Below are 264,686 nucleotides of genomic sequence, written 5' to 3' on the forward strand. Positions count from 1 at the left end.
AACAAAACGTATATATGATCACCTAAGCCTGTGTTAAGACCTTTTTTCGCCGTTTATTCCAAAACCCTATTCTATCCCCATTAATTTTCCTCATAGGAATGGCTGAACAAACCAAACGGAACTCATTCCCATTTTTTAGGACTACAAGCTGGCGAGCTCTATTACAGACCCAGGCTCACTGCCACAAGTTCTCTAAGGCTGTGTCCCAAATAGCACCTTCTTCCCTACATAGTACACTACTTTTGACCTGAGCCCTATGGGCCCTGGTCAAAAGTAGCGCACTATATAGGGAATAGGCTGCCATTTGGGGCAGACGGTAAGTCTCCCAAGGGGCTGAAGACTTGGAATGGACATAGGAAAGGTTGAAAAACAGAAAATCAGATTTCTGTAGAGTTTGCTCATATACTCTGACTTCCCGGGTTATGTTTCATGCTGCAAACCATTTTACATTCCAGGTAGGAACACACACGAACAATGTATGTTTTAGGTTGTTTACAGTGTATAGTTCTGTATGTAACCTGTCATATGTATACATAGGCATATGTATATAAGCATTTAACATATAAGCATTTCACTGCAGCTGCTATAACATCTGCTAAAGTGTGTACGTGACCAATAAACTTTGATTTGATAAATCCACACACACACACACACACACACACACACACACACACACACACACACACACACACACACACACACACACACACACACACACACACACCATGACAAATAATAGGGCGATAAGACAACCTATGAGTATTTTATCAATATTGAGCAATCCGTAACTGCCAGAATAAGTCATTAACCAGGAAGTGTGTATTTGTAAAACCACATCGTTCAGAGCTGCACGTCCTTCACGTCACCACTGTGCTCTGCCATGGCAGGATCCTGCACAGAAAACAGGCACAGAAAACAGGCCCAAAGCCCAATTCCAGCCTTCCCCCTCTCTCTGTTGTTTAGGTGGGCACTGTTCTACTTTCTCCCACCCTCTCAGGCTCTCTCCTTCTCCAATCCCCTCTCCGTCACTCTCTTCCCCCTCTCTTTTTCTCCCTTTCTCTCAAACCTTTTCTCTCTCTCTCTCTCTCTCTCTCTCTCTCTTCCACTGGACTGGTTTTGCTGTTCTGCTCTAAGCTCTATGACTGTTGTTCTTTGCCAAAGACTCGCTGTACTAGATGCTGTAATGACCGGGGCCCAAAATTCCTCACCACTGACCGTCTATTTTGTGTGCGTGACCCAGATCGAGAAAAGGACTGTGTTTGAGTGGGTCATTAATACATAACAAATGTATTATCTCTGTGCAACTTTAGGACCATGAAGTAGAGGGGAGATTCAGCAACACTTGTAGAACAAATGGAATGAAATAAAAAAAAAGCGTATTTATTGCAAAGAGTAGAAACAACGCGTTTAGGCTTTTTGGCCTTCTTCAGGGTTTTTACAGAAATAAGAAGGAATTAGGCTTTGGGCCATGGAAAGGTCTGGAAAAGAAATCTGACCAATGTGTGCTCCACATTACAAGGCTGATTTGTTTTCTTTCCTGCCCACCCCGCTCTCTTTCCATCACTCTCCTATGTACAAGACACTATTACGTCATACAATAAAAAACAAGGGTATGTTTTATAGTCAATGTCCTAACCCAACTCAGTGCTATCACAAACTCAACCATTTCCTTATTTCCCTCTCAGGAATTCCAAATTGGCTCAATTGATCAGTCTGTCTATCTGACCAACTTCCTACAGCTTGGCCGAGCAACATTTAACTTAGTATAACGGGTTCATTGTGTCTGTATATGGATAAGAGCCATACCAGAGAACGAGAGAGAGAGGGGTTGGGGAAAGGGTAGAAAGGGAGAGAGGGTGAGAGAGAGAGAGAGAGAGAGAGAGAGAGAGAGAGAGAGAGAGAGAGAAAAGAGAGAGTTGTTTTTTAAAGCTATTTTCACCAATCGTGCCTAACTCTCGGCAGAGTGGAATACTGATATGAGTCCCCCCCTTGGCCTGACCCATAGGAGTCAAAGGTGCTCAGAGACTGTGTGAGAGAGCTGTCACGTCTTTATGAAATTAGCTCGTCCCTGTGAGTGCAGGGACAGCTGTTACAGCCAGAAAAACACACCCACACCAGAGGGTTTTTGCTACAGATTGCATGTCTGCACTTGCAGCAGAGTCCAGTGAAAGGCTTCTGTTATGTGTGGTCATGGGTTTGCAAGGAAAGCCTCAATTTGTTGGCAACACCGCCACCCTCCCCTGACGTTACCACACAGCAGGAGCTAAAAGGAGATCTGTGATGATGGAAGACAATGAGAGGTTTTAAAATAGAAAGCAATATGATTGTTTCAATAGAGAGTCATTCAATTTCTCTGTTCTATTCCGGTGCCTTCAAACATGAGGTCAGTGGAACAAGGTAACTGGCAGTATCAAAGTGTCAGTCAAATAGGGGACATACTTTCAGATATACCGAATTAATAGAAAGCTATACTGGCAACACTGAAAACTAAGACTGCTCAAAGGTTTTTACCAGAGAGTTCTTCAGACTCAATTTAGTACCACCTTTTGACTCTATTTCAATTGTAATGAATTAGTTCATTTCTGAGGACAAAGGGACCCCATAAATGTTGTGTTGTTGCCCGCTACAGACGGCTATATCAATCTGCTAATACAGGACTAGTAACGGCCCAATGCACTACATTTGAATCTTCCACATTAGCGTTCACGCTGCGTATGTCGTCTCAATCGGAAAATCACCTTTACATTTATATTGCGCCATCTGTAACACTTAACCCAGGCTGGGAAAACATGCAAAATGACTCTTCTTGCCAATCAGTGACCTCAATGAGAAGCAAAGTTGTCTGGGTGCGTGCTCGTGTATGTGTGTGACTTCAATGAGAGGAAAAGTAGGGTGGGTAGTGTGCACCAAGCCAACAAAGCCTGTCTCTACATGTTAACGCTTTGGGAAGAATAACATACTATACTGAAAAAATATATAAACGCAACATGCAACAATTTCAAAGATTTTACTGAGTTACAGTTCATATAAGGAAATGAATCAATTTAAATCAATTCATTAGGCCCTAATCTATTGATTTCACATGACTGAGCAGGGGCGCAGCCTTGAGTGGGCCTGGGAGGACATAGACCTAGATACTTGGGAGCCAGGCCCAGCCAATCAGAATGAGTTTTTCTCCAACAAAAAAAACTTTATTACAGACAGAAATACTCCTCAGTTTCATCAGTGTTCCGGGTGGCTTGGTCTCAAACGATCCCGCAGGTGAAGAAGCCGGATGTGGAAGTTCTGGGTTGGCATGGTTACACGTGGTCTGCGGTTGTGATGCCGGTTGGACGTACTGCTAAATTCACTAAAACGACGTTGGAGGCGGCTTATGGTAGAGAAAGGAACATTCTATTCTCTGGCAACAGCTCTGGTGGACATTCCTGCAGTTAGCATGCCAATTACATGCTCCCTCAAAACTTGAGACATTGTGTTGTGTGACAATACTGCACATTTTAGAGTGGCCTTTTGTCCTCAGCACAAGGTGCACCTGTGTAATGTGCATGCTGTTTAATCAACTTGTTGATATGCCACACCTGTCAGGTGGATGGATTATCTTGGCAAAGGAGAAATGCTCACTAACAGGGATGTAAACAAATTTGTGCACAAAATTTGAGAGAAATAAGCTTTTCGTGCGTATGGAACATTTCTGGGATCTTTTATTTCATCTCATGAATCATGGAAACCAACACTTTACATGTTGCGTTTATATTTTAGTTTAGTTTAGATGGTGTGGAAAAGGACTGAGTAAGACATATAGACTGCCATGGGCATAGCTGTAATGGATCCATACAGTCAAAGTATTCAGTTAGCCTGCATACATTTATTAATGTATACATTTACAATGCAAATACATGTATTACATGTCAAAATCCATTTGAGAGTCCTACTGACTACCTAGCTAAATGCCGAGAGCATTAGTATGTAAATTAATTCAGGGCTATATGACATGACTTGATTGACACCTACAAGTAACAGACTTGACATGACTTGGGTAACACCACAGAACAGTATATCTCTCTGTAGGCACACAATCTCTCTAATCACCTACAATACTATATGGCATGATTTGCCTGGCCTCTCTTATCCTGTCTGTGTTGTATGTGTCATGTGACCTCTGCGTAATTCCATCCAAGGCTTTAATTAGCCCTTTTAGCCATCTGCTATAGCCCATTGACGTCCAACTGCTGGATTATCAAAGGAGGTGTGTGTGTACAGACAGTTGAAGTCGGAAGTTTACATACAGTTAGGTTGGAGTCATTGAAACTCGTTTTTCAATCACTCCACAAATTTCTTGTTAACAAACTATAGTTTCGGCAAGTCGGTGAGGACATCTACTTTGTGCATGACACAAGTCATTTTTCCAACAATTGTTTACAGACAGATTATTTAACTTATAACTCGCTGTATCACAATTCCAGAAGGTCAGAAGTTTACATACACTAAATTGACTGTGCCTTTAAACAGCTTGGAAAATTTTAGAAAATGATGTCATGGCTTTAGAAGCTTCTGATAGGCTAATTGCCATCATTTGAATCAATTGGAGGTGTACCTGTGGATGTATTTCAAGGCCTACCTTCAAACTCAGTGCCTCTTTGCTTGACATCATGGGAAAATGACCTCAGAAAGACCTCAGAAAATATGTGTAGACCTCCACAGGTCTGGTTCATCCTTGGGAGCAATTTCCAAAATGCCTGAAGGTACTACGTTCATGTGTACAAACAACAGTATGCAAGTATAAACACCATGGGACCATGCAGCCGTCATACCGCTCAGAAAGGAGACGCGTTCTGTTTCCTAGAGATGAACGTACTTTGGTGCGAAAAGTGCAAATCAATCCCAGAACAGCAGCAAAGGACCTTGTGAAGATGCTGGAGGAAACAGGTACAAAAGTATCTATATCCACAGTAAAATGAGTCCTATATCGACATAGCCTGAAAGGCCGCTCAGCAAGGAAGAAGCCACTGCTCAAAAACCGGCATAAAAAAGCCAGACTACGGTTTGCAACTGCACATGGGGACAAAGATTGTACTTTTTGGAGAAATGTCCTCTGGTCTGATGAAACAAAAATAGAACTGTTTGGCCATAATGACCATCGTTATGTTTGGAGGAAAAAAGGGGAGGCTTGCAAGCCAAAGAACACCATCCCAACCGTCAAGCACGGGGGTGGCAGCATCATGTTGTGGGGGTGCTTTGCTGCAGGAGGGACTGGTGCACTTCACAGAATAGATGGCATCATGAGGAAGGAAAATTATGTGGATATATTGAAGCAACATCTTAAGACATCAGTTAGGAACTTAAAGCTCGGTCGCAAATGGGTCTTCCAAATGGACAATGACCCCAAGCATACTTCCAAAGTTGTGGCAAAATGGCTAAAGGACAACAAAGTCAAGGTATTGGAGTTGCCATCAGAAAGCCCTGACCTCAATCCTATAGAAGATTTGTGGGCAGAACTGAAAAAGCGTGTGCGAGCAAGGAGGCCTACAAACTTGACTCAGTTACACCACTTCTGTCAGGAGGAATCGGCCAAAATTCACCCAACTTGTTGTGGGAAGCTTGTGGAAGGCTACCTGAAACATTTGACCAAAGTTAAACAATTTAAAGGCAATGCTACCAAATGCTAATTGAGTGCATGTAAACTTCTGACCCACTGGGAATGTGATGAAAGAAATAAAAGCTAAAATAAATATTTCTCTCTATTATTCTGACATTTCACATTCTTAAAATAAAGTGGTGATCCTAACTGACTTAAGACAGGGAATTTTTACTAGGATTAAATGTCAGGAATTGTAAAAAAACAGAGTTTAAATGTATTTGGCTAAGGTGTATGTAAACTTCTGACTTCAGCTGTATGTGTGTGTGTGTGTTTTTGTGTGAGTGCTCGTCTATTGTTGACAAGAGACAAGACAGTCATCGTGGTGCCATCATGTCATTGAATATTTTTTTGTCCACTCATAGTGACATTACTGGACTAATTCCATTATTAATTCCACTGGATTAGTGTACTAGACCGGACTAATACCATTATGGCAACCATGTGAGTGATGAGAAAAAGACACATCGTCTCAGTAATGTCTGGTTAATAAAGGTTAATCGATAGCAGATGGCCGTGTTTTTTTGTTGATGACAATTGTTTGCTGTTATCAAGGCCAGGCTAATAAGTTGGCTGAGTGTTATTTGTGGTTTGTGGGTTGATATGTTATCTGGTGATTTGAAATGAGTAGTTGATTCTAAGAAGTAATTCCAAACAAACAAATGTCTAGGCAATTAAGACAAAGCTGATGTGTAAAAGCTGTGCAACTACAAGATAGCAAGTAAAAAAAATAGTCAAATATTTATTTCATTCTCTTTTTCTCAGAGCTCCTCAGCTCCAGGCATGGGTGTGAAGGTACTCAAGTGCTTCTCCTGGTACAGACGCTGTAAGGAACGATGCAAGGCTAAACAGTGCCCCCCACCTGCAGGTGAGAGAACTACAGGCTTCCACTCCCATTACGTAGTACTTTATACATATAACAGTTATCCATTCCATTACATACGCTATTACATACATTATGTCAGAATAACTTCCCAAGGCCGCAATCATGATTATCAAACACATACCGTATATTGGAATACAGGTTGAAACAAGCGATCTGATATAACCAGGAATGTCAGAGTTAGGTCGCGTTAAAGAAATGCTTGGGGCTCTGCTAATAGTATTCCATAATGTCAACCTCCCAGTATTATAACTGTCAATCAATCATTTGTTCATTAATTCCACCCACAACCTCATAATGGATATCCTCCTCTATTAGATGTTGATATTATTAGAATGTCAAATAAGTGGATGTCATGTTATATTTGCATTACATTCAAGATGCCTGAGGGATCATTCATGCCATTATCTATGTTAAATAGCATTATCAAATCATGCCATACAGTGTAGACATGTAGAGACATGCCAAAGAAAAGATTCTAAAACGTTGTGTGCTAGCGGTTCAATAAATCCGCTGTCTTCTCTCTTCGTCCCCTCATCGTACGCCACCTCGCTCCGTCCCCCCAGTCCCCAGAGAGGAGATGAAGCCTCGCCTGTCGTCTACGGTGTCGTGTGGTAGCCAGGGCGAGGGCGGTAGCAGCCTGAGCAGATCCCAGATCTACTTCTCCACCAAGGCTCGCCTCTCCTTCAGACACCAGATGGACAGCAACTTCAACGCAGTGGACGCAACCTGCTGAGTAAGAGCAGCCTCGACAGCCCGGGTAGTGTTCATTAGGCATTAAATGGAAGAATATAGACTGAATCAGGGACGGACTACCTGGGCTTGTCCAATCATCATCATCACCACCCCGAAAATGAACTCTCACCCCTCCACTATGGCAGTCATTATTCTAGCTCAACAGAACGGGGAATGGGGCAGAAGTTGAATGTAAAGGACTGAGACTTCACCTCTCCCTTCAGAGGTGACTGTGAAAGGAGGAATGTATCACAGCAGATTGAGATCTTCACTACATAGAAAGACTGAATGCACTGCTAATGTAGCTAGTGGAGGTGGAGAAATGTTTACAACATTATCATACTAAAAGTGCATTATTTTCCTTTTATTTTTGGAGATGGGCATGTTCTGCCCAGCCTTTTTATTTCTACTTTCCTGTTTTCCAATGTGTGTGTTGGGGTGTAATTTACTGGGTTGGTTTGGTCTAGGGCCAGGTAAAAGACCACAACCTGCAAAACAATAGTGTCTTTAAAATACTAGTTGGTGAATATGATTTGTATTTGTATGTATTAGGGATCCCCATTAGCTGCTACCAAGGCAGCAGCTACTCTTCCTGGAGTCCAAACACATTTAAGGCACTTACATCACACATAAAAGATAAAACAGTACATCATATAACATTATTACACCAGTACATATCTACAATACAAAATGTATAATAGCGCAATACAACAATATTACAATGTACGTGTGTGGAGTGCGTGTGCTAGCGTGTGCGTGCGTAAGAATGTAAGCACTCCTAACTTTAAATACAGGCTTTTTGAAAATATCCTGACAGTGTCCTCACTTGCTGAGAAAAACATGGTAACTAGATTTGATCGGATTAGCTGATAAAGCTAGTAATGAGTTTCAGAGTTTGTGCCTTTTTAACTTAATTTAAACATTTCCAAAGCTCTGACGAAGGCCGATACGTAAAGCTTAATAAAGAGCAGTGTGTAGGTTTCTTCTTTTTTCCCTCATCTTATTCAGCTGTTACAATGCACCTGCATCAAAGATGGCTCAGATGTGCGAGTGCCTTTTGAAACATTTCCAAAGTGAAATTAATTTTGGTGCCGGCTCTCTTCTAGTACTGCTCTGCCTAACTGACTGCGTCTACACTTTATTTGGCAGTATCGCCCTCTCTCTTACATGCAGCATTTACCTTTACTGACTTCTAATGGCATCTTCTGGGGAACGTCAATGAAGCGACCAGAAAGTCAGATGCTTCACATACTAGTTTAAGGACAATAAAGCCATTTTTTCCCCCACTTCTAATTCTGTTATGTTTGTACATTTACGTCATTTAGCAGACGCTCTTATCCAGAGCGACTTACAAATTGGTGCATTCACCTTATGATATCCAGTGGAACAGCCACTTTACAATAGTACATCTATATATTTTTTTTGGGGGGGGGGAGTTAGAAGGATTACTTTATCCTATCCCAGGTATTCCTTAAAGAGGTGGGGTTTCAGGTGTCTCCGGAAGGTGGTGATTGACTCCGCTGTCCTGGTGTCGTGAGGGAGCTTGTTCCACCATTGGGGTGCCAGAGCAGCGAACAGTTTTGACTGTTTGTAGAAATCTAAGTTCTAGATACAAATTGAGAAATAGTTGTATGAGTAATGAGGCAATAGCATCTCACCGGCACTACTTCTGGGGATTTGGTGAGAATATACAGGGCCTTAAAGTATTCACACTCCTTGACTTTTTCCACATTTTGTTGTTACAGCCTGATTTGAAAATGGATTAAATGTAGATTTGGTGTCACTTGTTTAGACACAATACGCCATAATGTCAAAGTGGATTTATGTTGAGACATTTCTACAAATTAATAAAAAATGAAAAGCTGAACCGTCTTGAGTTGTCTTCAAAGCATTTCAAATAACTTCAGGAATACAAACAAGTAAAACTTATTGCACACAGTAAGTCCAACTTTTATGACTACCTCATCACTGTACCCCACACAGAGATAATTGTAAGGTCCCGCAGTCGAGCTGTGAATTTCAACCACAAAGACATGGGAGGTTTTCCAATACCTCGCAAAGGGCACCTATTGGTAAATGGCGAAAAAAAAAATGAGGAAGTTATTAATAACAATTTGGATGGTGTATCAATACACCCAGTCACCAACTCAGTTGACAGAGAGGAAGGAAACTGCTCAGGGATTTCACCATGAGGACAATGGTGATTTTTAAACCAGTTGGAGTTAAATGGCTGTGATAGAAAACTGAGGATGGATCAACAACATTGTAGTTACTCCACAATACATTTAAGTCATGCCATAGACTTTCAAGCCGATTTAAGTCAAAACTGTAACTAGGCCACTCGGGAACATTCAATGTCGTCTTCGTAAGTATCTCCAGCGTATATTTAGCCTTGCGTTTTAGGTTATTGTCCTGCTGAAAGGCGGATTTGTCTCCCAGTATCTGTTGGAAAGCAAACTGAATCAGGAAAACCTTACAAATATTATACGATCCAGGTTTCAAAGCTCTTAGAGATTTACCCAGAAAAAGACTCACAGCTGTTATCGCTGCCAAAGATGAGTATTCAACCCCCTAAGTCAATTCATCTTAGACTCATCTATATCAGAACATTTTATTTTCCATTAATAAAAAACATTTTGTTTAAATTTTATTCCACTTTGACAGAGTATTTTGCAGACTGATTAAATTGTCATTTTTGTCAACAATTGCAATCCCACTTTGTAACACAACAAAATGTGGAAAAAGTCAAGGGGTGAGAATACTTTCTGAAAGCACTGTATGCAATCCCCAATAACCGTGACAAAAACATTGATGCCCAATGTTCAACCATTTAATTGGAAATCAAAGATCCCAACATCTTACTTTATTCTTGTTGTAATGGGAATGGCCAAAATATACTAACAAAGTAATACAAAAAAATTGTATACTAAAATGTTTTTTGGTGGACTCATTTTGCTTTATATTGTGAAATGTGCAAATATCTAATGCAGAGATTTTTCTTTCAACCTTATTTATTACAAAATATCGTAATTGGTACAAAAAGACGAACAAACTGAAGACAGTCCATTAGACGGACGACTCTCTACATGTTGTTTGGTTTGCAAATGACTCCGTCTGGGTGGCACTTCTTGAAGCGAGCCACAACGTCAGGGTCCAAGAGGTGATCAGGGTCCAAGAGGTGATCAGGGTCCAAGAGGTGATCAAGGTCCAAGAGGTATCTTAGGTGCATGCCCTCCAATTGATTAGCAAGAGTTACCCTGAGAGAGAGAGAGTGAGTGAAAAAAAAAAGAGGCTTAGAAAAATAGCCACATACAGATACCTAATACAAAAAAATACAGAGACGTGTACCAGTTGGGTTGGACATTGAGGTCTGCCAAAGAGCTCAATCTTTTTGGTACCAGGTGAAAGTCTCTCAATCATCCCACAGATCTCATTTGGCTTGTGGCTGATGGAATGCACCTAAGATAGGAGAAAGAAAGAGGTAGAGACAAAGAGAGGCAGATATAGGAGAGGATTGAGTTACAACATCCAGTGCTCTCTTGGGATGGGAATGTAACATCAAATGGATTCATTGTGTTTGACCCCTGACCTCAGCCACAATGACATCACAGTCCAGCCCTCTGTTGAATCCCTGGTGGCTTTCCTTCGCACATCAATACACTTGTACACACACACACACACACACACACTATAATGACAGTAAATACACACAACTGACTGCACCATACTGCCCAGAGCGGAGCCCAGACTCAGATAAGAGGTATGATGCCACACAACATATCACAATACATACCAAAATAACAAAATCTCTGTAACTGGTTGGTCTTCAACCAAATTATCTCATCAACACGCTCATAGCTACGAGCATGATTAGCATGTACTGCTCTCCTGGCAGCTGATTAGTCGATAATAACACACTATTCCACTCATATCTGATTGGTGGAGGTACCTGCCTGTCACCCAGAGGAAAAGGAAACTGTCGTCCTGGAGGAAGGGGGTGTGGAGCTTCCTCTTCTCGTTGTCCGTCAGAGATTCATAGGGCAGCCCCATGTGGATGTCCCAGGGAGGGTCGGTCATCACCACAGATAACTTTTCCAGGCAGTATCAGACTGCCTAAGAACAACATCTGACTACTTTTGGACGTAGCTGACATAACTATGTAGACAGACATTTTCCTAATGTCTCCCTTTGGGGATTCTGAAAGTATATGAATTTAGAAAATCCAAACTTGTAGAGACGTGTACCAAAATAAAAGTGATTGAATGGAGAGAGCGCCAATGAGAAGGGAGAGAGCTCTTAGAGATTCGACCAGCACAACAATCCTTTTGTGGAGGGGATGATTAAATGAAGTATAGAATGAAAGATGAAGTCCGAAAATTGGGATTTCTTGATTAAATCAAGAACAATACATCTTTGGGAGAGTATTTCTAAGACTGTGTAGCTGCACTGGCCGGAAATGATGCTCGGTGCAAGCCTGGGGTGTGAATCCGGACCGCATACACTCCTTTTTGGTCCCGTGGCCACAGAACTCCTGGACCTGAGCACGACCGGAACTTCTCAACAATGGACTGTTCTTTAGCTGTGCTGGTGATCAGCAGCTCCAGGATCACTCTGATCATCTATCACACACACACACACACACACACACTTGGGTTTTGATTTCGCCATTGACTGTGTGTGTCCCAACATTGGGCAGTATAATACAGTTTGTAATGTTATGGTTCAAACTACACCCAGGCTATCCCTACCTATTTCCCGTCCCTCTTCTGGGTTATACTGTACCTTCTTGCTCTGCTGCTTCTTGGTGGATTGCTGGTTCAGCAGGCTCTCAATCTCCATGTCCAGGTGAGGCGTCTGCCCTTTACTGGTCCTGCCCTGTTTATCTGCCCCGCCCATCTCTCGGCCAGCCTTCCAATCAGAGGGCCGACTAGCTGGAAGGAGGAAGCCGGTGCAAGTGTGATGGAGGAAGTGGGCAGGGGGGAGGGCGGGCTCTGAAGAGCAGCGGAGGAGCCTTCTGGACATTTATGGTGGGCTTGGTCCTCTGTTTTTCACTTGGGCCCCATTCTCTGAGCTAAGGCCCCAGTCCCCAATCATGGCCCAGAGTTGTGTGTGGTCCACAGAGATGACTAGAGCGGAGGAATTGGAGGTGCCCACAGACGGCTGGCTTACTTCAAAGAGCTCCTGGACAGAGAACTTGAGCAGCAGACTCTGGATGCAGCCATGGGTGATGGGCGCTTAAGACTGGAGGAGAAATATAAAAGACAGGGATAAGAGAGAGGAAGGCAAAGAAAGGGAAAGGATAGGAAATGGAATGTCAATGTGATGCAGTCAGTGATGGCAAAGTGGCTTATGAATGTCAGCAATTACTCTTATCCAGTCTTCATTCAAAATTAGCAACAGCATGTAACACATACATTGAGTGTACAAAACATTAGGAACACCTGCTTTCTCCATGGCAGATTGACCAGGTGAAAGCTATGATCCCTTATTGATGTCACTTGTTAAATCAGTGTAGATGAAGGAGAGCCAGGTTAAAGACGGATTTTTAAGCCTTGAGACATGGGTTGCTGAGTTGTTCACGCTCCACAGTTTCCTGTGTGTATCAAGAATGGTCCACCACCCAAAGGACATCCAGCCAACTTGACACAACTGTGGGAAGCATTAGAGTCAACATGGGCCAGCATCCCTGTGGAACACTTTCGACACCTTGTAGAGTTCATGCCCTGACAAATTGAGGGAGTTCTGAGTGCAAAAGGTGGGGTGCAACTCAATCCTAGGAAGGTGTTCCTAATGTTTTATAGACTCAGTGTACTTTCTATTGTTGTTCTGTACTTGTCTATGCAAATATAGTAGACCTTGGTCACAGGGATACGCACTCACACTGTTAAGCTCATCAGTGATGGTCAGATGAATCAGTGGGCAGTGAGAGGCTCAGGTCAGACAGATATCCCAGGAGTCTCTCCTCTACTTCAGCCTCTTCCTGGGGGGCTCTGGAGGGATGTTCACTCCATGCAGCAGCCTCTTCAGCACTGCTGCCTCCCACCTCTGAGAAAAGATAACCACCAAGTTGTAAATCACATTGGCAGTAACAACAGTGCTTGTGCAGACTAAGAGCTTTGTTCACTCACAATCACTAGTATCTGGACCATATAGCTATGGGTCCACAAACATTAACATTACTTTTTATTGTCCATCTTCCTTTCCACCTTTTGCCAGCTAGTTAACGTTAGCATAAACATACCTGCAGCTAGCCAGCAGATCCAACCCGCTGATTTACAGCTGCACTAGGGTCGGACAGGCTTCCTGTGTAGATTAAGACACAGTGGAGCTGGCGTGACATATAGCTTGGAAAATGTACCTCAATCCAGGGATTAGAAATTAGTTGTATTGGATAGCAGCCGGTTTACAGGCTCCTGGACAAATTCTGCTATTTTGTGTGTTTTCCAAAATGGCTGCTGTGGCTTCTGCTACCGAGCATGAGGACAAAAAGGAGTAATTCAATCTTCTCGGTGTAACAGTTGGGATAATGGGACAATTCGGAGGACATCCATCATCCCTGAATTGAGATATATTTTCTGAGCCGTATCTTACAAAGCTCTGGACGGTTTCCAATAGTTAGCACAGAGTCAAAATTGGCTAACTCATAAAACTTTATGAAATAATTTTTGTACTTTTTGGTCTTAATTTTGGCATACAGCTTGCAGTGTGGTTACGTTTAAAATAATATTTTAAGAGAAATTGTAGAAAAATGCGCAGTTTATGACTGCGCAACTGGTAACTAGTATTTGCATAAAGTTCAGTTTTGCCAACTTTTGTCCCGCCCTGTTTACGTCCCTCGCCCATGCTTGCGTCGCCCAATTGTCCCCCGCCCACTCTGCTTCCTTCCTTGAAAATGAATGGGCTTCTGTTGTTTCATCGCCCCTTGCCTAAACTTCAGACTGTTACCATAGTTACTCAATGGCTATATCCGTCAAATAAGTGGCTGTAAAAAAAGCCGCAATAGTCTCTACAAGGCAGAATGTTGAATAAAATTATAATTTACTTTACAGGTTGTACATGCTTTTGGTGGTAAGAAGTGTAAATAGGGTATCCGTAGGAAAGTGTTGATTGCCTGACTTTTGCGGCGCCGGTAGGTTCTCTAGCACTTTTTGTCAATATGTAAACAATAGCTGAATGTAACAATGTAGTCCACCAGGAGCACTTTCCTTGCAATCAACTGGAAGCATTTGTTGTTCGGTTAGGCTCGGCCATATTGTGCAAGTGTTTGTCAACAAAAACAAAACGATATAAAGTTACAGACCAGCATACTGATGGTCGGGTTGATAACACTACTCTGTGGATATTGTGTCTCACATTCATATCTGCAAAAGGACCAGACACACGGACAACTGGTAAAGTATCTGGCTTGTAGAGGTCGTGAGAAGAAACTTTCCGGATTTAATTTCTGCATGATGTAGAATTCGACGAACTTCAACGTAGGGTCTTCAGGCTGCATCGCCCCTAACGTCCTTCTGTAGATCTCTTGTGACATTGCGTTAAATTGCAGCATCACCTGGATGTGTGCAAACAAAGTTCAGCATTCACTTTCTGCCAAGCCGTCTACACATACAGTTTGATACATAAATTCAACGTATGCACCACACAGAACGCACTGCAACTGCCTCTGCAACGCAATGCTGAAAGCGTTACATTGGAAATGCAACCTGTACGGAGTTGTGTGGGGTCTTTCCGCCGCCTCTTCAGTCTCTCGCAGAGAATCCTGGTGCTTCCTGTGTGCCTGGATGTTGCACCATGTATGCGACATTTCGAGTCGGATCTTTCGCGAAAACTAAGCAAGCAATATCACTTGCGGGCATGACACACTAGCACAGGCTGCCGCGCGGTGAATCGCCGCTTCCCATTCATTTCAATGGAAAGAAAGATGTCAGAAGCGGAGAGGGCGGTGAAAAAGATAAACCTTTCCCAACTTTTATGCAAATCACCAGCGGCAATGACCAATCATATCGGGTGGTTCCCATGACGAATTTGAATTTGAAGCTATGCGACCCAAGGATGGAGACTTTCTTCAGCAAACATGGCTGACAATATACTAGGATGGAAGCAAATGTAAGTGATTATAACGTCATAACGATGCAAACAACGTACAGTTGATAGAAATATGTTAGTTGATGTAGAGACGAACGACTATGCATTTTTTTTATTTTATTTACGAAAATCGCGATTTAGCAAGCTAGCTGACTAGCTAACATTAGCCAGCTAGCTGGCTAGCTTTATGATGTTGTGGCATGAGTATGAAATTGTAATTCTGAAACAACCAGCAAACCAGGCAGTCGTCTTGTGAAATAGTGGATGTAAAGAATCTAGTTAGCTAAAGCATTTACTGCAAATTGAATGTACTATTTTGTAATCTTGCCTTGCTGATAATTGCCATGCAATGCAGATAGATTAAATAACATAGCTAGCTATGTTCTTGCTTATTGTGCAGTGGAGGATAAAAATACCTGTGGATGCCTATGGATGTGTAGCTATCTAGCCGATCTGTGTATGGGCCCAAACGTTTGGTATACATATTAGTTCAGAACCTAGCTATGAACCTCAGCTATCATAGACAGTTGTATCAGCTTCAAAACAGTCTGAATGACATTAATGAAGCCTATGGATTGAGTAGAATATAACGTTGTGCCAAGGATGCAAGTCGTGTTTACATGTAGTTATTACCATGCATGAGATCCCCACATTGTAGCCTGTACATTTAATGTATTCACTGATCATGTATTCTACCTTGGCAAATAAAGGTGCAGTTCAGGTATGAATGTCATATCCACTACCAGGAGTATCAAATTCCAGTCTTTGAATGATGCTGTGTATGCATGTATGTATGTATTACAATTATACACTTCAACAGTGTTTACCAATCTTGGTCCTGGGACATCAATGGTTACACATTGTAACTAGTAGACTAGAAACAGGATTTAACTAGTTAAAAGTCTGATTTGTAATTCATATATACAGAAATAGAATTTTAAAAAACACTACACTACACTTCCTATGCATCATGTAAATACTCTAAAACCGGTTCATGTCAATATATAATGCCCTTCATCTTCATCTGATAAACAGGATAGGTGTAGTGTTTCATCAAATGAGACTTAATTTCAACCAGTAGAGAATGTGAAACGCTTTATTGAAAGAAGTTCATTATCCAATTGTTATAAATAAATGCATTATAAATAGAAGTTCAATCTGTACTTAAATGCACATCTGTTGTGCATTATAAAAACAGATGAAGAAAGAGGTGGCGAGAGAGGTGTAAAAGACAGAAAGGGAAAGAGGTAAGAACATAGGAGCAGGGAAGGCAGCATATGATTAATGAATCACCGTGCAACCCAAATATCTCAGTTCATCACAATTACATAATAGTGTCTCTAGTCAGCCCAAAGGTTATCTTAAAAGTGGGTGAGGTGGCGATGATGGGGCTGCGGGTTGGCATCCTCTCACATCAAAACATCTGCAGACGAGAGACAGATGGAGAGAGAGAGCATGTTTAAGCCTTGTTTTTATTTTTTCTTCTAACATTGTTAGTCACAATAATCAGGAGGTGAAATGCAAAACTGACCTTGGATCATTAACTCTGGAACTACTGCATCTCTATCTGTATTTCAATGTAAAGCATCTCTTTAATAATACTTCCTGCTGACCTGACCAAGTGACCCCTCGCCTCTGATCATGCTGTGGCCTCTATGTAGCCAGTTCAGATGCAGGATGGGTTCACCGACACAGCTGATATAACCAAGAGGATTTAGGGAGAAGAGAGAGGGATGAAGTGAAGGAGAGAGACTTATTGAGAAAATAAAGTAGTTAAAAGAGACGGTGTTCAACAGGAATCTGTGTGTGGCCTCACCTGGTGTCCACTAAGTGGCTGCAGAGTACTTTATGCTGAAAAACATGAACGGACACACGAGGACAAACAATATAGCGTAGTTATAGAAATAATGAAGTGTCTTACAATTCTCCATGGTTGGCTGTCTTGCCTATTCTATGAAGGTGGAAGGAGCCACAGGTATACATACACCTGAGCCTGATTACTGCGCAACACAATCCATCAATCAGATTGATACATGAGTGTGTCAGTGTGGGTTATAGGGTGTCTAATTATTCTACATTTTTTCAATATGGGTGATTTAAAATAGCCTGTTTTGTTTTTGTACAGACATCACACCCTTACCTAAACAGCACCCTCACCTGAGAAGTAGAAAACAAAGGGAGAGAAACTGTGAATTGAATAACTGCAGTTGACATAGCTAAGTAAATGGAAGAATACTCTTATTGCAATGTGGATGGCTCTTAAAAGAGCCTTTGGTTGTGCATAGTGTAGTCTATGGTGTTGCCAGAGAACAGCTTTTCGAAGAAGTAGGAGGTGAAGATCTCCCGTACACAGATTGCCTCTCTTGCTGCGTTGATGGACCCCATCCTTGAAACATCCTGCAGAGCAGCAGACTTCTCTTCTGGCACACGGTGGTGAGCTGCAGATTCCCTCCTGGTCCTCGTGTCCATCCTCATATAGTTATGCAGGACACAGGTAGCCTTCACACACCTGAATTCCTCCAGGATGCAGTCCCAGATGGCCCTGGTCACCCAACCTTGCAGTGCCCTACACGTTAACTGTAGGCAATCGTTTAACCTTTCTGGCGCAGGCGTTCCGCTAGCGACCCACCTCGACAACATCCGGTGAAATTGCAGAGCGCCAAATTCAGAATACAGAAATAGTCATAATAAACATTCATAAAAAATACAAGTGTTATACATCGGCTTAAAGATGAACTTCTTGTTAATCCGGCCGCTTTGTCAGATTTCAAAAAGGCTTTACGGCGAAAGCATACCATGCGATTATCTGAGGACAGCGCCCCGCTTACAAAAGCATACAAACATTTTACAACCAAGTAAAGGAATTACAAAAGTCAGAAATAGCGATAAAATTAATCACTTACCTTTGAAGATCTTCATATGGTTGCAGTCACAAGAGTCCCAGCTACACAATACATGTTCGTTTTGTTCGATAAAGTCCCTCTTTATATCCCAAAAACTCAGTTTTGTTGGCGCGTTTTGTTCAGTAATCTAGTGGCTCAAAGGCGGTCAAAACATGCAGACGAATACATCCTAATAGTACCGGTAAAGTTCGTCGAAACATGTCAAACGATGTTTATAATTAATCCTCAGGTTGTCAATTGTCTAAATAATTGATAATATTTCAATTGGACAATAGCGTATTCAATAGAAAAGAAAAACAACGAAGGGCGCTTACTCGGTCATGCGCACAAACCAGCACTGCATGATTCTACAGTCCACTGACAGAAAGGTCTCATTCTTCTTCATTTTTCAGAAAACAAGCCTGAAACAATCTCTAAAGACTGTTGTCATCTAGTGGAAGCCATAGGAACTGAAATTGGGGTCCTAACCCATTAGATACTCTATAGGCATTCAATTGAAAATACCCACATCAAAAAAATCCCACTTCCTGGATGGATTTTCCTCAGGTTTTCGCCTGCCATATCAGTTCTGTTATACTCACAGACATTATTTTAACCGTTTTGGAAACTTTAGAGTGTTTTCTATCCAAATCTACCAATTATATGCATATCCTGGCTTCTGGGCCTGAGTAACAGGCAGTTTACTTTGGGCACGCTTCTCATCCAGACGTCGAAATACTGCCCCCAAGCCATAAGAAGTTTAAGGAATCTCCAGTTACAAGGTATCTGTAGGAATATGGACGACAATGTAATTATTAGACTTTTACATCACCAGGTCATTGTGGATTATAATAATATCCCTGATAACAAATCATGATAACATTGGATTGATAGATGCATGGGCACACGCATGTGTAGTATGTGACAATAACAGGATCATATCAAGGATAGCATCACAAATTAATACATAAATACCACTTGAAGCTTGATGATGAGTTGATCATTTGAATCAGCTGTGCAGTGCTAAGGCAAAAACAAAAATGTGCACCCCTTTGAGTCCCCAGGACCAGGACTGAGAACCACTGCTCTTCATTGGAACCTCTTCATATGTAGACAGGCTTTCATAGCTCTCTTTATCTGATGACAGAAAACCTCACAAGAAAGACTAAATTATAGTCAAATTATAGCACTGAATATTATGTTACTATTATCTCCATCTTCACTTCTAGGGACTGGAACTACACAAAAGTACCTTCCCTATCCAGAATAGCCTACTCTCTCACTGACAGTTGGGGCTGCTATCCTTTCACCCTCCTCCATGGCTGTTAGCTAACTACCTACAAATGCATTTGGAGTTTGTTTTTTTACAGTGATAAATATACTGCTAAAAAAAATAAAGGGAACACTTAAACAACACAATGTAACTCCAAGTCATTCACACTTCTGTGAAATCAAACTGTCCACTTAGGAAGCAACACTGATTGACGATAAATTTCACATGCTGTTGTGCAAATGGAATAGACAACAGGTGGAAATTGTAGGCAATAAGCAAGACACCCCCAATAAAGGAGTGGTTCTGCAGGTGGAGACCACAGACCACTTCTCAGTTCCTATGCTTCCTGGCTGATGTTTTGGTCACTTTTGAATGCTGGCGGTGCTTTCACTCTAGTGGTAGCATGAGACGGAGTCTACAACCCACACAAGTGGCTCAGGTAGTGCAGCTCATACAGGATGGCACATCAATGCGAGCTGTGGCAAGAAGGTTTGCTGTGTCTGTCAGCGTAGTGTCCAGAGCATGGAGGCGCTACCAGGAGACAGGCCAGTACATCAGGAGACACGGAGGAGGCCGTAGGATGGCAACAACCCAGCAGCAGGACCGCTACCTCCGCCTTTGTGCAAGGAGGAGCAGGAGGAGCACTGCCAGAGCCCTGCAAAATGACCTCCAGCAGGTCACAAATGTGCATGTGTCTGCTCAAACGGTCAGAAACAGACTCCATGAGGGTGGTATGAGGGCCCGACGTCCACAGGTGGGGGTTGTGCTTACAGCCCAACACCGTGCAGGACGTTTGGCATTTGCCAGAGAACACCAAGATTGTCAAATTCGCCACTGGCGCCCTGTGCTCTTCACAGATGAAAGCAGGTTCACACTGAGCACGTGACAGACGTGACAGAGTCTGGAGACGCCGTGGAGAACGTTCTGCTGCCTGCAACATCCTCCAGCATGACCGGTTTGGCGGTGGGTCAGTCATGGTGTGGGGTGGCATTTCTTTGGGGGGCCGCACAGCCCTCCATGGGCTCGCCAGAGGTAGCCTGACTGCCATTGGGTACCGAGATGAGATCCTCAGACACCTTGTGAGACCATATGCTGGTGCGGTTGGCCCTGGGTTCCCCCTAATGCAAGACAATGCTAGACCTCATGTGGCTGGAGTGTGTCAGCAGTTCCTGCAAGAGGAAGGCATTGATGCTATGGACTGGCCCGCCCGTTCCCCAGACCTGAATCCAATTGAGCACATCTGGGACATCATGTCTCGCTCCACCCACCAACGCCACGTTGCACCACAGACTGTCCAGGAGTTGGCGGATGCTTTAGTCCAGGTCTGGGAGGAGATCCCTTAGGAGACCATCCGCCACCTCATCAGGAGCATGCCCAGGCATTGTAGGGAGGTCATACAGGCACGTGGAGGCCACACACACTACTGAGCCTCATTTTGACTTGTTTTAAGGACATTACATCAAAGTTGGATCAGCCTGTAGTGTGGTTTTCCACTTTAATTTTGAGTGTGACTCCAAATCCAGACCTCCATGGGTTGATAAATTGGATTTCCATTGATTATTTTTGTGTGATTTTGTTGTCAGCACATTCAACTATGTAAAGAAAAAAGTATTTAATAAGATTATTTATTTCATTCAGATCTAGGATGTGTTGTTTAAGTGTTCCCTTTATTTTTTTGAGCAGTGTACATCAAGATAGCTAGCTAATATGAAGTTAGGTAGATGGTGTTATTTCATTCACTTAGCTAGCCATCTATACAGCATGTGAAGTTGGCTAGATACAGTTGAAGTCGGAAGTTTACATACACTTAGGTTGGAGTCAATAAAACTCGTTTTTCAACCACTCCACAAATTTGTTGTTAACAAACTATAGTTTTGGCAAGTCAGTTAGGACATCTACTTTGTGCATGACAAGTAATTTTTCCAACAATTATTTACAGACATTATTTCACTGTATCATTTGATTCAATTGGAGGTGTACCTGTGGATGTATTTCAAGGCCTACCTTCAAACTCAGTGCCTCTTTGCTTGACATCATGGGAAAATCAAAAGAAATCACCCAAGACCTCAGAAAAAAATTGTAGACCTCCACAAGTCTGGTTCATCCTTGGGAGCAATTTCCAAATGCTTGAAGGTACCACGTTCATCTGTACAAACAATAGTACGCAATTATATACACCATAGGACCACGCAGCCGTCATACCGCTCAGGAAGGAGACGCATTCTGTCTCCTAGAGATGAAATGTACTTTGGTGCGAAAAGTGCAAATCAATCCCAGAACATCAGCAAACGACCTTGTGAAGATGCTGGAGGAAATCAAGTCCTATATCGACATAACCTTAAAGGCCGCTCAGCAAGGAAGAAGCCACTACTCCAAAACCGCCATAAAAAAGCCAGACTACGGTTTGCAACTGCACATGGACAAAGATCGTACTTTTTGTAGAAATGTCCTCTGGTCTGAAAAAAAATAACTGTTTGGCCATAATGACCATCGTTATCTTTCGAGGAAAAAGGGGGATGCTTGCAAGCCGAAGAACACATTTTTACATTACATTTACATTACATTTTTGTCATTTAGCAGACGCTCTTATCTAGAGCGACTTACAGTAGTGAATGCATACATTTCATAAATTTTTTTCCCCGTACTGGTCCCCCGTGGGAATCGAACCCACAACCCTGGCATTGCAAACACCATGCTCTACCAACTGAGCCACACGGGACCACAGGGGTGGCAGCACCATGTTGTGAGGGTGCTTTGCTGCAGGAGGGACTTGTGCACTTCACAAAATAGATGGCATCATGAGGCAGAAAAATTATGTGGATATATTGAGGCAACATCTCAAGACATCAGTCAGGAAGTTAAAGTTTGGTCGCAAATGGGTCTTCCAAATGGACAATGACCCCAAGCATACTTCCAAAGTTGTGGCAAAATGGCTTAAGGACAACAAAGTCAAGGTATTGGAGTTGCCATCACAAAGCCCTGACCACAATCGTATAGAAAATGTGTGGGCAGAACTGAAAAAACGTCTGCGAGCAAGGAGGCCTACAAACCTGACTCAGTTACACCAGCTCTGTCAGGAGGAATGGGCCAAAATTCACCCAACTTATTGTGGGAAGCTTGTGGAAGGCTACCCAAACTGTTTGATCCAAGTTAAACAATTTAAAGGCAATGCTACCAAATACTAATTGAGTGTATGTAAACTTCTGACCCACTGGGAATAATACAAGTCGGAAGTCATTACCCACTGTAATGAAGAAATAAAAGCTGAAATAAATCACTCTTATTACTCTGACATTTCACATTCTTAAAATAAAGAGGTGATCCTAACTGACCTAAGACTTGGGAATTTTTACTAGGATTAAATGTCAGGAATTGTGAAAAACGGAGTTTAAATGTATTTGGCTAAGGTGTATGTAAACGTCTGACTTCAGCTGTAGTTAGCTAGCTAGCTCATTTAGCAGCTCATTAGAGTTAGCCTGCACTGTAGCTAGTTAGCGAATAATACATCGTTTTGTTTTTTTACATTTTCGAAATGTAACGTATTTATTTACTTGAATATGTTCTCCCAGCCATGTGGACAATTGGAAACAGGGCAGCAATGTTTGTTTGTCACCAGAGCATTTTAGAGTTGCAATGCTGAATTCTTGACGCACAATTGAACACGCTGCCAGCACGCCCACAAGCGAAATGGGCGGCCTAAGCGGCACGCGGCGATTTACCGCTATCTAGTGTACATGCTCGGTTAGTTTAGCGGGATAATGTGGCCCAATAGGTATGTGTGGACACGGCAACAACAATAAATTAATGGTTCCCTCTTGTTGGAGGGAAATCTAACGGGTAACTTTTTTTTTTTTTTTTTAATCATACGACTTTATTGCAAGTAGGATTTGTCACCTCGCAGAACTAGTTGAAATAATATGTTTAGGTTATGTTAAGTCGTGGCTATTTAAAATAAATAGATTTGTTAAAATGAGCAGAATGTGTTTTGGAAACCGACACATTTCCTGTTCGAAAGGGGATACTTCCGGCAAAACGCTTGTTTTAATGTCTCTGGTTCAACAACTATCCGAACTTAGTTCATTAGTTGGCAATCTGCGGTAAAATAAATAATAATACAAACTTCGATTTAGTACATTCACTAAATAAGAGTTGTTTAGCAACGAATATGTTAATATTCTCCTACTGCTGACCCCTTAGGCCAGCAGGTGCTGTGTTTTCAATTTAGTTTTCTCGAATTCTTCTTCCAACAACCACTGGAAAGATGGCGGAAGTGGATAAGGATGGTAATCCTGCGGCTGGGAAAGATGACTTACAGATCTTAAAGGTATTGCAAAAGATAATGCTATAATCCCTACATGTAATATATTGTCATGAGGTTTCTTAACCTGAGTATTTTAATGGTCTTGTCTAAAGTTAGATAACATCTTCCCTTTGATGGTAGCTAGTTAGCTCTCCTCCAGACTCGTTACTATAACAACTGACACCAACTGTCATATTAATCGACCAAAATCTGTTTGTGGTTGATTTTTAGCTATCTTCAACCCGAGTTGTTTGTCTCTAAATCTGCCGAGCCATTAGTTTTCTCTATATGTTTATGCATCAAGCTCCTCAGTTCGCTAGTTAACGTTAGCTAGCTAGCTTTGGATGGTGTGCATCGTTCTTAGTTACAATCTCTCTCCATCTAAATTACGTTGAACGTTTAGCTAGCTAAACTTGCTGCGTCATCATACCTCATAGCCCAAGATGTATTTTTTAAAGAGCCTACCGTTACTTCTTAAGGTCCAAGGTCTTTATATGATACAGTATCATAAGAGGTAGACTGTCTCTGGTAGATAAAGCAGCCAAATACTCCATCTAAACGTGAATTGATTCTAAATTGTGATACAGTTTTAGAAAAACAATGCCCATTACTTTCATATCAATGTTTTAACCGGCTTTATCACAGTTGTAGCCGACAGTATTTTTCAGTGACAACACATTTCTGGCAGCCTTCTTCCATTACACAGGTGTTCGGAGCATGCCAGATAGCTAATTAGCACAGGTTCTCCCTCTGTCTTCCGTCTGTCTACTGTAAACACTCCCTGTAACATGGATATACGATCTGTTGGAACACTAACCCAATAAAGGTGTGTATCAATGAAACATTCCTCACTGATATGAAATATACGGTCCTTTGCTTTCAAAACCCTACATGCATGTTAATGTTCAGACTTAACGTCGGGGGCTCTTAACAAAACTCACCCTTACAGAAGACGCCTTCTTCCAATAACTCTTATGTGTAATGTAATGGATCCCTCATTGCCAATGAGCATGCATGCACCCACTCATGCAAGGGTCCTAGCCTCATCAAGTACATTTGCAGTCCAGTCCTATTCAGCAACACATTGCAAAATCATATTATTGTATCATCATCTGCCTCTAATCATGCATCTAGTTTCTTTCTCTGGTATCAATACCATGGTATCAATACCAGTTTCCATCTCTGTTTCTGGGTCAGGAACTAGTGGATGAGTTGTATCATTTTCGGGATCATTACTTTGAGACTCACAGTGTGGAGGATGCAGGGAGGAAACAGAATGATGTGGCACAGGCGATGGAGAAGACTCTAACGAAGCTTAGGGAGAAAGAAGGTGAGATGACAGAACAGAAAAGGAAGGTGTGTTGTGATTTAGTAACTACACATGTAAAAATAATATACTGCCATTTTGCATGATCGCTTTGTATCCATTTGGCATTTTAATGTTTAGATACACATATTTTACTGCACTATTCAGTACTCACACTTGCCGAACTAGAGCGGGATCTCTTTATGCATTATTTATTCATCAATGACTTACATAACTAAGACTATTTGTGTCCACCCATCTCATCTAGTTTTATAAGCACTGTTGTCGTCCACCAGCCAGCTCTCTCATACAGTAGCAATTGAGCCTGGGGACGAGGTTACATAAGCACAGCGCTGGCTGAGTTTAGCTTTGCCTCCATTTGACATCTAATATCTGGGGTTACATCTTCAAACACAAAATAATTCAATTGACTACAGAATAATCTCTCTGTCTTCTCCAGAGTCGTATAAGCACAGCGCTGAGTTCCTGCTTCTGCGGGGCCGCTGCCTGGGGGTGGCTCCAGAGTTTAGCACCACCGCCGAGGAGTGCCTGTCCAGGGCCGTGAAGCTGGAACCTGGGCTGGTGGAGGGCTGGAATATCCTGGGGGAGCAGTATTGGAAGAAAGGAGACCTGACCACTGCCAAGACCTGCTTCACTGGAGCCCTGCAGCAGGTTAGCAACAATACAGTAGTAATACATTTTATTTGCATAGCTGCACGTTATTTAATTTATAGACCGCAGGAATCACAAAGCTCTTGAGGTTAACTGGAGAGAGTGATGTCAGTGTCGTGGTACTGTTATTGTGTTGAGAACAAAGTATTCAGTAGAGCCTTGCTGAGAGGATAACATGAATAGAATGCATGTAAAGTGTGCAACAGTGGTTATAGCCTTAGTCCTACACAAACAACAGCTGTTTCTCTCAGCCTTCCAAGCCATAGCTCTTCCTCTCCCGTTGTTTCCTTTCTTTGTCTCTCTCTTTCTTTTTACCTTCACATCTTTTGTTCACAAAGGTCTCTTTTATCTTCTATTGCTAAATCATTTAAATTGACCTACCCCCAAACCAATATCCATTTATTATATTTTTTTAAGGAGTTGGGCAATATTTTTTTGCTTTATTGAAGAGAGAGTGCAGTGATGGAAAGATGGGCACTATACAAGAAGGATTAGTCAAAGGGCAGTGTGCCAGATTGGAACCCATTCCAAATCTGGCATAATTGTGCTGGACCACACAGGCATCAATATCATTTATTATAATTTTTTTACTATCTGGATTATCCTCATCACATATATTTTCTCCCTCCCAGACTAAGAACAAGGTGTCTCTGCGCAGTCTGTCCATGGTGCTGAGGCAGCTACCGGGTGGGGGCGGTGATGAGCAGGGGAAGAGAGTCCTGGAGAGCGTGGACATGGCCAGGCAGGCTGTACAGCTGGACGTCACAGACGGCACCTCCTGGTGTGAGTATGATGGGTAGTCTCATAAGAGATATTCATATTTCACATGGGGTTACTGGGGTGGAGTATGGGTACAGTTACATACGTTGGAGGTGTGGATGGGTCTAAGCATGGTGGGAAATGATTTTGGCTGTAATTCACATTCTCAAAAGAGAGGATAAAAGAACAGCAGTTTATGTAAATGACTGGTATGAGAAGAATGTCTTATAGTGCTGAATATGAGTGGAACATTGAGTTATTGGTATTTTTTGACAGATATCCTAGGAAACGCCTACATCTCCCTGTTCTTCACCTGCGGACAGAATCCACAGATGTCTCAACAGGCTCTGAGTGCCTACGCACAGGCTGTGAGTGAATATTTCCACACGCACACCAAACTGGGTTGTTTTTACAAAAGCCTGCCTGGACAGTATGGGCAAGTCAATTTAATTCTCGGGCAATAATCATTGTTCAGCAACACTATATAATTCCTTTCCTCTCTGTTCTCTCTCTCAGGAGAAAGTGGACCGAACAGAAACCGCCAACCCTGATCTACACTTCAACAGAGCCACGGTAACACATTGTTTACATATTCTGATATGATTGTTACAATAGGCATGTGATAAAATGAATTCCGTTTGGAAAATGCATGATTGTGTCCGCTCCTTCAGCTGTTCCAGTATGAGGAGATGTTTGGGTCTGCGCTGGGGGGGTACAGTCGGGCTGCGGCCCTGGACCCCGCGTGGGAAGAGCCTCCAGAGAGGGAGAGGCAGCTGCTGGAATACCTGGAGAAACTCACAGCACTCACAGAGAACAAGGTAGGACAGGAGAACCACTCACATTCTCATAGATAAACTGCACAGGGAACATCAGTCTCCAACCGACATCTATCAGCAGTTCATGGGATCTGTCTAGGATATAAACTCAATAAATAAATAAATACAAACGCATTTCTTATTACCATTCATTGACGCAAAGGAAAGTGTTATAAATCACCAGTAGGTGGCGCCAGAGTACTATGCTTTCCCACTGGTTAGTCTGCTACTCTTTCACCCCTACAGGGGAAGGTGAAGGCCCGGCGCCTGCGGACGATGCTCTCCAACCTCAGCACGTCGGCCCTGGGGCCGTGCTCCTCCCCTCAGTTCCGCTCCCCCGCAGGCCGCGTTGGGAGCCTGGAGCCCCGCAACCTGTCTGCCCTGGCACACGGCCACAACACTGGGGTGGCTGCCCTGGGCAAGGTGGTGTTCAGCCTGGCCTCCGAGGGACGCATGGCCTTGTGAGTCTACCTTCTAGTGATAGAATGCTATCTGTAATGTGGGACCTGCTGTGCACTTTGTGTGTCTGTTTGCATACATGTTTCTTTATGCATTTAAAGAATGATAGATAGCGTTTTGTGTCCCTTTGCTTAATTATGAATGTTTTTCTCCATACCATACAGTGCATTCCCTTCGTTGAACATGAAGTTTTATGATGAGTTGTCCTCTTACTGTACATTCTCTATGGTGGATAGACAGTAATGTGACTGTCTCTCTCTCTCTCTCTCTCTCCCAGTACGTTTGGCATGGTGGACAGTGAGGAGACGTGCTGCGTGATCATGGTTTATAATACAGCAGACAGTTGGGGTGTTCTGATTGGCGACTCAGTGGTCATCCCGGAGCCCCAGGTCAAACGCCACAGTGTAGCCCACAACAACCAGGTCAGTCTCTCTTTCTCTCTCTCTCAGCTAACATGGACCACTGCACACTTGTGATAGGAATGTTATAACATTGTGAAAACAGGTCAGTGTCGACAACAACATGCAGTACTTGTGCTATAAACATACACAAAGCATCTGACTAGAATACAAACTGTGATTGCACTGTCCAAAGATGGAAATCCTCTCTGCATTTGTTAATGTAACATCATACCTAACGCAAATCTTGATACTCGCAACATTTCTGATTCTCTGATCTATTCTCTCTTCTCCCCTGTGCCTCCTGCAGACGTTTGACTTCCGCAGTATACGAGTGGACTCTCCCCTACTCCTCATCGTCAATGGCAAGAGACAGAATGTCCAGGCTCAGACTGCAGCCTCCGTCAGTTACAAGCCCCAGAGTGAATGAGAGGAGGGGGGCAGCGGAGGGAAGAAGCATGATGAGCGAGTGCCTGTTTTTCAAAATGTTTTCATGTGTGAGTTTTGTAAATAGTAGATCCTTGTTATGTTAAAGTCTTTAGGAATACACTGTTTGTACATATTTTTAAATATTTCTTTTTTTTTTGTATTTTGTGGGAGGGAGGCCGGGGCGATTTTGTAAATGACTGACTACAATATGATCATTCATTGCGATGACAATGGTGTCTTTTGTGTTCAAGACATTAAGACAAACATCCCCATTCCCCAAATATTGTCTTTCTCCAATGTGGACATGATTTCACATGCATGCTTTATATAGTTGATCCTCTTTCACTGGAAGGTAGTTAAACCTTTCAGTGAAAAATACCATTTTAGTAGAATAACATGCAACTTTCTTACAATGGTCATGCTGAATTTTATTGACAAAATAAGTGCAATGCAAACATAAATGTTGTATCAGAGCATTTCATCAAGATACAGTAACTTCAGGTAAGAAAAAGGCAACTACAATATGAATATCAAACCATCCTTAGATAACCTGACAGTCTACACTATGATAATGCTGTCATTGATCCAGCAGCCAGGTACCCAACCAGCGTTGCCTCAGTCAGAAATATAATTATTCTATTCATTCTAATCCTGGAGTTGTAGAATTGTAATTCTAGTCTCAGTACTTCTTGAGTAAGGCCCGGCCCCTGTCTCTGGCAGGAGAGCTGAACTGGAAGAAGGTCTTGGCTCCAGCGTCGGGCTCCAGGGAGGAGAAAAGGCGGCTGTCCCCTTCAGGGCCCATGCCCAGGAAGTGAGGACTCCCCCGGGGAGAGGATTGCCTGACCACCCCTGGGAAACGGGTAGGGGGTTGAATCTCCAGACCTGGTATTCTCTACGCCCCTTTTATACGTTTTCTTTTTAACCAATCCTTGCAATCCTTGATTTTAACCAATCCTTGGGGGAAAGCCCTGAGTTGAGACAAGCAAGCTGAACTCAAACTTTCAGGCAAATTCCTAACGACATACACACATTATTTTACACAGACAGAACTCCGAGATGCGTCTCTCAACAGGATTCAGACCCTACTCCCTCTCTAACCTGTGTTGAACTCCGGGGGTCCTGGCTGGCGTGGTGCCTCTCTGTCCCCCACCACCATGTTGCGTAGCCTCAGCGAGTCATAGAGCCCCTGTAGCTTCTGGTACTGTCTGTTCCTCTCCATCAGACGCTCTGACACTTCACTGTACTTCCTCTTGTACTCCTCCATCACCTGAAAGAGACGAGGCATACCAAGGAGATGGAGGGCGATAACGAGGTAGAGTATATAGAAGGCTAAATAAAAGTGATTGGGTTATGGTTAGGGCTGAGCATTCATTTCGGATGGTGAAGGGCCACAGTGGGTGGCTGGGTGCAGGGCATTTGTTCCCGGCCGAGCAGCACTAATTGTGATGAGTTGAATCAGGTGTTAGTGTCCAAATGGAGCAAAAGCCTGCACCCAATAGGAGACTAAGCTTGCCCACTCCAGGGTCTGATGTGACGTAAAGGTGGTACCTTCTTCAGTGAGGTGACCTCCCCTCTCATGGCATTGAGCTCCAGCTCTCTGCTCTGGTTCTGCTGGGTCAGCACCTTCTCCATCTGTTTCACCTGACCCTCGGCCCGGGACAGACTGTACTCCTGGAACATACGCTCCTGGTGCACCTGCAACACACACACATGCACACGCATGTCAGACACAAGCACACACACCGTGAGAAGGTGATGGTATAAGATCGATTTGACACTCCCATTTCTTGAATTGTGTCCTTCATCCCTTGTCCTGGGGACCCACAGGGTGTGCAGGCTTGGTTTGAGCAGTAGAATCAGGTGTGTTAGTACCAGGCTGGAACAAAAGCCTGCACACCTGGAGGGTTTCCTGGACCAGGCCTGAGATAAACAATGGAGTAATTACATACAGTGAATGTCATAGGCAACACACTGACATACCTGGTAAGTCCAGAAAGCCAGGGCACGGGCGCTTATGTCCAGCACTGTCTCTGGCCTCAGTCCCGCCAACACCATGGCCTTGTACTCCTCAGATGGCGACAGCTCAGTGCGCACAATGTCCAGCTTCCCCGAGAGTGCAGAGGAGCAGGCCGGGCATATTGCCGGGGAGCGGCTGAACTCTCCGGATCCATGTTGGTCACAGAAGGCGTGAGAGCAAGCTGTGACCCAGGCGAAACCACACAGCTTCGCCCGACACTTTGGGTAGTTGCAGAGCAGAGTGTCGTCGCACATAGACATGGCTGTCGGGGACAAGAACAACTTGGTGAAACTTCACAGACACTCACTTCACACACAGAGGTTGATGATGTAAAGTTTCGTTGATGATGTAACGTGTCGCAATAGAAGGTACGCAACGTCCAACCTCTGCCATCCTTAGCATACTAGCATGCTAGCTAACTGTCTCGCCACACATACTGCTACTACAAAATACGTGTAACGTTAGTTCTAACATTTCTTTCTGAAATTAGTAGCTAGCTACAACTCTATAAAAATGTAGCTGTTTACGATACTCAATGGGTTCAACAAACGTACTTGTTTAATTGGGCTAAAGTTGGACGTTTGAGGAATGTTTTGATGCTAAAGGTTTACTAGCTAGCTACAGTACATGTCTGAAGCGGGCTCGAATGAAAATTCTGATTGGCTTGCTAGAAATTTCAAGGGACCAATCAAATATGTCCTTTATTATAGACGTAATAAAATAGGTATTACTCGTTAAGACTTATGTAGTCAAAACTAAAGTTAAATATTTTCCTTAATAATAATAAGGAAGGATAATTACAAGTTTGAGTTCTGTTGGTAAAATGATGCATTGTTTGTAAAGGGCTTGTAATTAGCATTGTATTGTAAGGTTTACACCTGTTGTATTCGGCGCATGTGACAAATAAAATGTGATTTGAAAGTGCATCCATTTTTACTAGTGGAATTTTTGGTAACGTTTTGCCTATTCATGTTTGGAATACTTGATTCGTTTTTTTATACAGGTTGATGCTATGCTTTTAATTGACTTGGCATTGGTTTAATCCTCACACATCTTTGTACAATCATTGTATTTACCATGCTATTAATGATTTTGGTTCCATGTAACCAGCCTTTTGCTGTTCATTCCTGTCCACCATGTATTGAGTGGGACATGTATGCGAGACACCTACTTAAAAAAGGGTCCCTTTTCTCTCTCTCTCTTTTTTATCCCTCCTCCACGTGGTACAGGAGTAAAGGCGGGGGGTGAAAGAGGGCATTGTGCTGGAGCAGCACTGGATCCGGGGGTTCATAGTGAGAGAGAAGAGGTGCTCACTCAACTGTGTCCAGTGCGCCATTGTCGTAGATTCCCATCTATTCTCTGCCTTTTAAATAAAGCTCTGCCTGCGCACCAGGACACTGGTAGAAGGGGGGGGGGCTGTGCGTAGAGTGACATGGAATGGTACACATGCATGTTCTGATGCGGAATGGATGGAACCGCTTCAACAGTCTCTCACCAGCTCTTTGTTGATAATTAGCCATATGTAAATCTGTGTGCAAATGTGCCCATTCATTCTGCAACGGTTGGCCTATATGATCCCTCTTGCCCTCTCCGTGAATAATTAGCACATAATGATCACATATATTGCAATGGTAAGGCTATTATTATTACCCAGTCTCTTGACCACTTGTAGAGTAAACTAGGATCATTTAGCTACCACAAATAGAATCAGGATTTCGTGTATTTGTTAAGGATTCTGATTTTGTTATTTATTAACCTATCTACAAAGGCTAGTACAAACATTTGCTATCACTTAATTCCCCCAAATGTTGTGCCAAAAATAATGGTCCATGAACTAGGCAACATTTCAAAGTTCGTCAATAAATTGTAGTTGAATGGGTTCAAACAGCATGCAACAAGTAAAGTCATATATTTGATTTATTCATGTGGATTTTAACACCCTTATGATGATATTTGATTGAGAGTTCAGTGATGGCGTGAAGGAAATACAGAGAGAAAAGGGAAAACCAGGGAGTCGGTGTTCCGCGCCATTGAAATGCAAATAGCAGTGAGGAACACGAAGAGATTGTATGTGTGTGTGTGCATGTTATTATGTGTGCCTGCGTAGGCTATGTGTATGCAAGGGAGCGGGGGTGGGGGTGCCTCAAATTGGGCAAGTTTGGAGAGCGAGAGACGATTTTTAGCAAAATAGCCACACGCACTAACGGCAGCCTCATATGACACGGTGCGTTTATACGGATTTCTATTTCTACCACTCTTTGTTTTCCTACGTGCAAGGGATAAACATTCGATAACGTCATCTAGATGCAGACTGGACATTCACATTTTCCTGAAATTTGAGTTTTGACGGATTCTGGAACTCGAAGCCTACAAGTGCTTAAAGTGGCCAGTGCTGTTTAATCGGCTGATGCCCCCTTTCTTTCTGTCTCCTCGTGAATCATGTCACGCCGGAAGCAGAAACGACCCCAGCAGCTCGTTAACTCGGACCCGGGGGGCACGCGGTTACTATCGCACGGTGAGAAAAGTTTATTATGGGCATTCTAAGGCATGCATATGTTTTCATTCCTAGGATATTCCTATAGTTCTATGAATGAATGAAGCGACAAGAAAAGTTACAGGTTGGAATTTACAACTATAATGGTGATCAATAGGGTTAAATAAGGTAACGTTAGATAAGGTGGAGAAACATGATTGAAAATCCCGCTAGAGAGTAGGACTAAAGATACAAGTTGTTTATTTTAATATAGATGCACTTTATATATGTCAATTCCTCCTCGCATATTTATTTTCACATCTAGAAAGTCATTTTACTCAGGTGATCAATCATCATAACATGATCTGTGTATGTCTGTGTTTTATGTTTGCATATTTTATATTTACAAAAAGTCATTGCCTCTTGCAATAAATGAGAGTTTAGTGGATTTCTCAGTCTGCTTTAGCTCTGCAATGGGCCCCAGTAGGGGAGAGCTCCAGGTATGAGGGCTAGCCCTGTAAACTTGTCCCTGTGATCTGGATGGTAAAATCCATCTGTGGCCATTTCCCTGTGATGCTTAGTCCTCTAGGAAACTAGCAGTCTGCTCAGAATGACTACTGGAGGTCTTTCATTACTTAGAGGAAAGTCTCCCTATTCACCAACAATAAAGCTGGATCGGAGGGTGGAAGGAGAGGTGGAGGAGGGGTCTTTTTGGTAAAGTTAATCTCTCTCCTTGTTCTCTTCTTCTCTCCATGCTTTTCTCCCTCATGTTTCATTTCCTCCTTGCCCCCCCCCTGAATGCTCACTGCTGAATGCTTCCCTCTCTACCCCCAACTCTATTGACTGTATACACCTACCCAGTTGGGGGGCTCAGTGTGTAAAATGCAGCGGGGGGAGAATGCAGAATGCATGCACCTTCAATCGTATTGCATTTGCTGCACAAACACACCTTAAAAATACGAATGACTTTTTAGAACTTCTGCAGGTAAATTTCCACAGGGAGGAACTTGTTTCAAAGGAACTGGTTTTGAACACCTTGAATTCTGCGAAAAGAACCAAGACTGACTATTTGGCAGCAGTAGTACAGTCATTAATACCATCACTATCCCTCTAGGAGGGAATAGTTAGTTTGTCTTTCCATTGTCCCCCCCTTCTTTTGTTTCTCTCTTTCTCACTCTGTGCTCAAGATTCTGAAAGAATTTGACCCCAGCTCTAAAGATCTGAGGAGTAGACCAATCACAAGCCTCTGGACAGTGCCCAGAACTCTTAGCGTGTCCCGACCTCTGACCCCTGATGTGACGTCAGGGGGGAAGGGTGAATAGGGAGATGAAAGACGTGAACTGCTGGAGTGAGGGGCGGGTTAGAAGGGGTTATGGGTTTTCTTGGCTATGGCCATTGTCCTTTTAAACGTGTTTCCATAGCAACAAGGTGGTTTGTGTTGTCAGAAGATGTTTGGAGAGTTTTCCTCAGGAAAGAAGTAGAGTGGACAGAAGACAAGATAATGTAAGGGGAAAGACTGTGACTCTCGGCATGTTTGTAGACTATTTATCAATGTTTGCTAATGCATTGCTTTACATGAGAAGACTGAAGCTTTAAGCTTGAATTTAATATGAAAACATTAGCAATTGTTGTAATCAATGATTACAGTTAAAAGTTAGGACTTATAGACTTACATTGAGCTCCCACTTCAATTCCATAAAGAATGAGGCTCGCACCCTGTCTTTCATGGTTCTTATGAGGACTTAACATTAACAATTTGATCATGAAACTGAACTTTTCATTTGGTTGAATAGAGGGATGAAAAGGCACCAGTCCTAATCCTTCTGTTTCTCTTTCTGTCCATAGATGACCAGCTGTCAGCAAAGTCACCGTGCATGTCTCTAGGCTCAGAACTGACCTCATCTGGGTCCTCCTCGTCCTCCCCCACCTCGCTCGAAGGCCGACAGCCCCCCCTGGCCCCTCGGCCGTCCCCCGGGGGTCTCCACGCGCCCTCCCTCCCCAGCGAAAGCTCTCCGCCCCCACACTGGCCCAGCCACATCGCCCCTACACCACCTCTCTTCCCAACACCCACTCATCCCTCTCTCCAGACTTCCCTCACCCCTCTTTATCCTCCCAGACCCAATCCCTGCCACTCAACCTCAATCAGACATCGGGCCACCCCCTCTCCCATCAGGCCCACTCCCACGCCACTATGACCTCACCACAGATGGGCAGCTCTGCCACCATCACTACCTCCTCCTTGTCCTCCTCGTCTAGCCTCCCTCCCCGCCGGGAGAGCACCAGTCCTGGGCATCAGAATGGCTCCAGCCCCCTGGTGCCAGGGCTAGGCCAGATCCAGGTGCCACCGACCCTGGCTGTGCTCCTGGAGGAGCTGAGGGTGCTGCAGCAGAGGCAGATCCACCAGATGCAGATGACTGAGGAGATCTGTAGGCATGTTCTCCGGTTAGGAGGGGCCATCTATACCCAAGACACCTCCCAGGCTGGTAGTGGAGAGAAGAACCAAATACCTACAGCAGGGTCCCCCTCCCCACCACATCATCCCTGCTCTGCCCCTGTCCCATCCTCGTCCTCCCCTCTCCTGGCCGGCCTCCCCTCCCTCCTCCCCCAGCTCACTGTGTCCAAGCCCAGCCTCTCCTCTCACACTAATGGGAGCAGAGCCCCAAACTCCTTTACCTCGCCCTCATCCTCTTCCTCCACCACTTGGAGCTCCTCGATAGCCTCCTCCATGCATCCTCTGTCCCTGGGTCTCCCCCCGCACTATCTCCACGAGAAATCCTCCAACACCTCCCCCTTTGGCCACAGCAACGGGGTCAGCTTCCCCACCCCGCCCCTCCCCACCTCCAGCCACTCCCAGGACCACCTGCTGCAGTCCAGCTCCTCCCTGGGGTCCTTGTCCTCAGCAGGACGTCCTCAGCATGCCTGTAAGTTTTGTGGGAAGGTCTTGAGCAGTGATTCCTCGCTACAAATCCACCTGCGCTCCCACACAGGTGAGAGGCCCTACCATTGTCCCGTCTGCCTCAGTCGCTTCACCACCCGCGGGAACCTCAAGGCCCACTTCCTGCGTCACCGCGAGCAGAACCCTGAGCTGTCGCTCTCGCTCCTCCCCCCGGCTCTGGAGCAGCCCAGCCCTGCCCCCGTCGCCGCCACCACCGGCCAGAGACGTAGGAAGCGCCGGGCCGAAGACGAGGAGCCGCCGTTCGGAGGCGTGAAAGGAATGACGGAGGGAATGGCGCTCGGTTTCCTTTCCGGGGTGTCTCCTCGCCCCTCCCCTTCCTCTATACCTATGCCACCCAGTATGGATATGGCACTGTTGTCCACTGCTCACTCCCTTTTACAGCTGAACAGGGCCTCTGCTGCAGCAGGCAGCGCCTCAGGTAGTGTGTTACCGCCATCCTCCATGGGTGGTCAGTTCAAAGGGGCGAAGCAGCAGAGGTTTGATGAGAACACCCCTCCACACTCCGCCCTCCAACCAGGTTCCCCCTACTCCCAGCTGGCCCACTTCCCCAAAATCCTCTTCCCCGGAGGACCCTCGCCCCACCACCTCGCCCTCCTCCGTCCCCCGGGGACCCACCCCTCTACCTCCCATCTCACCTCCCCCCACACCCAGCTTCCCTTCCCTCCCTATCCTAAACTCCCCACGTCCTCCCCCTCCTCCTCCTCCACCACCTCCTTCACCCAAACCTCCGACACCTCCAAGTTGCAGCGACTGGTCCAGAAGTTGGAGAAGCAGCCCCAGGGCGGGGGCCAGTTTTCCTCCTGCGGCCCAGCAGACGGCTCCTCAAACGGGGACACCCACGGCCACGACCTGACCACAAGCTCCAGCGCCTACCGCAGGGAGATGATGGCAGCCCTGGGCCTTGGCCCCAACCCCAACACTGAGTCCATGGTGAACAGCCGGGGACAGGGTCTCCCTGTATCCACCAATCCCGCCCTGGCCCCTAACCAGTGTGGGGTGTGCCTGCGGGTGCTCTCCTGCCCCAGGGCCCTGAGTCTCCACCAGGCCACCCACCTGGGTGAACGCCCCTTCCCCTGTAAGCTGTGTGGACGCTCCTTCTCCACTAAAGGAAGCCTGAGGGCCCACCTCGCCACCCACCGTGCCCGCCCGCCCAACGCCCGCACCCAGAACTCCTGCCCGCTGTGCCCGCGCAAGTTCACCAATGCCCTGGTGCTGCAGCACCACATCCGCATGCACCTGGGGGGCCAGATACCCCCAGGGGGAGAGGGGGAGGAAGGTACAGATATGACCCAAGAAGATCTGGGCCAAATGACCACAGCCTCTCCATCCAAACCCTCCAGCCTCCAAGGCCTGCACCCCCTGTCTTTAAAAATGACCAGCTCCATCTCTAACCCTGACTCGCTGGTCAGCAGCTTAGACTTCGGAGGTCCGGCAACCAAGCAATCCCAGGCAGCTGACCCGAGCCCCCTTATAGAGGGGGAGTGTGAACCCTCGCCCTCCACGGCCAGCATTAGCCCACCTCTGACCCATAATCCCTCCCCAGAAGACCCCATGCTCCTGGGGGAAAGATCTGAGTCGGACTCCGGCCCGTCTGCAGCCTCTGTGGAAGACTTGCAAGACTCCCCAGCTGACCTTTCGAACGCCAGCCCAATTAGTCTACCCAAGACATCCTTGACCAGCTCCTTGCCAGCCTCAGTGGGGAATGGTGAGGAAGAGGAGGAGGAAAACATTCCCCTTGCCCTCTGTGTCTCTAGACCAGCTTTGGATACTGATGGCTCTGGCTCAACCACAGTGAACCAGACCAACTCTCCAGATGGACTCATCCCCAGTCCTGAATCTGATTCCACCCCGAACTCCCCTGCCACCCTCAACCCCTCACCCACGCTTACCCCTCCTGCCAGCCCTAAAGCAGCTTCAGAGCCAGCCCAGTCCCCCAGTATCACCCCACCGGAGCCCAGTCCTGAAGGGGAGACAGACACACTTGAAGAGGCGAGTGAGAGCACAGCATCCAGAGATACCTCATCGGTCGAGGGGCCTGAGAGAGAGAAGCGGACCCCTAGCTCCACGGAGGAGAGTGATAGGGCTCCAGAGGAACCAGAGGCCTCCCAGCTAGCCACCCCAGCCTCAACACCCTCCAAACCCTACTCCTGCACCATGTGTGGGAAGGCATACGCCAGTCGCAGTGGATTAAAGGTCTAAAAAGCATAAGATAAGGATAGAATTTATTAGTACCATATGTTCTTATGGATATGCAGAACACTTGACAGAAGCTAACTTTTGATTCTTGAGATTGGAAAATTAAAATAGTGTGGTGCAATCGCTCTATTTCTTATGTTTTCCTGTGTTTGTTTGTGTTATGTTAGCAAATATATTCTAATTCAAGTTATGTTCTGTTTCCATCAACAGGGACACATGAAGACACACCCTGTGTTGACCAACGTTCCCACCGAGAATCCTCCTCCCGCCACCCTGACCAATGACAATGAAACTACGGAGGATCCGAGTTCGGGCTCAGCCAATGGAAAGGAGGATGAAAAGTAACGATTGGCCAAAGCTCCTGAGAAACGTGTTACCTTAGAGAATCAGCCAATCACTGCTGCATCTGGGAAGGAAGCAGAGAAACCTGTGCACACTACTGAGTAAAAAGACATGATTGGCTGCTTAATGGCACCAGTCAGTTTTTTTTAAGGCCCTGACAAGGGAATGTATTTTCTTCATGTAATTAGAATTGATTCTAGAACGATTGATTTTAATTCTGTGTAGTTTTGGTACTAGTCAGTTGGGTCTATTTAGAAGGTTAGATTGTTGTGAAGTTTTAATTCAGTCGGCATGGTTACGATATCACTATCTCAAAGAACACAATGAGGCCTTATTGACAACATGATGTCACCGAATTGTCTTGTAGCGTAACGGCAACCAGTTCCGTTATGCGTGTCGGAATCGCAATTGAATAGATGAGCAGGGATGTATGTTTTGGAGAGCAGCTAGTTCTAGTCAAACATATGAATGAAATTCACATTTTTGAATTCTAAAATGGGGATGAAGTGAAGGAGAGAAAAAAATGTGTTTTCACTCTTTAGGATCTATGGTACGATCTCCATACCAAAACAGGCCAGCGTAGTAGTGGCCGTTTCCTTGTATATATAAACCCTGTTACTGTTTGTAGTTCTTTTTTTTTTACTGACTTTTTTAAACTGTCTTGCTGCTGTACTGATGTTTCAATGGAGTTGCACTGACTGTCTACACTACTGTCTATTCATCCGTTGAAACAGAGATTATGATGGTGATGATGATTGCGTTACATTGACCAGTCCGTACATACAATGTATTTTGGCAATCCTGGTTCCTGCCGTTGTGAGTGACCATGCAGCAGGAACCTGAGAAATGAACAATGATGACTTATATCAGTGATTGTAATTGGTTTATCCATAATTTATTGGATATATCTGCACAGGGACATACAGAAGTAGCCTGACAGCCAAATAGATTGTGTTATGTTTCACTGTTGTGAAGTTTTGGTACCAGGCTAGTGTTGAAGTATAGCAGAAACTGGTGTATAAATCAACGGAACCTCCCGAGGACCAGGATGAACTATGTCGGGTGGATAACCTCATCCCTCCATGTCTGTTGTCTCTTTCCTCTTCCCTTTCTCTTTCTCTCCTCCTCTTCCCTCTCACCCTCCCCCTGTTCCCTCTTACCTCATCTTCCTTCTCTCCCCCTCTCTCTCAAAGCACTTGAGAGTTCAAGTTTTCTGCCCTGCAGAAATTGTCTGCTCTGTTTCCTACATTAGATCACTTTAGTTTTAGTACTTTATTTTGCCTTCGTATGTTTTTTCCCAACCATTATTTTTTGTAGTTATGATGATAACATGTGCTTCCCATATTTTTTATGTAAAAAAACAGAAAATAAAATACTTCTGATGGTGAAAACGTAGCCTTTTGGTTGTCCGTCTGTGTATATTGTTTATCACTCTGTCTGTCTCAGTATAGCTGGTCGGAGACTATTCATCTATCTGTTTAAGTATTCTGTTTGCATGTCGACATGTTCTGTATGTCGGAGTGTGCTCTGTCTCACTGTTTGTCTCAGCGCTCTGTATGTCTGGCTGTCTGTCTCAGTTCCTTTGATTGGACGCTATAGCCTTCTACTTATTCTGCCTTTTTTGGCCTCACTTTCTTTTTGTATGTTTCAGTTCCTCGGTGGTTCTGGGGTGTGTGTGTGTGTGTGTGTGTGTGTGTGTGTGTGTGTGTGTGTGTGTGTGTGTGTGTGTGTGCGTGCGTGCGTGCCTGTGTGTGTGTGAAAGGGATAATCAGTGCTTGTGTGATTGAAAGTGCAGCTGTAGAGGCCCCCCTCACCCCCCTTCTTTCTCTCTGTCATACTCTCTTTCATACTCACCCTCTTTCATTTTCTCTTTCATTTTCCCTCTCTCTCTGTCCTCCCCCTCCCAGTGTAATAGTCTGACACATAGGAAGCTTTAATCCTTACACAATGATAGCCCCCCCCAAGCGACAGTGAGCGGGACAGGGGGCAGCACACACAGAGACCTGGACCAGCTGTCCCCAAAATGGCCGCCTTAATCCTCCAACCACCCTTCCCACTAGCTGGGGCTCCTAAAACCATGACAACCGGTAACCAAGGAGAGGAATTTGGGAGCAGAAAGGGGAGAGAGACAAAGGGCTGAAAAGAAGCCATGTGTGAGAAGTTTGTCCACATGCGTTGGGAATGAGACAGAGACATGTCTCAATCAAACAAGCGGAGTTAGAAAGTGATGCAGGGATGGTGGCTGGGATCGAGAGGAAACGTGTGGAGTTGTCACACAAGTGTGGAGGGGGTACTTGATCAACAAACTTTTGATGACATAGGCTACCTATAGATATTGATCAGTTGAGAATGCTTTATTAATGTTAATGGACAGCTAATATCTGCCTTTAATCGATTTATCATCAATGATCAGTGGTGGAAAAAGTACCCAATTTTCATACCTGAGTAAAAGTATAGATACCTTAATAGAAAGTTACTCAAGTAAAAGTCACCCAGTAAAATACTACTTGAATAAAAGTCTAAAAGTATTTGGTTTTAAATATACTTAAGTATTAAAAGTACATGTAATTGCTAAAATATACTTAAGTATCAAAACTAAAAGTATAAATAATTTCAAATTCCTTATATTAAGCAAAGCAGACAGCACCATTTTCGTGTTTTGAAAATGTACAGATAGTCAGGGGCACACTCCAACACTTTACAAATGATGCATTTGTGTTTAGTCTTTGCCAGATCAGAGGCAGTAGGGATGACCACATTCTATCTGAATTGGACCATTTTCCTGTCCTGCTAAGCATTCAAAATGTAACAAGTACTTTTGGGTGTCAAGGAAAATGTATGGAGTAAAAAGAACATTATTTTCTTTAGGAATGTAGTGAAGTAAAAGTAAAAGTTGTCAAAAATATAAATAGTAAAGTACAGATACCCAAATAAACTACATAAGTAGTACTTTAAAGTATTTTTACTTAAGTACTTTACACCACTGTCAATGATCATGAATCACTTCAGATGAAGTTTCAAAATCATGTTGCTTAACTATTGTTTAAATATCTAACTACATCCAGAACAAAGTTCAAAGTTCTGCCAATCATGAACACTGACTCAACACAAAAACATAGATACCGCAATAAGCCTAATGATGTTTTAGAGAGGCAAGCTAGCAACTGGAAGATAGCCAGTTTGAATGCCGGGTCTGACGGGAAAAATCTGTCAGGAAGTGAGCTGGCAACTGGAGTGTTGCTGGTATCAAATCGTAGATACCATTACCTACCGTTGTGCCCTTGAGCAAGGCACGTAACCCCCCCACAACAACAGATCGTCGGGCACCCTCTCCAAAACCTGTATATGTATGTAGGTGTGTCTTTCAGAGGGGTTGGGTTAAAGGCAGAAGTCAAATTTCAGTAATTGGAACAACAAAATGATCTTAATCTTTAATTCTCAAACCGTTCATTTGCCAACGTTGAGGAATTGGAGGTGTGTAGCAAATTATGACCAGAAGACGGAGCTGTGTAACCAATTTTGGGCACCCTTATCAATTCCAATGATTCAATGCAGATAGCTCCTCACGTGTCTTCATCATTAAATCAAGATCGTTAACTATATGATTCAACAATAATATAGTGGTTTCAAATATGATCACATGGCACATACAATACGTTAGGATAGTGATGAAACATTCTAAGCCACTTCGAGTCCTCAACATCCTTTGAATCATTTGTTAGAGTGATTCATCATTCATTTGATTCCCACGCGGCTTCCTACTGTGCCAGATTATTGACGATCAACATCATTGCCTAACATAATAGCCCAAAACAAAAACAAGCATCACCATCAACAGGTAGGCTAAAACAAGAATTAAAGGATCATGTTGACTTTAATTGCCACAGCAGAAAGTATGCTTTAACTTGTGTTACAGAATTGCTTCCGTTCCTTTCCTCGCCCCAACCTGGGCTTCAACCAGAGTCCCTCTAAAATTCTACTAGCGCGCACCGCTAAACCAGATTAAACGTGATCGGGCCTGTTAATGCATTATTCATCAATTTGATGGGAAACAATTCATTTTACAGTGAAACCCATTATCAGAACACAGTGGCATTATAAACTCAGTCCCTCCTCCATCTCCCTCCTCTTCTTTACCGTCTCCTTGGTAGCATCAGTGACAGAAAACAAGTTCGTCAGCTGATCAGCTGTGTACCTTCAGACTCCGGTAGGAGGGCGAGCAGGGTGGCTGAAGCCAGGTCAGAGCAGAGGACGCGGCGTGAAGGACAGATAGGGAAGGGCATCAGTTGAGAGCGCACAGAGATATGTTGATTACTCTGTTACAATAGTGAATAAAACAATGAGGGATGAAATGAACGTGGTATAAAAAGCTGCCACATAGGCTTTCGAGAAGAAGAGCAAGAGGACACCCAAGGAAAGGAAGCCAAGTTCAACTATAGCCACCTGGAAAAGGTAAAACCCCTGAATTAATTGGCATGTAAACCAAACAAATCTACAGTAGCAATGCAGGGGTTTACATTTATATTGTATCTTTCAAATACAGAGACTGTAGTTTGACTGTAATTTTATGATCTGTTCAACATGTGTTTTTTTTTTCTCTCCAGCAGCTATCATTACATTACAGATGAACTTCTAATGGCATTCCTATGTAGCTAATGTTCATCAATAAAATGTGCTGTGTCAACTCTGCAGCTTTGCCAGATCTGCAATGAATAAGCTCTGAGTTGGCCAAATGATTGCTGCCAGCTTGTCATGCTGAATAGTTTATTTCTAGTTTTGAGAGAGTGAGCGAGAGAGAAGAATAGAGATCAGAGAGCGAGAGCATATATTTCAGGTAGGACACAGCAACCTTGAGTGGTATCTCTCTTTGAGTAGACGACTTATCAGTGCCTGCTTGGACCTTGCACCTCACTTCCAGGGCCTCTGCTTGTGAACGTCTCCTGCCCTTCTGCCCTGCCCTTCGTAATTACGTGCCGAGACTAGGCTATCTACTGTCCTCCCTCGCAATCACTCTTTCTTTTGAACTGAACTCACATGCCAGGGCTGTCTATCTATCTGCACGACTTCGCCTTCTCCCCCTTTCTCCCCCACGCCGTCTCAACCCTACCACAGACTGTGTAGCCTACTGCATTCATTTGAGCTCTCTTTTCCTGGCGTTTATGATGTAAGATTGATTCATGTGATCAGACCTGTTTTTACTTCCTGTGGCAGGAGGACGATACTCTGTCCCTGTGGTATGATATGACTGCCTATCATTGACCTGTTGTTTTGTATTGTAATTGATTTTCTCCAGAGCCACACAGATCTATAGATTATGACTCTATAGATTCTCTCTCTCTCTCTCTCTCACACTCATTCACTCCCACCTGTTTTGTCCAATAATTTTTTTCTCTTCTGATAGTAAGTGTTCTTTTTCTATCTACTTCATTGCTCTCTTTGTCTCTACCAGTCTCCTGTTAAGGTTTGCCTCTGGCCTAATTGTGTTTTGGTCTTATTCTGTGTTGTTTTATCATCCCCTGTCTTGCTCTACAGGCCAAGTACTGTTAATCCAGTTCAATCAGCATTATTGTTCACTACAACACAGTTCCGTGGTCTATTCATATGTTTTTTAATCAACTCCCTCCCCTATCCTTCAGGGATCCCCAAAACAACTTATCTTGTACCAGAAATAGCCATTAAGTAGCTGGTGGCCCTTGCTCTGTCTCCTCTCTCACACAGAGCAGTATGTGTGTGTGTATGTGATAAAACTGTTGCTAGCCCAGGACCCCTGCCCGGCCCTGTCCCCTCTCTCACACAGAGCAGTGTGATGTGTGTGTTTGTTTTGTTCATGTGCTCTCTGTCCTGACTGAGCATGTGTGATATACTGCAGCTGATGCGCTAAGATGCATTAACACAGCATGTGTCTAGTCATTCAAACGCCATACATGCTGCTGAAGGTAATGAACTTTGCAAAACGTGACGCTTCGGTTCAGCATGCTGTGGACTCCTAGCAAAGCTTGGTGTGTGTGTGTATGTCACTGTAGAATAGTTACAGTTAAGACTAAAAATATCACATTGGCAGTCAGTGACAGCCGGTAATGAACGTTATAGTGTTGTCAGGCCTGTGTGCCTCTCTCTTTCACTCTGTCAATACACTTAAGCTTAAAAGGTCATTTACTAAAACCCCTAATGGCTCTCAAATTGCCATCTGTGAAACCCTATCCGATAACCAACAGTGTGTGTGTGTGTCTTAACATTTGTGTTTGTGGATTGTATTCAGGTAGTTACCAAGGTATCATACAAACAAACATTTATGTTCAAAAGAAAAAGAACTGAAGGTGCCATTTGATGACAGCTTGGTTTCCACGGCAACACCCAAACACTCTCTTGTATGTCTCTTTTTTTCCACAGATGTCAGAGGGACCCTCATAGCTGGGAAACAACTTTACCTAAGCTCTTATAACCAATCCTCTCCACCAATTGACTGATTGACAGCCACCTGGTCCAATCACTGTTGCTCACTTCCCCACATCCCATCTCCAACCTCCACTCCACCACAATGGCGTCCTACAGCCCCGCCCCCACGCAAGCACACGCCACCAACGGCAGGTCGCCCTCGCTCAAGTCGGGCGACTCGGGGGGCGACAACGATTCCATGAAGCTGAAGAAGGAGATCTCTCTCCTGAACGGCGTGTGTCTCATCGTGGGCAATATGATCGGCTCGGGCATCTTCGTCTCGCCTAAAGGCGTCTTAATCTACAGCGCCTCCTATGGGCTGTCGTTGGTAGTGTGGACCATCGGCGGTATCTTCTCTGTGTTCGGGGCCTTGTGTTATGCCGAGCTGGGGACCACCATCACCAAGTCAGGGGCCAGTTATGCTTACATCCTGGAGGCCTTCGGAGGGTTCCTGGCCTTCATCAGGCTGTGGACTTCCCTGTTGATCATAGAGCCCACCAGCCAGGCGGTTATAGCCATCACCTTCTCTAACTACATGGTGCAGCCCGTCTTCCCTACCTGCATAGCCCCCTATCTGGCTAACCGCATGCTGGCAGCGGCCTGTATATGTGAGTATGTTATAGTCATTGTGTATGGGGGGTTCTTGTTGGTGTGTTGGTGCAGTACTGTTCCACTGTCTCTACTATAGCTTGGGCCCTGGGTTTTTCCTAATCACTGGAACTTATCAAGAAAAACTCGGGGCCCCAACCATAGTATGGGCAAGGACTTTGCATACTGACTGTGTGTGTGTTCACAGTCTCGTTTGTGCTAAACGTGGATATATGGGTTTATGCGCCTCTCTTTGTGGAAAAGGGGAACAGAAAGTAAATGACGGCATACCCACGTCAGCACCTCAGCAACCGAAGGGAACACTAGAGAGGTTGAAAGGGGAACAGCGAGGGGAGGACAGAGACAACAGACTACAACACGTGCTTCCTCTCTAAAAGACTCAACTATTTTAAAATGTCTGTGTGACTTGTCTTATCACATGACCTGACCAGATAAAACTGCAAGCATAGCCCGTGACTCATGACAATAGTGTACTGTAAATTGATAATTTATAAACCAAGGGAAACAAGGACGAATAGAGATTAGTACGGTAATATGTAGAGAGCGGAGGTGGAGGGAGTGTTGAGACATGGATATTGTTCTAGTTGATTAGTAGAAAACTGGACCTCAGCACAACCACTCACAGTCATATTATTCTTGTGAGTTTGACAGACATTAGTAGGTTACGTATAAGACAGACTACTGGAACAGATTGATAGGGGCTCCCGAGTGGCGCAGCGGTCTAACGCACTGCATCTCAGTGCTAGCGGTGTCACTACAGACCCTGGTTCGATTCCAGGCTGTATCACAACCGGCCGGGATTGGGAGTCCCATCGGGCTGCGCACAATTGGCCCAACGTCGTCCGGGTTAGGGCTTGGCTAGGGTTGGCTGTCATTGTAAATAAGAATTTGTTCTTAACGGACATGCCTAGTTAAATTAAAAATAACACACAAAACATAAACAACAAGATGGAACCCTGGGTCAACTAGACGGAAGTCTGGGACAGATACAGAATACCACTACTACGGCAACTAGGTGGTAAGGTGGTACACTGTTACAATATTTACTAAAAGGCATAAGCCTTCTCCTTCAAGTTTCAAAAAATCACTAAAGTAATAAATAACACTCAATCATCTAATTACAACACACACACTTAGATAAACAATGCTTTGAGGACTGTGAATGTGCTGATAGCTGCTAGTTAAAAAGGTAAAAGTCCTTTCTACTTCAAGACTCTGACACCAGTCTTGAAGCATGGCAAAGAAATGAACCATAACCGCTGTTCTAGGATCAGATTTCTCTGCACCCCATCCTTACCTTATCCATCAAGTGGATGGGAAAATACCTGATCCTGTATCAGTGGTTACAGGCGTTAGGGGACTTCAACAGCCAATGAAAAGACCAGAAACACCCCCAGGTAGAAATGAGCTATTACCACAGATCTAGGATCAGATTACCCTACTGTCAACCCCAACCGTAACCATCAGCCTGATTGAAAAATACCTGATCCTGTATCAGTGGTTGGAAGTACTCCGTACACCACAGGACTGCGCGAACCATGGCAGACGTCAATCTTCCCCCTATTTTGACACAGTCTTTGATCTCCCCTCACGTCTGGTCCAGATCTAGACTATCCAACAGGACCAACCTGATCTACACCCTCCCACCCTTCTAGCCTTTCACTGTCAATACAACCACGCCTTGGACATCTGTGTGGCCAGCTACGCTCTGTCAGTCATCTGTTAGTCCAGATCACTCACTGTCTCTGTCTGGAGCGGTCTGGGTGGTGTGATATGTTATGTTTAACCTTTTACTGCAGTGGGCTAAATCAGGGTCACATACAGTGTTTCTTGGTAGTCTTAAACAAATCTACTTTGAAACAAAGTATACACCTCACGTACATGGTTATGGGTTTAAAGAAAGAAGACACCAGTACCATGTCAGATATAGAGTTTGCGTCCCAATATTACACTTTATATACATCACAGAAGACTGAAACACACTACATGACCAACATGTGGACACCTGCTTGTCAAACATCTCATTCCAAAATCATGGACATTAACATGGAGTTGGTCCCCCCCTTTGCTGCTATAACAGCCTCCACTCTTCACGGAAGGCTGTCCACTTGATGTTGGAAAATCGCTGCAGGGACCTGCTTCCATTCAGCCACAAGAGCATTAATGAGGTCGGGCACTGATGTTGTTAGTCCTGGCTCGCAGTCTGCATAATAGGGCTCTGTGCAGGCCAGTCAAGTTCTTCCGCACCGATCTCGACAAACCATTTCTGTATGGAACTCTCTTTGTGCATGGGGGCATTGTTATGATGAAACAGGAAAGGTCCTTCCCCAAACTGTTGCCACAAAGTTGGAAGCACAGAATTGTCTACAATGTCATTGTCTGCTGTACCATTAAGATTTCCCTTCACTGGAACTAAGGGGCCTAGCCCGAACCATGAAAAACAGCCCCAGACCATTATTCCTCCTCCACCAAACTTTACAGTTGGCACTATGCATTGGGGCAGGTAGCGTTCTCCTGTCATCCGCCAAATCCAGATTCGTCCATCGGACTGCCACATAATAAAACGTGATTCGTCATTCCAGAGAACGCGTTTCCACTGCTCCAGAGTCCAATGGCAGCAAGCTTTACACCACTCCAGCCAACTCTTAGCATTGCGCATGGTGATCTTAGGCTTGGCGGCTGCTCGGCCATGGAAACCCATTTCATGAAGCTCCCTACGAACATTTATTGTGCTGATGTTGCTTCCAGAGGCAGTTTGGAACTCGGTAGTGAGTGTTGCAACCGAGGACAGACGATTTTTACGGGCTACGCGCTTCAGCACTCGGCTGTCCCGTTCTGTGAACATCTGTGGCCTACCACTTCGCTTCCCAATAACAGCACTTACAGTTGCATGCGGCAGCACTAGCAGAGCAGAAATTTGCCGAAGTGACTTGTTGGAAAGGTGGCATCCTATGACGGTGCCACGTTGAAAGTCACTGAGCTCTTCAGTAAGGCCATTCTACTGCCGATGTTTGTCTATTGAGATTGCATATCTGTGTGCTCGATTTTATACACCTGTCAGCAACAGGTGTTGCTGAAATAGCCAAATCCACTAATTTGAAGGGGTTTCTACATACTTTTGTATATACAGTGCCTTGCAAAACTATTCTACCTATTTTGTTGCATTGCAACCTGTATTTTAAATGTATTTTTATTTGGATTTCATGTAATGGACATACACAAAATAGTTCAAATTGGTGAAATGAAAAGAATTCCTTGTTTAAAAAATATTTATAACTGAAAAGTGGTGTGTGCATATGTATTCACCCTCTTTGCTATGAAGCCCCTAAATAAGATCTGGTGCAACCAATTACCTTCGGAAGTCACATAATTAGTTAGATTGCACACAGGTGGACTTTATTTAAGTGTCACATGATCTGTCACATGATCTCAGTAAAAAACACCTGTTCTGAAAGGCCCCAGAGTCTGCAACTCCACTAAGCAAGGGACACCACCAAGCAAGCGGCACTATGAAGACCAAGGAGCTCTCCAAACAGGTCAGAGACAGTTGTGGAGAACAGATCAGGGTTGGGTAATACATTTTTTTATCAGAAACTTTGAACATCCCACGGAGCACCATTAAATCCATTATTAAAAAATGGAAAGAATATGGCACCACAACAAACCTGCCAAGAGAGGGCTGCCCACCAAAACTCACAGACCAGGCAAGGAGGGTATTAATCAGAGAAGCAAAAAAGAAACCAAAGATAACCCTGAAGGAGCTGCAAAGCTCAACAGCAGAGATCGGAGTATCTGTCCATAGGACCACTTTAAGCCATACACTCCACAGAGCTGGGCTTTACAGAAGAGTGGACAGAAAAAAGCCATTGCTTAAAGAAAAAAATATGCGAACACGTTTGGTGTTCGCCAAAAGGCATGTGGGAGACTTCCCAAACATATGGAAGAAGGTACTCTGGTCAGAGCTTTTTGGCCATCAAGGAAACCGCTATGTCTGGCGCAAACCAAACACCTCTCATCACCCTGAGAACACCATCCCCACAGTGAAGCATGGTGGTGGCAGCATCATGCTGTGGGGATGTTTTTCATCGGCAGGGACTGGGAAACTGGTCAGAATTGAAGGAATGATGGATGGCGCTAAATACGGGGAAATTCTTGAGGGAAACCTGTTTCAGTCTTACAGAGATTTGAGACTGGGACGGAGGTTCACCTTCCAGCAGGACAATGACCCTAAGCATACTGCTAAAGCAACACTCGAGTGGTTTAAGGGGAAACATTTCAATGTCTTGAAATGACCTAGTCAAAGCCATGACCTCAATCCAATTGAGAATCTGTGGTATGACTTAAAGATTGCTGTACACCATCAAAACCCATCCAAATTGAAGGAGCTGGAGCAGTTTTGCCTTGAGGAATGGGCAAAGATCCCAGTGGCTACGTAGATGTGCCAAGCTTATAGACATACCCCAAGAGACTTGCAGCTGTAATTGCTGCAGAAGGTTTGCTCTATAAAGTATTGACTTTGGGGAGTGAATAGTTATGCATGCTAAAGTTTTCAGTTTTTTTTGTCTTATTTGTTGGTTGTTTCACAATAAAAAATATTTTGCATGTTGTGTAAATCAAAAGATGCATACAATGGTTCCCCAGTGGTTATGGGGGAGGAAGGGGAGATGGTGTTATGGTCAATGATGTACATTGGCCTGTATGCGTATATTTATGGTTACAATTAGGGCACTGACAACGTAACAACACTAGGAAAACCGCAGGGCGATATATTATGAACCTCCTTTTTCAGGACCCTCTCTTTCAAAGATAATTAGTAAAAATCAAAATAACTTAACAGATCTTCATTTTAAAGGGTTTAAACACTGTTTCCCATGCTTGTTCAATGAACCATAAACAATGAATGAACATGCACCTCCTTGCAGTGGCAGACCACGTGTAACAACACCTGCACAGGATCGGTACATCCGAACATCACACCTGCGGGACAGGTACAGGATAGCAACAACAACTGCCCGAGTTACACCAGGAACGCACAATCCCTCCATCAGGGCTCAGACTGTCCGCAATAGGCTGAGAGAGGCTGGGCCGAGGGCTTGTAGGCCCGTCGTAAGGCAGGTCCTCACCAGACATCACCGGCAACAACATCGCCTATGGGCACAAACCCACTGTCGCTGGACCAGACAGGACTGGCAAAAAGTGCTCTTCACTGACGAGTCGCGGTTTTGTCTCACCAAGGGTGATGGTTGGATTCGCGTTCATTGTCGAAGGAATGAGCGTTACACCGAGGCCTGTACTCTGGAGCGGGACGATTTGGAGGTGGAGGGTCCGTCATGGTCTGGGGTGGTGTGTCACAGCATCATCGGACTGAGCTTGTTGTCATTGCAGGTTATCTCAACGCTGCGTTACAGGGAAGACATCCTCCTCCCTCATGTGGTACCCTTCCTGCAGGCTCATCCTGACATGACCCTCCAGCATGACAATGCCACCAGCCACACTGCTCGTTCTGTGCGTGATTTCCTGCAAGACAGGAATGTCAGGGTTCTGCCATGGCCAGCGAAGAGCCCGGATCTCAAAACTCATTGAGCACGTCTGGGACCTGTTGGATCGGAGGGTGAGGGGCTAGGGCCATTCCCCCCAGAAATGTCCGGGAACTTGCAGGTGCCTTGGTGGAAGAGTGGGTAACATCTCACAGCAAGAACTGGCAAATCTGGTGCAGTCCATGATGAGGAGATGCACTGCAGTACTTAATGCAGCTGGTGGCCACACCAGATACTGACTGTTATTTTGACCCCCCTTTGTTCAGGGACACATTATTCAATTTCTGTTAGTCACATGTCTGTGGAACTTGTTAAGTTTGTCTCATTTGTTGAATCTTATGTTCATACAAATATTAACATGTTAAGTTTGCTGAAAATAAAGGCAGTCGGAAGTGAGAGGACGCTTCTTTTTTTGCTGCGTTTAGATATGAACTTGAGTGTTAATCATTTAGGCAAACACTGTATGGTACATGACATTATGGCTGCTTTGCATGAATATATTGCTGAGGAGCATTTTGAGTATTTTTAAAGGCTCACTAAACATGATGTAGTGTGTGAGATATATCGGGTGTGTCTAAAACGGCACTGGTCAAAAGTAGTGTACTACATAGGGAATAGGGTGACGTTTGGGATGTCACCATTTTGAAAGGAGGGATACATTGAATACGTATTCAATCTCAGTGAAAGTGAGGACAGTAGTGATTCAGAGTGGACCATCTTATGAATCTATCTCCATGTAACTCTATGAACTTGAAGGAACAAACACTGATAAGTACAGAGAGGGAGAGAGAGAGCGAGAGATACGGTTAACTGGAAAACATGTTTTCTTAAAACTGGGGGAGCAGTGTACTACAAGGACACAGTTAGGAACTGTCTGTATCTGTCAGTAAGTCGATTGGACAGTCAGGCAGCCAGTCTGCATTTGTCAGTTAGCTAGTCAGTCAGGCAGTCAGTGTGTATTTGTCAGTTAGCTAGCTAGTCAGTCAGGCAGTCAGTGTGTATTTGTCAGTTAGCTAGCCAGTCAGGCAGTCAGTGTGTATTTGTCAGTTAGCTAGCCAGTCAGGCAGTCAGTGTGTATTTGTCAGTTAGCTAGCTAGTCAGTCAGGCAGTCAGTGCGTGTTTGTCAGTTAGCTAGTCAGTCAGGCAGTCGGTGTGTATTTGTCAGTTAGCTAGCCAGTCAGGCAGTCAGTGTGTATTTCTCAGTTAGCTAGTCAGTCAGGCAGTCAGTGTGTATTTGTCAGTTAGCTAGCCAGTCAGGCAGTCAGTGTGTATTTGTCAGTTAGCTAGCTAGCCAGTCAGGCAGTCAGTCAGTGTGTATTTGTCAGTAGCTAGCCAGTCAGGCAGTCAGTGTGTATTTGTCAGTCAGTCAGCCAGGAAGCTAGACAGTCAGTCAGTATGTTAGTACTTTGACTAATGTTTTGTTGAGGTCTTTAAATAATTTCAAGGAGTGCACTTTATCTGTCTGCTCTCTGCTCTTTCCTTCTGTGGAAATCAACTGGCTGGACTGCTGCAGTCAGCAGCCTCATTTCCTCAAGCTACACAGACTCTAAAACTAGAACACGCACACACATACATGTCAGCCTAGTGGCTAGTCAGAGTCCAGACTTGCTCATCCACAAGGAATTCTGACTCTCAGGGACCCCGTTATGTAGATAGATAAGCCTACACTGAGGTATAATGGTGTTTCTATAGTAGGCACCTCAGACCCATGCAGCTCAGCCCCACAATGCTGTGTGTGTGCGTGCGTGCGTGCGTGCGTGCGCTCTGTCTCTCTTTTTCTCACTCTGCAGTAACATGTAGATCTTAATGTCTGTGTTTCCCCCACAGGTTTGCTGACCTTTGTGAACTGTGCCTATGTGAAGTGGGGGACGCGTGTCCAGGACTTCTTCACCTATGCTAAGGTCATCGCCCTCATCGCTGTCATCATCACCGGCCTGTTCAAGATAAGCCAAGGTACCGATGCCAGGATGTCTCGCACTCAATACAAATAACTAATATCGTACAAATATTCACCCATCCATCCACTATACGGTACATTCACAGACGCAGATATGCACACTGTGAACACTCGGACATGTTCCTTCACATACATTTATTTGACATACCTTACATATTTATATCTTATATTGACATGCATTCATTTGCACCAGTGAATGTATGTATTTATGTACGTGTTATAATGCAGGATCGTGTGTGTGTGTGTGTGTGTGTGTGTGTGTGTGTGTGTGTGTGTGTGTGTTCCTCAGGTCAGACACAGAACTTTGAGGGCATGTTTGAGGGCTCGTCGACAGATCCAGGAAACATAGCTCTGGCCCTTTACTCTGCTCTGTTTTCTTACTCCGGATGGGACACACTGAACTTCGTCACTGAGGAGATCAAAAACCCAGAGAGGTTAGGGGGGAGAGAGGGAGGGCGGGATAAAGGTACAAGTGGGCAAAGGGTTAACCCTCTGTAAGGAATGAGGAGTAGTGAAGGAGTAGAGGATGGGTAGCAATGAAAGTATAATGAATGGAGGCTTAGAGATATGGAAGGAGTTAAGGCAGTGGTGGAAAAAGTAGACAACTGACTAAAGATACCTTAATAGAAAATGACTCAAGTGAAAGTCACCCAGTAAAATACTACTTGAGTAAAAGTCTAAAAGTATTTGGTTTTAAATATACTTAAGTATCAAAGTAAATGTTATTGCAAAAATATACTTAAGTATCAAAAATAATTTCAAATTGCTTATATTAAGCAAACCAGAAGGCACAAATTCCTTGTTATTTTAATGTATGGGTAGCCAGGGGCACACTACAGCACGCAGACATAATTTACAAAGATCAGAGGCAGTAGGGATGACCAGGGATGTACTCTTGATAAGTGCGTGAATTGGACCATTTTCCTGACCTGCTTAGCATTGAAAATGTAACTACTACACCTGCTCTGACGCTCATCGGAGGTGGCAGGGCTTGAAAACTATTATGAACTACACAGGGAAACCCAGACGCGAGCTGCACAGTGAGCCTACCAGACGAGCTAAATGCCTTTTTATGCTCGCTTCGAAGCAAGCAACACTGAAGCATGCACGAGAGCACCAGCTGTTTTGGATGACTGTGTGATAACGCTTTCGGTAGCCGTTGTGAGCAAGACCTTTAAACAGGTCAACATTCACAATGCCACAGGGCCAGATGGATTACCAGGACGTGTACTCAAAGCATGCATGGACCAACTGGCAAGTGTCTTCACTGACATTTTCAACCTCTCCCTGACTGAGTCTGTAATACCTACATGTTTCAAGCAGCCCACCATAGTCCCTGTGCCCAAGGAAGCGACGGTAACCTGCCTAAATGATTACCGCCCCGTAGCACTCATGTCGGTAGCCATGTTGTGCTTTGAAAGGCATCAACAACATCCTCCTGGATACCCTAGACCCACTCCAATTCGCATACCGCCCCAACAGATCCACAGATGACGCAATCTCAATCGCACTCCACACTGCCCTTTCCCACCTGGACAAAAGGAACACCTATGTGGGAATGCTGTTCATTGACTACAGCTCAGCATTCAACACCATAGTGCCCACGAAGCGAATCACTAAGCTAAGGACCCTGGAACTAAACACCTCCCTCTGCAACTGGATCCTGGACTTCCTGACAGGCCGCCCCCAGGTGGTAAGGGTAGGCAACACATCTGCCACGCTGATCCTCAACACTGGGGCCCCTCAGGGGTATGTACTTAGTCCTCTACTGTACTCCCTGTTCACCCACGACTACGTGGCCAAACACGACAACAACACCATTAAGTTTGCTGATGACACAAAAGTGGTAGGCCTGATCACCCACAACAATGAGACGGCCTATAGGGAGGAGGTCAGAGAACTGGCAGTGTGGTGCCAGGACAACAACCTCTCCCTCAATGTGAGCAAGACAAAGGAGCTAATCGTGGACTACAGGAAAAGGCGGGCCGAACGGGCCCCCATTAATATCAACGGGGCTGTAGTGGAGCGGGTCGAGAGTTTTCAAGTTCCTTGGTGTCCACATCATCAACGATCTATCATGGTCCAAACACACCAAGACAGTCGTGAAGAGAGCACGACAACACCTTTTCCCCCACAGGAGACTGAAAAGATTTGGCATGGGTCCCCAGATCCTCAAAAAGTTCTACAGCTGCACCATCGAGAGCATCCTGACCGGTTGCATCACTGCCTGTATGGCAACTGCTCGGCATCTGACCGTAAGGCACTACAGAGGGTAGTGCGTATGGCCCAGTGCATCACTTGGGCCAAGCTTCATGCAATCCAGTACTTATATAATAGTTGGTGTCAGAGGAAAGCCCTTAAAATTACCCCCTGTATATTGCCTCGTTATTGTTGTGTTACTTTTTATAATTTTTTTACTTTAGTTTATTTGGTAAATATTTTCTTAACTCTTCTTGAACTGCACTGTTGGTTAAGGGCTTGTAAGTAAGCATTTCACGGTAAGGTCTACACTTGTAGATGGCGCATGTGACAAATCGGCGCATGTGACAAATCAAGTTTGATTTGATTTAATACTTTTGGCCGTCAGGGAAAATGTATGGAGTAAAAAGTACATTATTTTCTTTAGGAATGTAGTGAAGTAAAAGTTGTCATAAAATATGTATAGTAAAGTGCAGATCAACCCCCAAAAAGACTTTAAGTAGTACTTCTAAGTATTTTTACTTAAGTACTTTACACCACTGAGTAAAATGATGAGAGGGCATAGGTGTAGAATGAAGGGAAGACTTGAGAGGATGCAAGTGTAATAAGGAGAGGGGTAGGAGTATGTAGGAATAAATGGAGTGGTTGTGATTGGTAGAGAATGTCAAGTAATAGTGATTGATGAGGCAAGGATGGGAGGTATGGAAAGGGATAACATACTGACTGAATGGGTAGTCATGTTTTATGCAGGGGAAGGCGAGGGGCTTCTCCTCCAGAGGGAAGGATTTATCTGATCCCCTTGGCTCTGATTCACACACTTAAACGCTGATGAAATGGAGCAAGACAGACATGACTGGATCACAAGCTACTTCCAGGAGTTCTCAGGCAGATTATGTGACAAGCACACCCCGCCTCCTCCACCTGCTCCTCCCCCTGCTCCTCCAACTCAACTCTTGACCCGTTCACTCATGGAGAACACTGGATGTATCCGAGCCACTTAAATGTTTTCGTGCTTGCTGTGTTGTTTTCTAAATCTAAGTGTCTCTGTCTCCCCCTGGTGTTTTGTTTGTGTGATCTACAGGAACCTGCCCCTGGCCATCGCCATCTCCATGCCCATCGTCACGGTGATCTACATCCTGACCAATGTTGCCTACTACACTGTGCTGCCCATTCCCGCCATCCTGGACAGTGACGCTGTGGCTGTGGTAAGTTCACTTCTGATCGAAATAGGATTCCCTATACATGGCGCAGCATAAAGTCTGTTCTATACAGTATGTCAGATGTATACAATTCTATCTGCAGTATCATCCCATTGAATAAGCCCTAAATGACTTCGTCATAGGATGTACTGTAAGTGTTTTTGAATTGGTCTAATATAAGATCTGTTTTTATTCCCCCAGACGTTTGCAGACCAGGTGTTTGGAGTGATGAACTGGACCATCCCTCTAGCGGTGGCTCTCTCCTGCTTCGGAGGACTCAACGCTTCTATCCTGGCTGCCTCCAGGTGAATTAGAATGACATGACGGATACGCGTCTTCAACTATCATTATAACACCATCGTCATCCTCCTCTTCATCATCGTTACTGTTATCACTGATCCTCTCCTCCTTATTTGACCAACACGCGATAACCCTGTGTGTGTACTTGGTGCAGTGAGGTGGGTGTGACAGGTGTGTGTGTGTGTGTGTGTCCCTGCAGGCTGTTCTTCGTGGGCTCCAGGGAGGGCCATCTCCCAGACTACCTCTGCATGATCCACGTCACCCGCTACACTCCCATCCCCGCACTGCTCTTCAACGTCAGTCATCCCGCAAAACCAGTCTCTGTGTGTTTGTGGGTGGGGGTGTGTGCGTCTGTCTGGCTGTCTGTGTTGAAAAATGTACATTTCCATTGTCTTACGAGTTGTTTTCATTGTTCAGTTTTGTATTTGTCCGAATTCTGTGTCAACGTTCTGTTTCTGCGTCTACCAAAAATTCGGACCCATTGTTTTGTCTGCCTCAGGGTTCCGTCTGTCCCAGAAATCTGCCAACCTGTCTCAGCAGTCCTTTATTTTAACCCGTTGTTCTGTCCGCCTCAGCGTTGCGTCTGTCTGCCTTCTCAGCGTACTGTTTCTCTGTCTGTCCTGTAGTGTTCAGCTCTCCCTCAATATAGAGTCTGTTTGTACAGTATATTGACAGTGCTGTTGCTCTATACTATAGGGTGCCATGGCTCTGGTCTATCTGTGTGTGGAGGACATCTTTAAACTGATCAACTACTACAGCTTCAGCTACTGGTTCTTTGTGGGCCTGTCTATCCTGGGACAGCTGTACCTGCGCTGGAAACAGCCAGACAGAGTCCGACCCCTCAAGGTAACACAATCGTCCCCACATTCACCTTTAACACCAATAGGCTCAACACAAAACACTGTGGCCTATAGACACATTCAAATGCAAACTTCCATTGGTGTTGTAACGTCTGAAGTGTTTGTACTGTAATTCACAATACAGTTTTGAATCTCTTTCACTGTTTGACGTCAATACCAGACCCTGTTTGATAGTTGTGACATAACTCTTCTTCTCTCTCTTTCCCTCTATCAGCTCAGTCTGTTCTTCCCGATCATCTTCTGTTTCTGCACCGTGTTCCTAGTGGTGGTTCCCATCTACAGTGACACTATCAACTCTCTGATTGGCATCGGCATCGCCCTATCAGGAGTCCCCGTTTACTTCCTGTGTATCTACACTCCCGCCACCAAAAGGCCCATGTGGCTCCGCTTGTTCTTTGGTAAGAATCAGATGAATGTTTGAGTTTAGTATAGGGTTGCAGAAATCTGGTGACTTTACCCAAATTCCCAGGGTTTCTGGAAAACCTGGGAACTTTGGGGAAATTACAACCCTAGTTTGCTATGACATGAGTTATGTAGGTATATTATTTTGTATGCCTACATTTTTTTTTAATCTACATTCTTCAACCAAAATGCACTTCTCATGCTATTGCTAGTGTCACTATATTGATGATGTATTTGATGGGTAGGTCTCTCATCCTCTCTCTCGCTCTCTCTCTCCCTCTAGCCAAGTTTGGTCTGTTGATTCAGAAGGTGTGCTATTCTGTTGTGACTGAGTTGGATGTCATAGAAAAGTTGGAGTGAAGAGATAAGAACCAACACACTGAAGACGCACAAAACACCTCCTGGCCAGTATTTCCCTCAGCCACAGGCTGCCGATCAGATGGCTGATTCAAACGGCAGCCATTCATTGGACCAAATCTCTGGCCAACCAATCATCGCCATGATATGTTCATGTTCATTGGACGATGGGGTTGTTCTATGGCCAGAATGACACTCCAGCTGTCTCTGAGGATGTTCCACATACACACACTCCTGAAGTATCAATACTGAACCATTCCTATGCCTTACATGTTTTACTCAAATACTGATATTTAGGATCTTTCGATGTAGGCTGCGTCTGCACAGGCAGCCCAATTCTGATCAGTTTCCACCAATTGGTCTTTTGACCAATCAGATCAGCTCTTTTGCCGATAATTGGCCAAAATATCAGAATGGGGCTGCCTTTGTAAACACAGAGGTATAAGTCAACTAATACCTGTGAAGTGGCATTAATAAAATGTCATTATTGAATAACAAAAAAAGAGATACTGAAGCCGTGTAGGAAAGAAATCTAATTCGAGGGTTAATTTGTATGTGGGTAGGTAGATCATCATTGAAACAGCACTGCTGACAATAAAGGTCGTCTTTGGCATCACCTGTAGGGAAGACTAGAACTGTAGAATGTCGGTAGCTCTAGCCACTTTTGTGTTCTATGTAAATGTCTGTCCCACCTGAAGCTTTTAAGATCTTTGTGAAGCAAAGGGGGGAGGGGGTTGGTTGAGTCGATGGATAGTAAATAGTTTACTGTATTTATAATAAATTACTCATAGAAATGTTACGACTGACATTTTTCTTCTAAATTCCAACCATGGATGAGTAGAATACAGACAGAAGTTGTAACCAGAGCAACGTATAGAAATCGCCCAGGTTTTTAGAACAGCTGCCATGTTAGCTCCTTTATTTGCTAAATGTTTTTTTTTTTATGTGACAAATGAAATGACCCGCTGTAAACAAGCAAAACAGGGCAGCGAATTTAACACATTTTTATTGATTAGCATTCAGGATGTGTTTCCAAGACAACTGTGTTGCGGTGTCAACAAATTGGATATCCGCTTTAACTTCTTAGGTTTCGAAAACTATCAGAAATAAAACAGCACAACGGTCAATTGTGTGTGTATATATATATATATGACTAACAATTCCATTGCAGTCATTCCAATGGATATAATCAACTATACGATTTCCTGTTTTCAAATCAGAATTCAGGTTGTCATAATGTACACAGGCGTTATAAGGCAACAGAAGTTTGCTCTTTATTTAGAATACATTTATGACAAACCCTGTGCGCCCATGTCCTGTCCACCAATCCCTCCACACACTTCTCTCTCAATAAATATCAACGCATAATTCATTGGGCCTTCAAACTGTCCGTCACTCTTCTTCAACCAATAGTCTCCTCCCATGGCCTCTTCTTAGCAGCGGTTGCCGGGGGTGCTTGTTTTGCTTTGGCTGACTTGGTTGCTGCTGCAATGGATGGTGTCGACTGCTGTAGAGGGTTGTGAGTGAAGGTCTGTCTCAATGGACCTGGTTGAAGAGGAAAAATATTAGGCAAAATAAAAAATCCAATATAGTATTCAGAGGAACAAAAGCATATTTCTAAATGTATCAAAGAGGATGTGAAAACGTTCCATTTAGGAGTAAAGTAAAATGCAGTAAAGGTAAAAATTGTTGATCCTAAGAAAGGGGTTGTGGTGGGGTAAAAAGTCACCGGTGTCTAACCTTTTGATGCGATATCCAGGTGGTTCTTGATCCTTCTCTCCCTCTCCTCCAACTGCTGGGCAAGCTGAGCATTCTTCCAGCCTATAGGAGGGACGGATAACCATGTTTTAAAAAAGTGGGGAAAGAGGAGAATGTGTGTCTGAGTGAGAGTGAAAAGAAATGAAGGGGGAGAAAGAGAGAGCGGAAAATGGAGGCAGAGAAAGAGGAAAAAAAGAAAATCCAACCCCGAAAGAGAATCGTATTTTGACAGGTGACTCCATGACACATCCCCATCGGTCCCACCACACCCACCCTTCCTGATGGTCTCGATGAAGCCGTCGTTCTGGGGCAGGGCGGAGGTAGGGTGTTCGATCCTCTCTGGGATCCTCAGCTTCTGTCTGACCAGAGGGTGTTTGAGCAGGCCCACCTGGGCCAGGGAGAAGCAGTTGGACGTCATCCAGTACGTAAACACCGCCTGGGGGGACGGGGACGACATACATGTCAATCAACCAATCAAATCAATGAAATGTATTTATAAAGCCCTTTTTACATCTGCAGTTGTCACAAAGCGCTTTTATAGTAATCCCCCGGCCTAGACCACAAAAAGCAAGCAGAGGTGGAAGCAGAGGCACGTTTGTGAGGTCACCCGACGAGCTATGATGCTCAGTCAAACAGAGAGACACCTGTAACACAGCGAACCTGCTGGGGTTTTACCTCAATGAGACTAACATGGATAAATAAAGGTTGAACAACAATGACATGAACAAAAGTAGGCCAGTGTTTTTGAAAACCTGTGATGATATTGAGATGAAAGCGCACACGTGAAAGAGAGCCTGGAGGGGGGGGTGGGGAGAGGAAGGCATATGTGAGATTAGAAGACTGGTTCTATGATGCTCAGTCAGACAGACACAGTGACCCTACTGCTTTTTTACCTCAATGAGACTAACCTGGACAAATAAAGGTTGAATAACAATTAAATGAACAAACGTATCCAGGGCTACTAAATACATGTTATTGTTTGTAGAGGATGTGATGTAATATTATGATATTGCCACAGGGGGGAGCGAGAGAGAGCGAGAGCGTACAGGCCTTCACGGGTCCAAAATGTTGAACCTGTTCCCGAAATAGACCTGGGACTATTCCACCCGAACCCAGTATATCTAAAAAAAAAATATATATATAAATAATTAATATAGAGACCCGTTCCCGAACGGTCCAAAGGACAACTACACCCGTTCTGTAAAGACCTGGTCAGATCCAGGCCCGGTCCAAGTGAGGGAAGCAGCAGAAAAGGCTATTTTTAAGCTACTTTATTAACTGGAGCAGATAAAGTGCGAGGGAGAGGAGGTAGAGAGAGGTGCCGCTCTAGCAGGGACCGTGCTGTGTGTGTAGGCTACTGAGAGAGAGAGAGAGAGAGAGAGAGAGAGAGAGAGAGAGAGAGAGAGAGAAAGAGAGAGACTGACCGTGGGGAAGTTAATGGTGAGAGGGAGGATGACGAAGGGCATGATTCTGAACACTGTCTTCATGGCTTTCAGGTTAGGGTTGTCCACACCAGACTCGGCCCCCAGCTGAGGAGAAGACAGGCAAACAGACAACAGGTAGATGTTATTTAGTTATTTAATACTGTTATTCCAATGTAAATACAATGTAATCAGTGACAATATTATTCATATTCTTGCATGATTCAATAAAACATTATTTAAAAAAAAAGGTCAATTTGATTGTCCATTTTATGAATTAAAATCAAGACAGCTTATTTTTCAGGGTCAATACAGCTGGCCTCTAAAATCATCAACTGACTACTAGAAAAGACTTTCCTAGTAGACGCGGCAACACCATCACCATACCTCCAGTATAGCGAACATGGTTCCGGTCACAGCAATGGGGAGGATGTAGAAAGGGTCTGCTGCTGTGAGGTCTAAGAACCACAAGCAACCTCCTGTCTGCATACTGGGGACGGGGAGGTAGGACATCTTCCTGAGAGCGATGAAGAAGGAGATGAAGACTGGAGTCTGGAAAGGAGGAGAGGGAGATAGAGGGGGGGGGGGGGGGTAGTGACAGAGAGGTGTAAAAACATTGACAAAGCATAAAACATTGAGGAGGAGATACTATAGATACCAGAGAGAGCGAGAGACGGAGAGAGAGAGACAGCGAGAGAGAGCGAGAGATGGAGAGAGAGATACAGAGAGAGAGAGAGAGAGACAGAGAGGGAGAGAGAGACGGAGAGAGAGAGCGAGAGATGGAGAGAGAGATACAGAGAGAGAGAGTGAGAGCGAGAGAGAGAGGGAGAGAGAGACAGAGATGGAGAGAGAGAGACAGAGAGAGAGGGAGAGAGAGACAGAGATGGAGAGAGAGAGACAGAGAGAGAGAGACAGAGAGAGGGAGAGAGAGACGGAGAGAGAGAGCGAGAGACGGTGAGAGACAGAGAGAGAGTGAGAGAGAGAGACAGAGCGCTGTAATTTACCTGCACCAAAGGGACAAGGAAGCCACGGAGAGGGTTGACGTCATGTTTCTTCTGGAACATGGTCAGGTCAGAGTACGCCTTAGCAACTAGGAGACACACAGACATATTACCTTGAAACTGAGGGAGACGTCACCCACTAAAACTGAGACCGAGTTGCAACGCGACATGAACGAGGAGTTACATAGTGGATAAATGCAGAGGGGTGATCCAGATGAGTCATGAAATGGAAATGAGTTGAGCAGTAAAGAAAGAAAGAGAGAGAATACTAACAGTCGAACTTGTTTCCGCTCTGTTTGGCCTCGTTCATCTTGTTGGTGAGTTTAGTCATCTCTGGCATGACGTTGTTCAGCTTGGCCGCCTCCCTCTGGCCCTTCACGATGACCGGGAACACCATGATGCGAGCCAGCACTGTGCCTGGGGTGTGTGTGTGTGTTTTAGTGGATTTATAGGAGGGAAACAGAAGTGGACATAAGAAAACTCAGAATAGACAGCAAAAGCCTCTTACGACCAAACATGTCTCTGTGAATAGCTGACTGTAGTCCGGTGACTTTAATAAGCTAGACAGGCTGAGGCAAACCACAGTGAGAGTTCTGATGATGAGGCTGCCTCACCTACGACAATGGCTCCCCACCACGGCATCCCAATGTCCACATGCATGAACTCCAGTAGGTTCTGGACCAGGCCAACCGGAGTGGCGCTCCCCAGGCCCAGCTCTGATAGGCTCAGCTCTGCTCCCACCCCCTGCAGAATATCCACTGCGGTTGGCGCAGCCTCTAACACCTGCTCGGCGATTGGCTCTGTGGTAATAGAGGCGGGGTCAACGACGACAGGGCTGGCGATGGATGCTTCCAGCGCTGGAGTTGCCGTAGGAATACTTTCACTTCGGACCTGAAAATATAACATAGCTTTATATATATGGTGGTGGTGATCATCTCTTTCACACACCAGATGGAAAGATCTCCAAAGGGACAGGACAAACTACTGTCCCGGAGGAAGTGTCTTAGATTTTGACCAAATGTATCAACTTTCCAGGCAATTTATCAAGGTGTAACAACCAGAGCATCCTCTGGTGTAATGTTCTAAAAATACTTTACCTGGCTGTTCCTGCCTGACTACATTGCAGACGCCTGCCAGATCTCACAATGCTTGAATAGGTGTTTAAACGATCAGCTTTCCACGTCACATGATATAGCAATATGATGCCCAACTGCAGTCGATGATGTTGCACACAACCATTGGTTGATGTAATGCAACGTCTGTAATGTAGTCAGGCGGGAACGCCAACGCTGTGCTGTACATTGACACCGACTCACCTGTGAGCTGTCGTGCCTGACGGACACCGCGCTGACCAATAATAACCTTCCATTGTGACGTCGACCGAGAACAGCTCTAGTTGTAGGACTCCTGCATTCTATTACTGTGTGAAGATGGGATCTCTGTAGAAACCTCTGTTTAGAAGGGGGGGGGCACAATAACATGAATGGCCTACAATGAACTACAGTACATGAACAACAATTGCATGTTACAGCCTTCCGATGAAGATACACTGCTACTTTGTGGTCCACTTTACTGTGTGGCTTTATTGCAGGATTGGTTGACTTTGACAATGCAGCAGCAATTGCAAGAGTCAATAGACTTAACGTTACATATTTCTAGCTAAGAGAGCTGTATTGTGGTTTGTTTCAATAGTCTGACGGAATGATCACCATATCACAAATCTCAATAAATATATTGACTTGGGGGCTGATGAAGGCTCATACACAACGTTATTGCGTGTTTGTCATATACATATCACTGGTAGGTGTTATCAAGGCTGTATCATTCATATAAAACTAACGTTAGCATTCCCATTCCAGCCGGTAACAAGCTAACTTTAGCTACCAGCTAACTAGCTAGCATGTCATAATTGACTATCTGGACATGTCAAATTGTGTATGTAGACAGGTGACCCGATCAACTATCAACAATGTTGTATGCATACATGCGAACAACCATATTCCCCGATTCCTGTGTGTAGCATGTAGCTAGATGTTGATGCAAATTTTAATTCACTTGCTAGCTAACGTTAGCTGGACATTGTCAAAGTCACAGGCATGCGCTTGGCGTGCTGTTTAGAATCGCTATTACTGCTTGATGCCAGACAAACACACGAATTCAAGAGCACAAGTCAAACCTGGTTCCATCTCTCTGTAAATGAAGGGTTGCCTGCACTTGATATTCCACTTTGTCTTAAAAAACATCTCGTTAGACAACCCGGAGTCATCCCACTCCTGATCGCAGCCATGTTGGAATTGTTAGTAAAAAAAATTGTACGGAAAGCGTACATGGTCTTACCAAGTTCGTATTATCCTTAAACGCATTTTAATATAAATTAAAACTAGCTAGTAGGCCTATATTTTATTCATACAAAACCTATGAAGGCCGATATGAATCTTACTGTTAAAGGGGCAATCAGTAGTAGATACATCCATTTTTGGACTTGTACATTAATGATATGTACCCATTGATTCTTGAGAATATAACTTATAAATGCCGCATGAGTTTATTTCAACTGTTGTAGCCCATCAGAACCCAAGAGGCTACATTACTTTGTTATCTCTCACCTGTCAAAAAAACTATTGTCAAGACTGTTTTTAATCTGTCATTTTCCTGTGTTGTATAAGGTTATGATGGACATCTTTCATTGTTATAAACTATGACCCTTGCTTATAAACCCTTATAAAGGGTAGTGTTACCAATAAAGGACCAGGGAAGATAACCAGATGCCATTATTTACTACTTTGACATTTTGTTTCAAGCATAACCTGGAGTAATAGAGAAATTGAGAGATATTCAGTGTGGCCAGATTCTAGGCTACAGAGTTTAGGCTAGTTAGTATACTGTACTACTAGTGTTGGGAATTGTCTTATTCTTATGCAAGTGTAGAATCAAAGATGAAATCGGACAATGGTGTAAAGGCAGAAGAAAAGGTTTAATGTGGAAGCACACACCATGTCTGAAGACAACAGAGATGACATCAACTTTTTTCCCTTCACAGTGCAGTCAGTAAAATCAGCAATGTGGTCATGGTAGCAATTTAAGATAGTGTTGTGTATTACTCAAGACTAAGGAACATTCCAGACTCTCAAAAAGCTGAGAAACAAGACTCTAACATACATATAATTACTGCTATTTAATCGATACTGAAGAATGATTACATAAACCTTCAACCACAAACTTTCCTCAGCCTCATTTTTAGAGACCTGAAAGTGGGCCTGTCATGTTTATTCTCCTTCCAGCAGTCCAACATGATCTTGTACACGTCTTTGGAACAGTAGGGGTCAACAGGGCAAGGCATCCTGTACCCATTGGGAACCATCCGTTTCACCTGGGAGTTGTTCAGGTCTGAAACAATAAGATGAACTAGTTATAGTGTAATGCAACTGATCTCAGACAGTAAAACAATCCAACCTGGGGCATGTAGCGCAGCGTAAAAAGAGTAGATAGAAACTGCACCCGCCCACTCAGGTCAGAATTTTATTGTCGCCTGAAGGGTGAACACGCATGTTTCTGAGGACTTTTTATTGTCCACAGTACCACGAATGTCTGAATGTTGTACGCGTTTCGAAATGGAAGTTGCATGGGGGGTTTTAGATGCAGTGTAATAATAGGTAATTACCACTAATTACTTCTTTTTACTTTGATAACTTTCAGACATATGTTCTACTTTATGGCTGTTACTATTCTTTAATGTTTGAGTTGCCAATACTGCTTTGCCTCTTGTTTACTGTATGTAGTATTATTCCGTACTGCCAGAAGTGTTATTGCATTGGTTGGACAAGTACTTTTGCTGAAGTGGTTAAATTGTTGTATTGGTAAACATAGTCTTTCGCATGCACACGCTCCCACAGCATTTTCCATAGAAGGCTACGCTTATATGACCAGATTGAGATGGCAGCCCAAGTGGCTTCTGGGATGGCTTACCATATTAAGGGGTTTTATTGCGCTGCCATGGGTGAGCTTCTAGAGTCATCCCAGACAGCTCTTGGAGCTTGCTCATGCACAGAGTAATTGACCAACCCTGTGGCGCCAGGGCAGATCTGATAAGGTCTCAGCCTGGCAAATTCTCACACAAGGCTGGAGAGAGAGGGTGCTATAAATATTGACCCTTTGTCAATCCAAGTAATTGGTTTCTCTCCCTCTCTCTCTCTCTAAGAGGTGAATGTTTAAGTTTATGTTTATGTTGATAATGTGTTTATAGCCCTTTATAGACATGTTGTAATGCCATTTGTCATTTATTCATGCACGTATAGGTATATTGCATAGTTATAACCTTTAACTAATACTGTTTACATGTGTTCATCTCTTTGTCTTACAGAACCACAACAATAAGATTCCAAGTCATTCGGATTACCACGATCATATACCCTCTTCAAATGGAAACAGCTGTGTCTGTGTGAGTGTGGTGGTGACCAAGTGTTCAGCATGGGCTTCAACATCATGTTCTGACCGGACAGCACTGTAGTGGGCAGAACCAAACCAATCCGTTATAAGTACCTAGCGGGTGAGGGCATTCACAGTCGACCGCTCAGACGGGTGAGGGCATACCAGCCAACCATTTTTACGTGGTCCTTCTAGACAGATTTAGTGACCAACAGTTTGTTTTACGTGGCCCGTAATTTCTCCGGATTTAGCGACAAATCGTTTTTACAATAGAAGAACGGGAGGAAACAGGTTAAACTCAATATTAGGAAGGTATACCTAGTGTATACTCTTAACTAGAGATGTGGAGTTGAAATCGTAAATATGAAAGTCTTACCTGGATAGGGATTCTTCCCAAAGGTCATGATCTCATACAGCAAGATTCCGAAGGACCACACGTCACACTTGATGGTGAACTTCTCGTTGGCGATGGCCTCAGGAGCCGTCCATCTCAAAGGGAATATCGCTTTCCCTACAGGTATATAATACAATTTGCTCTGACTGGAAAGCATTGGTGTGGCTTGTAAGACCCTGGCAAGGCCAAAGTCAGCCACCTTGTAGACGTTGTTCTCGCCAACCAGCACATTCCTGGCTGCCAGGTCCCTGTGGATGTAGTTCTTCATCTCCAGATAATCCATCCCGGAAGCCACTTGGGCTGCCATCTCAATCTGGTCATATAAGCGTAGCCTTCCAACCCTGACCTCTGTGGAACAGGGAAGGAAAGCACAATGATGAGATAAAAATGACATGATGGGTAGAATTTTCACATTCAAATTTGGAAAGGAACAGGTGGAAGTATGAAAGCTCATATTTAACTGTTGGTACACAAAAATGGTTGAAAAGTTCAACGCTTATTGAAAATGTCCTATAGTTTGTGTACCATATTTGAAAGAGGTTTTAAGTAACGGCAGGAGTTTTACAAGCCATGTGACCTGATAACTATAACATAGCATCCAGGACCTACATACTAGGCGGTGTCAGAGGAAGGTCCAAAAAATTGTCAAAGACTCCAGTCGCCCAAGTCATAGACTGTTCTCTCTGCTACCGCAGGGCAAGCGGTACCGGAGCGCCAAGTCTACGTCCAAAAGGCTCCTTAACAGCTTCTACCCCCAAACCATAAGACTGCTGAACAATTAATCAAATGGCCACCCGGACTATTTACATTGCCCCCCCCTTTTGTTCTTTGTTTTTACACTGCTGCTACTCGCTGTTTATTATCTATGCATAGTCACTTTACCCCTACCTACATGTACAAATTACCTCGACTAACATGTACCCCCACACATTGACTCGGTACCGGTACCCCCTGAGCTCCCGAGTGGTGCAGCGGTCTAAGGCACTGCATCTCAGTGCAAGAGGCGTCACTATAGTACCTGGTTCGAATCCAGGCTGTATCACATCCGGCCGTGTTTGGGAGTCCCATAGGGCAGCGCACAATTGGCCCAGCGTCATCTGGGTTTGGCCGGAGTAGGCCATCATTGTAAATATGAATTTGTTCTTAACTGACTTGCCTTGTTAAATAAAATATAGCATTGTTATTTTATTGTGTTAGTTTTTATTAAATGTTTTACTTTATTTAGTAAATATTTTCTTAACTCTATTTCTTGAACTGCATTGTTGGTTAAGGGCTTGTAAGTATGCATTTCATGGTAAGGTCTACACCTCTTGTATTCGGCAAATAAAATTTGATTTGATAGGAAGTTATAGACTACAGCCCTTAGATTTTTCTGATGGGATAATGTCATATAATTAGGAAAAACTCCTGGGCGTGTACTGCAGGGCTTGGCTGGTTCATACGACAGTGTACTCTTACTCAGGTAATTAAGCAGACTTCCGTTCTTCATTAGCTCAGTGATGATATAGATAGGTTCTTCAGTGCAGACAGCCAAGAGCTGGATGAGGTTGGGATGCTGCATAGTCTTCATGATCTGGGCCTCTTTTAGGAAGTCCCGAGGGTCCATGGTGCCTATGACAGGAAATGAGGAAAAGAAGTTTGTTTATTTTTCTTGCAGGATTTTTCTTGCAGGATTTTGTTTTAAGGAACTCGGCCTTTCAACTTACTCTTGATAGTAGAAAACACAAGGTGCAATTTTGGAATTAGTAGTGCATCAGCAGTTCTCCTCTTGTCAGTCAGATTAACTAGCCCTTGACAGCTAACCATTTTTAGCCCATTGACTTTGTTGCAATGTTTGAGTCACTCAGGTATCAGATGAACACACATAAGACATGGCAAATGGGTAGAATTGCAGGAAATTAGCTTTAAAACGGCAAAGACATTTCTCCACCTTATGGCAAAATGTATAGAATTGCAGGAAATAAGCTTTAAACCTGCAAATTTTTCTCTCTGACAACAAGAGGGGTGTGAACAGTTTTTTGTCATCATGGACAGTGCTTGTGTCCATAGAAATAGACATGGCACGCGGGGGATGTTCCCCAGTGACGAAGAGGGGGGCCTGTGTAAGGGTCGACGCTGGTAGAGACGAGAAGCAGGTACAGGGAGTGAACATTTAATATCAACGGACATGGAACAGGACAGGACAGAGCGCGGACATGAACACATAACGACATTAATGCAGACACAGGAAACAAACGGGGAAGCAGACAGTTATAGAGGGGGCAATCAACAAAGGGAAGGAGTCCAGGTGAGTCCAATGTGCGCTGATGAGCGTTATGATGGTGACAAGTGTGCGTAATGAAGGGCAGCCTGGCGCCCTCGAGTGCCAGAGAGGGAGCAGGTGTGACAGGCCTGAGTGAAAATGTTTGGGAATCTCTGTTGTAGGTGTTACATTAGGCTATCCAGCTATCTCAAAATTGTGGTAATCATGGCCGGATTATGCAGGGGCCCCACATTGACTGTTTGCGTCACTCGGATAGCAAATTAACGTTGCCTAAGCGATGGCAAAATCTGTGTACAGCTGCATGTCTGCAAATACAAACAAAATGCAATATAGCCATGCCACCTTAATGTACAGTAGAATTAGAGAGTATTACTGATAAATATTAGCAAAATAACAATTGTACAAACAAGGGATTGATATTTTGACATGCAAGCTTTACCCGTCCACAAGTCAGATAGCAAAGGCTGCAGCAAAGATACCTGGGCCCAGTTTTTAAAAACTTTTCTAATCGTATTTTGGCAATCAGATTGGATTAAATCTTAGAATTGTTTTTTTATTTAACTAGGCAAGTCAGTTAAGAGGAAATTCTTATTTACAATGATGGCCTAATTGTAAAGGCCCCCCAGCCAAACACTCCCCTAACCCGGAAGACGCTGGGCCAATTGTGCGTCGCCCTATGGGACTCCCGATCCCGGCCGGTTGTGATACAGCCCGTGATCAAACCCGGGTCTGTAGTGACGCCTCTAGCACTGCGATGCAGTGCCTTAGACCGCTGCGCCACTTGGGAGTGCCTCAAAAACAGAAACACTTCAATCTGGGATTTGGCAATCCAATCTGACCTTTACTCGAGATTGAAGACCCCATCCAGCCTCCTTAGCAGTTTATTTATCACGTGATTTACGAACAAAGGTGGATTTCAATAGGCGGTGCATTGGGGGAGTGGGCATGTCCTCTGTCCTCTATTGTTCCTGGAAGCAGGGAGGGAGGTCGATGACACAACAGTGGACCCATCAGACCAACTCCTTGAATTTGGCAGTTGTGTCTAAAAAAAAAACAATATTTTTCTCCAAAACATATTTTTTTTACCCTTAAGTGTGTGTACATTACTGTATTTATACTTGGGATATTGTTTTTCAATGAGAAAAGTACAAAAATAGCTGAAGGGGGTCTTTAAATGTTGTAGTTGCGTTGTTATGTAGTTTCCTCATCTCTGTTTCTCTATGACAGTGTAAAGTAGTAACATGATCTTGAGGTATCTGGATCACAAGGATCCTATCCCATCCTTTTCCGAAAATCTGCCAAAAAATCTGATTGATCTGATCCTGGATTACCAATAGAGGATAATTACAGAATCCAGATCATTCTTTTCCAGATTTTTGGAAAAACTTGTCCCAGGTGTTTACCAGGTATAAGGGTCTTCACTGCAACTGGAGTGTTGTTATAAAGGCCTTGATAGACCTCTCCAAAGGAACCTTCGCCCAGCTTCTTCCCCAGTCTTATAGCGCTGCGGTTAATGTTCCGGGGGTCCGCAGAGCCAAGCGGCCTAAACTGTGAAGGGAGACAAGAAAGACATGCAAAACCAGATTATCAGCAGATCAGACCCCAATTTGAGTCACCTAACATACCTTACAACTGTAACCTGTCCTCTGTAGGTTCCATCAGTATACCAACCTCATTATTAAAGGCCCATGTAGTGAAATATCAACTTCTCAAGATTCTCAAATCATAGTTTCAGTGGAAATATGTTTAATGTGGGTTTAAGTTCAAAATCTCAAGGCTGCTTCCTCCCAAAATATAAACAAATAAAACATGCCAAGACTTGGCATGGTCTTGCACATTTACATTTTTTTTTTTTAAATAGGGTATTTTTTCTCCCCAGTTTCGGGATTACTTCTTGTCTCATCGCTGCAACTCCCCAACGCGCTCGGGAGAGGCAAAGGTCGAGTTGTGCGTCCTCTAGAACATGACCCGCCAAGCTGCACTTCATAACACCCGCTCGCTTTACCCAGAAGCCAGCTGAACCAATGTGTCAGAGGAAACACAGTTCAACTGATGGCCGGGCGCCGGCCCGCCACAAGGAGTTGCTAGAGCGCGATGAGCCAAGTAAAGCCCCCCCGGCCAAACCCTCCCCTAAACCGGACGATGTTGGGCCAATTGTGCGCCGCCCTATGGGACTTGGATTGAACCACAGCCTGTAGTGACGCCGCAACACTGAGCTACGCCACTCAGGAGGCCCCTTGCACAGATTATTTACAGAATAAGGAAATTAAACTAAAACTGGCGAGTGCCATTACGGGTCCAAGCACTGTAGGTGTGTTGTTTGAAACACTATTATTTTTGGTATAGTAATTTTTAACCCTAACCCTAACCCTGTCTGTTGACCACAATAACTTTTCAGAGGAATCACCTACAGTAAGAAAGTCATTATTCCATCCATATGAACATTGCACAAATATGTGGCATAGGATCATGGCTAGAATGGATGTAGCTTTTGTCAAATTAACGTAAAGTAATTTTTTCTTTTGCATTTTCACTAACCCTAACCTAATTCTCATAACCTGCTACGTTAATTCTTCTTACCTGCTATGTAAATTCTCCTATCCTGATACGAAAAGTCAAATCTGATGTTAATTTGACAAAAGCTGGATCTCTTCTAGCCATGATCTTTTCATAGGATGACAGGAGACAGGGAAGTGTAGCTAATGAAGGGGGCAGAGTAGCCTACACTTTGCGAGCATCGAGAGGCCAGAGATAGCCAGACTAATAAATTGGGCTAAGGAACAGAAGTTGGGTATTGGAGAAGGGCCATCAGTATGCGTTCTGTTCTGTAAGCAATACCGTGGATGAAGGTGTGGCATGAGCGTTGTGAACGGATAGACGTGGTAATGGACAGCGAGGAAGAAGGAGAAGAGCCGAGTGAAGAGGGAAGATGTGTGTTTAGGTATAATGGTGCCAAGCACAAACCATAATCTGCTGTCTCTAATGTCTCATAAATTGAACCTGACGAGAGTGACGATGAAGACCTCTGAGTCCGAGCCTCGCCCCGACGGTCATGCAAAGGATGATTCTGGACCAGTGGGAGTGACATTTTTGGAGAAAGTCGATCCCTGCCTTTTGGCTGTCCCATATGTAGTCTCAGGCTGTGTAGAAAAGAAATTGGGTACTTCGTGTCACGCGCCTCGGAACAATACCTGCGACTTCATTTTCTCTCCGGAGCAGAATGCCTTTGAAAGGAGTGATTACTGGGGTGGCGTTAAGTGTTGAGGTGGAGGAATTGAAATGGAAGATTCCCAATGTATGTGACGCCAGCCCGGTTGCGAGTGTGGTGAAACTAAGAATACACTGTCTGTCCTTTTGAGTTTTGAAGCAGAGTCTTTACCTGACAAAGTCATGTTAGCATTTGTCAGTTATCCCTTGAGAGATTTTATTCCGAACCCATTAAGGTGTTTCAGATGCCAAGCTTATGGTCATGTTGCAGCAGCTTGTAGGAGGGAGATTCCAAGATGTGAGAAGTGTGCAGCAGGGCATGGGACAAAATAATGTGTAGTATCGGTGGAAAAAGCGATGTGTGTCAATTGTGGGGGTGCCCATGTTGCTGGGGATCAAAAGTATCCAGTGCAAGAGAGACAGGTTGAGGTTGTCAGGGTCAGGGTCAAAGTAGAACAGGTGTTGTATGATGAGGCAGTGAAGACAGAGGATGATGGGTCAAGGGTGAGTAGTTGGCCTAGGCCAATACAGAGTGATACGAATTTGTGCTTCAGTAAGGTTGGCTTCTTAGCGTTCATTGCCATGGTTATCAACTGTACCACAGGAATGGAGCGTAAGTCACAGAAGATAGGTATTGTGGTGGCAGCTGCAGAGAAGTACTTGGGTGTACAAGGTCTTACTGGAGAAGAGTAACAACTTGTGTTGAACAAAAGATTTTAGAGACAACAGCTTTTTTTGTGTCCCTTTTGTTTTGTGTTCTCCGTCTGCTGTGGAGCCGGATAAACTGATCACGTCTAAATAAATGCAATAGGTGCTCTATTGGCATGGTTTGTTGGTGGTTGCCACTATTGCCAAAGCATTGGAAAGTATTCAGATCCCTTCCATTTTTTTAACGTTACAGCCTTATTCTAAAATGGATGAAATACATCTACACACAATACCCCATAACGACAAAGCGAAAACAGGTTTGTAGAATATCTTTGCAAATATATTACAAATAAAAAACTGAAATACCTAATTTACATAAGTATTCAGACCCTTTGCTATGAGACTCGACTGATCATCCTTGAGATATTTCTTCAACTTGATTGGAGTCCACCTATGGTAAATCCAATTGATTTAGAAAGGCACACACTAGTCTATACAAGGTCCCACAGTTGACAGTGCATGTCAGAGCAAAAACCAAGCCATGAGGTTGAAGGAATTGTCCGTAGAGCTAAGAGACTGGATTGTGTTGAAGCACAGATCTGGGGAAGGGTACCAAAAGATGTCTTTGAAGGTCCCCAAGAACACAGTGGCCTCCATCAGTTTGGAACCACCAAGACTCTTCCTAGAGCTGGTCACCCGGCCAAACTGACCAATCGGAGGAGAAGGGCCTTGGTCAGGGAGGTGCCCAATAAACTGATGGTCACTCTGACAGAGCTCCAGAGTTCCTCTGTGGAGATGGGAGAACCTTCCAGAAGGACAACAATCTCTGCAGCACTCCACCAATCAGGAAGCCACTCCTCAGTAAAAAAAAGGCACATGACAGCCCGCTTGGAGTTTGCCAAAAGGCACCTAAAGGACTCTCAGTGTAACGGTAGTCGTACGTAATGGACCAAGGCGCAGCGGGTTGAGTGCTCATCTTAACTTTATTTGAACACGTAACAAACAAAACAAGAAAACGATCGAACGAACAGTGTTGCAGGCTAATACACAGCAGTACAACAACAACTTCCCACAAAGGGACAGGTAAAACAGGGCTACCTAAGTATGACTCTCAAATCAGCAACAACGATGTACAGCTGTTCCTGATTGAGAGCCATACCAGGCCAACACAAAGAAATACACATCATAGAAAACCATAGAAATACAAAACAAGAACATTACCCAAAAACCCCGGAACACATAAATCAAACACCCCTCTTACATAAATACATATACCATTAAACCCCGAACCACATAAAACAAATACCCACTGCCACGTCCTGACCACACTACAATAAACAATAACCCCTTATACTGGTTAGGACGTGACACTCAGACCATGAGAAACAAGATTCTCTGGTCTGATGAAACCCAGATTGAACTCTTTGGCCTGAATGCCAAGCGTCATGTCTGGAAGAAACCTGGCACCATCCCTACGGTGAAGCATGGTGGTAGCAGCATCATGCTGTGGGGATGTTTTTCAGCGGCAGGGACAGAGAGACTAGTCAGGCTGGGGAGAAAGATAAACAGAACAAAGTACAGAGAAATCCTTGATGAAAACCTACTCCAAAGCACTCAGGACCTCTGACTGGGGCGAAGGTTCACCTTCCAACAGGACAACGACCCTATGCACACACCCAAGACAACGCAGGAGTGGCTTCGGGACAAGTCTCTGAATGTCCTTGAGTGGCCCAGTCAGAGCCCATACTTGAACCCTATCGAACATCTCTGGAGAGACCTGAAAATAGCTGTGCAGCGACGCTCGCCATCCAACCTGACAGAGCTTGAGAGGATCCCCAAATACAGATGTGCCAAGAAGACTTAAGGCTGTAATTGCTGCCAAAGGTGCTTCAACAAAGTACTGAATAAAGGGTCTGAATACTTACGTAAATGTGATAATTTTTTATACATGTCAAAATTTCTAAAAACCTGTTTTGCTATGTCATTATGGGGTATTGTGTGTAGATTGATGAGGGAAAAAAAGATTGAATCTATTTTAGAATAATGCTGTAACGTAACAAAATGTTGAAAACGTCAAGGGGTCTGAATACTTTCTGAATGCACTGTATATGAAGTTGGGATGTAACGATTCACCGGTACGCATCCATCCCGATTCAAATGTTTAATATTCTAGTGTATCGGTCCTACTAAGCTACTGATAAGATAATTTATCTGTTTAAGGTTTTGACTAAAGTACTCCACTCTGAAACCATATAACTTTGTGAAATGTATTAGAATTATAAGGCTATAATAATGCTCATTTTGAAATAGTAACAGCGTCCTAGTCTTAAAAAGTCTACTCAAACCCATATTGGATTATATCACAGTGTCAAGGCATATGAACTAACAGGTTATAGAGCAAATAACACAATTTTCACAACACATAGGTTGTAATATGGCTTTTTTCCCCTGCCTTGGCTTCCCCGGTAATTAATATATATATATATAAACGGCCTCCATATTTTCAAGCATGGTGGTGGCTGTATCATGTTATTGGTATGCTTGACATCAGCAAAGAGTGGGTGTTTTTCAGGATGAAAAGAAACAGGATTGAGCAAGGTACATGCAAAATCCTAGAGGTAAACCTGCTTCAGTCTGGTTTCCACCAGACACTGGAAGAGGAATTCACCTTTCAGCAGACAGATCTACACTGTAGTTGCTTTTAAGTAGTCAGTGAATGTTCCCGAATGGCCAAGTTACAGTTTTGACAAATCTGCTTGAAAATCTTGTCTAGCCATGTTCCCCAGCACCATGACAGAGCTTGAAGAATTTTAAAAAGAATAATGGGCAAATATTGCACAATACAGACGTGCAAAGCTCTTATGAGACTTACCCAAGAAAACTCACAGCTGTAATCGCTGCCAAAGGTGTTTCTAACATGTATTGACTCAGGGGGGTGAACTGTTACCTAAATTAAGGTACAGTATACTATCTAATCAAAGGTATATCAGTGTTTTATTATTGGTTCATAATTTCTTTTTGAATTTTTCTTCCACTTTGACAGAGAGTTTTGTGCAGATCGTTGACAAAAAATGAAAATTAAATCCATTTTAATCCTACTTTGTAACATTAAAATGTGAAGAAATCCAAAGGGGGTGTAGACTTTCTATAGGCACTCTAACGCCATCCTGTTCTCCTTTGTCTACCTTTCCTGTTTGAGCTCTGCCTCTTCTTCTTACCAGAAAAAACAGCAGGATCGCCAACCCCAACATCATGCCAAAGGTCAGGACAAGGGACAATTCTCCAGACATTGGCATCATTCACTCTTCTCCTCTCTGCCTGGAATTACTGAATAGATTCCAAACCTGAAGGTTGAAGACAACAAAGCAAACACAAAATGGTGTATCCGGGCAGCTGATGTAGATCAGTAGCTTTACAACAAATTCGTTGGTGGGTGGGCCTGCAGAAATTTGTGTAATCATTCTGCTTAATCAGCTTCTTGATATGCCACACCTGTCAGGTGGAATGATTCTCTTGGCAAAGGAGAAATGCTCACTAACAGGGATGTAAACAAATTTGAGCACCACATTTGAGAGAAATAAGCTTTTTGTGCATTTGGAACATTTCTGGGATGTTTTATTTCAGCTCATGAAACATGGGACTAACACTTACATGTTGCTTTTATATTTTGTTCAGTATAAAAATGTAACCCTGAGATAGAGTTGTACACAATTTTATGCCAAAGACACACCAGAATGGCTTTCCAATAGGTGGTGAGTGTTCCTGAAAAGGTCCAGTCTCAGCCCTGATATAAATCTGCTTGAAAATCAGAGACATGGTTTGAATATTTTTATTACATTTTTTGTTTAACCTTTATTTATCAAATGTATTGAGGTTGATCAGATATATATACAGATATACAGTACCAGTCAAAAGTTTGGGCACACCTACTCATTCAAGGGTTTTTCTTTATTTTTACTATTTTCTACATTGTAGAATAATAGTGAAGACATCAAAACTATGAAATAACACATGAAATCATGTAGTAACCAAAAAAGTGTTAAACAAATCAAAATATATTTTATATTTGAGATTCTTCAAAGTAGCCACCCCTTGCCTTGATGACAGCTTTGCACACTCTTAATTCAGAAAGTTATACTTTTTCAAAGTGAAAGAAAAGTGAAAGTGAAAGAAAAATGATAACTATATTTCTGCCGAGGAACGCTTTAAACTGGATAGTGATTGGCTCAATGGGAACAGCTAGCATGTCACTGTACTACCTCCACCCGCTAGTAAATATGGTTTCGATTAGCAACTATTGTAATTTACTGGGGTCACGGCCAGTACGTACTTTAAAAAAAAAGTATACAAAAAATGTTACATGCAACTGAAAAAAATACCTCTTGTCTTGGCACCTTCAATGTATTCAGCTGTTTTTGTGTAGATTTCCGACCTGTGTATTGCAGTAAGGTTAATGCTATCTGGGATCCTTGGGACATGAGTATTTGGAGGTGTCGAATAGGCCTTTTTTCGGTTGCTGGTCAATTTCCTTCTTTTGCGAGTGAAGTGAGTTCGGAAAAATGTACGTATGCCTGTTAGAAAACGTTTTCACATATACACTTTAAGTCCGAAAATAACATGATCGCTGTGGTAGAACGTTTGTTTTGAATGGCGACTTTCTGCATTTATCAAAGTCCCATCAGGTTGCCTGATTTCAGATGTGTCCATGTAAACAGGATTATGAGTGAAATCATTATTCTTGCAAAGTATGTAAACGACTAAATCGAACTATTATATTAATCTGACTATTCACAATAATCGTATTATTCTGTGAATGTAACCGTAGCCCACTCATAACCTCGGGGCGACGCAACAGAGACGGGCAATTCTTTGTCTCGTGGCAATAAGGCGGGCTGGTCTACAAGGGAGATTATAGTTGACTGCGTGTACAGTGTATAAAGTGTACAGATGAATCATTGGTCTCATTAATTGCACCTTTTCTACCTGTATTTGGTGTCAGTATATGTCCTTATCTATGCTTGTGTGTGTTTTTTTTGTATGTTCAGTGGCGCAACCCAAATGTCCCCACGGGGATAATAAAGACATTATTTTATCTTAAACTACAACACAGAAAGTCACGGATGTAAACCAAGCTTCTGAAAAGTAATTTTTGCATGACAGGAACCACATCACTTTGTGCCTCCTAGAAACTTTAGATGTTTCTCTCTTTCAGTGACGTGAAGACAGTGAGATATATGAGCACTAAAACTTGCATCTATCTGCCTTATGTTGTTTTGGGTGGGTCACAGGCGAATTAATTTGCTTTTGAGTAGGCCTAGGCAAGACATTTTAAACAGATGTCATAACGTTTGCGGTTCATTTATTTATATCGAATGGGATATAATTGTATACTTCTAAATGGAATAGACTACTTTGTGCCACATTCGAAGCAGTCTCTTAATTTTGCACTTCATCAGAAAATCATATTTTCCTATGAGCACTGTCTTAATGTATTTGCAGCGTTTTTGCCTAAAGGGAAATTGAAAGCCAGCGACCTTAAAATCGCAAGGTTTTCAGTGCGAATTGTGTTTCAAGCGCTCATTGGCAATGAAAAACGCTTCTATGATTACTTTCCAAGCCAGACAAGTCTCAAACACAGACCCAGACTCGTAAACCATCGCTATAAATTGGATACATCCAATATAAAAAAAGTAAGATAAATATGTAAACTGCTGTCGAACACAGCAAGTACAAATAAAAAACAATGTCAATGGATATTCAGGGTTTCCCAATTCTACATTTATCGCTCCATATTACACTTACCTTTGACAAATATTGACCAGACCAACCAACAGAGAACTATGTCACACTGAAGTTACACCAGAGAAATGTATATAATGACGAGATAGTCAGGTCTAACAGTTGGATTAGGATTTGCTTTCCTTAGAGAGGAGGCTAAATCACGTGGGGCCATTCTAGCCAATGAGAAGGCAGATATCGTGTGCCAGACAGGCGTAACTCGAATATTACATCGTTTTTTTCAAAGTTGTCGATATGACATGTGTCTATGCTTATATCAGCACATTCGAAACAACCTAACCATCACGAAACTTATATTCGATCAAATAAGGCTAACGGAGCAAAGAAGCCATAATTTTTTGATGTTGGCCAAATTCGACACTCTCATTGACCTCCACGCATAACTCCTCGCCTGGTGGGCAAAAAACGACACAATCGCCTCTTCCTCTTTGGTGACGCTACTCTGAGTTTCATTTCCACGAAAGAGGAGAGGCAATACCGACATGCCTGATGCCGTAAAATGTATGGCCAGTCTGAGATATGTCTTTTTCTTTGCAACTCTGCCTTGAAGGCCAGCATCCCGGAGTCGCCTCTTCACTGTTGACGTTGAGACTGGTGTTTTGCGGGTACTATTTAATGAAGCTGCCAGTTGAGGACTTGTGAGGTGTCTGTTTCTCAAACTAGACACTAATGTACTTGTCCTCTTGCTCAGTTGTGCACTGGGGCCTCCCACTCCTCTTTCTATTCTGGTTAGAGACAGTTTGCGCTGTTCTGTGAAGGGAGTAGCACACAGCTTGAAGAGATCTTCAGTTTCTTGGCAATTTCTCACATGGAACAGTCTTCATTTCTCAGAACAAGAATAGACTGACGAGTTTCATAAGAAAGTCCTATGTTTCTGGCCATTTTGAGCCTGTAATCAAACCCATAAATGTTGATGCTCCAGATACTCAACTAGTCTAAAGAAGGCCAGTTTTATTGCTTCTTTAATCAGGACAACAGTTTTCAGCTGTGCTAACATAATTGCAGAAGGGTTTTCTAAATGATCAATTAGCCTTTTAAAATGATAAACTTGGATTAGCTAACACAACGTGCAAATGGAACACAGGAGTGATGGTTGCTGATAATGGGCCTCTGTACGCCTCTGTAGATATTCCACGAAAAAATCTGCAGTTTCCAGCTACAATAGTCATTTACAACATTAACAATGTCTACACTGCATTTCTGATCAATTTGATGTTATTTTAATGGACAAAAAAAATTAGCTTTTCTTTCAAAAACAAGGACATTTCTAAGTGACCCCAAACTTTTGAATGGTAGTGTATATTTCTTAATTCCATTCTTTTACTTTAAGATGTGTGTATTGTTGTGAATTGTTAGATACAACTGCACTGTTGGAGCTAGGACCACAAGCATTTCGCTACACCCGCAATAACATCTGATAAATATGTGTATGTGACCATTAATATTTGATGTGAACAAAGATGGCATCTCAACTAGATTTGAGTTGAGAGAAATTAGGAAAGGTTGTCCAATCTCACCGTATCTGTTTTTAATTAGTCAACCAATTTCTTAAATTATACAGTTGAAGTCGGAAGTTTACATACACTTAGGTTGGAGTCATTAAAACTCGTTTTTCAACCACTCCACACATTTCTTGTTAACAAAGTATAGTTTTGGCAAGTCAGTTAGGACATCTACTTTGTGGATGACACAAGTCATTTTTCCAACAATTGTTTACAGACAGATTATTTCACTGTATCACAATTCCAGTGGGTCAGAAGTTTACATACACAAAGTTGACTGTGCCTATAAACAGCTTGGAAAATTCCAGAAAATTATGTAATGGTTTTAGAAGCTTCTGATAGGCTAATTGACATCATTTGAGTCAATTGGAGGTGTACCTGTGGATGTATTTCAAGGCCTACCTTCAAACTCAGTGCCTTTTTGCTTGACATTATGGGAAAATCAAAAGAAATCAAACAAGTCCTCAGAAAAAAAAATTGTAGACCTCCACAAGTCTGGTTCATCCTTGGGAGCAATTTCCAAATGCCTGAAGGTACCATGTTTATCTGTACAAACAATAGTACGCAAGTATAAACACCATGGGACCACGCAGCCATCATACCATTCAGGAAGGAGACGCGTTCTGTCTCCTAGAGATGAACATACTTGGGTGCGAAAAGTGCAAATCAATCCCAGAACAACAGCAAAGGACCTTGCTGGAATATGCTGGAGGAAACAGGTACAAAAGTATCTATATCCACAGTGAAACGAGTCTTAAATCGACATAACCTGAAAGGCCGCTCAGCAAGGAAGAAGCCACTGCTCCAAAACCACCATAAAAACTACGGTTTGCAACTGCACATGGGGACAAAGATCGTACTTTTTGGAGAAATGTCCTCTGGTCTGATGAAACAAAAATAGAACTGTTTGGCCATAATGACCTTCGTTATGTTTGGAGGAAAAAGGGGGAGGCCAACCGTGAAGCACGGGGGTGACAGCATCATGTTGTGGGGGTGCTTTGCTGCAGGAGGGACTGGTGCACTTCACAAAATAGATGGCATCATGAGGTAGGAAAATTATGTGGATATATTGAAGCAACATCTCACCTCATCTCAAGATGTACTGGTCCCCCGTGGGAATCGAACCCACAACCCTGGCATTGCAAACACCATGCTCTACCAACTGAGCCACACGGGACCACTTATGAATGCTGAGCTGCAGTCTATGAACAGCATTCTCACATAGTTATTTCCCCTCTTGTCCAGGTGAGAGAGAGGGCAGTGTAAAGTGCAATTGAGATTGCGCCATCTATGGATCTGTTGGGGCGTTATGAGAATTGGAGTGGGTCCAGAGTGCCCTTGGATGATGATGTTGATGTGTGTCATGACCAGCCTTTCAAAACACCTACAGATGTGAGTGCTACAGGGCGAAAGTCCTTTAGGCAGATTACCTTGGAGCTCTGGTCTGCTCATGCTTTGAGAACGCGCCCTGGTATTCCGTCTGTGTGATTGTTAACCTGTTTAAACGTTTTGCTCACATCGGCCACGGAGAGAGAGATCACACAGTCCTCCAGAAAAACAGGGTCTTTCATGCTAGACAGTGTTGTATTCCTCAAAGCGAGAATAAAAGGCTTTCAGCTGGATTGGGAGTTCTGCATTACTGGGCTACTCGCAGCTGGGTTTCCCTTTGTAATCCGTTATCGTCTGCAAGCCCTGCCACATACGACAAGCGTCGAAGCCGGTGTAATAGGAATCCACCTTCCAACTACATTGTCCTTTTTCATGTTTGATGTCTAGTCTGAGGTCGTAGCAGCCTTTCTTGTATGCATCCATGTCCATGTCCCATTCCTTGTAAGCGGTAGCTCTAGCCTTTAGCCCAGAACGGATATTGCCTGTAATCGATGGTTTTTGGTTTGGATACGTTCGTATAGTCACTGTGGGGATGACATCGTCTGTGCACTTACTGATGAACCCTGCGACTGTTGTGGTAAACTCCTCAATGCCATCGGATGAATCCTGTAATATATTCCAGTCTGTACTAGCAAAACAGTCTTGTAACCTCGCGTCTGCTTCATCCGACCACTTCCGTATTGAACGCATCACTGGTACTTCCTGTTTGAGCTTTTTTTTGTAAACAGGAAGCAGGAGAATGGAGTTGTGGTCAGAATTCCAGAAGGGAGGACGAGGGAGGGTGTTGTATGAGTTTCTGAGGGTAGAATAAAAGTGGTCTAGAGTTTTAGGTCCCCTAGTGGAGCAGGAGACGTGTTGGTAGAAGTGAGGGAGGACGGTTTTAATCTCCTCACGTCACAGTCTCCGCCCGCCAGAAACACTGCCACTGGGTGAGCAGTTTCTTGTTTGTTTATGGCCCCATACAGTTTGTTGAGTGCCAGAGTTGTTGTTGTCTTGTGGGGTTATGTAGACAGGCATGATAATTACGGAGAACTCTCTTGGTAGATGAAAGGGTCTGCAGCATACCATGAGGTATTCTATATCAGGTGAGCAAAAGTTATAGATTTCCTTCACACTGGAAGCAGCACACCTGTTGTTATTTATGAAAAACACACCCCTCCTCCTTTAGACTTGCCCGAAGCCTTCGTCCGATATTTGCCACTGAATGGAGAATCCACTAATTACTATGTGTATAGTGTCATCATCTAGCCAAGTCTCTGTAAGACTCACGAACGAAGCTCATCCATCTTATTCTGAAGAGACTGGACATTTGCCAACAGAAAGGAGGGGAGCGCCGTTCGGTTTTCTCATTGCCTCAATTTCACTAGGGCTGCAGCTCATCTACTGCGTCTACGCCTGCAGCGTTTTGGTAGCCAATGGAACAAAAGAATAGGGACCGGGCAACAGCTGAGTTGGAGTCGTATTTGAGGTCGAAATCGTGGTTAGTAACTGTTGATCTGATATCAAGAAGTGCTTGGGGTCATATATGATAATAGTATGAACTTTCTGTACAAAAGAAGTAAAGATAATTCGTAAGATTTCGCCCTTCTCAGTCAGCACCATATTGTCCAATTTTTCCCTTAGTGAGCTTTAATGCCAAGGAGATTAATATATCATAATTATACAAATCTTACTGAGATAGGGCATCTCCCCATAGGTCACGATCTCATACAGCAAGATGCCGAAGGACCACACGTCACCCTTGGTGGTGAACTTTCCACTGGTGATGGCCTCAGGAGCTGTCCATCTCAAAGGGAATAATGTGTTCCCTATTGGTATATAATACACACCAGTCCAATTGAAATGCAGACTTATAGAGCTATCTCTATGATCAATCTCCCAGGCGTTCGCAGAGCCAGGAAACTGTGGAGTGAGATACAAGATCAGAATATCAGCAGACAATTTGAGTCACTAACAAACCTAACAACTGGAATCTGTCTTTTTTAATCAGTAAACCTCCTTATTAAAGGCCCATGTAGTGAAATATCAACTTCTCAAGCTGTAAAAAGATGCTCTGAGCATACCCGTGATATTGTACAACTACTTTATTTAAAAAAAAATCATAGTTTCAGTGGAAAATGGAAATAGGTTTTATTTTGTGTTTAAACACTTTTTCTTTCCGTTGACCACAATAACTTTTTGGAGGAATCACCTAAGTATTGAATTATTCCCTCCATATGAACATTGCACAGTGTCGTGGAAATTCTAACCAATCAGGAGAGACTTTGTTATTTCTTCAAACAATCAATCTCTTTTAATAAGAATTGTAATAATGGAGATGGTCGACCCTACACTCTGAGGTGGAATGTGAGAGCTCGAATGACACAGGGAGTACAGAACCCTTATATAGTCAAGCTGTCTTATGCAAGCATGTACAAAACACGTGATCTTGGTATGTGTGTGTGTGGAGGACGAGACGAACCTGGGGTACAAGGTACAGTAACTTGGAAAAAGGTTGTCTCATTCTGTAGTAACTGCTGGTTATTCTAGTCTTCTAGTGAGGACAATAGGTGTCAGAACAGTAGGAAATCTCGATAAGTCAACAGTTCCCCCAAACTGAGCAAGCAGGCGCCTTTGCTGTCTACCTAGATGATATGGGGTTTCACACCCTGTCACGTCCTGACCAGCAGAGGGAGTAATTTGATTAGTATTTGGTCAGGACGTGGCAGAAGGGTATTTGTTTTGTATGGTTTAGGTTGAGTGTGAATATTGTAGGGGTGTTTGGTTTAGGTAGTCCAGGGTTTTGAGTAATTGTTCTAGTGTTAGTTTTCTATGGTGTTCTAGTTTGTCTATTTCTGTGTGGTCTGTGTGGCTCCCGATCAGGAACAGCTGTACGTCGTTGTTCCTGATTGGGAGTCATATATTAGTTGCTTGTTTTCACCTGGGGATTTGTGGGTAGTTGTATTTCGCACTGCTGTGAGTATTAGCCTGTGAAACTGTCGTTCTTGTTTTTCTGTGTTCACATTTATTTAATAAAATATAATGATGAACATGCAACCCGCTGCGCCTTGGTCCTCTCTACCCAACGACAACCGTTACACACCCACACACATACACAAGCATGAACCTTTTGCCCAGCAACAGGCCCTAGCCAGGACAACAGTTTAAACAGGTGCGCAGGATTTAACACTTTGCTCTGTTTTCAGTAGATTAAGAGGAACCAGTTCATTCTCTTCTGACTGACAGGGAACCATAGGTCTCGCCTGTCAGCTCTTGGCTGTGTCCCAAGAACATCATGGGATCAGTGGAGGCTGGTGACTTGAAAAATTGAGGAGGATGGGAGACACACGGTATAGGCGCGGAACGCTTGGAGACGACAAAGTGTGTTTAAAAAATCATCAAAGACGAATTATTTGAACCTAAAGCATTTAATAAAGACATTTATAGTACAATATTATGGGGAATGGGAATGAGAGGGCTACTTACACTGTGTTGGGAAGGGATCACAGCAGTGATTGAATGAGGGTATGAGGCATGAGTTGAGGTGTTCAGAGGCTTGAGTTCAGTGCAGGACAGGATTTGACTGGGAAGACATAAAACAATAACACAACACACTACACAGTTAGACAAAAGAGCTAAGAATGAATTAGTCCAAGCAAGGAGTAAAATCATTGATGTGTAATAATGTGATTGTGTATGTGATTGACTCTACATACAGGAATCTCATCCAGAACGCCGCAGACCGTCTGGTGTTCAACCTTCCCAAGTTCTCTCACGTCACCCCGCTCCTCCGCACACTCCACTGGCTTCCAGTTGAAGCTCGCATCTGCTACAAGACCATGGTGCTTGCCTACGGAGCTGTGAGGGGAACGGCACCTCCGTACCTTCAGGCTCTGATCAGTCCCTACACCCAAAGAAGGGCACTGCGTTCATCCACCTCTGGCCTGCTCACCTCCCTACCTCTGCGGAAGCACAGTTCCCGCTCAGCCCAGTCAAAACTGTTCGCTGCTCTGGCACCCCAATGGTGGAACAAGCTCCCTCACGACGCCAGGACAGCGGAGTCAATCACCACCTTCCGGAGACACCTGAAACCCCACCTCTTTAAGGAATACCTGGGATAGGATAAAGTAATCCTTCTAAACCCCCCCCCCCAAAAAAAGATATAGATGTACTATTGTAAAGTGGTTGTTCCACTGGATATCATAAGGTGAATGCACCAATTTGTAAGTCGCTCTGGATAAGAGCGTCTGCTAAATGACATAAATGTAAATGAATGAGAGAAAATTGATAGGGGTACTCACAGTGCTTGTAGGGGAAACATTCAATGTACCAGTGGATGAGCGGGCACATGAGACATGGCTTCAGTTCATGTCAGTCAGGAGAAAGTTGACAAAGGTAGCAGAGTGAAGTAGCCATCACCTCTTAATCAGGGAACAGGAGGGGACTTAGCTGTTTATACAAATGGCAAATACATTCCATTACAGCTGCGCCATCGTAGGTTTGGACAACGAGTTTCTCTACGAACTTAAACTCAGACATCTCAAAATTCATGAAGTCAAACACAGACTGCGCATCTCGCCCACTTGACACATTAAAGTAGCCCAAGAAAGGTTCCTGAATAAAGCCCTGATCATCCACATATCTGACGATAACTGACAACTGCAAGCAGATTGGTGGCACCATAGGTCTCAGAGCGGGGGGGCAAATTTTAACAGTTGATCAGACTGAACAATCGTCTCGTTTTCATCCAATACAGCATGTCAGATTTCTAATGTTTAGGTGTAGCCTGCTGACAACATTTATGTCATGAGTTTTTCGTTGTGTCTGTCCGGAGTGATTATGTGTTATCATCTTTGCTAAATAAATACCGTAGGAAAGTGGAAAGCCTACCTGAGCGCACGGAAAAAATGCACTGCGCCAAGCTCTCTCTTTAATCTAACTTTTAATGGTGTAAGGGTGCGTGCTGGTGGCAGGGAAGTCAGGCGCAGGAGATCGAACTTGGTATAAAACGGAGCAGTTTAATAAGTGCTCAAAAACTCAGAAAACCAAAATATACAAAATAATACAAGTGGGTACAAAACCAGTCGCACACCAGAACATATCTTGCACATAGCTTACAAACAAACAATCACCGACAAGGACATGAGGGGGAACAGAGGGTTAAATACACAACATGTAATTCATGGGATTGGAACCAGGTGTGATACAAGACAAGACAAGACAGGTTTTGCTAATTGTGGGAAAAGTTACATTTTAGTGTGTAAGCAATTGTAAAAAATTGTAATCTCTTTAGTCATACACATACCCCCCAACATCCCCTTGAGCGGGCAATCATTGCTAATGGTTTGCTAGGGTGTGCACTAATGAATACACCCCAGAACGAACATTGTACATGGTAAGCCTAAAATAATGGCATTTTTTTTTATGTATCAAGTGATAAAGGACTTTTGAAGTTGCCTGTTGTTGGCATTATTTGTATGACTAAAGAGACATAATAAATACAAAATGCAAACGTGTTCTCTTTAGTCGATATGGCTACTGATACAGACTAGGCAGAATGGGCTTGTAGCCTAAAACTAAAAACTATATGTCTAATGACATTGGAACATTAAAAACTTTAAACAAGACCACTGAATAAAACTGGGTACTGGGCCCGCTTTATTTGAAGTGCATCCTATGAAGGCTTCATAAAGCACTACATAGATGCTTCACAAATTATCTATAACCGTACATCATGCTCTATAAAGATGTATAATGTGGCATAGCTGTATGACATAACCATACATTTATTTGTTCACATTGATTACTCTTTTCTAGAGCATGAAATATGGTTATAGAGGATTTGTGGCCCATTTATGTAGTACTTATAAATCCTACAGTATATGATTGCTTTATGAAGCCTTAGCCTTCATAAGATGCACTTCAAATAAAGCGGGACCTAAAACAGAATAGAATTTGTTCCAAGCGTACCTGTTTTATTGCTGAATGATAGGCTAGGCTTAAGCAGAATAGCTGGCTAGTGAAGCTGTTAATTGCCATTGTTGATATCACTTTCCCAGAGACTTTAACTGGCAGTTAGCTTTAAGTGACTTAGCGTCCTCGATGGGACGTAACAGACTCCGTCATATATTCAATTCCTCTTCTATACTTGACAATTCCTCTTCTACACTCTTCAATTCTCCTTCTATTATTTTTAATTCCTTTTCTATACTCTTCACTTTCTCTTCTATACTCTCCAAATCCTTTTCTATACTTTTCAATTCCTCTTCTATGCTCTTTAAGTCCTCCTCTATGCTTTTCAATCCCTCTTCTACACATTTCAATTTCTTTTGTATTCTTTTCAATTTCTCTTCTATACTCTTCAACTCCGTTTATTCTCTTTTCTTCCTCTTCTATCATCTTCATTGTCTCTCTTATTGTCATTAATTGTTGAGGAATGTCATCAACGGCTCTTCCATTGTTGTCTACACATGTCTTGAATTCCACATATATTCTCTCCAATTTCAATGCTCTTCTCCGTGATTCCACATTGATTATTCTCTTCAATTCCTCTTTCATTTTCTTCCATTCCTCGTTTAATATCCTCAATTCTTCTTCTATTTTCTTCCATTCCTCTTCCATACACTTTAATTCCTCCTCTTTTTTCTTCATTTCCTCTTCTCTTGGTTGATCCGGAGCATGTGCTTAGAATTACAGAGGGAAATGCATACATAAGTTTGACTGTAATTGGCCAAAAAGAGTTTAGATGAAGGAAGCATAGTTCAGTTTAGCCAAGCAGAAGGAACATCTAGGGCCACAAATCTAGATGGACTAAACAGGAGCTGTTGAATTCAGGATAATTGAAGACATATAGGAGGATCCTTTAAGATAAGTGATGCTACTGTAAGGGCTGACTGTATAACAAGTATTTCAAAAAGAAAAAATGTTGTTATCGCTCCAATGCAGCCGTTTCTTTCTCAATATCAAATAATTTCTGGATTACAATTAAGTACCTTACAGTGATTGTTTTAAAGTAAAATGGTAAAAAAATAAGAAAACAAAAACGGCTTCTTAGCAAAAAGCAATTTCTCAAGCAAGAATTTTCCTAAGACTGTCTGGGAGTGGTCTGAGTGAGGGACCTATTTGGAGAAGCCTATTGGGAGGAATATGTAACCTTAAAACTAGCTGTTATTGGCAAAGAGTAGGGCAACCTCTCTTTGTTATTGGTCTATTTTTTCAAAACCCCACCCATGCAAAACAAGCTAAAATTTCAGGCAGTATTTTCAAACAGCTCTTACATCATTTTCACAATTATTATTCCAACCTAATAGTGTGGAAATATATAGAAAACACTGGAAACATATTTTTTTTTACTGCACTGCCCCTTTAACTTACATTTCTTGTACATAAGCAGATACACACTCTGTGATCTAGTGGAAATAGAAAAATAATATTAAAACTGTAATATTACAAAAAAAAGTAGTTTGACATGATGTTCTCTGGAAAAACACACACACAACCTCAAGAGATGGAAAACACTGACATTTTACCTTTCATTATTCATATGACTGATTGATTGTGGATTGGGCTGTAAGAGAGGAGCAGTATGCATTACAAATAGTATACAAATTGCAAATCATTGTGTACATCGGCCTACAGTATATTGAGGGTGGTGTCTATTGGTGGTGTTTCAATACATTTTGACGACACATAATGTTTCACACTGAAACAATCAATATTCAATTGACAAGAAAACATACCTGTGTGACGTAGGTGTCATCGAACACATACCAGTTGTGATTCTGATAGGACTTGATTCTAGAAGTGTAATGTCCACCTCTTAGACTTCCCACATGGTCCACAACTGCATAGAGTTCATAGTCACAGTCCTGTTCAGAGACATGGAGTAAATCGAAAGGTCTGTCATGAAAAGAAAAATACCGCCATCGTTTACATTTACGAAGCTGTTTTCGGTAGGCACCGGTGAAGGACCAATGAGAAAACACGTAACCATCTGTTTTCCTTTTATAGTGCTACTGCCTGAATACATATACAAATGTGTCGCCTATATGAGAAATAGTGTTATAATAGCACCTGTCCTATAAAGAAAGTATCTCTAAATACCTTCGTCCGTAACGTGTGAGGAACATCCACACAGCAGTCATTTTTGACATATGACATCCTGCGGTAGTCAAACTCAAACCTCTTGAGGAGCAGAGTCAGAATCTCTGGGGGATGTTCCATCTTACATGCCTGGAGACACAAAACAAACACACACTATCAGTCTATCAGTATAGCCATTATCTTACATAGTCTAAAGTGTGTTATCTTTTTGAGAAGCTTTTGGTACCATTACGGATTAAGGATTTTGATATGATTGAATATTCTCAACATCACAACTCACAATGGTTGAATCGGTTTTCTCATTGCATTGGTCACAAAACATCCCACCGACAGTTGAAGACTTGAAAAACTCCTCAAAACCTTCCCTCTGTAAACACACACACACACACCACACACACACACACACACACACACACACACACACACACACACACCGTTTACAAACAATACTTCCCCGCAAAATCAAAAACCTTTGGAAATGACAAAAAATACTTGAAGAATATTTTCCCTACCACACTGTAGGTTTTGTTAGAGTCTGATGGATTTTCCATTGAGAGCGGGAGAGTCCAGAATGGACCAGTTTCATCACTGGTCACATGACCTTCTGAACATCTCATAGTGTGTCTCAAATGTCCTTTGAAGATCTAAATGCACAAATATGCCATATAATAATATAGAAGTCTTGTCATGGAAAATATTGTTTTTATACCATGTTCAGTTGCAGGTTTTTTTCTAATAACATGTCAGTATAAATAATAAATAATACTATACCTTAGACACACAAGGATTGACCATGCTTAAAATATTCTCAAAATATTCAGCAGCGTCCCGTTGCTCGTATACTGATGGGTAAAAACAACAAGTCAAAACACTCCTGCGGTAGGTCATAATGCAAAGGATATACTTTTTCATTTATATAAACTAATATCATTTATAATTGTTTACTAATGTATTTTTACTAATATTATTTATAATTTCATTCATTCAAATGTATTAATATAATTTAACCTTTTACTGCAGTGGGCTAAATCAGGGTCACACACAGTGTTTCTTGGTAGTCTTAAACAAATCTACTTTGAAACCAAAGAATTCCCCTCACACACATGGATATAAGCTTAAAAAAGAATACACCTGTACCATGTCAGATATAGAATTGAAATGTATAAAATGTTTAGTTTGCATCCTAATATTATACTTGACATACATCACAGAAGACTGAAAAAATATATACAGTGCATTCGGAAAGTATTCGAGACCCCTTGACTTTTCCCACATTTTGTTACATTACAGCCTTATTCAAAAAAAAAAATGATGACAAAGCAAAAATAGGTTTTTAGACATTTTCGCAAATGTATTAAAGGTAACAAACTGAAATATCACATTTACATTAGTATTCAGACTCTTTACTCACTACTTTGTTGAAGCACATTTGGCAGATATTACAGCCTTGAGTCTTCTTGGGTATGACGCTACAAGCTTGGCACACCTGTATTTGGGGAGTTTCTCCCATTTTTCTCTGCAGATTCTCTCAAGCTCTGTCAGGTTGGATGGGGAGCGCCGCTTCACAGCTATTTTCAGATCTCTCCAGAAATGTTCGATTGGGTTCAAGTCCGGGCTCTGTCTGGGGCACTCAAGGACATTCAGACTTGTCCCAAAGCCACTCTTGTGTTGTCTAGGCTGTGTGCTTAGGGTTGTTGTCCTGTTGGAAGGTGAACTTTCACCCCAGTCTGAGGTCCTGAGCGCTCTGGATCAGGTTTTCATCAAAGATCTCTCCGTACTTTGCTCTCTCTGTGGGACCTTATATAGACAGGTGTGTGCCCTTCCAAATCATGTCCAATCAATTTAATTTACCACAGGTGGATCCAATCAAGCTGTAGAAACATCTCAATGATGATAAATGGGAACAGGATGCACCTGAGCTCAATTTTGAGTCTCATAGCAAAGGGTCTTAATATTTTTGTAAATAAGGGATTTCAGTATTTTATTTTTATTACATTAGCACTTTGTCATTATGGGGTATTGTGTGTAGATTGAGGAGGAAAATGTTTTATTTAATCCATTTTAGAATAAGGCTGTAACGTAATAAAATGTGGAAAATTGGAAGGGGTCTGAATACTTATTATTTTTTACGTTATTTGACCCCCTTTTCTACACAATTTCATCATATCCAATTGGTAGTTACAGTCTTGACCCATCTCTGCAACACCCCTATGGATTCGGGAGAGGCGAAGGTCGAGTGACGTGCGTCCTCCGAAACACAACCCCGCCAAGCCACACTGCTTCTTGACACAATGCACGCTTAACCTGGAAGCCAGCCCTACCAATGTGTCTGAGGAAACACCGTACACCTGGCAACCATGTCAGCTTGCATGCGCCCGGGCCCGCCACAGGAGTGGGACAAGGCTTTCCCGGGCGGCCAAACCCTCCCCTAACCCGGACGATGCTGGGCCAATTGTTTGTCGCCTCATGGGTCTCAGCATGATACCATGCTGCGACACAGCATGGTATCAAACCAGGAACTGTAGTAACACGGCTTGCACTGCGATGCAGTGCCTTAGATCACTGCATCACTCGGGAGGTCACTGTATATATATTTGACATAGAAATACCGGATTTTAGGCATTTTCTTTTTTAAATGTTCATTAATGATGAAATTATTCAAAATATTAATATCATTCCACCCATGAGGCCACTAGGTCATTTGACTGCAGGAAAGGGATGTATTATACTTTTTTAAAATATATAATGCTATTAGAGCACTTGTATATATATCAAAGTTAGGTAAAATATATACTCTTTCTCAGCAGGATATCAACATCAAACTCACCATTTCCAATGCCCAGTATGGATAAGATGTCCTTTGTGTGAGTTTCACTTGTCTTTAATGTCTTAAATAGGCTTTTCAGGTGAAAATCAGCAGTCTTCTGATCTTGACCACAGTGACTGTGGATATAGATGTGATATCTATAGCTTCTCTTATTGCATATTATTATAGTTTAATGTATTGATTTTAGATTGTAATCATTGTGTTAAGTGGGGGACTCAATCAGAAAATGTAAATACCCAAACCTTTCCACAGCCTCTCTGAAGTCCTTAGTCATGAAGAGGACCTGCAGAACACTGTTCAAATAACAGGTTGCTCCTTGATTAACTAAGCCATTGTAGTCTAAAATAAAGAAAGAATAATGAATTATTGTAGTACCATAACTGATCCACTTCAGGATGGTAAGTTGGTGGGTGAAGACATCCCTCTAGTGGTGTGGGGGCTGTGCTTTGGCAAAGTGTGTGGGGTTATATCCTGCCTGTTTGTCCCTGTCCGGGGGTATCATCGGACAGGGCCACAGTGTCTCCTGACCCCTCCTGTCTCAGCCTCCAGTATTTATGCTGCAGTAGTTTATGTGTCGGGGGGCTAGGGTCAGTCTGTTATATCTGGAGTATTTCTCCAGTGTCCTGTGTGAATTTAAGTATGCTCTCTCTAATTCTCTCTTTCTTTCTCTCTTTCTTTCTTTCTCTCTTTCTTTCTTTCTCTCTCTCGGGGGACCTGAGCCCTAGGACCATGCCTCAGGACTACCTGGCATGATGACTCCTTGCTGTCCCCAGTCCACCTGGCCGTGCTGCTTGGGGTTTTAGGCTGGGTTTCTGTACAGCACTTTGAGATATCAGCTGATTTAAGAAGGGCTATATAAATACATTTGATTTGATTTGTCAGTATGTACATCTATAATGGCTTGATCTTGAGACAGAAACATACTTATTGCTTACCAAATATGAGGTCAAGTCTCATTTTAAACTTCTTCAAGATGCCTTTGTCACATCCTTTTTTCTTTGGATTTTCCTTGGAATTCATTTTTTCACGTCTGAATAATCAAAAAAAATTATGTTACAGAGAAAACATTAAAGCCATAATCTGTTAGATTTAAATGTATAAACCTCTTGATTTGGAAAAATATATTTAGGCCTACCTTACAGTAAACACATAATAGACTAATAATAAGAGTATTATTATAACAACACTATAACAATTATAACATTGTAACAACAATTATATAACTAGAACAATAACAATAATAACCACATTATAAATATAATTATGAGTATTATCAGGCTAAATAATTTATGAAATAACAATGCGAATGTCGTACCGTATCTGGGCTACTAGGCTACTTAGAGTTTTAATTTGATTTACAATAATTGTTCAGGCCTTTTTCGATAACCCGGCCCGTCACCCGTAAAGACGCACCATAGTTTCATTTTCGTTTTGAGGTTACTGTTGCAGCAACACTCATTTATGGACAGCGATATGGAAAATGTCGTCTGTAATGAAATCTAATTGTAGACCTCGCATATGGATTCAAATTCCAAATATTTGAAGATTCGCCACAACAATATGTACGCATACATGAATAACTTACTAGTAGCTTCAGCAGTGCTGAAATAAAGCCTGGAAACGGACAGCAGGCGTCTTACAACACCGATATACCGGTATGATTACTTGACTTGATTACTCTGTTAGTTTCATGTACATTTTAGCACTGAAATAACACAAAAAAAACCGTAGCCTACCAACAACTTACCGATTTCACCGATTTTTCAGCTTCGAGAAAGAGAAGTGCGACATATTTGTTTTTCAAAATTTCAGTTTCGATTTAGATTCGCCTTACCTCGCTTGAAATCTACAGTAATACGCATATGTGGCCAGATGTGGAGTATTGTATCCAGGCAACTGAAAAAAAATTAAAAAAAATATTGAGAGTTGTTATTAATAATGTGTATCCAAACAGATCCTATTAAATTAGTATTCAAATTCCTGATTCTATGATCCCCTCTCTCACACACATAAATATATATTTTTTAATGAAGCACAACGTTTAGGTCAAATAAAACGTCTAAGGGAGATTATAGAGCATGTAGCGAATTGTCAATGATAGAAGAGGAGAATAGACATTTCCAATCTTCCTTCTGGATCCCATACAAGGAGAACAGGCATGAGTATTCCAGCTGCTTGTCTGTATGGTACTCCTACTGTTCCCTAAATAAAAAGGTGAGGAGGGTAGAACACATCATAGGATAACCTCACATATCAGCATTATAATCAAGTTCATTTTAATTGATTTCACATTTATTTCCCTCTTATCAAATTATACTCAATACAATTGTAGTTTCTTTGTTCAGTGTGTAACCATTAAATTAGCCAACGGTCAATTCTCAGAGTGTGATGTCTGTGTTTGTTTGTGTGGTAGTTTTAACTGCATACCTGAGCTCTGGCATACTTTCTCAGTAGTTTTGAGTTTCTGCTGCAGCACTGTCTATAATGTTAATCTCTTTTTCTGTATTTTTTACATTTTTTTATTTCAACTTTATTTAACCAGATAGGCCAGTTGAGAAAAGTTCTCATTTACAACTGCGACCTGGCCAAGATAAAGCAAAGCAGTGCGACAAAAACAACACAGAGTTACACATGGGATAAACAAACGTACAGTCAATAACACAATAGAAAAATCTGTATACTGTCACGATTTTCGTATGATGAAGGAGACCAAGGCGCAGCGTGTGTATCGTTCTACATTTTATTATAACTGCGAAACTATGCAAGACATACAAATAAACTACTAAACAAAATAACCAACCGTGACGAAGAGGTGAAACATACACTACCTCAAAATAATCTCCCACAAAACCTAGTGGGAAAAACAAAACAAAACTTAAATATGATCCCCAATTAGAGACAACGATGACCAGCTGCCTCTAATTGGAGATCATCCCCCAAAAAACAACATAGAAATACAGAAACTAGAACCCCACATAGAAATACATAAACTAGACAAGGTTCCGGACTGTGGGCCGTCTCAGGAGGTTCCGAACTGTGGGCCATCTCAGGAGGTTCCGGCCTGTGGGCCGTCTCAGGAGGTTCCGGCCTGTGGGCCGTCTCAGGAGGTTCCGGCCTGTGGGCCGTCTCAGGAGGTTCCGGCCTGTGGGCCGTCTCAGGAGGTTCCGGACTGTGGGCCGTCTCAGGAGGTTCCGGACTGTGGGCCGTCTCAGGAGGTTCCGGACTGTGGGCCGTCTCAGGAGGTTCCGGACTGTGGGCCGTCTCAGGAGGTTCCGGACTGTGGGCCGTCTCAGGAGGTTCCGGACTGTGGGCCGTCTCAGGAGGTTCCAGGCTGTAGGCCGTCTCAGGAGGTTCCGGACTGTGAACTGTCGCCGGAAGCTTTGGACTGGGAACTGTCGCCGGAAGCTCTGGACTGGGAATGCGCACTGGAGGGCTGATGCGTGGGGCTGGCACAGGTGGCGCCAGACTGGTAACACACACCTCAGGGAGAGTGCGGGGAGCAGGAACAGGACACACCGGACTGGAGAGACTCACTGAAGGCCTAGTGCATGGAGTTGGGACAGGTGGACCCCAGACTGTAGACACGCACTTCAGGGCGAGTGCGAGGAGCAGGCACAGGGCGTACTGGGCTGTGGAGGCGCACTGGAGGTCTGGAGCGAAGGGCTGGCACAATCCGTCCTGGCTGGATGCTCACTTTAACCCGGCAGGTGCGGGGCACTGGCACAGGACGCACTGGGCTGTGAATGCGCACTGGAGACACCGTGCGTATCACCGCAAAACATGGTGCCTGACAGGTCACATGCTCCCTAAAGCGAGTGCGTGGAGGAGACACAGGACGTACCAGACTGGGGAGGCGCACTGACACCGGACTGGTGTCACACTCCTCAGCACGCCCGCTCTGCAGCGCTCTAAATGCCACGCCTCTCTCTGGAATCTTGCGTCGAGTTCCTCACTCGTCTCCCTGACTGGCTCTGGTTCACCCCTCGGCTCTCCACGGTAAGCACGAGGAGTTGGCTCAGGTCCCAAACCTGACTCCACAAAACTCCCCGTGTGCCCCCCCGATTTTGTTTGGGGGGGGCTGCCTCTCGTGCTTGCCATGATGGTATAACACATTGTAATATCGCCGTTCTGCTCTCGCTGCTTCAATCTCCTCCTTTGGACGGCGATACTCCCCTTCCTGCCTCCAGGGTCCTTTCCCGTCCAATATTTCCTCCCAGGTCCATTCCTGTTTACCACGCTGCTTGGTCCTTTGGTGGTGGTAGATTCTGTCACGATTTTCGTATGATGAAGGAGACCAAGGCGCAGCGTGTGTATCGTTCTACATTTTATTATAACTGTGAAACTATGCAAGACATACAAATAAACTACTAAACAAAATAACCAACCGTGACGAAGAGGTGAAACATACACTACCTCAAAATAATCTCCCACAAAACCTAGTGGGAAAAACAACAACTTAAATATGATCCCCAATTAGTGACAACGATGACCAGCTGCCTCTAATTGGAGATCATCCCAAAAAACAACATAGAAATACATAAACTAGAACCCCACATAGAAATACATAAACTAGACAAAACCCCTAACATAGAAAAAAGAAACTAGAACCAACAGACATAAATAAACTAGACAAACCCCCCTGTCACGCCCGAACCTACTCTACCATAGAAAATAAAAGCTTTCTATGGTCAGGACGTGACATATACAGTGTGTGCAAATGTAGTTAGAAGGTAAGGTAAAAAAGAGGCCAATAGTGGCGAAGTAACTACAATTTAGCAATTTACACTGGAGTGATATATGTGTAGATGAGGATGTGCAAGTAGAAATACAGGTGAGCAAAAGAGCAGAAAAACAAAAACAAATATGGGGATGTGGTAGGTAGTTGGTTGGATGGGCTATTTACAGATGGGCTGTGTACAGCTGCAGCGATCGGTAAGCTGCTCTGACAGCTGAAGCTTAAAGTTAGTGAGGGAGATATAAGTCTCCAACTTCAGTGATTTTTGCAATTCGTTCCAGTCATTGGCAGCAGAGAACTGGAAGGAAAGGCTGCTGGAGTGCGTGCTACGGGTGGGTGTTGCTATGGTGACCAGTGAGCTGAGATAAGGCGGAGCTTTACCTAGCAAAGACTTATAGATGACCTGGAGCCAGTGGGTTTGGCGACGAATACGTAGCGAGGACCAGCCAACGAGGGCATACAGTGGTGGGTAGTATATATGGCTTTGGTGACAAAACGGATGGCACTATGATAGACTGCATCCAATTTGCCGAGTAGAGTGTTGGAGGCTATTTTGTAAATTACATTGCCGAAGTCAAGGATCGGTAGAATAGTCCGTTTTTCGAGGGTATTTTTGGCAGCATGAGTGAACGAGGCCAATTCTATATTTAACTTATATTATATATTTAGCTCCAGGTCAGTGAAGGAGAGCTCCTTATAGAGGCCGATCGGTTTCAGTTTTACCATTACATTTTCTGGTGAGAAATCAAACCACTTGTCAATGTATGTAATGACATAGAACTTCACAAAGTCCTGTTGCTGCTTGGACCTTTGTGCTGACAATTGTTTGTCCATCAGCTGCTTGGTCTGGTATCAAAAAAAGCTGTCCTGTTTCCGCTGAAGCATCTTCATTTTGAACTTTTGGACTTCCTCGTAAACATCTGTGATGCAGAGCGTTGTTTCCTTCAGCTTTTTTACGAGTTGGTCAAAAACACACCCCACGTTGTGGAAAAAGCACAGATAAATCTCAGCAGCTTCTGTTTTTTCTTCATACTCAAAAATACGCTTCAGTGCACCAGGACAGGTCTCCCCAAAGGACCTGAAGTATGAAGTAAGAGCTGGCCAGCTTTGCAGGAGACGATCGACAGTTGGATGAAGAGCGAGCCATCGTGTGCAAAAATGTCGCAGAATTTCACGCCACTCAATGTCAACAAAGGCAAAGAATGCACGCAGTTCCTCTCTTCAGGAAGCAGATACTGAGAAGTGGCTGTAGATCTTTAAAACAATCGTCTCAATATCCACTGACAGCTGATCGCAGGCGTGCTTGCAGGCGTTATGAGCTATGTGAGCTGGGCAATTAGCTTTCAGAATGCGATTGTTGGCACTGCTCAATAACTGGTTAACAGAGTGGTGTTTTCCAAAGTTGACATTGGCATTATCTGCTGCATAGGCTGTGATGTGTCTAATATCCAGTTCACGCTTTTCCAGACAGTTCACCAGAGCTTGATGTATGTCATTTGCAGTTTAATCACTGTCTTCATAAAAGTCAAGTAATTTGCACTGCACTCCATCAGACACAGAGAAATATCTCACGAACACTGGAAACATTTTTATTTTTCCCTTGCTGGAGGCATCACAGGCAACTGAGAAATACACGGGCTCACCTTCGATCGGGGACAGATCATCCAAATTATCCCCTCACGGTCTTTGGTCCTAAAACATTTATTGTAATCATCTCTGCTTTCGTTCTTCCCAAGTGCATCCGCTTCACAACGTTTGAGTCATGAAACAAAGCACCGTTGAGCTTAACAAGACAGTCGGTGCTGTTGTCGCCGAGTCCGTGTTTAACCGTATGGTACACATAGGAGGCTTCACTTGCCACGATTTTGTCATTTTCCGCAGTAGACGTCACGAAGAATGCACCGATATTGCTAGCACCTTTAGCTAGCGTGGCCTTCTTGTGTATTTCTGTGGATGCATGCTGAGTTAGGTCATTCTCCCCTCCTTGGACAATTGAGAATTCCCGACGGCATAAAGTACAGAAAGCTTTCACTGAGTCACCACTGACATGCTTAACCCACGTCTTTTTTGCTTCCCATTGTTTGTTGTAGCTGCACAGTCTTTTATTTTTGCAGGTTTATCCATATTTCCTTGATATTTCAAACTGACTGAACAACAACAGAAATGACTTTGCAGGAATTGGCCGTTTACGCTATACTGTGATTGGATGAATATACGGAACAAGGGAGGTCCCGTATGGGACAAACCAATTTAGCCCAATATAAGGGACATCTCGGCTAATACGGGACAGTTGGCAACCCTAGTTAGGGGAAGGGTTAGCTAAAAGGATTAAGTTTAGGGTTATGGGAAGGGTTAGCTAACATGCTAAGTAGTTGCAAAGTAGCTAAACAGTAGCATGTTGTAGCAAGTTGTCTATGATGAGAATCAAACTCGCAACCTTTGAGTTGCTAGATGTTTGTGTTCATGCCTTAAGTAACCATCTGTCTTATGAAACCATACCAAACATAACATACTGCATCGTATTCATTTGAGTGTCCTGGATTTATGTTTACTATGTTACGTCTAGTCTATGAGACCAAGTGTCAACCTGGTACTTTTGTTTTTGCCTTAAGTACGCATCTGTCTCATGTAACCATAACAAATGTAACATATCATACTCATTTGAGTGTCCCGGATTTCAATTTACTATGTTACATCAAGTCTATGAGACCAGGTGTCAACAAGATAGGACTGAAAAATTGACATTCTGACATGTGGAGGGGACAGGTGAAGGGAGGGAATTCCATAGCCTGGGTGTAGCTTTCGAGAACACCCTGTCACCAAAGCAGAGGTTGGACTTCTTGTAAATATAAAGGGGACTTCTTGTAAATGCTATGTGGAAAGAGAGAAACATTTACTGATGTTGAAAAACGAGGCCAAGGACAATTCCAGGGAGAGCACACCTGCATGCCTGCCTCCCTTACCCATATCTCATAGTCCACCCTGTGTGTTTGACACAGTAACTGAAAGACCGAGAGACGACAGAGAGCAACAAAATGGAGGACGAGAAGAGCTATGACTCCGGAGACAGGACCCTGAAGTTTGTCCACAGACAGGATGATATTAGTAAGAATGATTTATGCCTCTACATGATTTAAAGTAAAACAGGTTATGAGACAATGGTTTAACACATTTAGTAACTACATAGTCAGCTGTTGTGGCAAGACATTCATATTTTTACCTGATATTAAACAGTATTGAGAGAATCTTGAATTAGGAACATATTGACTTGTCATGTTGATTATTTTCAATATGACATTAAATGAAATTATTAATCTGAAATGGAATCTTTAGAATCATATTCTGTGATTGATTGGTCTCTGTGTTGTAAATCATTTGGCTATATTCATTGAATCTGGATGCCATTTATGTAGGGTTATTTTGTTTTGTCCCCATGGCATTTGTACATTGACCATGCACCACTTATCCCAAGGATACTTATTTATCACTGTTTTTGTTGTTGTTGTGTCTTAGCTCTGGATGATGACCCTGACATCTCGAAGGCAGAGATGTCCTGTGGTCATGCAGTCTCCCCAGAGTCACTGACTGGATGGTGTAAAAGCCTACTCACCCTAGTAATTTTCCTGTCTTCCATCACTTTTCAGGATACCTTTTTGTTGTTGTCGGATATTTCACTTAATTGACAATTTAATTTACTTGCAATATAGGCCTACTATAAATCATTCAGTTAACAATTTGGAGTACTTTGCATTTCTCATCACTGAAATCAGAAGCGTTATTGTGTATTTCCAAGGGCAGTACAAGTTCATTTCTCCTGCACTCAAGGGCAATCAGAAGTGTGGTGTGGTGTGGTCTTATCAGGAAGTGCGTAGGCTGGCTGCTCTGACTGCTGAGGAAATACAGTATTTTGAGGAAACCATTGCAGCTTTGGCTTCCCCCAAGTACTGTGAAACTAAATCTGTGAGTACACTTTAACTGGACTGCATGCAGCTGTCACTGACATGCGTTGACAATATTTCATTATTTTTTAAAGCACCGCTTACAAGGTTGCAAAAACATTTCTTTCCTTTTTCCCCCCACCAGCTCCATCTTAAAAAAGTGCCCATGCTGCAATTCACTGTTACTGAGACAGGACACATCCAGTTTATTAAGAGTCCATTGCACAGTTTGCTCTGAAGACAAAGGCCAGACCTACCAGTTCTGCTGACAATGTCAGAGGCAGTGGAAAAGTCCAGGGCTGGGCTCTGACCGCTGTGGCAACACTGGCTGATCAAACCAGGAGCTGCAGCTGCTGCGGAAACGTCCTTAATTAGGGATAGGCGTTCTGTCAACGAGACAGTTGTAAATCATGCAGTGCCTTATGTCACGATCGCAGATTTTAGAGAAACAACCAATGTCGGTACATATAAGTGTCATATATCGACTGAAAGCTTAAAGTCTTGTTAATATAACTGCACTGTCCAATTTACAGTAGCTATTACTTTTTTCACCGCCATAGGTTTGGTAAATTCACCTCTGAAGGTGAAATGTGTACTTACATTCTGAAATCTTGCTCTGATTTATCATCCAAAGTGTCCCAGAGATAACATGAAGTGTTGTTTTGTTCGAAAAAATCATTTTTCATATCCTAAAAAGGTCCATATAGCATGCATGACGATTTTGTATTTCCACTTGTTCAATTTGAAAAGAAAGGAATCTGTGAAAATCTAACCCTAAACGTTGTTTCAACCAGCCAAATCATCTTTGTATGTATTCCTCAGAGATCCTAGAATGTAACCAGACTTCACTATATCATTAGGGGTGTAGTATATCCTATAGGACACCATATTTGGTCAGAGAGCGACGCCTTCATGGCACGCCGATGACGCGGGTGGTCTTCACTTGAACGACTCTAACTTTGTCAAATAAGCACCAATCTGGGTCAAACAAAGCTAGCTAGATAGCCAATGAGCTGGGCTTTACGGGAGTATCTGGAAACCCTGTATCTGTCATAAAATGTAGCTACTAACCTTGTGCGACAGCATGCCTTTTCCTTTTGGACAAAAAATATAAGAATATTCAGAGTTATGAAGTTATGAAAACTGATAGTTTTGGAAATGTTGAACTTATAATATGGCTACTAATACTGGAGAAGCTAAATCAAAGTCCAAGTATACAGATTTGACGATATTCTTGCAGAAAATGTTAATATGAATGCAAATGTCTATTTCACGATTTGCCGAAATGTACCTGGGTGACTTCACACTTAATGTCATGTAGTTCGCTCATAATTCAAGTTATCCTTCTAAAAATTTGCACGCACACTTCTGCCATCGTGTGGACACCATCGGAATTACAACCAGAGTGATGGCTAAAACTGGGACCTTTCTCTTGCATTTCAAAGATGGTGGTAGAACAGAACCGGTTGGTTTTTTCTTTGTATTTTCTTCTACCAGATCTATTGTGTTATATTCTCCTACATTCAGAGTGTTTGTAGAGTGTTTGTAAGATTCATTGTTACTGTATACTTTATTTTAACCTTCATTTATCTAGACAAGTCAGCTAAGAACAAATTCTTATTTACAGTGACAGCCTACTGGGGAACAGTGGGTTAACTGCCTTATTCAGGGACAGAACAACATATTTTGACCTTGTCAGCTCCGGGATTCAATCCAGCAACCTTTCGGTTATTGGCCAAATGCTCTAACCACTAGGCTACCTGCTGCCCCAGGTAGCGTGTAAGAGATCTTATTAAAGTAAATAGTAGGCTGTTGTTTGTTATTGGTGAGGCAACTTGTAGACCAACCAGGTAATGTGCAATATTTGTCTTTGATGTATTTTAATTTGTGTGTGTGTGTGTGTATTGGAACACATGATGAGAGGACAAAAGAGGTAGGGTGGAAAGTTAAACTAGGTCAATTTATAGGGAAGGGAGCATGAGCCAACCAGGGACATTCCTGTTACACCTGTATATGGCAGGAATTAGGTGTAGTTAATCACATGATCAGAAATGACCTGTTTCTGTTTTTATATGTTCCGATTGTGTGACCTATTGCCATGGTGATAGTCAAAGGAAGGAGATCCCAGGTCAGTGTACATTGGTCTGCGCACTCTGTGATTATGAACACCTAATCAGCCTGAGAGAATGTGATCAAGGGGCATAAAATAATCCAGCACTTCAATAAAAGTATAATGTTTTCGAGTTCCAATCATATCTTTGCAGGCAACAGTGATTATGATGAATCTGTATCAGAGATGTTCAAGGATCAATGGCATGAACTGAATTGGTGAACTGAACCGTGACATCGAGCATATGTAATGGAAAGATGGAAAGTGAAAGGTTCTAGGATGTGGGTTGAATTTGAGCAGGTAGTGTGAAGCAGGGAGAGACAAAAAGGGTCATTTGAATCCAGTTTTAATTCTATTAAATGTATGGATTACAAAAATGATTCCTTACATTATTCAGATCCGAAGTTAATGCCATTACCATTATTTCATTATCAAAACCGGTGCACACTAAAGCTCTGTTTTAATCTATATACACAAGCACAATGCCAAGCCATGTTAGTTTGGCAAAATTAGAAGAGCAATTTATCACAGCTTTCGCACTAATCCTTGTTTGGTTCAATTGAGAATATCATCAAAGTTCATTACTTAGTTTTAGATAGAACCATTCTCATGATTTTCATTCAATTCTATTTATTAGTATCAATTTAAACTTCAAGGTAACCTTTTCTCTTTCCCACTGGGTTCTTCTTTTTCTCCTTTATTCTCTTTGAGCTTTTCTTTATTTCCTCCTCTTTGCTTTTCTTTCTATTTGCCATTTCCTTCTTTTTCTCTTTTCTACTCTGTCCTCCTAACATACTCTTCTTTTCACCTTCTCTGCTCTCCTCCAATTCCATTTTCTTCCTTTTGTGATGTTCACTGATCTTTTCCCCTCTCGCTCTCTTTCTCTTGAAGCAAAAACATGTTGTTGTTTCCTCTGGGGTGGCTGACAGTCTGTTCTGAAACGTCTTAACGGAACTGGGAGAGTTACTGTGGTTAGTTTGACTCATCGTTGTCACATCACGATCCTCTCCTAACTGTGCCACTTCAACCTGTATTGTCTTTAGCTCACCACCATTTATTTTTGCTGTTCTATCATCCCCAGTGTCATCTATTATTCTACCTGGCTTTGTCTTTGCTGCACCATCTCTATTCTCCTTTCTCTCATTATTATCTCCATCTCTGTCCGTCACAACCGCATCCTTTCTACTGATCACATCACCCTCTGTTCCATTTTCCAAGACATTATCTACATCCACAACGATATCCTCCCGTTTCCTTGCCTTATCTCTTTGATTCTGTCCAGCTTCATCCACAACAACATCCTCCCTTTTCTTTGCCTTATCTCTTTGATTCTGTCCAGCTTCATCCACAACAACATCCTCCCTTTTCTTTGCCTTATCTCTTTGATTCTGTCCAGCTTCATCCACAACAACATCCTCCCTTTTCTTTGCCTTATCTCTTTGATTCTGTCCAGCTTCATCCACAACAACATCCTCCCTTTTTCTTTGCCTTATCTCTTTGATTCTGTCCAGCTTCATCCACAACAACATCCTCCCTTTTCTTTGCCTTATCTCTTTGATTCTGTCCAGCTTCATCCACATCAACATCCTCCCTTTTCTTTGCCTTATCTCTTTGATTCTGTCCAGCTTCATCCACAACAACATCCTCCCTTTTCTTTGCCTTATCTCTTTGATTCTGTCCAGCTTCATCCACAACAACATCCTCCCTTTTCTTTGCCTTATCTCTTTGATTCTGTCCAGCTTCATCCACAACAACATCCTCCCTTTTCTTTGCCTTATCTCTTTGATTCTGTCCAGCTTCATCCACATCAACATCCTCCCTTTTCTTTGCCTTATCTCTTTGATTCTGTCCAGCTTCATCCACATCAACATCCTCCCTTTTCTTTGCCTTATCTCTTTGATTCTGTCCACCTTCCTCATTTTCTTCCAGTTCTCCTTTTACACCATGATACTTTCTTGTCATACCATGACCCTCTTCCCTGCTCCCTTCATCATTCATTTGCATCTCAACATTGGCCACTTCACCTTCCTGTTCTTTTTGTCCAACAACATCATCCTCTACTTCCTGTTCTTTCTCTCCATTAAAAGTATCATCTTTATCATCAGTAGAAGCAACGTTATCCTCTCCACTCATATCTTTTATGTTCATCTCTCTAATCATATCAACAACCTTTCCATCATTTTTCTGTCTTTCCTCTGGGACAACTTCTGTTCTCCCTACCAAGTCAACTGGATTGATAGATTGATTTGATTGAACTTTTCTCTCTTCTTCTTCGCTTGTTCCGCTGGCTCCCGTCTCAATGGAACAGGACGGAGTAGATTGTTGAGAGTCACTGAGTGAACATTTGTGATCGGTTCCATGATTCTTCTGACGATCTGGAGAATCCACTTAGAAGCAGAGGGAAAATGTGACAGAGTGACAGAGGTAAGTTACTGTGATGTATCAAACAGAGGAATGTTTGACCTTTATGGAGAAGTAGAATCACATGAATGACACGGATCAAATATAACCACATAGATAAAAAAAGATCATTCACATTTGTTAACTTACATTTCCTGTACATCAGCAGGTACGCGCTCTGGGACCTACAGTAATGGAATAATAATTAGTTACTTGAAGGCCTTCCTAATTTGACAATTACACTTCATTAAATGGACACAAGTTTGCAAATAAAGCGCACCCACTTCTATATTTACCTAAAACTCTCATCTTGTTCAAATGGTTTTGAATTGAGCTGTAAGACAGGAGCAGCAGTGTTCAACTATAACTAGGGATGGTATGCACATTCAGGAAGTAGAAGGGTGGTATATACTAGATTTTAAAAAGCTAAGTATCCCTTACCTGTGTGACGTAGCTGTCATCGAACACATACCAGTTGTGATTCTGATAGGACTTGATTTTAGCTGTGTAATGTCCACCTCTTAGACTTCCCACATGGTCCACAACTGCATAGAGTTCATAGTCACAGTCCTGTTCAGAGACATGGAGTAAATCAAAAGGTCGGCCATGAACAGGAAAATCACTGAGCTTTTTCAGAGAGGGCCAAAAGTAGGAAGAGGTACAGAGAGGAGGAGGGCTATAAAGGAACACATTGAAAACACATATTACAATCCTACTCTATTTTTAAAAGCAATTAACATAACTACCTAAGTTATACAACCTAATAAAAATGTGTTTTATAACACAATAACCTGTTCAAGGAAGAACGTTTTATAGTTACCTTCGTCTGTAACGTGTGAGGCACCTCCACACAGCTCTCAATTTTGACATATGACATCCTGTTGTAGTCGAACTCAAACCTCTTGAGGAGCAGAGTCAGAATCTCTGGGGGATGTTCCATCTTACATGCCTGGAGACACAAAACATACTATCACGCCTCTAGAAGAAGACCCCCTGTTACCTTTTGAAGAAGCTTTTTATACAATTATCGATGTAGCATATTGATTGAGTATTGATTGTATACTATTACTCACAAGGATTGCATCGGTTTTCCCATCGCAGTAGTCACAGTACATCTGATTGTCACCACTGACAGTTGAAGACTTGAAAAAATTCTCAAAACCATCTCTCTGAATAAACAAACAAAACTGTATCTTGCACCTCCAACTTCAGCAGCCCAACGGTACAGTGTTATTCGCCTCAACCAATTTGTCGCAAAATATCAAATGTTGGCATTATTATCATACGATATAAGGCAAAATGTAATTAATTTGCTTTTTTCCACAAATTCCAACATACAGTAAATACATTCTCACTGAACGAATATGCTGTTAATTAAAAACATTTAACTAGATGTATATATTTTTTTTACAATACAAAATTTGCACATACCAACTACAATTAAATATCATGAAGACACATTGCATACTACATGGCATTTGAAGTATTAGATAGCCCTGTATGTAGAACATGTGAGAGTTGCTATGATAGGTGAATTAGGCATTTCCCTACCACACTGTAGTAGTAGTTGTTATCTTCCATTGAGTAGTTGTTATCTTCCATTGAGAGTGGCACAGTCCAAAATGGACCAACTTCGTCACTGTTCACATGACGGTCAGATATAGAACAGGTGGCAGTGTGCTTCAAATGTCCCTGAAATATCTAAAAACAAAGTTTTGTCAGTCTTGTAATTTCATAACTTCTATATATTGAATTGCACCTACATTTGTTGAGCGAAGCAGTACCTTAGACACATCCGGATTGACCTTGCTTAAAATCTTCTCAAAATATTCAGCAGCATCACCTTGCTCGAACACTGCATTAGAAGCAATCAAATCAAGTAATGGTACACCAATGATTTCATGAATGGTAGGCCTACACTCATTCAGGCAATAGGTTATACGTCAAAGAATACTCTTTTCAATTATATCGTCAAATACCGTGCTATTAAAGTGCCTGTACACCTATGCTGATACATTAAATGCTGATTATTTCTCAGCTCTGATACTTTTGCTCGACTTACCCTTTTCAATGCCCAGTTTCGATGTGACATCTTTAGTGTGAGCTTGTTTTTTCTTTAAAGTCTCAAACAAACATTTCAGCTGAAGATCAAAGGTGTTCTGTTCAACATTATCCTGCTCTTGGCTGTAAGGAGACATTTAAGAACTATAAATTGTTATATTTATTAGCAACATCTCTTAATAACTTATTGGAAGTTAATAAGATTCGTATTATTATTGTCAATAGCCAATAAATGTACTCTTATAGCCACTAGGGAGAGAGGCTACTTGGTTACTGTATATCTCCAAAAGTGCATGGCTTGATATCAATTTTTAAAAGCTTTTGACAATTGCCAATAAATAGCCTGGCTTTTTTTGTATTCCCAACAGAAAATGTGACAGAAGAGTAGGAGTACCCAAACCTTTCAACAGCCTCTCTGAAGCCCTTAGTCATGAAGAGGACCTGCAGCACACTGTTCAAATAACAGGTCGCCCCTTGATTGTGCAAACCATAATAGAGTATGGTTTTACTGTCTAAAATAAGGACAGAATATGAATAATTAGTGGCATGATGACTGACAGAGAGGCAGCTCATACAGTAGCTATATTGTGTTGCGTCGTCTAGGCTAGGCTTAATACTGTATATGTCGCTTTGCAATGTTTCGTGTGTGTAGGCCAGTGGTGGAAAACGTATCCAATTGTCATACTTGAGTAAAAGTAAAGAGACCTTAATATAAAATACCTAAAGTGAGTCACCCAGTAAAATACTACTTGAGTAAAAGTCAAAAAGTATTTCTTTTTAAATATACTTAAGTACCAAAAGTAAATGTAATTAATAAAATATACTTAAGTACCAAAAGTAAATGTAATTAATAAAATATACTTAAGTATCAAAAGTAAAAGTAGCAATAATTTCAAATCCCTTATACTTCCGAAAACCAGACGGCACCATGTTCTTGTTTTTTTTATTTACGGAGAGCTACGGGCACACTCCAACACTCAGACATCATTTTCCAATGAAGCATTTGTGCTTATTGAGTCCGCCAGATCAGAGGCAGTGTGGATGACCAGGGATGTTCTTTTGATAAGTGCGTGCATTGGACTATTTTCCAGTCCTGCTAAGCATTCAAAATGTAACAAGTACTTTTGGGTGTCAGCGAAAATGTATGGAGTAAAAAGTACATCATTTTCTTTATGAATGTAGTGAAGTAAAAGTAGTCAAAAAATATAAATAGTAAATTAAAGTACAGATACCCACAAAAACGACTTAAGTAGTATTTCAAAGTATTTTTACTTAAGTACTTTACACCACTGGTGTAGGCCTATATATGATATAGGCAGTGGCTAAAGTACTTAGGTAAAAATACTTTAAAGTACTACTTAAGTCGTTTTTTGGAGTATCTGTACTTTACTTTATTATTTATATTTTTAACAACTTTCACTTTTACTTCACTACATTCCGAACGAAAATAATTTACTTTTTCTCCATACATTCTCCCTGACACCCAAAATGACTCTTTACATTGTGAATGTTTAGCAGGACAGGAAAATGGTCCAATTCACGCACACTTACCAAGAGAACACTGGTCATTCCTGCTTCCTCTGATCTGGCGGAGTCACTAAACACAAATGAATCTTTTGTAAATTATGTGTTGGAGTGTTGGTGTGCTCCATTTTTAAAACAAGAAAATGGCGCCACCTGCTTTGCTTAATATAAGAAATGTGAAATTATTTATACTTTTACTTTTGATACTTAAGTATATTTTAGCAATTACATTTACTTTTGATAGTTAAGTATATTTAGAACCAAATACTTTTAGATGTTTAATCAAGTAGGATTTTACAGGGTGACTTTCACTTTTACTTGAGTAACTTTCTATTGAGGTATTTATACTTTTACGCAAGTATGACAATTGGGTACTCTTTCCACCACTGGATAAAGGTAGCCTACAGTGTCTCTCAAACCCCAATATTTGTATGTGCATGTAAATGTCTATTATTTCAGTTGTATGACTGCCATTTGGAACTAATAAAGTAGAGTTCTTTGTCGAGTTCAACTGTATAATAGGCCTACCTGTGTTCACGTTCTCATTTGGATAATAGTGTTGGTGGTTCCAAAGGTTCATCACGTCTAAATAATCCATACCCTAATCCACTTATGATCTGTTGAACGGAAAACATGGGACTTTGATAAATTGTTTGATTACATTCGTCCTTCGAATTCACATCTTGAAGGTTTACACGAACGATAGGAGAAACGAGTATACTACTATTTGATCAACAAACAAACGGACTCAACAGCTGTCATTGGAAAGAAGGAACATTTTGATTCGAGATTGATCTGTTCTGCGTTCTGAATTGTTTCTTTGACAATTTTTACATTGCAAGGTAGCGGAATAGTTTAGTGAAATTGACTTAAAACGTACCAGTATCCTTGAATAGAAACAGCGGCTTAGAATAGATATTGTTGGTGCGCTTTGGTCTATGGTTATTTGTTGTCAGCTTCGAAGAAAACGAAAGCTATTATCGTGCAACTGTCATCTCTCCGAGTCCTAAAACATCACTTTCTATTTCAGCTACTCCTTCCTGTCAGTCAACAGAACGATATAATCTGAAGGTGTAACCTATTCTGCGTTGTCCATTTCAATTAATTATATCGCCCTGTCCATTGATATAACTGATAAATGCCTCAAGCTACAACTGTATTATCCATCATCACATGAATAGCCATCAGTGTGTTTGTTTATTTATTTTATTTAACCTTTATTTAACTAGGTAAATCAGTTAAGAACAATGACAACTGCTGTGCAAATGCTGAAGAGATCGTCGGTCAGTCTAGCTGTTTTATCATTGTTTTGATAGGCCTACTTAGTCATAGTGTGAACTTGGCAATCATTCATATCGCACCATGCAAGTCCCTGTTTTGAAAACAGAATATATTTACTGTTGCTATAGCCTACCACTTAATTTATAATGAAAGCAGTGGTGAAAGTTATGAAAGTTCAAGTTTCATGCTCTGTATTTGTTTGCTCAGATGTGCTGGCCTAGTTTTTTGGTATGTCCCAGTCATTTTGCATATAATGGAATGTTTGTCAATTATTAATTGATATCTACACAGGATAGGGACTGTTGGGGGCTCATACAGTAAAACATTATGTCACTGGGACTTTTTTCTGGTAGAAAGATTGATCAGAAACTTCAAAAATATTGTACTCAGACAATAAGAGATTTATTGGACTAAAAAAGGTTGGCATACAATGTTCCATTATTATGGATTACAAAAGAACAAACACGTTGAAGTCAAGTCAAATCAAATTGTATTATTCACATGCGCCGAATACAACAGGTGTAGACTTTACAGTGAAATGCTTACTTATGAGCCTCTTGCCAACAATGCAGTTCAAAAACAATACGGACAAGAATAAGAAATAAAAGTAACAAGTAATTGAAGAGCAGCAGTAAAATAACAATAACGAGACTATATACAGGAGGTACTGTACAGAGTCTATGTGCGGAGGCACCGGTTAGTTGAGGTAATATGTACATGTAGGTAGAGTTATTAAAGTGACTATACATAGATGATAACAACAGAGTAGCATCGGTGTAAAAGTGGGAGGGGGGCAATGCAAATAGTCTGGGTAGCCATTTGATTAGCTGTTCAGGAGTCTTATGGCTTGGGGGTAGAAGCTGTTTAGAAGCCTCTTGGACCTAGACTTGGCGCTCCGTTACCGCTTGCCATGCGATAGCAAAGAGAACAGTCTATGGCTAGGGTGGCTGGTGTCTTTGACAATTTTTAAGGCCTTCCTCTGACATGGCCTGGTATGGAGGTCCTGGATGGCAGGAAGCTTGGCCCCAGTGATGTACTGGGCCGTTCGCACTACCCTCTGCCTTGCGGTCGGAGGCCAAGCAGTTGCCATACCAGGCAGTGATGCAACCAGTCAGGATTCTCTCGATGGTGCAGCTGTAGAACCTTTTGAGGATCTGAGGACCCATGCCAAATCTTTTCAGTCTCCTAAGGGGGAATAGGTTTTGTCGTGCCCTCTTCACGACTGTCTTGGTGTGCTTGGACCATGTTAGTTTGATGGTGATGTGGACACCAAGGAACTTGAAGCTCTCAACCTGCTCCACTGCAGCCCGGTCGATGAGAATGGGGGGCGTGCTCGGTCCTCTTTTTACTGTAGTCCACAATCATCTCCTTTGTCTTGATCATGTTGAGGGGGAGTTTGTTGTCCTGTCCTGGCACCACACGGCCAGGTCTCTGACCTCCTCCCTATAGGCTGACTCGTCGTTGTCGGTGATCAGGCCTACCACTGTTGTGTCATCGGCAAACTTAATGATGGTGTTGGAGTCGTGCCTGGCAGTGCAGTCATGAGTGAACAGGTGGTACAGGAGGGGACTGAGCACGCACCACTGAGGGGCCCCCATGTTGAGGATCAGCGTGGCAGATGTGTTGTTATCTACCCTTACCACCTGGGGGCGGCCCGTCAGGAAGTTCAGGATCCAGTTGCAGAGGGAGGTGTTTAGTCCCAGGGTCCTTAGCTTATTGATGAGCTTTGAGGGCACTACGGTGTTGAACGCTGAGCTGTAGTCAATGAATAGCATTCTCACATAGGTGTTCCTTTTATCCATGTGGGAAAGGGCAGTGTGGAGTGCAACACAGATTGCATCCTCTGTGGATCTGTTGGGGCGGTATGCAAATTGGAGTGGGTTTAGGGTTTCTGGGATAATGGTGTTGATGTGAGCCATGACCAGCCTTTCGAAGCACTTCATGGCTACAGATGTGAGTGCTACGGATCAGTAGTCGTTTAGGCATGTTACCTTAGTATTCTTGGGCACAGGCACTATGGTGGTCTGCTTAAAACATGTTGGTATTACAGACTCGGACAGAGAGAGGTTGAAAATGTCAGTGAAGACACTTGCCAGTTGGTCAGCGCATGCTCGCAGAACACATCGTGGTAATCCGTCTGGCCCAGCGGCCTTGTGAATGTTGACCTGTTTAAAGGTCTTACTCACATTGGCTGCAGAGAACGAGATCACACAGTCTTCTAGAACAGCTGGTGCTCACATGCATGTTTCAGTATTATTTGCCTCGAAGCGAGCATAAAAGTAGTTTAGCTCATCTGGTAGGCTCATGTCACTGGGCAGCTCTCAGCTGTGCTTCCCTTTGTAGTCTGTAATGGTTTACAAGCCCTGCCACATCCGATGAGCGTCGGAGCCGTTGTAGTACGATTCGATCTTAGTCCTGTATTGACGCTTTGCCTGTTTGATGGTTCGTCAGAGGGCATAGCGGGATTTCTTATAAGCTTCCATTTCTTGAAAGTGGCAGCTCTAGCCTTTAGCTCAGTGCGGATGTTGCCTGTAATCCATGGCTTCTGGTTGGGGTATGTACGTACCCCAAGTGTTAGTATAGTTTTGTGAGTATAGTTTATTAATAAAGAAGCACAGAAACAACACAATGTTAATGAAATTTCAAACATATATTAGATTCATTATTGATATTGATGACATACAGTACAATAATATTGATATGCACAGGGATGAAGTTTTGGTTGTTCACAAATTCATGAGCACAACGATTGCTATAGAATCACATCATTCTCCATTTTGGCTCAATATGATCAGAGCAAGGGTGATTTGTAGAGTGGTTGTAAATAGTATTGTTTGTTATTGGTGTGGCAACTTGCAACACATGATACATGAGAGGACAAAAGAGGTAGGGTGGAAAGGTCAACTAGGTCAACTCATAGGGAAGGGAGCATGAGCCAACCAGGGACATTCCTGTTACACCTGTATATGGCAGGAATTAGGTGTAGTTAATCACATGATCAGAAATGACCTGTTTCAGAGACTGTTGTACAATCAGTAATTGTTTTCTCTGTAGATTGCCCTTCAGGTTTGATCATGTATTTATATATTTTCCACAAAACAGATATTCATTTAGTTGTAATGTTTGTTTGTGTTCCTATTTTGTGATATATTGCCACAGTGATTGTCAAAGGAATGAGATCCCAGGTCAGTGTTATTTGCATAGAATTAGGAATTAGAAAAGTAGGCTAGTTTAATAGGATCTCTATGGCTATTTGTTGTCAGCTTCGAATAAAACATCAATAAAACAATTTAATGTAAAGGTGTAGCCTAATCTGCAATATTTTCTGCTGTTCATTGGTCATTTCAGTTAATGATATAGGCTCACCTACTGTATTGATTCTTGAGGAATAGAATTTAAGAACTTATACATTTCTCATTATAATCAAGCTAACTGTATTATCTATCATCATATGAATAGCTTACCTGTGCAACTGCTGAAGAGATAGTCAGTACTGTGATATTGAAGGTAGCAGTTTTGTCACTGTTTTGACAAGCGGCCAATGTTCCCGCGTCAGCGGAGACTGCATTCATGGTAAACGCTGCATATGTTGGCTCAATCGGAAATTACCAGTCGTGAGAGAAACTAGTCATCGTGCAAGCGGTCAGACAAGTGAAAATTATGGTCAGTAAAGAAAACTTTAAGCTCATTTCTCAATTCAAAATAATGTGTCAGTACTTTGCCCCTTGATAACCAGCGCACTTCTGTATGTTGTAAAAGCGTTATATGGTCGCTGCCCATATCATTGCATAGTGCAGAAAATACAGAAGAGTTCAGGGGCCTTGCTTTAACAAAGTTAACCATTTTCACTGTAATGTCCAAAAAGTCTTTCAAGCTGTCAGGCATTCCTTTGGCAGCAAGTGCCCAAGGGGCATTGGGAGCAACTGCTTGCACGCGCGTTACCACTCCACTATGTCTCCCTGTCATGGCTTTTGCGCCATCAGTACAGATACCAACACATCTTGACCACCAAAGTCCATTTGATGTCACAAAGCTGTCCAGTACTTTAAAAATATCCTCTCCTGTTGTCCTGGTTTACAGTGGTTTACAGAAGAGGATGTCTTCCTTAATTGACCCCCCATAAACGTAACAGACATATACCAGGAGCTGTGCCAGGCCCGCCACATCTGTTGACTCATCCAGCTGTAAAGCATAGAATTCACTGGCTTGTATGCGAAGCAGTAATTGTTTCAAAACATGTTTCAAAACATCTCCTGATGGAGGCATTGTCTGTATAGTTTTTTTGGCTTTTTCCCCCAGCATTGTCTCAGCCATATCTGCACGAAGAATTAAGTCCTCCACAATGGTATGGGGCTTGCCTGTCCTAGCCACTTGGTAGCTCACCATATAAGATGCTTTTAGCCCCTTCTTATTAATGGTATCTGTTGCTTTGATACACGTCTTACTACTTGAAAGTCATCTTAATTCTCGCTCAAAAAACTCCTGTGGCTTATTTTTCAAATTGGCATGTTTTGTTTCTAAATGTCTGTGCAAGAGTGAAGGTTTCATTGAGTTGTGAGATAGTACTTTTGCACATATAACACACTGTGGCTGAGGAAAGGCACTACTCCAGTAACAATGTACGCTGAGAGTCGGGAAGCAAGTTCAGGGAGTGAATACATTTAATTAATAAATGAACACGAACAAAACAAAAACACGCACAGCACACCGACATGAAACAGATACAAAAACCATAATGCCTGGGGAAGGAACCAAAGGGAGTGACATAAATAGGGCAGGTAATCAAGGAGGTGATGGAGTCCAGGTGAGTGTCAATAAGCGCTGGTATGCGTGACGATGGTGACAGGTGTGTGTAAAAATCAGTAGTCTGTCAGAGAGGGAGTATATGTGACAACTCCCAATATAAGTGAAACCCAAATGTAAGTAAAAAATAAAATTGAAATACCATATTTATGTAAGTATTCAGAACCTTATCTCAGTATTTTCTTGAAGCATATTTGGCAGCGATTACAGCCTCGAGTCTTCCTGGGTATGATGCTACAAGCTTGGCACACATGTATTCGGGGAGTTTCTCCCATTCTTCTCTGCAGATCCTCTCATGCTCTGTCAGGTTGGATGGGGAGCATTGCTGCACAGCTATTTTCAGGTCTCTCCAGAGATGTTCGATCAGGTTCATGTTCCGGCTCTGGCTGGACCACTCAAGGACATTCAGAGACTTGTCCCGAAGCCATTCGTGTGTTGTCTTGACTATGTGCTTAGGATTGTTGTCCTGTTGGAAGGTGAACCTTCGCCCCGGTCTGATGTCCTGAGCGCTCTGGAGCAGGCTTTCATCAAGAATCTCTCTGTACTTTGTTCTGTTCATCTTTGCCTTGATCCTGACTAGTCTCCCAGTCCCTACATCCCCACATCATGATGCTGCCATCACCATGCTTCCCCATAGGGATGGTGCCAGGTTTCCTCCAGAATTGACAGTTGGCGTTTCATCAGACCAGATAATCTTGTTTCTCATGGTCTGAGAGTCTTTAGGCACCCTTTGGCAAACTCCAAGCGGGCTGTGATGTGCCTTTTAATGAGGAGTGGCTTCCGTCTGGCCACTCAATTTGTAGAAACATCTCAAGGATGATCAATGGAAACAGGATGCACCTGAGCTCAATTTCAAGTCTCATAGCAAAGGGTCTGAAAACGTATAGTGGTTTGCGAAAGTATTTACCCCCTTGGCAATTTTCCTATTTTGTTGCCTTGGAACTAAAATAATTTTTTGGGGGGGGTTGTATCATTTGATTTACATAACATGCCTACCACTTTGAAGATGCAAAATATTTTTTATTGTGAAACAAACAAATAAGACAAAAAAACAGAATACTTGAGTGTGCATAACTATTCACCCCCCAAAGTCAATACTTTTTAGAGCCACCTTTTGCAGCAATTACAGCTGCAAGTCTCTTGGGGTATGTCTCTATAAGCTTGGCACATCTAGCCACTACCCATTTCTCAAGGCAAAACTGCTCCAGCTCCTTCAAGTTGGATTGGTTCCACTGGTGTACAGCAATCTTTAAGTCATACCACAGATTCTCAATTTAATTGAGGTCTGGGCTTTGACTAGGCCATTCCAAGACATTTAATTGTTTCCCCTTAAACCGCTCAAGTGTTGCTTTAGCAGTATGCTTAGGGTCATTGTCCTGCTGGAAGGTGAAACTCCATCCCAGTCTCAAATCTCTGGAAGACTGAAACAGGTTTCCCTCAAGCATTTCCATGTATTTAGCGCAATCCATCAATTCTGACCAGTTTCCCAGTCCCTGCCGATGAAACATACCCACAGCATGATGCTGCCACCACCATGCTTCACTGTGGGGAGTGGTGTTATCGGGGTGATGAGAGGTGTTGGGTTTGTGCCAGACATAGAGTTTTCCTTGATGCCAAAAAGCTCAGTTTGAGTCTCATCTGATCAGAGCACCTTCTTCCATATGTTTGGGGAGTCTCCCAAATGCTTTTTGGTTGTTTGCTTATTTTATTCTTTAAGCATTTACTCTGTGGAGTGTGCCGCTTAAAGTGGTTCTATGTACAGATACTCCAATCTCCGCTGTGGAGCTTTGCAACTCCTTCAGGGTTATCTTTGGTCTCTTTGTTGCCTCTCTGATTAATGCCCTCCTTGCCTGGTCTGTGAGTATTGGTGGGCGGCCCTCTCTTGGCAGGTTTGTTGTGGTGCCATATTTTTTCCATTTTTTAATCATGTATTTAACGGTGCTCCGTGTGATGTTCAAAGTTTCTAATATTTTATATTAAAACCTGTTGGGGATAGGGGGCAGTATTTGCACGGCCGGATTATAAACATACCCGATTTAATCTGGTTACTACTCCTGCCCAGTAACTAGAATTGGATAGAAAACACTCTAAAGTTTCTAAAACTGTGTGAATGGTGTCTGTGAGTATAACAGAACTCATATGGCAGTCAAAACCCTGAGACAAATCCTACCAGGAAATGGAAATCTGATGTGTGGAATCACTTAAAACCTTTGCCATTGAAACACACAGGGACTTATTAATCATTTAGCACTTCCTAAGGCTTCCACTAGATGTCGACAGTCTTTACAAAGTGGTTTGAGTCTTCTATGGTAGAAACTGACCCAAAGAGAGGCTTGGGAAGTTGGTCACAGGGGGAGGGCTATTACTACTATGATGCGGGCGCCCATGGGAAACCTTTTGTTCCGAAACGTTTAGTAAGACAATGCAATCGTCCGCCTTGAATATTATTGAAGCTCTGGTTGAAAAAGGCCCTAAAGATTTATGTTATACAACGTTTGACATGTTTGAACGAACGTAAATATATATTTTTTGCACATTCATGACGACAAGTCCCGCACGCTTCAGTACATTATGAGTAGCCTTCGGAACGCGCTAACAAGAAGGAACTATTGGGACATAAATTATTTACTTTTTCAAACAAAACTACATTTGTTGTGGACCTGGGATTCCTGGAAGTGCCTTCTGATGAAGATAATCAAAGGTAAGGGAATATTTACAATAGTATTTTTGATTTTAGATGGTTCCAAGATGGCGCTAACATGTATCGCCTAGCCTATTTTTCTGAGCATACCACGTCGTTTATTGCAAAGTGTGATTTCCCAGTAAAGTTATTTTTAAATCTGGCAATGCGGTTGAATTCACGAGATGTTAATCTATAATTCCTTGAATGACAATATAAAATTTGAACAATGTTTTCGAATAGTAATTTTGTAAATTGTAGCGCTGATTCACCGGAAGCATTTGAGGGAAAATATTTTCTGAACGTCACGCGCTGATGTAAAATGCTGTTTTTATATATAAATATGAACTTTATCGAACAAAAAATGCATGTATTGTGTAACATGATGTCCTAGGAGTGTCATCTGATGAAGATTGTCAAAGGTTAGTGCTGCATTTAGCTGTGTTTTGGGTATTTGTGATGCATCTAGTTGCTTTGAAAATGGCAGTGTGATTTCTTTTTGTCAGGGTACTCTCCTAACATAATCTAATGTTTTGCTTTTGCTGTAAAGCCTTTTTGAAATCGGACAACGTGTTTCGATTCAGGAGAGGTGTATCTATAAAATGGTGTAAAATAGTCATATGTTTGAGAAATTGAAGTTATAGCATTTATGAGGTTTTGTATTTCGCGCGACGCGATTCCACTGGCTGTTGACTAGGGTGGGACGCAAACGTCCCACCTTGCCCAGACAGGTTAACCCAACCCTGATCTGTACTTCTCCACAACTTTGTCCCTGACCTGTTTGGAGAGCTCATTGGTCTTCATGGCGCCGCTTGCTTGGTGGAGTTGCAGATTCTCGGGCCTTTCAGAACAGGTGTAAAAATACTGAGATCATGTGACAGATCATGTGACACTTTAATTGCACACAGGTGGACTTTTTTTTACCCCAAAGCCATAAGACTCCTGAACAGGTAACCAAGTGGTTACCCGGACTATTTGCATTGTGGGCCCCCCAACCCCTCTTTTACGCTGCTGCTACTCTCTGTTTATCATATATGCATAGTCACTTTAACTATACATTCATGTACATACTGCCTCAATTGGCCCGACCAACCAGTGCTCCCTCACATTGGCTAACCGGGCTATCTGCATTGTGTCCCACCACCCGCCAACCCCTCTTTTTACGCTACTGCTACTCTCTGTTCATCATATATGCATAGTCACTTTAACCATACCTACATGTACATACTACCTCAATAAGCCTGACTAACCGATGTCTGTATATAGCCTTGCTACAGTTATTTTCAAATGTCTTTTTACTGTTGTTTTATTTCTTTACTTTACTTTACTTTACTTTACACACACACACACACACACACACACACACACACACACACACACACACACACACACACACACACACACACACACACACACACACACACACCTTTTTTTCGCACTATTGGTTAGAGCCTGTAAGTAAGCATTTCACTGTAAGGTTGTATTCGGCACACGTGACAAATAAACTTTGATTTGATATTTAACAAATTATGTGACTTCTGAAGGTAATTCGTTTCACCAGATCTTATTTAGGGGCTTCATATCAAAGAGGGTGCACGCACCACTTTTCTGTTTACATTTTTATTATTTTATTTTTAAACAAGTAATTTTTTACATTTCACTTCACCAATTTAGACTATTTTGTGTATGTCCATTACATGAAATCCAAATAAAAATCAATTTAAATTACAGGTTGTAATGCAACCTGAAAAACACGAAGGGGGATGAATACTTTTGCAAGGCACTGTATTGTATGTAAATAAGGTATTTCTGTTTTTTTATTTAATACATTTGCAAACATTTCTAAAAAGCTGTTTTAACTTTGTCATTATGGGGTATTGTGTGTAGATTGCTGATGAAAAACAAATTTCATCAATTTTAGAATAATGCTGTAACGTAACAAAATGTGGAAAAAGTCAAGGGGTCTGAATACTTTTAGAAGGCACTGTATACAGTATATAAACAATATCTAAAGAAGTCCACATACTCTCTCATTGGACACTAGTGTGTGTACTGTCTGTGGTAAAATGTAAATGTGTGTGTGTACAGTTCCTTCAGAAAGTATTCAAACCCCTTGACTTTTTACACAATGTGTTGTTTTACAGCCTGAATTTAAAGTGGATTAAATTGAGATTGTGTCACTGGCTCACAAACAATACCCCATAATGTCAAAGTGGAATTATGTGTGGAGAAATGTTTACAAATTAATACAAAATCAAAAGCTGAAATGTCTTGAGTCAATAAGTATTTAACCCTTTGTTATGGCAAACCTAAATAAGTTCAGGAGTAAAAATATGCTTAACAAGTCACATATTAAGTTGCATGTGCAATAACACTGTGTGCAATAATAGTGTGTGATTTTTGAATGACTACTTCATCTCTTTACCCCACACATAGAATTATCTGAAAGGTCCCTCAGTTGAGCAGTGAATTTCAAACACAGATTCAACCACAAAGACCAGGGAGGATTTCCAATGCCTCGCAAAGAAGGGCGCCTATTGGTTGACAAAAAAACACAAACATTGCATATCCCTTTGAGGATGGTGAAGTTATTAATTACACTTTGGATGGTGTATCAATACACCCAGTCACTACAAATATACAAGCGTCCTTCCAAACGCAGTTGCCAGAGAGGAAGGAAATCGCTCAGGAATTTCACCATGAGGCCAATGGTGACTTTAAAACAGTTACAGAGTTTAATGGCTGTGATAGGAGAAAACTGGGTATGAATCACCAACATTGTAGTTACTCCACAATACTAACTTAATTGACAGAGTGAAAAGAAGGAAGCCTTTACAGAATAAAAAATATTCCAAAACATGTGTCCTGTTTGCAATAAGGCACTAAAGTAAAACTGCAAAAAAGGTGTCAAAGAAATTCTATTTATGTCCTGAATACAAAGTGTTATGTTTGGGGCAAATCCAACACAACACATCTCGGAGTACCACTCAATGTTTTTGAGCATGTTGGTGGCAGCATCATGTTATGGGTATGTGTAATAATGTGTAAATATTATACAATCCAGGTGTGCAAAGTGCTTAGTGTCAGTGTGTGGGTAGAGTCTAGTGAGTGTGCATAGAACCAGTGCAAGGGAGTCAGTGTAAAACAATGAAGTAATAAACAGGGTCAATGTAAATTGTCTGGGTAGCCATTTGATTAACTGTTCAGCAGTCTTATAATTTTTACATTTACATTTTAGTATTTTAGCAGACACTCTTATCCAGAGCAACTTACAGTTGTGAGTGCATACATGTTCATACTTTTTTTGATTCCAGTTCTTATGGCTTGGGGCTAGAAACTGTTCAGGTGCCTTTTAGATTTGGCACTTCGGTACCGTTTGCTGTGCAGTAGCAGAGGGAACACTCTATGAATTGGGTGACTGGAGTCTTTGACATTTTTTAGGGCCTTACTCTGACACCGCCTGGTGTAGAAGTCCTGGATGGCAGGGTGTTCGACCCCAGTGATGTAGTGGGCCGTACACACTACCCTATGTCTTGGAATGACCTAGTCAAAGCTTAGACCTGAATCCAATTGAGAATCTGTGGTATGACTTAAAGATTACTGGTACACCTGTCACGACTTCCGCCGAAGTCGGTTCCTCTCCTTGTTTGGGCTGCGCTCGGCGTTCGACGTCGCCGGTCTTCTAGCCATCGCCAATCCACTTTTCATTTTCCATTGGTTTTGTCTTTGTTTCCCACACACCTGGTTTTCATTTCCCAATTAATTAATGTATTTAACCCTCTGTTTCCCCCATGGCTTTGTGTGTGATTGTTTATTGTTAAGGTCGGTACGTTTCCGGCTGTTTTTTTCCGGGTGCTGTTTTCACCCGTGTTATGTGGCAACCGTTATTGTTCGCACATTGGTATTGTTACTTTGTGCTGTTTTCTCAAGGAAAGTGCGTTGTTCACTCATCTCTGCTCTCCTTCATGCACCAGCTACACCCACCACCTGACAACACCATTGGAACCCATCCAATTGAAGAGCTGGAGCAGTTTTGCCTTGAAGAATGGGTAAAAATCCCAGTGGCTAGATGTGCCAAGCTTATAGAGACATACCCCAAGAGACTTGCAGCTGTAATTGCTTCAAAAGGTGGCTCTACAAAGTATTGACTTTGGGGGGTGAATAGTTATGCACGCTCAAGTATTCTGTTTTTTTGTCTTATTTCTTGTTTGTTTCACCAAAAATATTTTGCATCTTCAAAGTGGTTGGCATGTAGTATAAATCATATGATAAAAACCTCCCAAAAATCAATTTTAATTCCAGGTTGTAAAGCAACAAAATAGGAAAAATGCCAAGTGGGGTGAATACTTTCACAAGCCACTGTACATGTAGGTAGAGTTAAAGTGACTATGCATAAATAAAAAACAGAGAGTAGCAGCAGCATAAAAGAGGGAGGGGGACAATGCAAATAGTCTGGGTAGTCATTTGATTAGCTGTTCAGGAGTCTTATGGCTTGGCGGTAGAAGCTGTTAAGAAGTCTTTTGGACCAAGACTTGGCCCTCCAGTCCCACTTGGCGTTGTTGGTCAATTTCTTTAACAAATGATCAGGTCTATATAATTATCAAACATATATTAGTAATAGAAAGGAAACATACTCTTTGTTTAAGTATTAAAATGATCCTTTAGTAATACAATTGTAGGCATAAATTGGTACAGAGTACAGTATATGATAGCTCTCCCCAGGTTCTGCAAAAAGTCTAAGACATCCTATAACTCATATAGCTTCTCCCAGTCCTCCTTGTGTGAGTTTCCCTGGCAACAACATTTGAATAAATCTAACATTCCCCTGTCAGCAGCAACCATCGTATCAGCAATTAAAAGCTCAGAAGTGGGGTTGACCGAATCTTGACCTTTCATCACAAGAATAGGGTCATAACAAGGTGAACGAGTCCAAGCATCTTCTGACAGGTGGCTGTTTTCATCAGGCCTGCGGCAGCCTTGTGTTCTCAGAAAACCAGTCGTATTCTGAAAACCTCAGATAGCCAGGTGGGGCCCAGACAGGAGGAGTATGTATGAACGTAGGCGGTTTCCGCCTTCTGATAATGTCTGAAGGGCACAACACTCAAAACAGGTGTTAATACACACGCAGAGGTCTCCTAGAAGAGGAGACCTGACAGTTTATCATAACACAATTTATTAACCCTTTAAAGGTATGAGGCCTTGGTTTAACCCTCTTCGGCGTGCGGTAGTAGAGAGAACAGTCTATGACTGGGGTGGCTGGAGTCTTTGACAATTTTTAGGGCCTTCCTCTGACACCGCCTGCTATAGATGGAGGGAAGCCCCAGTGATGTACTGGGCTGTACGCACTACCCTCTGTAGTGCCTTGCGGTCAGAGGCCAAGCAGTTGCCATACCAGGCAGTGATGCAACCAGTCAGGATGGTCTCAATGGTGCAGATGTAGAACTTTTTGAGGATCTGAGGACCCATGCCAAATCTTTTCAGCCTCCTGAGGGGAATAGGCTTTGTTGTGCCCTCTTCACGACAGTCTTGGTGTGTTTGGACCATGATCGTTTGTTGGTGAGGTGGACACCAAGGAACATGAAGCTCTGAACCTGCTCCACTGCAGCCCAGTCCATGAGAAGGGGGCTTGCTCGGTCCTACTTTTCCTGTAGTCCACAATCATCTCCTTTGTCTTGATCACGTTGAGGGTGAGGTTGTTGTCCTGACACCACATGGCCAGGTCTCTGACCTCCTTCCTATAGGCTGTCTCATCATTGTCAGTGATCAGGCCTACCACTGTTGTGTCATCGGCAAACTTAATGATGGTGTTGGAGCCGTGCCTGGGCATGCAGTCATGAGTGAACAGGGAGTACAGGAGGGGACTGAGCATGCACCCCTGAGGGACCCCCATGTTGAGGATCAGTGTGGCAGATGTGTTGTTACCTACCCTTACCAACCACACTTTCATGGGACACATTAGCTTGTTAACGTTAGCATTCTACATCTAGCTACATATTCAACTTCCATCCTCTCAGGCAGGGGAACATCAGTGATCCAGAACAGCCGTTGCTCTCATGCATGGTTTAGTGTTGCTTGCCTCGAAGCGAGCATAGAAGGCATTTAGCTCGTCTAGTAGGCTCGCGTCACTGGGCAGCTCTCGGGTCGGTTTCCCTTTGTAATAGTGATAGTTTGCATACCCTGCCACATCCGCCGAGCGTCAGAGCGGTGTAGTAGGATTCGATCTCATTCTTGTTTTGACAATTTGCCTGTTTGATGGTTTGTTGGAGGGCATAGCGGGATTTTTTTCATAAGCTTCTGGATTAGTGTCCTGCTCCTTGAAAGTGTCAGCTCTAGCCTTTAGCTCAATGCAGATGTTGCCTGTAATCCATGGCTTCTGTTGGGATATGTATGTATGGTCACTGTGGAGATAACGTCGTGGGATGTGGCAAACTCCTAAATGTCATCAGATGAATCCTGGAACTAATGCCAGTCTGTGCTAGCGAAACAGTCCTGTAAATTAGCATCGGCTTCATCAAGACCACTTCCCTATTGAGCACGTCACTGGTACTTCCAGGAATCAGGAGGATAGAGTTCTGGTCCAATTTTCCAAATGGAGGGTCGGGTGAAAGCTTTGTATGCGTCTCTGTGTGTGTAGTAAAGGTGATCCAGAGTTTTTATCCTTCTAGTTGCACAGGTGACAAGCTGGTAGAAATGAGGTTAAACGGATTTCACTTTGTCATTAAGGGTTATTGAGTGTAGATGGGTGAGAAAAATAAATGTTGAATTCAGGCTGTAACACAACAAAATGTGGAATAAGTCAAGGGGTATGAATACTTTCTGAAGACTCTGTATATACATGTGCTTGTGAGAGAGGGCAGAAAGAGGGACAATGCTATAGCATGCCTCACTCTCCATTGACTTGCATTGGATTTGCTTGCACCAGGGATGGACTTTAATGGGGGTGGGGGTCACAGAAAATCTGAACTCATCATGAGGGTCCGCAGTTGCTCGCAGGTCTGCGTACCCACATCTGACATTGGTTAGTTGACCGACTATCAGTGACTGACATAACAAGAGAAAAACTGCTGATGCACAACCAAATGTTTTAATTGCAACTTGTGTATTCTGCTATTCTAATTTGTAAGAGTAAGTTGACACCGCGACTGAGTTATTATTTAAAAAAATGTTTTATTGATCCGAGTGCCTTCAAAAGGGGCGGCAGGTTGCCTAGTGGTTAGAGCGTTGGGCCAGTAACCGAAAGGTTGCTTGATCAAATGCCCTGGCTGACAAGGTCAAAATCTGTTGTTCTCCTCCTGAACAAGGGAGTTAACCCACTGTTCCCTGGTATGCCGTCATTGTAAATAAGAATTTGTCCTTAACTGACCTTCCAAGTTAAGTAAAGGTTAAATTTAATTAAAAAACTTTTTTTAAATGTGCGTCCGTGGGCTGCAGTGGCCCATCCCTGTCTTATACTGTATATTATAAACTGGGTGGTTCAAGCCCTGAATGCTGATTGGCTGACAGCCGTGGTATACCATGGGTATGACAAAACATTTATTTTTACTGCTCTAATTACATTGGTAACCAGTTTATAATAGCAATAAGGCACCTCGGGGGTTTGTGGTATATGGTCAATATACCACAGCTAAGGGCTGTATCCAGGCACAAGAGTTTAAGAACAGCCCTTAGCCGTAGTACCACACCCCCTCGTGCCTTATTGCTTAAATATACTCTAGGAGTGTGAGTGTGTGTGGAATACTTTAGATAGCCGCAATTTGTCGGGCATGAACTCTACAAGGTGTAGAGTTCATAGAAGACCAGCATCCCGGAGTCACCTCTTCACTGTTGATGTTGAGACTGGTGTTTTGCGGGTACTATTTAATGATGCTGCCAGTTGAGGACTTGTGAGGCGTCTGTTTCTCAAACTAGACACTCTAATGTACTTGTCCTCTTGCTCAGTTGTGCACCGGGGCCTCCCACTCCTCTTTCTATTCTGGTTAGAGCCAGTTTGCGCTGTTCTGTGAAGAGAGTAGTATACATTGTTTCTTGGCAATTTCTCGCATGGACTAACCTTAATTTCTTAGAACAAGAATAGACTGATGAGTTTCAGAAGGAAGTTATTTGTTTCTGGCCATTTTGAGCCTGTAATCAAACCCACAAATGCTGATACTCCAGATACTCAAGTAGTCTAAAGAAGGCCAGTTTTATTGCTTCTTTAATCAGGACAACAGTTTTCAGCTGTGCTAACATAATTGCAAAAGGGTTTTCTAATGATCAATTAGCCTTTTAAAATGATAAACTTGTATTAGCTAACACAACGTGCCATTGGAACACAGGAGTGATGGTTGCTGATAATGGGCCTCTGTACGCCTGAGTAGATTTTCCATAAAAAAGTCTGCCATTTCCAGCTACAATAGTCATTTAGAACATTAACAATGTCTACACTGTATTTCTGATCAATTTGATGTTATTTTAAGGACATTTCTAAGTGACCCCAAACTTTGAACTGTAGTGTATATTGGTCTATATACAATTTTTTTAAAGATCTGATCATGTATTCACATGACTTGATTTTTGAAATGTTGTAAAAAACAAAAAAACAAAACAATACCCTATGTGTCCAAAGACTAGATTTATTATGATACAGAAACATCTGTAGTTCACAAACGACTATGAGTTTAATCATATATTTTGCATGTTTGAGCTTAGAACATGTCAAATAACAATACTATATGTTTTTAAAGAATTTCATAATGAAATGTATTTCAAATGACATATGTCGAAGTCATTTGAATGATTTTCCAACTTTGATTGACACTGAAAGTATGATAGATAATGACACTCTTAAAATTTCAATGTGGCCTGTCTACACTCTTGTGCTAACTATGATGACACCAAATGTCATGCGTTTACATCAAACATAATTTTTCTGTGGCGCATTTTGATATTGTATAAGGACATAAATGGGTTAATAAAGAAGCATAGAAGCCAAATTATAATAATGAGGTGAAGAAAAAAAACATTGAAACATGACATTTTCTGTGTACAATTATGGGGAAGTTATCATCAATAGACAAAGAAAATACAGGAAAACCAAGTTGTGCATTGTGCAAAAAGCATTGTGTTTGACATAATATAAACAGTCTACAGTAACTCTACAGTATGCGTTCTACCGTGACTGGTATGATAGTTATCTCTTCTCTTAGTTTCTATTCCAGGTGGGTATAGAGGTCTGCCTTGGGGCAACACCAGCAGAGCAGGCTATGAAATATGAGCTGGTCTCCAAGCACTCCTCCGTGAGCTTAAGGCACACAAAGCAGAACTCTTTATTGCACCTTGGACAGAGAATATTCTTACAACCAGTCTTGTCGTGTTCCACCCGTTGGCCACAGGTGGGACAGGCGCGAATGGAGGGGCAGTTGGTGACACCTGCCACCTGAGGGAGAGACGTGGTTTTGCAGTTCTTCAGCAGTTCCAGGTCCTGGTTGATACAGCCATCGTTGTCACAGTGGTCAGAGTGTGGCGCGGGACCTTTCCACTGCTTCAGGCACTGCCAGCAGAACTCATACCTCTGACCTTTGTCTGCAGTGCACACTGTGCAGAGGACACTGAGGTTGGAGAGTTCCTGTCTCTCTACAAAGGTTTTGCAGGCAGGGCACTGTTATAAAAAAGGGTAGGGTAAGAAAGTAAGAGGAAAGAGGGGGAGATTCATTGTTATCAAATCATGTTGCTGCTGTAACACATTGGCAGGGTATTTAAGGAAAATGCTATGTTTACATGCATAGAGATTCATTAACATGATAATACACTATGAGCCTAATAACAAATTATGAATAATGACTGACCAACACTAGATGTACAGTGAGGGAAAAAAGTATTTGATCCCCTGCTGATTTTGTACGTTTGCCCACTGACAAAGAAATGATCAGTCTATAATTTTAATGGTAGGTTTATTTGAACAGTGAGAGACAGAATAACAACAAAGAAATCCAGAAAAACGCATGTCAAAAATGTTATAAAATGATTTGCATTTCAATTAGGGAAATAAGTATTTTTCTGGATTTTTTTGTTGATATTCTGTCTCTCACTGTTCAAATAAACCTACTATTAAAATTATAGACTGATCATTTCTTTGTCAGTGGGCAAATGTACAAAATCAGCAGGGGATCAAATACTTTTTTCCCTCACTGTAGCTCAGCAAGCACAAAGCATTCTGAGAGTTTCTTAGAGCTTGGTGAGAAGGTGGTTGTCCTATGATTATTTTGCATACAACCTTCCCACAACTTTCTGGGAATGGTGCAGGATATTTGCTGGGCTTTGGAATATTCTCAGCACATTTAAGGAACATGACAAAAAAATTATAAACATTTTGTTTTTTCATTACTTTAACAGAACATTTCCTAAAGGTTCAAACATGGTAACATTTAACTTCAATTCTGGTAATGTTCTTGGAATGTTCTCCAACTGGTTTGACATTAGGAATGTTCTCAAATAGTTCAGAGAACGTTAAGAAACAACGCTCTTCTGTCAGAATTTCAGCACCTTTGGCAGAGAAGCACATTTAGCAGCGATTACAGCATCAGGTCTTCTTGGGTATGATGCTACAAGCTTGGCACACCCGTATTTGGGGAGTTTCTCCCATTCTTCTCTGCAGATCCTCTCAAGTTATGTCAGATTGGATGGGGAGCTTTGCTGCACAGCTATTTTCAGGTCTCTCCAGAGATGTTAGATTGGGTTGAAGTCCGGGCTCTGGCTGGGCCACTCAAGGACATTCAGAGACTTGTCCCGAAGCCACTCCTGTGTAGTCTTGGCTATGTGCTTAGGGTCGTTGTCCTGTTGGAAGGAGAATTTTCACCCCAGTCTGAGGTCCTGAGCACTCTGGAGTAGGTTTTCATCAAGGATCTCTCTGTACTTTGCTCCGTTCATCTTTCACTTGATCCAGACTAGTCTCTTGTCCCTGCACTGAAAAACATCCCCACAGCGTGATGCTGCCACCACCATGCTTTACCGTAGGGATGGTGCCAGGCATTCAAGCCATAGAGTTCATTCTTGGTTTTATCTGACCAGGGAGTCTTGTTTCTCACTGTCTGAAAGTCTTTAGTTGCCTTTTGGCAAACTCCAAGGGGGCTGTCATGTGTCTTTTACTGAGGAGTTGCTTCCGTCTGGCCACTCTACCATAAAAGCCTGATTGGTGTAGTGCTGCAGAGATGGTTGTCCTTCTGAAAGGTGCTCCCATCTCCACAGAGGAACTCTGGTCACCTCTCTGACCAATGCCCGTCTCCCCCAATTGCTCAGTTTGGCAAGGCGGCCAACTCTAGGAAGAGTCTTGGTGGTTCCAAACTTCTTCCATTTAAGAATGATGGAGGCCACTATGTTCTTGGGGACCTTCAATGCTGCAGACATTTTTTTGTACCCTTCCCCGGACCTGTGCCTCGACACAATCCTGTCTCGAAGCTCTACGGTTTGGTTTTTGCTCTGATATGCACTGTCAACTGTGGGACCTTATATAGACAGGTGTGTGCCTTTCCAAATCATGTCCAATCAATTGAGTTTACCAAAGGTGGACTCCAATCAAGTTGTAGAAACATCTCAAGGATGATCAATGGAAACAGGATGCACCTGAGCTCAATTTCGAGTCTCATAGCAAAGGGTTTGAATACTCATGTTAATAAGGTATTTCTGTTTTTTATTTGTAATATATTTGCAAACATTTCTTAAAATCTGTTTTCGCTTTGTCATTATGGGGTATTGTGTGTAGATTGCTGAAGATGTTGTTTATTTAATACATTTTAGAATAAGGCTGTAACGTAACAAAATGTGGATGAAGTAAAGGGGTTTGAATATTTTCCGAAGGCACTGTGCCATATGCAGAGGCTGTAAAACAGATTGGTGGAACTACAGTGCGGACTGATGGAGCTTCTATGGTTGCTCCTGTACTCAGTGGATCTACTGTCGAGGCTGGTGCTTCTGCTGGTCCTGGCATGGTTTCGAGACCTGTTCAGAAATCTTGCGATCATGAATGTGCTCTGTCAAAGTACACTTTGATAGTGAATAAAGTTAACTTCATAGCTTTCATTGGTAAGGTTATCAACACGACTCGGGTGGTGGAAAGCAGTAATGCCAAGTTAAAGGTTATCGTGGATACGGCAAAATAGTTATTGGGGGTAACAGATGTTATTGTCGAAATGGTTGTTGACATGCTCAATTATCCTAAAGGTGGATTGTTTCAGCATGATATAGATTAAGTTTAATGGATTGGTGGGGTATTTTTTTTGTAGTAGTAGTAGTAGTAGTACAGAATTAGGCAGACTATGATTGATCACACACTCCAGCACAGTAGACTGTTATCCACAGTTAGCGCACCTTGAACGTTTGTTTGCAGACCGCCATAATATCAATGAAGAAGATGAAGAAGAAGTCTACTCAGACTGGTGAGCCAATCAGAGCTACTGTAGGACTATATGCAAATAAACCACTTGCCACATGGGCCTGCCATCGTTCAATTTGAACTGGACTGTGTGTTCACAAGCAGTAGCAACATCGCAACTTTACACCTGAATACCACAGGAGTCCTCTTACATTTGGGAACTTCACAGTCCTATTGACCAAACAACCATGAAAAGGTAGGATCTCTCTCCCTCAGCTCAGTTGCCTATGCACATCAACTCGATCAACAACTAATGCAAGCCAAAGCAAGATAGGCTAAAATCTAACCCTCTCAAACTTAAGGTAGTTAGATGGCAGTCAAAATTGCACTTAAATGATGGAGAGGGGTGCTGTAATTTGTGGACCGTTCCAAAAGGAACCTGTTCCAAAAACAAAAACAAGTAAAGTACAAGGAGGTTGCCCATGGGGAGTACCCTGCTCATCCTTCTGCAGGCAGCTTGCATACTTGTCCTCACGTTTTGACAACTGAATGAGAACTTGCCTGCCTGCCAGCACTTTTGATCGAGGCCAAAATACATTTCATTGACAACTAAGAGATACGCTAACTGTGGATAACAGTCTAGCTGTAGCCATCAAAAAACGATGAGGGGAAAAAGTCATCACTCATCCAATTTTGTCAGGCTGAAACAGGAAAGGGCCTTCCCCAAACTAGCACAGAATCATCTAGAATCTTCCAGAAAATTGCAACAGAAATGGCGCTACACCAAACTGGAAGTCTTCCGACTAGCTTGGAAAGACAGTACTGTGCAGTATCGAAGAGCCCTCATTGCTGCTCGATTTATCCTATTTTTCCAACTTAATTGAGGAAAATAAGTACAATCCAAAATGTATTTTTGATACATCCCTCTTTTGACGAACATATCAAGACTGTTTCAAGACTGTTTCCATCTACGTAACATTGCAAAAATCTAAACTTTCTTTCCAAAAATGATGCGGATGTTTATCCATGCTTTTGTCACTTCTAGGTTAGACTACTGCAATGCTCTACTTTCCGGCTACCCGGATAAAGCACTAAATAAACTTCAGTTAGTGCTAAACACGGCTGATAGAATCTTGACTAGAACCAAAAAATGTGATCATATTACTCCAGTGCTAGCCTCTCTACACTGGCTTCCTGTTAAGGCAAGGGCTGATTTCAAGGTTTTACTTCTAACCTACAAAGCATTACATGGGCTTGCACCTACCTATCTTTCCGATTTGGTCCTTCCGTACATACCTACACGTACGCTACGGTCACAAGACGCAGGCCTCCTTACTGTCCCTAGAATTTCTCAGCAAACAGCTGGAGGCAGGGCTTTCTCCTATAGAGCTCCATTTTTTATGGAATGGTCTGCCTATCCATGTGAGAGACGCAGACTCGGTCTCAACCTTTAAGTCTTTATTGAAGACTCATCTCTTCAGTAGGTCCTATGATTGAGTGTAGTCTGGCCCAGGAGTGTAAAGGTGAACGGAAAGGCACTGGAGCAACTTTGCTGTCTCTGCCTGGCCGGTTCTCCTCTCTCCCCTGGTATTCTTTGCCTCCATCCCTATTACAGGGGCTGAGTCACTGGCTTACTTGTGCTCTTCCATACCATCCCTAGGAGGGGTGCGTCACTTGAGTGGGTTGAGTCACTGACATGATCTTCCTGTCCGGGTTGCCCCCGGGGGAGATCTTCGTGGGCTATAAATCAAATCAAATCAAATGTATTTATATAGCCCTTCTTACATCAGCTGATATCTCAAAGTGCTGTACAGAAACCCAGCCTAAAACCCCAAACAGCAAGCAATGCAGGTGTAGAAGCTTGGCCTTGTCTCAGGATGATAAGTTGGTGGTTGAAGATATCCCTCTAGTGGTGTGGGGGATTTGCTTTGGCAAAGTGGATGGGGTTATATCCTGCCTGTTTGGCCCTGTCCGGAGGTATCCCACAGTGTCTCCCAACCCCTCCTGTCTCAGCCTCCAGTATTTATGCTGCAGTAGTTTGTGTCGGGGGGCTAGGGTCAGTCTGTTATATCTGGAGTATTTCTTCTGTCTTATCCAGTGTCCTGTGTGAATTTAAGTATGCTCTCTATAATTCTCTCTCTCTTTTTCTCTCTTTTTCTCGCTTTCTTTCTTTCTCTCTCTCTCTCGGAGGACCTGAGCCCTAGGACCATGCCTCAGGACTACCTGACCTGATGACTCCTTGCTGTCCCCAGTCCACCTGGCTGTGCTGCTGCTCCAGTTTCAACTGTTCTGCCTGCGGATATGGAACCCTGACCTGTTCACCGGACGTGCTACCTGTCCCAGACCTGCTGTTTTCAACTCTCTAGAGACAGCAGAAACATTAGATACTCTGAATGATCGGCTATGAAAACATACTGAGGTGCTGACCTGTTGCACCCTCGACAACCACTGTGATTATTATTATTTGACCCTGTTGGTCATCTATGAACATTTGAACATCTTGGCCATGTTCTGTTGTAATCTCCACCCGGCACAGCCAGAAGAGGACTGGCCACCCCTCATAGCCTGGTTCCTCTCTAGGTTTCTTCCTAGGTTCTGGCCTTTCTAGGGAGTTTTTCCTTGCCACCGTGCTTCTAAACCTGCATTGCTTGCTGTTTGGGGTTTTAGGCTGGGTTTCTGTACAGCACTTTGTGACATCAGCTGATGTAAGAAGGGCTTTATAAATCAATTTGATTAATTGATTGAATGTCATTGTATGCCGTAGCCTTAAGATTTCCCTTCACTGGAACTAAGGGGCCTGTCGTGAACAATGACAAACAGCCCCAGACCATAATTCCTCTTCACCGAAATTTACAGTTGGCCCTATGCATTGGGGCAGGTAGTGTTCTCCTGGCATCCGCCAAACCCAGATTCGTCAGTCGGACTACCAGATGGTGAGGCGTGATTCATCACTCCAGAGAACGCGTTTCCACTGCTCCAGAGTCGAATGGCAGCAAGCTTTACACCACTCCATCCGACGCTTGGCATTAAGCATGGTGATCTTATGCTTGTCTGCGGCTGCTCGGCCATGGAAATCCATTTCATGAAGCTCCCGACAAATAGTTTTTGTGCTGACGTTGCTTCCAGAGGCAGTTTGGAACTCGGTAGTGAGTGTTACAACCGAGGACTGACGATTTTTACGCACTTCAGCACTCATCGGTACCGTTCTGTGAGCTTGTGTTGCCTACCACTAGGAGTTGTTGCTCCTAGACGTTAACACTTCACAATAACAGCACTTACAGTTGACCGGGGCAGCCCTAGCAGGGCAGAAATTTGACAAACTGACTTGTTGGAAAGGTGGCATCATATGACGATGCCACGTTGAGTCACTGAGCTCTTCAGTAAGGCCATTCTACAGCCAATGTTTGTCTATGGAGATGTCATGGCTGTGTGCTCGATTTTATACACCTTTCAGCAAAGGGTGTGGCTGAAATAGCCGAATCCACTAATTTCAAGGGGTGTCCACATACTTTTGTATATGTAGTGTACATTCCATTCTCAGCATCAACAAAATCTCTGTCCTCTATCTATCTTGTTAAGTGTGCTGGCCGCACCCACTAATTGGCCACATCTGATGTTAATGAGTGCTTGTTTCCTTTGAAATGGGGTATGTTTGAATAGCTTTTGTACGAGTTAAAACAAATGGTATGCTTGTTCCATCCTGGTGGTGCAGTGGTTTAATCCCATGGATTAGGAACTGAAGATCATAGGTTAAAAAAAAACAGTTTTAACATTGCGGAAACTTATAGCTTCTTTCCCAGAACCAATAGAAACCAAAAACGTACGTTCCCTCAACTTCTAATGAAGCAAATGTGCTATCTGGGAGGTGATCTGTATATCTATTGTCTCTTAAAAAAGTACAGGGTACTTATTCATAGCTCCAGTTTATACACTTTACAGCAGTGAGAACATACCATTAATCATAAAGAATGCAGATGAATTTGAACAATGAAACACTCACTGATTTGTATTCACAGTATATGGCAGCAGCCAAGGCGGCCATGGTCTTCTCAAAGTGCTGCATCTCTTCGATGGTGAGCGCAGCCAGTCTACGTACCTCCTGGTAAGACCACTCAGCATCACACTTTTGCAAAGTGCCATTCTTAAGTGCAGGACACATGAACTTGTACTGACCCTGGGACAACAATAACACTTGTTGTGGAGAACATTGGAGGGCAAAATGATTGGATTTTGTTTAAATGATTTTCAATAAAATAGAATTGAAATGCAAGAATACATAGAATAACAGAATCATGTGTTTGTATTTACTGTGTTTTTTTGGTCCACATTTACACTGAGTGTACAAAACAATAGGGACCTTAATATTGAGTTGTTCCCCCTTTTGCCCTCAGAACAACCTCAATTCTTTGGGCCATGGACTCTACAAGTTGTCGAACGTGTTCCACAGGTATGCTGGCCCATGTTGACTCCAATGCTTCCCACAGTTGTGTCAAGTTGGCTGGATGTCCTTTGGGTGGTGGACCATTCTTGATAAACACGGGAAACTGTTGAGCATGAAAAACCCAGCAGCGTTGCAGTTCTTGACACAAGCCAGTGTGCCTGGCATCTACTACCATACCCTGTTCAAAGGCACTTAAATATTTTGGCTCGCCCATTCAGCATCTGAATGGCACACATGCCATGTCTCAACTGTCTCAAGGCTTAAAAAACCTTCTTTAACCTGTCTCATCCCCTTCATTGACCCTGATTGAAATGGATTTATCAATGGATCATAGCTTTCACTTGGTCAGTCTATGTCATGGAAAGAGCAGGTGTTCATAATGTTTTGTACTCTGAGTGTATAAATGTATATGTAATTGATTAACTGATGAAATGTGAGTACCTGGTCCAGTAGGCTGCGGCACCATCCAGTCAGGGACTGTGGGGTGACTGCGTGACCACAGGACATCTCCGCCCTTAGAGACACAAGGTCATCATCCAGGGCTGAGTCAAAACAAGAAATGTAATAATGAACACATCTTGAAATTGTAATGACGCAAGTACAAGTTGGTCTTAAGTTAACAGTCAACTCTCAACAGCTGAATTCAAGTGTGATAATTTAGTTATTACCCCAGCTATGGACTGTGGGGCAGTTAGATCACATATATAATCACAAATGCAGTAACTACACCAAGATGACTACACTTTTACGCATAAGCAGGGTAGGGTAGGGTTACTTTCTAAATGTAATCTGTTACAGTTACTAAAATAAACAGTAACGTAAATGTTAGATTACCCCAACTCAGTAACGTAATCAAATTACTTTACCCTTAAGAGGGATTAGAAGACAAAAATGAATATTAACAATTGTAGGACATATATCGCGTGATAAATGCAATAAATGCACCATTTTGTAAGTCGCTCTGGATAAGAGCGTCTGCTAAATGACTTAAATGTAAATGTAAATAAATCAATGTTAGAGTTTACACAGCTGGCCATAAATGGATGTTGCATTTACTTTATGGGTTGGTTATGTAGGCTTATTCTAACCCATGGCAATCTACATTAACACCAATGATGATAATAATATGATTAGGCTTACATTTAAAAAGTCTCAGATTTCCAGTCATTCCAATTAATTTAATACCCCTAGGACTTGGAAATATGGAACAATAAAAATGTATCGCATATGCTGTATTTGCTATAGGCCTATTGTTTATGCTTCTATTTGTGACACCTTGATATCAAAAGTGTGCGAGTTTGAGCATGTGTCTATTAGGCCTATGGACATCTTTTTCAACACAAATTAGATTGAGCAATAAAAGCCCCACAAACTGTAACGAGCGTCATATAGAGGAGACCAAGGCGCAGCGTGTTGAGTGCTCATCGTTATATTTTAATGAAAACGAACACTAGACAAAATACACAAAATGACAGCCAACAGTTCTGTCAGGTAAATACAAGGAAACAGAAAACAACTACCCACGAAAACCAAGTGGGAAAAGGCTGCCATACTTATATGGCTTCCAATCAGAGACAACCATAGACAGCTGCCTCTGATTGGAAACCATACCCGGCCAAAACATAGAAACAAAAAACATAGAATGCCCACCCCATATCACACCCTGACCTAACTAAGCAGAGAAAAAACAGCTCTCTTAGGTTAGAGCGTGACACAAAATTCTATTCCATAGGCTGCGATCCGCACTACGCAGCTGTTGCAAGAGCGCATCTTTTTGGCTTGCCATTGGTCACAAAAATAATATGCAGCTTAAATGTCTTCAATTGAATCTTTTATTGGGTTAAAATACACACATACAGTGCATTCAGAAAGTATTCAGACCCCTTGGCTTTTTCAATTTTTTTTTTGCATTACAGCCTTATTGTAAAATTGATTAAATTGTTTTTCCCCCTCATCAAACTACCCACAATACTCCACAATGACAAAGCAAAAACAGGTTTTTAGAATTTTTCCCACATTTCTTAAAAATAAAACCAAAAATACCAAAGGTGTTTCAACAAAGTACTGAGTACAGCGGTCTGAATACTTTCCGAATGCTCTGTATAGCGTGCATTATAGGGAAATAATGCACGCTCTAGAATGCTTCAAGCCAGTCAGAAACGAGTATACAACAATGCCATGGTATAAATTAAAATATCTGGTCTGATGACTTTGATGGACTACTATGTCAACATTATTACTTTGGAGTGTGGGGCAGTTAAGTCACATATTTCATCACAAATTACTACACTTAGACTACCACCACAGAATTTGTAAACTGTAATAATAGAGTACAGAAGATAAGGAGGCATAAGTGGGAAGTCTGAACAACAGCAGCATGTTCACGATTTCCTCCCTGGACTGCAGGGAGATACTGTAAGTGGGAAGAGGCCAGAGAAGGGCACCCCTTCCCTCTGAGCAGTTCTGCCCCCAAGGGGAAACACAGTCAACAGAGCATAACATACATCTAAGTTTCATTAATTCAAATACAAATTCGTGATTTTTTTGTGTAGACCATCAAAATGTAATTATGCTTTCACAACACACTGAATTCTCCTCCTGGTAATCTTCACTGCCCCAAAAATCTCTGCAGCAGTCGCCTTTAAACCTTTCATTCAACCTTTCGGTTGAAAGAGATCTGTGTAGCCTGTTCAGTTTAGTCAGTATGTCTTTCTTTACTCCACACAAAGAAAGTTTGTTATGATTTCTACTTCCATGTTCTAGTCGAGGAATTTTTGAAAATTCCTAGGTTCTAGTGTGTGGCGAGCACAGAATTGCACATCAGCGCTGCCAGCTGGATGGAGGTTTACTATTGTGCAAGGCAGCCTACAGACCAGTACTAAAGGTAAACGATAACTACATGTAGATAAACAGTGGTAGGTTAGTTTACTGGGTTGGAGTGTCTTATGTGCTCCCCCATTGTTATAATTCGAATGTTCTGAAAAGTTCCATGGCAGTTAATTCAACAGTGGTAAGTTGGCAAAATGATATGATGCGGTTACTCAAACAGCTGTGATTTGGTAGTAGATCATTCTGATTGGTAGTAGATCATTCTGATTGGTAGTAGATCATTCTGATTGGTAGTAGATAATTCTGTTCGGATTCCATATTCAAATAGCATAATAGTAGACCAAGTTAAGGGAAAGGGGGATATCTAGTCAGTTGCACAACAGAATAAATTAAATGAAAATGTTTCTTCTACATTTAACCCAACCCATCTGACGTGCAGGGAGCTACCTTAATCGACTTCCACGGCACAGCAACTTTTCAGTTACTTTTCCCACTGCTCTTAACTGCTAGGCTACCTGCACCCTTTTCACACTTTATACCTTTTTATCTAAAGTTCTGGGTAAGTGGTAAAAATGTCAGTTTCTAAAAGTGGAGACAAAAAGTAGTTGATGCAGTTACTAAAACAGCTGCCATTTTTGATTGGGAGAAGATGATTCTGTTCTGACTCCAGACTCCCAAGTTTTTGTCTAAAGTTCTGGGAAAGGTGTCAAAATGTCAGCTGTTTGTACAAAGTTTTTATGTTAATGCAGTTACTGAAACAACTGTAACATTTGATTGGTATCAGATTTGTTTTCAGATTTCAGATTTGAATCCACAAATGGCACCAGAGGGTAGGGCTGCCGTCTTATCGGCGCTCAACCAATCATGCTATTTTGTTTGTTTTTTTGCATTGTTCGTAACTTGTTTTGTACATAATGTTGCTTCTACCATCTGTTATGACCGAAAAGAGCTTCTGGACATCAGATTGGACAGGGATTATTCACCTCAAATTGGAAGAGGAGTTAGGATATACTGCAGACACCCGACCAGGCCCCGATCCCCGTGATTCGCTGGAGAAGGAAATGGAGATTTTGAGGCAAAAGATTAGGGTGCCTTGCGGGGATCAGGCTACGAGTGGCTAATCTGCCCTTGCCTTCCATCCTGCTAGCTAACATTCAATCGCTGTAAAATAAATGGAATGAACTGAAAGCACGTATATCCTACCAACGGGACATTAAAAACTGTAATATTTTATGTTTCACCGAGTCGTGGCTGAACGACGACATTAAGAACATACAGCTGGTGGATTATACACTATCAGCAAGACAGAACAGCAGCCTCTGGTAAGACACGGGGCGTGGGCCTATCCATTTATGTAAACAACAGCTGGTGCATGATATCTAAGGATGTCTCAAAGTTTTGCTCACCTGAGTTAGAGTATCTCATGATAAGCTGTAGACCATACTATCTACCTAGAGTTTTCATTTGTATTTTTTGTAGCTGTCTACATACCAGCACAGAGCGAGGTTGGCACTAAAACCGCACTAAATTAGATGTATTCCGCCATAAGCAAACAGGAAAACGCTCATCCAGAGGTGGCGCGCCTAGTGACCGGTGACTTTAATGCAGGGAAACTTAAATCAGTTTTACCGAAATTCTATCAACATGTTAAATGTGCAGCCAGAGGGAAAACAATTCTAGACCACCTTTACTCCACACACAGAGACGCGTACAAAGCTCTCCCTTGCCCTCCATTGGGCAAATCTGACCATAACTCTATCCTCCTGATTCCTGCTTACAAGCAAAAATGAAAGCAGTAGGCACCAGTGACTCGGTCTACAAAAAACTGGTCAGATGAAGCAGATGCTAAACTACAGGACTGTTTTGCTAGCACAGACTGGAATATGTTCCGGGATTCTTCCGATGGCATTGAGGAGTACACCACATCAGTCACTGGCTTTATCAATAAGTGCATCGTGGACTGTACTTACATACTAGAGGTTGACCGATTAATCAGTACGGCCGATTAATTAGGGACAATTTCAAGTTAGGGACGATTTCAAGTTTTCATAACAATCGGCGATCGGTATTTTTGGACCTGTTACGCGAGTGCAGCAAGGAGCCAAGGTAAGTTGCTAGCTAGCATTAAACTTATCTTATAAACAATAATTAATCTTAACATAATCACTAGTTAACTACACATGGTTGGTGATATTACTAGTTTAACTAGCTTGTCCTGCGTTGCATATAATCAATGCGGTGCCTGTTAATTTATCATCGAATCACAGCCTACTTCGCCAAACGGGTGATGATTTAACAAGCGCATTCGTGAAAAAAGCACTGTCGTTGCACCAATGTACCTACCCATAAACATCAATTCCTTTCTTAAAATCAATACACAAGTATATTTTTTTAAACCTGCATATTTAGTTAAAAATAAATTAATATTAGCAGGCAATATTAGCTTCTATGGGCTACGTGGGACGCTAGCGTCCCACCTGCGGGACACAGCCAGTGAAATATCAGGGCGGCAAATTCAAAAACAACAAAATGTCATAATTCAACTTTCTCAAACATACAACTATTTTACACATTTTAAAGATACACTTCTCCTTGATGTAACCACATTGTCCGATTTCAAAAAGGCTTTACAGCGAAAGCAAAACATTAGATTATGTTAGGAGAGTACATAGACAAAAATAATCACACAGCCATTTTCCAAGCAAGGACATGTGTCAATAAAACCCAAAACACAGCTAAATGAAGCACTAACCTTTGACGATCTTCATCAGATGACACTCCTAGGACATTATGTTACACAATACATGTATGTTTTGTTCGATAAAGTTCATATTTATATCCAAAAACAGCATTTTACATTGGCGCGTGATGTTCAGAAAATGTATTCCCACCAAACACTCCGGTGAATGTGCACATGAATTTACAAAAATACTCATCATAAACGTTGACAAAATATATACCAATTATTTAAAGAATTATAGATAGACTACTCCTGGATGCAACCGCTTTATCAGATTTTAAAATAGCTTTACGGAGAAAGCACATTTTTCAATATTCTGAGTACATAGCTCAGCCATCACAGAGAGCTATACAGACACCCGCCAAGTTCGGGGCAACCTAAACTCAGAATTAGTATTAGAAATATTCTCTTACCTTTGCTGATCTTCGTTAGAATGCACTCCCAGGACTGCTACTTCCACAAGAAATGTTGTTTTTGTTCGAAATAATCCATATTTATGTACAAATACCTCCGTTTTGTTCGTGCGTACAGATCACTTATCCAAAGGCATAATGCGCGAGCGCGGAACCAGAGACGAAAAGTCAAAATGTTCCATTACCGTACTTAGATGCATGTAAAACGCTGTTTAAAATCAATCTTTATGGTATATTTAACGTAAAATTTCGATAATATTCCAACTGGACAATAGCATATTCATTCAAGAAGAAAAAGAAGGAACGGCGCACTCGCGTAACTGCGCATATCCAATCCCTTTGTTGCCAGGCAGACCACTCAGTAACTGAGCTCCTATACTCTGCCCAGTGACAGGAGAACGCTCAAACCACTTTCTGAAGGCTTTTGACAGCCAATGGAAGCCTTAGGAAGTGCAACGTAACCCCACAGATACTGTAGTTTCGAAAGGGACTAGAAAGAAGAACTACAATTCTCAGATCCTCCACTTCCTGGTTGACTTTTTCTCAGGTTTTTGCCTGCCATATGAGTTCTGTTATACTCACAGACACCATTCAAACAGTTTTAGAAACTTCAGAGTGTTTTCTATCCAAATCTACTAATAATATGCATATTCTAGTTTCTGGGCCAGAGTAGTAACCTGTTTAAATTGGGTACGTTTTTCATCCGGCCGTGAAAATACTGCCCCCTAGCCCAGACAGGTTAACTAGGGAAATTGTGTCACTTCTCTTGCGTTTAGTGCAAGCAGAGTCAGGGTATATGCAGCATTTTGGGCCGCCTGGCTCGTTGCGAACTGTGTGAAGACCATTTCTTCCTAACAAAGACCGTAATTAATTTGACAGAATTTGACATAATTATTACATAACATTGAAGGTTGTGCAATGTAACAGCAATATTTCGACTTAGGGATGCCATCCGTTCGATAAAATACGGGACGGTTCCATATTTCACTGAAAGAATATACGTTTTGTTTTCTAAATGATAGTTTCAGGTTTTGACCATATTAATGACCTAAGGCTCATATTTCTGTGTGTTTATTATATTATAATTAAGTCTATGATTTGATATTTGATAGAGCAGTCTGACTGAGCGGTGGTAGGCAGCAGCAGGCTTGTAAGCATTCATTCAAACAGCACTTTCCTGCGCTTGCCAGCAGCTCTTCGCAATGCTTGAAGCACAGCACTGTTTATGACTTCAAGCCTATGAACTCCCGAGATTAGGCTGGCAATACTGAAGTGCCTATAAGAACATCCAATAGTCAAAGCTATATGAAATACAAATCGTATAGAGAGAAATAGTCCTAGAATTCCTATAATAACTACAACCTAAAACTTCTTAACTGGGAATATTGAAGACTCATGTTAAAAGAAACCACCAAATCAAATCAAAGTTTATTTGTCACGTGCGCCGAATACAACAGGTGTAGACCTTACAGTGAAACGCTTACTTACAGGCTCTAACCAGTAGTGAAAAAAATGTATTAGGTGAACAATAGGTAAGAAAAGAAATAAAAACAACAGTAAAAAGACAGTGAAAAATAACAGTAGCAAGGCTATAAAAGTAGCGAGGCTACATACAGACACCGGTTAGTCGGGCTTTCATATGTTCTCATGTTCTGAGCAAGGAACTTAAACGTTAGCTTTTTTACATGGCACATATTGCACTTTTACTTTCTTCTCCAACACTGTGTTTTTGCATTATTTAAACCAAATTGAACATGTTTCATTATTTATTTGAGACTAAGTTGATTTTATTTATGTATTATATTAAGTTAAAATAAGTGTTAATTCACTATTGTTGTCATTGTCATTATTACAAATATATATATATAAAAATCGGCCGATTAATCAGTATCGCCTTTTTTTGGTCCTCCAATAATTGGTATCGGCGTTGAAAAATCATTATCGGTCGACCTCTAGTACATACCCCAATCAGAAGCCATGGATTACAGGCAACATCCGCACTGCCGCTTTCAAGGAGCGGGACTCTAACCCGGAAGCGTATAAGAAATCCCCTATGCCCTCCAATTAACCATCAAACAGGCAAAGCGTCAATACAGGACGAAGATCCAACCGTACTACACCAGCTCCAATGCTCGTCGGCCCAAGAGGCTTCTAAACAGCTTCTTCCCCAAGCCATAAGACTCCTGAACATCCTGAACAAATGGCTACCCGGACTATTTGCATCCCCCCCTTTTACGCTGCTACTACTTTCTGTTGTTATCTATGCATAGCCACTTTAATAACCCTACCTGCATGTACATAATTACCTCGACACCGGTGGCCCTGCACATTGACCCCTGTATATAGACCCGCTTTTGTTATTTACTGCTGCTCTTTAATTATTTGTTTTTCGTATCTCTTACTTTTTTGGGGGGGTATTTTCTTAAAACAGCATTGTTTGTTAAGGGCTTGTAAGTAAGCATTTCACTGTAAGGTCTACACCTCTTGTATTCGGCGCATGTGACAAATAAAATTAGAATAGTGGTGAAATAAGCAAAGACGTCATACCCTTTATGTCACGTCCTGACCAGTATAAGGGGTTATTTGTAATTGTAGTTTGGTCAGGACGTGGCAGGGGTGTGTTTGTTTTGTGTTGTCGGGGTTTTTGGGTAGTGTTCTATGTTTTGTATTTCTATGTTCTATTTTCTAGTTATTCTATTTCTATGTTTAGTTTATTGTTTTTACCTTCAATTGGAGGCAGCTGTTCCTCGTTGCCTCTAATTGAAGGTCCTATTTAGTAGGGGTGTTTTTCTATGGGTTTGGTGGGTAGTTGTTTCTTGTTTAGCTGTATGCCTGACAGGACTGTTTTCGTCGTTCTTTTTGTTCAGTGTTCATTTATTTAATAAAGAAGAAAATGAGCATACACATTCCCGCTGCATTTTGGTCCAATCACTACGACGGCCGTGACACTTCAACTGTTGGTCTAACTTGTTGGGAGACTGGTCAAAATTTCTGTTGTTTATAAAAAGTTTGAGAAAATGTTGTTGATGCAGTAACTTAAAGAGTGGTAACGTTTGATCGGTACCAGATAATTATTTTCTCATTCCAGGTTTGAATAGCAGGGAAGTAGACCAAGATGCCATACCCTCTAACTTTGTTGAACTTGTTGGGAAAGTGGTCAAAGTAGCTGATGTGTAAAAAGTTGCATTGCTTTTAGTGAATAGACTAGAATGTTGGAAGTCATGATGTCACGATGGGACCTTTAGAATGTTGATTGAGGACAAAAAGTTTTAATCGTTTAAAAGTATAAAAGCTATCAAAAAGTTGTATGCAAACAACTTAATCCTGATCACATTTTAATGGTTGAATGGCATTTATAGCTTAAATGTTTTAAGAAGAGTAGTGTGCGAAAGGATGATGATGATTATAATAATAATAATAATAATAATAATATCATCAATAATAAAAAGTCTGAAATAATTCATACATTAAAGTGTGGCTGCTTTCGCAAGCCATACTAATAATAATTACTTACGATCTAAATCATCCTGTCTGTTGACAAATTTGAGAGTGGAGTCTCCCGGGTCATATCTCTTCATATTGTTGCTTTCTGTCTTCTTTCTGTCTTTCAGTTACTTCCTCACACACAGGGCGGATTGTGAGATATGACTAAGGGAGGCAGGCAGGTGTGCTAAAACCTAGAATTTTCCTTGGCTTTGTTTTACAACATCAGTACTTTTTACTTTCTCTTTCCACATACAGTAGCAGTTACAAGAAGTCACATGATAACAAGGAAATAAAGAAATACTTTATAATGATATTGTTGTTGTCACGTCCTGACCAGTATAAGGGTTATTTGTTATTGTAGTTTGGTCAGGACGTGGCAGAGGGTATTTTGTTTATGTGGTTCGGGGTGGTGATTTTTGTAGTAGGGTGTTTGATTTATTATTTCCGGGTTTTTGGTCTATGTATCTCTATGTTCTTTCTGGTTTGTGGTATTTCTATGTGTAGGTTTATGGGGGGTTGGACTCTGATTGAGAGTCCTATATATGGGTAATTGTTTGGTGTAGTGGTGAGGGAGATTGTTCTTGTTTTGCATGTGTGAGCATGACAAGACTTTTGTTGTTTGTGAGTTCTTCGTTTTTGTTATTTTGGTGTTCTCTTTATTTTAAAAATAAATACAAGATGAGCATCCACATTCCTGCTGCGTTTTGGTCCTCTATCCCCGACGACAACCGTTACAGAATCTCCCACCACAAATGGACCAAGCAGCGGAGTAAGGAGCAAGGGGAATTCGATATGGACTGGCGGGAGAAATGGACGTGGGAGCAGATTCTGGCCGGAGAGGGCCCATGGAGGAAGTCTGGTGAGGACCGGGAACGCTACCGGGGTACACGACTGGCGAGGAAACTGGCCCCAATACATTTTTTGGGGGGGGCACACGGACAGATCGGCGGAGCCGAGGATGGAACCAGAGCTAGTCGGGGTAAAATTGGAGGTGAGAGAAACAGACTATAAAGGAGTTGATGGGAAAATTGGAGGAGAAAAGGATGAGAGAGCTACTGTGTTGGTGTATTAGGCACGACATTCGCCCTACAGAGCGTGTCCTAATGATATCACCTGAGTTAGCGAATTATACTAGTCCTGAGGTGCGTGCTAGCTGTCTGGTGAAGATAGCACCACGCACCAGGCCTCCAGTTTGTCAGCCCAGTCCAACTCGTCCTGTTCCCGCTCCCCGCACTAGCCCTGAAGTGTGAACCCCTAGTCTGGCACGTCCAGTACCAGCACCACGCATCAGGCTTCCAGTGCGTCAGCCCAGTCCGACTCGTCCTGTTCCCGCTCCCCGCACTAGCCCTGAGGTGCGTGTTCCCAGGCTGATACCTCCAGTACCAGCACCACGCATCAGGCTTCCAGTGCGTCAACCCAGTCCGACTCGGCCTGTTCTCGCTCCCCGCACTAGCCCTGAGGTGCGTGTCCCCAGACTGGCACATCCAGTACCACGCATCAGGCTTCCAGTGCGTCAACCCAGTCCGACTCGGCCTGTTCCCGCTCCCCGCATTAGCCCTGAGGTGCGTGTCCCCAGACTGGCACATCCAGTACCACGCATCAGGCTTCCAGTGCGTCAACCCAGTCCGACTCGGCCTGTTCCCGCTCCCCGCATTAGCCCTGAGGTGCGTGTCCCCAGACTGGCACATCCAGTACCACGCATCAGGCTTCCAGTGCGTCAGCCCAGCCTCGAGAGTTCGGCAATAGTGTGCAATCCAGAGTATCCGGCAACAGTGTGCAGTCCAGAGTGTCCGGCAACAGTGTGCAGTCCAGAGTATCCGGCAACAGTGTGCAGTCCAGAGTATCCGGCAACAGTGTGCAGTCCAGAGTATCCGGCAACAGTGTGCAGTCCAGAGTATCCGGCAACAGTGTGCAGTCCGGAACCGAGGGAGTCTGCCTGCGACCCGGAACCGAGGGAGTCTGCCTACGACCCGGAACCGAGGGGGTCTACCTGCGACCCGGAACCGAGGGGGTCTGCCTGCGACCCGGAACTGAGGGGGTCTGCCTATGACCCGGAACCAAGGGAGTCTATCAGCAACCCGGAACTGAGTAAGTCTGTTGACGATCCGGAACTAAATATGAGTAACTGTGTATCAAATGAGTCTGCCTACAGTGTGGAACAGAAGAGGTCTGCCTACGATCCGGAACGAGGGGAGTCTGCCTACGGCCCGAAACTGATCAAGTCTGTCTGCATTCTGGTAGACAGTAGGCCGGAGCCAGAACCACCTCCTGTATAGGTGGGTTGGGGGGGGGGGGGGGAGTAGCACAAGTGCCGTCGGTGACGGCAGCCACCCTCCCTTTAGTTTAGGGGTATTTTTAAAAAAAATTTTTTTAGGTGCATCCGGGGTCTGCACCTTTAGGGGGGGGGTACTGTCACGTCCTGACCAGTATAAGTGTTATTTGTTATTGTAGTTTGGTCAGGACGTGGCAGAGGGTATTTTGTTTATGTGGTTCGGGGTGGTGATTTTTGTAGTAGGGTGTTTGATTTATTATTTCCTGGTTTTTGGTCTATGTTTTGTATCTCTGTTCTTTCTGGTTTGTGGTATTTCTATGTGTAGGTTTATGGGGGGTTGGGCTCTCAATTGGAGGCAGGTGCTTTCTCGTTGCCTCTGATTGAGAGTCCTATATATGGGTAATTGTTTGGTGTAGTTGTGTGGGAGATTGTTTCTTGTTTTGCATGTGTGAGCCTGACAAGACTGTTTTGTTGTTCGTGAGTTCTTCGTTTTTGTTATTTTGGTGTTCTCTTTATTTTAAAAATAAATACAAGATGAGCATCCACATTCCTGCTGCGTTTTGGTCCTCTATCCCCGACGACAACCGTTACAGTTGTCAATTCTTGAAGGACTACTTCTAAATTCTTGAAATGTAACTACTTGGGCTACTGAAAAGTACATACTCATTCTGGTTAGGAACTTCGCATACAGAAAACATGACTATGCTCACCAGTGTTATTTCATTTTCAATGCTTTTGAAAAACAAAATCCATCTGAAGATAATGCTTTTGGCAGATTAATCTTCCATAAAGCATTGTAATGACAATACCTTTCCCTCATAGTTTCCTATAACCATATGGCTACAATATGCTCCAATCCTGCCTTTCTAGTTAACTTTTCCTAGCCACCGTGTTTCTACATCTGCATGGCTTGCTGTTTGGGGTTTTAGCCTGGGTTTCTCTATAAGCACTTTGTGACATCTGCTGATGTAAAAAGGGCTTGAAAAATACATTTTGATTTGACAAAGGCAGCTGACACATTGTGTAGAGCAACAGACGGGCTACAGTTAGTCCTCTTTAATCATTGAACCGTTTTTTGACCACCAACCTGCCGTTGGCTGGATGTCCTTTGGGTGGTGGACCATTCTTGACACACATGGGAAACTGTTCAGCGTGAAAAACCCAGCAGTTTTTTTTTTTTTAAGTCTTGGTTCCAATAGTTTCCATTTTTTGTCAATTAGATATCCTCTCTGCAAGGTTTTTTTACATCTTCCCTATCATATGAACATCCGTTTCTGATTTCTTGATTTTAAAAGTTAAGTTGCATTTATTTGTAAATCTCTACATTGGCCAATTCAGAATTGCTTTTAAATGCTGTCATGGAAATAGATGTATTTGCTATTACCAAATCATTCACGATTTCTATGCCTTTAGTTTTCCATGTGGACCATTTCATTGGTGAATTCTGAAAAGCTATCCAAGGATTGTTCCATAGGGTTGTGTTTTTAAGGAGTGATATTGGTTCTTGTAGAATCATTTTCATGTTCTTCCATGTTATAGTGTTCTTAACTATGACATTTTTGATGTTGTTAGCTTTATCCTTTGAAAATAGACACATGAAAAGATTCTGGGGATGAGCAAACTATTGGAACCGAGACAAAAAAATGACTAATATTGGCACAAGATGGAGGGAATGTTGGAACATACAGTGCATTCGGAAAGTATTCAGATCGCTTGACTTTTTCAACTTGTTGTTACTTTACAGCCTTATTCTAAAATGTGTTGTTTTTTATTGTGGGGGTGTGAGTATGTGGGTCTGGGCAGGTGTGATGTAGTTGTTTGTATTGTTAAAGGAAATTATAGAAAAAAATAACTGCAGCGTTGTAGTTCTTGACACACTCAAACCAGTGTAGCTGGCACCTTCTACCATACCCTGTTCAATGGCACTTAAATCTTTTGTCTTGCCCATGCACCCTCTGAATGGCACACATACTGAATCCATGTCTCAATTGTCTTAAATCCTTCTTTAACCTATCTCCTCCCCTTCATCTACACTGATTGAAGTGGATTTAACAGGTGACATCAATAAGGGATCATAGCGTTCACCTGGTCAGTTTGTCATGAAATGTTTTATACACTGTGTATGAATTACTCCACTGACATACCATGACTTTGCAATCTATCTGCTTCAAGGTTAGGTCTAAATCATTTATCGTTCATGACACGTGATAAGGAAGTCCAAGATAGAAAAACACATCTTACTGGAAATCATTTGAGCACCTGAGAGAAAAAAAAGAGGTGAAAGCATTTGTCTCCTCCTTCTCTGACGAACATTGAAAACCAGTGACACCCACTGGCATTCATTTAGACAGATACACTTCAGCAGCAGCTCACACTTACATTCCGCACCATGGGGAAGATCTACCAGGTCACAGTGAATGGCTTCAGGGGGGAGAAAATGGTCATCGACGTGGCCAATACAGAAGAACAAATGAACAGTACGACAGTACTGCAACTGAAAAAGAAAATAGCTGAGAAACTACCAGGCAACCTAGGTAAGAAGTCATAACTTTTACGTATAAACTTACTGTATACACTGTTCAATCCAATGGAGGAAGGGGAGGACCATCCTCAGTAAATTTCATAAAAGTTATCCTTTTTAGATAAAACTATACTAAATATACTCAGGTCACCAAATCATTCATTAAAACACTGTTGTGCACTGTATGTCTACAGTAGCTGCAACAGCACTCTGTAGGGCAGCACCATGGTGTAGCCGGAGGACAGCTAGCTTCCGTCCTCCTCTGGGTACATTGACTTCAATACAAAACCTAGGAGGCTCATGGTTCTCACCCCCTTTCATAGACTTTAACAGTAAATACGACAACTTCTGGAGGACATCCTCCAACCTATCGGAGCTCTTGCAGCATTAACTGACATTATGTCCACCCAATCAAAGGGTCAGATAATTAATCTAGTACTGAAAGTATAAGCTACAGCTAGGGCTGGGCAATATGGCCAAAATATAATATCATGGTATTTTTTAAGAATTTGACAATATGACTGTATTTTATGGTATTTTATGTAATTGAATAACAAAAATGTCAACATTTGCTTCATGAGTAGTGTGTGACCCTATGGTGGCAACACATACATTCTAAGTGATTTGAATTGGTCTGGGCAATATGTCCAAAATATCACATCACAGTATTTTTCATATTTTTTACGTGTTTTACAATATTTAATGTTTTTGAATAATACAAATTCTAAATGTGCTTTGAGTAGTGCATCACCATTTTAAGGGATTTTAATGGGTATTTCTCCATTCTGATTGTTTTATACTGTTCAATTCAACTTCAACCAAAAATAATTTTCAGGAATTTCTTCATTTCCTGCACTCATTTGAGATCATTTCCATATGGGCAAACAATCTAGGCCTTACTTTTAACCAAATGTTGCAATTAAGATTTGACTTGTGTTTTAGAGCAAAACACTTGGGTAAAATGTTGGAATCATGGAAATAGAATGATTATTCAAATGATATAGTTAGAATATAATAGTGGGCACTTTGAATACAGTGTTTGACATGACAACAAATAAAAATGCCAGGAAGGAGTTATTGTGACAGGGTCAGAACCAAAGTGTTGACAAGTGTTTCATATGGGCAGTGGTGGAAAAAGTGCCCAATTGTCATACTTGAGTAAAAGTAAAGATACCTTTAATAGAAAGTTACTCAAGTAAAATTGGAAGTCACCTAGTAAAATACTACTTGAGTAAAAGTATTTGGTTTTAAATATACTTAAGTATCAAATGTAAATGTAATTGCTAAAATATAGTTAAGTAACAAAAGTTAATATAAGGAATCATTTCTAATTCCGTATATTAAGCCAACCAGACGGCAGGATTTTCTTGTTTTATTTCATTTACGTATAGCCATGGGCACACTCCAAAACTCAGACGTAATTTACAAACAAAGCATTTGTGTTTAGTGAGTCCGCCAGATCAGATGCATTAGGGATGACCAGGGATTTTCTCTTTAAGTGTGTGAATTGGACACATTTTTTTCCTGTCCTGCTAAGCATTCAAAATGTAACGAGTACTTTTGGGTGTCAGGGAAAATGTATGGAGTAGAGTGCATTATTTTCTTTAGGAATGTAGTGGAGTAAAATAACTTTACACCACTGCATAGGGGACCCTATAATTTTTGTCTACATTGAATGTTTTCTCTTAGCTACTTCATGTAGCTGACATACATTGTCAAGAAAAAGTATGTGAACCCTTTGGAATTACCTGGATTTCTGCATAAATTAGTCATCAAATTTGATCTGATCTTCATCTAAGTCACAACAATAGACAAACATAGTGTGGTTCAACTAATAACACACAAATTATTGTATTTTTGTAGTCTATATTGATACATAATTTAAACATTCACAGTGTAGGTTGGAAAAAGTACGTGAACCCCTAGGCTAATGACTTCTCCAAAAGCTAATTGGTCAGAAACCAGCTAACCTGGAGTCCAATCAATGAGACAAGATTGGAGATTTTGGTTAGAGCTGCCTTGCCCTATGAAAAACACTCACAAAATTTGAGTTTGCTACTCACAAGAAGCATTGCCTAATGTGAACCATGCCTCGAACAAAAGAGATCACAGAAGACCTAAGATTAAGAATTGTTGACTTGCATAAAGCTGGAAAGGGTTACAAAAGTATCTCTAAAAGCCTTCATGTTCATCAGTCCACTGTAAGACAAATTGTCTATAAATGGAGAAAGTTAAGCACTGTTGCTACTCTCCCTAGGAGTGGCCGTCCTGCAAAGATGACTGCAGGAGCACAGTGCAGAATGCTCAATGAGGTTAAGAAGAATCCTTGAGTGTCAGCTAACGACGTACAGAAATCTCTGGAACATGCTAACATCTCTGTTGACGAGTCTATGATACGTAAAACACTAAACTAGAATGGTGTTCATGGGAGGACACCATGGAAGAAAACACTGCTGTCCAAAAAAACCCATTGCTGCACGTCTGAAGTTCGCAAAAGCACCTGGATGTTCCACAGCGCTTCTGGCAAAATATTCTGTGGACAGATTCATTCTTAGGGATAGGCATCCCGCTTCCGGTAAAGCTGGAGGGCACGCAATTCAAATAAATAATCATAAAAATTATGGATATTAAACATTTAGGTACATATAAGTGTCTTATATCGGCTGAAAGCTTAAATTCTTGTTAATCTAACTGCATTGTCTGATTTACAGTAGCTATTACAGCGAAAACATGCCATGGGATTGTTTGAGGACAGCGCCCCACATCAAAATATTTTCCCACCGGCACAGGTTTCATACATTCACAAATAACGTTTAAATATTCACTTACTTTTTGAAAATCGTCATCTGATTTGTCATCCAAAGGGTCCCAGCTATAATATGTAGTGTTGTTTTGTTAGATAAAATCCTTCTTTATATTCCAAAAAGTCAGTTTACTTGGTGCCATTGATTTCAGAAATCCACTCGTTCAATATGCAGAGAAAGGAATCCGAAAATCTACCCCTAAACTTTGTTTCAACAAGTCAAAATACGTTTCTATTTACTCCGCAGATACCCTAAAATGTAATCAACTATAATATTTCTTACGGAAAGAAGTATGTTCAGTAGGAAACTGATTCGCGCAAACACGAATTTCCAAGACTGTGTCCCTGTACTAAAACTGATATATTTTATTCTGAAACCTTGAACATAGACTACTGTCACCCTGTGTAAGCCATAGGAATTGCATCCAGGGACCTTTTACTTGCCTTTCTAAGAGGATGGTCCCTCTCAACAAAATAACATTCCGGTTGGTTTTTCTTTGGATTTTCTCCTACCATATCTAGTGTGTTATATTCTCCTACATTATTTTAACATTTCTACAAACTTCAAAGTGTTTTCTTTCCAAAGGTACTAATTATATGCATATCCTGGCTTCAGGGCCTGAGCAACAGGCAGTTTACTTTGGGCACGTCATTCAGGCGGAAATTGAGAAAAAAGGCCTAGCCCTAATTAATTAAACTAAAGTTTACTTGTTGGAAGGAACACAGAACACTATGTGTGGAGAGAAAAGGCACAGCACACCAACATCAAAACCTCATCCCAACTGTAAAGTATGGTGGAGGGAGCATCATGTTTTGGGGCTGCTTTGCTGCCTCAGGACCTGGATAGCTTGCTATCATTGACGGAAAATGAATTCCCAAATTTATCAAGACATTTTGCAGGGGAATGTAATGCCAATTGTCCGCCAATTGAAGCTCAACAGAAGTTGGGTGATGCAAGAGGACAACGACCCAGAACACAGAAGTAAATCAACAACAGAATGGCTTCAACATAAGAAAATACGCCTTTTGGAGTGGCCCAGTCAGAGTCCTCACCTTAATCCGATTGAGATGCTGTGGCATGACCTCGAGAGAGAGGTTCACACCAGACATCCCATGAATATTGCTGAACTGAAACAGTTTTGTAAAGAGGAATGGTCCAAAATTCCTCCTGACTGTTGTGTAGGTCTGATCCGCAACTACAGAAAACATTTGGTTGAGGTTATTGCTGCCAAAGGAGGGTCAACCAGATATTTAATCCAAGGTTTCACATACTTTTTCCACCCTGCATTGTGAATGTTTACACAGTGTGTTCAATAAAGACATGAAAACATATAATGGTTTGTGTGTTATTAGTTTAAGCACACTGTGTTTGTCTATTGTTGTGACTTAGATGAAGATCAGATTACATTTTAGGACCAATTTATGCGGAAATCAAGGTAATTCCAAAGGGTTCACATGTTTTTTTCTTGCCACTGTATTCTTGCTTTGTGTATTCCTCTTTGATTTAGAAGATACTGTTGCACAAAAAAACATGCAGATGTACAGTACCAGACAAAAGTTTGGACACACCTACTCATTCAAGAGTTTTTCTTTATTTTTACTTTTTTCTACATTGTAGAATAATAGTGAAGACATCAAAACTATGAAATAACATATGGAATCATGTAGTAACCAAAAGTGTTAAACAAATCTAAATATATTTAAGATTCTTCAAAGTAGCCACTCTGCCTTGATGACAGCTTTGCACACTCTTGGCATTCTCTCAACCAGCTTCACCTGGAATGCTTTCCAAAAGTCTTGAAGGAGTTCCCACATATGCTGAGCACTTGTTGGCTGCTTTTCCTTCATTCTGCGGTCCAACTCATCTCAAACCATCTCAATTGGGTTAAGGTCGGGTGATTGTGGAGGCCAGGTCATCTTATGCAGCACTCCATCACTCTCCTTCTTGGTCAAATAGCCCTTGCACAGCCTGAAGGTCTGTTTGGTCATTGTCCTTTTGCAAAACAAATGATAGTCCCACTAAGCGCAAACCAGATGGGATGGTGTTTTCACTGCAGAGTGCTGTGGTAGCCATGCTGGTTAAGTGTGACTTCAATTCTAAATAAATCAGTGTCACCAGCAAAGCACCCCCACACCATCACACCACCTCCTCCATGCTTCACAGTGGGAACCACACATGCGGAGATCATCCGTTCACCTATTCTGCGTCTCACAAATACACGGTGGTTGGAAACAAAAATCTCAAATTTGGACTCATCAGACCAAAGGACAGATTTCCACCTTTCTAATGTCCATTGCTCATGTTTCTTGGCCCAAGCAAGTCTCTTCTTCTTATTGGTATCCTTTAGTAGTGGTTTCTTTGGAGCAATTTGACCATGAAGGCCTGATTCAAGCAGTCTCCTCTGAACAGTTGATGTTGAGATGTGTCTGTTACTTGAACTCTGTGAAGCATTTATTTGGGCTGCAATTTCTGAGGCTGGTAACTCGAACTTATCCTCTGCAGCAGAGGTAACTCTGAGTCTTCCTTTCCTGTGGCGGTCCTCATGAGAGCCAGTTTTATCATAGCGCTTGATGGTTTTTGCGACAGCACTTGAAGAAACTTTCAAAGGTCTTAAAATGTTCTGTATTGACTGACCTTCATGTCTTAAAGTAATGATGGACTGCCATTTCGCTTTGCTTATTTGAGCTGTTCTTGCCATAATATGGACTTGGTCTTTTACCAAATAGGGCTATCTTCTGTACACCACCCCTACCTTGTCAGAACACAACTGATTCGCTCAAACACATTAAGAAGGAAAGAAATTCCATAAATTAACATTTAACAAGGCACACCTGTTAATTGAAATACATTCCAGGTGACTACTTTAAGAAGCTGGTTGAGAGAATGCCAAGAGTGTGCAAAGCTGTCATCAAGGCAAAGGTTGGCTACTTTGAAGAATCTCACATTTAAAATATATTTTGGTTAACACTTTTTTGGTTACTACATGATTCCATATGTGTTATTACATAGTTTTGATGTCTTCACTATTATTCTACAATGTAGAAAATAGTACAAATAAAGAAAAACCCTTGAATGAGTAGGTGTGTCCAAAATGTTCACTGGTTTTGTAGGTCTACACCATCACTGGTATTTATTTATTTATTTATTCTCACTGGTATTATCAGGCTGTATAGCTAGTTATGTTTGCTCTGATGCGGTACATTTATTAGCTAGCTAGCGATTAGCATTAGCGAGTAACAAGATTCAGGCTCAACTTACTAAGACAAACTAGCTGTTTGTGATGTAAGAAACACAAACTAATTGTGTAATTATAGAACACTAGTGGATTTATATTAAGAAGCAAAGTGAAAACAGCATCATTGTCATCAACATTGTTGCATATGCTGCATTGATCATGCAGAGACTGAACGCAAGAGTCTCATACTGAAGGAACAACAAATGCGCTCCTTGAGTGACGGGCATGGCTATGTCTATGTGGAAAGCGGCATGGGGAGGAAGAGAGCGGAGAGAGATGACTCAAGTAGTGAATTAAATGATAAAAATTGACGTTACACACAGTGTGTTAGGTTTAACAAACCAAACATTCAAATACCGTTATAGAATGTAAAGAAAAAAACTAAACCGGTCCGTGCATCAACACCGGTATATCGTAAAATAAGGTATAAATCAAATCAAATCAAATGTATTTATATAGCCCTTCTTACATCAGCTGATATCTCAAAGTGCTGTACAGAAACCCAGCCTAAAACCCCAAATAGCAAGCAATGCAGGTGTAGAAGCACGGTGGCTAGGAAAAACTCCCTAGAAAGGCCAAAACCTAGGAAGAAACCTAGAGAGGAACCAGGTTATGAGGGGTGGCCAGTCCTCTTCTGGCTGTGCCTGGTGGAGATTATAACAGAACATGGCCAAGATTTTCATCATTGTGTCAAGAGATATAGTACTAAAACACTTGAGTGTCTCCCTTGATCCTAGGTCCTGGCAGAGTTGTGCAGACTCAGGACAGCTGAGCATTGGAGGAATACGCAGATTTAAAGAGGAGTCCGTAATTTGCTTTCTAATGATCATGATCTTTTCCTCAAAGAATTTATTACTGCTGAAGTGAAAGCCATCCTCTCTTGGGGAATGCTGATTTTTAGTTAACTTTGCGACAGTATCAAAAAAATATTTTGGATTGTTCTTATTTTCCTCAATTAAGTTGGAACAATAGGATGATCGAGCAGCAGTGAGGGCTCTTTGATACTGCACGGTACTGTCTTTCCAAGCTAGTCGGAAGACTTCCAGTTTGGTGTGGCGCCATTTCCGTTCCAATTTTCTGGAAGCTTGCTTCAGAGCTCAGGTATTTTCTGTATACCAGGGAGCTAGTTTCTTATGACAAATGTTTTTAGTTTTTAGGGGTGCGACTGCGTCTAGGGTATTGCGCAAGGTTAAATTGAGTTCCTCGGTTAGGTGGTTAACAGATTTTTGTTCTCTGACGTCCTTGGGTAGGCAGAGGGAGTCTGGAAGGGCATCAAGAAATCTTTGGGTTGTCTGAGAATTTATAGCACGACTTTTGATGATCCTTGGTTGGGGTCTGAGCAGATTATTTGTTGCGATTGCAAACGTAATAAAATGGTGGTCCGACAGTCCAGGATTATGAGGAAAAACATTAAGATCCACAACATTTATTCCATGGGACAAAACTAGGTCAAGAGAATGACTGTGGCAGTGAGTAGGTCTGGAGACATGTTGGACAAAACCCACTGAGTCAGTGATGGCTCCGAAAGCCTTTTGGAGTGGGTCTGTGGACTTTTCCATGTGAATATTAAAGTGACCAAAAATTTGAATATTATCTGCTATGACTACAAGGTCCGATAGGAATTCAGGGAACTCAGTGAGGAATGCTGTATATGGCCCAGGAGGCCTGTAAACAGTAGCTATAAAAAGTGATTGAGTAGGCTGCATAGGTTTCATGACTAGAAGCTCAAAAGACAAAAACGTCAGGTTTTTTTGCAAATTGAAATTTGCTATCGTAAATGTTAGCAACACCCCCACCTTTGCGGGATGCGCGGGGGAGATGGTCACTAGTGTATCCAGGAGGTGAGGCCTCATTTAACACAGTAAATTCATCAGGCTTAAGCCATGTTTCAGTCAGGCCAATCACATCAAGATTATGATCAGTGATTTGTTCATTGACTATAACTGCCTTGGAAGTGAGGGATTTAACATTAAGTAGCCCTATTTTGAGATGTGAGGTATCACAATCTCTTTCAATAATGGCAGGAATGGAGGAAGTCTTTATTCTAGTGAGATTGCTAAGACGAACACCGCCATGTTTAGTTTTGCCCAACCTAAGTCGAGGCACAGACACGGTCTCAATGGGGATAGCTGAGCTGACTACACTGACTGTGCTCGTGGCAGACTCCACTAAGCTGGCAGGCTGGCTAACAGCCTGCTGCCTGGCCTGCACCCTATCTCATTGTGAAGCTAGGGGAGTTAGAGCCCTGTCTATGTTCGTAGATAAGATGAGAGCACCCCTCCAGCTAGGATGGAGTCCGTCACTCCTCAACAGGACAGGCTTGGTCCTGTTTGTGGGGGAGTCCCAGAAAGAGGGCCAATTATCTACAAATTCTATCTTTTGGGAGGGGCAGAAAACAGTTTTCAACCAGCGATTGAGTTGTGAGACTCTGCTATAGAGCTCATCACTCCCCCCTAACTGCGAGGGGGCCAGAGACAATTACTCGATGCCAACACATCTTTCTAGCTGATTTACACACTGAAGCTATGTTGCGCTTGGTGACCTCTGTCTGTTTCATCCTAACATCGTTGGTGCCGACGTGGATAACAATATCCCTATACTCTCCACACTCGTTAGTTTTAGCTTTAGCCAGCACCATCTTCAGATTAGCCTTAACGTCGGTAGCCCTGCCCCCTGGTAAACAGTGTATGATCGCTGGATGATTCGTTTTAAGTCTAATACTGCGGGTAATGGAGTTGCCAATGACTAGGGTTTTCAATTTGTCAGAGCTAATGGTGGGAGGCTTCGGCGTCTCAGATCCCGTAACGGGAGGAGTAGAGATCAGAGAAGGCTCGGCCTCTGACTCCGACTCGCTGCTTAATGGGGAGAACCGGTTGAAAGTTTCTGTCGGCTGAATGAGCGACACCGGTTGCATTCCTTCAGCATTTCCCTCCAGAAGCCATGAGAAAGTTGTCCGGCTGCGGGGGACCGTGCGAGGGGATTTATACTACTATCTGTACTTACTGGTGGCACAGACGCTGTTTCATCCTTTCCTACACTGAAATTACCCTTGCCTAACGATTGCGTCTGAAGCTGGGCTTGCAGCACAGCTATCCTCGCCGTAAGGCGATCGTTCTCCTGTATATTATGAGTACAGCGACTGCAATTAGAAGGCATCATGTTAATGTTACTACTTAGCTTCGGCTGGTGGAGGTCCTGACGAACCACGTCCAGATAAAGCATCCGGAGTGAAATAGTTGAATGAAAAAAAAAGTTGAGTGAGGGATTTTTTTTTAAATATAAATGGTAATTAAAAAGTAAAAAACAAAGTTGTCAGGTAGCAAAGTAAGGTTAGCAACAAAACGCAAAAAAAAGTTGAGTGAGGGAAAAACTAAAAATATAAACGGTAATTAAAAGTAAAAACCGTAAAGTTGTCAGGTAGCAGAGTAAGGTTAGCAACAAAACGCACAGCAGCACGTAAAGAAGTCTGAAACCAGAAATAGTCTGTGTCTGGTATACTGCACAGCCCTAGCTACAGCTAGCTAGCACTGCATACAATGTAGTGAGTAGTTGACTGACTCAGAGACAATAATTGAACAGTTTTGAACAAATCAATTTCTTCCAAAGTTAAGAGATTTCATTTGAAAAAAAAATGTATACTTAGCAAATGCAGCTACTTAGTTTAGCCTACTCAAACACCCTGCTCAAACAGAGGGATGCTATGTTAGCTAGCTGGCTATGACTATCCATCACAACACTGGAACTCTTCTAAGTCATGGTAAACTTTTGGTTTTACAAATCTATTGTCACCAGGCCCGCCAGTATAAGTGCTAAACTGCTTACTGACTGTACACTGTGACGTTACTGCATGATAGTAGTGGGTTTACTAACGCATTAGTTTTATTATCTATGTTGACTATGACATTACTTTAGCTGATATGGTGACAACGATGTAGGCTGTGTGTAGCGGTTATGATATGATTTGGTTTGGAAAGATTTTTTCGCCTGGTGACATGCAGTGGCTTGCGAAAGTATTCATCCCCCTGGCATTTTTCCTATTTTGTTTCCTTACAACCTGAAATGAAAATTGAGGGGGGTTTGTATCATTTGATTTACACAGGATGCCTACCACTTTGAAGATGCAATTTTTTATATATATTGTGAAACAAACAAGAAATAAGACAAAAAAACTGAAAACTTGAGCGTGCATAACTATTCATGGTGATCTCGGGGTGATGAGAGGTGTTGGGTTTGCGCCAGATGTAGCGTTTTCCTTGATGGCCAAAAAGCTCAATTTTAGTCTCATCTGACCAGAGTACCTTCTTACATATCTTTGGGGAGTCTCCCACCTGCCTTTTGGCGATCACCAAACATGTTTGCATATTTTTTCTGACCACTCTTCCGTAAAGCCCAGCTCTGTGGAGTGTACGGCTTAAAGTGGTCCTATGGACAGATACTCCAATCTCCGCTGTGGAGCTTTTCAGCTCCTTCAGGGTTATCTTTGGTCTCTTTGTTGCCTCTCTGATCAATGCCCTCCTTGCCTGGTCTATGAGTTTTGGTGGGCGGCCCTCTCTTGACAGGTTTGTTGTGGTGCCGTATTCTTTCCATTTTTTAATAATGTATTTAATGGTGCTCCCTGGGATGTTCAAAGTTTAAGATATGTTTTTATAAACCAACCCTGATCTGTACTTCTCCACAACTTTGTCCCTGACCTGTTTGGAGAGCTCCTTGGTCTTCATGGTGCCACTTGCTTGGTGGTGCCCTTGACTTAGTGGCGTTGCAGACTCTGGGGCCTTTCAGAACAGGTGTATATATACTGAGATCATGTGGCACTTAGATTGCACACAGGTGGACTTTATTTAACTAATTATGTGACTTCTGAAGGTAATTGGTTGCACCAGATCTTATTTAGGGGCTTCATAGCAAACGGGGTGAATACATATGCACACACCACTTTTCAGTTTTTGTATTTTTTTGAATTTTTTGAAAATATATATTTTTTTCATTTCACTTCACCAATTTGGACTATTAGGAAAAACGCCAAGGGGGGTGAATACTTTTGCAAGGCACTATACATCTGATGTGTTGTGCATTGAAGTCCACAAGCGACGGGAAAAGGTGAAAGGAGGAGAGCGCATAGATGCGAGAAGGAATAGAACGTGGCTGCTATGAAAGTGAACTGTGTTTACCCTGATCAGGGGTGTATTTATTCCGCCGAATCTGTTGAAAAACGTTTCTTAAATGGAACAAAATGGGGATATACATAACTGAATTTGTCCGTTTGCAACTGTTGGACTAATGATTACACTCTAGATCAGCTAGATGCAGGCAAGCGTGTGCAATACGGTATTGAATGTGTCACTGTCTGTCACCTCAAATTTTTCTCTCGACCTGTGTGCACCTACCTACGTTGTAAACTTTAATTCATAGGCTAGGTTGTAGCAACCTCATGATGGGTATAGGGAAAATTTGAGTGTCATGTATTAGCCTAAACTATTGCTGTTACATTGAACTGAGTGAATGGAATATGAACGACAGTCATCCAATATGCTGTAATATAAATAAGGCCATGCCCATCCCCCAAAAAATCTGCCTCCCTCATCTTAAACGACACCGACCGCCACTGGTTCTATCAGTGTGTAAGACATTAAAGGAATGTCATGTTTGTACAGCAAAAAAGTAAACTACAACTGCATTGACTGTGAACTACTACAAATGACGGCACAAAATAATAGTAACAATCTACTGTATGTTATAGTGATAGTAATCGTAATGTTATTGCACACCTTTTGAAATACTTTGATATTGTACCTGATTTTAATGAGATCTCTTCCCTGACCTCTGACTTCTTTATGAAGGGGGCGATCCAGAGACCATGAGGTTGATCTTCACAGATAAGCATCTGGAGGACCCATGCCTGCTCTCCTCTTATGGGATCCAGAGCCAGTCTGTCATTCAGATTGTGTTGAGGGTGCCTGGGGGATGGAAGGAATGAAGAATGGGCAGAAGAGAGAATCTCCACTACTTTACTTCCTGTATTTACGATGTATTTTTATTTAACAGATGCACTGTATTCACCATTGTATTGTAAACAGATGTACTATAATCTCACTGTCAAAGCACAAACTGGAACAGCTGTTGATAAACATATCTCTCAAAGATAAAGTAAAGCCTATTCCAGTCATTTTCAACTCATTTATCACATGATTTAGGCACATCTCACCTCTGACATGGCACAAGAGGAGGTGGGTGGGCTTTCCTGGTTTTTGTTGTTGTTTTTTTACCCGGAAGCCAGCCGCACCAATGTGTTGGAGGAAACACCGTTCAACTGGCATTTGAGGTCAGACTGCAGGCCTGCCACAAGAAGTCACTAGAGTGCAATGAGCCAAGTAAAGCCCCTCTGGCCAAACCCTCCCCTAACCTGTATTACGCTGGATCAATTGTGCGCCGTCCTATGGGACTCCCGACCACTGCCGGTTGTGGCACTGTCCGGGATATGAACCCGGGACCATAGTAACACCTCTAGTGCCTTAAACCGCTGCACCACTTGGGAGCCGCCAAAGCTTTCCTGTTTTGTTCTCTATTGTTCCTCAAGCAAGGGGAAAGGACGATGATGTCAGAGGACACTGTCAGACCAACTACATATATGGCCTACTCCATGAAGTTTGCACTTGTGTCTAAAAAAAATATTTTGCTCAATACATTACTGTATTTATAAGTGGTATATTGTTTTTCAACAGGAAAAGTTCCAAAATTGTTGTAGTGCTTCTTTAAAAACAACTTAAAAACAACAACAATGTATATTTAGTTTATTCTCTTTTCACCTGTCCCAACACAATTAGAGTTTAGACGAACATAGATCTTATGAACATTTACCACTCAAACAACTAAATATACATGGTTTAAACGTTCAGAGCCATAAGACTCAGTTTCCATCAGCAGTCATTCTAATCACATTTGGTCAAGTGCAACTGCAGGACACTGGGGGCCTTAGGGGCAGCATGCACCCTGACTCTGGAGAAGCAGTACCTCCTGTAGGTGACCGTCAGGGAAGCCAGGAGACAGACAGCAGATGTGACCCCCAGGACTGCAGCCACAGTGGGGTCGGTACTGACCCCCAGTACTGGAGGGGTCAGTAAGTTCAGGCTCGGGTCAGGGGTTGAGTTCTGATGTCATGGAATTACTGAGCAAGAGAAATGTAAATAGGGACTTAGCAATTCATGCACAATGTGTTGCACTTAAGGGAGTGTGGTGGCTCATTTCTGCATTACCAAAGGAGGAGAGTTACAAACTTCACACACAAGTCAGTTATACTTAAAACTACATCTTTAATTATTAAGATGCTTTTGCAAAAGCACTTGACCTTCAGTGATGCCATTGAAAAGTGATTACACAAAAGTACAAAGATCTTTTATACCCAAGACCCACCCCTCTCAACGTACATGACGAACAACAGATCTTAGGAACACTTCACAAAGGTTAAGTTCTGTATGAAAGATATCTATAAAACATAGCAGACAGCAACTGCTGTATCAACAGTGTTCATTGTATAGACCAGTATCTGGTCCTCCTACTCCAAACTGGAACCGTCTCTCCCTGGTACGGTATAGAACAGAACCATTAGCTCATCCAATGGCATAAATCAATTGACAACTCTAGATACTCCCATCTCAAGTAAACCCCCTCTTGACTCCACTCCTGGACAAGCTCACTGAGGTGAGTGAGCCTCCAGGTCATACACTATCCCAGGATAAGTGCAAGATCTAAGAGAGGACATACAATGGTCCCTGACACTGCCATAAACCTCCCCACAACATAAAAAAGGAGGGAGTGACTTGCGCACAGACATTGTGGAGACAAGTAATTGGTTCCCCATTAATCACGCCATCGCTTCACATGGTTTAAGAATAGGTAAAGACACATTCACATATGAAGACAATGTTTCATTCTGACTTCTCCCCTCTCTGGGCCCCAAGTGACTGAGCCCTAGCTAAGGGAAAAGTACAACTGTCAACACCAGAGTCCAAAGGGCACGCCATCCTAATGACAAGTATCTCATAAGCATATTATACAAATAAACATCTTAATTATCTATGTTACCTAACTAATTCTGATTCATCCGCCACAGGAGCCACACCTGAAAATCCTGTTAATCACCTGCATACAGTAAATCTGAATACCAACTACTGAGAAGTGCTTAGATCAAAACACTTAAAAAAAGGAATAGATTTCCTAAGTCTGAATCGGGCTTATGTACCTATTATTTGTGAAGATATGGCCATGTGACTCTTGACTCCTGTCCAATATTGCCCCATGCATCTGGTTGGCAGCCATATTGTAAATAGCCATCAGGGCCAAATCTGCAAAGGCACTATAGCCAAAAGTAGTTGTTTAGAAAGGCCCTAGCTGTGTGTGAAATTTTGTGGCTTTATCATGAAGCCCACAATTTTTGGGCTTAGCCGCTTGACTATACTTAGGTTAAGCAGCTGAAAAGTACACACTCATTCTGGTTAGGAACTTTGCATTCAGAAAACATGACTCTGTGCCAACCAGTGTTATTTTATTCTCAATGCTTTTGATAAACATAGAGGTCATCTTTAGATCATTTTCTTTATTGCTTTTGTCAGCTTTATGTTCCATAAAGCATTGAAATGAGCATTGTCTTTTCTCATAGCGTCCTATAACTCCATGGCTATGCTCCAATTATTTTGCAGGATGGAAATGCAGATGGACCGGTAAAATGACTTGGGAGCTCAGGGGAATACCAGTGAGTATCACTGACTATGGTGACAAGTCAAATAATTAGCAATCAAATCAAATGTTATTTGTCACATATGCTGAATACAACACCTTACAGTGAAATGCTTACAAGCTTTTAACCAACAATGCAGTTCTAAGAATAAATAAAAGTAAAAGATAATTGAAGAGCAGCAGTAAAATAACAGTAACGAGGCTATATACAGGGGGTAATAGATAATAACAGAGAGTAGCAGCAGTGTAAAAAGTGGGGGGGGGGCAATGCAAATAGTCCAGGTAGCCATTTTATTAGATGTTCTTGGAGGTAGAAGCTGTTTAGAAGCCTCTTGGACCTAGACCTGGCACTCCGGTACTGCTTGCCGTGCGGAAGAAGAGAGAACAGTCTATGACTAGGGTGGCTGGAGTATTTAACCATTTTTAGGGCCTTCCTCTGACACCGCCTGGTATATAGGCCCTGGATGGCAGGAAGCTTGGCCCCAGTGATGTACTGGGCCATACGTACTACCCTCTGTAGTGCCTTGCGGTCGGAGGCCGAGCAGTTGCCATACCAGGCAGTGATGCAACCCGTCAGGATGCTCTCGATGGTGTAGCTGTAGAACCTTTTGAGGATCTGAGGACCCATGCCATATATTTTCAGTCTCCTGAGGGGGAATAGGTTTTGTCGTGCCCTCTTTTGTCATGCCATGAGTGCAGATAAAAGAGAAAATTGTTATCAACGTGATCTATATAGTAGAGCAGATGAACAGTACAACAGTACTGCAGCTGAAAAATACATTTGCTGAGAAATTGTCAAAAACAGGTTCTAAGGATCCCAGGCCACCACACAGACAGTTAAAATGTATATGTTTACTAGTAAGACTTGGGAGTTTACAACATTCAAACACAAAAACGCACAAAACAGGACGCAGGACAAAAGACAAGCCACAGTCCCAAGCTAGAAGACTCATGCCGGCTCTCCTGTGATGGGACCCAGCACCACTCTGTCAGTCAGCTGGTGATGAGGTTGCCTGGGGAATGGAGGGATTGAATAATAGGCAAGAGAGAGAATCTCTACTACTTTACTGCCTGTATTTATGATGTATTTGTATGTAACACTGTATTCAGTATTGTACTGTAATCTCACTGCCAAAGCACAAACTGGAAAAGCTGTTGATAATCTTTTAAAAATAATACAAAATTACAGAAACAAAACAACAATCTATATATTGTTTATCCTCTTCCCCTGCCAAAAAAAAGTTGAGTTGATATTATACTTTTTTTTTCACTCAAACAACTGAAAATAAAATGAAGTTCTGGCTATAAACTCTCACGGCCATAATAGGGTCCCAGTTTCCATCAGCAGTCATTTGATTCACTTTCCTCAGCATGAACCCTGACTCTGGAGGAGTGGTACCCCCTGTAGGCCACCATCAGGCCAGCCAGGAGACAGACAGCAGCACTGACCCCTAGGACTGCAACCACAGTACAGGTCTGTACTGACCCCTGGCACTGGAGAAGGAGGGGCTGGGGTCAAAGGTCAGGCCCGTGTCAGGGTTCGAGTTCTGATGTAACAAGGAATCAGAGGGAGAGAAATTATAATAGAGGTAATTCTATTCACAATGGCGCAGCATTATATATATCAATGTTTTTTCAAGTATTTAACCTTTATTTATCCAGTAAAATTCCCATTGAGGTCAGAAGACCTCTTTTATAAGAGAGACCTGGTATGTGGGCCTCTTTATACTTCACACTTACCAATTGAGTATTACAGAACAGTGAATGCTCTGATAGAGAAAGAGTGTTTACTATTCGACTCACTAGCCTGGTACTAGATCTGTTTGTGTGTTTAGCCAACTCTCCTGTTGTATTCGTTGTATTGCCAAAACCGGTATTTCAGAACAGGGTGCAAATCAAATGGCATGTACTGTATGTATGGAATGGAATGCAGTACTACCTGGAAGCTGGATAAAATGTGTCTCAAGGTAGGCAGGCTTCTAAAAGACTTATCCATTTCCAATGTAGAAATAAAGAGTAATTACAATTTTAAGTGAGAAAAACTCACTTCTCAGATGTCACTGGGCCTGTCGTGGAAGCAGCTGGAGAGTGAGATGCCAGGTTGTTGATGGCGGGATCAATGTCAGGGTAATAACACAACCTCTTGTCAGGACAGAACACTAAACCTTTGTATCCTGTCACCTGGATGAATTAATGAATGAACAAAAGAACGAACACAATCAGGGTAAAAAGGTGGTTTACTTCGCTTGGATAATATAGTGATCCAAGCTCATCAAACTCAAAGTTACCTCAATGGCCCCTCCAGCTGGGCAGTCCATCCAATCTGAGCCAGACAGCTGTACCTGGTAACTGTTCAGCCCAGTACACCTGTGTCTGTAACTACACCCCACCACAGAGTCATTGACAGAGAGGGAGACGTTCTGAGAGAACAGGGAGATGGTCAGAAAAGAAAAGGATGGTTAGCGTTCACTTGCATACACGTTTCACAAAAATATGCTGTGTAAGAACATACCTGTGTAAGAACCTGTGTAAGAACATACACAAAACACACACACACACACACACACACACACAAACTTGCCCTACGTTATATGGGCATTGAATTGGTGAAGGCGCCACGTAGAGGAAGAGATAGGGATACATTACTTCTCCCAAGAGAAACATATTGGATAGATTGCTTGGCCACTGTTGCCCCTAGCAGGCCTCAATGAATAATGTTATTTTTCTTAGTTTTTGTAGCAGGTTATAAATAGGGCAAACATTTAGGTAAAGACGTCATAATGTATTTTTATTGTGTGTTTATCTTTATTTGATTGTTATGTTTCCCACACTGCTTCCTTGATTGGGCCAGTACCGACTGGGAATGTATAATTATGCCCACCTGTGTGGTATTGTTGTTGTGACATTGATTGCCATCGCCTTGCACGCTGAAGAAGGGCTCATACCATTGCGTAAATCGTAAAGAAGGAGAAGAGGTGTTTAAAATAAAATGTTGTCACGGAGAACAGAGTTTAGGAAAAAGGTAAAACTGAAGTGAACGAGACCAGAAGACCCACCTTTAGAGGTTTGTAAATATGGCATCCATCCAGGTGAGGGTCAGTCTGGCACTCCCCCTTGTGGCGGTGAAGATCATGACACCCTAAACCACTAAGAGACGAAGAACACAAGTCAAACAGAGGTAAAGGAAGTGGACAGCTTTAGAAAGCAATGAGATAAATGTTGTTTTCTTTTCAGATAAGGATAAGTGTGGGATATTCATAAAGAATAACAGTACCTGCCTGTACAGAAGAAGGGGGAGGGGTTGTCATGAGAAGTGGACAGCGATCCACTTCTCAATGCTCCCTCAGCTACATAAGTACAGACAATACATACACACTAAACTTTCTACAAACACACACCAGATATGCACAGATTCTCTCATAATACACCTTACTGCTATCTGACCCCGGGGGGAGCAGTCCATCCCAGCTATACAACACAACCACATGACAACCCACAGCAATACAACCACAGATATTCTATTAAATATGTCATTATATGAACACAACATTACAAGACCTAGACAACACATGGTAATGCAAATCAAATAGGTCTAGCCACGGCCAGTAGAAACGTGAAAAAAAAAAGAACACTCCATGAAGTAACACAATAAAAGATAGTTTTAGAATACCAAATGATAACACGTTCACACACACCCAGCATGCACAGACAGGCAGACAGTATAGCCGCGGGAAGTAGGGGGCTGAAATAAAAAAAATTAACAAAATTATAATACAAAATAAAACAACCCAATATTACTGAACAAGGCCTTTGTGACTCCTGTCTTGGCAGAGGAAAATACTGGTGAGGGTATGCTACAATATGATATGAGGCGATACGATACGCTGATGATCTTTGTACTGTACCTAAGGACAATCTGTACCTTGACAACTTTTCTTCTTTGTCCTCCCAGAGTCAGTTCAAGTTTTTGTGCCCTGCACTTGAGGATGGCACCTTTGTGAAGTGTGGTGCTGAGTGGTCTTACCAGGAGGTACGTAGGCTGGCTGTTCTGACCACTGAGGAGATGATTTGATGATGACTTCGAGACGACCATGGCTGCCTTGAATGCTGCCACATATTGCAAATCAGTGTTCAAATTCTTTAAAAGGTTTGTTTTTACTGCTGTAATGATAATAGACAACTATGAAGCTTTGAACAGCTAATAGATTTATAGACACTAGGTGGGGACAGATCACCTCTCTACTACAGTACATAGCTTTGGTCAGAGATTCTTTACTGTGTTATCCAAAATTAGTAATTGCAAATCTTTTATTAGGCTATATCATTCTGAATCTCTATGCACGCAGACAATATGGATATACTAACATTCCCCTCTTTCCTTTCACCCTACCGTCTTTAGTGCCCTGTCTGCCGAAAATTTGTAGAGAGAGACAATCTTACCAACCTGTGTCTTCTGCACAGTGTGCACTGCAGACAAAGGTCAGAGGTATGAGTTCTGCTGGCAGTGCCTGAAGCAGTGGAAAGGTCCCGGGCCACACTCTGACCGCTGTGACAACGATGGCTGTATCAACCAGGACCTGGAACTGCTGAAGAACTGCGAAACCACGTCTCTCCCTCAGGTGGCAGGTGTCACCGACTGCCCCTCCATTCGCGCCTGTCCAACTTGTGGCCAACGGGTGGAACACGACAAGACTGGTTGTAAGAATGTTCTCTGTCTAAGAGTTCTGCTTTGTGTGCCTTAAGCTCACGCCTGAGTGCTTGGAGACCAGCTCATATTTCACACCCTGCACTCAGGGAGTGGCTCCTCGGCAGACCTCTATACCCACCTGGCATAGAAACTGAAATAAAAGGTGCCTCTCATTCATTTCATACTGTAAACTCTGCCTAGATTGTCTCAAACAGAACAGCCCTTAAGTAGAAATCCTGCTCCACATACACATTTATTTTCTGTGTTTTCTTTGTCTGTGTTGATTATGTACTGAACAAAAATAAAAAAATACAAATTATTAAGCCCTAATCTATGGATTTCACATGACTTGGCAGGAGCACAGCCATGCGTGGGCCAGGGAGGGCATAGGCCCACCCACTTGGGAGCCAGACCCAGCCAATCAGAACGAGTTTCTACCCACAAAAGGGCTTTATTATAGACAGAAATACTCCTCAGTTTCATCAGCTGTCCGGGTGACTGGTCTCAGACAATCCCGCAGGTGAAGAAGCCAGATGTGGAGGCCCTGGGCTGGTGTGGTTACACGTGGTCTGCGGTTGTGAGGCCAGTTGGACATACTGCCAAATTCGTTAAAACAACATTGGAGGCGGCTTATGGTAAAGAAATGAACATTCAATTATCTGGCAACAGTTCTGGTGGACATTCCTGCAGTCAGCATGCCAATTGCACGCTCCCTCAAAACTTTAGACATCTCTGGCATTGTGTTGTGTGGCAAAATTGCACATTTTAGAGTGGCCTTTATTGTCCCCAGCACAAGGTGTACCTGTGTAATGGTCATGCTGTTTAATCAGCTTCTTGATATGCCACACCTGTCAGGTGGATGGATAATCTTGGAAAATGAGAAATGCTCACCAACAGGGATGTAAACAAATTTGTGTACAAAATTTGAGAGAAATTAGCTTTTTGTACGTCTGGAAAATTTAAGGGATTTTTTTACTTCATCTCACGAAACATGGGACCAACACTTTACATGTTTCGTTTATATTTTTGTTTAGTTTAGATACCTTCTCCATATATTGTACAATGAGAATTTGTGTGCGCAGTACTTCATGTGAAGCCGAATGTTTTCTTTTATCATCTTATATTATAATCTTAGATATTATACAAAGCGAGTTTCATAGTGTGTAGATTCAGTACTTTATGTTAATTATGTTTTCTATATCATCTTATAATTATTATCATGTTGCTTATGTGCGTCGTCATGTAATGTAATAAACTACTGACAAGAGTAACACACTTCATCTGTTTGTTACTGATGTTTTTGTACGGTTCCAAATAAATGACATTATTACGTGTTCCACCACCCATGTTATTTACATGATCAAATGTCCATGTGGGCTCTGCTATGTCGGTAAGACCTCCCGTTCTCTCAAACAGAGAATTAGTGAACATAAAAGTTCAATTAGACGAAACGACAGGGATTATCCAGTCGCAGTACATTTTAATGACTTAAAACATGACATTTCTACCTTTAGATTTTGTGGCATAGAGAAAGTCAAGATATCAGACAGGGGAGGTGATATTAATAATACTCTGAGCAAAAGAGAATGTTTTTGGATTTTCACCCTTCAGACATTATTTCAGACATTAATGATGAAATGCCTATGTATGTTATGTTGTGAATTTGAACATGAATTATGTGCCTATTTAAGATTACTCTGATGTTTTTCATATGATGTACCCAATGATTAATGAAAACTTGCTATGTCCTCATTGTGGTTTTATGGACGTATTCAATGCGCCTTATTTATACACTTTTGTAGTGTTTGTGAAATGCACATTGTTATGTTTGGTTGCACTTATTTATTTTTCCTTTGCCTCCAACCCCTTTCCATACGTGGAACGGATGTGGGTGGGGCTAGGTCTACATAGAGGTGCTGTTTTCAGAAAATTCACAAAAGCTCTGACGAAGGCCGTTAGGCCGATACGTAAGCTTATTAAATATCAGTGATACTATCGAGATCAGAATAGTAAAAGAAAATGCTTATACCAGTAGCAAACATCTACCCAATAATACAGTATTTTACTGGTAAAGCAAAACGCTTCAACTCAAAAGTCCCTTTTATACTGAGCCTGAGCAGATCTTAACTGATGTCTTATCATACATCCCATTATACTGTATGTAAAAGGACTAGGCTAACACATCCCAGCAAAAACATCATGTATGAAGAATTGGCTTTTTATCAAGGCTCAGGCTAGGACCCAGATGCAGACACAGGAAGCGGATAGTACGAGTCTCGGGGTTTATTATTGGGGCAGGCAAAAGGAAGGGGGGACAAGCACAAAGACAGGTGAAACAGATCAGGGTGGGACACTCTTACGGATCAGTAACACATAGATTTCATTAAACAGTAAATCTAAGTGGTGTAGAAGTGGAGAAATGCTTTGTTTTAAAACAGTGACAGTGAAATTAGTAATAAATGTGTTCCTATTGTGACAAGTGCCACTAAACAATCCTTGACAATGCAACAACAATAATAAAATATTAGAATACGAACACATTCAAGGACATTGTAATATCAAAGGGCAAATTCATGGACATAGATGTGGATGGACGAATATTTAAAATATGTATACTCTTCTGAGACAAATATCAAGAACAGTCTGACAGTGAGATCTGTAGGCCTATACACTGGATAGGTTATCAGACATGCAGGGACTGACAGTGTAGCGGGATGGTGTGTGACTGGTGAAGATACTCTAGTCTGTCTGTGAGGGGCACAGCTGAATGGCATGACTCAAATAGCATCGCTGATACAAATACACTTTTGATAGAGGCCCCCAGGCAGACTGTTCCCATGAAACATATCTAGAACATTAATATATTATGTTCTGAGAACATGACAACCATGTTCTGTTTAAGTTTGGTGATAAGCTGATGGAATATTCTTGTAACACAGAAAACTGGACACCAATGTTCTTGCAAAGTTCCCATGAAACGTCTCTAGAACATTAATATTGAATATTCTGAGAACGTTCCAGGTTGGGGCTCCCGAGTGGCGCTGTGGTCTAAGGCACTGCATCTCAGTGCTAGAGGTGTCACTACAGACCCTGGTTTGAATCCAGGTTGTATCACAACTGGCCGTGGTTGGGAGTCCCATAGGGCAGAGCACAATTGGCCCAGGTTTGGCCGGTATAGGCTGTCATTGTAAATAAGAATTTGTTCTTAACTGACCTGCCTAATTGAATAAAAAGGTCAGTTGTGTTTTACATTAAGGAAATGGTCTCTTGGAAACAGTCCTTGCACATAACTGGAACATTCCACAAAAACTTTAGTAATGACCTAATGAGAATCTTAAGGGAACGTTCTGTTAAGTTGTGGGAGCTTTTGTTGTTAGCTGGGTTGTAGCCTTTGTAACTTTCTCACTCATCATTATTTATGATTTCTTCATTATTCTTAATCATGGCATTATCTGGATTAATTTTGGATGTTCGTGAGAGCCAGTTTCATCGTAGCGCTTGATGGTTTTTGCGACTGCTCTTGAAGAAACTTTCAAAGTTCTTGAAATATTCCGTATTGACAGACCTTCATGTCTTAAAGTAATGATGGACTGTTATTTCTCTTTGCTTATTTGAGCTGTTCTTGCCATAATATGGACTTGGTCTTTTACCAAATAGGGCTATCTTCTGTATACCACCCCTAACTTGTCACAACACAACTGATTGGCTCAACGAAAGAAAATAAATTCCACTATTTAACTTTTAACAAGGCACACCTGCTAATTGAAACGCATTCCAGGTGACTAACTCATTAAGCTGTTTGAGAGAATGCCAAGAGTGTGCAAAGCTGTTATCAAGGCAAAGGGTGGCTACTTTGATGGATCTAAAATATAAAATATATTTTTATTTGTTTAACAATTTGCTGGTTAATACATGATTCCATATGTGTTATTTCATAGTTTTAATGTCTTCACTACAATGAGTAGGTGTATCCAGAAGTTTGACTGGTACTGTATATTTCAATAATGTAGTTTTCTTTCTCATCCAGACATATGAAAGAGGTTTGCAACCTATATGCAGTCTCATTTGTGACTGACTGAACTATAACAACCATTATGTTGTTGATGAGCATGGCATTTCAGGAGGATCCGTTTAAAAAAATAACTTAGACAAAAAGGGGACTCCTATTAAACCTTCCTCTTTTTCTGTCCTTCTTCTCCTTCTTCTTCTTCTTCTTAACCTCTCCTGAGCTCTTCTTTTGCTCTCTTCCTATCTTTTCCTCTTTTATGTCGTCACTTCCCTTTTGCTTGTCCTCTCCTTTTCTTTTGAGAGTCAAGTCTGTCTGTCTGCTATCATTTGTGTTCACAGAGCAAGGAGACCGTGTGGACTGACTTGGCTCATTGGGATCCTCTCTTCTTGCTTGCACAACATCACCTTCCCCTTCCCTTTCCACACCACCCTTTTTTATGTTATCCTCCCCTGTCTCATACATATCACTCTGTTCTCTCTTGGTCTCTGTCACACCCTGTTCTCTCTTCTCTACATTATCTTCTCCTGTCTCTGACACACACCCCTGTTCCCTCTTCGCTGCATTATCCTCTCCTGTCTCTGTCACACATCCCTGTTCCATCTTTTCTGCATTACCCTCTCCTGACTTTGTCACGCCCCCCTGTTCCCTCTTCCCTGCATTATCCTCTTCTGTCTCTGTCACACCCACGTGTTCCCTCTTCTCTACATTATCCTCTCCTGTCTCTGTCACACCCACGTGTTCCCTCTTCTCTGCATTATCCTCTCCTGTCTCTGTCACACCCACCTGTTCCCTCTTCGCTGCATTATCCTCTCCTGTCTCTGTCACACCCACCTGTTCCCTCTTCTCTGCATTATCTTCTCCTGTCTCTGTCACACCCACCTGTTCCCTCTTCTCTACATTATCCTCTCCTGTCTCTGTCACACCCACCTGTTCCCTCTTCTCTGCAATATCAACAAAGCCATGATCCCCCTCCTTTCTTTTCTCTGCCACATCTCCTTCTCCACTGGCTGGCAAGGACTGGCACTGTGGGTCAGTGAGTGAACAGTCTTGGCTGGTTCCATGGTTCATCTGAAGATCTGGTGCATGCACTTTGAAATGGATGGAAAGTGACAGGTACAATACACAGTTCACTATAACTAGTGTTAGAGCGGTATTACATATAATAGTTAGCTTTAGTTTACTTACATTTCTTGTACATAAGCAAGTAAGCTCTTCGGGATCTAATGGAAAAATAAGCGTTATCATACAAATTAATAAAGAAATAGTGTTTTTTAAAGATGTATTTGTGTTCTATAATTTTATGTAGTCATTATATTCAACCATGCTTCATGAGATGTATAAAATACAGACAAATAATAACTCTTACGTTTCAAAACCTTGCATAAATGGCTGTTGATTGAGCTGTAACAGAGGGAAAATAATGGTGATCGATAAAATGGTATACAATGGCCTTGGATGACATATAGCATTATGTAAAGCTACAGTCTGGGATTTGGGAAACTTGGTCATTTCAATTCTTGATATCTATTCATTTATTATTGAAAAATATAACTTATGAATTCATCATGAGATTTGCACAACTGTCTGTCTTTATCATAACCCACAATATAAAGTGTTATTACTCCATTCTTTACAACAATAACATAAACAAAAAATGTATATCTTCAAAATGTGATTAAAGTATCGCTTGGATGTCTTGAACTTTCGTCTACAGTGCTGTCTATGAATTTGAGAGGGGTTCAATTTCCCTAGCCCCATCCCTCAGCTGAATACCAAAACAAATGGTAAGTGGTTTAGCTGTTTTTCGAATCCCAGAATGTAGCTTTAAATGACTACTGCGGTATTAGTGCTGGTTTCCCATCCAACCCAATACACTATATTCTCACTTGAAACCTCACAACTTGTTTACAACCTCACCCACATTCTGATCTGTTAAACAGATGAGACATAGCCCTTGTCTATTAACAGGGTCATATAAAAAGCAGATAATGATGATATCTATCTAGTCATATACCCTTCTATAAAATAAACCCCCTTACCAGTCTAACGCAGGTGTCATCAAACACATACCACTTCTGATCTTCGTGGGACTTGATTTTAGCTGTGTAATGTCCACCTCTTAGACTTCCCACATGGTCCACAATGGCATAGAGTTCATATGTATACCTCTGTTCAGAGATGGTGGATCAATCAAAAAAGTGTCATGAACTGCAGATAGGGACATCACTGGATTTTTTGGCTCTTTATGTACCATCAACATAGTATGTAAATATCCAACTGAGTAGCCAAATGAGAAAATGTGTGATAACAGAACCCATTGTATGAATTACGTTGTAAATAATAATAATTGTAATACCGCTGTCTGCAATGTGTAAGGCACTTCCACATAGCAGTCGATTTTGACATAATCCATCCTATTGTAGTCAAACTGAAACCTCTTGAGGAGTAGAGTCAGAATCTCTGGGTAATCTTTCATCTGATATTCCTGATGACACAAAATGTAGCCATAGACATTATACATATATTATAATATTCAGTACTTTTAGTCCTGATTATGTTATCCACTAGAGAGAGACACAGTATCTTGCACAGTGAAAATCTTACTCAGTGGCGTTCTCCTTTTCCCAGTGGACGTTTGGAGGTGGATGCAGGGCACAACCCAAACCATAACCAATTAGAATTACGTTTCTAAACATAATCAATCACATTTGTTTCTGCCCTCGAGGCAGAACTGGCCACAGTTCAAGGTGGAATAATTAATTTGGGAAATTAAAGGAGAATTCAAAAAATCCCTACTCACAATGGTTGCATCTGCTTTCTCGTCACAGCAATCACAGTACATCTTATTGTCCCCACTAACTGTTGAAGACCTGAAAAACTCGTTCCAGCAATCGTCCTAAAAACAACATAAACAGAAAGAACATTAAACATAGCTATGTTTGCCTTTGACTGGGATATTTGCCAAAAATGATAGTCAATAGTTGTCTGATTATACTGAGAGGACATTTAATTACACTTTTACATAAATTATACTGTTTACATATAGATATAATCATATTTGCCTCCAATGCAAACATTTTAGTTGCTAACAGGTGATAGTGTTCCTTACCACACTGTACATTTTGTTGAAGCCTGAGGAATCTTTCATCGAGAGTGGCAGAGACCAAAATGGACGACTTTTATCACTAATTGGATGACCTTCTGAACAGGTGGAGGTGTGTCTCAATTGTCCTTTGAAGATCTAAAGACAAACATTAGATATAATCTTTGCCTTCTTGTCATACCATTAGTTTCATAGATGCATTACTTCAGAACTGTTCATTTATCAGTGATTTATTACCTTGGACACATCGGCTTTGACCAGGCTTAAAATCTTCTCTAGATACTGAGCAGCATCTTGTTGCTCAAATACTGTGTGTCAAAAATCAAATCTATCACTCAGATGGCAGGCTAATACTACAGGATAATATTATGCACTTAAATATATTTACTATGATCACAAGTTACGAAAGTTAACGATGCACAAAACGCATATTCCATGTGAGCTACGATAGCTAAACTCACCATTTTCAATTCCCAGTTTTGATGAGATGTCCTCTGTGCCAGCATTGCTTGTCTTTAAAATCTCAAACAACTTTTTCAACTGAGGACCAACTCCAGTCTTGTTCTCTGGCTCCGGCTCCTGTTGTTGTTCTTGTTCAAACACTTGGCTGTAGGGAGACATTTGATTGCCTATTCATTATTTTGAGATTCATCTAAGACTATTCAAGAAGGCTAGTGCTTGGCAGCTCACTAAATCCAGTACAGGCATTTTAAATACGATAAAACGCATAAAAAGAATCCAAACCTGTCTATGGCTTCTTTGAAATCATTGGTCATGAAGAGGACCTGTAGCACACTGTTCAAATAACAGGTTGCTCCTTGATTATACAGGCCATGGTAATCTGAAATATGGACATCAATTTAAGTCGAAGGCCTGGTACTACAGTATCTTCAGAAAGTATTCACACCCCTTGATTTTTCCCACATTTTTCTGTGTTACAGCCTGAATTTAAAATGGATTACATTTTTTAAACAATTGTCACTGGCCTACACACAATACCCCATAATGTCAAAGTGGAGTTATGTTTTACGAAATTTGTACAAATTAATTAAAAATTAAAAGCTGAGTCAATAAGTTCAACCCCTTGGTTATGGCAAGCCTAAATAAGTTCAGGAGTATAAATGTGCTTAACTAGGCGTCCCGCTAGTGGGACAACTTCCGGTGAAACTGGAGGGTGCGGAATTCAAATAAATAATAATAAAAATGATGGATATTAAACATTTAGGTACATACAAGTGTCTTATATCGGTTAAAAGCTTAAATTATTGTTCATGTAACTGCACTGTCCGATTTACAGTAGGCTTTACAGCAAAAGCATGCCATGCGATTGTTTGAGGACGGCGCTCCACATCAAAATATTTTTCCACCGGCACAGGTTTCATAAATTCACAAATAGCAATTAAATATTCACTTTTTGAAAATCTGCCTCTGATTTGTCATCCAAAGGGTCCCAGCTATAACATGTAGTGTCGTTTTGTTAGATAAAATCCTTCTTTATATCCCAAAAAGTCCATTTAGTTGGCGCCATCGATTTGAGTAATCCACTCGTTCAACGTGCCATGATAGGAATCCGAAAATGTACCCATAAACTTTGTTTCAACAAGTCAAAATATGTTTCTATTTAATCCTGTTAGGGCTAGGGGGCAGTGTTGACACAGCCGGATAAAAAACGTACCCGATTTAATCTGGTTACTACTCCTGCCCAGTAACTAGAATATGCATATAATTATTGGCTTTGGATAGAAAACACCCTAAAGTTTCTAAAACTGTTTGAATGGTGTCTGTGAGTATAACAGAACTCATATGGCAGGCCAAAACCTGAGAAGATTCCATGCAGGAAGTGGCCTGTCTGAGAAGTTGTGTTTCATCTTGGCTCTTTTTATTGAAGACTGAGGATCTTTGCAATAACGTGACACTTCCTACGGCTCCCATAGGCTCTCAGAGCCCGGGAAAAAGCTGAACGATATGTTTCAGCCAGGCTCTGGCTGAAACACTTTATCGCTTTTGGCAAGTGGCCGCTCAGAGTACTATGGGCTTAGGCGCGTGCCCGAGTCGACCGAATGCTTTCTTTTCTTTTGTCTGTTTACCTAAACGCAGATTCCCGGACGGAATATTATCGCTTTTTTATGAGAAAAATGGCATAAAAATTGATTTTAAACAGCGGTTGACATGCTTCGAAGTACGGTAATGGAATATTTAGAATTTTTTTGTCACGAATTGCGCCATGCTCGTCACCCTTATTTACCCTTTCGGATAGTGTCTTGAACGCACGAACAAAACGCCGCTGTTTGGATATAACAATGGATTATTTTGGACCAAACCAACATTTGTTATTGAAGTAGAAGTCCTGGGAGTGCATTCTGACGAAGACAGCAAAGGTAATAACATTTTTCTTATAGTAAATCTGACTTTGATGAGTGCTAAACTTGCTGGGTGTCTAAATAGCTAGCCCTGTGATGCCGGGCTATCTACTGAGAATATTGCAAAATGTGCTTTCACCGAAAAGCTATTTTAAAATCGGACATATCGAGTGCATAGAGGAGTTCTGTATCTATAATTCTTAAAATAATTGTTATGCTTTTTGTGAACGTTTATCGTGAGTAATTTAGTAAATTCACCGGCAGTGTTCGGTGGGAATGCTAGTCACATGCTAGTCACATGCTAATGTAAAAAGCTGGTTTTTGATATAAATATGAACTTGATTGAACAAAACATGCATGTATTGTATAACATAATGTCCTAGGGTTGTCATCTGATGAAGATCATCAAAGGTTAGTGCTACATTTAGCTGTGGTTTGGGTTTATGTGACATTATATGCTAGCTTGAAAAATGGGTGTCTGATTATTTCTGGCTGGGTACTCTGCTGACATAATCTAATGTTTTGCTTTCGTTGTAAAGCCTTTTTGAAATCGGACAGTGTGGTTAGATTAACGAGAGTCTTATCTTTAAAATGGTGTAAAATAGTCATATGTTTGAAAAATTGAAGGTTTTGCATTTCTAAGGTATTTGAATAACGCGCCACGGGATTACACTGGCTGTTGAGTAGGTGGGACGCAAGCGTCCCACCTAGCCCATAGAGGTTAATCCTCAGATACCCTAAAATGTAATTAAACTATAATATTTCATATGGAAAGAAGTATGTTCAATAGGAAAGAGATATCCGCAGGTGCGCATCCTCTTCATCATGCACGCATACACAAATTTCCGAGTCTGTGTCCCTATAGTAAAACTCATATTTCTTACTCGTTTTGGAAGAAACAAGCTTGAAACCTTGAACAAAGACTACTGACACCCAGTTGAAGCCCTGGGAATTGCATACTGGGAGCTAGATTCAATTATTTCCCTATACGTTCCATTGGAAGAGCATGGGCTCTCAAAAGAATACAAATTCCGGTTGGTTTTTCTTTGGATTTACTCCAACCATATCTATTGTGTTATAGTCTCCTACATTATTTTAACATTTCTACAAACGTCAGAGTGTTTTCTTTCCAGTGGTACCAATTATATGCATATCCTGGCTTCAGGGCCTGAGCAACAGGCAGTTTACTTTGGGCACGTCATTTGAGAAAAAAACATCCCCACAGCATGATGCTGCCGCCCCCGTGCTTCACGGTTGGGATGGTGTTCTTCTGCTTGCAAGCCTCCCCCTTTTTCCTCCAAACATAACAATGGTCATTATGGCCAAACAGTTCTATTTTTGTTTCATCAGACCAGAGGACATTTCTCCAAAAAGTACAATCTTTGTCCCCATGTGCAGTTGCACCGTAGTCTGGCTTTTTTATGGCGGTTTTGGAGCACTGGCTTCTTCCTTGCTGAGCGGCCTTTCAGGTTATGTCGATATAGGACTCGTTTTACTGTGGACATAGATACTTTTGTACCTGTTTCCTCCAGCAGCTTCACAAGGTCCTTTGCTGCTGTTCTGGGATTGATTTGCACTTTTCGCCCAAAGTACGTTCATCTCTAGGAGACAGAACGCGTCTCCTTCCTGAGCGGTATGACGGCTGCGTGATCCCATGGTGTTTATACTTCCGTACTATTGTTTGTGCAGATGAATGTGGTACCTTCAGGCATTTGGAAATTACTCCCAAGGGAGAACCAGACTTGTGGAGGTCTACAATTGTTTTTCTGAGGTCTTGGCTGATTTCTATTGATTTTCCCATGATGTCAAGCAAAGAGGCACTGAGTTTGAAGGTAGGCCTTGAAATACATCCACAGGTACACCTGCAATTGACTCAAATGATGTCAATTAGCCTATCAGAAGCTTCTAAAGACATGACATAATTTTCTGGAATTTCCAAGCTGTTTAAAGGCACAGTCAACTTCGTGTATGTAAACTTCTGACCCACTGGAATTGTGATACAGTGAAGTATAAGTGAAATAATCTGTACACAAAGTAGATGTCCTAACCGACTTGCCAAAACTATAGTTTGTTAACAATAAATGTGTGGAGTGGTTGAAAAACAAGTTTTAATGACTCCAACTTAAGTGTATGTAAACTTCCGACTTCAACTGTATATGTCCATTGATTATTGAAGAATATAACTTATAAATGCCTCATGAGCTTAGTTCAACTGTCACACTCCATGAGAACCCAAAATATAAGCTTGTTTTTCTCCAATGTTTGTAAACATTGTAAATGTAAACAAACACTATAGCCTCATATCATGGTTAAAACAATAATTTTGATATCATGGATGGTCAGTCTTTGCATCCATTGCTGTGTCTATTAATCTGAGTGTGGTTAAATTTCTCCAGGCCCATCCCTCAGCTTTTTACCAAAACAGAGGCGGGGCAGACGTTTTGTTATTGTTTCAGCTGCATATTATCAAGATATCAAAGTGTCACCAACAAAAAGGTAAACAATAGGTCTATAGCAAATGCAGCATATGGCATTCATTTTTCACATGTAAATAGCACTTTTCAGTAGTGCTCAAAGCATGTCATTCCATGAGCGCAGCAATTATTTTTCAACTCGAATCAATGAGCCCAGTCAGCCCTACATGACAACACACTTATAAACAACAGAGTAGGGCTGGCTAATAAGTCCTTCGTTTTGGGGGTCATGCTCAGGTAAAACAATGTGGTTAATCTATACATCCATATTTCAATGTCCTATTCTTGAAGATCAAGGGGTATAAGATTTATAGGAATGACTGGAATTCTATAGACTGGTTTTTAATGTAAAGATATAATTTAATCTTATTATTATATGTAGTAGAAAGCGATGGGTTAGAAGAAGCCTACATAATCAACCCATAAAGTAAACATCAATATATGGCCAGCTATGTAAACTTTAACATTGATTTATCCTGCAACAGATGTCGGTCAATTGGTAACATACATTTATGTATTCTTCTATTGCCTCTAAGAGGAAAGTAATCTACAAGTAACTGAATGTAATCAGATTACGTTACTGAGTTTGGGGTAATCCAAAAGATTCGTTACTGATTACAAGATAACTACTAACTGTAACGAATTACATTTAGAAAGTAACCTACCCAACCCTGAATCATCTTACAAACGCGATCTCCCATGCCAGAAGGCTAGCCTGCCCAAGAATGAACGTGAAACTAATAATTAACCAGGGAAACCTTAAACAATTTAATTAACCAGCGCAGTACGGCCTATGTAGGCCTATTGGATATTTTATTAAATCATTATTTATTTTAGTTCTTATCTCTCATCATCATTGAATCTCTAGCTACATGCCAATGATTTGTTTAGCATACCAACGTCGAATGAACAGAATGATTAGCCATGTTACAACCTACGTGTAAATTATATCAGGTTGGTAGATTAGTATTATTACTTACCACACACATCTGATATGATGTTGAGTTTCCTTTTGAACATCTCTACTATGTTAACTTGTTTCTCTTCTTGATCTGAGACTTTGGAGTTACAGAAATGATCCATGTCTGAACAATCTCCAGAAATATTCAATATTGAAATATGCAATACTGTGAAGCGAAAACATCAAATCATGAAGCTTAGATACACCACTTCAAATGATGAAAAGTGCACCTTAATTAACAAAAATCCACTGATAATGAACAATGAATGAACAAACCTACTTGGGTTTGATCATACATCTTTGGAAAATGAAACATAGCGACTGTACACAACTACAAAGGTGATAAGGCTATAAATGACTGAAAAAATACCGATGTCGTCGTAGAGCTCGTTGAAAGTGTGGTCTCCGATTGTTCCCAAGGAACTTCACTTTCGATTTCTGCGTTTCCAGTAGTCACCGCACCTAACTCAGCAGCAAAACGACTACATGGGACGATTTTAAAAGACACACAAAATATGCGTAACACCTACTAACTCAAGTAAGGTCTAGACTAGAGCAATTAACAAGGAAATATAATTAGATTTTTTTTTTAAACGGTTATTAAAGCTACAGTCTGCGATTGGTACATTTTCCAATAAATAGACATTGTTTCTTTGTGAATAAATGCCTCATGTGCTTTGTTCACTTGTCTTACCCAATGATGTGTATAAACCCTGGATGACTAACATTTGGCGCTGAATATGCGCAGCCATCTTGGTACTCCTCAAAAAGATTTGGGAAGCTATAGAAAAGCATTTATTAATGTCTACATTCGTTATTGACACGTTTATTCTATTACAGACACATTAATGCATACTCTCAAATTATGTGAGCTCAACATAAAACATACATAAAACATTTTCCTTAAAGTATTTTTGTAGAGAGTACCGTTACTGTCCCCACTACAACAAAAATACTTACAATCGTGTAATTTTGTCCTTGAAACATTGAATTGAAATACTGTAGAATTCCAATCATTCCTATGGTGGACTGCTACTACTGTGGGAGTGCCAATATAGCCAACTGGTGGCTTCAAAGCCTTGCAATGGCCAATACACAGCAAAACCAATCCAGTGTTTATGTACATTATTGGTCTTACCCCATCAGAACCCATTATATAATACTAATTTTTAAATTTGACATTTTAGTAATTTAGCAAAGCCAGAGGGACACATATTTAGTGCATTGATCTAAAAGGGCCAATCTGCATTTTCTACATCAATTTCTGGACTTGATATGCACCCATTGATTCTTGAAGAATATAACTTATTAATGCCTCAACTGTCATACCCCATAATATAAGCTAGTTTTACTCCAATGTTTGTAAACAAAGTAAATGTAAACAAACTACAGCCACAAAACATGGTTAAAACTATAATTTTGAGATCATGGATGGTCAGTCATTGCATCCATAGCTCTGTCTACGAATTTGTGCATGATTACATTTCTCCACCCCCATCCCTCAGCTTTTTAACCAAACGGGTGGGGATTACGCTTTGTTATTCTTTCACCTGCTGATTGCTGCTTTATGGTAGCTAACCACCAATCACAATCATAGTAAGTAAAACACTTACCCGGTCCAGTCACAAACTGAACCTTCCCCCTATTTGGACTGACAGATGTTACAACGGCCCTATGCCTTACTTTGTGAGACTGCTTAATGCTGCTTAACTAATATTGTATACTACGTCTCATATTACTTACATAGGCTTATGTATGCTGCAATTCAGCTTTTAGCTGCAAATGTGTACTGTCAAAATAAACCTTAACTAAACCTTAAGTATAATTTTTCCTCAATAAAACAAATATCAGAAAAGTCTAGCAAGAAAAGACATCCGCAAGTGTTAGTGCAAGAAAGGCAAGGGTGTTAGAGAGTTCGTTTTTTATTTTTTTATCATTTTCTTTGGGTTGGGGGCGAGTGCTCTTGAATTAATTAAGATACTTTTTGAAGAGGTAGGTTTTAAGACTTTTTTGGAAGAGTTGTGCTGACATAAGGGGGAAGCTTTTTCCACCATTTGGGTGCCACTTCCAGGACAGAGAAGAACTGGGACTGTTATTATAAACAAACACTTTAGAGTCTGTTTAACACAAGGGTTAAAACTGTAGGTCAATCCTTGCACCCATAGCTCCGTCTGTGAATTTGAGAAGTTATATCTGTACAGTGCCGCTGCGCCATCCCTCAACTTTTTACCAAAACAAGTGGTGGGGCGGACAGTTTGTTGTTTTTCTAATCGCATACTTCCCGTTTAAGGACATTGGGTTTACTTGTCATGTAACATGTAGGTCATGTGGCCATTTAAGCTAATGTTTGAATTGTATCTATTTATCAAATAAATATATTATTATTGTAAATATAGGCTAGGGTACTCTCATTGATAGCCTATAGTTTAAGTGTCACCCCCAAAAGTTCACATTACTTTGATTTACTCAAATTATCTGACTGAGCTGACCAAAAATTTGTAACAAACACTTATAACTTATAACACTTATACTTATACCTGTAAAGAAATGGGAAACATAGGCCTAATAGTGTGAATATAATAATATACATTTTAATGATCTGTTTGGACCCTTATCAAAACCTTTCCAAACACAAGGAACATGCTGCAAACAAAGGGAATCATTGCAGTGGAGTAACTTTCAAGAACAGTGTATAGAGTAAACCGTTTCCCAATATTTCCCCATTCATGATAATATGCCTACTGTGAAGATACATCTTCTCCGTCTTCCGGCAGACGCCATCATTCTAACGTGACGCCATCTGTCCTAAGCCCACAGATTTTGATGGTAGGTAAATGCAGTATACAGAAAAGTGAATTCATAACCTGTACCATCATTATTAATCACAACACTTCTGAGATTAATTTTTGTTAGGATAATATTTATTATTTTATATGTGACAGATTAAAAATCATTATAATAGGCCTGGGAAATGTTTTGTCAGATCATAGTAAGATAAACAATGATACAACATTTTTCTTTCATAGTGTATTCCTAATGTATTCAATCAGAAATTGTCCATCTGTCAGTCTCTCTGTCCCCCATTCTGCCGCAGTACCAGAAAAATGAGTGACTTGTCCTGGATCTCATAAGAGGAGAGCTTGGATTGGTCTTCCAATGGCTTGTCTGTGAAGATCAGACGTATGGTCTCAACCTCATTTCCAGCTACAAAGAGGTCAGAGTTCAGGGTAGAGATGTCATTAATCAGGTACAGCACACAATATATTAGCATAACTGTTCAATATTACTATCACCATTATCTTTAACTGTCTTGCTCATGTCTCTTAAAGATTATCTTTGTGATGCAATTTGCCCTCTCATTCAATTACAATGAAGTTGTATTTTCTCAGTTCAATGTGCATCTATCAAATATCTATTGTACACTGAATGCACAAAACATTAAGAACACTAAACCTAATATTGAGTAGCACCCCCCCCCCCTTCCCGAAAGCGTTCCACAGGGATACTAGGCCATGTTGACTCTGAAGCTTCCCACAGTTGTGTCAAGTTGGCTGGATGTCCTTTGGGTGGTGGACCCTTCTTGACACACACAAAAAACTGTTGAAAATGAAAACGCCAGCAGCATTGGAGTTCTTGACACAAGTTGCCTTGCAACTACTACCATACCCTGTTCAAAGGCAATTAAATATGTTGTCTTGCCCATTCACCCTCTAAATGGCACACATTCACAATCCATGTCTCAACTGTCTCCTCCCCTTCATCTACACTGATCGAAGTGGATTTAACAAGTGACATCAATAAGGGATCATAGCTTTCACCTGGATTCACCTGGTCAGTCTATGTCATGGAAAGAACAGGTGTTCTCAGTGTTTCATACACAGTGTATATTGTAGTTTGTGTGTTATAAGTTCTACCTCCATACCTGAGGGACCCGGCAGTTTCTTCAAAATTTTCTGTTTCAGCTGCAGCACTGTGGTATTGTTCATCTCTTCCTCTGTTTCACCCACGTCGATTGTCATTTTCTCCCCTCTCAATCCTTCCACTAAGACTTGGTAGATCTTTCCCATATTAGTGGATGTGCCTCTGCGCTTCTGAGGTGTCTGGGTTTGTGGAGTGTCTTGGTGTATGTGTTTTTTGTCCAGTGTAGCCTACATTGAATGCTTTCATTTTCCTTTTCAGTGTTGTTGAATATGTTTTTTCAGTCATGGTCTTCCTTATCACGTGACAAATTAGATCCAGCCTTAACACACAGAAGAGTCATGATCATTGTCAATTATGCTGTAAATACAATTGATTTCCCTTCATTCACTGTTTAAGATGCAATTTAACACTATGCTAACTGTTGCCATAGTGATGTTATCTGGAATCCCCTTTAGATAAGTCAGAGAATGTCATCTGATCAAATCAAATCAGGTAAATCTGCGGGGACTGTGAGTGGTTGTGCTCAAAGATAAATATAATAACAATTTTGGACAGTCATGAATTTTGACAACATGGAAAGGTGCTAGCCTCTAGGAATCAGTTCAGCAGCACAAAGTCTAACAATACACTTTTCAAACACTAGCTAGGAGTAAAATTGTTGGGCATCAACAGCATGCATTTTCTTCATACCATGTGACTTCTTGTAAATGGCAGGTGAAAAAGAAAGTGAAATCTAGTTATGTTGGAGAAACACCTACAAGGGATAGTTGAGGGTCAAATCGGCTTCTCTTATTCATATCTCACAGTCCGCCCTGTGTGTATGAGGCAACGACTGAGAGACAGTGGAGACAGAGAGCAACACGATGACAACCCAGCAGCAGGAGGGTGAGAAGCGCTATGACCCCAAAGACACCACGCTCAAGTTCGTCACTAGACAGGATGATATCAGTAAGATTTTTCTAAGCTTCCCTTGCTCAACCTTGGTTTATTATTTCAATGTAAAAATGTTTATTAGCTAATGGCTTTTATATACATTTATTGTTACATTTACAAAGCATTGTATGTATACTGTATAAATATATATATATATACTCAAAAGTATTTGGACACCCTTTCAAATGAGTGAATTTGGCTATTTCAGCCACACCCGTTGCTGACAGGTGAATAAAATCGAGCACACAGCCATACAATCTCCATAGACAAACATTGGCAGGAGAATGATCTTACTGAAGAGCTCAGTGACATTCAACGTGGCACCGTCATAGGATGCCACCTTTCCAACAAGTCAGTTTGTCAGATTTCTGCCCTGCTAGAGCTTCCCCAGTCAACAGTAAGTGCTGTTATTGTGAAGTGGAAACGTCTAGGAGCAACGGCTCAGCGGTGAACTGGTAGGCCACACAAGCTCACAGAACAGGACCGCAAAGTGCTAAAGCGCATAGCCCATAACAATTATTTGTCCTCGGTTGCAACACTCACTACCAAGTTCCAAACTGCCTCTGTAAGCAACGTCAGCACAAGAAGTGTTAGTTGGGAACTTCATGAAATGGGTTTCCATGACAAGCAGCAGCACACAAGCCAAAGATCACCATGCGCAATGCCAAGAGTCGGCTGGAGTGGTGTAAAGCTCGCCGCCATTGGACTCTGGAGCAGTGGAAATGCGTTCTCTGGAGTGAAGAATCAGGCTTCACCATATGGCAGTCAGACAGACAGAACTGGGTTTGGCGGAGAACACCAGCTGCCCCAATGCATAGTGCCAACTGTAATGTTTGGTGGAGGAGGAATAATGGCCTGGGGCAGGCAAATAATGGCGCAGTACAACAGTGGTGTGCAGAACGGCATCTCAGAATGAACAACTCTTCAATCCTTGTCACAGATGGGCTATTGCAGCAGACGACCAAACCGGGTTCCACTCCTATCAGCTAAAAACAAGAAGAAGTGGATCCAGTGTGTACATGATCACCAAAACTGGACTATTAGGGAGTGGAAGAACTTTGCCTGGTCTGACAAATCCCGGTTCCTGTTGCGTCATGCTGATGGCAGAGTCAGGATTTGACGTAAGCAGCATGAGTCCATGGCCACATCCTGCCTGGTGTCAACGGTAAAGGCTGGAGGCGGTGGTGTAATGGTGTGGGGAATGTTTTCCTGGCACACATTATGTCCCTTAACACCAATTTATCAACATTTCCACGCCCCTGAGAATTCAGGCAAACGGTGGTCCAACCCAGTACTAGATAGGTGTACATAATAAACTTTGTTTTCTCAATGTGAATCTTTAGGTTAGTACAACCGGTCTGTGATTGTAAATAGATGGAATGTACAGCTGTCCTATGTAGGCCTGGTATACTTTCGGAAGTCATTTACATCAGTTTGACCATCCACACCACTATCCCCTCGATGTTTATTAATCACTGATTATGTTGTTGTTGTGTGTCAGCTCTGGATGATGACCCTGACTCCTTGAGGGCAGAGATGTCCTGTGGTCATGCAGTCACACCTCAGTCACTGACCGCATGGTGCCGCAGCCTACTGGACCAGGTACTCACCTCTGACACAGACATTATTTAATTTAATGAACACCAGCAAAATCAGCCTTCTGGTTGATGAAATCAGCCTAGTTGTTGACATTAGCTTGGTTACCGAACTATATAACCAGATTTCACAAAGAAAACTGGCCAAATTTAAGCAGACTCTTATTGCAAATAGTGTGTATTGTTCTAGAAAATGATTGGGAATTGATTACAGCTGTACCATTTTGCCATCATCGTTATAACAATAGGTATTTTGTTCTTCTCAATAATGTGTCCTGTACATTCTTCTCCCAGGGCCAGTATAAGTTCAAGTGCCCTGCGCTTAAAGATGGCACCTTGGTGAAATGTTGTGAGGTGTGGGCTTACTCTGAGGTGCGTAGGCTGGCTGTTCTGACTGCAGATGAGATGCAGTACTTTGAGAAGAAAATGGCCACCCTGGCTGCTACAGAATACTGTGAATACAAACAAGTGAGTTATCATTTAAATTTGTTCTATGATTTTTTTCACACATACGAATGAATTATGACATATATTATTATTAATTATATGTACATGAATCTGTATAGTATGCAAGCTAAATTGCATCATTCTGAAAGACCATGCTAGTGTACTTCAGCAGCAACAGGATTCAAAAACAAAGAATCTGCCTCCATCTCCCCGCCTTCATACCATCCCTACACCCTTTTCTATTACAGTGCCCTGGGTGCAACACTTATGTTGAGAGAGCAGATCTATCCAATCTCAATGTCCACTGCTCAGTGTGCACTGCAGACAAAGGCCATATCTATGAGTTCTGCTGGCAGTGTCTGAAGCAGTGGAAAGGTCCCGGTCCCCGCTCTGACCGATGCGACAATGATGCCTGCACTAATAAGGAGCTGCAGCTGCTGATGAATTGCCCCACCACTTCTCTGCCCCAGGTGGAGGGGGTCACCACATGCCCCTCCATTCGAGCCTGTCCCACGTGTGGCCAGATGGTGGAGCATGATACAACCGGCTGCAAAAACATATTCTGCACTCGCTGTAATGTAGAGTTCTGCTTTGTGTGCCTTAAGCTCACGCCTGAGTGCCTGGATACCAGTGAATATTACATAGCCTGCTCTGCTGGTGTAGCTCCTCGGCAGACCTCTATACCCACATGGGATAGAAGCTAAGAGAAGAGATACCTATGATAGCAGCCAGTCACAGTGGAATGCTTATCATCCTTATTTCCTGTATCTACTTATGTCAAGATGATGGCTTCCCTAGATATTGTATACGTTTCATGGGAATTAGCCCTGCTTTATGTTATAATATAATCATGAATTATTTTCCAACTTTTTAAACTCAACTGAATTCAATAAAATTCAATAAATCTTTATTGTTCCCGAATTATCATATTGTATTGCGTCTGTTCTTCATTAATTAATTACATAATTCCAAGTAACACGATTCATTTTTATTTAATTTTGATGTTTTTCTACTTCATGACAGTGATGGAAATCAACACGCCTTTTCACAATCCAAAACAAATGTACCTTCTTGTTTTCTCTACTTTAAAGTTAAACTCATAAAAAACAATAATAATCCAGTTTGAATCATACACCTCAGTTCTAAAAACTTTAGAAACCCTTTAATGGATTCCCTTTCGTGCCTAGCCTATGAATATGTTAACTGATGACACCCCACCAAACCGTGTTGTTCTCAAAACAGTGACTTGTATGGAGAAATTACAGTATCCACAATGACAGACAGGTTTTCATGTTTTTTCATGTTTCATACTTCTAGTCAATTCAAGAATCTTAGTAATAAGAAGTCATCTGCTCAGACTAGCCTAACTTGATATATAATAAAATTGAACTCCGGATTTGGATTGATCCGCTGGACTTTTCACAGAGAAACCGAGATCTGACGTCAAACATGTCAATTATTCGCGATCTGATTTCTCGCTTCAAGGAACACATTTGCCTACAGTATTGAAATAAACAAGTTCACCAATCCCTAGATTCAATTATAATGTCACACCCTGACCTGAGAGAGCCGTTTTATTTCTCTTTTTGGTTAGGTCAGGGTGTGATTATGGGGTGGGCATTCTATGTATTGTATTTCTTTGTTTTGGCCGAGTATGGTTTCCAGTCAGAGGCAGCTGTCTATCGTTGTCTCTGATTGGGAATCATACTTAGGCAGCCTTTTCCCACCTGTGTTTGTGGGTAGTTGTTTTCTGTTTTGTATTTTCTGTACCTGACAGAACTGTGCGCTTTTCGTTTTGTTGTTTTGTTTAAGTGTTTCATTGACTAATAAAAATCATGAACACGTACCACGCTGCGCTTTGGTCCACTCCTTACGAAAAAGCCCGTTACATATAATATATTTTGTGAAAAAGTAGATTGTCAAATGCATAGGCTACCTCACATTTTCAACAATTACTGAACATGTATCAAATTAATTTCCAACAATAAATGTGAGAACCCCATAATGGATTCCCAGTTTCCATCAGCAGTCCTACGAATCACAGTGGGGCAAGTGCAACTTTAGGTCACTGCGGGCCTGTGTTAGATTGTGTGACTTCTTGCAAACACTAGGTACCTGATTAGATAAATATTTAATGTGGCATTCATGACAATTCGGAAACTCGGAACCTCCAAGTTAAAATGAATGTGTAAGTTATTTGCGTAGAGCTTCCTATTGGTTGATTCTGATACTTTCCAAGTGGGAAACTTGGAACTAATATTTCTACAACGAGTTTCCAAGTCCGAAATGTTCGAGTATTTGAGTTCCCGAGTTGACTTGATCGCGGCACATCTTCCTACAATGAGTTTTCAAACCATAAATGTTTGTGTTTCCTAATTCTGACACGCCATGAACGCAGCATAACACCAGTGCAAATTTTAAGGTCTTATCCTCCAGGATATAAATATAATAAATATCAAGAGGAGGATATTAATAAGGTTGAATATTACAAAAGGCACGTCATATCATAATGGCAGAGAAAGTGAAATCTCATGAAAAACAAATCAAGGGAACGATCATAGAAAACCTGAGGTTTGCTAAAATCAGATTTGCATTGCTCAGTTCACCCTAATGAATAGTCAATTTCCTGCTGGATTAAATCATTAAAGGCTATGCCATTATGGACACCTAGTTTCCATCAGTATTATTTTGAATCACATAGGGTTGAGTGCAATTGCAGAACACCGGGGTCCTCAGTGGCGGCATGCACCCTGACTCTGGATGAGCGATACCTCATTGGCCCAGTTTTTAAAATCCAGATCAAAATGACCCTGTGTTGTGTTAAATGAGGTCCCTCCTCATTATGTAGTTTTAAGACAAAATGGAAAAAAATCATATTCTATTTCCACTCAATCTCTATTTTAGTGGTCCACAATGTGGTTTTTAAAATATGTATAGTCAATTATTGTATCATTGCAGAGTGACACTTAAATAATTTCTTCAAACTAACTTTCTAACGCTATGCTACAACAAAGATCATGTTATACTGTATGACCCGTGACATTTGGTCAAAATATTTTCTGACTTAGATTGACGAACAAAATTGAATGGAGAAACAGGATTGAGACAACACAGGATCATTTTGATCTAGATGTCAATGTTTGAAAAACTAGGCCCTGTAGGTAACCATCAAGGAGACACACAGCAGCAGTGACCACCAGGACAGCAGCCACAGTCGGGTCTGTACTGACCCCCTCCCTGACTGTGGAGAGAAAGTGGCTCTGAAGTTGAATGTCCCCCTCTGTTAAATCATGTGACTTCTTGGAAACACTAGGTACCTGAATCACAAGCATTTACACCAGCATAAAGTTTTGTTACACTCCACAGGGATAAACATGAAGAGCAGACCATAGTAAAGACAAAGTGAAGGATATATCAAATATGACTCTTGGTTGTGAATATTAGGGAGTGTGGAGACAGACAATAACCCTATTATAATATAACCGTCTTCACCAACTTGGTTTTACCTTTCTACAAAGGCAAATCTATAATCTCTAGGAACTCTCGGCCTACTTACCAGACATGAAGTGATCTTTTTTTTAAATGATGTCATAGGCCAGTAGACTCACAGAGGGTATGTCATTTTCCATCACTTCGCAAAAAACAATGGATGACATCGATAGTATATTAGATGGCATTTCCAATAAATACCCACTAAAAGAGCAGAGCATTGACGACCCTCAAATCAGGGAGAAATGTGTTTGCAGTTCTCCCCATGGGATTTGGCAAAAGGGCTTGTTTTGAACTGTTTGGAGATTTAATGGATACTGTCACGCCCTGATCTGTTTCACCTGTCCTTGTGCTTGTCTCCAACCCCCGCGAGGTGTCTCCCATCTTCCCCATTATCCCCTGAGTACATATACCTGCGTTTTCTGTTGTCTGTTGCAAGTTTGTCTTGTTTGTTCAAGTCAACCAGCGGTTTGTCTCTGCGCCTGCTTTTTCCCAATCTCTCTTTTCTCGCCCTCCTGATTTTGATCCTTGCTTTTCCTGAGCCTGCCTGCCGTCCTGTAACTTTGCCTCTACTCTGGATTATTGACCCCTGCCTGCCTTGACCTGTCGTTTGCCTGCCCCTGTTGCTGTATTAAACATTGTTACTTCAACACAGTCTGCATTTGGTTCTTACCTGAAACCTGATAGTACGAAATGGCCATGACTGACCAAGCAGACTTGGACCAGCTCCGCAGCGCCATCTCCTCCCAAAGAGCCCTCACTGGTAGACACGAGGAGATGCTGCGCGGTCTGATGGAAGGATTCCAGGACGTTACCAAACATTACGACCTGGCATTGGACGCTTTGCGGGAGCAATTCTGTGGGTTGCCTACTAGGCAGCCTACCACAATGGTAACCTCCCAGCCCCTCAGTAACCCGGCTGGTAGCAGCGCCGTCACCCCGGTTTCCCGGGAACCCCCGTTACCTCCCCCGGAGTGCTACGATGGAGATTCCAGAACCTGCCGGGCCTTTCTCTCCCAGTGCTCCCTCGTTTTTGAGCTGCAGCCTTCTTCGTTCCCCTCTGACCGCTCAAAGTAAAGTGTAAAGTAAAATGTAAAGATAGCGTAAAGATAGCGTAGGAAGTAAAGGACGAGCTTGCAGCCCGGGAACTACCGACGGATCTTGTCTTACTCATTGCTTTAACCATCCGGATCAATGGTCGGCTACGGGAACGTATGAGGGAGAAGAGGTCTGATTGCGGTCCCAATTGCTCACTCAATGATCCCACCTTCCATCTGATGAACTCCGGAAGTCCCCGGCGTCTTCGTCCCAGAGAGGAGCCGAGCTTACCCGAGCTCCTCCAAGATCCTCCGAAGACTGCCGATTTGCCTCTTCCCGAGCTGATGCAGTTTGGCAGGGCTAGGCTGTCTCCAGCCGAACGCGCACGCAGACTGAACACCCAGAGTTGTCTGTATTGCTGTGCTGCCGGTCATTATAGCGAGGCTATAATTTTTAGGACCTTCCTCTGACACCGCCTGGTATAGAGGTCATGAATGGCAGGCAGCTTAGCCCCAGTGATGTACTGGACCGTATGCACTACCCTGTGTGTAGTACCTTGCGGTCGGAGGCCGAGCAGTTGCCATACCAGGCAGTGATGCAACCAGTCAGGATGCTCTCGATGGTGCAGCTGTAGAACCTTTTGAGGATCTGAGGACCCATGCCAAATCTTTTCAGTCTCCTAAGGGGGAATAGGTTTTGTCGTGCCCTCTTCACGACTGTCTTGGTGTGCTTGGACCACGTTAGTTTGATGGTGATGTGGACACCAAGGAACTTCAAGCTCTCAACCTGCGCCACTGCAGCCCGGTCGATGAGAATGGGGGGCGTGCTCGGTCCTCTTTTTACTGTAGTCCACAATCATCTCCTTTGTCTTGATCACGTTGAGGGGGAGTTTGTTGTCCTGTCCTGGCACCACACGGCCAGGTCTCTGACCTCCTCCCTATAGGCTGACTCGTCGTTGTCGGTGATCAGGCATAGCGGGATTTCTTATAAGCTTCTGGGTTAGAGTCCCATTTCTTGAAAGTGGCAGCTCTAGCCTTTAGCTCAGTGCGGATGTTGCCTGTAATCCATGGCTTCTGGTTGGGGTATGTACGTACCCCAAGTGTTAGTATAGTTTTGTGAGTATAGTTTATTAATAAAGAAGCACAGAAACAACACAATGTTAATGAAATTACAAACATATATTAGATTCATTATTGATATTGATGACATACAGTACAATAATATTGATATGCACAGGGATGAAGGTTTGGTTGTTCACAAATACATCAGCACAACGATTGCTATAGAATCACATCATTCTCCATTTTGGCTCAATATGATCAGAGCAAGGGTGATTTGTAGAGTGGTTGTAAATAGTATTGTTTGTTATTGGTGTGGCAACTTGCAACACATGATACATGAGAGGACAAAAGAGGTAGGGTGGAAAGGTCAACTAGGTCAACTCATAGGGAAGGGAGCATGAGCCAACCAGGGACATTCCTGTTACACCTGTATATGGCAGGAATTAGGTGTAGTTAATCACATGATCAGAAATGACCTGTTTCAGAGACTGTTGTACAATCAGTAATTGTTTTCTCTGTAGATTGCCCTTCAGGTTTGATCATGTATTTATATATTTTCCACAAAACAGATATTCATTTAGTTGTAATGTTTGTTTGTGTTCCTATTTTGTGATATATTGCCACAGTGATTGTCAAAGGAATGAGATCCCAGGTAAGTGTTATTTGCATAGAATTAGGAATTAGAAAAGTAGGCTAGTTTAATAGGATCTCTATGGCTATTTGTTGTCAGCTTCGAATAAAACACCAATAAAACAATTTAATGTAAAGGTGTAGCCTAATCTGCAATATTTTCTGCTGTTCATTGGTCATTTCAGTTAATGATATAGGCTCACCTACTATATTGATTCTTGAGGAATTTAAGAACTTATACATTTCTCATTATAATCAAGCTAACTGTATTATCCATCATCATATGAATAGCTTACCTGTGCAACTGCTGAAGAGATAGTCAGTACTGTGATATTGAAGGTAGCAGTTTTGTCACTGTTTTGACAAGCGGCCAATGTTCCCGCGTTAGCGGAGACTGTATTCATGGTAAACGCTGCATATGTTGGCTCAATCGGAAATGACCTATACATTTCTATAGCGCAATCTGTAATGCTTCAGCGATAAAGATTTAATAGAGCCCTTACAGAGGCGTCATGCCCATAGGGGGCACAGGGGCACGTGCCCTCTCAGATTTGTCCTGTTGTTGTTTCTCTGTAATACTACTAGTCACCTAGCAATTTTATTAAGTTGGCTTTAGCTAGCCCAGATAGGTTCCTATTCTTCAGACCTCATAACAAGCTACCAAGAAGCCATTTCAGGCTATCAATCAAATTAGAATAGCTAGCTTGTCTAACTATCTTAGCTGGCATGCCTGCTGGCAAGGTTGGTAGACTTTAGAAAAGCAAGTGATAACTAAATGTACTGTTTAAGATTCCTTTCCATTGTTTACCCAGATTTTAGCAGAGATGCAGAGAAGCGTATTTTGTTTCTTAAAACAAATAACCACCGATCAGGAGGATACTGACAGCTCAAGAGGTATGCTTAGATATGCAGAAAATAATCTTTGTATTTTACTTAGCATAAGCATAATGATTATGGCTCGAGATCAGTGGTTCCCAAACTTTTTATAGTCCTGTACCCCTTCAAACATTCAACCTCCAGCTGTGTAGCCCCTCTAGCACCAGGGTCAGCGCACTCTCAAAGGTTGTTTTTTGCCATCATTGTAAGCCTGCCACACACACTATACAATACATTTATTAAACATAAGAATGAGTGTGAGTTTTTGTCACAACCCGGCTCTTTGTCATGGCAAGTGACAAAGAGCTCTTATAGGACCAGGGCACAAATAATAATATAATAATAATCAATAATTTAGCTCTTTATTTAGCCATCTTACATATAAAACTTTATACGTTCATCGAAAATGGTGAATAACTCACCACAGGTTAATGAGGAGGGTGTGCTTGAAAGGATGCACATAACTCTGCAATGTTGGGTTGTATTGGAGAGTGTCTCAGTCTTAAATAATTTTTCACACACAGTCTGTGCTTGTATTTAGTTTTCATGCTAGGGAGGGTCGAGAATCCACTCTCACATAGGTACGTAGTTGTAAATGGAATCAGTGTCATAACAGCGCAAATTGCCAAGGCAGGATACTTTGAGCGCAGCTCAATCCAGAAATCTGGCAGTGGCTTCTGATTAAATTGAATTGTCACTGAACCGCTTGTTGCAATTTCGATGAGGCTCTCTTGTTCAGATATCGGTAAGTGGACTGGAGGCAGGGCATGAAAGGGATAACCAATCCAGTTGTTTGTGTTATCCGTTTCGGGAAAGTACCTGCGTAATTGTGCACCCAACTCACTCAGGTGCTTCGCTATATCACATTTGACATTGTCCGTAAGCTTGAGTTAATTTGCACACAAAAAATCATACAATGATGGAAAGACCTGTGTGTTGTCCTTGTTAATGCAGACAGAGAAGAGCTCCAACTTCTTAATCATAGCCTCAATTTAGTCCCGCACATTGAATATAGTATCGGAGAGTCCCTGTAATCCTAGATTCAGATCATTCAGGTGAGAAAAAACATCACCCAGATAGGCCAGTCGTGAGAGAAACTAGTCATCGTGCAAGCGATCAGACAAGTGAAAATGATGGTCAGTAAAGAAAACTTTAAGCTCATTTCTCAATTCAAAATAATGTGTCAGTACTTTGCCCCTTGATAACCAGCGCACTTCTGTATGTTGTAAAAGCGTTATATGGTCGCTGCCCATATCATAGCATAGTGCAGAAAATACAGAAGAGTTCAGGGGCCTTGCTTTAACAAAGTTAACCATTTTCACTGTAGTGTCCAAAAAGTCTTTCAAGCTGTCAGGCATTCCTTTGACAGCAAGTGCCCAAGGGGCATTGGGAGCAACTGCTTGCACGCGCGTTACCACTCCACTATGTCACCCTGTCATGGCTTTTGCGCCATCAGTACAGATACCAACACATCTTGACCACCAAAGTCCATTTGATGTCACAAAGCTGTCCAGTACTTAAAAAATATCCTCTCCTGTTGTCCTGGTTTACAGTGGTTTACAGAAGAGGATGTCTTCCTTAATTGACCCCCCCATAAACAAAACGGACATATACCAGGAGCTGTGCCAGGGCCGCCACGTCTGTTGACTCATCCAGCTGTAACGCATAGAATTCACTGGCATGTATGTGAAGCAGCAATTGTTTCAAAACATGTTTCAAAACACCTCCTGATGAAGTCATTGTCTGTATAGTTTTTTTGGCTTTTTCTCCCAGCATTGTCTCAGCCATATCTGCACGAAGAATTAAGTCCTCCACAATGGTATGGGGCTTGTCTGTCCTAGCCACTTGGTAGCTCACCATATAAGATGCTTTTAGCCCCTTCTTATTAATGGTATCTGTTGCTTTGATACACGTCTTACTACTTGAAAGTCATCTTAATTCTCGCTCAAAAAACTCCTGTGGCTTATTTTTCAAATTGGCATGTTTTGTTTCTAAATGTCTGCGCAGGAGTGAAGGTTTCATTGAGTTGTGAGATAGTACTTTTGCACATATAACACACTGTGGCTGAGGAAAGGCACTACTCCAGTAACAATGTACGCTGAGAGTCGGGAAGCAAGTTCAGGGAGTGAATACATTTAATTAATAAATGAACACGAACAAAACAAAAACACGCACAGCACACCGACATGAAACAGATACCAAAACCATAATGCCTGGGGAAGGAACCAAAGGGAGTGACATAAATAGGGCAGGTAATCAAGGAGGTGATGGAGTCCAGGTGAGTGTCAATAAGTGCTGGTATGCGTGACGATGGTGACAGGTGTGTGTAATAATCAGCAGTCTTGTAAGGGCTGTCGTCATGGAGAGAAGAAGACCAAGGTGCAGCGGAGTTAGTGTTCATGATTTAATTCAAAAAAGAACACTGGAACAATACAAAACAAGAAAACACCGACAGCTCAACAGTACTGACAGCATAACACACTGAACAGAAACAATTACCCACAACCACAAGGAAAAACACACATTACTATATAGGACTCCCAATCAAAGGCAACTCAACACACCTGCCTTCAATTGGGAGTCCAACAACCCACTCACGCGTAACATAAAAATCTCTGCCACGTCCTGACCAAAACTACTACAATTGCTCCCTCTGCTGGTCAGGACGTGACAAGTCTGTCAGAGAGGGAGTATATGTGACAACTCCCAATATTAGTGAAACCCAAATGTAAGTAAAAAATAAAATTGAAATATCATATTTATGTAAGTATTCAGAACCTTATCTCAGTATTTTGTTGAAGCATATTTGGCAGTGATTACAGCCTCGAGTCTTCCTGGGTATGATGCTACAAGCTTGGCACACATGTATTTGGGGAGTTTCTCCCATTCTTCTCTGCAGATCCTCTCAAAATCTGTCAGGTTGGATGGGGAGAGTTGCTGCACAGCTATTTTCAGGTCTCTCCAGAGATGTTCGATCGGGTTCATGTTCCGGCTCTGGCTGGACCACTCAAGGACATTCAGAGACTTATCCCGAAGCCATTCGTGCGTTGTCTTGACTATGTGCTTAGGATTGTTGTCCTGTTGGAAGGTGAACCTTCGCCCCGGTCTGATGTCCTGAGCGCTCTGGAGCAGGCTTTCATCAAGAATCTCTCTGTACTTTGTTCTGTTCATCTTTGCCTTGATCCTGACTTGTCTCCCAGTCCCTACGTCCCCACATCATGATGCTGCCATCACAATGCTTCCCCATAGGGATGGTGCCAGGTTTCCTCCAGAATTGACACTTGGCGTTTCATCAGACCAGATCATCTTGTTTCTCATGGTCTGAGAGTCTTTAGGCACCCTTTGGCAAACTCCAAGCGGGCTGTGATGTGCCTTTTAATGAGGAGTGGCTTCCGTCTGGCCACTCAAGTTGTAGAAACATCTCAAGGATGATCAATGGAAACAGGATGCACCTGAGCTCAATTTCAAGTCTCATAGCAAAGGGTCTGAAAACGTACAGTGGTTTGCGAAAGTATTTACCCCCCTTGGCAATTTTCCTATTTTGTTGCCTTACAACCTGGAACTAAAATAATTTTTTGGGGGGGTTGTATCATTTGATTTACATAACATGCCTACCACTTTGAAGATGCAAAATATGTTTTATTGTGAAACAAACAAATAAGACAAAAAAACTGAATACTTGAGTGTGCATAACTATTCACCCCCCAAAGTCAGTACTTTGTAGAGCCACCTTTTGCAGCAATTACAGCTGCAAGTCTCTTGGGGTATGTCTCTCTAAGCTTGGCACATCTAGCCACTACCCATTTCTCAAGGCAAAACTGCTCCAGCTCCTTGAAGTTGGATTGGTTCCACTGGTGTACAGCAATCTTTAAGTCATACCACAGATTCTCAATTGAATTGAGGTCTGGGCTTTGACTAGGCCATTCCAAGACATTTAATTGTTTCCCCTTAAACCACTCAAGTGTTGCTTTAGCAGTATGCTTAGGGTCATTGTCCTGCTGGAAGGTGAACCTCCATCCCAGTCTCAAATCTCTGGAAGACTGAAACAGGTTTCCCTCAAGCATTTCCATGTATTTAGCGCAATCCTTCAATTCTGACCAGTTTCCCAGTCCCTGCCGATGAAACATACCCACAGCATGATGCTGCCACCACCATGCTTCACTGTGGGGAGTGGTGTTATCGGGGTGATGAGAGGTGTTGGGTTTGTGCCAGACATAGAGTTTTCCTTGATGCCAAAAAGCTCAGTTTGAGTCTCATCTGACCAGAGCACCTTCTTCCATATGTTTGGGGAGTCTCCCAAATGCTTTTTGGTTGTTTGCTTATTTTATTCTTTAAGCATTTACTCTGTGGAGTGTGCCGCTTAAAGTGGTTCTATGTACAGATACTCCAATCTCCGCTGTGGAGCTTTGCAACTCCTTCAGGGTTATCTTTGGTCTTTTTGTTGCCTCTCTGATTAATGCCCTCCTTGCCTGGTCTGTGAGTTTTGGTGGGCAGCCCTCTCTTGGCAGGTTTGTTGTGGTGCCATATTCTTTCAATTTTTTAATAATGTATTTAACGGTGCTCCGTGGGATGTTCAAAGTTTCTAATATTTTATATTAACCCAACCCTGATCTGTACTTCTCCACAACGTTGTCCCTGACCTGTTTGGAGAGCTCCTTGGTCTTCATGGTGCCGCTTGCTTGGTGGAGTTGCAGATTCTGGGGCCTTTCAGAACAGGTGTAAATATACTGAGATCATGTGACAGATCATGTGACACTTAGATTGCACACAGGTGGACTTTTTTTTACCCCCAAGCCATAAGACTCCTGAACAGGTAACCAAGTGGTTACCCGGATTATTTGCATTGTGTGCCCCCCAACCCCTCTTTTACGCTGCTGCTACTCTCTGTTTATCATATATGCATAGTCACTTTAACTATACATTCATGTACATACTGCCTCAATTGGCTCGACCAACCAGTGCTCCCTCACATTGGCTAACCGGGCTATCTGCATTGTGTCCCACCACCCGCCAACCCCTCTTTTTACGCTACTGCTACTCTCTGTTCATCATATATGCATAGTCACTTTAACCATACCTACATGTACATACTACCTCAATAAGCCTGACTAACCGGTGTCTGTATATAGCCTTGCTACTGTTATTTTCAAATGTCTTTTTACTGTTGTTTTATTTCTTTACTTTACTTTACACACACACACCACACACACCACACACACACACACACACACACACACACACACACACACACACACACACACACACACACACACACACACACACACACACACACACACACACACACACACACACACACCTATTTTTTCGCACTATTGGTTAGAGCCTGTAAGTAAGCATTTCACTGTAAGGTTGTATTCGGCACACGTGACAAATAAACTTTGATTTGATATTTAACAAATTATGTGACTTTTGAAGGTAATTCGTTTCACCAGATCTTATTTAGGGGCTTCATATCAAAGAGGGTGCACGCACCACTTTTCTGTTTACATTTTTATTATTTTATTTTTAAACAAGCAATTTTTTTTTATTTCACTTCACCAATTTAGACTATTTTGTGTATGTCCATTACATGAAATCCAAATAAAAATCAATTTAAATTACAGGTTGTAATGCAACCTGAAAAACACGAAGGGGGATGAATACTTTTGCAAGGCACTGTATTGTATGTAAATAAGGTATTTCAGTTTTTTTATTTAATACATTTGCAAACATTTCTAAAAAGCTGTTTTAACTTTGTCATTATGGGGTATTGTGTGTAGATTGCTGATGAAAAACAAATTTCATCAATTTTAGAATAATGCTGTAACGTAACAAAATGTGGAAAAAGTCAAGGGGTCTGAATACTTTTAGAAGGCACTGTATACAGTATATAAACAATATCTAAAGAAGTCCACATACTCTCTCATTAGAGACTAGTGTGTGTACTGTCTGTGGTAAAATGTAAATGTGTGTGTGTACAGTTCCTTCAGAAAGTATTCAAACCCCTTGACTTTTTACACAATGTGTTGTTTTACAGCCTGAATTTAAAGTGGATTAAATTGAGATTATGTGTCACTGGCCCACAAACAATACCCCATAATGTCAAAGTGGAATTATGTGTGGAGAAATGTTTACAAATTAATACAAAATCAAAAGCTGAAATGTCTTGAGTCAATAAGTATTTAACCCTTTGTTATGGCAAACCTAAATAAGTTCAGGAGTAAAAATATGCTTAACAAGTCACATATTAAGTTGCATGTGCAATAACTCTGTGTGCAATAATAGTGTGTGATTTTTGAATGACTACTTCATCTCTTTACCCCACACATTGAATTATCTGAAAGGTCCCTCAGTTGAGCAGTGAATTTCAAACACAGATTCAACCACAAAGACCAGGGAGGATTTCCAATGCCTCGCAAAGAAGTGCGCCTATTGGTTGACAAAAAAACACAAACATTGCATATCCCTTTGAGGATGGTGAAGTTATTAATTACACTTTGGATGGTGTATCAATACACCCAGTCACTACAAATATACAAGCGTCCTTCCAAACGCAGTTGCCAGAGAGGAAGGAAATCGCTCAGGAATTTCACCACGAGGCCAATGGTGACTTTAAAACAGTTACAGAGTTTAATGGCTGTGATAGGAGAAAACTGGGTATGAATCACCAACATTGTAGTTACTCCACAATACTAACTTAATTGACAGAGTGAAAAGAAGGAAGCCTTTACAGAATAAAAAATATTCCAAAACATGTGTCCTGTTTGCAATAAGGCACTAAAGTAAAACTGCAAAAAAGGTGTCAAAGAAATTCTATTTATGTCCTGAATACAAAGTGTTATGTTTGGGGCAAATCCAACACAACACATCTCGGAGTACCACTCTTAATGTTTTTGAGCATGTTGGTGGCTGCATCATGTTATGGGTATGTGTAATAATGTGTAAATATTATACAATCCAGGTGTGCAAAGTGCTTAGTGTCAGTGTAGTATGTGTGAGTGTGTGGGTAGAGTCTAGTGAGTGTGCATAGAACCAGTGCAAGGGAGTCAGTGGAAAACAATTAAGTAATAAACAGGGTCAATGTAAATTGTCTGGGTAGCCATTTGATTAACTGTTCAGCAGTCTTATAATTTTTACATTTACATTTTAGTATTTTAGCAGACACTCTTATCCAGAGCAACTTACAGTTGTGAGTGCATACATGTTCATACTTTTTTTGATTCCAGTTCTTATGGCTTGGGGCTAGAAACTGTTCAGGTGCCTTTTAGATTTGGCACTTTGGTACTGTTTGCTGTGCAGTAGCAGAGGGAACACTCTATGAATTGGGTGACTGGAGTCTTTGACATTTTTTAGGGCCTTACTCTGACACCGCCTGGTGTAGAAGTCCTGGATGGCAGGGTGTTCGACCCCAGTGATGTAGTGGGCCGTACACACTACCCTATGTCTTGGAATGACCTAGTCAAAGCTCAGACCTGAATCCAATTGAGAATCTGTGGTATGACTTAAAGATTACAGTACACCTGTCACGACTTCCGCCGAAGTCGGTTCCTCTCCTTGTTTGGGCTGCGCTCGGCGTTCGACGTCGCCGGTCTTCTAGCCATCGCCAATCCACTTTTCATTTTCCATTGGTTTTGTCTTTGTTTCCCACACACCTGGTTTTCATTTCCCAATTAATTAATGTATTTAACCCTCTGTTTCCCCCATGTCTTTGTGTGTGATTGTTTATCGTTAAGGTCGGTACGTTTCCGGCTGTTTTTTTCCGGGTGCTGTTTTCACCCGTGTTATGTGGCAACCGTTATTGTTCGCACATTGGTATTGTTACTTTGTGCTGTTTTCTCAAGGAAAGTGCGTTGTTCACTCATCTCTGCTCTCCTTCATGCACCAGCTACACCCACCACCTGACAACACCAGTGGAACCCATCCAATTGAAGGAGCTGGAGCAGTTTTGCCTTGAAGAATGGGTAAAAATCCCAGTGGCTAGATGTGCCAAGCTTATAAAGACATACCCCAAGAGTCTTGCAGCTGTAATTGCTGAAAAAGGTGGCTCTACAAAGTATTGACTTTGGGGGGTGAATAGTTATGTTTTTTTGTCTTATTTCTTGTTTGTTTCACCAAAAATATTTTGCATCTTCAAAGTGGTAGGCATGTAGTATAAATCATATGATAAAAACCTCCCAAAAATCTATTTTAATTCCAGGTTGTAAAGCAACAAAATAGGAAAAATGCCAAGTGGGGTGAATACTTTCGCAAGCCACTGTACATGTAGGTAGAGTTAAAGTGACTATGCATAAATAAAAACAGAGAGTAGCAGCAGCATAAAAGAGGGAGGGGGACAATGCAAATAGTCTGGGTAGTCATTTGATTAGCTGTTCAGGAGTCTTATGGCTTGGCGGTAGAAGCTGTTAAGAAGTCTTTTGGACCAAGACTTGGCGCTCCAGTCCCACTTGGCGTTGTTGGTCAATTTCTTCAACAAATGATCAGGTCTATATAATTATCAAACATATATTAGTAATAGAAAGGAAACATACTCTTTGTTTAAGTATTAAAATGATCCTTTAGTAATACAATTGTAGGCATAAGTTGGTACAGAGTACAGTATATGATAGCTCTCCCCAGGTTCTGCAAAAAGTCTAAGACATCTTATAACTCATATAGCTTCTCCCAGTCCTCCTTGTGTGAGTTTCCCTGGCAACAACATTTGAATAAATCTAACATTCCCCTGTCAGCAGCAACCATCGTATCAGCAATTAAAAGCTCAGAAGTGGGGTTGACCGAAACTTGACCTTTCATCACAAGTATAGGGTCATAACAAGGTGAACGAGTCCAAGCATCTTCTGACAGGTGGTTGTTTTCATCAGGCCTGCGGCAGCCTTGTGTTCTGAGAAAACCAGTCATATTCTGAAAACCTCAGAGAGCCAGGTGGGGCCCAGACAGGAGGAGTATGTATGAACGTAGGCGGTTTCCGCCTTCTGATAATGTCTGAAGGGCACAACACTCAAAACAGGTGTTAATACACACGCAGAGGTCTCCTAGAAGAGGAGACCTGACAGTTTATCAGAACACAATTTATTAACCCTTTAAAGGTATGAGGCCTTGGTTTAACCCTCTTCGGCGTGCGGTAGTAGAGAGAACAGTCTATGACTGGGGTGGCTGGAGTCTTTGACAATTTTTAGGGCCTTCCTCTGACACCGCCTGCTATAGATGGAGGGAAGCTTGGCCCCAGTGATGTACTGGGCTGTACGCACCACCCTCTGTAGTGCCTTGCGGTCAGAGGCCAAGCAGTTGCCATACCAGGCAGTGATGCAACCAGTCAGGGTGGTCTCAATGGTGCAGATGTATAACTTTTTGAGGATCTGAGGACCCATGCCAAATCTTTTCAGCCTCCTGAGGGGGAATAGGCTTTGTTGTGCCCTCTTCATGACTGTCTTGGTGTGTTTGGACCATGATAGTTTGTTGGTGAGGTGGACACCAAGGAACATGAAGCTCTGAACCTGCTCCACTGCAGCCCAGTCCATGAGAAGGGGGCTTGCTCGGTCCTACTTTTCCTGTAGTCCACAATCATCTCCTTTGTCTTGATCACGTTGAGGGTGAGGTTGTTGTCCTGACACCACATGGCCAGGTGGTATGAATACTTTCTGAAGACTCTGTATATACATGTATATACATGTGCTTGTGAGAGAGGGCAGAAAGAGGAACAATGCTATAGCATGCCTCACTCTCCATTGACTTGCATTGGATTTGCTTAGGCTGTCTATAGGCTGTCTCATCATTGTCAGTGATCAGGCCTACCTCTGTTGTGTCATCGGCAAACTTAATGATGGTGTTGGAGCCGTGCCTGGGCATGCAGTCATGAGTGAACAGGGAGTACAGGAGGGGACAGAGCATGCACCCATGAGGGACCCCTATGTTGAGGATCAGTGTGGCAGATGTGTTGTTACCTACCCTTACCAACCACACTTTCATGGGACACATTAGCTTGTTAACGTTAGCATTCTACATCTAGCTACATATTCAACTTCCATCCTCTCAGGCAGGGGAACAACAGTGATCCAGAACAGCCGTTGCTCTCATGCATGGTTTAGTGTTGCTTGCCTCGAAGCGAGCATAGAAGGCATTTAGCTCGTCTAGTAGGCTCGCGTCACTGGGCAGCTCTCGGCTCGGTTTCCCTTTGTAATAGTGATAGTTTGCATACCCTGCCACATCCGCCGAGCGTCAGAGCCGGTGTAGTAGGATTCGATCTCTTTCTTGTTTTGACGATTTGCCTGTTTGATGGTTTGTTGGAGGGCATAGCGGGATTTTTTTATAAGCTTCCGGATTAGTGTCCTGCTCCTTGAAAGTGTCAGCTCTAGCCTTTAGCTCAATGCAGATGTTGCCTGTAATCCATGGCTTCTGTTGGGATATGTATGTATGGTCACTGTGGGGATAACGTCGTGGGATGTGGCAAACTCCTCAATGTCATCAGATGAATCCTGGAACTAATGCCAGTCTGTGCTAGCGAAACAGTCCTGTAAATTAGCATCGGCTTCATCAAGACCACTTCCCTATTGAGCACGTCACTGGTACTTCCTGTTTGAGTTTTTGCTTGTAAGCAGGAATCAGGAGGATAGAGTTCTGGTCCAATTTTCCAAATGGAGGGTCGGGTGAGAGCTTTGTATGCGTCTCTGTGTGTGGAGTAAAGGTGATCCAGAGTTTTTATCCTTCTAGTTGCACAGGTGACAAGCTGGTAGAAATGAGGTTAAACGGATTACACTTTGTCATTAACGGTTATTGAGTGTAGATGGGTGAGACAAATAATTGTTGAATTCATGCTGTAACACAACAAAATGTGGAATAAGTCAAGGGGTATGAATACTTTCTGATGACTCTGTATATACATGTGCTTGTGAGAGAGGGCAGAAAGAGGGACAATGCTATAGCATGCCTCACTCTCCATTGACTTGCATTGGATTTGCTTGTACCAGGGATGGACTTTAATGGGGGTGGGGGTCACAGAAAATCTGAACTCATCATGAGGGTCTGCAGTTGCTCGCAGGTCTGCGTACCCACATCTGACATTGGTTATTTGACCGACTATCAGTGACTGACATAACAAGAGAAAAACTGCTGATGCACAACCAAATGTTTTAATTGCACCTTGTGTATTCTGCTATTCTAATTTGTAAGAGTAAGTTGACACCGCGACTGAGTTATTATTTAAAAAAATGTTTTATTGATCCGAGTGCCTTCAAAAGGGGCGGCAGGTTGCCTAGTGGTTAGAGCGTTGGGCCAGTAACCGAAAGGTTGCTTGATCAAATGCCCTGGCTGACAAGGTCAAAATCTGTTGTTCTCCTCCTGAACAAGGGAGTTAACCCACTGTTCCCTGGTATGCCGTCATTGTAAATAAGAATTTGTCCTTAACTGACATTCCAAGTTAAGTAAAGGTTCAATTTAATTAATTTTTTTTTTTTTAATGTGCGTCCGTGGGCTGCAGTGGCCCTTCTCTGTCTTATACTGTATATTATAAACTGGGTGGTTCAAGCCCTGAATGCTGATTGGCTGACAGCCATGCTATACCATGGGTATGACAAAACATTTATTTTTACTGCTCTAATTACATTGGTAACCAGTTTATAATAGCAATAAGGCACCTCGGGGGTTTGTGGTATATGGCCAATATACCACAGCTAAGGGCTGTATCCAGGCACACGAGTTTAAGAACAGCCCTTAGCCATTGTACCACACCCCCTTGTGCCTTATTGCTTAAATATACTCTAGGAGTGTGAGTGTGTGTGGAATACTTTAGATAGCCGCAATTTGTCAGGCATGAACTCTACAAGGCGTAGAGTTCATAGAAGACCAGCATCCCGGAGTCACCTCTTCACTGTTGATGTTGAGACTGGTGTTTTGCGGGTACTATTTAATGATGCTGCCAGTTGAGGACTTGTGAGGCGTCTGTTTCTCAAACTAGACACTCTAATGTACTTGTCCTCTTGCTCAGTTGTGCACCGGGGCCTCCCACTCCTCTTTCTATTCTGGTTAGAGCCAGTTTGCGCTGTTCTGTGAAGGGAGTAGTACACATTGTTTCTTGGCAATTTCTCGCATGGACTAGCCTTCATTTCTCAGAACAAGAATAGACTGACGAGTTTCAGAAGGAAGTTATTTGTTTCTGGCCATTTTGAGCCTGTAATCAAACCCACAAATGCTGATACTCCAGATACTCAAGTAGTCTAAAGAAGGCCAGTTTTATTGCTGCTTTAATCAGGACAACCGTGTTCAGCTGTGCTAACATAATTGCAAAAGGGTTTTCTAATGATCAATTAGCCTTTTAAAATGATAAACTTGTATTAGCTAACACAACGTGCCATTGGAACACAGGAGTGATGGTTACTGATAATGGGCCTCTGTACACCTGTGTAGATATTCCATAAAAAAGTCTGCCATTCCAGCTACAATAGTCATTTAGAACATTAACAATGTCTACACTGTATTTCTGATCAATTTGATGTTATTTTAAGGACATTTCTAAGTGACCCCAAACTTTGAACTGTAGTGTATATTGGTCTATATACAATTTTTTTAAAGATCTGATCATGTATTCACATGACTTGATTTTTGAAATGTTGTAAAAAAAACTAAAAAAACAATACCCTATGTGTCCAAAGACTAGATTTATTATGATACAGAAACATCTGTAGTTCACAAACGACTATGAGTTTAATCATATATTTTGCATGTTTGAGCTTAGAACATGTCAAATAACAATACTATATGTTTTCAAAGAATTTCATTCTGAAATGTATTTCAAATGACATATGCCGAAGTGATTTTAATGATTTTCCAACTTTGATTGACACTGAAAGTATGATAGATAATGACACTGTAACAGTTGTCGTCGGGAATAGAGGACCAAAACGCAGCAGGAATGTGGATGCTCATCTTGTTATTTATTTTTAAATAAAGAGAACACCAAAATAACAAAACGAAGAACGCACGAACAACAAAACAGTCTTGTCATGCTTACACAGGCAAAACAAGAAACAATCTCCCCATTGGCGAAAATCTGATATCAACTTTGGAGGGGACAATTACATGAAATTTTCTCAAGAGCAATTCCTGAGGGGGACACCAAAAGTAGTGCTGTAACACATAGCCTACATTGTAATATGGTAAATGTATATTGAGGAACCAAAGAAATAAGGTGTTTGCCGTACTCCTAACTACCGGTACCCAAAACTACACAACTAATCACAACAGCAATACCATTGCCTTTAACAAATCTTAGTTCAGTCACCAGTTTAAGTTGAGAGTGGGGGTATCCATGGCATTTTCCAATTATGTTCCTATTTTACAAGTCAAAAAAATGGAGAACCTTTCATAATGTTGCCAAACAAAGACTCAACAAACTTACCTGAGACTCCCTGTCTCTGCCAGTCTGTCCCCAACTCTGCTGTCTGTGTGCCATCTGTTGCCTGCTCTGCCTAATGACATCATTGTGAAACATTTCCATTAGAATTTAATTTCTTTCTTATGAACATTTTATCAACTAGTCTTTGAGATATTAGGCTACTAGGGTTCTTACTATGCGTTTTGGTGTATTGAAAAATACTCTGATGTCCGTCTTTTATTTTTCTGCCATTTTTCTACCTGGCTGGCTGGCTGGCTACACACACAGTGTGTAGGTTATTTACAGTAGGAGATGGGCTTCTATCATCTTCAATCATTCTATTTGGGCTTTGATCTAAAAGGTAGCTAGCAAATGTGAAACGGATTTAAATGACAAGAGTTGACAGCTGTATGAGTTCACCATTTACACAACATATGCTGCAACCTTTTGTAATTTTAATAGTTTGTTTCATATTGGCTGGCTTCCAACAATAGCTGAATTTGCAAAGCTAGCGAGCACCAATTCAGTTTCAGTGGTGTTTGCTATAATCTTTGCTACCCGGGTTAAATAAAGGTGAAATAAAATAAATAAATAAAAGTTCACTTGCGACAATTTAGCTTTTGCAACGAGACCATTAAATATATTTAAGACAATGGTAGAAGAGAGTGTAGTTCTGTTCAGTTTGGATTTCAGTTTATCGCTAACCTTATCACAGGGACTTTGAAGCACTAACTTACATCATCTGCATGCTGATTCCATCTTTGACAACGCCACATAAATGGAATAGGTACTAGCTAGCTTAATAGTTAATATTTGTGCGCTAGCTCTGCATATTCAGCTAGTGTGTGTGCGCGATTGACTGGATTAACCTCACGTCAGTTACGTAGCAAGCTAAGGAACTGGCAGTGGATCAAACCATTGTGAGGCAAAGGGTGGGGGGGTTGCAATCTTTTGAAACTTAAAAACGCGCTATTAAGTGTCTATAATCAGCACAATTGCTTTCATTGCGTATTATTAATATTATTTAAATTACATAGTTATGTTTCAGTGATATATTGGGGGGACAAATCATATTTTTCCCAGGATGGGGGGGTCGTGTCCCCCCCGTCCCCCCCGGGATGTCCGCCCCTGAATCTCCCACAACACCATGCAAAAAGCATTGTGTTTGACATAATATAAACAGTCTACAGTAACTCTACAGTATGCGTTCTACCGTGACTGGTATGATAGTTATCTCTTCTCTTAGTTTCTATTCCAGGTGGGTATAGAGGTCTGCCTTGGGGCAACACCAGCAGAGCAGGCTATGAAATATGAGCTGGTCTCCAAGCAATCCTCCGTGAGCTTAAGGCACACAAAGCAGAACTCTTTATTGCACCTTGGACAGAGAATATTCTTACAACCAGTCTTGTCGTGTTCCACCCGTTGGCCACAGGTGGGACAGGCGCGAATGGAGGGGCAGTCGGTGACACCTGCCACCTGAGGGAGAGACGTGGTTTTGCAGTTCTTCAGCAGTTCCAGGTCCTGGTTGATACAGCCCTCGTTGTTACAGTGGTCAGAGCGTGGCGCAGGACCTTTCCACTGCTTCAGGCACTGCCAGCAGAACTCATACCTCTGACCTTTGTCTGCAGTGCACACTGTGCAGAGGACACTGAGGTTGGAGAGTTCCTGTCTCTCTACAAAGGTTTTGCAGGCAGGGCACTGTTATAAAAAGGGTAAGGTAAGAAAGTAAGAGGAAAGAGGGGGAGATTCATTGTTATCAAATCATGTTGCTGCTGTAACACATTGGCAGGGTATTTAAGGAAAATGCTGTTTACATGCATAGAGATGCATTAACATGATAATACACTATGAGCCTAATAACAAATTATGAATAATGACTGACCAACAATAGATGTACAGTGAGGGAAAAAAGTATTTGATCTCCTGCTGATTTTGTACATTTGCCCACTGACAAAGAAATGATCAGTCTATAATTTTAATGGTAGGTTTATTTGAACAGTGAGAGACAGAAGAACCACAAAGAAATCCAGAAAAACGCATGTCAAAAATGTTATAAAATTATTTGCATTTTAATGAGGGAAATAAGTATTTGACCCCTCTGCAAAACATGACTTAGTACTTGGTGGCAAAACCCTTGTTGGCAATCACAGAGGTCAGACGTTTCTTGTAGTTGGCCACCAAGTTTGCACACATCTCAGGAGGGAATTTGTCCCACTCCTCTTTGCAGATCTTCTCCATGACATTAAGGTTTCGAGGCTGACGTTTGGCAACTCGAACCTTCAGCTCCCTCCACAGATTTTCTATGGGATTAAGGTCTGGAGACTGGCTAGGCCACTCCAGGACCTTAATGTGCTTCTTCTTGAGCCACTCCTTTGTTGCCTTGGCCGTGTTTTTTGGGTCATTGTCATGCTGGAATACCCATTTTCAATGCAATGGCTGATGGAAGGAGGTTCTCACCCAAGATTTGACGGTACATGGCCCCCGTCCATCGTCCCTTTGATGCGGTGAAGTTGTCCTGTCCCCTTAGCAGAAAAACACCCCCAAAGCATAATGTTTCCACCTCCATGTTTGACAGTGGGGATGGTGTTATTGGGGTCATAGGCAGCATCATCTGACCACAACACTTTCACCCAGTTGTCCTCTGAATCATTCAGATGTTTATTGGCAAACTTCAGACAGGCATGTATATGTGCTTTCTAGAGCAGGGGGACCTTGCGGGCACTGCAGGATTTCAGTCCTTCACGGCATAGTGTGTTACCAATTGTTTTCTTGGTGACTATGGTCCCAGCTGCCTTGAGATCATTGACAAGATCCTCCCGTGTAGTTCTGGGCTGATTACTCACTGTTCTCATGATCATTGCAACTCCATGAGGTGAGATCTTGCATGGAGCCCCAGGCCGAGGGAGATTGACAGTTCTTTTGTGTTTCTTCCATTTGCGAATAATCGCACCAACTGTTGTCACCTTCTCACCAAGCTGCTTGGCGATGGTCTTGTAGCCCATTCCAGCCTTGTGTAGGTTTACAATCTTGTCCCTGACATCCTTGGAGAGCTCTTTGGTCTTGGCCATGGTGGAGAGTTTGGAATCTGATTGATTAATTGCTTCTGTGGACAGGTGTCTTTCATACAGGTAACAAACTGAGATTAGGAGCACTCCCTTTAAGAGTGTGCTCCTAATCTCAGCTCGTTACCTGGATAAAAGACACCTGGGAGCCAGAAATCTTTCTGATTGAGAGGGGGTCAAATACTTATTTCCCTCATTAAAATGCAAATCAATTTATAACATTTTTGACATGCGTTTTTCTGGATTTTTTTGTTGATATTCTGTCTCTCACTGTTCAAATAAACCTACTATTAAAATTATAGACTGATAATTTATTTGTCAGTGGGCAAACGTACAAAATCAGCAGGGGATCAAATACTTTTTTCCCTCACTGTAGCTCAGCAAGCACAAAGGATTCTGAGAACCATATGTTTCTTAGAGCTTGGTGAGAAGGTGGTTGTCCTATGATTATTTTGCATACAACCTTCCCACAACTTTCTGGGAATGGTGCAGGATATTTGCTGGGCTTTGGAATATTCTCAGCACATTTAAGGAACATGACAAAAAAATTATAAACATTTCGTTTTTTCATTACTTTAACAGAACATTTCCTAAAGGTTCAAACATGGTTACATTTAACTTCAATTTTGGTAATGTTCTTGGAATGTTCTCCAACTGGTTTGACATTAGGAATGTTCTCAAATAGTTCAGAGAACGTTAAGAAACAACGCTCTTGTCACGTCCTGACCATATACTTAGGTTTTTTTGTATTATATTTGGTCAGGACGTGGCAGTTATGTTTGGTTATGGTATAGTGGGGTTGTGAGTGTTGGGGTAGGTTCTAGGTTAGGTATTTCTATGTGGAGTTTGGTGAGTGTATGTCTGTTGGGTTAATTGGGGTTGGGACTCTCAGTTGAAGGCAGGTGTTGTCTATCTGCCTTTGATTGAGAGTCCCATATAGTGGGGTGTGTTTGTGTTTGATTTTGGTGGGTAATTGTATTTTGCACTGTGTTTCGTTTCACCTGTGAAACTGTCACCTTTCTCCTTTGCGTGTTTATTTTGTTTTGTCGTTTCCATCTAAAATAAAGATGATGTGGAACAGTCAACCTGCTGCGTATTGGTCATCGAGTGATTTCGACATATCTTCCGATGAGGGAGAATACGAGGAACGTGACAGCTCTTCTGTCGGAATTTCAGCACCTTCGGCAGAGAAGCACATTTAGCAGCGATTACAGCATCAGGTCTTCTTGGGTATGATGCTACAAGCTTGGCACACCCGTATTTGGGGAGTTTCTCCCATTCTTCTCTGCAGATCCTCTCAAGTTATGTCAGGTTGGATGGGGAGCTTTGCTGCACAGCTATTTTCAGGTCTCTCCAGAGATGTTAGATTGGGTTGAAGTCCGGGCTCTGGCTGGGCCACTCAAGGACATTCAGAGACTTGTCCCGAAGCCACTCCTGTGTTGTCTTGGCTATGTGCTTAGGGTCGTTGTCCTGTTGGAAGGGGAATTTTCACCCCAGTCTGAGGTCCTGAGCACTCTGGAGTAGGTTTTCATCAAGGATCTCTCTGTACTTTGCTCCATTCATCTTTCACTCGATCCAGACTAGTCTCCCAGTCCCTGCACTGAAAAACATCCCCACTGCGTGATGCTGCCACCACCATGCTTCACCGTAGGGATGGTGCCAGGCATTCAAGCCAAAGAGTTCAATCTTGGTTTTATCTGACCAGGGAGTCTTGTTTCTCACGGTCTGAAAGTCTTTAGGTGCCTTTTGGCAAACTCCAAGGGGGCTGTCATGTGTCTTTTACTGATGAGTTGCTTTCGTCTGGCCACTCTACCATAAAAGCCTGATTGGTGTAGTGCTGCAGAGATGGTTGTCCTTCTGAAAGCTTCTCCCATCTCCACAGAAGAACTCTGGTCACCTCTCTGACCAATGCCCGTCTCCCCCAATTGCTCAGTTTGGCAAGGCGGCCAACTCTAGGAAGAGTCTTGGTGGTTCCAAACTTCTTCCATTTAAGAATGATGGAGGCCACTGTGTTCTTGGGGACCTTCAATGCTGCAGACATTTTTTGGTACCCTTCCCCGGATCTGTGCCTCGACACAATCCTGTCTCGGAGCTCTACGGTTTGGTGTTTGCTCTGATATGCACTGTCAACTGTGGGACCTTATATAGACAGGTGTGTGCCTTTCCAAATCATGTCCAATCAATTGAGTTTACCAAAGGTGGGCTCCAATCAAGTTGTAGAAACATCTCAAGGATGATCAATGGAAACAGGATGCACCTGAGCTCAATTTCGAGTCTCATAGCAAAGGGTTTGAATACTCATGTTAATAAGGTATTTCTGTTTTTTATTTTTAATATATTTGCAAACATTTCTTAAAATCTGTTTTCGCTTTGTCATTATGGGGTATTGTGTGTAGATTGCTGAAGATGTTTTTTTATTTAATACATTTTAGAATAAAGCTGTAACGTAACAAAATGTGGATGAAGTAAAGGGGTTCGAATATTTTCCGAAGGCACTGTGCCATATGCAGAGGCTGTAAAACAGATTGGTGGAACTACAGTGCGGACTGGTGGAGCTTCTATGGTTGCTCCTGTACTCAGTGGACCTACTATCGGGGCTGGTGCTTCTGCTGGTCCTGGCATGGTTTTAAGACCTGTTCAGAAATCTTGCGATCATGAATGTGCTCTGTCAAAGGACACTTTGATAGTGAATAAAGTTAACTTCATAGCTTTCATTGGTAAGGTTATCAACACGACTCAGGTGGTGGAAAGCAGTAATGCCAAGTTAAAGATTATCGTGGAAACGGCAAAATAGTTATTGGGGGTAACAGATGTTATTGTGGAAATGGTTGTTGACATGCTCAATTATCCTAAAGGTGGATTGTTTCAGCATGATATAGATTAAGTTTAATGGATTGGGGGGGTATTTTTTTTGTAGTAGTAGTACAGAATTAGGCAGACTATGATTGATCACACACTCCAGCACAGTAGACTGTTATCCACAGTTAGCGCACCTTGAACGTTTGTTTGCGGACCGCCATAATATCATTGAAGAAGAAGATGAAGAAGAAGAAGTCTACTCAGACTGGTGAGCCAATCAGAGCTACTGTAGGACTATATGCAAATAAACCACTTGCCACATGGGCCTGCCATCGTTCAATTTGAACTGGACTGTGTGTTCACAAGCAGTAGTAACATCGCAACTTTAGATCATTACAACGCATTCGCCAAAAGCTACACCTGAATACCACAGGAGTCCTCTTACATTTGGGAAATTCACAGTCCTATTGACCAAACAACCATGAAAAGGTAGGATCTCTCTCCCTCAGCTCAGTTGCCTATGCACATCAACTCGATCAACAACTAATGCAAGCCAGAGCAAGATAGGCTAAAATCTAACCCTCTCAAACTTAAGGTAGTTAGTTGGCAGTCAAAATTGCACTTAAATGATGGAGAGGGGTGCTGTAATTTGTGAACCGTTCCAAAAGGAACCTGTTCCAAAAACAAAAACAAGTAAAGTACAAGGAGGTTGCCCATGGGGGTACCCTGCTCATCCTTCTGCAGGCAGCTTGCATGGTTGTCCCCACGTTTTGACAACTGAATGAGAACTTGCCTGCCTGCCAGCATATTTATCGAGGCCAAAATACATTTCATTGACAACTAAGAGATACGCTAACTGTGGATAACAGTCTAGCTGTAGCCATCAAAAACGATGAGGGGAAAAAGTCAGTCACTCATCCAATTTTGTATTTTTATTTAACAAGGCAAGTCAGAAACATTTCTTATTTACAATGACGGCCTACACCAGATGACGCTGGGAAAATTGTGCACCACCCTATGGGATTCCCAATCACAGCTGGATGTGATTCAGCCTGGATTTGAACCAGGGACTATAGGGTTACCCCTTGCACTGAGATGCAGTGCCTTAGACCGCTGCGCCACTTGGGAGCCCCCAATGACATGACATACTCCCAGAGGCTAGCTAGCTAACGTTAGGCTCAGTTTTTTTATCATGCCAATTAACGTTAAATGGCTAGTTACATAAATAGATACGATAGCCCAGGGGTGTCGAAATCAATTAGCGCACATATTGAAAAAACACAACAAATTCGTGGGCTAGACATACTATATTTTTTGTTTTTACAAAAAACGTGCACCTGTGAAAAAATATGGCCCTTTATAATGTCCACTTATTTACATAGGATGCTGTAATTACCATTTTAACACATTAAAACAAAAGAGAGAAATAGTATTTGTCAATCCTTTGCTGCTGTGCTTGCAGATCTGCATAATATACTGCGAACCTAATCAAAAAGTATTTAATAACTCCAAATAACATAATCATAGCTATAGGTTTATTGTAACATTTACATTTTTTGCACTGCATGGATCACCTGTGCAGTTGAATGCAGCCTTGCTATATGGGGCACTCAATGTATTATAGCTGAGTAGCCAGCCTAGGCTGCTGCTCAAATATTGCTGTTATAGGCCTACATGTTTCTCCTTTACATGTTGTTTTCTGGCAGGTTGTGTTTTTTGTTATTCAAGCTTTTAAAAAATGAAGCCAGACTGCGACATTTTAGTACACTTTCCCTTAGCTGCACGCTGTAAACGGGACACATGAAAGGAGTGCAATTGAAATTGAATTCATAGATGAGAGCGCATTATGCTGTAATTTCATAAAGTAGATGACTCAACTGTTGACTTGTTTGTGAGTCTTAATTGGCCCCAGAACCTTGTTTGACACGTACGCAAGCCTATTAGCCATGTTAGCAATAGTTTTTTGGGCTACAAAGAAATGTATTTGGGAATTATATATAAAATGCATTGAACTGCATCCATCTATTCTGCCAACAATGCCTTACTGTACATCATGGAATTCTGAGTCAAATATAACATATTTTTAAAGCCTCTTATAAAGTTGGGAAATTAATATTTTTGAGTGATATTATGATTGTCAGTTTGTTTCATATCTGCGAAGTAGTTAATGCTGTCAGTTTAAAGACATGCAGTACATGACCAAAAGTATGTGGACACCTGCTCATCAAACATCTCATTCCAAAATCATGGGCATTAATATGAAGTCCCCCCCCTCCCCCCCTAGATGTTGGAACATTTCTGTGGTGGCTTGCTTCCATTCAGCCACAAGAGCATTAGTGAGATTGGGCACTCATGTTGGGGGATTAGGCCTGGCTCTCAGTCGTTCAGTTCATCCCAAAGGTGTTCAGGGGTTGAGGTCAGTGCTCTGAGCAGGCCAGTCAAGTTCTTCCACGCCGATCTCGACAAACCCTTTCTGTATGGACCTCTCTTTGTGCACGGGGGCATTGTCAGGCTGAAACAGGAAAGGGCCTTCCCCAAACTAGCACAGAATCATCTAGAATATTCCAGAAAATTGCAACAGAAATGGCGCTACACCAAACTGGAAGTCTTCCGACTAGCTTGGAAAGACAGTACCGTGCAGTATCAAAGAACCCTCATTGCTGCTCGATCATCCTATTTTTCCAACTTATTTGAGGAAAATAAGTACAATCCAAAATGTATTTTTGATACTGTCGCAAAGCTAACTAAAAATCAGCATTCCCCAAGAGAGGATGTCTTTCACTTCAGCAGTGATAAATTCATGAACTTCTTTGAGGAAAAGATCATGATCATCAGAAAGCAAATTACGGACTCCTCTTTAAATCTGCGTATTCCTCCAATGCTCAGTTGTCCTGAGTCTGCACAACTCTGCCAGGACCTAGGATCAATAGAGACACTCAAGTTTTTTAGTACTACATCTCTTGACACATTGATGAAAATAATCGTGGCCTCTAAACCTTCAAGCTGCATACTGGACCCTATTCCAACTAAACTACTGCTGCTTCCTGTGCTTGGCCCTCCTATGTTGAGCATAATAAATGGCTCTATCCACCGGATGTGTACCAAACTCACTAAAAGTGGCAGTAATAAAGCCTCTCTTGAAAAAGCCAAACCTTGACCCAGAAAAAATATAAAAAACTATCGGCCTATATCGAATCTCCCATTCCTCTCAACATTTTTTTTAAAAGCTGTTGCGTAGCAACTCACTGCCTTCCAGAAGACAAACAATGTATATGAAACGCTTCAGTCTGGTTTTAGACCCCATCATAGCACTGAGAATGCACTTGTGAAGGTGGTAAATTACCTTTTAATGGCGTCAGACCGAGGCTCTGCATCTGTCCTTGTGCTCCTAGACCTTAGTGCTGCTTTTGATACCATCGATCAACACATTCTTTTGGAGAGATTGGAAACCCAAATTGGTCTACACGGACAAGTTCTGGCCTGGTTTAGATCTTATCTGTCGGAAAGATATCAGTTTGTCTCTGTGGATGGTTTGTCCTCTGACAAATCAACTGTAAATTTCAGTGTTCCTCAAGGCTCCGTTTTAAGACCACTATTGTTTTCACTATATACTACATGTACCTCTTGGTGATGTCATTCGGAAACATAAAGTTAACTTTCACTGCTATGCGGATGACACACAGCTGTACATTTCGATGAAACATGGTGAAGCCCCAAAATTGCCCTCCCTGGAAGTCTGTGTTTCAGACATAAGGAAGTGGATGGCGGCAAATGTTCTACTTTTAAACTCGGACAAAACAGAGATGCTTGTTCTAGGTCCCAAGAAACAAAGAGATCTTCTGTTGAATCTGACCATTAATCTTGATGGTTGTACAGTCGCCTCAAAAAAACTGAAGGAAATCAGCGTTACTCTGGACTCTGATCTCTCTTTTGACGAACATATCAACACTGTTTCAAGACTGTTTCCATCTACGTAACATTGCAAAAATCTAAACTTTCTGTCCAAAAATGATGCAGAAAGTTTATCCATGCTTTTGTCACTTCTAGGTTAGACTACTGCAATGCTCTACTTTCCGGCTACCCGGATAAAGCACTAAATCAACTTCAGTTAGTGCTAAACACGCCTGATAGAATCTTGACTAGAACCAAAACATTTGATCATATTACTCCAGTGCTAGCCTCTCTACACTGGCTTCCTGTTAAGGCAAGGGCTGATTTCAAGGTTTTACTGCTAACCTACGAAGCATTACATGGGCTTGCACCTACCTATCTTTCCGATTTGGTCCTGCCGTACATACCTACACGTACACTACGGTCACAAGACGCAGGCCTCCTTACTGTCCCTAGAATTTCTCAGCAAACAGCTGGAGGCAGGGCTTTCTCCTATAGAGCTCCATTTTTTATGGAATGGTCTGCCTATCCATGTGAGAGACGCAGACTCGGTCTCAACCTTTAAGTCTTTATTGAAGACTCATCTCTTCAGTAGGTCCTATGATTGAGTGTAGTCTGGCCCAGGAGTGTAAAGGTGAACGGAAAGGCACTGGAGCAACGAACCGCCCTTGCTGTCTCTGCCTGGCCAGTTCTCCTCTCTCCACTGGGATTCTCTGCCTCCAACCCTATTACAGGGGCTAAGTCACTGGCTTACTGGTGCTCTTCCATACCATCCCTAGGAGGGGTGCGTCACTTGAGTGGGTTGAGTCACTGACATGACCTTCCTGTCCGGGTTGGCGCCCCCCCTTGGGTTGTGCTGTGGGGGAGATCTTCTTGGGCTATACTCGGCCTTGTCTCAGGATGGTAAGTTGGTGGTTGAAGATATCCCTCTAGCGGTGTGGGGGCTGTGCTTTGGCAAAGTGCAGATGGGGTTATATCCTGCCTGTTTGGCCCTGTCTGGAGGTATCGTCGGACGGGGCCACAGTGTCTCCCAACCCCTCCTGTCTCAGCCTCCAGTATTTATGCTGCAGTAGTTTGTGTCGGGGGGCTAGGGTCAGTCTGTTATATCTGGAGTATTTCTCCTGTCTTATCCAGTGTCCTGTGTGAATTTAAGTATGCTCTCTCTAATTCTCTCTCTCTTTTTCTCTTTTTCTCGCTTTCTTTCTTTCTCTCTCTCGGAGGACCTGAGCCCTAGGACCATGCCTCAGGACTACCTGGCCTGATGACTCCTTGCTGTCCCCAGTCCACCTGGTTGTGCTGCTGCTCCAGTTTCAACTGTTCTGCCTGCGGATATGGAACCCTGACCTGTTCACCGGACGTGCTACCTGTCCCAGACCTGCTGTTTTCAACTCTCTAGAGACAGCAGAAACGTAAGAGATACTCTGAATGATCGGCTATGAAAAGCCAACTTACATTTACTCCTGAGGTGCTGACCTGTTGCACCCTCGACAACCACTGTGATTATTATTATTTGACCCTGTTGGTCATCTATGAACATTTGAACATCTTTGCCATGTTCTGTAATAATCTCCACCCGGCACAGCCAGAAGAGGACTGGCCACCCCTCATAGCCTGGTTCCTCTCTAGGTTTCTTCCTAGGTTCTGGCCTTTCTAGGTTGTTTTTCCTAGCCACCATGCTTCTAAACCTGCATTACTTGCTGTTTGGGGTTTTAGGCTGGGTTTCTGTACAGCACTTTGTGACATCAGCTGATGTAAGAAGGGCTTTATAAATCAATTTGATTGATTGATTGAATGTCATTGTATGCTGTAGCCTTAAGATTTCCCTTCACTGGAACTAAGGGGCTTGTCGTGAACAATGACAAACAGCCCCAGACCATTATTCCTCTTCACCGAAATGTACAGTTGGCCCTATGCATTGGGGCAGGTAGCGTTCTCCTGGCATCCGCCAAACCCAGATTCGTCAGTCAGACTACCAGATGGTGAGGTGTGATTCATCACTCCAGAGAACGCGTTTCTACTGCTCCAGAGTGGAATTGCAGCAAGCTTTACACCACTCCATCCGACGCTTGGCATTAAGCATGGTGATCTTAGGCTTGTCTGCGGCTGCTCGGCCATGGAAATCCATTTCATGAAGCTCCAGACAAATAGTTTTTGTGCTGATGTTGCTTCCAGAGGCAGTTTGGAACTCGGTAGTGAGTGTTACAACCGAGGACTGACGATTTTTACGCACTTCAGCACTCATCTGTACCATTCTGTGAGCTTGTGTGGCGTACCACTAGGAGTTGTTGCTCCTAGACGTTAACACTTCACAATAACAGCACTTACAGTTGACCGGGGCAGCCCTAGCAGGGCAGAAATTTGACAAATTGACTTGTTGGAAAGGTGGCATCATATAACGATGCCACGTTGAGTCACTGAGCTCTTCAGTAAGGCCATTCTACAGCCAATGTTTGTCTATGGAGATTTCATGGCTGTGTGCTCGATTTTATACACCTTTCAGCAAAGGGTGTGGCTGAAATAGCCGAATCCACTAATTTCAAGGGGTGTCCACATACTTTTGTATAAGTAGTGTACATTCCATTCTCAGCATCAACAAAACTCTCTGTCCTCTATCTATCTTGTTAAGTGTTCTGGCCACACCCACTAATTGGCCACATCTGATGTTAATGAGTGCTTGTTTCCTTTGAAATGGGGTATGTTTGAATAGCTTTTGTTCAAGTTAAAACAAATGGTATGCTTGTTCCATCCTGGTGGTGCAGTGGTTTAATCCCATGGATTAGGAACTGAAGATCATAGGTTAAAAAAAATCAGTGTTACCATTGCGGAAACTTATGGCTTCTTTCCCAGAACCAATAGAAACCAAAAACGTACGTTCCCTCAACTTCTAAGGAAGCAAATGTGCTAGCTGGGAGGTGATCTGTATATCTATTGTCTCTTAAAAAAGTACAGGGTACTTATTCATAGCTCCAGTTTATACACTTTACAGCAGTGAGAACATACCATTAATCATAAAGAATGCAGATGAATTTGAACAATGAAACACTCACTGATTTGTATTCACAGTATATGGCAGCAGCCAAGGCGGCCATGGTCTTCTCAAAGTGCTGCATCTCTTCGATGGTGAGCGCAGCCAGTCTACGTACCTCCTGGTAAGACCACTCAGCATCACACTTTTGCAAAGTGCCATTCTTAAGTGCAGGACACATGAACTTGTACTGACCCTGGGACAACAATAACAACACTTGTTGTGGAGAACATTGGAGGGCAAAATGATTGGATTTTGTTTAAATGATTTTCAATAAAATAGAATTGAAATGCAAGAATACATAGAATAACAGAATCATGTGTTTGTATTTACTGTGTTTTTTTGGTCCACATTTACACTGAGTGTACAAAACAATAGGGACCTTAATATTGAGTTGTTCCCCCTTTTGCCCTCAGAACAACCTCAATTCTTTGGGCCATGGACTCTACAAGTTGTCGAACGTGTTCCACAGGTATGCTGGCCCATGTTGACTCCAATGCTTCCCACAGTTGTGTCAAGTTGGCTGGATGTCCTTTGGGTGGTGGACCATTCTTGATAAACACGGGAAACTGTTGAGCATGAAAAACCCAGCAGCGTTGCAGTTCTTGACACAAGCCAGTGTGCCTGGCATCTACTACCATACCCTGTTCAAAGGCACTTAAATATTTTGGCTCGCCCATTCAGCATCTGAATGGCACACATGCCATGTCTCAACTGTCTCAAGGCTTAAAAAACCTTCTTTAACCTGTCTCATCCCCTTCATTGACCCTGATTGAAATGGATTTATCAATGGATCATAGCTTTCACTTGGTCAGTCTATGTCATGGAAAGAGCAGGTGTTCATAATGTTTTGTACTCTGAGTGTATAAATGTATATGTAATTGATTAACTGATGAAATGTGAGTACCTGGTCCAGTAGGCTGCGGCACCATCCAGTCAGGGACTGTGGGGTGACTGCGTGACCACAGGACATCTCCGCCCTTAGAGACACAAGGTCATCATCCAGGGCTGAGTCAAAACAAGAAATGTAATAATGAACACATCTTGAAATTGTAATGACGCAAGTACAAGTTGGTCTTAAGTTAACAGTCAACTCTCAACAGCTGAATTCAAGTGTGATAATTTAGTTATTACCCCAGCTATGGACTGTGGGGCAGTTAGATCACATATATAATCACAAATGCAGTAACTACACCAAGATGACTACACTTTTACGCATAAGCAGGGTAGGGTAGGTTACTTTCTAAATGTAATCTGTTACAGTTACTAAAATAAACAGTAACGTAAATGTTAGATTACCCCAACTCAGTAACGTAATCAAATTACTTTACCCTTAAGAGGGATTAGAAGACAAAAATGAATATTAACAATTGTAGGACATATATCGCGTGATAAATGCAATAAATGCACCATTTTGTAAGTCGCTCTGGATAAGAGCGTCTGCTAAATGACTTAAATGTAAATGTAAATAAATCAATGTTAGAGTTTACACAGCTGGCCATAAATGGATGTTGCATTTACTTTATGGGTTGGTTATGTAGGCTTATTCTAACCCATGGCAATCTACATTAACACCAATGATGATAATAATATGATTAGGCTTACATTTAAAAAAGTCTCAGATTTCCAGTCATTCCAATTAATTTAATACCCCTAGGACTTGGAAATATGGAACAATAAAAATGTATCGCATATGCTGTATTTGCTATAGGCCTATTGTTTATGCTTCTATTTGTGACACCTTGATATCAAAAGTGTGCGAGTTTGAGCATGTGTCTATTAGGCCTATGGACATCTTTTTCAACACAAATTAGATTGAGCAATAAAAGCCCCACAAACTGTAACGAGCGTCATATAGAGGAGACCAAGGCGCAGCGTGTTGAGTGCTCATCGTTATATTTTAATGAAAACGAACACTAGACAAAATACACAAAATGACAGCCAACAGTTCTGTCAGGTAAATACAAGGAAACAGAAAACAACTACCCACGAAAACCAAGTGGGAAAAGGCTGCCATACTTATATGGCTTCCAATCAGAGACAACCATAGACAGCTGCCTCTGATTGGAAACCATACCCGGCCAAAACATAGAAACAAAAAACATAGAATGCCCACCCCATATCACACCCTGACCTAACTAAACAGAGAAAAAACAGCTCTCTTAGGTTAGAGCGTGACACAAAATTCTATTTCATAGGCTGCGATCCGCAGTACGCAGCTGTTGCAAGAGCGCATCTTTTTGGCTTGCCATTGGTCACAAAAATAATATGCAGCTTAAATGTCTTCAATTGAATCTTTTATTGGGTTAAAATACACACATACAGTGCATTCAGAAAGTATTCAGACCCCTTGGCTTTTTCAAAAATATTTTTGCATTACAGCCTTATTGTAAAATTGATTAAATTGTTTTTCCCCCTCATCAAACTACCCACAATACTCCACAATGACAAAGCAAAAACAGGTTTTTAGAATTTTTCCCACATTTCTTAAAAATAAAACCAAAAATACCAAAGGTGTTTCAACAAAGTACTGAGTACAGCGGTCTGAATACTTTCCGAATGCTCTGTATAGCGTGCATTATAGGGAAATAATGCACGCTCTAGAATGCTTCAAGCCAGTCAGAAACGAGTATACAACAATGCCATGGTATAAATTAAAATATCTGGTCTGATGACTTTGATGGACTACTATGTCAACATTATTACTTTGGAGTGTGGGGCAGTTAAGTCACATATTTCATCACAAATTACTACACTTAGACTACCACCACAGAATTTGTAAACTGTAATAATAGAGTACAGAAGATAAGGAGGCATAAGTGGGAAGTCTGAACAACAGCAGCATGTTCACGATTTCCTCCCTGGACTGAAGGGAGATACTGTAAGTGGGAAGAGGCCAGAGAAGGGCACCCCTTCCCTCTGAGCAGTTCTGCCCCCAAGGGGAAACACAGTCAACAGAGCATAACATACATCTAAGTTTCATTAATTCAAATACAAATTCGTGATTTTTTTGTGTAGACCATCAAAATGTAATTATGCTTTCCTCCTGGTAATCTTCACTGCCCCAAAAATCTCTGCAGCAGTCGCCTTTAAACCTTTCATTCAACCTTTCGGTTGAAAGAGATCTGTGTAGCCTGTTCAGTTTAGTCAGTATGTCTTTCTTTACTCCACACAAAGAAAGTTTGTTATGATTTCTACTTCCATGTTCTAGTCGAGGAATTTTTGAAAATTCCTAGGTTCTAGTGTGTGGCGAGCACAGAATTGCACATCAGCGCTGCCAGCTGGATGGAGGTTTACTATTGTGCAAGGCAGCCTACAGACCAGTACTAAAGGTAAACGATAACTACATGTAGATAAACAGTGGTAGGTTAGTTTACTGGGTTGGAGTGTCTTATGTGCTCCCCCATTGTTATAATTCGAATGTTCTGAAAAGTTCCATGGCAGTTAATTCAACAGTGGTAAGTTGGCAAAATGATATGATGCGGTTACTCAAACAGCTGTGATTTGGTAGTAGATCATTCTGATTGGTAGTAGATCATTCTGATTGGTAGTAGATCATTCTGATTGGTAGTAGATAATTCTGTTCGGATTCCATATTCAAATAGCATAATAGTAGACCAAGTTAAGGGAAAGGGGGATATCTAGTCAGTTGCACAACAGAATAAATTAAATGAAAATGTTTCTTCTACATTTAACCCAACCCATCTGACGTGCAGGGAGCTACCTTAATCGACTTCCACGGCACAGCAACTTTTCAGTTACTTTTCCCACTGCTCTTAACTGCTAGGCTACCTGCACCCTTTTCACACTTTATACCTTTTTATCTAAAGTTCTGGGTAAGTGGTAAAAATGTCAGTTTCTAAAAGTGGAGACAAAAAGTAGTTGATGCAGTTACTAAAACAGCTGCCATTTTTGATTGGGAGAAGATGATTCTGTTCTGACTCCAGACTCCCAAGTTTTTGTCTAAAGTTCTGGGAAAGGTGTCAAAATGTCAGTTGTTTGTACAAAGTTTTTTATGTTAATGCAGTTACTGAAACAACTGTAACATTTGATTGGTATCAGATTTGTTTTCAGATTTCAGATTTGAATCCACAAATGGCACCAGAGGGTAGGGCTGCCGTCTTATCGGCGCTCAACCAATCATGCTATTTTGTTTGTTTTTTTGCATTGTTCGTAACTTGTTTTGTACATAATGTTGCTTCTACCATCTGTTATGACCGAAAAGAGCTTCTGGACATCAGATTGGACAGGGATTATTCACCTCAAATTGGAAGAGGAGTTAGGATATACTGCAGACACCCGACCAGGCCCCGATCCCCGTGATTCGCTGGAGAAGGAAATGGAGATTTTGAGGCAAAAGATTAGGGTGCCTTGCGGGGATCAGGCTACGAGTGGCTAATCTGCCCTTGCCTTCCATCCTGCTAGCTAACATTCAATCGCTGTAAAATAAATGGAATGAACTGAAAGCACGTATATCCTACCAACGGGACATTAAAAACTGTAATATTTTATGTTTCACCGAGTCGTGGCTGAACGACGACATTAAGAACATACAGCTGGTGGATTATACACTATCAGCAAGACAGAACAGCAGCCTCTGGTAAGACACGGGGCGTGGGCCTATCCATTTATGTAAACAACAGCTGGTGCATGATATCTAAGGATGTCTCAAAGTTTTGCTCACCTGAGTTAGAGTATCTCATGATAAGCTGTAGACCATACTATCTACCTAGAGTTTTCATTTGTATTTTTGTAGCTGTCTACATACCAGCACAGAGCGAGGTTGGCACTAAAACCGCACTAAATTAGATGTATTCCGCCATAAGCAAACAGGAAAACGCTCATCCAGAGGCGGCGCGCCTAGTGACCGGTGACTTTAATGCAGGGAAACTTAAATCAGTTTTACCGAAATTCTATCAACATGTTAAATGTGCAGCCAGAGGGAAAACAATTCTAGACCACCTTTACTCCACACACAGAGACGCGTACAAAGCTCTCCCTTGCCCTCCATTGGGCAAATCTCACCATAACTCTATCCTCCTGATTCCTGCTTACAAGCAAAAATGAAAGCAGTAGGCACCAGTGACTCGGTCTACAAAAAACTGGTCAGATGAAGCAGATGCTAAACTACAGGACTGTTTTGCTAGCACAGACTGGAATATGTTCCGGGATTCTTCCGATGGCATTGAGGAGTACACCACATCAGTCACTGGCTTTATCAATAAGTGCATCGTGGACTGTACTTACATACTAGAGGTTGACCGATTAATCAGTATGGCCGATTAATTAGGGACAATTTCAAGTTAGGGACGATTTCAAGTTTTCATAACAATCGGTGATCGGTATTTTTGGACCTGTTACGCGAGTGCAGCAAGGAGCCAAGGTAAGTTGCTAGCTAGCATTAAACTTATCTTATAAACAATAATTAATCTTAACATAATCACTAGTTAACTACACATGGTTGGTGATATTACTAGTTTAACTAGCTTGTCCTGCGTTGCATATAATCAATGCGGTGCCTGTTAATTTATCATCGAATCACAGCCTACTTCGCCAAACGGGTGATGATTTAACAAGCGCATTCGTGAAAAAAGCACTGTCGTTGCACCAATGTACCTACCCATAAACATCAATTCCTTTCTTAAAATCAATACACAAGTATATTTTTTTAAACCTGCATATTTAGTTAAAAAGAAATTAATATTAGCAGGCAATATTAGCTTCTATGGGCTACGTGGGACGCTAGCGTCCCACCTGCGGGACACAGCCAGTGAAATATCAGGGCGGCAAATTCAAAAACAACAAAATGTCATAATTCAACTTTCTCAAACATACAACTATTTTACACATTTTAAAGATACACTTCTCCTTGATGTAACCACATTGTCCGATTTCAAAAAGGCTTTACAGCGAAAGCAAAACATTAGATTATGTTAGGAGAGTACATAGACAAAAATAATCACACAGCCATTTTCCAAGCAAGGACATGTGTCAATAAAACCCAAAACACAGCTAAATGAAGCACTAACCTTTGACGATCTTCATCAGATGACACTCCTAGGACATTATGTTACACAATACATGTATGTTTTGTTCGATAAAGTTCATATTTATATCCAAAAACAGCATTTTACATTGGCGCGTGATGTTCAGAAAATGTATTCCCACCAAACACTCCGGTGAATGTGCACATCAATTTACAAAAATACTCATCATAAACGTTGACAAAATATATACCAATTATTTAAAGAATTATAGATAGACTACTCCTGGATGCAACCGCTTTATCAGATTTTAAAATAGCTTTACGGAGAAAGCACATTTTTCAATATTCTGAGTACATAGCTCAGCCATCACAGAGAGCTATACAGACACCCGCCAAGTTCGGGGCAACCTAAACTCAGAATTAGTATTAGAAATATTCTCTTACCTTTGCTGATCTTCGTTAGAATGCACTCCCAGGACTGCTACTTCCACAAGAAATGTTGTTTTTGTTCGAAATAATCCATATTTATGTACAAATACCTCCGTTTTGTTCGTGCGTACAGATCACTTATCCAAAGGCATAATGCGCGAGCGCGGAACCAGAGACGAAAAGTCAAAATGTTCCATTACCGTACTTAGATGCATGTAAAACGCTGTTTAAAATCAATCTTTATGGTATATTTAACGTAAAATTTCGATAATATTCCAACTGGACAATAGCATTTTCATTCAAGAAGAAAAAGAAGGAACGGCGCACTCGCGTAACTGCGCATATCCAATCCCTTTGTTGCCAGGCAGACCACTCAGTAACTGAGCTCCTATACTCTGCCCAGTGACAGGAGAATGCTCAAACCACTTTCTGAAGGCTTTTGACAGCCAATGGAAGCCTTAGGAAGTGCAACGTAACCCCACAGATACTGTAGTTTCGAAAGGGACTAGAAAGAAGAACTACAATTCTCAGATCCTCCACTTCCTGGTTGACTTTTTTCTCAGGTTTTTGCCTGCCATATGAGTTCTGTTATACTCACAGACACCATTCAAACAGTTTTAGAAACTTCAGAGTGTTTTCTATCCAAATCTACTAATAATATGCATATTCTAGTTTCTGGGCCAGAGTAGTAACCTGTTTAAATTGGGTACGTTTTTCATCCGGCCGTGAAAATACTGCCCCCTAGCCCAGACAGGTTAACTAGGGAAATTGTGTCACTTCTCTTGCGTTTAGTGCAAGCAGAGTCAGGGTATATGCAGCATTTTGGGCCGCCTGGCTCGTTGCGAACTGTGTGAAGACCATTTCTTCCTAACAAAGACCGTAATTAATTTGACAGAATTTGACATAATTATTACATAACATTGAAGGTTGTGCAATGTAACAGCAATATTTCGACTTAGGGATGCCATCCGTTCGATAAAATACGGGACGGTTCCATATTTCACTGAAAGAATATACGTTTTGTTTTCTAAATGATAGTTTCAGGTTTTGACCATATTAATGACCTAAGGCTCATATTTCTGTGTGTTTATTATATTATAATTAAGTCTATGATTTGATATTTGATAGAGCAGTCTGACTGAGCGGTGGTAGGCAGCAGCAGGCTCGTAAGCATTCATTCAAACAGCACTTTCCTGCGCTTGCCAGCAGCTCTTCGCAATGCTTGAAGCACAGCACTGTTTATGACTTCAAGCCTATGAACTCCCGAGATTAGGCTGGCAATACTGAAGTGCCTATAAGAACATCCAATAGTCAAAGCTATATGAAATACAAATCGTATAGAGAGAAATAGTCCTAGAATTCCTATAATAACTACAACCTAAAACTTCTTAACTGGGAATATTGAAGACTCATGTTAAAAGAAACCACCAAATCAAATCAAAGTTTATTTGTCACGTGCGCCGAATACAACAGGTGTAGACCTTACAGTGAAACGCTTACTTACAGGCTCTAACCAATAGTGAAAAAAATGTATTAGGTGAACAATAGGTAAGAAAAGAAATAAAAACAACAGTAAAAAGACAGTGAAAAATAACAGTAGCAAGGCTATAAAAGTAGCGAGGCTACATACAGACACCGGTTAGTCGGGCTTTCATATGTTCTCATGTTCTGAGCAAGGAACTTAAACGTTAGCTTTTTTACATGGCACATATTGCACTTTTACTTTCTTCTCCAACACTGTGTTTTTGCATTATTTAAACCAAATTGAACATGTTTCATTATTTATTTGAGACTAAGTTGATTTTATTTATGTATTATATTAAGTTAAAATAAGTGTTAATTCACTATTGTTGTCATTGTCATTATTACAAATATATATATATAAAAATCGGCCGATTAATCAGTATCGCCTTTTTTTGGTCCTCCAATAATTGGTATCGGCGTTGAAAAATCATAATCGGTCGACCTCTAGTACATACCCCAATCAGAAGCCATGGATTACAGGCAACATCCGCACTGCCGCTTTCAAGGAGCGGGACTCTAACCCGGAAGCGTATAAGAAATCCCCTATGCCCTCCAATTAACCATCAAACAGGCAAAGCGTCAATACAGGACGAAGATCGAACCGTACTACACCAGCTCCAATGCTCGTCGGCCCAAGAGGCTTCTAAACAGCTTCTTCCCCAAGCCATAAGACTCCTGAACATCCTGAACAAATGGCTACCCGGACTATTTGCATCCCCCCCTTTTACGCTGCTACTACTTTCTGTTGTTATCTATGCATAGCCACTTTAATAACCCTACCTGCATGTACATAATTACCTCGACACCGGTGGCCCTGCACATTGACCCCTGTATATAGACCCGCTTTTGTTATTTACTGCTGCTCTTTAATTATTTGTTTTTCGTATCTCTTACTTTTTTGGGGGGGTATTTTCTTAAAACAGCATTGTTTGTTAAGGGCTTGTAAGTAAGCATTTCACTGTAAGGTCTACACCTCTTGTATTCGGCGCATGTGACAAATAAAATTAGAATAGTGGTGAAATAGGCAAAGACGTCATACCCTTTATGTCACGTCCTGACCAGTATAAGGGTTATTTGTTATTGTAGTTTGGTCAGGACGTGGCAGGGGTGTGTTTGTTTTGTGTTGTCAGGGTTTTTGGGTAGTGTTCTATGTTTTGTATTTCTATGTTCTATTTTCTAGTTATTCTATTTCTATGTTTAGTTTATTGTTTTTACCTTCAATTGGAGGCAGCTGTTCCTCGTTGCCTCTAATTGAAGGTCCTATTTAGTAGGGGTGTTTTTCTATGGGTTTGGTGGGTAGTTGTTTCTTGTTTAGCTGTATGCCTGACAGGACTGTTTTCGTCGTTCTTTTTGTTCTGTGTTCATTTATTTAATAAAGAAGAAAATGAGCATACACATTCCCGCTGCATTTTGGTCCAATCACTACGACGGCCGTGAAACTTGTTGGGAGACTGGTCAAAATTTCTGTTGTTTATAAAAAGTTTGAGAAAATGTTGTTGATGCAGTAACTTAAAGAGTGGTAACGTTTGATCGGTACCAGATAATTATTTTCTCATTCCAGGTTTGAATAGCAGGGAAGTAGACCAAGATGCCATACCCTCTAACTTTGTTGAACTTGTTGGGAAAGTGGTCAAAGTAGCTGATGTGTAAAAAGTTGCATTGCTTTTAGTGAATAGACTAGAATGTTGGAAGTCATGATGTCACGATGGGACCTTTAGAATGTTGATTGAGGACAAAAAGTTTTAATCGTTTAAAAGTATAAAAGCTATCAAAATGTTGTATGCAAGCAACTTAATCCTGATCACATTTTAATGGTTGAATGGCATTTATAGCTTAAATGTTTTAAGAAGAGTAGTGTGCGAAAGGATGATGATGATTATAATAATAATAATAATAATATCATCAATAATAAAAAGTCTGAAATAATTCATACATTAAAGTGTGGCTGCTTTCGCAAGCCATACTAATAATAATTACTTACGATCTAAATCATCCTGTCTGTTGACAAATTTGAGAGTGGAGTCTCCCGGGTCATATCTCTTCATATTGTTGCTTTCTGTCTTCTTTCTGTCTTTCAGTTACTTCCTCACACACAGGGCGGATTGTGAGATATGACTAAGGGAGGCAGGCAGGTGTGCTAAAACCTAGAATTTTCCTTGGCTTTGTTTTACAACATCAGTACATTTTACTTTCTCTTTCCACATACAGTAGCAGTTACAAGAAGTCACATAATAACAAGGAAATAAAGAAATACTTTATAATGATATTGTTGTTGTCACGTCCTGACCAGTATAAGGGTTATTTGTTATTGTAGTTTGGTCAGGACGTGGCAGAGGGTATTTTGTTTATGTGGTTCGGGGTGGTGATTTTTGTAGTAGGGTGTTTGATTTATTATTTCCGGGTTTTTGGTCTACGTTTGGTCTATGTATCTCTATGTTCTTTCTGGTTTGTGGTATTTCTATGTGTAGGTTTATGGGGGGTTGGACTCTGATTGAGAGTCCTATATATGGGTAATTGTTTGGTGTAGTGGTGTGGGAGATTGTTTCTTGATTTGCATGTGTGAGCATGACAAGACTTTTGTTGTTCGTGAGTTCTTCGTTTTTGTTATTTTGGTGTTCTCTTTATTTTAAAAATAAATACAAGATGAGCATCCACATTCCTGCTGCGTTTTGGTCCTCTATCCCCGACGACAACCGTTACAGAATCTCCCACCACAAATGGACCAAGCAGCGGAGTAAGGAGCAAGGGGAATTCGATATGGACTGGCGGGAGAAATGGACGTGGGAGCAGATTCTGGCCGGAGAGGGCCCATGGAGGAAGTCTGGTGAGGACCGGGAACGCTACCGGGGTACACGACTGGCGAGGAAACTGGCCCCAATACATTTTTGGGGGGGGGGCACACGGACAGATCGGCGGAGCCGAGGATGGAACCAGAGCTAGTCGGGGTAAAATTGGAGGTGAGAGAAACAGACTATAAAGGAGTTGATGGGAAAATTGGAGGAGAAAAGGATGAGAGAGCTACTGTGTTGGTGTATTAGGCACGACATTCGCCCTACAGAGCGTGTCCTAATGATATCACCTGAGTTAGCGAATTATACTAGTCCTGAGGTGCGTGCTAGCTGTCTGGTGAAGATAGCACCACACACCAGGCCTCCAGTTTGTCAGCCCAGTCCAACTCTTCCTGTTCCCGCTCCCCGCACTAGCCCTGAAGTGTGAACCCCTAGTCTGGCACGTCCAGTACCAGCACCACGCATCAGGCTTCCAGTGCGTCAGCCCAGTCCGACTCGTCCTGTTCCCGCTCCCCGCACTAGCCCTGAGGTGCGTGTTCCCAGGCTGATACCTCCAGTACCAGCACCACGCATCAGGCTTCCAGTGCGTCAACCCAGTCCGACTCGGCCTGTTCTCGCTCCCCGCACTAGCCCTGAGGTGCGTGTCCCCAGACTGGCACATCCAGTACCACGCATCAGGCTTCCAGTGCGTCAACCCAGTCCGACTCGGCCTGTTCCCGCTCCCCGCATTAGCCCTGAGGTGCGTGTCCCCAGACTGGCACATCCAGTACCACGCATCAGGCTTCCAGTGCGTCAACCCAGTCCGACTCGGCCTGTTCCCGCTCCCCGCATTAGCCCTGAGGTGCGTGTCCCCAGACTGGCACATCCAGTACCACGCATCAGGCTTCCAGTGCGTCAGCCCAGCCTCGAGAGTTCGGCAATAGTGTGCAATCCAGAGTATCCGGCAACAGTGTGCAGTCCAGAGTGTCCGGCAACAGTGTGCAGTCCAGAGTGTCCGGCAACAGTGTGCAGTCCAGAGTATCCGGCAACAGTGTGCAGTCCAGAGTATCCGGCAACAGTGTGCAGTCCAGAGTATCCGGCAACAGTGTGCAGTCCGGAACCGAGGGAGTCTGCCTGCGACCCGGAACCGAGGGAGTCTGCCTGCGACCCGGAACCGAGGGGGTCTGCCTGCGACCCGGAACCGAGGGGGTCTGCCTGTGACCCGGAACTGAGGGGGTCTGCCTATGACCCGGAACCAAGGGAGTCTATCAGCAACCCGGAACTGAGTAAGTCTGTTGACGATCCGGAACTAAATATGAGTAACTGTGTATCAAATGAGTCTGCCTACAGTGTGGAACAGAAGAGGTCTGCCTACGATCCGGAACGAGGGGAGTCTGCCTACGGCCCGAAAGTGATCAAGTCTGTCTGCATTCTGGTAGACAGTAGGCCGGAGCCAGAACCACCTCCTGTATAGGTGGGTTGGGGGGGAGTAGCACAAGTGCCGTCGGTGACGGCAGCCACCCTCCCTTCCCTCCCTTTAGTTTAGGGGTATTTTTTTGTTTAATTTTTTTTGAGGTGCATCCGGGGTCTGCACCTTTAGGGGGGGGGGTACTGTCACGTCCTGACCAGTATAAGTGTTATTTGTTATTGTAGTTTGGTCAGGACGTGGCAGAGGGTATTTTGTTTATGTGGTTCGGGGTGGTGATTTTTGTAGTAGGGTGTTTGATTTATTATTTCCTGGTTTTTGGTCTATGTTTTGTATCTCTGTTCTTTCTGGTTTGTGGTATTTCTATGTGTAGGTTTATGGGGGGTTGGGCTCTCAATTGGAGGCAGGTGCTTTCTCGTTGCCTCTGATTGAGAGTCCTATATATGGGTAATTGTTTGGTGTAGTTGTGTGGGAGATTGTTTCTTGTTTTGCATGTGTGAGCCTGACAAGACTGTTTTGTTGTTCGTGAGTTCTTCGTTTTTGTTATTTTGGTGTTCTCTTTATTTTAAAAATAAATACAAGATGAGCATCCACATTCCTGCTGCGTTTTGGTCCTCTATCCCCGACGACAACCGTTACAGTTGTCAATTCTTGAAGGACTACTTCTAAATTCTTGAAATGTAACTACTTGGGCTACTGAAAAGTACATACTCATTCTGGTTAGGAACTTCGCATACAGAAAACATGACTATGCTCACCAGTGTTATTTCATTTTCAATGCTTTTGAAAAACAAAATCCATCTGAAGATAATGCTTTTGGCAGATTAATCTTCCATAAAGCATTGTAATGACAATACCTTTCCCTCATAGTTTCCTATAACCATATGGCTACAATATGCTCCAATCCTGCCTTTCTAGTTAACTTTTCCTAGCCACCGTGTTTCTACATCTGCATGGCTTGCTGTTTGGGGTTTTAGCCTGGGTTTCTCTATAAGCACTTTGTGACATCTGCTGATGTAAAAAGGGCTTGAAAAATACATTTTGATTTGACAAAGGCAGCTGACACATTGTGTAGAGCAACAGACGGGCTACAGTTAGTCCTCTTTAATCAATGAACCGTTTTTTGACCACCGACCTGCCGTTGGCTGGATGTCCTTTGGGTGGTGGACCATTCTTTTTTTTTTTAAGTCTTGGTTCCAATAGTTTCCATTTTTTGTCAATTAGATATCCTCTCTGCAAGGTTTTTTTACATCTTCCCTATCATATGAACATCCGTTTCTGATTTCTTGATTTTAAAACTTAAGTTGCATTTATTTGTAAATCTCTACATTGGCCAATTCAGAATTGCTTTTAAATGCTGTCATGGAAATAGATGTATTTGCTATTACCAAATCATTCACGATTTCTATGCCTTTAGTTTTCCATGTGGACCATTTCATTGGTGAATTCTGAAAAGCTATCCAAGGATTGTTCCATAGGGTTGTGTTTTTAAGGAGTGATATTGGTTCTTGTAGAATCATTTTCATGTTCTTCCATGTTATAGTGTTCTTAACTATGACATTTTTGATGTTGTTAGCTTTATCCTTTGAAAATAGACACATGAAAAGATTCTGGGGATGAGCAAACTATTGGAACCGAGACAAAAAAATAACTAATATTGGCACAAGATGGAGGGAATGTTGGAACATACAGTGCATTCGGAAAGTATTCAGATCGCTTGACTTTTTCAACTTGTTGTTACGTTACAGCCTTATTCTAAAATGTGTTGTTTTTTATTGTGGGGGTGTGAGTATGTGGGTCTGGGCAGGTGTGATGTAGTTGTTTGTATTGTTAAAGGAAATTATAGAAAAAAATAACTGCAGCGTTGTAGTTCTTGACACACTCAAACCAGTGTAGCTGGCACCTTCTACCATACCCTGTTCAATGGCACTTAAATCTTTTGTCTTGCCCATGCACCCTCTGAATGGCACACATACTGAATCCATGTCTCAATTGTCTTAAATCCTTCTTTAACCTATCTCCTCCCCTTCATCTACACTGATTGAAGTGGATTTAACAGGTGACATCAATAAGGGATCATAGCGTTCACCTGGTCAGTTTGTCATGAAATGTTTTATACACTGTGTATGAATTACTCCACTGACATACCATGACTTTGCAATCTATCTGCTTCAAGGTTAGGTCTAAATAATTTATCGTTCATGACACGTGATAAGGAAGTCCAAGATAGAAAAACACATCTTACTGGAAATCATTTGAGCACCTGAGAGAAAAAAAAGAGGTGAAAGCATTTGTCTCCTCCTTCTCTGACGAACATTGAAAACCAGTGACACCCACTGGCATTCATTTAGACAGATACACTTCAGCAGCAGCTCACACTTACATTCCGCACCATGGGGAAGATCTACCAGGTCACAGTGAATGGCTTCAGGGGGGAGAAAATGGTCATCGACGTGGCCAATACAGAAGAACAAATGAACAGTACGACAGTAAAATAGCTGAGAAACTACCAGGCAACCTAGGTAAGAAGTCATAACTTTTACATATAAACTTACTGTATACACTGTTCAATCCAATGGAGGAAGGGGAGGACCATCCTCAGTAAATTTCATAAAAGTTATCCTTTTTAGATAAAACTATACTAAATATACTCAGGTCACCAAATCATTCATTAAAACACTGTTTTGCACTGTATGTCTACAGTAGCTGCAACAGCACTCTGTAGGGCAGCACCATGGTGTAGCCGGAGGACAGCTAGCTTCCGTCCTCCTCTGGGTACATTGACTTCAATACAAAACCTAGGAGGCTCATGGTTCTCACCCCCTTTCATAGACTTTAACAGTAAATACGACAACTTCTGGAGGACATCCTCCAACCTATCGGAGCTCTTGCAGCATTAACTGACATTATGTCCACCCAATCAAAGGGTCAGATAATTAATCTAGTACTGAAAGTATAAGCTACAGCTAGGGCTGGGCAATATGGCCAAAATATAATATCATGGTATTTTTTAAGAATTTGACAATATGACTGTATTTTATGGTATTTTATGTAATTGAATAACAAAAATTTCAACATTTGCTTCATGAGTAGTGTGTGACCCTATGGTGGCAACACATACATTCTAAGTGATTTGAATTGGTCTGGGCAATATGTCCAAAATATCACATCACAGTATTTTTCATATTTTTTACGTGTTTTACAATATTTAATGTTTTTGAATAATACAAATTCTAAATGTGCTTTGAGTAGTGCATCACCATTTTAAGGGATTTTAATGGGTATTTCTCCATTCTGATTGTTTTATACTGTTCAATTCAACTTCAACCAAAAATAATTTTCAGGAATTTCTTCATTTCCTGCACTCATTTGAGATCATTTCCATATGGGCAAACAATCTAGGCCTTACTTTTAACCAAATGTTGCAATTAAGATTTGACTTGTGTTTTAGAGCAAAACACTTGGGTAAAATGTTGGAATCATGGAAATAGAATGATTATTCAAATGATATAGTTAGAATATAATAGTGGGCACTTTGAATACAGTGTTTGACATGACAACAAATAAAAATGCCAGGAAGGAGTTATTGTGACAGGGTCAGAACCAAAGTGTTGACAAGTGTTTCATATGGGCAGTGGTGGAAAAAGTGCCCAATTGTCATACTTGAGTAAAAGTAAAGATACCTTTAATAGAAAGTTACTCAAGTAAAATTGGAAGTCACCTAGTAAAATACTACTTGAGTAAAAGTATTTGGTTTTAAATATACTTAAGTATCAAATGTAAATGTAATTGCTAAAATATAGTTAAGTAACAAAAGTTAATATAAGGAATCATTTCTAATTCCGTATATTAAGCCAACCAGACGGCAGGATTTTCTTGTTTTATTTCATTTACGTATAGCCATGGGCACACTCCAAAACTCAGACGTAATTTACAAACAAAGCATTTGTGTTTAGTGAGTCCGCCAGATCAGATGCATTAGGGATGACCAGGGATTTTCTCTTTAAGTGTGTGAATTGGACACATTTTTTTCCTGTCCTGCTAAGCATTCAAAATGTAACGAGTACTTTTGGGTGTCAGGGAAAATGTATGGAGTAGAGTGCATTATTTTCTTTAGGAATGTAGTGGAGTAAAATAACTTTACACCACTGCATAGGGGACCCTATAATTTTTGTCTACATTGAATGTTTTCTCTTAGCTACTTCATGTAGCTGACATACATTGTCAAGAAAAAGTATGTGAACCCTTTGGAATTACCTGGATTTCTGCATAAATTAGTCATCAAATTTGATCTGATCTTCATCTAAGTCACAACAATAGACAAACATAGTGTGGTTCAACTAATAACACACAAATTATTGTATTTTTGTAGTCTATATTGATACATAATTTAAACATTCACAGTGTAGGTTGGAAAAAGTACGTGAACCCCTAGGCTAATGACTTCTCCAAAAGCTAATTGGTCAGAAACCAGCTAACCTGGAGTCCAATCAATGAGACAAGATTGGAGATTTTGGTTAGAGCTGCCTTGCCCTATGAAAAACACTCACAAAATTTGAGTTTGCTACTCACAAGAAGCATTGCCTAATGTGAACCATGCCTCGAACAAAAGAGATCACAGAAGACCTAAGATTAAGAATTGTTGACTTGCATAAAGCTGGAAAGGGTTACAAAAGTATCTCTAAAAGCCTTCATGTTCATCAGTCCACTGTAAGACAAATTGTCTATAAATGGAGAAAGTTAAGCACTGTTGCTACTCTCCCTAGGAGTGGCCGTCCTGCAAAGATGACTGCAGGAGCACAGTGCAGAATGCTCAATGAGGTTAAGAAGAATCCTTGAGTGTCAGCTAACGACGTACAGAAATCTCTGGAACATGCTAACATCTCTGTTGACGAGTCTATGATACGTAAAACACTAAACTAGAATGGTGTTCATGGGAGGACACCATGGAAGAAAACACTGCTGTCCAAAAAAACCCATTGCTGCACGTCTGAAGTTCGCAAAAGCACCTGGATGTTCCACAGCGCTTCTGGCAAAATATTCTGTGGACAGATTCATTCTTAGGGATAGGCATCCCGCTTCCGGTAAAGCTGGAGGGCACGCAATTCAAATAAATAATCATAAAAATTATGGATATTAAACATTTAGGTACATATAAGTGTCTTATATCGGCTGAAAGCTTAAATTCTTGTTAATCTAACTGCATTGTCTGATTTACAGTAGCTATTACAGCGAAAACATGCCATGGGATTGTTTGAGGACAGCGCCCCACATCAAAATATTTTCCCACCGGCACAGGTTTCATACATTCACAAATAACGTTTAAATATTCACTTACTTTTTGAAAATCGTCATCTGATTTGTCATCCAAAGGGTCCCAGCTATAATATGTAGTGTTGTTTTGTTAGATAAAATCCTTCTTTATATTCCAAAAAGTCAGTTTACTTGGTGCCATTGATTTCAGAAATCCACTCGTTCAATATGCAGAGAAAGGAATCCGAAAATCTACCCCTAAACTTTGTTTCAACAAGTCAAAATACGTTTCTATTTACTCCGCAGATACCCTAAAATGTAATCAACTATAATATTTCTTACGGAAAGAAGTATGTTCAGTAGGAAACTGATTCGCGCAAACACGAATTTCCAAGACTGTGTCCCTGTACTAAAACTGATATATTTTATTCTGAAACCTTGAACATAGACTGCTGTCACCCTGTGTAAGCCATAGGAATTGCATCCAGGGACCTTTTACTTGCCTTTCTAAGAGGATGGTCCCTCTCAACAAAATAACATTCCGGTTGGTTTTTCTTTGGATTTTCTCCTACCATATCTAGTGTGTTATATTCTCCTACATTATTTTAACATTTCTACAAACTTCAAAGTGTTTTCTTTCCAAAGGTACTAATTATATGCATATCCTGGCTTCAGGGCCTGAGCAACAGGCAGTTTACTTTGGGCACGTCATTCAGGCGGAAATTGAGAAAAAAGGCCTAGCCCTAATTAATTAAACTAAAGTTTACTTGTTGGAAGGAACACAGAACACTATGTGTGGAGAGAAAAGGCACAGCACACCAACATCAAAACCTCATCCCAACTGTAAAGTATGGTGGAGGGAGCATCATGTTTTGGGGCTGCTTTGCTGCCTCAGGACCTGGATAGCTTGCTATCATTGACGGAAAATGAATTCCCAAATTTATCAAGACATTTTGCAGGGGAATGTAATGCCAATTGTCCGCCAATTGAAGCTCAACAGAAGTTGGGTGATGCAAGAGGACAACGACCCAGAACACAGAAGTAAATCAACAACAGAATGGCTTCAACATAAGAAAATACGCCTTTTGGAGTGGCCCAGTCAGAGTCCTCACCTTAATCCGATTGAGATGCTGTGGCATGACCTCGAGAGAGAGGTTCACACCAGACATCCCATGAATATTGCTGAACTGAAACAGTTTTGTAAAGAGGAATGGTCCAAAATTCCTCCTGACTGTTGTGTAGGTCTGATCCGCAACTACAGAAAACATTTGGTTGAGGTTATTGCTGCCAAAGGAGGGTCAACCAGATATTTAATCCAAGGTTTCACATACTTTTTCCACCCTGCATTGTGAATGTTTACACAGTGTGTTCAATAAAGACATGAAAACATATAATGGTTTGTGTGTTATTAGTTTAAGCACACTGTGTTTGTCTATTGTTGTGACTTAGATGAAGATCAGATTACATTTTAGGACCAATTTATGCGGAAATCAAGGTAATTCCAAAGGGTTCACATGTTTTTTTCTTGCCACTGTATTCTTGCTTTGTGTATTCCTCTTTGATTTAGAAGATACTGTTGCACAAAAAAACATGCAGATGTACAGTACCAGACAAAAGTTTGGACACACCTACTCATTCAAGAGTTTTTCTTTATTTTTACTTTTTTCTACATTGTAGAATAATAGTGAAGACATCAAAACTATGAAATAACATATGGAATCATGTAGTAACCAAAAGTGTTAAACAAATCTAAATATATTTAAGATTCTTCAAAGTAGCCACTCTGCCTTGATGACAGCTTTGCACACTCTTGGCATTCTCTCAACCAGCTTCACCTGGAATGCTTTCCAAAAGTCTTGAAGGAGTTCCCACATATGCTGAGCACTTGTTGGCTGCTTTTCCTTCATTCTGCGGTCCAACTCATCTCAAACCATCTCAATTGGGTTAAGGTCGGGTGATTGTGGAGGCCAGGTCATCTTATGCAGCACTCCATCACTCTCCTTCTTGGTCAAATAGCCCTTGCACAGCCTGAAGGTCTGTTTGGTCATTGTCCTTTTGCAAAACAAATGATAGTCCCACTAAGCGCAAACCAGATGGGATGGTGTTTTCACTGCAGAGTGCTGTGGTAGCCATGCTGGTTAAGTGTGACTTCAATTCTAAATAAATCAGTGTCACCAGCAAAGCACCCCCACACCATCACACCACCTCCTCCATGCTTCACAGTGGGAACCACACATGCGGAGATCATCCGTTCACCTATTCTGCGTCTCACAAAGACACGGTGGTTGGAAACAAAAATCTAAAATTTGGACTCATCAGACCAAAGGACAGATTTCCACCTTTCTAATGTCCATTGCTCATGTTTCTTGGCCCAAGCAAGTCTCTTCTTCTTATTGGTATCCTTTAGTAGTGGTTTCTTTGGAGCAATTTGACCATGAAGGCCTGATTCAAGCAGTCTCCTCTGAACAGTTGATGTTGAGATGTGTCTGTTACTTGAACTCTGTGAAGCATTTATTTGGGCTGCAATTTCTGAGGCTGGTAACTCGAACTTATCCTCTGCAGCAGAGGTAACTCTGAGTCTTCCTTTCCTGTGGCGGTCCTCATGAGAGCCAGTTTTATCATAGCGCTTGATGGTTTTTGCGACAGCACTTGAAGAAACTTTCAAAGGTCTTAAAATGTTCTGTATTGACTGACCTTCATGTCTTAAAGTAATGATGGACTGCCATTTCGCTTTGCTTATTTGAGCTGTTCTTGCCATAATATGGACTTGGTCTTTTACCAAATAGGGCTATCTTCTGTACACCACCCCTACCTTGTCAGAACACAACTGATTCGCTCAAACACATTAAGAAGGAAAGAAATTCCATAAATTAACATTTAACAAGGCACACCTGTTAACCTGTTAGGGCTAGGGGGCAGCATTGACACGGCTGGATAAAAAACATACCCGATTTAATCTGGTTACCACTCCTACTCAGTAACTAGAATATGCATATACTTATTACATATGGATAGAAAACACCCTAAATTTTCTAAAACTGTTTGAATGGTGTCTGTGAGTATAACAGAACTCAAATGGCAGGTCAAAACCTGAGAGATTCCTTTACAGGAAGTGGCCTGTCTGACCATTTCTGGAACTTCTTTGCCATCTCTATCATTTACTAAGGATCTCTGCTCTAACGTGACACTTCCCACGTCGTCCATAGGCTCTCATAGCCCGGGAAAAAAGAGAATGTCGTCATTCCAGCCCCAGGCTGAAACACATTATCGCCTTTCTCAAGTGGCCCATCAAGAGACACTAGCTTATGCGCGTGACCCCGACCGCCCCGCCTTTGGGATTTTTTCCTCTGTTTGCCGAAAAGGAGATTCCCTGTCGGAATTTTATCGCTTTTCTACGAGAAAAATGACGTAAAAATTGATTTTAAACAGTGGTTGACATGCTTCGACGTACGGCAATGGAATACTTTGAATTTTATTGTCAGGAATTGCGCCAAGCGCGACACTTCTTTACTATTTCGGATAGTGTCTGGAACGCATACGAACAAAACGCCGCTATTCGGATATAACGATGGATTATTTTGGACCAAACCAACATTTGTTATTGAAGTAGACGTCCTGGGTGTGCATTCTGACGAAGACAACAAAAGGTAATGACATTTTTATAATAGTAAATATGATTATGGTGAGTGCTAAACTTGCCGGGTGTCTAAATAGCGAGCCCGTGATGCCTGGGCTATCTACTGAGAATATTGCAAAATGTGCTTTCACCAAAAAGCTATTTTAAAATCGGACATATCGAGTGCATAGAGGAGGTCTGTATCTATAATTCTTAAAATAATTGTTATGCTTTTTGTGAACGTTTATCGTGAGTAATTTAGTAAAATGTTAGCGAATTCCCCGTAAGTTTGCGGGGGGTATGCTAGTTCTGAACGTCACATGCTAATGTAAAAAGCTGGTTTTTGATATAAATATGAACTTGATTGAACAAAACATGCATGTATTGTATAACATAATGTCCTAGGGTTGTCATCTGATGAAGATCATCAAAGGTGAGTGCTGCATTTAGCTGTCTTCTGGGTTTTGGTGACATTATATGCTGGCTTGAAAAATGGGTGTCTGATTATTTCTGGCTTGGTACTCTGCTGACATAATCTAATGTTTTGCTTTCGTTGTAAAGCCTTTTTGAAATCGGACAGTGTGGTTAGATTAACGAGAGTCTTATCTTTAAATGGCTGTAAAATAGTCATATGTTTGAGAAATTGAAGTAATATGATTTTGAAGATTTTGAAAATCGCGCCACAGGATGGCAGTGGCTGTTACGTAGGTGGGACGAATTCGTCCCGCCGGTCCCATAGAGGTTAATTGAAATACATTCCAGGTGACTACTTTAAGAAGCTGGTTGAGAGAATGCCAAGAGTGTGCAAAGCTGTCATCAAGGCAAAGGTTGGCTACTTTGAAGAATCTCACATTTAAAATATATTTTGGTTAACACTTTTTTGGTTACTACATGATTCCATATGTGTTATTACATAGTTTTGATGTCTTCACTATTATTCTACAATGTAGAAAATAGTACAAATAAAGAAAAACCCTTGAATGAGTAGGTGTGTCCAAAATGTTCACTGGTTTTGTAGGTCTACACCATCACTGGTATTTATTTATTTATTTATTCTCACTGGTATTATCAGGCTGTATAGCTAGTTATGTTTGCTCTGATGCGGTACATTTATTAGCTAGCTAGCGATTAGCATTAGCGAGTAACAAGATTCAGGCTCAACTTACTAAGACAAACTAGCTGTTTGTGATGTAAGAAACACAAACTAATTGTGTAATTATAGAACACTAGTGGATTTATATTAAGAAGCAAAGTGAAAACAGCATCATTGTCATCAACATTGTTGCATATGCTGCATTGATCATGCAGAGACTGAACGCAAGAGTCTCATACTGAAGGAACAACAAATGCGCTCCTTGAGTGACGGGCATGGCTATGTCTATGTGGAAAGCGGCATGGGGAGGAAGAGAGCGGAGAGAGATGACTCAAGTAGTGAATTAAATGATAAAAATTGACGTTACACACAGTGTGTTAGGTTTAACAAACCAAACATTCAAATACCGTTATAGAATGTAAAGAAAAAAACTAAACCGGTCCGTGCATCAACACCGGTATATCGTAAAATAAGGTATAAATCAAATCAAATCAAATGTATTTATATAGCCCTTCTTACATCAGCTGATATCTCAAAGTGCTGTACAGAAACCCAGCCTAAAACCCCAAATAGCAAGCAATGCAGGTGTAGAAGCACGGTGGCTAGGAAAAACTCCCTAGAAAGGCCAAAACCTAGGAAGAAACCTAGAGAGGAACCAGGTTATGAGGGGTGGCCAGTCCTCTTCTGGCTGTGCCTGGTGGAGATTATAACAGAACATGGCCAAGATTTTCATCATTGTGTCAAGAGATATAGTACTAAAACACTTGAGTGTCTCCCTTGATCCTAGGTCCTGGCAGAGTTGTGCAGACTCAGGACAGCTGAGCATTGGAGGAATACGCAGATTTAAAGAGGAGTCCGTAATTTGCTTTCTAATGATCATGATCTTTTCCTCAAAGAATGTATTACTGCTGAAGTGAAAGCCATCCTCTCTTGGGGAATGCTGATTTTTAGTTAACTTTGCGACAGTATCAAAAAAATAGTTTGGATTGTTCTTATTTTCCTCAATTAAGTTGGAACAATAGGATGATCGAGCAGCAGTGAGGGCTCTTTGATACTGCACGGTACTGTCTTTCCAAGCTAGTCGGAAGACTTCCAGTTTGGTGTGGCGCCATTTCCGTTCCAATTTTCTGGAAGCTTGCTTCAGAGCTCAGGTATTTTCTGTATACCAGGGAGCTAGTTTCTTATGACAAATGTTTTTAGTTTTTAGGGGTGCGACTGCGTCTAGGGTATTGCGCAAGGTTAAATTGAGTTCCTCGGTTAGGTGGTTAACAGATTTTTTTTCTCTGACGTCCTTGGGTAGGCAGAGGGAGTCTGGAAGGGCATCAAGAAATCTTTGGGTTGTCTGAGAATTTATAGCACGACTTTTGATGATCCTTGGTTGGGGTCTGAGCAGATTATTTGTTGCGATTGCAAACGTAATAAAATGGTGGTCCGACAGTCCAGGATTATGAGGAAAAACATTAAGATCCACAACATTTATTCCATGGGACAAAACTAGGTCAAGAGAATGACTGTGGCAGTGAGTAGGTCTGGAGACATGTTGGACAAAACCCACTGAGTCAGTGATGGCTCCGAAAGCCTTTTGGAGTGGGTCTGTGGACTTTTCCATGTGAATATTAAAGTGACCAAAAATTTGAATATTATCTGCTATGACTACAAGGTCCGATAGGAATTCAGGGAACTCAGTGAGGAATGCTGTATATGGCCCAGGAGGCCTGTAAACAGTAGCTATAAAAAGTGATTGAGTAGGCTGCATAGGTTTCATGACTAGAAGCTCAAAAGACAAAAACGTCAGGTTTTTTTTGCAAATTGAAATTTGCTATCGTAAATGTTAGCAACACCCCCACCTTTGCGGGATGCGCGGGGGAGATGGTCACTAGTGTATCCAGGAGGTGAGGCCTCATTTAACACAGTAAATTCATCAGGCTTAAGCCATGTTTCAGTCAGGCCAATCACATCAAGATTATGATCAGTGATTTGTTCATTGACTATAACTGCCTTGGAAGTGAGGGATTTAACATTAAGTAGCCCTATTTTGAGATGTGAGGTATCACAATCTCTTTCAATAATGGCAGGAATGGAGGAAGTCTTTATTCTAGTGAGATTGCTAAGACGAACACCGCCATGTTTAGTTTTGCCCAACCTAAGTCGAGGCACAGACACGGTCTCAATGGGGATAGCTGAGCTGACTACACTGACTGTGCTCGTGGCAGACTCCACTAAGCTGGCAGGCTGGCTAACAGCCTGCTGCCTGGCCTGCACCCTATCTCATTGTGAAGCTAGGGGAGTTAGAGCCCTGTCTATGTTCGTAGATAAGATGAGAGCACCCCTCCAGCTAGGATGGAGTCCGTCACTCCTCAACAGGACAGGCTTGGTCCTGTTTGTGGGGGAGTCCCAGAAAGAGGGCCAATTATCTACAAATTCTATCTTTTGGGAGGGGCAGAAAACAGTTTTCAACCAGCGATTGAGTTGTGAGACTCTGCTATAGAGCTCATCACTCCCCCTAACTGCGAGGGGGCCAGAGACAATTACTCGATGCCAACACATCTTTCTAGCTGATTTACACACTGAAGCTATGTTGCGCTTGGTGACCTCTGTCTGTTTCATCCTAACATCGTTGGTGCCGACGTGGATAACAATATCCCTATACTCTCCACACTCGTTAGTTTTAGCTTTAGCCAGCACCATCTTCAGATTAGCCTTAACGTCGGTAGCCCTGCCCCCTGGTAAACAGTGTATGATCGCTGGATGATTCGTTTTAAGTCTAATACTGCGGGTAATGGAGTTGCCAATGACTAGGGTTTTCAATTTGTCAGAGCTAATGGTGGGAGGCTTCGGCGTCTCAGATCCCGTAACGGGAGGAGTAGAGATCAGAGAAGGCTCGGCCTCTGACTCCGACTCGCTGCTTAATGGGGAGAACCGGTTGAAAGTTTCTGTCGGCTGAATGAGCGACACCGGTTGCATTCCTTCAGCATTTCCCTCCAGAAGCCATGAGAAAGTTGTCCGGCTGCGGGGACCGTGCGAGGGGATTTATACTACTATCTGTACTTACTGGTGGCACAGACGCTGTTTCATCCTTTCCTACACTGAAATTACCCTTGCCTAACGATTGCGTCTGAAGCTGGGCTTGCAGCACAGCTATCCTCGCCGTAAGGCGATCGTTCTCCTGTATATTATGAGTACAGCGACTGCAATTAGAAGGCATCATGTTAATGTTACTACTTAGCTTCGGCTGGTGGAGGTCCTGACGAACCACGTCCAGATAAAGCATCCGGAGTGAAATAGTTGAATGAAAAAAAAGTTGAGTGAGGGAATTTTTTTAAAATATAAATGGTAATTAAAAAGTAAAAAACAAAGTTGTCAGGTAGCAAAGTAAGGTTAGCAACAAAACGCAAAAAAAAGTTGAGTGAGGGAAAAACTAAAAATATAAACGGTAATTAAAAGTAAAAACCGTAAAGTTGTCAGGTAGCAGAGTAAGGTTAGCAACAAAACGCACAGCAGCACGTAAAGAAGTCTGAAACCAGAAATAGTCTGTGTCTGGTATACTGCACAGCCCTAGCTACAGCTAGCTAGCACTGCATACAATGTAGTGAGTAGTTGACTGACTCAGAGACAATAATTGAACAGTTTTGAACAAATCAATTTCTTCCAAAGTTAAGAGATTTCATTTGAAAAAAAATGTATACTTAGCAAATGCAGCTACTTAGTTTAGCCTACTCAAACACCCTGCTCAAACAGAGGGATGCTATGTTAGCTAGCTGGCTATGACTATCCATCACAACACTGGAACTCTTCTAAGTCATGGTAAACTTTTGGTTTTACAAATCTATTGTCACCAGGCCCGCCAGTATAAGTGCTAAACTGCTTACACTGTGACGTTACTGCATGATAGTAGTGGGTTTACTAACGCATTAGTTTTATTATCTATGTTGACTATGACATTACTTTAGCTGATATGGTGACAACGATGTAGGCTGTGTGTAGCGGTTATGATATGATTTGGTTTGGAAAGATTTTTTCGCCTGGTGACATGCAGTGGCTTGCGAAAGTATTCATCCCCCTGGCATTTTTCCTATTTTGTTTCCTTACAACCTGAAATGAAAATTGAGGGGGGTTTGTATCATTTGATTTACACAGGATGCCTACCACTTTGAAGATGCAATTTTTTATATATATTGTGAAACAAACAAGAAATAAGACAAAAAAACTGACAACTTGAGCGTGCATAACTATTCATGGTGATCTCGGGGTGATGAGAGGTGTTGGGTTTGCGCCAGATGTAGCGTTTTCCTTGATGGCCAAAAAGCTCAATTTTAGTCTCATCTGACCAGAGTACCTTCTTACATATCTTTGGGGAGTCTCCCACCTGCCTTTTGGCGATCACCAAACATGTTTGCATATTTTTTTCTGACCACTCTTCCGTAAAGCCCAGCTCTGTGGAGTGTACGGCTTAAAGTGGTCCTATGGACAGATACTCCAATCTCCGCTGTGGAGCTTTTCAGCTCCTTCAGGGTTATCTTTGGTCTCTTTGTTGCCTCTCTGATCAATGCCCTCCTTGCCTGGTCTATGAGTTTTGGTGGGCGGCCCTCTCTTGGCAGGTTTGTTGTGGTGCCGTATTCTTTCCATTTTTTAATAATGTATTTAATGGTGCTCCCTGGGATGTTCAAAGTTTAAGATATGTTTTTATAAACCAACCCTGATCTGTACTTCTCCACAACTTTGTCCCTGACCTGTTTGGAGAGCTCCTTGGTCTTCATGGTGCCACTTGCTTGGTGGTGCCCTTGACTTAGTGGCGTTGCAGACTCTGGGGCCTTTCAGAACAGGTGTATATATACTGAGATCATGTGGCACTTAGATTGCACACAGGTGGACTTTATTTAACTAATTATGTGACTTCTGAAGGTAATTGGTTGCACCAGATCTTATTTAGGGGCTTCATAGCAAACGGGGTGAATACATATGCACACACCACTTTTCAGTTTTTGTATTTTTTTGAATTTTTTGAAAATATATATTTTTTTCATTTCACTTCACCAATTTGGACTATTAGGAAAAACGCCAAGGGGGGTGAATACTTTTGCAAGGCACTATACATCTGATGTGTTGTGCATTGAAGTCCACAAGCGATGGGAAAAGGTGAAAGGAGGAGAGCGCATAGATGCGAGAAGGAATAGAACGTGGCTGCTATGAAAGTGAACTGTGTTTACCCTGATCAGGGGTGTATTTATTCCGCCGAATCTGTTGAAAAACGTTTCTTAAATGGAACAAAATGGGGATATACATAACTGAATTTGTCCGTTTGCAACTGTTGGACTAATGATTACACTCTAGATCAGCTAGATGCAGGCAAGCGTGTGCAATACGGTATTGAATGTGTCACTGTCTGTCACCTCAAATTTTTCTCTCGACCTGTGTGCACCTACCTACGTTGTAAACTTTAATTCATAGGCTAGGTTGTAGCAACCTCATGATGGGTATAGGGAAAATTTGAGTGTCATGTATTAGCCTAAACTATTGCTGTTACATTGAACTGAGTGAATGGAATATGAACGACAGTCATCCAATATGCTGTAATATAAATAAGGCCATGCCCATCCCCCAAAAAATCTGCCTCCCTCATCTTAAACGACACCGACCGCCACTGGTTCTATCAGTGTGTAAGACATTAAAGGAATGTCATGTTTGTACAGCAAAAAAGTAAACTACAACTGCATTGACTGTGAACTACTACAAATGACGGCACAAAATAATAGTAACAATCTACTGTATGTTATAGTGATAGTAATCGTAATGTTATTGCACACCTTTTGAAATACTTTGATATTGTACCTGATTTTAATGAGATCTCTTCCCTGACCTCTGACTTCTTTATGAAGGGGGCGATCCAGAGACCATGAGGTTGATCTTCACAGATAAGCAGCTGGAGGACCCATGCCTGCTCTCCTCTTATGGGATCCAGAGCCAGTCTGTCATTCAGATTGTATTGAGGGTGCCTGGGGGATGGAAGGAATGAAGAATGGGCAGAAGAGAGAATCTCCACTACTTTACTTCCTGTATTTACGATGTATTTTTATTTAACAGATGCACTGTATTCACCATTGTATTGTAAACAGATGTACTATAATCTCACTGTCAAAGCACAAACTGGAACAGCTGTTGATAAACATATCTCTCAAAGATAAAGTAAAGCCTATTCCAGTCATTTTCAACTCATTTATCACATGATTTACTTAACAAAAGGCACATCTCACCTCTGACATGGCACAAGAGGAGGTGGGTGGGCTTTCCTGGTTTTTGTTGTTGTTTTTTTACCCGGAAGCCAGCCGCACCAATGTGTTGGAGGAAACACCGTTCAACTGGCATTTGAGGTCAGACTGCAGGCCTGCCACAAGAAGTCACTAGAGTGCAATGAGCCAAGTAAAGCCCCTCTGGCCAAACCCTCCCCTAACCTGTATTACGCTGGATCAATTGTGCGCCGTCCTATGGGACTCCCGACGTCGCCAAAGCTTTCCTGTTTTGTTCTCTATTGTTCCTCAAGCAAGGGGAAAGGACGATGATGTCAGAGGACACTGTCAGACCAACTACATATATGGCCTACTCCATGAAGTTTGCACTTGTGTCTAAAAAAAATATTTTGCTCAATACATTACTGTATTTATAAGTGGTATATTGTTTTTCAACAGGAAAAGTTCCAAAATTGTTGTAGTGCTTCTTTAAAAACAACTTAAAAACAACAACAATGTATATTTAGTTTATTCTCTTTTCACCTGTCCCAACACAATTAGAGTTTAGACGAACATAGATCTTATGAACATTTACCACTCAAACAACTAAATATACATGGTTTAAACGTTCAGAGCCATAAGACTCAGTTTCCATCAGCAGTCATTCTAATCACATTTGGTCAAGTGCAACTGCAGGACACTGGGGGCCTTAGGGGCAGCATGCACCCTGACTCTGGAGAAGCAGTACCTCCTGTAGGTGACCGTCAGGGAAGCCAGGAGACAGACAGCAGATGTGACCCCCAGGACTGCAGCCACAGTGGGGTCGGTACTGACCCCCAGTACTGGAGGGGTCAGTAAGTTCAGGCTCGGGTCAGGGGTTGAGTTCTGATGTCATGGAATTACTGAGGAAGAGAAATGTAAATAGGGACTTAGCAATTCATGCACAATGTGTTGCACTTAAGGGAGTGTGGCGGCTCATTTCTGCATTACCAAAGGAGGAGAGTTACAAACTTCACACACAAGTCAGTTATACTTAAAACTACATCTTTAATTATTAAGATGCTTTTGCAAAAGCACTTGACCTTCAGTGATGCCATTGAAAAGTGATTACACAAAAGTACAAAGATCTTTTATACCCAAGACCCACCCCTCTCAACGTACATGACGAACAACAGATCTTAGGAACACTTCACAAAGGTTAAGTTCTGTATGAAAGATATCTATAAAACATAGCAGACAGCAACTGCTGTATCAACAGTGTTCATTGTATAGACCAGAATCTGGTCCTCCTACTCCAAACTGGAACCGTCTCTCCCTGGTACGGTATAGAACAGAACCATTAGCTCATCCAATGGCATAAATCAATTGACAACTCTAGATACTCCCATCTCAAGTAAACCCCCTCTTGACTCCACTCCTGGACAAGCTCACTGAGGGGAGTGAGCCTCCAGGTCATACACTATCCCAGGATAAGTGCAAGATCTAAGAGAGGACATACAATGGTCCCTGACACTGCCATAAACCTCCCCACAACATAATAAAGGAGGGAGTGACTTGCGCACAGACATTGTGGAGACAAGTAATTGGTTCCCCATTAATCACGCCATCCCTTCACATGGTTTAAGAATAGGTAAAGACACATTCACATATGAAGACAATGTTTCATTCTGACTTCTCCCCTCTCTGGGCCCCAAGTGACTGAGCCCTATCTAAGGGAAAAGTACAACTGTCAACACCAGAGTCCAAAGGGCACGCCATCCTAATGACAAGTATCTCACATAAGCATATTATACAAATAAAACATCTTAATTATCTATGTTACCCAACTAATTCTGATTCATCCGCCACAGGAGCCACACCTGAAAATCCCGTTAATCACCTGCATACAGTAAATCTGAATACCAACTACTGAGAAGTGCTTAGATCAAAACACTTAAAAAAAGGAATAGATTTCCTAAGTCTGAATCGGGCTTATGTACCTATTATTTGTGAAGATATGGCCATGTGACTCTTGACTCCTGTCCAATATTGCCCCATGCATCTGGTTGGCAGCCATATTGTAAATAGCCATCAGGGCCAAATCTGCAAAGGCACTATAGCCAAAAGTAGTTGTTTAGAAAGGCCCTAGCTGTGTGTGAAATTTTGTGGCTTTATCATGAAGCCCACAATTTTGGGGCTTAGCCGCTTGACTATACTTAGGTTAAGCAACTGAAAAGTACACACTCATTCTGGTTAGGAACTTTGCATTCAGAAAACATGACTTTCTGCCAGTGTTATTTTATTCTCAATGCTTTTGATAAACAGAGGTCATCTTAAGATAATTTTCTTTATTGCTTTTGTCAGCTTTATGTTCCATAAATCATTGAAATGAGCATTGTCTTTTCTCATAGTGTCCTATAACTCTATGGCTATGCTCCAATTATTTTGCAGGATGGAAATGCAGATGGACCGGTAAAATGACTTGGGAGCTCAGGGGAATACCAGTGAGTATCACTGACTATGGTGACAAGTCAAATAATTAGCAATCAAATTAAATGTTATTTGTCACGTATGCTGAATACAACACCTTACATTGAAATGCTTACAAGCCCTTAACCAACAATGCAGTTTTAAGAAGAAATAAAAATTAAAAATAATTAAAGAGCAGCAGTAAAATAACAGTAACGAGGCTATATACAGGGGGTAATAAATAATAACAGAGAGTAGCAGCAGTGTAAAAGGGGGGGGGGCAATGCAAATAGTCCGGGTAGCCATTTGATTAGATGTTCTTGGAGGTGGAAGCTGTTTAGAAGCCTCTTGGACCTAGACTTGGCACTCCGGTACTGCTTGCCATGCGGAAGAAGAGAGAACAGTCTATGACTAGGGTGGCTGGAGAATTTGACAATTTTTAGGGCCTTCCTCTGACACCGCCTGGTATATAGGCCCTGGATGGCAGGAAGCTTGGCCCCAGTGATGTACTGGGCCATACGCACTACTCTCTGTAGTGCCTTGCGGTCGGAGGCCGAGCATTTGCCATACCAAGCAGTGATGCAACCCGTCAGGATGCTCTCAATGGTGCAGCTGTAGAACCTTTTGAGGATCTGAGGACCCATGCCATATCTTTTCAGTCTCCTGAATAGGTTTTGTCGTGCCCTCTTTTGTCGTGCCATGAGTGCAGATAAAAGAGAAAATTGTTTTCAGCGTGATCAATATAGAAGAGCAGATATACAGTACAACAGTACTACAGCTGAAAAATACATTTGCTGAGAAATTGTCAAAAACAGGTTCTAAGGATCCCAGGCCACCACACAGACAGTTAAAATGTATATGTTTACTAGTAAGACTTGGGAGTTTACAACATTCAAACACAAAAACAGGACGCAGGACAAAAGACAAGCCACAGTCCCAAGCTAGAAGACTCATGCCGGCTCTCCTGTGATGGGACCCAGCACCACTCTGTCAGTCAGCTGGTGATGAGGTTGCCTGGGGAATGGAGGGATTGAATAATAGGCAAGAGAGAGAATCTCTACTACTTTACTGCCTGTATTTATGATGTATTTGTATGTAACACTGTATTCAGTATTGTACTGTAATCTCACTGCCAAAGCACAAACTGGAAAAGCTGTTGATACATCTTTCAAAGATAATAAAAAGAACAGAAACAAAACAACAATGTATATTTTGTTTATTCAAACAACTGAATATAAAATGAAGCTCTGGCTATAAACTCTCAAGGCCATAATAGGGTCCCAGTTTCCATCAGCAGTCGTCATTTGATTCACTTTCCTCAGCATGCACCCTGACTCTGGAGGAGCGGTACCTCCTGTAGGCCACCATCAGGCCAGCCAGGAGACAGACAGCAGCACTGACCCCTAGGACTGCAACCACAGTACAGGTCTGTACTGACCCCTGGCACTGGAGAAGGAGGGGTTGGGTCAAAGGTCAGGCTCGTCTCAGGGTACGAGTTCTGATGTAACAAGGAATCAAAGCTGCATCACATCCCATAGGGCACAATTGGCCCAGCGTCGTCCGGGTTTGTCCGGGGTAGGCCGTTATTGTAAATAAGAATTTGTTCTTAACTGACTTGCCTAGTTAAATAAAGGATAAAAAAAAATACAAATTTAGAAAAGTAAATCAGAGGGAGAGAAATGATAATAATGTCAATTATATTCACAATAGAGCAGAATTATATATCATATATGTTTTTTTTCAAGTATTGAACCTTTATTTATCCAGTAAAATTCCCATTGAGGTCAGAAGACCTCTTTTATAAGAGATTCCTGGTATGTGGGCCTCTTTATACTTACCAATTGGGTATTACAGAACAGTGAATGCTCTGATGGAGAAAGAGTGTTTACTATTTGACTCAATGGTAGACTAGCCTGGTACTAGATCTGTTTGTGTGTTTGGCCAACTCTCCTGTTGTGTTCATTGTCATGTCAAAACCGGTATTTCAGAACAGGGTGCAAATCAAATGGCATGTACTGTATGTATGGAATGGAATGCAGTACTACCTGGAAGTCCCATAGGGCACAATTGTCCCAGCGTCGTCCGTGTTTGTCCGGGTTAGGCTGTTATTGTAAATAAGAATTTGTTCTTAACTCACTCGCCTAGTTAAATAAAGGATAAAAAAAATACAAATTTAGAAAAGTAAATCACAGAGGGAGAGAAATGATAATAGTGTCAATTATATTCACAATAGAGCAGAATTATATATCATATATGGTTTTTTTCAAGTATTTAACCTTTATTTATCCAGTAAAATTCCCATTGAGGTCAGAAGACCTCTTTTATAAGAGAGACCTGGTATGTGGGCCTCTTTATACTTTACACTTACCAATTGGGTATTACAGAACAGTGAATGCTCTGATATAGTAAACACTCTTTCTCTTCGACTCACTAGCCTGGTACTAGATCTGTTTGTGTGTTTGGCCAACTCTCCTGTTGTGTTTGTTGTCATGCCAAAACCGGTATTTCAGATCAGGGTGCAAATCAAATGGCATGTACTGTATGTATGGAATGGAATGCAGTACTACCTGGAAGCTGGATAAAATGTGTCTCAAGCTTAAGGTAGGCAGGCTTCTAAAAGACTTATCCATTTACAATGTAGTCATTACAATTTTAATTAAGTTTCTATTGAGAAAAACTCACTTCTCAGATGTCACTGGGCCTGTCGTGGAAGCAGCTGGAGAGTGAGATGCCAGGTTGTTGATGGCGGGATCAATGTCAGGGTAATAACACAACCTCTTGTCAGAACAGAACATTAAACCCCTGTATCCTGTCACCTGGATGAATGAATGAGTGAACAAAATAAAAAAAAGAATGAAGGAATGAGTACAATCAGGGTAAGAAAGGTTGTGTACTTCGCTTGGATCATATAGTGATCCAAGCTCATCAATGGCCCCTCCAGCTGGGCAGTCCATCCAATCTGAACCAGATACCTGTACCTGGTAACTGTTCAGCCTAGTACACCTGTGTCTGTAACTACACCCCACCACAGAGTCACTAACAGAGGGAGACGTTCTGAGAGAACAGGGAGATAAAAAGGATGGGTAGCGTTCACTTGCATACACGTTTCACAAAAATATGCTGTGTGAGAGCATACACCTGCACACAAAACACACACACACACACAAACGTGCCTTACATTATATGAGCATTGAATTGGTGAAGGTGCTACGTAGGGGAAGAGATAGGGATAAATTACATCTCCAAAGAGAGACATATTGGATAGATTGCTTGGCCACTATTGCCCCAGCATGCCTCAATGAGGAATGTTATTTGTCTTAGTTTTTGTAATAGGTTATAAATAGTGCAAACATTCAGGTGATGACATCATAATGTATTTGTATTGTGTGTCTATCGTTATTTGCTTGTCATTAGGGTTGCACATTTTGGGGAATATTCAGAGGTGGAAACTTTGGTGGGAATATATGGGAATTAATGGGAATATATGGGAATTAACAGGAATATATGCAAATTAATATTAAATACCATTTAAATGTTGATGTTTTTTGCATTGGATATATTTATCATATGGAGACAGAAACAAACCTTTTACCTTATCATAAGTAGACATAATTGCAAATGATTAAATCCTTCCAATAGAAAAAAATGTATAATTGCACGAGGTAATTGCACGTAACAATGCTTTCCTTGCTGAACATTTCGAACTTTCAACTGTCTTTTCTGGGAGGGCGGCAGGTAGCCTAGTGGTTAGCGCGTTGGGTTGCCGGATCGAATCCCCGAGCTGACAAGTTAAAACAATCTGTCGTTCTGCCCCTGAACAAGGCAGTTAACCCACTGTTCCCCGGTAGGCCGTCATTAGATATTCGACATACAGTACTTATTATTATTATTGCACCGCCTACTCCTCCATGTTAGAAACATCGTTCCAACTTCAGAAGGTGAGGAATGGTCTGGATCGAGTTGTTAACTACCAGCTTTTGTATACTTCTCTGCTACTCAAATCTGGAGTTTGGACCAACAAAACAAAATCGCATCAAAAGTTACAGCAGTTTAAGTAACCTCGTCAACATATTTTCTGTAACATTTTGGCAAACAATGTCCGTTTTGACCACTACCGCAACAAGTTAGACAAAAAGTTAGAGCATATGGGATATTCGTCTACTTCTCTGCTATTCATAGCTGTGAGCGGAATCAAAATATTCCATACGGAATTCACGGTACAGCTATTTTTGTAACTGCATTACCACGTGTTTTTCAAACGTTCACAAACAGCGACCATTTCACACCTTTCGCAACATTTTGGAGAAAAAAATTGAAAGGCTTGAAATCTTCCCCTACTTCTCTGCTTTTCATTGATGAAGTCAGATTTAAAATCGGGACAACCAATCTGTAACTAGTCGTTTTTGTAACCCATCGCCTGTCTTTCAAGCGTCTGTAAATCATTTCAGAAGCAAGTCAATTCATTACTTTCCAAACAACTATCATTTTTACCACTTAAACAAATATGTAGACAAAAATATTGTGGATTCAAATATTCCTCTTCTCTGTTTGTCAAAGGCGGAAACGCTTTTTAAATTGAGTGTACCGTTCTCGAGGAAGAACGATTTAAGTAACCCCTCACCTGCTGTCTTCTGAAAACAGCTCTGTGTGTCAATATTGAGATTCCAAACAGGAACAGTTACTTGGATACTCACAGACACTGCAAAACCAACATCATGAGGGGAGAGAAGAGAGACTTGTCCTACACCTGCTAAGCTAGAAACGCTGTTCCAACTTCAAAAATTCCAGAACGGTCTCTATCGAGTTGTTTGTATACAACTTTTTGATATCGTTACACTTTTTTCCGTTATTCACTTTCTGGTCCTCTTTTTCTCCTCCAACCGCTTTCATTGGATTTCTCAAGATTCTAAAGCGCCCCGTTGTGACGTCATCACGTCCAACTGACATTCTATGTAAGTGAAATCATGCAACTTTTGACACAAATCAGCTAATAACTCAACTTTGCAACCACTTAGACAACATATTTCAAGCTTACCAGCTTCGTCTACTTCTCTGCTACACAAATCTGGCGTTTTGACCACTAACACTATTACATACCACAGCTGTACAACTTCTAACAGCAACCACACAACGGCTTACCATATCTAGTGACAACAACCACACAACTTCTGACCACAACTACTGAACCACATAACTTCTGACCACATCTAGTATCCACAACCACACAATTAGATACCACAGCCGCACAACTTCTGACAACAACCACACAACTGCTTACCATATCTAGTGACAACAACCACACCATTTGTATTTTTTTTATTTCACCTTTATTTAACAAGGTAGCCCAGTTGAGAACAAGTTCTCATTTACAACTGTGACCTGGCCAAGATAAAGCAAAGCAGTGCGACACAAACAACAACACAGAGTTACACATGGAATAAACAAACGTACAGTCAATAACACAATAGAAAAAACTCTATATACAGTGTGTGCAAATAAGGTAAGATTAGGGAGGTATGGCAATAAATAGTGGCGAAGTAATTACAATTTAGTAATTAAACACTGGAGTGATAGATGTGCAGAAGATGAATGTGCAAGTAGAGATACTGTGGTGCAAAGGAGCAAAAAAGAATAATAACAATATGGGGATGAGGTAGTTGGATGGGCTATTTACAGATGGGCTATGTACAGGTGCAATAATCTGTGAGCTGCTCTGACAGCTGATGCTTAAAGTTAGTGAGGGAGATATGAGTCTCCAGCTTCAGTGATTTTTGCAATTCGTTCCAGTCATTGGCAGCAGAGAACTGGAAGGAAAGGCGGCCAAAGTAGGAATTGGCTTTGGGGGTGACCAGTGAAATATACATGCTGGAGCGCGTGCTGCTACGGGTGGGTGCTGCTATGGTGACCAGTGAGCTGAGATAAGGCAGGGCTTTACGTAGCAAAGACTTATAGATGGCCTGGAGCCAGTGGGTTTGGTGACGAATATGAAGCGAGGGCCAGCATACGAGAGCATACAGGTCGCAGTGGTCAGAAGTTTACATACACCTTAGCCAAATACATTTAAACTCAGTTTTTCACAATTCCTGACATTTAATCCTTGTAAAAATTCCCTGTTTTAGGTCAGTTAGGATCACCACTTTATTTTAAGAATGTGAAAGTGGTGTCAGAATAATAGTAGAGAGACTTATTTATTTCAGATTTTCTTTCTTTCATCACATTCCCAGTGGGTCAGAAGTTCACATACACTCAATTAGTATTTGGTAGCATTGCCTTTAAATTGTTTAACTTGGGTCAAATGTTTCAGGTAGCCTTCCACAAGCTTCCCACAATAAGTTTGGTGAATTTTGGCCCATTCCTCCTGACAGAGCTGGTGTAACTGAGTCAGGTTTGTAGTCCTCCTTGCTCGCACATGCTTTTTCAGTTCTGCCCACACATTTTCTATAGGATTGAGGTCAAGGCTTTGTGATGGCCACTCCAATACCTTGACTTTGTTGTCCTTAAGCCATTTGCCACAACTTTGGAAGTATGCTTGGGGTCATTGTCCATTTGGAAGACCCATTTGCGACCAAGCTTTAACTTCCTGACAATATATCCACATCATTTTCCTACCTCATGATGCCATCTATTTTGTGAAGTGCACTAGTCCATCCTGCAGCAAAGCACCCCCACAACATGATGCTGCCACCCCCGTGCTTCACGGTTGGGATGGTGTTCTTCCGCTTGCAAGCCTCCCCCTTTTTCCTCCAAACATAACGATGGTCATTATGGCCAAACAGTTCTATTTTTGTTTCATCAGACCAGAGGACATTTCTCCAAAAAGTATGATCTTTGTCCCCATGTGCAGTTGCAAACCGTAGAACGGTTTTTTTATGGCGGTTTTGGAGCAGTGGCTTCTTCCTTGCTGAGCGCCTTTCAGATTATGTCGATGTAGGACTCGTTTTACTGTGGATATAGATACTTTTGTACTTGTTTCCTCCAGAATCTTCACAAGGTCCTTTCCTGTTGTTCTGGGATTGATTTGCACTTTTCTCACCAAAGTACGTTCATCTCTAGGTGACAGAACGCGCCTCCTTGATGAGCAGTATGACGGCTGCGTGGTTCCATGGTGTTTATACTTGCGTACTATTGTTTGTACAGATGAACGTGGTAGGCCTTGAAATACATCCACAGGTACACCTCCAGTTGACTCAAAAGATGTCAATTAGCCTATCAGAAGCTTCTAAAGCCATGACATCATTTTCTGGATTTTTCCAAGGTGTTTAAAAGCACAGTCAACTTAGTGTATGTAAACTTCTGACCCACTGGAATTGTGATACAGTGAATTATAAGTGAAATAATCTGTCTAAACAATTGTTGGAAAAATCACTTGTGTCATGCACAATGTAGGTGTCCTAACAAACTTGCCAAAACTATAGTTTGTTAACAAGAAATTTGTGGAGTGGTTGAAAAACTAGTTTTAATGACTCCAACATAAGTGTATGTAAACTTCCGACTTCAACTGTATATTCTCTCCAATTGCAATACTATTCTCTGTGATTCCACAATGATTCTTTTCTTTAATTCCTCTTTCATTTTCTGCCATTCCTCTTTTATTATCCTCAGTTTGTAACGTGGGTCGTATAAAGGGGACGAAGGTGCAGCGTGTATAGTGCTCATAGTCACTTTTATTATGAAGACACTAGAACAAAACAACAAAACGACCGACAACAGTTCCGTCAGGTGAACATACACTAAACAGAAAACAACTACCCACAAAACCCAGGAAGAAAAACCCCTACTTAAATATGATCTCGAATCAGAGGCAACGAGGTTCAGCTGCCTCCAATTAGAGATCAACCCAAACAATCCCAACATAGAAATAGAAAAACTGGAACTAAAACATAGAAATATAAAACATAGAAAACCCCAAAACATAGAAAACCCCAAAACACCCCCTGTCACGCCCTGACCAACTCTACTATAGAAAATTACATCTTACTAGGGTCAGGACGTGACACAGTTCTTCTATTTTCTTCCATTCTTCTTCCGTACACTTTAATTCCTCCTCTTTTTTTCTTAGTTCATCCGGAGCATGTGCTTAGAATTACAGAGGGAAATGCATACATAAGTTTGACTGTAATTGGTCAAAAGAGTTTAGATGAAGGAAGCATAGTTCAGTTTAGCCAAGCAGAAGGAACATTTAGGGCCACAAATCTGAAGGGACTGAACAGGAGCTGTTGAATTCAGGATAATTGAAGACATATAGGAGGATCCTTTAAGATGTGTGCTACAGTACGGGATGACTGTATGACAGAATGTTATCGCTCCAATGCAGCTGTTTCTTTCTCAATATCAAATCATTTCTGGGTAACAATTAAGTACCTTAGAGTGATTGTTTTAAATTAAAATGGTAATAAAATAAACATAAGTTTTTTCTTAGTGAAAAGCAATTTCTCAAGCAAGAATTTTGCTAAGACTGTCTGAGAATGGTCTGAGTGAGGGACATAATTGGAGAAGCCTAATGGGAGGAAAATGTAACCTGAAAACGAGCTGTTATTGGCAAAGAGGAGGGCAAACTTTCTTTATTATTGGCCTATTGTCCAAAACCCCAACCATGCAAAACAAGCTAAAATTTCAGGCGGTATTTTCAAACAGCTCTTACATAATTTTCACAATTTCACAGTATTATTCCAACCTAATAGTGTGGAAATATACAGTGCATTCAGAAAGTATTCAGACCCCTTGACTTTTTCCATATTTTGTTACAGTACAGACTTAATGTAAAATTGATTAAATTCATTTAATTCCTCATAAATCTACACACAATACCCCATAATGGCAAAGCGGAAATAGGTTCTTAATTTTTTTTGCAAATGTATTACAATAAACAAATATAATACCTTATTTACATTAGTATTTAAACTCTTTGCTATGAGTTTGGAAATTGAGCTCAGGTGCATCCTGTTTCCAATGAGCATCCTTGAGATTGTTCTACAACTTGATTGGAGTCCAATCAATTGATTAAACATGATTTGGAAAGGCACACACCTGTCTATATAAGGTCCCACAGTTGCCAGTGCATGTCAGAGCAAAAACCAAGCCATGAGGTCGAAGGAATTGTCCGTAGAGCTCTGAGACAGGATTGTGTCGAGGCACAGATCTGGGAAGAGTACAGCATTGAAGTTCCCCAAGAACACAGTGGCCACCATCATTCATAAATGACCTGAGCACTCTAGAGCAGGTTTTCATCAAGGATCTCTCTGTACTTTGCTCCGTTCATCTTTCCCTTGATCCTGACGAGTCTCCCAGTCCCTTCCGCTGAAAAACATCCCCACAGCATGATGCTGCCACCACCATGCTTCACTGTAGGGATGGTGCAAGGTTTCCTCCTGATGTCGCTTGGCATCAGAGTTTAATCTTGGTTTTATCAGACCAGAGAATCTTGTTTCTTATGGTCTGAAATGTGCCTTTTGGAAAACTCCAAGCGGCTGTCATGTACCTGTTACTGAGAAGTGGCTTCCGTCTGGCCACTCTACCATAAAGGCCTGATTGGTGGAGTGCTGCAGAGATGGTTGTCTTTCTGCAAGGTTCTCCCATCTCCACAGAGGAACTTTGGAGCTTTGTCAAAGTGACCATCAGGTTCTTGGTCACCTCCCTGACCAAGGCCCCTCTCCCCCGATTGCTCAGTTTGGCCGGGCGGCCAGCTCTAGGAAGAGTCTGGGTGGTTCCAAACTTCTTCCATTTAAGAATGATGGAGGCCACTTTGTTCTTGGGGACCTTCAATGCTGCAGAAATGTTTTGGTACCCTTTCCCAGACCTATGCCTCAACACAACCCTGTCTCGGAGCTCTATGGACAACTCCTTCGACCTCATGGCTTGGTTTTTGCTCTGACATGCACTGTGAACTGTAGGACCTTATATAGACTGATGTGTGCTTTTCCAGATCATGTCCATCAATTAAATGTACCCCAGGTGGACTCCAATCAAGTTGTAGAAACATCTCAAGGATGATAAATGGAAACAGGATGCACCTGAGCTCAATTTCAAGTCTCAGAGCAAAGGGTCTGAATACTTTTGTAAATTTCGTTTTTTTATTTTTAATAAATTCGAAGAAAGATTATGGGGTATTGTGTGTAGATTGCGGAAAATGTTTTATTTAATACATTTTAGAAAAAAGCTGTAAAGTAACAAAATGTGGAAAAAGGGGTCTGAATACTTATTATTTTAGCCCCCTTTCTACACAATTTTGTCATATCCAATTGGTAGTTAAAGTTTTGTCCTTTCCCATCGCTGGAACTCCCGTACGGACTCGGGAAAGGCGAAGGTCGAGAACTTGCATCCTCCGAAACACAACCCCGCCAAGCCGCACTACTTCTTGACACAATGCACGCTTAACCCGGAAGCCAGCCCTGCCAGTGTGTCGGGGGAAACACCGTACACTTGGCGACAGTGTCAGCGTGCATGCGCCCGGGCCCGCCACAGGAGTTGCAAGATGGGACAAGGACATCCCGGCTGGCCAAACCCTCCCCTATCCCAAACGATGCTGGGCCACTTGTGTGTCGCCTCATGGATCTCCCGGTCACAGACTCGGAAGGCCATGTATATATATTTGACATAGTAACACTGGATTTAAGGCATTTTATTTTTTACATGTTCATTAATTATGAAATTATGAAAAATATTAACATTCCACCCATGAGGCCACTAGGTCATTTGACTGCAGGAAAGGAATGTATTATACTTTTTAGAATTTATAATGCTAATAGAGCCCTTGTATATTTATAAAAGTTAGGTAAAATATATACTTTTTCTCAGCAGGATATCAACATCAAACTCACCATTTCCAATGCCCAGTATGGATAAGATGTCCTTTGTGTGAGTTTCACTTGTCTTTAACGTCTTAAATAGGCTTTTCAGGTGAAAATCAGCAGTCTTCTGATCTTGACCACAGTGACTGTGGATATAGATGTGATATCTATAGCTTCTCTTATTGCATATTATTATAGTTTATAGTTTTGAGTGGGGGACTCAATCAGAAAATGTAAATACCCAAACCTTTCCACAGCCTCTCTGAAGTCCTTAGTCATGAAGAGGACCTGCAGAACACTGTTCAAATAACACGTTGCTCATTGATTAACTAAGCCATTGTAGTCTAAATAAATAAAGAATAATTCATTATTGTAGTACCATAACTGATCCACTTCAATGTAGACCTATAATGCTTCGATCTTGAGACAGAAACGTACTTCTTGCTTACCAAATATGCGGTCAAGTCTCATTTAAAACTTCTTCACGATGCCTTTGTCACATCCTTTTTTCTTTGGATGATTTTCCTTGGAATTAATTTTTTCATGTCTGAATAATCAAAAACTGTTCTGTTACAGAGAAAACAATAAAGCCATAATCTGTTAGATTTAAATGTCTATACCCCTTAATTTGACAAAAATATATTTAGGCCTACCTTATTGTAAACACATAATAGACTAATAATAATAGTATTATTATCACAACACTATAACAATTATAACATTGTAACAACAATGATACAACTACAACAATAACAATAATAACCACATTATTAATATTACTATGACTATCAGGCTAAATCATTTATGAAATAACAATGAGAATGTCGTAATGTATCTGGGCATCCTGTTTCGAAACTTGAAGCACAAGCATTT

General features: G+C 41.9%; 13 protein-coding genes, 5 long non-coding RNA genes and 2 pseudogenes across 32 annotated transcripts in view; 8 read left to right on the plus strand and 12 right to left on the minus strand.

The window, feature by feature from the left end:
• The window catches only part of LOC106608830 (uncharacterized), an 11,345-nt gene extending 2,220 nt beyond the window's left edge, over positions 1-9,125 (plus strand). Inside the window, exons 2-3 of the long non-coding RNA XR_001329592.2 lie at positions 6,401-6,503; positions 7,085-9,125. This is a non-coding gene — a long non-coding RNA (uncharacterized lncRNA). The remainder of the gene's footprint in view (positions 1-6,400; positions 6,504-7,084) is intronic.
• A 1,121-nt stretch (positions 9,126-10,246) lies between these two features.
• LOC106608831 (N6-adenosine-methyltransferase subunit METTL3-like) lies at positions 10,247-14,096 on the minus strand (annotated as a pseudogene).
• A 9,399-nt stretch (positions 14,097-23,495) lies between these two features.
• On the plus strand, positions 23,496-31,574 carry LOC106608832 (tetratricopeptide repeat protein 5). Of its 3 annotated transcripts, none has more exons than XR_001329593.2 (11): positions 23,496-23,817; positions 24,991-25,123; positions 25,560-25,771; positions 26,404-26,554; positions 26,807-26,898; positions 27,047-27,103; positions 27,202-27,348; positions 27,592-27,806; positions 28,082-28,226; positions 28,513-28,699; positions 29,352-31,574. XR_001329593.2 is itself a non-coding variant. In XM_014207001.2 (11 exons), exons 2-11 carry the CDS (start codon positions 23,755-23,757, stop codon positions 28,630-28,632), a joined length of 1,335 nt encoding a protein of 444 aa, XP_014062476.1. In that variant the 5' UTR covers positions 23,510-23,590; positions 23,691-23,754; the 3' UTR covers positions 28,633-31,574. The 3 variants fall into 3 exon arrangements, 2 of the variants coding, with proteins under 2 accessions (XP_014062476.1, XP_014062477.1); XM_014207001.2 differs by having other exon boundaries at positions 23,510-23,590; positions 23,691-23,817; positions 28,513-31,574; XM_014207002.2 differs by adding an exon at positions 24,482-24,619 and having other exon boundaries at positions 23,656-23,817; positions 28,513-31,574.
• On the minus strand, positions 29,039-30,908 carry ccnb1ip1 (cyclin B1 interacting protein 1). The gene is made up of 4 exons (XM_045721742.1): positions 30,612-30,908; positions 30,180-30,326; positions 29,730-29,898; positions 29,039-29,480 (listed from the first exon to the last, which is right to left on the minus strand). Exons 1-4 carry the CDS (start codon positions 30,906-30,908, stop codon positions 29,311-29,313), a joined length of 783 nt encoding a protein of 260 aa, XP_045577698.1. The 3' UTR covers positions 29,039-29,310.
• A 1,110-nt stretch (positions 31,575-32,684) lies between the features above and the next one.
• LOC106608834 (sal-like protein 4) lies at positions 32,685-40,010 on the plus strand. The gene is made up of 3 exons (XM_014207004.2): positions 32,685-33,163; positions 34,967-38,270; positions 38,484-40,010. The coding sequence occupies exons 2-3, from the start codon at positions 35,313-35,315 to the stop codon at positions 38,616-38,618; spliced, it is 3,093 nt and encodes a 1,030-aa protein (XP_014062479.2). The 5' UTR covers positions 32,685-33,163; positions 34,967-35,312; the 3' UTR covers positions 38,619-40,010.
• Positions 40,011-42,357: 2,347 nt separating this feature from the next.
• slc7a7 (solute carrier family 7 member 7) lies at positions 42,358-59,597 on the plus strand. Of its 6 annotated transcripts, none has more exons than XM_045721744.1 (11): positions 42,489-43,067; positions 43,220-43,449; positions 45,006-45,658; positions 53,024-53,149; positions 53,443-53,587; positions 56,434-56,557; positions 56,753-56,856; positions 57,051-57,147; positions 57,548-57,697; positions 57,926-58,109; positions 58,397-59,597. In XM_045721744.1, exons 3-11 carry the CDS (start codon positions 45,154-45,156, stop codon positions 58,471-58,473), a joined length of 1,512 nt encoding a protein of 503 aa, XP_045577700.1. In that variant the 5' UTR covers positions 42,489-43,067; positions 43,220-43,449; positions 45,006-45,153; the 3' UTR covers positions 58,474-59,597. The 6 variants fall into 6 exon arrangements, with proteins under 6 accessions (XP_014062481.1, XP_045577700.1, XP_045577701.1 ...); XM_045721745.1 differs by having other exon boundaries at positions 43,223-43,449; XM_045721746.1 differs by having other exon boundaries at positions 43,308-43,449.
• oxa1l (OXA1L mitochondrial inner membrane protein) lies at positions 58,396-64,964 on the minus strand. Its single transcript, XM_014207007.2, has 10 exons — positions 64,827-64,964; positions 63,967-64,101; positions 63,265-63,541; positions 62,924-63,067; positions 62,654-62,739; positions 62,037-62,201; positions 61,653-61,757; positions 60,502-60,664; positions 60,211-60,291; positions 58,396-60,015 (listed from the first exon to the last, which is right to left on the minus strand). Exons 1-10 carry the CDS (start codon positions 64,935-64,937, stop codon positions 59,873-59,875), a joined length of 1,410 nt encoding a protein of 469 aa, XP_014062482.1. The 5' UTR covers positions 64,938-64,964; the 3' UTR covers positions 58,396-59,872.
• A 642-nt stretch (positions 64,965-65,606) lies between these two features.
• srk2 (Tyrosine-protein kinase SRK2) lies at positions 65,607-79,511 on the minus strand. The gene is given in 6 exon segments (NM_001140611.1): positions 65,607-66,037; positions 67,452-67,817; positions 68,928-69,080; positions 71,136-71,280; positions 76,806-76,931; positions 79,390-79,511. Coding segments are annotated over 5 exon segments (924 nt in total). The 5' UTR covers positions 76,887-76,931; positions 79,390-79,511; the 3' UTR covers positions 65,607-65,858.
• A 7,750-nt stretch (positions 79,512-87,261) lies between these two features.
• On the minus strand, positions 87,262-95,081 carry LOC106608839 (ubiquitin carboxyl-terminal hydrolase 47). Of its 2 annotated transcripts, none has more exons than XM_014207012.2 (12): positions 94,934-95,081; positions 94,122-94,216; positions 93,423-93,525; positions 93,187-93,302; positions 91,131-91,201; positions 90,872-91,003; positions 90,640-90,726; positions 90,360-90,488; positions 89,996-90,124; positions 89,786-89,823; positions 89,631-89,665; positions 87,262-88,939 (listed from the first exon to the last, which is right to left on the minus strand). In XM_014207012.2, exons 2-12 carry the CDS (start codon positions 94,204-94,206, stop codon positions 88,347-88,349), a joined length of 1,518 nt encoding a protein of 505 aa, XP_014062487.1. In that variant the 5' UTR covers positions 94,207-94,216; positions 94,934-95,081; the 3' UTR covers positions 87,262-88,346. The 2 variants fall into 2 exon arrangements, with proteins under 2 accessions (XP_014062487.1, XP_014062488.1); XM_014207013.2 differs by having other exon boundaries at positions 93,429-93,525; positions 94,934-95,080.
• A 3,534-nt stretch (positions 95,082-98,615) lies between these two features.
• Positions 98,616-169,377, plus strand: LOC106608842 (uncharacterized; annotated as a pseudogene).
• Positions 104,300-114,818, minus strand: LOC106608837 (ubiquitin carboxyl-terminal hydrolase 26). 3 transcript variants are annotated; one of them, XM_045721749.1, is made up of 12 exons: positions 114,700-114,818; positions 110,483-110,571; positions 108,831-108,942; positions 108,432-108,553; positions 108,154-108,224; positions 107,921-108,070; positions 107,443-107,538; positions 107,190-107,318; positions 106,811-106,939; positions 106,666-106,730; positions 106,520-106,554; positions 104,300-106,356 (listed from the first exon to the last, which is right to left on the minus strand). In XM_045721749.1, exons 2-12 carry the CDS (start codon positions 110,550-110,552, stop codon positions 105,425-105,427), a joined length of 1,911 nt encoding a protein of 636 aa, XP_045577705.1. In that variant the 5' UTR covers positions 110,553-110,571; positions 114,700-114,818; the 3' UTR covers positions 104,300-105,424. The 3 variants fall into 3 exon arrangements, with proteins under 3 accessions (XP_045577705.1, XP_014062483.2, XP_045577704.1); XM_014207008.2 differs by lacking the exon at positions 114,700-114,818 and adding an exon at positions 110,835-111,097 and having other exon boundaries at positions 106,666-106,703; XM_045721748.1 differs by lacking the exon at positions 114,700-114,818 and adding an exon at positions 110,835-111,097.
• LOC106608841 (probable E3 ubiquitin-protein ligase RNF144A-A) lies at positions 127,311-145,234 on the minus strand. 2 transcript variants are annotated; one of them, XM_014207016.2, is made up of 4 exons: positions 145,002-145,234; positions 135,947-136,047; positions 135,065-135,238; positions 127,311-128,355 (listed from the first exon to the last, which is right to left on the minus strand). In XM_014207016.2, the coding sequence occupies exons 1-4, from the start codon at positions 145,063-145,065 to the stop codon at positions 127,900-127,902; spliced, it is 795 nt and encodes a 264-aa protein (XP_014062491.1). In that variant the 5' UTR covers positions 145,066-145,234; the 3' UTR covers positions 127,311-127,899. The 2 variants fall into 2 exon arrangements, with proteins under 2 accessions (XP_014062491.1, XP_045577706.1); XM_045721750.1 differs by having other exon boundaries at positions 135,065-135,255; positions 145,002-145,154.
• LOC123724069 (uncharacterized) lies at positions 149,505-161,949 on the plus strand. The gene is made up of 2 exons (XM_074112246.1): positions 149,505-149,779; positions 161,643-161,949. The coding sequence occupies exons 1-2, from the start codon at positions 149,635-149,637 to the stop codon at positions 161,777-161,779; spliced, it is 282 nt and encodes a 93-aa protein (XP_073968347.1). The 5' UTR covers positions 149,505-149,634; the 3' UTR covers positions 161,780-161,949.
• On the minus strand, positions 165,035-169,249 carry LOC123743757 (uncharacterized). Its single transcript, XR_006770587.1, has 5 exons — positions 168,980-169,249; positions 167,592-168,642; positions 166,824-166,955; positions 166,583-166,716; positions 165,035-166,082 (listed from the first exon to the last, which is right to left on the minus strand). It is a non-coding gene; the product is annotated as an uncharacterized lncRNA (long non-coding RNA).
• A 2,113-nt stretch (positions 169,378-171,490) lies between the features above and the next one.
• Positions 171,491-182,693, minus strand: LOC106608838 (ubiquitin carboxyl-terminal hydrolase 7). Of its 3 annotated transcripts, none has more exons than XM_014207010.2 (12): positions 182,500-182,693; positions 182,149-182,295; positions 177,079-177,175; positions 176,796-176,941; positions 176,572-176,642; positions 176,341-176,472; positions 176,032-176,127; positions 175,588-175,716; positions 175,271-175,399; positions 174,598-174,632; positions 174,417-174,451; positions 171,491-174,319 (listed from the first exon to the last, which is right to left on the minus strand). In XM_014207010.2, exons 2-12 carry the CDS (start codon positions 182,249-182,251, stop codon positions 173,367-173,369), a joined length of 1,926 nt encoding a protein of 641 aa, XP_014062485.1. In that variant the 5' UTR covers positions 182,252-182,295; positions 182,500-182,693; the 3' UTR covers positions 171,491-173,366. The 3 variants fall into 3 exon arrangements, with proteins under 3 accessions (XP_014062485.1, XP_014062486.1, XP_014062484.1); XM_014207011.2 differs by having other exon boundaries at positions 182,149-182,226; positions 182,500-182,692; XM_014207009.2 differs by having other exon boundaries at positions 182,410-182,568.
• A 2,335-nt stretch (positions 182,694-185,028) lies between these two features.
• On the minus strand, positions 185,029-186,320 carry LOC106608844 (uncharacterized). Its single transcript, XR_001329594.2, has 2 exons — positions 186,052-186,320; positions 185,029-185,333 (listed from the first exon to the last, which is right to left on the minus strand). It is a non-coding gene; the product is annotated as an uncharacterized lncRNA (long non-coding RNA).
• Positions 186,321-186,794: 474 nt separating this feature from the next.
• LOC106608840 (ankyrin repeat and IBR domain-containing protein 1) lies at positions 186,795-189,949 on the plus strand. 2 transcript variants are annotated; one of them, XM_014207014.2, is made up of 4 exons: positions 186,795-186,998; positions 188,485-188,585; positions 188,873-189,046; positions 189,274-189,949. In XM_014207014.2, exons 1-4 carry the CDS (start codon positions 186,914-186,916, stop codon positions 189,727-189,729), a joined length of 816 nt encoding a protein of 271 aa, XP_014062489.1. In that variant the 5' UTR covers positions 186,795-186,913; the 3' UTR covers positions 189,730-189,949. The 2 variants fall into 2 exon arrangements, with proteins under 2 accessions (XP_014062489.1, XP_014062490.1); XM_014207015.2 differs by having other exon boundaries at positions 186,802-186,935.
• A 20,688-nt stretch (positions 189,950-210,637) lies between these two features.
• Positions 210,638-232,377, minus strand: LOC123743848 (probable E3 ubiquitin-protein ligase ARI5). The gene is made up of 4 exons (XM_045722549.1): positions 232,180-232,377; positions 223,167-223,267; positions 222,282-222,455; positions 210,638-211,180 (listed from the first exon to the last, which is right to left on the minus strand). Exons 1-4 carry the CDS (start codon positions 232,241-232,243, stop codon positions 210,725-210,727), a joined length of 795 nt encoding a protein of 264 aa, XP_045578505.1. The 5' UTR covers positions 232,244-232,377; the 3' UTR covers positions 210,638-210,724.
• Positions 232,378-236,720: 4,343 nt separating this feature from the next.
• On the plus strand, positions 236,721-250,537 carry LOC106608845 (uncharacterized). The gene is made up of 2 exons (XR_001329595.2): positions 236,721-236,914; positions 250,231-250,537. It is a non-coding gene; the product is annotated as an uncharacterized lncRNA (long non-coding RNA).
• Positions 250,538-254,201: 3,664 nt separating this feature from the next.
• LOC106608846 (uncharacterized) lies at positions 254,202-257,905 on the minus strand. Its single transcript, XR_001329596.2, has 3 exons — positions 257,721-257,905; positions 255,709-255,842; positions 254,202-255,167 (listed from the first exon to the last, which is right to left on the minus strand). It is a non-coding gene; the product is annotated as an uncharacterized lncRNA (long non-coding RNA).
• Between the last annotated feature and the right edge of the window lie 6,781 nt (positions 257,906-264,686).

Source organism: Salmo salar, chromosome ssa07 (genome assembly GCF_905237065.1).
Source record: "Salmo salar chromosome ssa07, Ssal_v3.1, whole genome shotgun sequence".
In the NCBI taxonomy this organism is placed as follows: Eukaryota; Metazoa; Chordata; class Actinopteri; order Salmoniformes; family Salmonidae; genus Salmo; species Salmo salar.

Bases quoted from the DNA above. Each gene is read 5' to 3' on its own strand.
- ccnb1ip1 (XM_045721742.1), bottom strand. From the start codon at position 30,908: ATGTCTATGTGCGACGACACTCTGCTCTGCAACTACCCAAAGTGTCGG. The intron at 30,327-30,611 runs GTATGTCAGTGT...TGTGTGTTGCAG, and splicing joins TGGCTTTCTGGACTTACCAG to GTGCACCAGGAGCGTATGTT. The intron at 29,899-30,179 runs GTACCACCTTTA...CGTCTCTTTCAG, and splicing joins AGGTCACCTCACTGAAGAAG to GTGATGGAGGAGTACAAGAG.
- LOC106608840 (XM_014207014.2), top strand. From the start codon at position 186,914: ATGACAACCCAGCAGCAGGAGGGTGAGAAGCGCTATGACCCCAAAGAC. The intron at 186,999-188,484 runs GTAAGATTTTTC...GTTGTGTGTCAG, and splicing joins CACTAGACAGGATGATATCA to CTCTGGATGATGACCCTGAC. The intron at 189,047-189,273 runs GTGAGTTATCAT...TTTCTATTACAG, and splicing joins AATACTGTGAATACAAACAA to TGCCCTGGGTGCAACACTTA.
- LOC106608838 (XM_014207010.2), bottom strand. From the start codon at position 182,251: ATGGATCATTTCTGTAACTCCAAAGTCTCAGATCAAGAAGAGAAACAA. The intron at 174,633-175,270 runs GTAAGGGGGTTT...CCTCTGTTACAG, and splicing joins ATGACACCTGCGTTAGACTG to CTCAATCAACAGCCATTTAT. The intron at 174,452-174,597 runs GTAAGAGTTATT...TTTTTCCATTAG, and splicing joins TTTATGCAAGGTTTTGAAAC to ATCCCGAAGAGCTTACTTGC.
- oxa1l (XM_014207007.2), bottom strand. From the start codon at position 64,937: ATGGCTGCGATCAGGAGTGGGATGACTCCGGGTTGTCTAACGAGATGT. The intron at 60,292-60,501 runs GTGGGTGTGGTG...TCCCTCCTATAG, and splicing joins CATCGAGACCATCAGGAAGG to GCTGGAAGAATGCTCAGCTT. The intron at 60,016-60,210 runs GTTAGACACCGG...CTCTTCAACCAG, and splicing joins CCTGGATATCGCATCAAAAG to GTCCATTGAGACAGACCTTC.
- LOC106608832 (XM_014207001.2), top strand. From the start codon at position 23,755: ATGGCGGAAGTGGATAAGGATGGTAATCCTGCGGCTGGGAAAGATGAC. The intron at 27,104-27,201 runs GTAACACATTGT...CCGCTCCTTCAG, and splicing joins TACACTTCAACAGAGCCACG to CTGTTCCAGTATGAGGAGAT. The intron at 28,227-28,512 runs GTCAGTCTCTCT...TGCCTCCTGCAG, and splicing joins GTGTAGCCCACAACAACCAG to ACGTTTGACTTCCGCAGTAT.
- LOC123743848 (XM_045722549.1), bottom strand. From the start codon at position 232,243: ATGAAGAGATATGACCCGGGAGACTCCACTCTCAAATTTGTCAACAGA. The intron at 223,268-232,179 runs GTAAGTAATTAT...GTTTTGACTCAG, and splicing joins CAGACAGGATGATTTAGATC to CCCTGGATGATGACCTTGTG. The intron at 222,456-223,166 runs GTACTCACATTT...TTGTTGTCCCAG, and splicing joins GCCGCAGCCTACTGGACCAG to GGTCAGTACAAGTTCATGTG.
- LOC106608837 (XM_045721749.1), bottom strand. From the start codon at position 110,552: ATGGATTATTTAGACGTGATGAACCTTTGGAACCACCAACACTATTAT. The intron at 106,940-107,189 runs GTAACTATAAAA...GTCTCTGAACAG, and splicing joins CTCACACGTTACAGACGAAG to GACTGTGACTATGAACTCTA. The intron at 106,555-106,665 runs GTAAATATAGAA...CCATTACTGTAG, and splicing joins GAACAAGATGAGAGTTTTAG to GTCCCAGAGCGCGTACCTGC.
- LOC106608834 (XM_014207004.2), top strand. From the start codon at position 35,313: ATGACCTCACCACAGATGGGCAGCTCTGCCACCATCACTACCTCCTCC. The intron at 38,271-38,483 runs GTCTAAAAAGCA...TTCCATCAACAG, and splicing joins CCAGTCGCAGTGGATTAAAG to GGACACATGAAGACACACCC.
- LOC106608839 (XM_014207012.2), bottom strand. From the start codon at position 94,206: ATGAATTCCAAGGAAAATCCAAAGAAAAAAGGATGTGACAAAGGCATC. The intron at 93,526-94,121 runs GTAAGCAATAAG...TCTTTATTTTAG, and splicing joins GAGACTTGACCTCATATTTG to ACTACAATGGCTTAGTTAAT. The intron at 90,125-90,359 runs GTATTTAGAGAT...GTCTCTGAACAG, and splicing joins CTCACACGTTACGGACGAAG to GACTGTGACTATGAACTCTA.
- LOC123724069 (XM_074112246.1), top strand. From the start codon at position 149,635: ATGGGGAAGATCTACCAGGTCACAGTGAATGGCTTCAGGGGGGAGAAA. The intron at 149,780-161,642 runs GTAAGAAGTCAT...TTCTTTATGAAG, and splicing joins GAAACTACCAGGCAACCTAG to GGGGCGATCCAGAGACCATG.
- slc7a7 (XM_014207006.2), top strand. From the start codon at position 45,154: ATGGCGTCCTACAGCCCCGCCCCCACGCAAGCACACGCCACCAACGGC. The intron at 56,558-56,752 runs GTAAGTTCACTT...TTATTCCCCCAG, and splicing joins ACAGTGACGCTGTGGCTGTG to ACGTTTGCAGACCAGGTGTT. The intron at 57,148-57,547 runs GTCAGTCATCCC...TCTATACTATAG, and splicing joins TCCCCGCACTGCTCTTCAAC to GGTGCCATGGCTCTGGTCTA.
- LOC106608841 (XM_014207016.2), bottom strand. From the start codon at position 145,065: ATGAAGAGATATGACCCGGGAGACTCCACTCTCAAATTTGTCAACAGA. The intron at 136,048-145,001 runs GTAAGTAATTAT...GTTTTGACTCAG, and splicing joins CAGACAGGATGATTTAGATC to CCCTGGATGATGACCTTGTG. The intron at 128,356-135,064 runs GTGAGTGTTTCA...TTTTTATAACAG, and splicing joins TATACTGTGAATACAAATCA to TGCCCTGCCTGCAAAACCTT.